Here is a 270306-nt window from a genome sequence, read left to right as displayed (position 1 = left end):
AAAAGATGGCCCGCTTTTGCTCTGTGCTGAATCTTTCCACATTCCTCCTCGCCAGTCCCAATGGGCGTCATCCATCGCAGACCATGTCCTTTTCTAACTAGAGGTTCCCGGAATGGAAACAGGGATCTTCTGCATGCAAAGCAGGAAATCTACCACCAAGCTCCCTGTTAAGTTGTGGGTGAACATATCAGACGACACAGCGATTCTTCAAACAGCTCTTGTTTATTCACAGGCCAGAACAGAACTGAACTGGAGGGTTCAGCCAGCCTGCTTATATAGAGCTCCAATACAACGTAACTGTAACAACTTTCTGTAACTATCCAATCACTGAACATCACTTTCGATCCCTTATTTGCATATGTGGACCTGAGTAAAAACTATTTACAGCATCCCCCTGCTGGCCCAGGGTGAGAAATTCAGTACATATCAAATTCAGTACATATCAAAGATTTTACTGGCAGCTGCTGTCCCTTGCGATGGGTGGACCGTAAATCAAGGAGCCCAACATCTGGTCAGGCACAGAGGCAGCTCATCCCAGTTTCCTCCCCATCCTGCTCCCTGCTGAGTTCCACAAGGGAGCTACAAAAAACACAAGAGCTGCAAGCATGGCAAGCGAGCACGTGCTTCACACTGTTATGACCGCCATCATCCCTTTTGTCAACAGGTTAGGGACCTCTGGCCCTCCAGATGTTGTTCTTCTGTAGCTCCCATCAGCCCCAGCGACGGATGAGCAGCTCTGCCAATTCCGGGTTCAATCCGTGTCTCCTTCCCCCAGCCTCCTTATATGGCGCCAACAGAACCAAACCGCACAAATCGTTTTGCTATCTGGTTACCATCAATGGGTGGGGTGGGGTCTGCCACATGGATGGAGAGAAAAGATAAATGTGTTGAAATCCGCCTATCGGATCTCAAGATTGTGGCTTCTGCGGGAAGGTGGAGTCCAGAGGGTGGAGGTAGTGAAAGCTGCAAGGGTCAAGAGGCTGAAGAGTTAAGATCAGGCATCTCCCTCCTTGGCAAGCATTCTGACAACCTTTTCTACTCCTTCTCTTTGGCCCAAATGGATGACCAAAGCAACAACCCACCCATTATCCCTGGCCATTGGCCATGTTTGCTGCAGTTGATGGGAGTCCAGCAACCTTTGGAGGACCAAAGGTTCCCCACCGTTTTCCAAACATCTGCACTGACCAAAGTTCCACAGATCTCCTCCTCGTCCTCTGGGTCAGGGGAGGCGAACCTGTCACCTTCCAGATGTTGTTGGACTCCAACTCCCATCAGCCCCAGACAACATGGCCAATATAGGGCGATTGGAATTGACATCCATCAACATCTGGATGGCCAAAAGATTGACCGCACCTCCCTTTAGATGATTCCACCTTCCTCCATCCTCCCTCTTCAGCCTGGTATAGATTTGGACGCTGCCTTCTGGGACACCGCAGGGCCAGGACTGTGGGAATTTCTCACACTGTTCAAGAGGAGGTATTTCATTTCAGCCCTAGGGGACTTCCTCTGTGCATTTCTCCGATGTCCAAAACACTGGTCTGAGCTCTAGGATTCCTAGACAATCATACAAAAGACTTTGGCACCAAAATGCATTTAAATAGGGGGCAGGCAGTTAAAAGTTACCAGTTGGGAATAAGATCCAAAACACAGCCATCTTTTAAAATTCGCCCTCCTCTGAATTTTGCAGTTCAGCTCTCCAGGCAAGTTTAGTGCTCAAAAATTCAGATACTGGAATGAGGTGTGTCTATCACTGTGCATAGCACTGGAGGGTATGCCAGGAAACAGGGAATTGTGTTCACATGTGGTGGGGGTGTCAATATGTACAATTTTTCTGACAAAGGGTGTTTAAGGGTATAACAGAAATCACTGGGTAAAGCTGACCGAAAGTCCAGAGGAAAATTCAACAGCGTTTTAATGTGAATTTCTTTTGATACACACTTTTATATGCAATTGTGCCAAATATTCACTTTTTTGGCAAACCAATTTCCCCTAAGGTAATATATTTTTGGTATGCTTTTTAAAAAACCATTAGGTAAAGATAAAGGGACCCCTGACCATTAGGTCCAGTCGTGACTGACTCTGGGGTTGCGGCGCTCATCTCGCTTTATTGTCCAAGGGAGCCGGCATACAGCTTCCGGGTCATGTGGCCAGCATGACTAAGCCGCTTCTGGCGAACCAGAGCAGCGCACGGAAATGCCGTTTAGCTTCCTGCCAGAGCGGTACCTATTTATCTACTTGCACTTTGACGTGCTTTCAAACTGCTAGGTTGGCAGGAGCAGGGACAGAGCAACAGGAGCTCACCCCATCGCGGGCATTCGAACCGCTGACCTTCTGATCGGCAAGTCCTAGGCTCTGTGGTTTAACCCACAGCGCCACCTGTGTCCCTGTTACATGCACTATTACATTAAAACTATTACATGCACACAAAATCTGGAGAAATGTTAATTTTGGAGGATGACTGTTTTAGGTGTGAACCTTGTTTCAGAAAGTGTGAGTGAGGGAGGTTAGACTTTCAATCTAGGCTGAATATTAAAAGTCTCCTCCATTCCTACAATATATCGCAACAACCCACAGCCTAGAGGAGTTTTGTGAAATGGTTATTTGTGAGATGTTGTGGGTGCCAAAGTGTTTTGGATCTGCATCTAGGAATCCTAGAGATTAAAATGGTCTTGGGGGGCTGATGAAATGCAGAGAGGATCCTTTTAGATATGGGATAAAGTCCTTCCCCATTGGCTGAGAGGACGACGTCCCACATCCCTCAACCTCAAGTGGCTCAACCTGACCTTGTCCCAAAATGCAGGTTTCAATGGAAGGTCTGCGGGGCTCTGGGAGGAAGAGCCAGAGGAATCTTCTAAAGGAGGAAGTGCGGCCCGTGGTGTGCCATTTTGTCACCCCTCAGGGATGACACCCAGGGCGGACCACACCCCCTTCCTACGCCCCTGAGGCCAGGTATAAGTAGACGGGCACCTGCCCATGTCTGTTTTGCTGGACAGGAGAAGGATCCCTCAGAAGGGTGGGATCCATAACGAGGAAGCTCTCCCCCTTGTGATCCTGTCACTTGCAGCTTCTGCTGACTCGCCGTGAAAACAGCCTCTGGCTTGTCGGATCTTCCGGCACAGACCTTCCCATCACTGAGATTAAGATATGGCTTCCCATACTGCCTGCAGTCAGAGATGGCTGGTGACCAGTCTTTGTAAACTGTTGGCTCACGTTCAGTTTGTGCTCCACCAAGACCCCTAGATCCTTTCCACATGTACTGCTAGTAAGCCAGGTGTCCCACATCCTATATTTGTGCGTCTGAATCCAGTCGCTCATCAAACCGTAACACGTAAGACCATATGAATTCAGCGCAGAACCACCAGGACCTTTAGTCTCTTAAATAGTTCACAAGACAGATGGAAAAGTCTCTGCACCTTTCAACCAAGTGACCGCAGAAACCATTAGGAATCCCGTGTCCGGTCACAAAGTAGGGAAGTATACAAATTTAATTAATGAAGAAGAAGAAGAAGAAGAAGAAGAAGAAGAAGAAGAAGAAGAAGAAGAAGAAGAAGTTGTTAATACTAACAGCCACTCGAGTGTATCAAAAGCTGGTCTCTGATTTTGTCTTAATGAATTACATTATCTTTGCTCCTCTGATTTCGTAAACCTTTGCTTAAACAGTCTCCAATTCCAGGATGACTCCATTTCTCATTTTCCCCAATCTCCCCATCTGACTATCTGATTGCTGTTCGTGGTGGGATCAGCCACGTGGCTAGCGAGAAACGATAAGCCTGCCTATCAGATCTCAAGTCCAGATTGTGGCTTCCTGGGGAAGGTGGAGTCCAGAGGCTGGAGGCCATAAAAGCCACGGGGTCGAGAGGCTGAAGAGTAAAGCGCCAGGCATCTCCCTCCTTGGCAAGCATCAAGATGTGGAGACTCCGCCAGGTTCTTCTGCTGCTGCTCCTGTCCTTCTCCTTCGCCCAAACAGGTGAGCAAAAGCACCATGGCAGATGATGCACCATGGGGTTTCTTCTCCCTGAAATCCTCCTCCCAGCCGTCCTTCCCTCTCTGATCACGACTTGACTGTCTGTCTCCAGGCACTGTGGTCGTCTGCAAGGGATGTTTCCTACAGATGATGCACCATGGGGTTTCTTCTCCCTGAAATCCCCCTCTCAGCAGTCATTCAAAAGCGCAAAGGGCTCTTCCTAGGCTCCTCTTTGCTTTCGCTTTGCTAACTTCCTTGCTAGGAAAACCCATTGTAAGCTCATCAGAACAGTGAACCGTCCTGTTTGCTCCCCCAATAACTTTGAATGTGTGGAGGACACCCCAGAGCATGCAAGGAGGAGGAGGAGGAGCTGATCTCTGCATATGGCTCTTGCAGATCCATTGCGGAGTCAGATTGTTGGGGGTCACGAAGCCAGGCCCCACTCCAGACCCTACATGGCTGCCTTGAAGATACGCAATGGGATATTGGACTGTGGCGGATTCCTGGTGGCGCCTCAGTGGGTAATGACGGCTGCGCACTGCGATGGGTAAGTCTCACTAATCCCTCCTTGCTTTTTAGCAGGGATGGTCATAGAATCAGAGAACTGTACAGTTGGAAGGGACTGCAAGGGTCATCTGGTCAGCTAAAGCACCCATGACAGGTGGCCACCTAACCATCAAGGTGCACAGCTGGTTGTATGGAGGGAGCCTGGTCTTTTGCACGGGGGCCAGGAAGGGATGGAGTCCTGGCATCTCTGACACTAACTGATGCTCCATTTCCAGCACCTATATAGTCATCTTGGGGGCACATAACATCTCCGCTGAAGAACCCTCTCAGCAAGTGTTCAGCGTTGAGGCTAACTACACACACCCTGAATATAAAAGATATAACGAATATAACGAACTCATCTTATACAACGATATCCGTCTGCTCAAGGTAACTTGCTCCAAGCAATCTCTCCTTCTATCTTTCCCCCGAGGTCAGTGATCCTGAAGGCAGAAGGAGCCAAGGCTCTCCTCACAGTTCCAATGTGTGCAGCATAATGAACTAGATTTTGTGCAGTTTACCCTGGCATTGGGTGACCAAAAGTCTCTTCCGTGGCAGCCCAGAAATCACTAAATTCGGAGTAGGCAGTTGCTTGTAGGAGTTTTTATCTAATTCTGGGAATGTTTTTTCTAAAAGCGATTTCAGTTGTATTCTTTTGGTATTGAAATGTTTGCCAGAAAGCAGATTTGGGAATGCAGTGGAGAAGCCCCATCGCATTCGCAAGACTCTTGCTGGTACAACCATCCAGTTAAACGTGCGCCATTAATATTATCCATACCGTAATATTATCATTCTGTATTATCAATACAGTCTGCTCCTTTTTTGCCCAAAGTTCCCCATTTTAGAGGCACCAGACTCCCCCAAGGGTTTCCTCAAGCAACACTAAACCAATGAGCCCTCTCTCATCTCTCCTTTCCACAGCTGAATTCCAAGGCTACTCTGAATGAATATGTCCAGATCCTGCGCTTGCCCAAGTCTAATCATTACCTCTCCAAGGGGACCCCCTGCAGCGTGGCAGGATGGGGCCGGGTTTACAAAGACTGGACACCAAAAACACTCTATGAGACCAATGTTGCCATTTCTGGCTGTAGTCAGAATGGGGAGCCATATCCTGATCTCAATGATGGGAAGGTCTGTGCCGGGAGACACGAAAGGCCTGAGACTGTTTTCAAGGTGAGAGCATGCAGAAGCAGCGAGTGATGGGATAAGGTGGGGGGAGGGAGCTGCACCTCTTCCCCAGTTATGGATCCCACCCTTCTGAGGAATTATTCTCCTCTCCAGCAAAAGGACGCGGGTGGCGCTGTGGGTTAAACCACAGAGCCTAGGACTTGCTGATCAGAAGGTCAGCGGTTCGAATCCTGGCAATGGGGTGAGCTCCCATTGCTCGGTCCCTGCACCTGCCCACCTAGCAGTTCGAAAAGTGCAAGTAGATCAATAGGTACCACTCCAGCAGGAAAGTAAACGTCATTTCCGTGCTTTGCTCTGCTTCGCCAGAAGCAGCTTAGTCCTGCTGGCCACATGACCCGGAAGCTGTACGCCGGCGCCCTCGGCCAATAAAGCGAGATGAGCGCCGCAACCCCAGAGTCGGCCACGACTGGACCTAATGGTCAGGGGTCCTTTTAGCTTTACCTTTAGCAGCAAAATAGACATGGGCAGATGCCAGTCTACTTACACCTGGCCTGACTAACCCAGTGCCTTCATAGAATGTCTGCCAATCCCCAGGGGTGGGTGTTGAATGATGCCCTTCACTTCTGTTCTTCATAGGGGCTCCAAGGGTTCCCAAAAGGGAAGGTAGAGTTGTTTAGGCTCGCATCCTGCTAAGGGCTGCTGCACAATTCCTCTTGTCCCACTGCTTTTCCAGGAGAAAACCGCTCTGTGGAGCTGAATCCGATCAAACAAGAAAGGAGTTTTCTGCAGATTGCTGTTTGTTCCGATTTAGAGCTAAAGAGCTGATTTTCCCTGGGAAAGGAGTGGGGCAAGGGGGAAACTGCTCGGACGGGACAAGCGAGCCCTATGTCCTACTGAAAGCAGACCCACTGAAATCAACACTCATTGTGTTTCATAATATTATGGGATGCCACCTTTGGTCTGGTTCACATTTTGATCACAAGCAGAACTGATTGCTTTCTGAACTAATAGCGGAACTGAAATTCGGTTATCTTTGATCATCTAGTTATCTTTGATCAATAGTTCTCCACTCAAATAATATATACATAAAGGAGTGCACTAGCAGAAAGAGCACATAGAAATGCATATATTGGTAAAACCGATGTACAAAAATGCAATTGATTAGAAAGACATTGCCCTCCAAAATGTGTATACAGTGGTACCTCGGGTTACAGACGCTTCAGGTTACACGATTTCGGGTTGTGCACCGCGCCAAACCCAGAAGTACCAGAACGGGTTTCTTCCGGGTTTCGGCGCATGTGCAGAAGCGCTAAATCGCACTTTGCGCATGCGCAGAACCACTGAATCGTGACCCGCGCGGGTGGGGCGGGTTGCGGAAGTTCCTCCCGCACAGATCACGTTCACAACCCGAGGTTCCACTGTATTAGGGGGAATGTCCACCAAGGTCTCCTCTCAGAATTGACTGATCCAACCAACAGTAACCCAGCAGCTTGCCCTGGTTCAAGCTCCAGAGTTTGCCACAACGTGGATCCAAATCTTCCCCCAGCTGCCATCTTTGTTCTCTCTCTCCTCTCCACAGGGCGATTCGGGTGGCCCCTTGGTGTGCAATGGCGTGGCAGAAGGAATCGTCTCATATGGCAAGCCCTGCCCTCCAGCAGTTTACACTCGCGTTGCCCATTACCTTCCATGGATCAAGAAAACCATGAAATTGTGAACAGAAGAAGCAACCGCGGTGACATACTGCCTTCTTTCCCACCCCTAATGCTTTTGCTTGCTGAATAACCTGCTTGGCTTGCATTCTGCAACAAAACACACACACACACAGAGAGAGAGAGAGAGGGAGAGAGAGAGAGACCCCTCAATGGCTGCGAAAAAGGAAGATCTATCAGATGTTTCATATAGGATGGTGTTTGGTTAAGTGCCTTCACTGCCTCCCATCCCCTTGAAGAAAACCCTTCCACGGACCTCCATCTCCCTCAAACAGCTCCTCCCTTCTCCCTTACTCCCCCTAATGCATGGATGGAGGACCTGTGGCCCCCAGATGTTGGAGTCCAGCAACATCTGGAAAGCCAAAGACGGTCCAAATGTCTGGATAGCAACTTGTTCCTTTAGATCAGGAGGGAAGGACCTGTGACTCCCTAAATGCTGCTGGACTCCAACTCCCATCAGTCCTGGCCAGTTTAGCCAAGTGAGGGCTGATGGGAGTTGAAGTCCATCAACATCTGGATGGCCAATATGTCAGCCACCTCTGCTTTAGATGATTCCACTGGCTCTTCTTCCAGAGCCCCGCAGACCTGCCATTGGAACCTGCATTCTGGGACAAGGTCAGGTCAAGCCCCTTGAGGTTGAGGCATGTGGGACATGGTCCTCTCGGACAACAGGGAAGGATTCTATCTCATTTCTAAAGGGATCCTCTCTGTATTTCATCAGCCCCCCAAAGACCACCCTAACCTCTAGGATTCCTGAATGCAGATCTAAAACACTTTGGCACCCACAACATCTCACAAATAACCTTTTCACAAAATAAACTCCCCTAGGCTGTGGGTTAGGGACGCAGGTGGCGCTGTGGGTTAAACCACAGAGCCTAGGACTTGCCGATCAGAAGGTCGGCGGTTTGAATCCCCGCAATGGACGGGGGGAGCACCCGTTGCTCGGTCCCTGCTCCTGCCAAACTAGCACTTTGAAAGCACGTCAAAGTGCAAGCAGATAAATAGTTACCGCTCTGGCGGGAAGGTAAACGGCGTTTCTGTGCGCTGCTCTGGTTCGCCAGAAGTGGCTCAGTCATGCTGGCCACATGACCCGGAAGCCGTACACCGGCTCCCTCTGCCAATAAAGTGAGATGAGCGCTGCAACCCCAGAGTCGGCCACGACTGGACCTAATGGTCAGGGGTCCCTTTACCTTTACCTTAGGCTGTGGGTTGCGATGTATTGTAGGAATGGAGGAGACATTTAATATTCAGCCTGGATTGAAAGTTCACACTTTCTGAAACATGGTTCACACCAAAAACAGTCATCTTCCAAAATTAACATTTCTCCAGATTTTGCCGTTCAGGCCTCCAGCCAAGCCATGTTTATGGGAATGCACGTAATGGGGGGTAAAGTGTGTCTTTTGATGCATGTAATAGTTTTTTTTAAAAAAGCAAACAAAAAATGCATTATCTTAGGGCAAATTGCTTTGCAGAAAATGTGAATATTCGGCACAATTGTGTACCAAAGTGTGTATCCAAAGATATTCACATTAAAATGCTGTTGAATTTTCTTGAGTTTTTCTTTTTTAAAAAAAAAAAAATACCCTGCAAACTTTTACAGATACGTGGATAACTGAACTTAAATGTCAAAGCTGGCCATGGATGCGCTGGCTAACTCTGTGTCCAGGGCAGCTGTCTACCAGTTCCATCTGGTACGCAGGCTCAGACCCTCCCTGCCCGCGGACTGTCTTGCCAGAGTGGTGCATGCTCTAGTTATCTCCCGCTTGGACTACTGCCATGCGCTCTACATGGGGCTACCTTTGAAGGTGACGCGGAAACTGCAATTAATCCAGAATGCGGCAGCTAGACTGGTGACTGGGAGTGGCCGCTGGGACCACATAACACCGGTCCTGAGAGATCTGCATTGGCTCCCAGTACGTTTCCGAGCACAATTCAAAGTGTTGGTGCTGACCTTTAAAGCCCTAAACAGCCCCTGGACCAGAGCACGCCAGGCACTCCTGTCTTCCACTGCCTCCCGCAGTTTGGTCAAACTCATGCTGGCAGCTTCGAGAACACTGTCCCACCATCTCGTCCTCTGTCGTCCCCTTCTCCTTGCGCCCTCCATCTTTCCCAGCTGGTTGTATGGAGGGAGCCTGGTCTTTTGCACAGGGGCCTGTAGGGGATTGAGTCCTGGCATCTCTGACACTAAGTGATGCTCTCTTTCCAGCAATTTTATTGTCACCTTGGGGGCACATAACATCTCCGTTAAAGAACCCTCTCAGCAAGTGTTCAGCATTGAGGCTAACTACCCACACCCTGAATATGACAAGACCACCACCTCAAACGATATCCGTCTGCTCAAGGTAGCTTGCTCCAAGCAATCTCTCCTTCTATCTATCCCCCGAGGTCAGTGATCGTGAAGGCAGAATGGGTCAAGTGTCTTCCTCCCTCCCAATGTGTGTAGCATAATGAAGTAGACATTGTGCAGTTTACCCTGGCATTGGGGGGCCAAATGTCCCATTTGCCCAAAGTTCCCCATTTCAGAGGCACCAGACTCCCCAAAGGGTTTCCTCGAGCAACACTGAACCAATGAGCTCTCTCCCATCTCTCCTTTCCGCAGCTGGATTCCAAGGCTACTCTGAATGAATACGTCCAGATCCTGCGCTTGCCCAAATTCGACCGTAACCTCTCCGATGGGACCCCCTGCAGCGTGGCAGGATGGGGCCGGGTTTACAAAGACTGGTCACCAGACACACTCTTTGAGACCAGTGTTGCCATCTATGGCCATAGCCAGTGCAGCGAGTTGTATCCTGATCTCAATGATGGGCAGGTCTGTGCCGGGATACCTGACGAGCCTGAAGATGCTTTCAAGGTGAGAGCCAGCAGAAGCAGCAAGTGACAGGATCGGGCGGGGGTTATGGATCCCACCCTTCTGAGGGATCGTTCACGTCTCCAGGGAAATGGACATGGGCTTGTATTCTGCTAAGGGCTCCGGCCCACTTTCGCTTGTCCCTCTGCTTTCCCGGGGGGGAGGTGTGTGTCACTCCTTAGCACTCAATTGGATCAATCGGCCATCAAGCTTTGCATGGATTGCTGTTTGTTCCAGTTTAGAACTTAAATAGTGGGTTTTCCTGGGAAAGGAAGGAGTGGACGAGCCCCAAGTCGTACTGAGAGTGGAGCCACTAGTAACCTGGCAGTTTGCCCTGGTTCAAGAAGAAGAAGAGTTTGGATTTGATATCCCACCTTTCACTCCCCTTAAGGAGTCTCAAAGCGGCTAACATTCTCCTTTCCCTTCCTCCCCCACAACAAACCCTCTGTGAGGTGAGTGGGGCTGAGAGACTTCAGAGAAGTGTGTCTAGCCCAAGGTCACCCAGCAGCTGCATGTGGAGGAGCGGGGAAGCGAACCCGGTTCCCCAGATTACGAGTCCACCGCTCTTAACCACTACACCACGCTGGCTCACGCTGGTTCAAGCACGAGAGTTGGCCACAATGTGGATCCAAATCTTCCCCCAGCTGCCATCTTTGTTCTCTCTCTCCTCTCCACAGGGCGATTCAGGTGGCCCCTTGGTGTGTGATGGCGTGGCAGAAGGAATCGTCTCGTATGGCAAACCCTGCCCTCCTGGAGTTTACACTCGAGTTGCCCACTACCTTGACTGGATCAAGGAAACCATGAGGTCCTGAAGAGAAGAGACATCAGTAACGCTATATTTGCTTTTGCTTTCCCATGCTTGTTCTTGCATGAATAACCTGCTTGGCTTGCATTCCGCAACAAAACACACACACAGAGAGATGTTTCATACAGGATGGTGTTTGGGCAAGTGCCTTCGCTGCCTCCCGTCCCCTTGAAGAAAATCCCTCTCACCCTTTTGCCCCCTGTTTTCCACCCTTGTTTGCATTAAAATCCTCTTCAGCCTGGTATAGATTTGGACGCTGCCTTCTGGGACACCGGAGGGCCAGGACTGTGGAAATGTCTCACTCTGTTCAAGAGGAGATATTTCATTTCGGCCCTAGGGGACTTCCTCTGTGCATTTCCTCGACGTCCAAAACACTGGTCTGAGCTCTAGGATTCCTAGACAATCATGCAAAAGACCTTGGCACCAAAAAGCATTTAAAAAAGGGGGGGTCAAAAGTTACCAGTTTACCATTTCACATGCCAAACTCCTCTAGGCTAATGGTTGTGGTGATGTACCAGAGGGACAGAGGGGAAATTAAATTCAGCTCAAAGGTAAGATTGAACCTCCCTCATTCATACTTTCTGGAATAAGATCCGAAACACAGCCATCCTTTCAAATTCGCCCTCCTCTGAATTTTGCAGTTTGGCTCTCCAGGCGAGTCTACTGCACATAAATGCAGATACTGGAATGAGGTGTGTCCGTCAGTGTGCGTAGCAGTGAAAGGAGCCTGACCCAAATGCCTTATTTTCGCGGGAATTGCTTTGCAAAAGACGCGCCAGTTTGGCAAACTTGCATGCGACTCTGTATCTCAAGAGTAATTCACAATAAACTGCTAATGCATCCACACAAATGTAGCTTTTTGGATTGCAAGCTGATGTGTATGTGTGGTGTACTGAACTGAAGAGAGGGAAGATGAGAAACTGGGAGACACCCCCATGGACAGATTCACCCCTCCCTAGTTATGGACTTGTGGGGAGGGGAGGGTTTGAAATCAGGAGCTTTTTATGATCTAAGTCAAACATTGAGAGATCCCCACCAATCTGTTTACTCTTCTACATGCAGTGCTGGGGCTCCACCCCCACATCCTCTTTCTCCAAATCAGAGATCTGGCCTGTTTCAGTGCTGACTTCTTGCACTGGGACATGCTGGCATCCATGTGTCTCAGGAGACGACATACCCTCCCACCTTCCTCAGGAGCAAATAGGGATGCTGGCCTGGTCTTTAAAGTGCAGCTTCTCATCCAGGTGGCTCTGTCTGCTTCGCTGTAACCTCACTTCTTGCAATGAGGGAACGGCCAGAAGGCCCTCGGAGCTGGACCTCAGTGTCCGGGCTGGACGATGGGGGTGGAGACGCTCCTTCAGGTATACTGGGCCGAGACTGTTAAGGTCAGCACCAATACTTTGAATTGGGCTCGGAAACGTACTGGGAGCCACATAGGTCTTTCAGGATGGGCGTTATATGGTCTCGGCGGCCGCTCCCAGTCCCCAGTCTAGCTGCCGCATTCTGGATCAGTTGTAGTTTCTGGGTCACCCTCAAAGGTAGCCCCACGTAGAGCGCATGGAAGTAGTCCAAGTGGGAGATAACCAGCCTTCTCAGTCCTCCAGGGCCAATGTGCACTGTGACACCCCAAGCTATCTGCCACGAGCAAGATCTGCCAACTTTGCCCTGGGCAAAGTGCTTTTGAACTGCTAGGTGGGCAGGCGCAGGGACCGAGCAACAGGAGCTCACCCTGTCGTGGGGATTCGAACTGCCGACCTTCGGATCAGCAAGTCCTAGGCTCTGTGGTTTAACCCACAGCGCCACCCGCGTCCCAACTTTACACTCCAGTATTGAAGAATTACAGCCTTCTGTGGCTGGAGAGACCAATACATGATGACATGCTTTAGTTGCAGGTGGGGTTGATGAAGACATCCAGTTTTGCAATGACGGGGTGAGCTCCCGTTGCTCGGTCCCTGCTCCTGCCAACCTAGCAGTTCGAAAGCACGTCAAAGTGCAAGTAGATAAATAGGTACCACTCTGGCGGGAAGGGAAACGGCGTTTCCGTGCGCTGCTCTGGTTCGCCATAAGCGGCTTAGTCCTGCTGGCCACATGACCCGGAAGCTGCACGCCGGCTCCCTCGGCCAATAAAGCGAGATGAGCACCGCAACCCCAGAGTCGGCCACGACTGGACCTAATGGTCAGGGGTCCCTTTACCTTTACTGTACTGTAAACCACTTAGAATTCATAAATGAAATAAGCTGCCATCCTCGCAATGCACGTTCCGCCATCATCCAACACGGGGCAGCAGAGATTGGTTCTTCCATGAGCTTTCCTCCTTCCTCTCCCTTCCCCCTCCCATTTGCCTCCGAATCTTAATTAATTAATAATTGCCCGTAAAATACTCCACGATGCTTAGCGCTAATAAAAAAGCCTCACCGCTTAAGTAGCATTTTATTATTATAGACGGCAAAATAAATAAGAGCCTTCTTTGGCCACTGCTATTTAGGACGAAGGGGGGGAGACAGAGAGAATCAAACCCACAGGTGCCTCTCATTTAAAATTGCCCACTTTGCTGTGTTTTGAGAGCTAATAAAGTGTGTGTGTTTGGGGGGGGCATGTTTCTGATGGAGCCAACAGTTAAGAGGCGAAGATTGGGGGGCTGGGGAGAGAGGAAGGTTGGTTATAGCTGAGAAAGAACATACCCACAAATCATTCCCACCACCCTCCTCCCTTATCAGTGACTTGAAATAATTAAACTCCATACATCTTGTGTGGCAGGAATCCTTCCTCCCCTCTCCCCTCCTTTAGAATATTTGCATTGCAGGCTGATTAAGCTGTAATTATCACCCATTTACCGCCTGAGATGCAAAGAGCATTTTTCACTCTTGACAGGAAAGTGCAATGCTTTTTTCTGTGTGCGGTTCCAGTTGTTGCTACTGAAAACAGAGGGATAGGGAAGAAGAGCAAAATATCCCCCCTCTCTCTTTCTAGCAGTTATAAGCGCAAGCCGCAAGCCGTTGAAGTCCTGGGGTCCACGCTGGGGACTGGCCACTGCCTTGGTTATACAGCGAAGTCAGTTACCGTATTTTTTGCTCTATAAGACTCACTTTTTCCCTCCTAAAAAGTAAGGGGAAATGTGTGTGCGTCTTATGGAGCGAATGCAGGCTGTGCAGCTATCACAGAAGCCAGAACAGCAAGAGGGATTACAGCTTTCACTGCACAGCGATCCCTCTTGCTGTTCTGGCTTCTGAGATTCAGAATATTTTTTTTCTTGTTTTCCTCCTCCAAAAACTAGGTGCGTCTTGTGGTCTGGTACGTCTTATAGAGCGAAAAAGGCAGTATTTATTTTTTTACCTGCGGTTCCGGCATTGCAGAGGGTTGGACTAGATCAGGGACAGCCAACTTCCAAGAGACTGCGATCTACTCTCACAATTAAAAACTGGCAGCGATCTACCACTTCTTTGGGGGGGGGGGTGTTTTCAGGTCAAAGTTGTTGAGCTTTGCCAGTGTGGTGTAGTGGTTAAGAGCCGTAGACTCGTAATCTGGTGAACCAGGTTTGCGTCTCCGCTCCTCCACATACAGCTGCTGGGTGACCTTGGGCTAGTCACACTTCTCTGAAGTCTCTCTTTTTTTAAAAAAAATAATATTTTTTATTAATTTTAACATATAAATTATAAAATGTACCACAAAACTTATCACTTACAGAATCTTTTTAGACTTCCGTCAGCACCTCTGATGATCCACCGTTTTAACCACTTCTTATGCATTTCTTAACTTTATATTGCCTTTACATCTCTTAACAAATCCTCCTCCCCCTTCTCCATTTTTACAATATTTCCCATAATACTCCTCACAAAACTTCTTGCAAACCTACAAACGTCGTCTGTTCTTCACAATTACTTTTCAAATAGTCCGTAAATTTACTCCAGTCTTTCGTGAATTTCTGGTCTTGCTGGTTTCGAATCCTTCCTCTTAGTTTATCTAATTCTGCATAGTCCATTAACTTCATCCTCCATTCTTCAATCGTCGGTAACTCTTCTTGCTTCCATTTTTGGGCCAATAATATTCTTGCTGCTGTATAACCACTTCTCTGAAGTCTCTCAGCCTCACACACCTCACAGAGTGTTTGTTCTGGGGGAGGAAGGGAAAGGTTAGCCGCTTTGAGACTCCTTTGGGTAGTGATAAAGTGGGATATCAAATCCAAACTCTTCTTCTAATGAAACAGTCAGCCTCGCTGCGAGAGCTACATCTTCTGGTATCACGATCTAGAGGGTGGAGCAAGGGGCCGGGGCCGGATGGAGGAGCCAGTGATCAACCGTGATCTACCAAAACCTCCGTGTATTGACTAGTAGATCGCGGTCGACCTGTAGGACATCCCTGAACTATGACCCTTGGCGTACGTCTTTCCACAACTACAATCCCATGTAACGCAACTGATTGGTAACCGATTAGAGTTACGATGCAACTGATGCAAGGTCCTCAACGAAAGAAGGTGTTACGGAAAAATCTAGGTGTGAGGCTGCTCAGTCACCCAGCTGGTCGGGCAGGTCCCTGCGGAATAAAGGAAGGAGTCCAGCCAACCGGAGCAAATAGCTGTAGACCAAAGTTTATTGCGCAATAGGTTCAAAGAGCAAATTTGAACCCCGAGGATGGGGTGACAAAGACTTTTAAAACTTTCCCACCATATCTCAGAATACAGTTCGTACAGCATCATTGCTACATCACTGACATGTCACAAAAGGGGAGGGGTTAACCTTGGCAAACATGTCCAGACAAGTCCTTGGTACAAGATTAGCACAAGCAGACATGGCTGGGCAAAACTCAGGTATAAGATTAGCATAGACAAATATGGCTTAAGTACCCACCACCCAAAAGTACAATAGAAGTTCCTTTGCATGTCTGGAGCCTGAGGCGAGTCAGGTGATGAGATTTGGCTTCCCTTGGCTAACAATGAGCCCAGAAATTGTCACCTCTGCGAACTTCCTGGAGTCCTTTTTCAAGGAGAAAATAGCTTTGGAATGGAGGAAACTGGGAAAGGAGATGATTTTATATTATTTTGAAAGCTAGGTAACTTCCCTGAGCTGTCAAGTTGAAAGGATACATTCAGGCATAATATTTGTAATATTTAACTTTAAAGATGTGCCCCCCCCCGGTAATTTCCGAAACAAAGGGAATCGGATCCAAATAAGGGATGAAGATGAGATCATCAGCCAAGTTGAGTTATCCATAAATAGGTGGCATGAATTTGTTTCCTGTGCCAGAAGCAAATTCAGTAAAACGATGCCTTGCTTCTACAGATTGGTCCAACTCTTTTGCTTTTCTTGATGCTTTCATTTTGTGCGTGCGTCCCCCTCACTCACCCCCCCAACATCAAAGCAGCTGAACAGATCTCCAGGTACCAAACTTCCAACAAATTCAAACAGGAGGCTTTCGAATGTTTCGCTAATGTTCATCTAAGCAGCTGCCGGTGGGAGAACGATTGGATCTTGGAACGTAACTCTGCCGTTCTTAAGAGAGAGCGAATGGTGGCAGGAAAATGCAGGGAGAGGAGCTGCAGAGAAATACGGCACAGAGACAAAATACAGGACGGGGGGTGAAGAGGAGGGGGCCAAAATAAAAGGGGCACCCCTTCTTTATTTATTTGGAGTCTGAATCTTGCTCTCCAGCCAAAAAGGCTCCCGGAACAGCTTAAGGTAAAGGTAAAGGGACCCCTGACCATTAGGTCCAGTCGCAGACGACTCTGGGGTGGCGGCGCTCATCTCACTTTACTGGCCGAGGGAGCCGGCGTACAGCTTCCGGGTCATGTGGCCAGCAGGACTAAGCCGCTTCTGGCGAACCAGAGCAGTGCACGGAAACGCCGTTTGCCTTCCCGCCGGAGCGGTACCTATTTATCTACTTGCGCTTTGACATGCTTTCGAACTGCTAGGTTGGCAGGAACAGGGACCGAGCAACGGGAGCTCACCCCGTCACGGGGATTCGAACCGCCGACCTTCTGATCGGCAAGTCCTAGGCTCTGTGGTTTAACCCACAGCGCAACCCGCATCCCTCCCGGAACAGCTTACACACAATCAAAACAAGGCAGTCTCTGCTCCTGCAGGATTAGAACCACAGAATTGTAGAGCTGGAAGGGACTCCTAGAGTCATCTAGTCTAACCCTCTGGAATGCAGTAATCTTTCGCCCAAAGTCGGACTCAAACCCACGACCCTGAGATTAAGCGTCTCATGCTCATGAGACCCCTATTGCCTTCCCCATGTCTCCTAACAGCACCCTTAACAAACTACACTTCCCATGATTCTTTCTCGTGGGGTTCACTAATCATCATTTTAGCTTAAACGACAGGAGGAAGCCAGCAGTAAATGACAGAGAGCAAGGTGGAGTTAACTTTGTTATTTAGTCGTTTAGTCGTGTCCGCCTCTTCGTGACCCCCTGGACCAGAGCACGCCAGGCCCTCCTGTCTTCCACTGCCTCCCGCAGTTTGGTCAAACTCATGTTGGTCGCTTCGATGATACCCAGCTCTACCTCTCTTTCAAATCAGAACCAGTGAAGGCGGTGAAGGTCCTGTGTGAGTGCCTGGAGGCAGTTGGAGGATGGATGGCGGCTAATGGATTGAGGTTGAATCCTGACAAGACAGAAGTACTGTTTTTGGGGGACAGGGGGCGGGCTGGTGTGGAGGACTCCCTGGTCCTGAATAGGGTAACTGTGCCCCTGAAGGACCAGGTGCGCAGCCTGGGAGTCATTTTGGACTCACAGCTGTCCATGGAGGCGCAGGTCAATTCTGTGTCCAGGGCAGCTGTCTACCAACTCCACCTGGTACGCAGGCTGAGACCCTACCTGCCCGCGGACTGTCTCGCCAGAGTGGTGCATGCTCTGGTTATCTCCCGCTTGGACTACTGCAATGCGCTCTACGTGGGGCTACCTTTGAAGGTGACTCGGAAACTACAACTAATCCAGAATGCGGCAGCTAGACTGGTGACTGGGGGCGGCCGCCGAGACCACATAACACCGGTCTTGAAAGACCTACATTGGCTCCCAGTACGTTTCCGAGCACAATTCAAAGTGCTGGTGTTGACCTTTAAAGCCCTAAACGGCCTCGGCCCAGTATACCTGAAGGAGCGTCTCCACCCCCATCGTTCTGCCCGGATGCTGAGGTCCAGCGCCGAGGGCCTTCTGGCGGTTCCCTCATTGCGAGAAGCAAAGCTACAGGGAACCAGGCAGAGGGCCTTCTCGGTAGTGGCGCCTGCCCTGTGGAACGCCCTCCCATCGGATGTCAAAGCGATAAATAACTACCTGACATTCAGAAGACATCTTAAGGCAGCCCTGTTCAGGGAAGTTTTTAATCTGTGATATTTTAGTGTATTTTTGGTTTTCTGTGGAAGCCGCCCAGAGTGGCTGGGGAAACCCAGCCAGATGGGCGGGGTACAAATAATAAATTATTATTATTATTATTATTATTCGAGAACACTGAACACTGCTGTGCCTCATGAGCACAGCAACTCATGTCCAGTAGATCTTGCCCCCAATAAGTAGTCGCTGAATCTAAAGGTGCCTGCCTCCCAAAAGCCTTCTTTGTCTTCTCCTCTCCAGGGTTTTCTCCAAGCAATCGGAGACTGAGCCTGTCATTGCTTCCCCACTTCATGCCTCTCCTGGTTCTGGGAGGCCAGGCGGGAAGGGAGCTTGTCGCAGCAGGAGGGGGAGGCACCCGTGACTCTTCACAAGCTTGACTCATCTCTGCCTCTCGGCTCCCTCTTCTCCTGCTGCTTCACCTTCTGCCTCTGATTCTGGACTTCTTTCTGCCCCAAACTCCACAGGCTCACTAAACCCAGCTTCAATACTTCCACCCCCCAGTCTTCTCCCTCTGACCACTCCTCGTTGTCCTGCCACCACTCCCTGGGCACTGAGCCTCGTTCTTTAGGGGGTCCCCCACCTAGTTCATCCCACCATTCCTCTGTGTCAAGTGTCCTCTGACACTTCTTAAGATGAAGAGGAGTGAACCTGGGACTTTCTGCATGGGATGGCAGATCCTGCATTGCTGGACTCCATCTCTCAACATAACCAGTCATGTTGGCTGTTGGGTTTTGGAGCCCAAGATGAATGAATGAACTTTATTACGGTCACAGACCAGGATAAAAAAACAACAACATATAAATAAAATAGCAGTTAGAATTTTTTTTTTAACTGATAAATGTTGGAGCAAATAAGGACAAAGAAACAAGCATAGGATAAAACATCTGAATAAAATACAAGATTAAACACAGATAATGGGTGGATAAAAACTGATAATTAAAACAGATAAGAACAAATAAAAACATGCAGTTAAAACAACTGTAAGAGCGCAAGAACTAAAAGACTCACAGTTAAAACAACTGTGTGTGGAGCCCAACATAACTGGGTGCAGTTCCGCACAAGTTCAGAATTTCTGCCAGCAAGTTGAGGCTGTTTTCCATGGCAAACTGTTGCCTGCGTCGCGGGGCAACATGGCCCGTCAACTGAGGGCTGATCCAGGACCCCAAGCTGTGCAGAGGATGCTTCGGTCCGAGGGTATTTCATCCTGGAAGTCCAGAAAACCAATGCCGATATGCTCCTGGGAAGGCACCTGGGTGGAGCTAAGGACCTTATAAGGGCTGCCTAAAAAGGACTGTTCTGAATTGAAATTCTTCTGGGAGGGAAAAGCGCTAAACTGAACAGAAATATCATCCAAAGTGCAACATTGACCTCTGCTGTTGAGAAAGGGGGACACAAGAAATGCAATTATATCGCCTTTTCTGTGAGATGTGCTTTAAAAAGAAAAAGGTAAGGTAAAGGGACCCCTGACCATTAGGTCCAGTCGTGGCCGACTCTGGGGTTGCAGCACTCATCTCGCTTTATTGGCCAAGGGAGCCGGCGTACAGCTTCCGGGTCATGTGGCCAGCAGGACGAAGCCGCTTCTGGCGAACCAGAGCAGCGCACGGAAACGCCGTTTACCTTCCCGCCGGAGTGGTACCTATTTATCTACTTGCACTTTGATGTGCTTTCAAACTGCTAGGTTGGCAGGAGCAGGGACTGAGCAACGGGAGCTCACCCCGTCATTGCGGGGATTCGAACCGCCGACCTTCTGATCGGCAAGTCCTAGGCTCTGTGGTTTAACCCACAGTGCCACCCGCTTCCCAAAGAAAAGGTACTATTGTCTAAAAAAATCACTTTTGCACATGCAAAGCACTCAGCCCTCCCTTTTTTTAAAAAATAAATATGCTGCTTTAAGTCAGAAGAGGAAGGCTAGGGAACACTATGCACCTGTAAGTCCATAATAATAATAATAATAATAATAATAATAATAATCTCTTCACTTGGGATTCCTTAGCAACTGGAATTCAGAAGTGTACCTTATCAACCAGGAGGAGATAACACAACTCTTAAAACACAGCGTCATTTGTTGTTGTTGTTGTTGTTTAGTCGTTTTGTCGTGTCCGACTCCCTGGACTCCCTGGAGCATCCATTCTTTGGCGATCAGCCTTCTTTATGCTCCAGCTCTCACTTCCATCCATCACTACTGGGAAAACCATAGCTTGAACTATACGGACCTTTGTTGGCAAGGCGATGTCTCTGCTTTTTAAGATGCTGTCTAGGTTTGCCATTGCTTTTCTCCCAAGAAGCAGGCGTCTTTTAATTTCTTGACTGCTGTCACCATCTGCAGTGATCATGGAGCCCAAGACAGTAAAATCTCTCACTGCCTCCATTTCTTCCCCTTCTATTTGCCAGGAGGTGATGGGACCAGTGGCCATGATCTTCGTTTTTTTGATGTTGAGCTTCAGACCATATTTTGTGCTCTCCTCTTTCACCCTCATTAAAAGGTTCTTTAATTCCTCCTCACTTTCTGCTATCAATGTTGTGTCATAAATCTCCCCAAATTAGACTGGGATTTAAAAAGGGGGTTTTAGGGTTCTTCTCGCAATCAAGGCGAAGGGAGGATATGTATATCTCATGGGAGTTCAAGGTCCTGAATTATCTTGCTTGAGCTTTGGAATCCAAACTGCACGTGAGAGATAAGTAGGAGAGCAATTTCTAGTGCTGACCTGGGAGGGTTGGCGGCTTTTCCAAAGCGACAGAAAACGAGAACGAACTCCGGCCGAGTTCTCTCGCTCAAAATTTCCCGGCGATTTAAAGATAATCGGGTCGTTAGGGTTGTTTTACAGCCGGCTACTTCGCACTGTCCAAGGCTACACAAAGTCCACGCAAGAAGGAACGGGTGGAAGAATGGGGTTTTGCTTCATCGGGAAGCTAAAGTGATGGGATCCAAAATACACAAGTGTTGGATTTCGGCCTTTGCTTAGCCAGAGCAATGGCTCCGACCAGCCTGCTGCAAATTTAATGCCCTGCAGATGTTTTGTCTTACGACTTCCATAAGTCCCTGTAGGAAGAAATGTTTATGCACCACCCTAGAAACGTTCAGGTTGGCGGGCAAAATACAAATCCACCATGTCAGAGTGGACCCATTGATGTTAATGGCCACGACTAAATTAGGTTCGTTTATAAAATGTGGCCGCCAGGACCACATAACACCGGTTCTGAGAGATCTGCATTGGCTCCCAGAACGTTTCCGAGCACAATTCAAAGTGTTGGTGCTGACCTTTTTAAGCCCTAAACGGCCTCGGTCCAGGATACCTGAAGGAGCATTTCCACCCCCATTGTCCAGCCCGGACACTGAGGTCCAGCGCCGAGGGCCTTCTGGCGGTTCCCTCATTGCGAGAAGTGAGGTTACAGGGAACCAGACAGAGGGCCTTCTCGGTAGTGGCGCCCGCCCTGTGGAACGCCCTCCCTTCAGATGTGAAAGAAATAAGTAGCTATCCTATCTTTATTTTTATTTTTATAAAATATTTATTAGGGTTTTACAAAAAACAAAGGTTTACAGAGTAAAGAGAAAACAAAAAAAAGGAAGGGGGAAAAAAAGAAAAAATACAAAAAGGACAAAAATACATAGAAAAATAAGAAAATACAAAATACAAAAAACAAATAGATAAGAATTTTTTTTAAAACAAATCCATTTTTTGATATCTTTAGGCTCATTTGCTTGTTTCCTTGACCTCCTCACACCTCCCCTTTTTGTATTCCCGTTTACATAATCAATTCAGCAAATCCTTACCCTCTTTCATTTATCTTAACTCTATATCTTAACATATTATAGCTATATATTTTCATCCATTATCAATCCATTTTTGCATATTCTTGTTGACCTTGTTGCTAATGCCCCTTGATTTCAATCCAGCATCATTTTAACATTCATTAATTTTCCAAATATAGCTATCCTATCTTTAAAAAGCATCTGAAGGGAAGTTTTTAACATTTAACGCTGTATTGTTTTTAATACTTGATTGGGAGCCGCCCAGAGTGGCTGGGGAAACTCAGCCAGATGGGCTGTGTCATTAAAATATGCATCATAGCAGCTTGCAACCATAAAAACATAAAACTATGAAATGAAAAAACCTTTTAAAAGTTAAAAACAGACATCAGTTAACGATTGTCGAAGGATGTACAGTGGTACCTCTGGTTACGTACTTAATTCGTTCCAGAGGTCCGTTCTTAACCTGAAACTGTTCTTAACCTGAAGCACCACTTTAGCTAATGGGGCCTCCCGCTGCCGCCGCGCCATTTCTGTTCTCACCCTGAAGCAAAGTTCTTAACCTGAAGCAATATTTCTGGGTTAGCGGCGTCTGTAACCTGAAGCGTATGTAATCTGAAGTGTATGTAACCCGAGGTACCACTGTATTCGCAATCTTGGCAGAACAGAGAAGTTTTCAGGTGGGATTTTAAAGTGGATGCAGAGCAGGTCTCCTGAGTAGCTCTAGCACTAGATACAAACCCCATCCTTTTTATCAGTACTGCAGTGTTTATAATCAATGGATGGGAAATATCAAACTAGGGTTGCCATAAACCCGGGAATTCCCGGTCGTGTCCTCTTTTTGGGGTCCTACACGCACTTTACAGTCACCACAACAAAATGCGTTGTTGCTGTTTTGGGGCCAGGCGGCTAGAAAGTCATGTTTTTCAATACGACGTTTCCAGTTCCTGAAATTCATTCCGATTGCGCAGATAAAACATAACGGGCAGAATTCTACAGGGTGTGTTACTAGTCCGTGAAAATAGTCAACGTCCAATGCTCCCTTGGCATGCAGATGTCAGAGATGTCTGCAGGGCCACACTGGCTCTGTGGCACTCACTTTTTCTGGAATTCCATATATATATATATATTCTCTTTTCTGAAAGCTCTAACACACACACACAGAGAGAGAGAGCGCTTGAGAAATGCTTCATCTTCCTGGTATTGGTTTTGAACAGGTGTCAGACCCTCCAAGTGTCCCTATTTTCCAGGGGCATCCCTGATTTAGAGAAGCCATCTGAGTTTCTGACTTAATCCTGGAATGTCCAGCTTTTCCTTAGGACGTCCCTATTTTTCTTTCTCTTTAAATTTTATTAATGTTTTTAATGCTTATGAGATGCGGGTGGCGCTGTGGGTTAAACCACAGAGCCTAGGACTTGCCGATCGGAATGTTGGCGGTTCGAATCCCCGCCACGGGGTGAGCTCCTGTTGCTCAGTCCCTGCTCCTGCCCACCTAGCAGTTTGAAAGCACGTCAAAGTGCAAGTAGATAAATAGGTACCGCTCCGGCGGGAAGGTAAACGGCGTTTCCATGCGCTGCTCTGGTCCGCCAGAAGCGGCTTAGTCATGCTGGCCACAGGACCCGGAAGCTGTACACCGGCTCCCTCGGCCAGTAAAGCGAGATGAGTGCCAGAGTCGGCCATGACTGGACCTAATAGTCATTAATCATTTTAACATTTCAAAACAAATTAACAGAAAAAGCCTCAAAAACAAGAACGCAAAATAAATAGTCTTCCGGTAAAATCTGGGTGCAAGGCTGCTCTGCCACCCAGCTCGTCGGACTAAGTCCGCGGGTCCCTGCGGAGGAAAATGAGCTCAGCTGGAGACAGGAGCAAGCTGCAGAAGATCCAAGTTTATTGCGCAACAGGTTCAAGGCGAGATTGAACAGCGAGAAAGGGGTGACATGAACTTTTGAAACTCCCCTCCATGTCCCAGAATACAGTGCAAAATACATCCCAGTTACATCATGAATACATTAAAGAGAGGTTGGGTTACACAGATTACATCATGAATACATTAAGAAGAGGTTGGGTTACACAGGATTAACATATGGAGGAGGGAGGGGGGAATATGCAGAGCTGGAGATATGCGCAGATAAGCACATCCTGATAAGAAGACAATGGTCCATGTACTGGCATTTCCTGGAGGAAAGGCTTGGCAGAGTGATTTGACAGGATTAGGGTCTTGACACCTTGCTTGAGGGATTATGGAGGACAAGGGAGGTGTCATGGAGTCCTAGAGAAATTGAGCAAATTGGCACGTTGATTTTCTATGAATTTTATAGATTTTAGTCCCTTTTGACATTGACAATTGGAAATAAATGGATATATTGTAGCGAAGAAGAAGGTGAAGAAGACATGCCCCCCTTCCGAATCAATAGTAAAAAGAATAGCGCCAAACTTAATCCGTTCCAGTTTGACTTCCGAAGTGTTTGAAAACCAAACACTGATTGGTGCAGGCGTCCCGGAAACAATAGCCGACAGCCACGTCGGATGTTCGGCTTCCGAAAAATGTTCGAAAACCGGAACACTTACATGCTGGAAATAAGCACATGAAATTAGCAAGTGAAAAATACGATAAATGGTATGTTGTTTTTTTTAAAAAAAAAACTTTCTGGAAGGGCAATTTATTCAAATTTATTCATGGGTCTTACAGAGTTCTGGTTATGTCGTCCCTCTCGCTTCTTCATATACGTCCTTTTCTGTGCTTTTTCTTTTACTTTTCTCTCTTCCTATGTGTGGGTTTTGTTTTTTTTGTATCCTCACCATTCTTTCTCTTTTATTTCACTTCTTTCATTTTCTTCCTTGAAAAGCAAGGATGTTTCACGTATAATGGGGGGGGGGTTGGGGGGCTTACATATTGTCCACAACAATAAAAATGCTACAACTGCTGCTCAAATTTTACTAGCCAAAAAGTGGAAAGCGCAAGAATTACCAACGGTGGAAAAATGGCAGATGAAGATGATGGATTTTTCGGAGCCAGCCGACCTAACCGGAAGAGTCCGCGACCAGAAGGAGGAGGAGTATCAGGAAGATTGGATTAAATTTAATGATTATTTAGTTAAATATGTTAAGTCAAATTAACTGGAAACAGCTTGCAGATACTTAATTGGCTTAGGATTTTATTTAAGTGATGAATTAATATGTTTAATTTCAAAATGAAAAGATCTAAGGATGTAAATGTTCAAGTTAAACTGTGATTTGGAAAACCGTTAAAAGGACATGCAATGAAATTCAACCAAGGGGAAGCGAGGAAGTCACTTAACAATGTTAATAAGTGTAATTTTTAATTTTTATGTTCGTTTGTTTTATGTGTGTGTTTGTTTATAATTTTGTGAAAACCAAAAAAAAATGAAAATAAATGGGGGGAAAGGGAGAGGTTCCCAAAATTCAGAAGTGAAGGGGAGAAATACTCTGCACATGCTCAGGAACACATTTAACTCTTCCCATGCTTGAGGCCTAACCTATATGAGGCGATTCCAGAGGCCCATAATCTTCCCACTGCCCTGAGTTTAAGCTTCCACCATAATTTTTTAAAACAAAAAACCGGTTTTTAAAAAAAAATAAAAATAAACGGTTTGTTTAAAAAAATGTGACCTCTCTAGGCTTTCCCTCTCTTTTTCCCCGTTAAGTCCTCCAGCGACCCATAACTCTCCGCGGCCCTGCCCGCTAGCGCGCATGCGCACCTCTCTCCGGCCCGCTCGCCCCAACCGTTCCTCGCTTCCTTCCCCCTCCCAAATCTCTTATCTAACCAACCAACCAACCTTGCTTTAAAAGAAAAAAGGGGGCGGGGCCTTCCTTCCAACCTTCAACGCACGTCGGCGTGCAAAAAAAACAACAACCCAACCCTTCTCCGCCCCTCCTCCGCCATTACCTCATTGGCCGGGGCGCGGCCGCTCGGCCAATCGCATCGCTTCGGCGGCGCGCGCCGTGGCCCGCCTCTCGCCTGAGGGGGCTCGCGCGCCGATTGGCTCCCGAGGAGAGAGATGTGGGTGGGAAGGCCAGAGCCGAAGCGCGCGCCCAATCGGGCGCTCCCAGACGCCGCCGCGCGGCGTTGCTATTGGCGGCGGCGCCCGTCGCTCGGCTTGTCGCTGAGGTTGGGTTGAGGCGCGTCAAGTTAGGTCGGCGGCGGCTGGGGCTGAGGAGGAGGAGGAGGAGGGGAGGAAGCAAGGAAGGAGGTGGCGGCGGCGGCGGGGGAGAAAACCCACACAGAAGCGCCCCGGTCAAAATAGCGAGGGAGGCCCGGCCAAGCTGAGGGAGCCAGGCCTTCGCCGCTGCCGCCGCCGCCTCCTCCTCTCCCTCCCGTTCGCCGCCGTCGCCGGTGGGCGGGTGGGCGGCAGCCATGACGCTGGAGTCCATGATGGCCTGTTGCCTCAGCGACGAGGTGAAGGAGTCGAAGCGCATCAACGCCGAGATCGAGAAGCAGCTGCGGAGGGACAAGCGCGACGCCCGGCGGGAGCTCAAGCTCCTCTTGCTCGGTCAGTCCTGAGGGGGAAAGAGGGAGGGAGGGGGGCGGGCGGGCGGAGAGACAGAAGACACCCTCCGGAGGGGGAGGGGAGGGGGGCGACCCATACCGACATCCCCACCCCACCCCCAATCGAGGCCCGTTAGGAACCGGAACGAAATAATGAAACCCTCCACGGGGCCTCCTTGGAATGTCCGCCTTGCCTTGCCAACCCCCATGCTTTTATATATATATATACACATACGCAAATAACTAATATATATATATATATATACACACATATATGCATGTGTACACACACAGTGTATACGCACAGAGACGTGGCCCGTTAGGAACCGAACCGAAACCAAAAACCCTCCACGGGGCCTCCTTTGAATGTCCGCCTTGCCTTGCCAACCCCACATGCTTATATATATATATATATCTATCTATATATCTATATCTATCTATCTATCTATCTATCTATCTATCTATATGTATATATACACACACACACACACGCACAAAACTAATATATATATACATATATGCATGTGTACACACACACACAATGTATATACACAGAGACATATCGTGGCCCGTTAGGAACCGAACCGAAACCAAAAACCCTCCACGGGGCCTCCTTTGAATGTCCGCCTTGCCCACCCATGCTTTATATATATATATATATATGTGTGTGTGTGTGTGTGTATGTGTATATATATGCACACACACACACATACACAAAACTAACATATAGATACAAATATGCATGTGTACACACACAGAATGTATACACACAGATACAGGTATAGGTATAGATATGCCTTGCCCACCCCCCATGCTTATATATACGTACACGCACAAAACTAATATATATATATATATATATATATACGTATATGTGTGTGTACACACACAGAATGTATACACACAGATACATATACAGGTATAGATATGCCTCGCCCACCCCACCCATGCTTGTATATATACTGTACAGTATGCAGAAAAAAGTATATGGATTCACACATGTAATATATATGTAAACACACACACACACAAGAAAATGTAAACACACACATATATATGCCTTCCCCCACCCATACATATAGACAGAGATATGTACATGCACACATAAATATGTACACACAGAAAATGTATGCACACACATATATTTATGTCTTCCCCCACTCCACCCCCCATATATATATATATATATATATATACACACAAAAAAAGATATGCGCACAAATGTGTATATATATGTACACTCAAAAATGTATACATATATACACACATATACACATGCATACACACACACACACATATATATATATATGTACACACAGAAATATGTACATATGTATATATAATTAATAATAATATTTTTATTCTTTATACCCTGCCCATCTGGCTGGGTTTCCCCAGCTACTCTGGGTGGCTTACAACACATAAACACATAAAAAATGGTAAAGCATTAAACATTTAAAAAAAAATCCCGATACAGGATTGTCTTCAGATGTCTTCTGAAAGTTGGATAGTTGTTTGTTTCCTTGACATCTGATGGGAGGGCGTTCCCGAGGGTGGGCGCTACTGGAAGGCTCTCTTCCAGTACACACACAAATATGTACACACACACATATAGAGCAAAGATATGTGTGTGTGTATACATATGTAGATATATAGCTATAGGTATACACACACACAAATATTTCTATCTAAACTAAAATCATAGAATGGTAGTGTTGGGGCGAACCAAGGGGGATCATCTAGTTCAACACCCCCCCAATGCAGGAATGTGTATTTTTTGCCCAATGCGGGGCTTGAACCCATGGCCCCGAGTCTGAGCTACCCCATAGATGCAACTGCAACACCTGTCCCCCATGTGGTATCTCACAGGGACCGCCGCATCCCCATAGTCACCTTTGACCGGACTTAACCACCCAGGGGTCATTTGCCTTTTTAAAAAACCTTTTAATATGTGCGCGCACAAACACACGTGTATGTATATATTGAACAAAATAATTGCTGCATAATCACAATTCATTAGACGAGTTATAGAACAAAATAAATTAAAAACCGCTGCTCTAGGTCAGATGAAGAAAAGGGCACATGAATAGTCTTTGGCATCATCTTCAACGTCGTTTGTTTGCTATCTGCCGTGGATGCTTTAGTGGAGAGTCACACGTTGCAGGGGGTTGGACTAGATGGCCCTTGGGGTCCTTTCCAGTTCTTTAAGATTCTATATGTGCATAGAGTGACTGAACGTATACATCTGTGTACATATGTGTACACACATACCTATAGATACACATACACAGGCACACACAGCTATATACATATACATACATATATTTATTATTGTTTATTAAATTGTTGTTCACTTTATCTTGGCCAGGACAACCTAGATCAACTTACAACCAACCAAAAAACCCCACTGAGATGCATTAAAACCAATACATTAGAACATCTCTCTCTCTCTAGGTTGAGTCCGAACTAAGTTTTAAGAGTAGACTTGCCAGAAAAAACCCTCAGTGTGTCTTAAGGAAACCATGTACATTCATTCCAATGAGTCCACTCTCTTAATATCTTCATGCGAAGGCATCCCTGGGTTGAAGCCGAAGTTTCACTCGTGAGTAGGCCCAGCTGTCAAGAAATCACAAGTCAGTTGTGCCCATTTCATTCTAATAGATCTTCAGAGTCAACCCATAATGTCTTAGCATTAAGTTCTGCTCAAGAGTAGACCCGCTGGAGAAATCATTGGACCTAAGGAAATTATGTGCATTTTGTGAAATGTAAATAATTTTTAATGGATTTGTTGTTACTAAAGTTGGATACAGCCCATAAACGGATGCTAAGAATGGTGGCCGATTGAAGTTAATGGATTGTGTCCAATGTTAGCCTTGATTTGAGTAGACCAATTGGAGATAAATGACTCTGCTAACTTGGGTCCATTGACTTCAGTGGTCTGCTCTGAGTAAGGATGCAAGTTTGGTTCAACCAATTAACTGCAGTGGGTTTACATCCTTAGTGTTAGCTTCTGGATTGTATCCTTAGTAGACTCATTGAAATTTACTTGTGTCTCTGTGAAATATCTATGATTTACCTGGGGCCATTGATTTTCGGTGGGTCCACTCTTGAGTAGAACTTAGTTGGATTCAACCTGAGATGTCTTAGCATCACTTAGAATTCAAGTGCATTACTGACTTGGGTCCATTGACGTCGACAGATCTACTCTGAGTAGAACTTAGTTGAATGCAACCTATTAATTTCAGTTGATACAGCATTCTTTTAGCCCCTGAGTAGCATCCTTGATTTTCAGTTTACAGTATAGGTTGTATCCAACGTTACTCGCACTCTGAGTGGGCCCATTTAAATTAAATGAGTTTAAGGCCCATTGATACCAGTGGTTCTACTCTTATAAAAGGGCATAAATATAACCTGTTGTTACTATTTTTAAAACACAAACTTAAAACACCCGTAGTCTATCCTTTCTGAAATTTTAAGTTCTTCTGAGGTCCATTATTAATTGCAGTGGATCTGCTTTGATTAGTATCTTGTTGGATGCAACTCATGTTGTAAGTGCATGCATCCCTATTTCATTTCCTCGTTGATTTTCATCTAGGTTTATCCCTGTGTGCCTTTAACTTTCAGTTGTATCCACCTAAGTTCTGCTTTGAGTATATAGACATGACTACCGTAACTTAGATCCATTAATTTCAGTGGGTCTGTTCTGAGTAGGGGTTGGTTGGATACAATTCTGTTATGGGCATCACCCTGTATGTTTATGTGCATACACTCAAACATAATACACACACAAGAATGTGTATAGATGTTTATTTTATGTGTGTAATACAACTGCAGTTGCTTAGCTATGCATATTTTATTTTTTAAAAAATTAATATACTGCTTGATTGTAGAAAATTTCAGAACGGGTATACAAAATATATATTGCTGCTTATTTGTCCCTATAATGTTATGCACATACATTTACAGATGTGTGCAACATGGCAACCTATATATGTATACAGTATTAGGCTCTATCCTACCACTTTAAACCGTCATGACTTCCCCAAAAGAATCACGAGAACTGTAATTTGTTAAAGGTGCTGAGACTCTGTATTCCCTTCACGGAGCTACAATTTCCAGAGTTGTGTAACAGTAAATCCCTCTTTCTAGGAAACTCTGGGAATTGTAGCTGTGGGGAATAAGTATCTCTTAACAGCTTTTAGTGCCTTAAATGGGGCCTTACAGTCTCAAACTTCATCTCCCTGCTTTTTCTTCTAAGGAACTCAGGGTGTGGTATATTTCTCTTCCTGCTGTTTTTTTTTTAATCCTTGCAACAACCTTGTCAGGTACAAAGAGAGAGGCAATTTTTTCCCCAACTAAGAACTTCCTCTCCATATCAATCCTTTTAAGACAAACTAAACATAAGAATCGCCTTCTCTTTGTATGCTTAAATGTGTATGCCCCTTTCTTCTCTTCCACTCTTTCCTTCTCCCTTATTTTTAGCATAACCACAGCCCAGTGGAGCAGGTCAGGTCGAAAGAGAATGTGGCAGAATCTCTTCTACTGTTTACACACAAATAACTTTCCTTCTATATTGCCTCCTCAGTAAGAAACCAAACATAAGCCTGCCTTCTAATCTTCCTAGTAGATTTAAATTTATTTACTCATTTGTGTACATTATCCCCTCAGAGCTTAAGGTGGTGTCTGTGGCTTTTGTCCTTCCACCTTTCTCCCTCCCTCGTTTTTTTTATCCTCACAATAATGCTGTGAGGTAGGTTAGGAGGAGACCAGGAATTTGTCCCCACATCTTCTCAAGAGCAAATCAACCACCCAAGTGCACCTCCTCATATCCCTTTTCTGGGGGTCTTCTCACCACATGCAGAGTAACAGGTGGGCTTTATTGGAGTCTCTCACCCAGTGTTAGAAACTCAGATATATAAGCTAGGTGCCAAATGGCTCCTTAAACTAAGGTTACAATTGCGAAAACGGAATGTCTAGTTGCCATTTGGGGCAAGGCGGGTCTAAAGTCTTATTTGTCAAATGATGGACTGGCTGTGATTGATTATCAGTTAAACATCTGGTAGTCCAGCCTTGAGCTTGGAGAACTTGAAGAAAAATCACTTTATTTAGGGACTGTCCACATATATATTGCCCTATTCCTACCTCCTTTTCTTAATGGTGACTTGGACCATTCATAACGTATGAATATTCTACACAACTGTGAGCAGGGCATTGGGTTGCGGGGTGGGGAGTGAAGACAAGCGACAACAATTAATTATAACGTTGTTCACTGCTCCTGCTCAGGCTGCCCAGAAAAAGCATTTTGGTTCCTGAAATTTGTTCTGATTGTGCACATAAAATATCTGATAGAATTCAACAGGACGGGGTATGAGTGTTTGAAAACAGTCAAGATCCAATGATCCCCAGGCATATTTTGGAGATTTCAGGCGCCATCTTTGTGCCCAGGCAGTTTCACTTGGTCGCAAGTGAATTTTGAATACTGGCTAATTTTGAATACTGCTCTCACCCTACCGCTTCTCTTCGTCTTCCTCATAGTTCCCTCTTCACCCCATAGCATCTAATTCCCAGTCGTCCTCGGCTAGCATTCCACATCAGTATTTTATTAACGACAGAATTATTGACAGTAGGAATTAACTTTCTTAGATTTATTTATATGACACTCCTTGGCTTTTTTTTATTTCTCCCAAAAGCTCTTGCTCCCTTCATCCCTATTAAGGACCTCCCACCTCTCCTTGATGAGCAAGATCACTGGTTTCAGGAGCCACAGAGCACTGGGTGTCAGTTGGGGGTAAAATAAAAGTGGCTGGTGGGGTAAACTGACCTGTTTGAACCCCAGTGCTATCTGTGGCTCTCCAGATGTAGGTGAACTCCACCTGCAATCCACCTCAGCCAGCGCAGGCAGAGAGCATGTAGTCGTTGTCCCGCAACATCTTGATCCCATTCCATTTTGAGCATGTGTGCATGGAGTAAGGGTTGGTACCTAATGTAATTTCATAGTCAAAGCATGCACGTTGAAATCGGTGGCCTTGCATCGCTGAAGTCCCGTTGATTTAGTAGGTCCGTTCAGAGTTCAACTGGGTTGGATGTCACCTAAGAAGTGGGGGAGGTTGGGGGCGCCCTTCATAGGGGTGGAGACTGCTGGTTGTTTCGAAGCAGGGTATAGAAGTTTTGGGAACAAAAATAATTAGCAGAGGGGTAGCCAGAGCGCTGAAAGTTGAACTGTCATGGTGGAGGGTTCTGCTGTCAGAAAATGCAAGCCCCTTTGTGAGTCTTACTGACTTAAGGAGCACACTGTAAGAAACAGTCGGTTCTATTATATAATGCAGCTCTTCCTGGGATTTATATTCCACTCCCTAGCCAATGAGACTCTCGTTGGGGCTCCCTTTCCTGACAGCTGACTTCCTTTCCTTCTCAGAATTGCTGCATTTTATTTTATTTTTAAAAAAACAAAATAGAATCGAAAGTAAGGGCCCCGCCTCAGTTAAGAACACCACACTATCTCAAACAACTCCATTCTTGGCCCTTTTCATCACGTCTCTTCAGAATTTTTCCCTAGGATTTATATCCTGCTTCCTAGCCAAAAGGCTGCCATGGTGGCTCTTCTTCCTGATATCCGCCTTCCTGCTAACCCCCCCCTTCCCATAATTGCCTCCATCTGTGTGTGTGGAATGTTTGCCTTCCTCCCTAAGGCATAGAATCCAAGGCATGAATATTTCTTCTCTCCCCCCCCTCCATTTCCAGCCTTACTGACGACTCTCTTCTTCCTTTTTGACATCTTCCCATCCTCTTTGGGCACATAGCGACCTCATACCTCAACTTTCAGCCTGTACTATATGCTCCAAGGAGCTCTCTCACCTTGTGTCTGCCCCACCTCCCTGTGTGCCAGGCGTTTAGTAGTGCCACCTCTGCAACCCACACCTTTCCGGGCTACCAGCCCTGTAAATGTTCACCTCTTGTAGAATATTCCTTCTGCCCCCCCCCCCCATCCACTTTCAATCTTAACATTTTTAAGCTGCAGCAAAATAAAAAATTAAGGAGTTGGTTTCGAACTTTAGGTGCCAACCCAGACTGAAAGCAGTTATGAATATGGTTAAACTAGCATAGTGTTTCTCTTGAGTGTCTCTTGGTTTCAAGGCGGTGATTCTCTCCTCCTAGTTGAGAGTTCTTTGGCCTCTAAATATGACCCCGAGGAGCGAAGGACTGGTTGAAATGTGGTTGGCTGAGATGTAGATCTCTTCTGGGCTTGCTTTCTAGAGTCACAAAGTTGTAATCCTTCTCTCAGCTTTATGCTCAAGCCATTTTTAAACCTGAAATAACCCTCCGAAGGAAGCAGCTTGTGGTAGTCTTGCCTCTGACCCTCTAGCTCAGAGGGAGCCAGTATGTTGTACTCCCGATGCTGTTGGACTCAAATAATCTGGTAAAATAAAATGGGGGTCCCTGCTTAACTTCTAAAGTTAAGTGATTTGTATCCAGGTACTCCCATCTCCTTAAACCCATATAAATGTGCAGGGGATAGTTGTCATAACTTGGCTCAGTCCATGGGCACAATCTTATTTTTACGTTGATTTTCATGACTTAGTCCTGGCAGTAACTAGCGTTGGGAGTTTTGCTGTGACGCAAATTAAAATCAAAAATGTTCCAGCGCTTCACAATCTTCAGGCTGAATAGCCTTAATAAGAAATTTGGGGGAACTTGATCTGGATGCGCTACAAAGATACCTTTGACCCTCAAAGCAAAGTTTCTAATAAAATTATGCTGTACCGTCCAATTAGTACCACACCAGTCTGCCAAACTAGGAAATTCTGGGGATCAAACTGTGTTTGGATACATTTAGAGAGTGCGGAGCTAATTTGAATCCATTGAGCTACCTAAGTATTGGGAGCTCAATAAGGCTCTGGCAGTCAGGTTTTTGAACTATAGATGCTGCCTTTCCAACATGAGATTGGTCTACAACTGGCCTGTCATTTTCTTTATGTGGTCCTGGGTGCCTCAACTAAGGCTGGAAAATCACAAGCTTTTGTCCAGGTTATTTTAAAAAAGAAAAGGTGCCATTATTTATACACGAAGATGTTTTTGCACTCCCTCAAGTTTTCAGAAATGCATTGGTATGAAAACTGAGAATTCAAAGCTTCGGGTTTCCTTGTGCTCTGCTTGCGACTATACCTGCTGGCAGGAGAGGGGTGCTCATCTTTTGAAGCAGGAAACTCTGACATCTCGCTTTGGTTACATGCTAACTTCCAAAAGTTTTTTCCTTCCTTCCCAGAATCTAGACCCCAAGCGGGTAGCAGGGTGTTTCTTGTAGCAGGTAGCCATTGGCAATCAAAAGTTATTTTACCGGGATATTCTGGCCCCCCCCCAATAGCAGCTATTTCAAAGAAACTTTCTTCTTTTTTTGCCATTGGCTGTTCAGAACTCATGATGTCTGCTTATCTCTTCTTGGTAATGTCCCCATTACAGTATTATCTTTTCTATATGGGATTTACTTTTAGGATATATATGTATATATGGCTGGCAGTTGCTAATTTGGAGGAGTGTCTGGCTGTTAACCTGAATCATCCTGGGATGTGTAGCTTTTGAGACTTGGGGTTAATGTTATACTTCTTCCACAGTCACCTGGGCAAATGAGAAACCCATCCAGGTGTCCACATATAGAAACTCTACAAAAACTGACCCTTTCAGGCTACAAACCTTTGTAGTGGACATGCAGAAGCTGGCTATTAAACATTTTTTGGAGGTTAGCAGTTTTCATGTATGTTGGCTTGCAGAGGTATGAGTTTTGCGGAAATTTTCTGGGAAATTTTGCGATCCAGGTTAGGGTAATCTGCACTGGAAATTTTTCTGATTACCTGGAGAGTGTGATTCAATTTGGCATGTTTATTTCAGTAACAGTGTTGTGTGTGTTTTTGTTTTGTTTGGGGGTTTTTTTGGTTATTTTAACTTGCTTAATAATGTATTTGCATTTGGCATCCATTCATGGTTGCTAATGAACTTAGGAAATAAAAATGTTTCCTCAGGAAAATAAAACACCTGGAAACCTTCCACCTCACCACCATTGCTGACTTGAAAGATTTTAGAGGGGGAAGATTGAGTATGAAGCAATCTGAGCAGGTAAAAGTATTGTCTTAGGTGGGCCATTGCCCAGAGCTTGCTCTAAAGCAGGGGTAGGCAATCTAAGGCCCCGGGGGCCAGATCCGGCCCAATCGCCTTCTCAATCCAGCCTGCGGACGGTCCGGGAATCAGCGTGTTTTTACATGAGTAGACTGTGTCCTTTGATTTAAATGCATCTCTGGGTTATTTGTGGAGCGTAGGAATTCATTCATTCTTTTTCCCCAAAATATAGTCCGGCCCACCACATGGTCTGAGGGATGGTGGACCGGCCCACGGCTGAAAAAGGTTGCTGACCCTTCTTCTAAAGCACAGGCTTTGTTATGTTGATACTAGCATCGTTTAGGGCAGTGGTCTTCAACCTTTTCAGGCCACCTTTTGCTCCTGGAGATACACTTTTTAATTTTACACCATAGATCTGTACAGTGGTGGTACTGCTTCTCCAGCCCACCTTAGATCAGGCCTTGATTCACCACATGCAGAGCAGTGGTCTATGTGGATGTCCTTATGGAGGACTGGTACTCCCCACTGGAGCACCCAACTACAAACTGTGCATTGAGGGGGGGGGACCCCCATTTTATTTGCTGCTAGTTCACTTGGATTAGTGGGATTGGTTTGTGGGGAGGGAGTCCCCAAATAATGACGGTCATTCATTCTAAATCCCCATACCTCTTCCCCGCTTCTGTTGCTCATCTGGGGCGACCTAGGGACGTGTGTGCAGGATGTGGTTTGGTCTGTTCATCAACACCCCATGGGTGAGGGGAACCGTGGTCCAGAACATCTAGACTCTGCCCAGTTAGCTGCCCAGTTCTGCACTTCCTTTTGAGTCTTCGCTGTTGGGTCATTCTGCAGCCTCTAAGCAGTCCTTGGCCTCTGTGTTGCCAGCCTCTTTCCCAACCCCTGAGGCTGCCTCAGTGTTAGAAGTTTTAAAATGTAGAGGGACAGGAATATTCCTTGAGAAATGAAGCCGCTTCAGTGATGTTGGGCAGAGGATTTTCCACAGAAAATCTTCTTTTGTTATCGCTAAAAATCTCCCTTTCTTTTGAAACACAGTATTTCATTCAATTATTGCATAAAATTGTGAATCTGTAACAGGTATCGGTCAGACCTGGCAGTTGGAATTTATACGTTCTCACAGCCTTGTCACTAGGCTGTGGAATTATTTATCAGTCTGCTGAGAGGCTGGTGGGCTAGTTAGAATTGCAACCAAATGGACAAAGGATGGAGCAGTCACCCTGTCTGTCCTCCACTGGTCACCTCAGCTCAACCTAGGTGGTTGCCCCTTGACACTGCATGAGAAGTTATATGCAGGGATTCATTACCTGTCAATTTTTATCCCGAGAGAGAGAGTTTTAAAAGTGATGCATGAAACAATGTACAGAGTTTATCGTCTCACCTGTGTTCAGTGCCTCCATTTTAAAAATAGCAACTACCTAGAAGTATAGGCAGTCCAGCTGCCGTGCCTTAAATTATCTACAAATATTCTAATGAGAGAATTTCCAAGTGAATCTCTGAATTTGCCCATAATTTAAACCACACCTCTTTTTTCCCCTTGTATTTTTCTTGGGTATTTCATTGCTCTTTTTACTTCCTTCCTTAATCAAAATGAATACGGCATCCTTTTTTTTTTTGCTTTGTTTGCTAAATAACAGCCAAATAAACATGCAAGATCAGATATTGATCTGCATTAGGCAGTGGAAAATATTTTCTGGAAAACCCACATCACCAGCCACTAGGACACTGCTGTGTGTGTGTTTGGAGCAGGGATAACTCAGTCAGTAGACCACAAGACTCTTAATTTCAGGATTATGGGTTCCAGCCCCATACTGGGCCGAAGATCCCTGCATTGTGGGGGGTTGGACCAGATGACCTTTGTGGTCCCTTCCAACTCTACAATTCTATGATTATAGGCCTCTCTGCCAGTAGATAAGCAGATCATGATATACTGGCGTTCCTCTGTTGCAGTCTCCCTGAAGACCCACTACCGCTGTGATAAACGTGCAATTCGTGTGCCCTGACTGGGCAATTGTGGGGGACAGAATGGGCAATATTAATTGGGACTGCCCTGAATTTGCAAAGATAAAGCCTGGCTGGTTGTTCTGCGAGCAACTTGAGAAAACTCTATAAACGTGCATTTCAGGTTCTGTTCCTCCCCGCCATTAAATAAATGGTATTCCGGGTATGAGAAATATGGGAAATAATTGCTTCATAGGAAGAGAGGTGGGGTATTCTTTGGAAGCGTTTGTCAGAAGTCCTCATACGTGCAGGAGGAGAATTTCTGAACTCACGTAAACATATCCGTGAGTTGCTGGCTCTGTTTTCCAGAGGGGAAGTCAGCTGGCAGCCATAACTTGGAGTGGATGTTGTCTAATTCAGGATCTTTGCAGACAACTTGCTTCATGCAGGCAGGAGGGTGTTTCTCGGTTGACCAGGGGAGAATAGAAGGCCAGGCTCCTCCTACTATTGATATACCGGGCCTGGGCAAGTCAGGGAGCTCGTAACTAGCTGCCAATCACAAGGCTGTTTCCATCTGTGCCTGAAGAAGGGACTGAGCACAACTCCTTTCTGAGGCCTGAACTTTAGGAACAGCGTTTGTCTTCCAGCAGTTGAAATCAGTGGCCAGTGGTGTCGACTTTCCGGAAATTTCTGAATCGGGAAAATTTCCCCTGTGCAACTTAGGGTGATTCGAGTTGGGTAATCGAGCGGCGGGGGAAATTTCCCAGTTTGTGAAGGGAGATGTCCCAGTGCCCTAGAATGACCCAATTTAACACGTTTGTTTTCTTTGTGTTTAGTAAACGAAGCAACAAAGTTGCGAGCTGCCAAGTTTGCTTAATATTTTATTTGTAATCGGCATCCATCCGCTGTTGCTAATGAACATAAGAAACTGATTTTTCTGTGGGAAAACAAGCAGTGGAAAAAATATATAAAATGTTCAACCGCATGTTACTGTTGGTTATGCAGAGTGGTGGTGAACGCCAGTTTAAGGTGGCTCATAGATTTCCTGTTGGCTCAAGCCCTCTGCATATATTAACTCCTGTAGAGAAGGGCTGCAAGGCTTGCTCCCGTGGCATGCAGCTCCCGCCCCCCTATCCTGCCCGAATCCACACAATATTTGTGGGAGTCTGAGACAAAAATAAAAATAAAAATAAAATAAACTCCCTTTTTGTCTTTGCCTTATTATTAATTTAGGCAAGTTATATTCCGCCCTTCCTCCCAAAGGAGTCCAGGTTGGCAATTGTTTAGTCGTGTCCGCCTCTTCATGACCCCCTGGACCAGAGCATGCCAGGCACTCCTGTCTTCCACTGCCTCCCGCAGTTTGGTCAGACTCATGCTGGTATCTTCGAGAACACTGTCCCACCATCTCGTCCTCTGTCGTCCCCTTCTCCTTGTGCCCTCCATCTTTCCCAGCATCAGGGTCTTTTCCAGGAAGTCTTCTCTTCTCCTGAGGTGGCCAAAGTCTTGGAGCCTCAGCTTCACGATCTGACCTTCCAGTGAGCACTCAGAGCTGATTTCCTTCAGAATGGAGAGGTTTGATCTTCTTGCAGTCCATGGGACTCTCAAGAGTCTCCTCCAGCACCAGAATTCAAAAGCATCCATTCTTCGACAATCAGCCTTCTTTATGGTCCAGCTCTCACAATATCAGTGCATTCTAAAAACAGTTTAGCAATCGCATTATCTCAGCCAAGGTTGCCAGGAACAGTACCTTGTAGCCATTGAATGCCTTCGTAAAGAGGAATGTTTTTAAATTCCTCTTGAAAGTCTAAGGGCATTCCACAAACTGGGAGGTGCCAAAGAGAAGGCCCTGCCAACCGGGCAGCCCCCAGTGGTGGCATCACCTGCAAGGTTGCTCACCTGCTGATCGTAGCGTCTGAGATGGGGAAGGTGCTTTATTTAGGAGCCTGGGTCCCAAGCCAATCCATGAATTTTAGAGCCTTGTTGGTGAAGGTTTTTCGGATCCAGGAAAACCACCATGCCAGGCTCAGTGTAGGAAGGCTTCCTCTCTGCAGGTAGCTCACATGGGCTTGGGGGGGCGGGCGGGGAGCAAATCCCTCTTTAGGTATATTATGAGACCTACTCTGAACCCATGAGCTTGAAAATTTGACGTTGTGGCCTAGTAATTGTTTCAGATTATTCAGTTTATGCAAGGGTGACTCTCCGGGGAGGGAAGTGGGTTAAAGGGGTGACAGAGAAGATACTGTCTCATAAAGTTTTGATTCTGGCTAATTAGATTTGGAAGTATTTTTCAGCCCCCACTGTAGACAGAAATGGCTTTTTCATGCAGATTGCTTTGTGATTTTGATAATGGCTAACTCAAAAGATTCTTCAGAATTTTGTCGTTTTAGTAAAGATGTCTCTGTTAACTCTTAGGCGAGTGACTTGTGGTCGCTCTGTTCTTAAACATTCTGAGCTGCCTCAGGAGTTTTTGGTGAGGATGCAGCTTCTATCAAGTGCTTTGAGTTGTGTGGTGCCTCTTGTTTTCCTAGATGGGTAGGGAGGGGAAGTGTGTGTGTGTGTGTGTGTGTGTGTTGCACTTGTGTCCTCAGGCTTGTGGGCTTCCCTTGGACATCTGGTTAGTCACTGTGTTTGGCTGGGTGGGCCTGTGGTTTGATCCAGAACTGCTCTTACACGTAGAAACTTCTAGCCTATGTTTGGCCACTTGGTGACAGATTGAATCAGAGAACTAGGAGGAGAGGGAAGCTACGATTTCAAGCCTGGGATTCTGTAGGGGTGGATGGGAAGAGATGCTGAATGCTTTGCCTGTAAGAAAACTGAAAGCACTCCGTTCAAAAGCTTGAAAAAGCCACTTCCGAGTGATCTGACAAGGAAGAGGCAAGGATTTATTGTAGATGACTAGTCTCCTAGGCCTATTAAGGTGGGTGAGTGTAAGGTTTTATTTTTAGTAATTGTCTGCCAGGATGCCATTTCCCCCCCTGCAACAACAAAAGCTGGGGTTCTCCCTCTCCACCCCCCCCCCCACTTTAAATTGCAGCCTCAGTCCCAGCATTTGAGCAAAAATCATTTTTTAAGCGCCAGGTTATGCCACAAATGCTCAGGATTATGTCCCTCCATCCACTTGGCGGTGGCCTGATCTTGATCTTTAAAAATCTTTCTCATCTCACATCCCACAACTGCCTTTCTAAACAAATACCTTGAGATAAGATTATAATAGTGGACTTCCCACTTTACATTCTTAAGCCAGTAGGTTACACCAGCTCTTTTTGGGTTAACAAAGTACCTGGTTGTGGCTTGTAACTGTTAATAGGGCATGAAAATCTTTAAAAAGCTGGCCTCTTGTTCTGACGACAGCAGCCAAGCTACAGGTTACAATGAGCACAGTTTTTAGCCCCCCTTCATTCTGAAGATGAAGCAGTTTTCAGACGCAAATTGGAAGTGTGTTCTCTTTCTAGCTTTTGTTTTTTTTAAGGTGGGGTGCTCAAAACCCAGAAGATTAAAATGGTTTAATTGGCTGTCAGCCTTCCTTTGTGCCTGCCTGTGCAATGGAAAGATGGTGATCCAACCCAAGTCATAGACAGAACAACCATACCAGGCCTCAGAACCACTTTCACAGGCCGTGCTTGATTCCTCCCCCCCCCCAAAAAAACCCCTTAGCTATTGTGCTACTTATGTGTGCAAAATGCTTTCCCCCCCATCACACGCGTAGACACACATACACACACACACACTAGGTTCACCATGGTAATGGTCTGATTTAGGAATAAAATGCAGCTTTTCTCCTCCATAAAATGTTCCTTTCGTCAAGGGGAAGGAGTGAGAGATGGGATAGCAGCTCCTCCTCTTCACAGGCTGGGGAAACAAAGCAGCAGCAGTTTAATATTCTCCCCCCCCCCCGAGTAATATTCAGTGAGGCATTGCTAGAAGTTGAATGTGGAAGCAAACTGCTTGCTGTCGGTCGTAACGCAGCGCTGGCTCTGCTCCCTTTGTGCTGCTCCCACGCTGACTGCCTTGTCGTCTTCTTGTGTCCCTTTCACCCTGCCCCACCTATTTACTCTCCAGGCACGGGAGAGAGTGGGAAGAGCACGTTCATTAAACAGATGCGGATAATCCATGGCTCGGGCTACTCCGAGGAGGACAAGAAGGGTTTCACCAAGCTGGTGTACCAGAACATCTTCACTGCCATGCAGTCGATGATCAGGGCCATGGAGACCTTGAAGATCCTGTACAAGTATGAACAGAACAAGGTGAACCGATGCAGCTCCCATTCCTGCATCCCAGCCTATATACAGCCTCCGCCCCTGTTGTCTCGTCATTGGTTGTCTGTAGTGGCATGCATGCTACTCAGGATTCCCTGAAGGGCTTGCATCAACCCCCCCTGGGGTATCGAATGTTCAGGGACCTGCATCACACCTGTAACAACCAGAATAGTTCAAGCGCTGTGTGTGCTTATTTTTATTATTATTGTTGTTGTTATTATTACAGTCAAACCTTTGTTGTCAAACGTAATCCGTTCCGGAAGCCCATTCGGCTTCCAAAATGTTTGGCAACCGAGCCGTGGCTTCCAGTTGGCTGCAGGAACTTCCTGCACTCAAGCAGAAGCCACATCAGATGTTCGGCTTCTGAAAAACATTTGAAAACCGGGACATTTACTTCTGGGTCTTCGGCATTCGGGAGCCGAAACATTCCAAAATGGAGGCGTTTGGGAACCAAGGTTTGACTATATTATTAACAGGGACACAGGTGGCGCTGTGGTCTAAACCACTGAGCCTCTTGGGCTTGCTGATCAGAAGGTCGGCGGTTCGAATCCCCACGACAGGGGTGAGCTCCTGTTGTTCTCTTCCAGCTCCTGCCAACCTAGCAGTTCAAAAGCACACCAGTGCAAGTGGATAAATAGGTACCGCTGCAGCAGGAAGGTAGGCGTTTCCGTGCACTCTGGTTTCTGCCACAGTGTCCCATTGCACCAGAAGCAGTTTAGTCCTGCTGGTCCCATGACCCGGAAAGCAGTCTGTGGACAAACGCTGGCTCCCTCAGCCTGAAAGTGGGATGAGCGTCACAACCCCATAGTTGCCTTTGACTGAACTTAACCGTCCAGGGGTCCTTTACCTTTTTACCTATTATTATTAACATTTATATCCTACCTTTCCCCCAAGGAGCTCAAGGTGGTATGTATGGTTCTCCCTCTCTCCATTTCTCCACAACAGCCCTGTGAGGTAGGTTACTCTGAGAGACATTGGCCACACCCAGTAAGCTCCATGACCGAGGGGATTAGAACCCCTGTCTCTCACCAGTCTCCTTTACCCTGTGCCTGGTGGGGCACAAACACAGCACATTATTGAATAGTGGGGTGGTCAGGGGCAGGGTCGAAGGCTTTCCTGGCAACAGTGTTGTTGTTGACGTAGCAGTTCAATTAATGATTATTTGCTGTACCTGTATTTACTCGAGTCTAATGCACACCTCTCTCTTTTTGCCAAATTACGTTGCGACGGTCAGGGTGCGCATTACACTCAAATACTGTACAGTACTTCCAGGTGCAGATTGGCTGCTCCCAGGCCAGGTGCAACCTCCAGGCTGGCTGTCTTGCAGGGAGAGCTTGTCTCCTGTTTCATGACTGGCGCTCTCAGGCTGCTCAAGCTCAGGCGTCTCCCTCAAACACGGCCAAGCGCCTTGCCTTTTTAAAGGCACCAGCGGGCGGGCAGGCAAGCTACGCTGAGGCTGCAGGGGGCTGGCAGAACTGAGCAGTGCAGCGGCGCCCCAGCCCATTGGTCAACGGAGAGAGGTCAGTAGGGCTGGGAGTTATTTGCACGTAGTGTCTAATTCACGCCCCCCCTCTCTTTTTTTGCCAAATTTCTGTATTTTTCGCTCTATAAGATGCCACAGACCACAAGACGCACCTAGTTTTTGGAGGAGGAAAGCAAGAAAAAAAATATTCTGAATCTCAGAAGCCAGAACAGCAAGAGGGATCGCTGCGCAGCGAAAGCAGCAATCCCTCTTGCTGTTCTGGCTTCTGGGATAGCTGCGCAGCCTCCATAAGACGCACACACATTTCCCCTTACTTTTTAGGAGGGAAAAAGTGAGTCTTATGGAGCAAAAAATACGGTACATTGCAAAAATTAGGGCGCATATTAGACTTGAGTAAATACAGTACATACTGCTCTTCATTTTTTTTAAAAAAAAACAAGCCCAAAGCTGTGGTCTTGTTAAAAAGATGGTATGTATACATTTACTTGCTTTGTGCAGGCAGTGCCGGAATGGATTTGTAGCAGCCGGGACTGGATCTCCAGCTAAGGAGCAGTAAGGGGGGGTGGTGGAATGGGATACATGCTAGGCGGGGAGGAGGGTCATCCGGGTCAGCCTCTTTCAAGCCCCTCTTGCTTTCTCCTCTGCGCCACGCTGCAGGCCAACGCGCTCCTGATCCGGGAAGTGGACGTAGAAAAGGTCTCGTCCTTTGAGCAGCCCTACATAAGTGCAATTAAGACGTTGTGGAACGACCCGGGAATCCAGGAGTGTTACGACCGGCGGCGAGAATACCAGCTCTCCGACTCTGCTAAATAGTAAGGGCTCGCCGTCCTCTCTGTACGGCTCTCAGCACGGTTGCTGCTATGCAGCGTCATTTTGGGTCTCTGGGCTCCCCTCCCTGAATGAAATTGTGCCTCTGACAGTTGGTGGGGGGTGGATGGGGGCCAGGAGGAGACAAAGTAACTTCGTGTTTTAGTTGTTGCCATCACACTGCTCCAAGGAGGAAGGGGTGGTGGTTGTAGTTCTTGCTACTGGTTGTGGGGGCGGGGGGGGTGGACTTTAGAAATCCATTTTATGTGGCTTTAATTGATTTTGCACTGTTAGTTACCTTGCAGTCTCTTTAGACACGTGCTATAAATGAAGTTTAATGAGTATTTTCTTTTCGGTCCTGCCCTCCCTGAGCTTTCAGAATGGCGAAGCTACAAGGTGGAAATCTCAGGTAGTGGGAATAACCTGAAGTAACAAGCCGCTTAGTTGCTTTGTAGTCTTCTCCAGGGCGGTAAACATTAGAGGAAGGTGGCCTGGAATTGTGGTGTTGATGTTTAGATATAGATGCAATAGTGTTGTAGAAGCTGCAGCGTCTAATAGTTTTAAGTTTGTGGGGAAGATGGTCATGGAAACTGGAGAACTAAACTTTATGGGAGTAGTGCGGTATTGCTCAGAAACTCTTATTGCTCCAAATCTGCCTCCTGCCCAACGCTTGATCCGGTGGAAGAGGGGGGCTGGCAGCTCAGTTTAGTCTTCCAGAGCCTTCCCACCCCCCACGATTATAAGCAGAGGTTTAACGTGAGCATCCTCAAAATCGTGCGCCTTGGCTGCTTGCCCCATCCAGCCAAGGCGTAATAAAATGGGGTGAGGTGCTGTGCCACCGTTTTGCTCTTCACAGTCGGAAGGAAGAATGGTGGTGCCAGCTTATAGGAGAATTTAATTCAGAATTATGGACCACACCACCCCCCCGGGCAGGAGGGAGGGCTCTGAACTCTTTCCGTAGCCTTTGGCTTGCTTCCTTTGTGGCTCGTTCTTCCTTCCCCGCAAATATGCTGTAAGGGCCAGGGACGTAGAAAAGCGTTCCTTTAGGGCATTGCAAAGGTAGACTCTAAGAGTCCTGGGAGCATTAGAACCCATGAGAAGGAAGATTGCTCTGCAGGCGTGAAGCTGCACGCTTAGAAACGCACCGTATTTTTCGCTCTATAAGACGCACCAGAACATAAGACGCAGCTAGTTTTTGGAGGAGGGAAACAAGAAAAAAATATTTGCTGTGCGGCGAAAGCAGCAATCCCTCTTGCTGTTCTGGCTTCTGGGATAGCTGCACAGCCTGCATTCGCTCCACAAGACGGACACACATTTCCCCTTACTTTTTAGGAGGGAAAAAGTGAGTCTTACAGAGCAAAAAATACGGTAATACTATTAGAGGCAAGGTAATGTCGGAAAAGCGGGTGGTGGGCTTTGTCGAATCTCAAGGGCTGAACAGGATTCCTGAGGATTTTGCATGCAGCTCTTCCTCCCCCCTGGGGGAACCCCCCCCCCGGAGTGGAATAATTGAGGTTCCATACTCAAAATGCTGAGGCTCTTGGGGCAGGAGCGCTACACATGGCAAGCAAGCTCAGGCCACCTTCATCTTTCCCCCCTCCCTCCTTTTTCCCCTGCACGTCCTCCTTGCAGCTACCTTACCGACGTGGATCGTATCGCCCTGCCAGGGTACCTCCCAACCCAGCAAGACGTCCTGCGGGTCAGAGTCCCGACAACTGGGATCATAGAATACCCCTTTGACTTAGAGAACATTATCTTCAGGTAACTTCCAGTGGCTTTTTTCTTGCTTTCTTTTCTCGGAGCGTTTTTACGTTTCACATACTCCCCCCCCCCCAAAGCTGCTTCCATTTAAAATGAAAGCCCAGCTCAGTTAAGGCATTGAGTTAGCGGGCTTCTGGAAAGTCGGTCACACGGCTGCCGCTTCCGACCCTTTCTTCCCTCTTCCGAGTCAACAAGTCGTGCTGTTGGCAGGAGAAGAAGAAGAAGAGTTTGGATTTGATATCCGGCTTTATCACTACCTGAAGGAGTCTCAAAGCGGCTAATATTCTCCTTTCCCTTCCTCCCCCACAACAAACACTCTGTGAGGTGAGTGGGGCTGAGAGACTTCAGAGAAGTGTGACTGGCCCAAGGTCACCCAGCACCTGCATGTGGAGGAGCAGAGACACGAACCCGGTTCACCAGATTACGAGTCCACCGCTCCGAACCACTACACCACACTGGCTCTCTGCAGGAGCAAAAGCAGGAGAGGGTTTTCCCCCATGAAGAGACCGCACTAGGCGTGGCCTGCATCTTTGAAGGCTCTCCACAAACACTGAGCCACCGCCACAACCCATCTGTAGCGGTACAGTCCCAAGGACATAGGAAAAGCCCTGCAGCTGGGTGAGGCCAAAGACCCATCTGTTTGAAGATCCAGTTCTGCAGTCGGAAGCCTGCAAGCAGCGAGTCCCCACTTTGGTCCTGCAGCAGCTGGTATTCCGAGACACGCCTGCCTCTGAAACCAGCTCTTAACATGTGGAATGCCCTTCCTCCTGATATCAGGTGGACAGCAACTGTTGGCCTTCGTCCACCCAATCGATTGAAGCCTCTTTTTCTAGGCCAGAGCTTTCCAAACTTTTCCTGTTGGAGACACGCTTTTTAGACATGCATCATTTCGCGACACAGTGATTAGGTTTTACAGTGGTACCTCGGGTTAAGTACTTAATTCGTTCCGGAGGTCCGTTCTTTTTTTTTTTTTTCGGAGGTCCGTTCTTAACCTGAAGCACCACTTTGGCTAATGGGGCCTCCTGCTGCCGCCGCGCTGCCGGAGGCCGATTTCTGTTCTTATCCTGAAGCAAAGTTCTTAACCTGAAGCACTATTTCTGGGTTAGCGGAGTATGTAACTTGAAGCGTATGTAACCTGAGGTACCACTGTACTAGCAAACTAAACCCTTTCCAGCACAGGGAGCGTTTGCGCGACACACCTAACCGACGCAGTAGCGTGTCACAACACACAGTTTGGAAAGTTCTGGTCTAGGCTTTTCCCTGACCACTAATACTGACAGTCCCTGTTGCCTGTGGTTAATGAGGTGCTAATAAGTTTGATAAAATTTATACACCTCTTGATTTTATTTACCGCTTGATTTGTATAGAACTTCAAAGCTGTTTGCCAAAACAAAAAAATTGTTAATACGAGAAATAGATGATAATTTAAGACTTTTGAACAGTTCAAAACCAAACTGAAAACAGATGAAAACGCTCCACAACATCTGGGTCGGCTTGTCTAAACAAAAGTGTATTTAGCAGGCACTGAAAAAGAGTGCAGTGGAAGTTCCTGGTGTCAATAGGCAAGGAGTTCCAGAGGGCAGGTACTGGGAAGTGGCCATGACAGTTCTCCTCATGGAGAACCGATTCCTGCAGAAAACAGGCTTGAAGCCACCGCCCTCCAGCTGGTAGGCAGTGAGGTCGAGCCCTGCTGATTGGCGGTGCGTCAGAGCACTGTTCAGCGCTCCTCAGAAACCCTGCGTGGTGCATTGAAGTCCCGACGAGCATCACTTGATGTCATGGTTTTGTCGGGCATTGCTGAGTTGTTCCTCATGCCCACATGTCCAGTTTGGCCCGTGAGGGGTAGGGGAGATGTCTTCCAAAAGGGGCGGGGGGGAGCTAACAAACCTCAGACTTGTTCCTGCTCAGTCTTTTCTCTCTTCCCTCCAACCCAAAAGCAAGTATAAAACGGCGTATTGCGTTTTTAACTTGATGGACTGGAAATCTCTCTGTGTGATTGTGTGTGTTAAAGAAGACCTGCCCTTTTTCTCCCTTTCAGAATGGTGGATGTTGGGGGTCAGAGGTCAGAACGGAGGAAATGGATACACTGCTTTGAAAACGTAACCTCCATCATGTTCCTCGTAGCCCTTAGTGAATATGACCAAGTTCTGGTGGAGTCCGATAACGAGGTAAGCACAACCCCTCGCAGCACGTAAGGGGCGGCGTGTGGCCGTTGGGTGGTCCCAGCAGCGGCAGAAATGTGCATTTGCAGATTCTGGAACTATTTCTAAAATGTTTGGGGTTGTCGGCCACTGGTGTGCTGTGGGCCAGGACTTATCTGTCTGTTTCCCAACAGCCTAAAGTAGCAGTAAGCCAAATTCTTCAGCCTGGGTGGCTAGACATTTCGGAAACTGATCTGCTTGAGGGAGAGGGGTGTGTGTCTCTGTGCCAGCTCTGAATGTATTCTCCAGGGAGGAGTCATCTTCCCCCCCACCCCCCAAAATACTATACATGTCCCTCAAAACTTGCAAAGAGGGGGTGCTGCAGAGGGTGGCGTGCTCTTGCTTGGCAAGTGGTTCCTCCAGACCGAAAAGGGCGCCCCTCCCGTCCAAAATGAAAGGGACCTCCGTGGTGCCAGATGTCTGCAGCAACCTCTCATTTTGTGCTAGGAGCAGCAGCGACGACGGCTCATTTCCCATCTGTGCAGGGAGGGGCACGAGCAGTAATAAAACGTTGGGTGTGGGCCAGTGGTGGCCACTGGGCCTCCTGACTTGACCATCTGTGCCCCACAGGAGGGGCAGGAAAGGCTTTCCCCGCATTTGTGTTAAGCTCCGAGGGTCCAGGAAGGGTGCAGGATTTCTCTAAGACGGAAGTCTCGGCAAACTGTCGGTGGCTCTTCCCTCTCCCCCCCCCCCAGCCTTGCCGTACACGCTCCGTGCACATGAAAGGGTGAGGGACCAGCCCTGTGTACACACTCGTAACACAGCTTTGGCAGCCAGGCATGGCTCGAGCCCTCCTGGCGCTTGCCTGACACCAGTTGTTTCTGCCTTGGTTTTCTCGCACTGCTTAAAAGTTTCCTTTTCCTTTTATTGGAAAAAAAAGTGGGGTGAAACCTGGCTGGTACTGGTGGGTGGATTGATGAGAACAAAACCTCCGACAGAGGGCAATGCCCACGTGAACAGACCTGCAAGTCGCAAGTAATGCTACTTAGGAAAGCTCTGCTAGGTTACCTTTACTAACGCATCACAGTAGGCTTTTTCATTTCTTATTCAGTTTGCCCCGGGCTAAAGACTTTGGGGGACGCGGGTGGCGCTGTGGTCTAAACCCCAGAGCCTAGGCCTTGCCGATCAGAAGGTCGACGGTTCGAATCCCCGCGACGGGGTGAGCTCCTCGGTCCCTGCTCCTGGCCACCTAGCAGTTCGAAAGCACGTCAAAGTGCAAGTAGATAAATAGGTACCACTCCGGCGGGAAGGTAAACAGCGTTTCCGTGTGCTGCTCTGGTTTTGCCAGAAGCGGCTTAGTCCTGCTGGCCACATGACCCGGAAGCTGTACGCCGGCTCCCTCGGCCAGTAAAGCGAGATGAGCGACGCAACCCCAGAGTCATCTGCGACTGGACCTAATGGTCAGGGGTCCCTTTACCTTTAAAGACTTTGGGAGTGAAGAAAACCTGACTGCCGATGGACCGCTCTATCAGAACAGCTGCTTTAAAGCATACACCGCAGTGGCCTAGATGTAACTGTGGCAGGAAGCCTCCATCTCCCCCTGCATCCCTGTTAAAAGGAGTTTCTTAATTGTTGGGCGTATTTGAAAGGGGATCACGTGGCACAGTTGCCCGCTCTTCTGTACGGCCATTGCTCTCGAGTTGGGGGTCAGCAGAAGCCGCTGGTGGCGCCAGCTGCCCACCCCATCCACTGCTGGGTGATCTGTAGAAGAACTGCGAGGGTTCTTGACTCCCAGCTGTGCCTCGCAATAGCGGGAACAAAAAACTGTCCCGGCCTCCTCTCGGTTGGACTGATGAAATGAAGAAAGCTGTGGGAGCGAGGGCGAGAGGAAAAGGGCCCGGGAGTGTGAAAGGACTGTGTGCTCAGTTATTGTGCTGAAAGGAAATTGTTAGTCTAAGTGTGCATGCTGTTCCTGGACTCTACTCCCCTGCCAAGACACTATTTTGCACCAGGTTCCTGTTGGTGTGTCTCTGGAACCTGCTAAAATAGCTTCCGCAAGGCTGAAATGTGCTTTTGAGTTGGTTCTCTCTCTCCCTCCTTCCTCCCCACTCCCTCTAGTAGCCCGTAGACTCGTCTGCAGACTGTCAGAAACTGGATGAAATTATGAGCACCCTTGGGGGAAACTAGATTTCGCCTGGGTCAGAGGAAATGGGGCTACTGTTCCTTCCAAATTTAGCATGCCTTCTAAAATCGTTCCCCTGACAGAGAGCAGGGTGAGGTGGAAGGAGTCTGCGTTTGGGGATGGGGGAGTTTGCTTTTTGAAACCTTGCTGGCATACTTAGCTGCCTTGGCAGGTTTGGTTGTATCGCAGGGCCTGAATTTGAGAAATAAATAGCACTCTCTGCTTTCTGCGGCAGTTGTTAGCCCTTTACCAAGGTTGTTTTAGCTCTCTCTGCGTTCAGCCGTTCGGCAGGAGCACGTTCTGCTCTGTGCTGGTCCTGGATTTCCAAATCTGTATTTGGACCAGATTATTTGAATCTCACGTTTTAAATTTGTGATTCAGCTTTACTGTACATCACCCCAGAGAAGGAACGTTTTGCGGGGGTGGGGGGTGACAATAAAAATATCTCCTACCCATCGTGTGGGGTGGAAAATCTTCCATTCCTTAAGTTTTCATCTGTCAAAATGAATGGGTGCCAATTGCAGATACTCTGTTAGGTAAGCTTGGTGGTTTCAAAGCTCTACATTTCATTGACTAAATGCAGGTAAAATAAATGGACTCATTTAGATCCCGTTGGAAAATTTTCTGATGCAAACTGGAAAAAATTTAATTGAAATACCGCGCACGTTTTCCAATTTGAAATTTCCCTGGAACCCCACAGACCTGCGTTTTCTCTTTCTCTCTCTCTCAATTAACTAGGGCAGGGGGGGAACGCATGGCCCTTAGGATGCTAGCAATCCCCAGCAGCCTACAGGGGTCAGGAATGATGGGAATTGTAGTCCTGCAATATCTGGAGGCCCTCCCCTTCCCTGACCTGCGTGAGATTGCACGACTCCTTATTTGCTAAATGTTGCTGGCATACACAGTGGTACCTCGGGTTACATACGCTTCAGGTTACATACGCTTCAGGTTACAGACTCCGCTAACCCAGAAATAGTGCTTCAGGTTAAGAACTTTGCTTCAGGATGAGAACAGAAATCGTGCTCCGGCAGCACGGCGGCAGCGGGAGGCCCCATTAGCTAAAGTAGTGCTTCAGTTTAAGAACAGTTTCAGGTTGAGAACGGACCTCTGGAATGAATTAAGTACCGTATTTTTTGCTCTATAAGACTCACTTTTTCCCTCCTAAAAAGTAAGGGGAAATGTGTGTGCGTCTTATGGAGCGAATGCAGGCTGCGCAGCTATCCCAGAAGCCAGAACAGCAAGAGGGATTGCTGCTTTCACTGCGCAGCGATCCCTCTTGCTGTTCTGGCTTCTGAGATTCAGAATATTTTTTTTCTTGTTTTCCTCCTCCAAAAACTAGGTGCGTCTTGTGATCTGGTGCGTCTTATAAAGCGAAAAATACGGTACTTAACCCGAGGTACCACTGTAGTTTGAAAGTAGTTACAGTTGAAATCTCGGGCACAGGTGAAAATGTGGCGATAACAGAAAAGGCAAGCAGCTGGGCTATCTCCTGTTTGCCACATTAAGCCAGATAAGGTTCTAATATGATTTTGGGCAAGGTCTTTGCACTCAGTCCTTGTTTCTTCATTGTCCTGGTGGTACCAGTGGCCCATAGCTGAGGGCCTAGTGTAGAAGTATGCCTATTCTCTCTACCGCTTTAACAACACACAGAAACCCCGCCGGTGATGCATTTCATCTCTTACCTTGTTGCAACCATGACACCTCGAACCCCTCTTTCCCCCCCGGCAGAACCGTATGGAGGAGAGCAAAGCCCTTTTCCGGACCATCATCACCTATCCCTGGTTCCAGAACTCCTCCGTCATCCTTTTCCTCAACAAGAAGGATCTGTTGGAAGACAAGATAATGTACTCTCATCTCGTGGACTATTTCCCAGAGTTTGATGGTAAGAAACATTTGTGTTTTGTTTTTTTTAAAAAAAACACCCCGCTCTTACCAGTCTCTCTCTAAAACAGACTTGAAGTTACAGTGGTGCCTCGCAAGACGAAATTAATTCGTTCCGCAAGTTTTTTCTTCTTGCGAGTTTTTCGTCTTGCAAAGCACGGTTTCCCATAGGAATGCATTGAAAATCAATTAATGCGTTCCTATGGAGACCGCTTGCCAGGCTGGCAGTGCGGAGAAGGGCTTTTCTCCCCACCGCAAGCCTTCAGGACAGGTACGGGAACAGAGGGGAAGGCGCGCAGCGCTTCTCCTCTGTTCCCGGGGCTTGCGGTGGGAGGAGGGTTTTTCCTCCCCACCGCCAACATTCAGAACAGCATCCTGAATGTTGGCGGTGGGAAGGAAAACCCTCCTCCCACCGCAAGTGTTCAGGACAGCCATCCGAAGGCTGGCGCGGGGAGGAGGTCTCTCCGCCCCACCGCCAGCCTTCGGAGGAGGTCCGAGGATAGCGGGGAAGACGCGCTGCGCTTCCCCGCTGTCCTGGAGATTTCCCTATGGGCTTTCGTCTTGCGAAGGAAGCCCATAGGGAAATTCGTCTTGCGAAGCGCATCGATAAACGGAAAACCCTTTCGTCTAGCGGGTTGTTCGTCTTGCGAGGCGTTCGTCTTGCGGGGCACCACTGTACAAGAAAATAGATTCTGACTTAAACATCAGGAAGAACTTTCTGACAGCAAGAGCTGTTCGGCAGTGGAACAGATTCCCTTGGGAGGTTGTGGACTCTGCCTCCTTGGAGGTTTTCAAGCAGAGGTTGGACGGCCATCTGTCTTGGCTGCTTCCGTTGCAATTCCTGCACTGCAGGGGGTTGGGCTGGATGATCCTTGGGTGTCCTTTCCAACTCTGATTCAGGTGTTTGGGTCACAGCTCCCATCTGTCCCAGCCAGTGCTGGTTAGGGCCGATGGGAGTTGTGGTCCAAAACATCTAGATCTGCCTTTCTCAACCTGTGGGTCCCCCCAGATGTTGTGGAACTACAACTCCCATCAGCCCTAGCTAGCAAGGCCGGAGCTCAGGGACGATGGGAGTTGTAGTCCAACAACATCTGGGGACCCACAGGTTGAGAACCACTGATCTAGATGGTATTACACTGGGGGAGGAGAACTGGAAATAACGCCAATATATATCACATCTGGAAACCACTGCACCCTTTTAAAATGCATTTTACCGTATTTTTCGCCCCATAGGATGCACCGGCCCATAGGACGCATCAAGTTTTTTTGGGGGGAAATAAAGGAAAAAAAATTATTTCCCCCCCAGGCGCTTGTGGTGCCAGCAGCGGGGAGAAGCGCTCTTCTCCCCGCAGCCCGCCTTCAGACCAGGTCCGGGGACAGCGGGGAGACGCGCTGCGACTCCCCGCTGTCCCCGGAGCTTGCGGGGCTGGCGGCGGGGTCTCCCCGCCGCCAGCCTCCAAACCACTTCAGGAGACAGCGGGATGGCGGCGTTCCGCCTCCCTCTGTCCCCCGACCTTGTGGGGCTGGCGCTGGGGCTCTCCCCTCTCACTCTCCAGGCTTCAGCGAAAGCCTGCATTCGCCCCATAGGACGCACACACATTTCCCCTTCATTTTTGGAGGGGAAAAAGTGCGTCCTATAGGGCGAAAAATACGGTAAATCAAAGGACACATTCTACTCATGTAAAAACACGCTGATTCCTGGACCGTCCACGGGCTGGATTGAGAAGGCGATTGGGCCGGATCCGGGCCTTAGTTTGCTTACCCATGTCATAATACCTCAGCCAAGGTACTTGGGCCCTGCCGGTTTAAACACCTCCCTGTAGGAACCAGTCAGTTTCTTCACTATGAAATCCACTTAGGAGTTGGGGTGCTTCTGAAAACTATGCCTCTGCAGTGGTGATTGCCACCATCTTGACATGGCTTTGAGAAAGGATCAGGCAATACTCCTGGACCGAGTTCCTCATCCCTAGCTAGCAGGACCAGTGGCGTAGCGTGGGTTGTCAGCACCCGGGGCAAGGCAAGTAATTTGCGCCCCCTAACCCGTGGATTTGCCGTAACCCCAGATGTTGCGCCCAGTGCGGCCGGCCCCCCCTGCACCCCCCACGCTATGCCACTGAGCAGGACCGGCAGTCAGGGATGCTGCTATGGGGAGACAGTGTTGAGGGGTGCTCAGCTTGTACACATCATTTAGGCCTATCTTGCTTCTCCTCCACATTAGTCGCCAGTCCCTTTAATAATAATAATATTTTTTTATTTATACCCCGCCCTCCCCAGCCAAGACCGGGCTCAGGGCGGCTAACAACCAATAATAAAAACAAGTTGATTAAAATACAATTTAAAAGATTAAGATACAACATGAAAACAATTAGGCAGCAATCTCTTCATAGGAGGAGAAAGGAAAAAGAAAGAGGGGGAGGGAATCAAACTGATTCTGAGCCAAAGGCCAGGTGGAACAACTCTGTCTTACAGGCCCTGCGGAAAGAAATCAGATCCCGCAGGGCCCTGGTCTCAAGAGACAGAGCATTCCACCAGGCCGGAGCCAGTGTTGAGAAGGCCCTGGCTCTGGTTGAGGCTAATCTAACTTCCTTAGGGCCTGGGACCTCTAGGGTGTTGCTATATATGGACCTTAAGGTCCTCTGTGGGGCATATCGGGAGAGATGGTCCCGTAGGTATGAGGGTCCTAGGCCGTGAAGGGCTTTAAAAGTCAAAACCAGCACCTTAAATCTGACGCTGTACTCCACCGGGTGCCAGTGCAGCTGGAAAAGCACTGGGTGAATATGCTCCCATGGCAGAGACCCCATGAGGAGCCTCGCTGCAGCATTCTGCACCCGCTGGAGTTTCTGGGACAGCTTCAAGGGCAGCCCCGCATAGAGCGAATTACAGTAGTCAAGCCTGGAGGTGACCATCACATGGATCACAGTGGCCAGGTTGGGGCGGGAAAGGTAAGAGACCTTTGTGTTTATGTAGATGCATAGACTTCTTTCAACCTATAAAATCTCGAAAGCGGTTTGCGAATAGGGCCATTAAAATTGACCCATAGCAATCGAAACACCCAGACGGTGATTTAATTTTCGGCAGTGACGGTAAACCAGAAGCAATCCTGCCTCCTCTCGAATCTCAGCGGTTGGGGGGACGCCAGGGTAAACATGAGTGGGGATCTCCTAACTGGAGCTGTTGTTTTCCTCCTTGTCCCATCCCATGTTTTCTTTTTCTTTTCTTTTTCTTTTCTTTTTCTATTATTTTCCTTACATATTCTTTTCCAACAAACCATATTAATGCCATACATTCCCTTTGACTCTGCCGAGTCGCGACTCCCCTCCCTCCCTGCAATTGGTATATTTAACCCCTTTCTATCGCGTACATCATTCTCACAATAGAACTATTATACATTGAAGGTATTATGTCAATCCTGCTAGTGTCTTGACCTCTTTACAATTCTTCTTTAAATATTCCGTAAATTTACTCCAATTATTTTGGCATCTTTGATCTTCCTGGTCCCGGATCCTCCCTGGCAATTTGGCAAGTTCTGCATATTCTGTCAACTTCACCTGCCACTCCTGGATGGTTGGTATGTCAACCCCATCCCATGTTTTCTCTCTCCAACCCCACCCCATGTTTTCTTGTCTCTCCTCAGGCCCCCAGAGAGACGCCCAGGCGGCTCGGGAGTTCATCCTCAAGATGTTTGTGGATCTAAACCCCGACAGCGACAAAATCATCTACTCTCACTTCACATGTGCCACAGATACGGAAAACATTCGGTTTGTCTTTGCGGCCGTCAAGGACACCATCCTCCAGCTCAACTTGAAGGAATATAACCTAGTCTGACCTTCATTTGCCTGCCCTCTTCTTCCCCACCACCCACCCGCCCCCCACCCGCCCCCCTCCCCAGGTATCCTCGGGAGACCTTTTGTTGTGAAGAAAGTTAAAAGACGAGAGAACCCCGTGAATTTAAACAAAGCAAAACAAAATTGTACAGGGGGGAAAAGAATCTTGATTTTTAATGATGTAATGATTGCAAATTGATCTGTGGAGTGGCAAGGTCTTTGGGGTTATTTTCGTTTCGTTTCGTTTGCTCACTTGTCATCATGGAGTCTCTGCTCCACAGAATAGCTGGTGATGATGATGATTTTTTTTAAAAATGTGCTTTTATTTCACAGTTTAAAAAAACCAACAGGGGACACGTTTCCACTCTCTCTCTCGCACTTTGTTAATTTCCCGCTTTCTGGTCGACAGCCCAAGGCGAGCCTTCCTCTCGGACTCTGTCCTTCTGCGTTAGCCAATTCTTACTGTTCCTTTCCGTTCCAATGATAAGATGGGAGTCCGCAGGCTTCCTGGCCAAGGTCTGGCAAGCTCTCTCTCGCTTGGCCGTGGAAGATACTGGGTGCTCCTTTGTACTTCGCCTCGCGTGCCGTACGATTCCCCTGGAGCAGCTTTGCTTTTCTGCCGGGGAACTTTGGCGTCTCCTGCCCAAAAAGGACTTGGGGGTACCTGGATGACACCTTGGGAAGAACAGGAGCTTCTGTCTCTTTTAACAGTAGTGCAAAAAAACAAACAAGCTATCTCTTTTCCTTCCTCTTTTTTTTTGTACCACCTTAGTATAGATTCTCTTCCCTTCCTTATCAATTATGAAAGTTATATTGAGACTGTGATTTCTTTTTTTTAAATTATTGTACTATATATAGTTTGCTACATCATAACGCCGTACTTTTGTTGTTGTTGTTCATAGACTTACAAACCGAGCAATAGCTAACGAGCCTGCGGGGGGTGGGGGAGGGAAAGTGCCTGAACGTTGTTGTTGCTGTATTATCTTTTTAAGAGAAAAGTAAGCTCACGGTAGGGAGTCTCCTCGCCCGGCGGGAGGACTCTGCGTGTTTCGCATGGCGGGGGAGCGGAGCCTGAATTGGGCTGGGAGAGAGAGATCTGAGGTTGTGATTCATTCTCCTAGATCCTCTCCCTCGCCCATATGAGTGTGTAACATGCCAACAACTGCTTGGGTTTGTAAGACACCCCCCCCCCATGTGTCAATCCTTCAGGGTTACTCCAAACGAGGAAGGATCCGCTAGGTTTTGTGGCTTGCAGAGGCTGCTGCTTTTGCCACCTCATTTGCCAGGGCTAGTGTGAGCGGTAGCTACTACTTAACCTCCCGCGCCCCTTAAACTTCCAAAAGCTTTGTTCCACCGGAAGCAGTTGCACAGGTATTTATTCTGGGGGTGGGGAGCCCACCTGCAGCGGCGGCAGGCCAGCGTCGGAACCGGCGAATCTGCTTTGGCCGAGACAGCGGTTTCAGCTTTTCAAAGCGGGGCAGGAGGAAGAGGTTCCGCTCCCGGACTCTCTTGTGCCAAAACGTGTTCTGCAAAGCCTGCTTTTCTGAAGCCAGCAGGAGACGGTGCCAAAAAAAAAAAAAACCACACAGCCGACCCCGATGAGAAATTCTTCGCTGGTTCGCCAGAAGGAGAATCGCCACGGGGCTGGAGCAAGGGACGTTTTCGAGAGGGCAAGGTGAGCTTTTTAAGCTGCGCCCTCTGGATGCGAAGAAGTAGAGACAAACACTAACGTGGCTTCAGGAGCGCTCACAGCCAATTTATCAGATGCTACGGAGGACAGCCTGAGACTTCTACGTATTTCCGAATGGCCAGGTTGGGCCAGCAAAGGGAGTGTCAATTGTGCTTTTAAACGTCGCTTAGGGCAACACTAGGTAAAACTTCTTTTTGCATTTTTCTCTCGACACTACTAAAAAAACCCTAATTGCACGTGGATACCTGCAGCATTCCAGGGGGGGTTGAGGCGCAGAGTGCTGCCTCCAGGTTTTTCTGGGTCTGCTCCACGTCACCAAACACTACAGAAGAAAGCAGAAGTGAGCCGTATTTCTTCTTTCGTTGCTTTTGGTTTTTTGGAAGGGGATTCCTGGCTTCTCTCGCACACCCAGCACCACGAGCCCGATAAGTTCTTCACTTGGGAGACGGAGGAAGAGGAATCCCACGAACGCTGAGAGGTCCTGTTCAGTTGATGAAGGGCATGGCAGCCTCTGCTTTCTAGAATAACATTCCTGGTTTTGTCTAAATGTGTGTGGGGTTTTTTGGGGTGTGGGGAGTGACAACGGTGAGGGAGGGGAGGGGCTTTCTGCTTAGGCCAGGACGACCGTGTCAGTTTTTGACATCTTGCCAACTCTTCTGCAAGGGGAAGTTCTGCATTTGCAAACGTGCCATGGCTTTCCTCTCGCCGTCGCTCACCTGGAGTCTTTTGCACACACCTCGATCTGCAACGTCCGCTGCAGGCATTGGACGTGTGTACCTGAGAAATCTAGGAGCCGGGAAGCCAGTTTCTGGAGCTTAGTGTCTCTCGTATTGACTCTTTTTTTGGGGGGGGGGGCGCTCCCTACCTGAATCCGGCTTGGCTTGTCGGACGGTGGTGGCCTTCTGCAGAGAAATGTCCGTTGGGCGGCCATTGATGCCGCAGATTCGAGGACGGAGCGGGATTCGCGCTCGTCGTGAAGGCGATGTTGGTTCTTGCGAGCGACACCTGCCCACCTCCACTCGGGTGCTGTTGCGAAGCCTCCTTTTACGGACCAGTTTTTGCAACGGGCGACCCTTCCCTCGAACCCGGTCATCGCTTGCTCTCGATGTGCCAAAGCCATCCCACAACGTCGTCCCTCTTTCCCCAGCCCACCTGACGGGAGCTGGTTTGGGGTTTCAGATGTGCCAGGGGCCAAGGACCTGGGGGTTCTCGCGTGTGGTGGTGGTGGAGAAACTCGAAAAAGAAAAAGGAAAAAAAAAAGCCGAGATGAAGGAGCAACCTGTTGACCAAGTTCTGATCACAGTGCACTTTAAACGAAAAAAAAACCCCAAGCCCTACTGAAGAGGCACCTGCTCTCGAACCCCTTCACCTCCTTTTAGGAAGAGGATTGTCAAAAGTACACACCCGCCATCATTCCATTTCCTTGTGATCAGCCCCTCCGGCAAAGAACCCCTCTCCTTCCCGGAAGCGAAGAATTATTTGTTTGTTCATTGCCTTCAGTTGCATGTTTAGTTCATCCCCTGCACACTGTTTTTGTTTTGCTTTTTATAACTTCTTTTAAAAACAAATGCTTTCCCCCTACTTCTGGCCATTAATTTGTACTACGCTTCACTGAAAGCAAAAAGGTGGTTTTGAGTCCAACAGAGGTTCAAGTCTGTAACTCAGTACTCTCTGTATGTATGTGTGTGTGTGTGTGCGTGTGTGTAAATTTTTTTTTAAGCGTTTATGGTTTGTGCCAATGCCCCATACTTTTCTTTTTTTCCCCCCCTTTAGTTACCAGAGACTCTCTCTTACAAGTGTGGTGAAAAATTATTTGGTTATACTTGTATATTATAAGAGATCCTGATTTAAAAAGAAGAAACATTTAAACATCCTATTTAAAGAGAACGAAAACTACTATATATATTAAAAAAATGCTGTTTTTAAAAGGGAGGGTGGGGGAACCTTTTCGTCATTTTGAAAATTGCATGTGATGTTTAACGCGTGGGGGGGGGGGCAGGGGTGGGTGGGAAGGGATTCTGAATCATGTGGCCCGGGATCAATTTTTTTGGCCCCCCGTCCTTGTCTCTCTCTTTATTTCTGTCCAGTCTGTGAGGCAGGATCGGGGCCTTCCCGGAAATCCATCAGTTTCTCTCGTCTGCTGGGTGCTGACCCTCGTTGTTTAGAAGTACCTGATGGAAATCGATTTTCATATCTTTCTCCTGAAATAAAAATTGTTTGAAATTGGAATAAAATCTGTTCCTTACAAAAAAAAACAAAAAAACGCCAACATACTTCTTGGCCTGTTTTCTCCCTTCCCTTTTTCAATAGAGTTGGGGCGGGTAACAAAAATTCCAGCAGTTATGTCTCCTGGGATACACAAGTCCATGAATATCACTAGCCCTGAGTTTGTTTCTTAAGAGTCATAGAGTTGGAAGGGATCCTCTGCTCATCTCCACCCCCATCGTTCTGCCCGGATGCTGAGGTCCAGCGCCGAGGGCCTTCTGGCAGTTCCCTCATTGCGACAAGCAAAGCTACAGGGAACCAGGCAGAGGGCCTTCTCGGTGGTGGCGCCCGCCCTGTGGAACGCCCTCCCATTAGATGTCAAAACGATAAACAACTACCTGACATTCAGAAGACATCTTAAGGGAAGTTCAGGGAAGTTTTTAATGTATGATATTTTAGTGTTTTTTGGTTTCTATGGAAGCCGCCCAGAGTGGCTAGGGAAACCCAGCCAGATGGGTGGGGTACAAATAATAAATTATTATTATTATTATTATTATTATTATTATTATTATTATTATTCATCGGGTCCAACCGTCTACAAAGCAGGAATCTCAGGTAAAAGAACTGACAGATGATCCACCCAACCTCTGCTTAAAAACCTCCAAGAAGGAGAGTTTAGCACCTTCAGAGGAATCCCACTGTCTAAACAGCTTTTGCCATCAGAAAGTTCTTCCTAATGTTTAGTCGGAATCTCCGTCCTTGTAAGTCCATGCAAAGGAACTCATTCTCTGTGGTTTGGAGGGCGGGAATTATTTAGCCGGCTGCCTAGAACTAACCCCTGGGCGCTAGGTGTTATTTCAGTATTCTAAAATCATGACGATAAAAGTTTCCGGGAGGGATCTGAGATTCCCGTTTTCGAAATGGGTAAAGAGGATGCCTTTAGATGGAATACGGATCTCTCTCGTGACACTAGAACAGTTTCTTCTTCTGCCACCTCCATCCTACTTGCAAGGCAACCTGCGAACCATTCGCCCCGACCCATCAGCGTGGTATGGAGAGCTGAGCGGCTGTCTCCTCTCCCAATCGGGGGAAGCAAAAAAGGCTGGTGTCGGAGGGGGCGTTGGTAATGGGTCCCCGCCCCCATTGGGTGTGTGGAGGAGAGAGATCTTAACGGGCAGAGCAGGATCTAGATGCCAAACTCTTCACGGCCTGCTTTCAAAGCTGTTGGCTTTGTTGCACATCAGAGCACTTAAACCTGTACTACCGATCTTAGTGTTTCTTGAATATTTTTGTATTTTCTCAGGCCTGCAGCCATTCCAGATATTTGGGAGTACAGTCCGTCCCGTCCCCCCCCCCCCCCCGCCTGCCAGCCCCAGCATCATATATCTGTGCTTCTTGGGGGCTGATAACCCAAAATATCTGGAAGGTATCTGGAAGGTTGACAAAGACTGACAGGGTGGGGTTGATCGAAAGCAGGGGTCAGCAAACTTTTTCAACAGGGGGCTGTCCCTCGGACCTTGTGGGGGGCCAGACTATATTTTGGAAAAAGGAATGAACGAATTCCTATGCCCCACAAATAACCCAGAGATGCATTTTAAATAAAAGGACACATTCTACTCACGTAAAAACACCAGGCAGGCCCCACCAATAACCCAGGGGTGCATTTTAAATCAAAGGACACATTCTACTCATGTAAAAACGCTGATTCACTGACTGTCCTCGGGCTGGATTTAGAAGGCGATTGGGCCAGATCCAGCCCCCAGGGCCGTAGATTGCCTACCCATGGTCTAAAGTGTCTAATTCACATACATTTGAGTTGTCTTTTTCTTCTTTATAAAGGCCTGGTTTCTGACAAGCCACCAGATGTCACTAAGGAGCAGCAAATTCTTTTTCTGGTCACTTGAGACACCGGTGAGGCATATCGCAGCTCTCTAGGCAAAAGCGTTACAAGAATACAAGACTAGCCTTGTGGATCAGGCCGGTCTCCCATCATCGTCCGGGGTTCTGATCCCACAGTGCCCAACCAGATCCCCGTGGGAAATGAAGGACCAGCTCGAGAGCAACTCTCCCCTCCTGCAATTTCCAGCAACTGGTGTTGGGGAGTTGCTGCCTCCAGCTAGTAACCACTGATGCCCTTCTCCCCCCTGAATTTGCCCCATCTTCTTCAAAAGCCACACTGCGCAATCCAAGCCATCGCTGCCTCCTGGAGAAACAAGTTCCATAGTTTTAACAATACACCTCACAAATTTTAGAACTGCAGGGACCACGAGGGTAGTCTAGTCCAACCTCCTGCAAGGCAGGAAATTTGCCCAACGTGGGGCTCGAACCCAGGACCCCTGAGATTAAGAGTCCAGTGCTCTTACCAACTGAGCTACCCGGAGAGCCAAGAAGTCCGTCCTTTCATCTGCCCCAAACCTTCCAACATTCCACGAGTTCTAGCAAGACCTGAGACCCTCCCTGCCTGCAGACTGTTTCGCCAGAGTGGTGCATGCTCTGGTTATCTCCCGCTTGGACTACTGCAATGCTCTCTATGTGGGGCTACCTTTGAAGGTGACCCAGAAACTGCAATTAATCCAGAATGCGGCAGCTAGACTGGGGACTGGGAGCGGCCGTGGAGACCACATAACACCGGTCCTGAGAGATCTGCATTGGCTCCTGGGATGTTTCCGAGCACAATTCAAAGTGTTGGTGCTGACCTTGAAAGCCCTAAACGGCCTCAGTCCAGTATACCTGAAGGAGCGTCTCCACCCCCATCGTTCTGCCCGGACACTGAGGTCCAGCTTTGAGGGCCTTCTGGCGGTTCCCTCATTGCGAGAAGTGAGGTTACAGGGAACCAGGCAGAGGGCCTTCTCGGTGGTGGCACCCACCCTATGGAACACCCCCCCCCTTCAGATGTCAAGGAAATAGGCAGCTATCCTATTTTTAAAAGACATCTGAAGGCAGCCCTGTTTAGGGAAGTTTTTAATATTTAATGCTGTATTTTTAACGCTCAATTGGGAGCCGCCCAGAGTGGCTGGGGAAACTCAGCCAGATGGTCAGGGTATAAATAATAAATTATTATTTATTATATATTATTATTATTATTATTATTATTATTATTATTATTATTATTATCCACTTTCTCCATGCCAGGCATCTTATAAACCTCGTATCCTTTCGCCTCTTAGCTCACCTTTTCTCTAAACAATAAATGTCTCCCAGCGCTGCAGCTGTGCAGTCTCCTCCCGAACCGCTGGTGCATTTTGCACTTGGCTGCAAATTTTCCAGACCAAGCGCTAGGGAAGCCCTGCAAAGTGTCTCCTGCTGCTGCTGCTGCTGCAATCTAGCCCTGAAGTTGAATAGTTGGGACAGAGCCCTGTTTTCACGAGGGCTGTGTTTTACCACTGCAGAAGACTTCCTTTCTTTCAAAGGGGATGAGAGAAATGATCAGGGACATATACGGTAAAATAAAAACAGGCCCCATGTTACAGACAAGTAAAAAAAAAGGGGGGTCCGTAACGGCTGGAGACAAATGGCTTAGCCAAAGCAGGATGTTTGAAGTGTGCTTTCACAACAGAGGTTTTATAAAAATTATGAATGGCGTAGAGTGGATTTCTAATGCCTTGGCCACAGTCTGGCCTGACGAAACTGGCCAGCAAGCATTTTCGGAACCAGACGAAAGGAAACTCTCTTCTTCGCCCAAGTGTAAATTGCAAAAAAGGTGGGTGGTCCGAACCCTGTGTGTTTTCGCTGCGCTTTTGGGGAGTGATGGACGACACTGTATTTACCCCCTTCTTCCTTTCTCCACTCTGTGCTCTTAACCAGGAACGCAAATCCTCTAAACATTTGGAACTTCTTATAAACAGCCTGGGTGCAGAGAAGACAAGCACACCCAAGGACTCTGGTTCCTTCGTGTCCTTTGCAATACTAATATTTATCTTGGTCCTGCTGCCGCTGGCTGGTTGTGTTTCCTGGGCGCGAGATGGCTGGGTTTTTTTTTTTTTTGCAGGGAGGGCTTTGTCAGTTTCCTGGCAAGGGGTGAAGACGCTCAAGTTCAACGCCTTGTGTGGAAAGGGTTTGCTCTCCCCATCCCAGATCGCTTGACACTTTTCTGTTTCTGTGTCAAGCCTGCAGAGCAAAAGCCTCTCCAAAGACATCTAATTTGGCTGTGGTGGGTTAGGAACGTAGATGTCGGAATCCTTGGGCCACCGACACTGGCAGCAGCTCCTCCGGGTTTCAGACAACAGACATTCCCCGTTCTACACGGAATCGTAGAACTCTGGAGATGGAAGGGACCCCACGGTCATCTAGTCCAACCCCCTGCGATGCAGGAATCTCAGCTAAGGCATCCATGACAAGTGGCCATCTGCTTAGAAACCTCCAAGGAAGGAGAGGCCATCACCTTCTTTGGAGGTTTTTAAGCAGAGTCTGTTCCACCGTCAAGCAGCTCCTACTGCCAGATCAGAAGGTCGGCGGTTCGAATCCCCATGACGGGGTGAGCTCCCGTTGCTCTGTCCCAGCTCCTGCCAACTAAGCTTTTTGAATGCACACCAGCACAAGTAGATAAATAGGTACCGCTGTGGCGGGAAGGTAAAAGGCGTTTCCATACGCTCTGGTTTCCGTCACGGTGTCCCGCTGCGCCAGAAGCGGTTTATTCCTGCTGGCCACATGACCCAGAAAGCTGTCTGTGGACAAACACCAGCTCCCTGAAAGTGAGATGAGCACCGCAACCCCATAGTCGCCTTTGACTGGACTTAACCGTCCAGGGGTCCTTTACCTTTTTACCTTCACTGCCAGAAAGCTCTTCCTGATGTTTAGTCAGAATCTCCGTTCTTGTAACTTGAAGTCACTGCTTCCGGTCCGACCCTCCAGAGCAGAAGAAAAAAAGCATAGTCTGATGAAGATGGCAATTATTATTATTATTATTATTATTATTATTATTATTATTATTATTATTATCATGCCACCCATCTGCCCCCGTCACTCTGGGTAGCTTCCAACACATCTAAAAATAGCAATGAAACATCAAACATTAATAATAAAAATCTAATCCAATATAAAAAGTCACAATAACTTTGAAATAAACAGCTTCTAGCAAATAAAGCAATATTCAATAATCCATTAGAATCCCATAGTAAATTAAAGTAAAGGTAAAGGGACCCCTGACCATTAGGTCCAGTCGTGGCTGACTCTGGGGTTGCGGCGCTCATCTCGCTTTATTGGCCGAGGGAGCCAGAGTACAGCTTCCGGGTCATGTGGCCAGCAGGACGAAGCCGCTTCTGGCGAACCAGAGCAGCGCACGGAAACACCGTGTACCTTCCCGCTGGAGTGGTGCCTATTTATCTACTTGCACTTTGACGTGCTTTCGAACTGCTAGGTTGGCAGGAGCAGGGACCGAGCAACGGGAGCTCACCCCATCGCGGGGATTTGAACTGCCAACCTTCTGATTGGTAAGTCCTAGGCTCTATGGTTTAACCCACATCAGCAAATACAGTAGTACCTCGGGTTAAGTAATTCATTCCGGAGGTCCGTTCTTAACTTGAAACTGTTCTTAACCTGAAGCACCACTTTAGCTAATGGGGCCTCCTGCTGCTGCCGCGCCGCCGGAGCATGATTTCTGTTCTCATCCTGAAGCAAAGTTCTTAACCTGAAGCACTATTTCTGGGTTAGCAGAGTCTGTAACCTGAAGCGTATGTAACCCGAGGTACCACTGTAAACAGTTTACACTTATCAATTACAATACAGAATTACTAATCTATCATCAATGTCTCCTCTCAATTCCCTCTTTACCAGACTAAACAAACCCAGCTCCTTCAACCGTTCCTCATCAGGCTTTGTATCTGAAGGGCTGAGTAGGTCAATTGGATACGACTTGGGTGTTTTTAAAGTTTTTTAGAGGTGTGTGTGTGCAATGAGCTTTATTTTCCTTGTACCTGGGTTGCTTTCGATTTAACCATCATTTGCAGTATATCACGCACACCATAGGGAAATAAAATCAATGCCACCCCCCTTGTTTCTTATGCAGACGAGGAATTGTGGGAATTCAAACGTACAGCGGGCGGCTGAGGTTTCGCAAGGTACCGAAAGAGGAAGGGGAACTCCTTCTCCACCACATTTTCAAAAACAAACCAAGCCCAGGGCCAGCAAAAGTGCAATTTCTGTTTGCCTTTTGCGAGCGAGAACTAGGGGGGAAGTTTTGTGGATTGGTACATCTCAGCTGGGGCGGTGAGCAAACAGGATGAGGCCTCGCTAGGAGGAGACTTACCAGAACAGAAAGTTCCCATTGCAACCTTCTGGGTTCTTTTGGTGCAGAGAAAGCAGTTGGCAGGCCTCTCCTCTCCAGGTGGGGACCCAGGTCTGTGTTGCGGCATTTCGGGAAGATAATTTAGGTAGCCCCCTTTCTGATGTCCTCTCCCTCTTGTCTGTCCTTTTCCTTACTGACCCTGATGTTCTGTGTGTGGACCTTTTTTTTTTTTGCAGATAGATCAGGTGCTGTTTGGAGCACAGGTGCGAAAATAGTCCCTGCCTGTTGTTGTTGTTGAGTCGTTTAGTCGTGTCCGCCTCTTCGTGACCCCCTGGACCAGAGCATGCCAGGCCCTCCTGTCTTCCACTGCCTCCCGCAGTTTGGTCAAACTCATGCTGGCAGCTTCGAGAACACTGTCCCACCATCTCGTCCTCCGTCGTCCCCTTCTCCTTGTGCCCTCCATCTTTCCCAACATCAGGGTCTTTTCCAGGGAGTCTTCTCTTCTCATGAGGTGGCCAAAGTCTTGGAGTCTCAGCTTCAGGATCTGTCCTTCCAGTGAGCACTCAGGGCTGATTTCCTTCAGAATGGAGAGGTTTGCAGTCCATGGGACTCTCAAGAGTCTCCTCCAGCACCAGAATTCAAAAGCATCCATTCTTCGGCGATCAGCCTTCTTTATGGTCCAGCTCTCACTTCCATACATCACTACTGGGAAAACCATAGCTTTTACTATACGGACCTTTGTTGGCAAGGTGATGTCTCTACTTTTTAAGATGCTGTCCAGGTTTGTCATTGCTTTTCTCCCAAGAAGCAGGCTTAATTTCGCGACTGCTGTCACCATCTGCAGTGATCATGGAGCCCAAGAAAGTAAAATCTCTCACTGCCTCCATTTCTTCCCCTTCTATTTGCCAGGAGGTGATGGGACCAGTGGACATGCCTACGAAACAAAAACCTGAATTGTTTCAGGGGCATGTTCCTTGGCTGGGGTGCGAGTGGACCTGCCACTCTCAGTTCCTCCTTTTCCCAAATCTTTAAATTCAGCTCTCTGCATTCCCGCATCAGTTTCGCCCCGTTAGCCTTTTTAAGTCCTTGTGAAAATTTGGCAGCGTTTGAAGGGCTGATTTCTCCTTTTTGAAACGGGGAGGGAGTGTAGTTTAGGGACAGGACATGTGCTTTGAGTGCAGAAGGTTTGAACCCCAGCATCTCCAACCAGGAGTGAGAAAGACTCCTGTCTGAAACCTTGGAGAGCTTCTGCCAGTCAGTGCAGACAAGACCAAAGTTCTGACTCAGGGTAAGCCATCGCTTTATATCCCTCCTAAAATATGCAATTTTGCTCAAAGGCACATTTTGCAAAGCAATTTCTCCTTTGTAGAATGCTTTTTTTTTTTTTGCAATTTGCATCGAATGTGCATTTTCCCCTAGTATATTCGCATTGCAAATACCTTGCTTGGTTGGAGAAAAGTATTGCAAAATCCCGACAATGGCTGTGACAATGGCTGTGTTTTCGTTTTGCGTACTGTTTCAGAAGGTGTGGAGTAACCACAATACAGCCTTGAACTTCCTCCTCACTTCCCTTTTAATATTTATTTTTTAAAATGATTCCCCCAAATTATTACAGATGGAACCGAATCACTTTAATACAACGCCTTAAAATCAGGTTTCCAGCTCCTGTCAATCATTTTCCTCCCGTAGCCGAATCGTTTATTTAGTGTCCGGTTGTGATCCTTCACTTGCAGTTAAACCATTCTTCCAGCTGCCCTCTTTTCCCTCCTTACAAACAGCACCTCTGTTGCATCTTATAAATTTAAAATCTAGTTTGCATATACATTTTAGTTCATGGGTGGGCAACTAAGGATCCGGCCCAATCACCTTCTAAATCTGGACTGCGGACGGTTCAGGAATCAGCGTGTTTTTACATGAGTAGAATGTGTCCTTTTATTTAAAATGCATCTCTGGGTTATTTGTGGGGCATAGGAATTCGTTCATTTTTGTTTTCTTTTCAAAATATAGTCCAGCCCCCCACAAGGTCTGAGGGACAGTGGACCGGCCCCCAGCTGAAAAAGTTTGCTGACCCGTTTTAGTTCCAGACCTGGTGTGCTGGGAGAGTTCATTACTATCTTCCATTGTTCGGTTCCCTGCAATGTTTATCGGGATGGCACAAAGTCACATTCCATTCCTTCCGCTGTTTTCAGACTAGCTTACGAACGAACCACAGCCTCTCTGCTTCTCTTTTGTGACCTGCTTGCTGCTGCTTACAGCCCAAATCACGCCGCTCCCTTTGCCTCAACCCCAATTCCCTTTCTTTCATTTTATTGACCTATAAAAAAATAGCTATATATTGCCGTTCGTAAACAACAAGCAGAGTGGTTTATAACAATCTTACATAAAACCATACAATAAAAACCACATCAAAATTAGTAGGCCTGACGGAATGGGGAACTTCCCGGCAGGCAATATCTAAAATGTGATATCTAGTGGCAGAGTGTTCCACAGGACTGGGGCCTTGACACGGAAGGCTCTGTTTGTTGTTGTTAAATGAGCATTGCAGGGGGTTGGGCTGGATGACCTTTGGGTCCCTTCCAACTCTATGATTCTATGATCCTCACCAACTTGGGGAACGGCCAGTGAAGCTCCTGCAGTTAATCTCAGGGATCTTTCTTCCTTCGGAAAAGCAGCTTTTACTTGCATGCAAATTGAATGGGTAAGATCAATCAACCACAACTTTGTAGATTAACCAGCCGGAACTTGTGCGGTTAACCAGTCAATGAACCAGATCACTGGCCTTCTTCCAATTCCATGCAAATTAGCTACTGGGCTAAGTTCAAGGCACTGGTTTTGACGTAAGGTTAAAGGTACCCCTGACCGTTAGGTCCAGTCGCGCACGACTCTGGGGTTGCACGCCCATCTCACTTTCAGGCCAAGGGAGCCGGCGTTTGTCCACAGCTAGCTTTCCGGGTCATGTGGCCAGCAGGACTAAACCGCTTCTGGTGCAACGGGACACTATGACGGAAACCAGAGCGCACGGAAATGCTGTTTACCTTCCCACCGGAGCGGTACCTATTTATCTACTTGCGCTGGCGTGCTTTCGAACTGCTAGGTGGGCAGGAGCAGGGACAGAGCAACGGGAGCTCACTCCGTTGCGGGGATTCGAACCGCCGACCTTCTGATCGGCAAGCCCAAGAGGCTCAGTGGTTTAGACCACAGCGCCACTTGTGTCCCTTGGTTTTGATGTAGAAAACCCCCAAACACCAGGGAGCCAGGATACCTGAAAGGTGGTCTCACCCCTTATAAACCCACTCAATCTGCAGGTAAGGGCATCCTGCAGGTGCCATCGTATCAGGAAGTGCTTTGTGCGCGTTGTAGGAAACTGGTCTTTCTTGAAACGTTTCCGAATACCAGTTGCCAGAAACTTCAGGAAGGGAGAGAGTTTCTCTTCTGGCACTTAGGTCTTGCTTGAGAGTCCACCAGAGTCCACCAGAAGCAGAATCTGGTTTCTTACTGTGAGAACAGGACAGAGGACTCGATGGGCTATTGGCCTGACCTTTGGAACTCCATTCCCCTTGAATTTAAGTCAGGTGCCATCTCTGTTGTTTTTTCGGCCCCAGCCAAAGACCTTCCTCTTCCAACAAGCTTTCTAAGCTGAGATCTTCTCCAGACAAGACAGCAGTACTGTTTTTGGGGGACAGGAGGCAGACAGGTGTGGAGGACTCGCTGAATGGGGCAACTGTGCCCCTGAAGGATCAGGTGCGCAGCCTGGGAGTCATTTTGGACTCACAGCTGTCCATGGAGGTGCAGGTCAATTCTGTGTCCAGGGCAGCTGTCTACCAGCTCCATCTGGTACGCAGGCTGAGACCCTACCTGCCTGTGGACCGTCTCGCCAGAGTGGTCCATGCTATGGTTATCTCCCGCTTGGACTACTGCCATGCGCTCTATATGGGGCTACCTTTGAAGGTGACCCAGAAACTGCAACTAATCCAGAATACGGCAGCTAGACTGGGGACTGGGAGTGGCCGCCGAGACCACATAACACCGGTCCTGAAAGACCTGCATTGGCTCCCAGCACGTTTCTGAGCACAGTTCAAAGTGTTGGTGCTGACCTTTAAAGCCCTAAATGGCCTCAAAGGCCCAGTAGACCTGAAGGAGCGTCTCCACCCCCATCGTTCTGCCCGGACACTGAGGTCCAGCTCCGAGGGCCTTCTGGCGGTTCCCTCCCTGAGAGAAATGAGGTTACAGGGAACCAGGCAGAGGGCCTTCTCGGTGGTGGTGCCCGCCCAGTGGAACGCCCTCCCACCAGTTGTCAAGGAAATAAACAATGATACGACTTTTAGAAGACATCTGAAGGGAGCCCTTATTAGGGAAGTTTTTAATGTTTGATGTGTAATCATGTTTTCAATATTCTGTTGGGAGCCGCCCAGAATGGCTGGGGTAACCCAGCCAAATGGCAAGGTATACATAATAAGTTGTTGTTGTTGTTTGTTGTTGTGATGATGTCTGTATCTGCACTGAAATTATTTTTAAGATGTTTGTACTGTTCTATCTCTGGTTGTCTGTTGCCCTGGGCTCCTTTGGGAAGAAAGGCAGGATATGAATTTTATAATTAAAAAAAGATTATTTGAAAAAAACAAACCAACCACTTTGTTTGATGGAAAAAACTATGGGTGGAGGTGGAGGTGATCGTGAAGAAACAAAAGTGAACTGGGGCTAACTTCCTTCCTTTTTAAAAACCTTTTATCTGAAAGATGGGGAGCCCAGCCTGAAGAGGACAATCGACACCTTGCTTTTAAAAGCTCCTGGGTCACCTTGCGGTCGCTGGAAGGTGGATGCTGAGCGGTTCCAATGAGTGGAATGGAATTTACGGCGGTTGGGCACAGCTCCTACGAATGGGAGGGGGAACTTTCGCAAACAGTTCCCTATAGCTGCCTGCATGTCTGATCTCAGCCCAAGTATTTGCTTTCCTTCTCCATGGGCAACCTCTTGGATCATACAATTCCCATGAGATCCCTCACCTTGCCAGCTATGGATCCTGGAAGGCTTCTGTGATCGAGCCTCTGGATTCCCTGTTCTGCTGAAACTTGATCTCGCACCATCTCTTCCTGGGTCCCTCCTCCTTAGGGAGGAGGGCTTGGACCGTGCATCCGTGGACATTTTTCTTACCAAACCTCCTGCACTTCAAAAAAAATTAGTGGTGTGCATGCTTTTCATCGGGGTGGGGTCTTTTCCGTCTGGTCCGAGATTGGTAAGGGGGGACCCCATCTCACGTCCCGCCACGATGGTCTGGTGCATCTGCTTTCTCTCTGAGGAGGAGAAAAACGCCGTCGCCATAGATAAAGAAATCAACCGGCTTCTTCAGGAGCAGAAGAAGAGAGATCGGTGGGAGCTGAAGTTGCTTTTGCTCGGTGAGTAACTGCCCCTCGGACAAGGAGCTGCATGCTAGGTTGGGGAGAGGCTTGAGGCTTGAGTGATGGGCTTGGAGCATGATCTAGCCTTCCATACTTTTTTGTTTGTTTGTTTAGTCGTGTCCGACTCTTCGTGACCCCCTGGACCAGAGCACGCCAGGCACTCCTGTCTTCCACTGCCTCCCGCAGTTTGGTCAAACTCATGCTGGTAGTTTTGAGAACACTGTCCCACCATCTCGTCTTCTGTCGTCCCCTTCTCCTTGTGCCCTCCATCTTTCCCAACATCAGGGTCTTTTCCAGGGAGTCTTCTCTTCTCATGAGGTGGCCAAAGTCTTGGAGCCTCAGCTTCAGGATCTGTCCTTCCAGTGAGCACTCAGGGCTGATTTCCTTCAGAATGGAGAGGTTTGATCTTCTTGCAGTCCATGGGACTCTCAGGAGTCTCCTCTAGTGCCTTCCATGCTAGCAAGAAATAATACTCTCCCTTCCTCCTCTTTCCTAGCTTTCTCAATTGTGCCCCATGGATAATTGTTCCCAACAAGCCCCTAAAGCTCTCTTATCGACCTCGTAAAGTAACTTGAGGGACGCGGGTGGCGCTGTGGGTAAAACCACAGAGCCTAGGACTTGCAGATCAGAAGGTCGGCGGTTCGAATCCCGTGACAGGGTGAGCTCCCGTTGCTCGGTCCCTGCTCCTGCCAACCTAGCAGTTCGAAAGCACGTCAAAGTGCAAGTAGATAAATAGGCACCACTCCAGTGGGAAGGTAAACGGCGTTTCCGTGCGCTGCTCTGGTTCGCCAGAAGCGGCTTAGTCCTGCTGGCCATATGACCCGGAAGCTGTACGCCGGCTCCCTCGGCCAGTAAAGCGAGATGAGCACTGCAATCGTAGACTCGGTCACAACTGGACCTAATGGTCAGGGGTCCCTTTAATATAACTTGATGGATCTATTCCAGTTATACCCCACTGTTTTCTCCAAAGAGCCTGGCATCCGTGGTTCTCTCCCTCCTCATTTAATCCCATCAACAACCCTGCGAGGTAGATTAGGCCGAGAGGCAGCGGCTGGCCTCTGGGGTCACTCTCAGTGAGCTTCATGGCCAAGTGGAGGGGACTTGAACCCTGGTCTCCCAGGCCCGAGCCTCCTGGGCTTGCCGATCAGAAGGTCGGCGGTTCAAATCCCTGCGATGAAGTGAGCTCCCGTTGCTCTGTCCCTGTTCCTGCCAACCTAGCAGTTCGAAAGCACGCCAGCGCAAGTAGATAAATAGGTACCGCTGCGATGGGAAGGTAAACAGTGTTTCCGTGCGCTCTGATTTCCATCACAGTGTCTCATTGCGCCAGAAGTGGTTTAGTCCTGGCCACATTACCCAGAAAACTGTCTGTGGCTCCCTTGGCCTGAAAGCGAGATGAGCGCCACAACCCCATAGTCGCCTTTGACTGGACATAACCATCCAGGGGTCCTTTACCTTTACCTTATCCTCCCAGGTCCTAGTCTGACATTCTAACCACTACTCTGTCCTGAGTAGATCTGCTGGTGTGTGATATACCGTATTTTTTGCTCTATAAGACTCACTTTTTCCGTCCTAAAAAGTAAGGGGAAATGTGTGTGCGTCTTATGGAGCGAATGCAGGCTGTGCAGCTATCCTGGAAGCCAGAACAGCAAGAGGGATTGCTGCTTTCACTGCGCAACGGTCCCTCTTGCTGTTTTGGCTTCTGAGATTCAGAATATTTGTTTTCTTGTTTTCCTCCTCCAAAAACTAGGTGCGTCTTGTGGTCTGGTGCGTTTTATAGAGCGAAAAATACGGCACTTAAACATTGCTTGGTTGGCAAAGTTCAGAGAAGAGCAAATTTCGGACGGCTGCTTTTCCAGTGCGCATATTGGCCTGGAAAGTGAGGATCGGGTAGTTTCTCGCTGAAATGCAGTTGAACCAATGGGCTCACCTTGCTGGAAAGGAGATTCTAGCTAAACATTAGGAAGAACTATCTGAGAGTTGTTCGACAGCAGAATGGACTCCCTCAGAAGGAGGCAGGGTCTCCTTCAGACGAAGCTTTGGAAGAGATGTTGGGTGGCCCTCGGTCAGGGATTCTTCAGTTGAGATTCCTGCATTGCAGGGGGTTGGACTAGATGACCCTAGGGTCCCTTTCCAACTCTGCAGTTCTGAGATTCAGAGAAGAGCAGATTTTGAAGGATGACTTCGTTTTAGTATTCAAATTGGTTCAGAAAGTGAGAATCAAGGCGTTTCTCGTTTTAAATTAAAGCTAACATTCCTCTCTCGCTTGAAAGCACCACCGCTTATCAGGGAAGAAGAAGAGTTTGGATTTGATATCCTGCTTTATCACTACCCTAAGGAGTCTCAAAGCGGCTGACATTCTCCTTTCCCTTCCTCCCCCACAACAAACACTCTGTGAGGTGAGTGGGGCTGAGAGACTCCTAAGAAGTGTGACTAGGACACACCTTTTCAGATAACCCTTGCCATGACTAGGGGCGAGTAGATTCATCTGCTTCTAGACTTCGGCCATAGATCCTGTTCCAAGTATACACTCTGAAATTAACGATAATTTACTTCAATGGCACTCCTCTGAACAGGAGCAACGCTGGCTACAACTTTGTGCCAATATGAATTTTGTATTTGATCTAAAGTTGTGCATGCTGTTGTTGTTTAGTCGTTTAGTCGTGTCCGCCTCTTCGTGACCCCCTGGACCAGAGCACGCCAGGCACTTCTGTCTTCCACTGCCTCCCGCAGTTTGGTCAAACTCATGCTGGTAGCTTCAAGAACACTGTCCCACCATCTTGTCCTCTGTCGTCCCCTTCTCCTTGTGCCCTCCATCTTTCCCAACTTCAGGGTCTTTTCCAGGGAGTCTTCTCTTCTCATGAGGTGGCCAAAGTCTTGGAGCCTCAGCTTCACGATCTGTCCTTCCAGTGTGCATATCTTACCCTATAGAATAGGTTATTTTGTCACTGGCTTTGTTTTTCGTTCAATTGCAAAATTCAGAAAAGTGCAAAGGACCCAGCATATTTTAACCTGTTTTTAATCTTATGTTTTAATTGCTGTAACTTGCTCTGGGAGCCTGGAGTGAAGGGCACATAAATAGTACCGATTCTTGCCGTTTAGTCGTTTAGTCGTGTCCGACTCTTCATGACCCCCTGGACCAGAGCACGCCAGGCACTCCTGTCTTCCACTGCCTCCCGCAGTTTGCCAACACAGTACCGATACTACCACTAATTTTAAAAATCTATTACTTTTCTGATCCGTGCATTAGTTTGGAAAGGTATGCACCCATCTGGGGTTGTTTAAAAACACAAACTGAATGAAATCATTTTCGAAGTCTAGCTGAGACATTTGCCCATTTTGATCAGTCACAGTCCTGGAGTCTTAAGTCGTCATAGGAAACTGTGAGTGATTTGGGCGTCCTTTAGCCTGAAAGGAGAGACGATTAAGAGGTAATATGATAGCCAGCTTTAAATCTGGGAAGGGCTGGAGCCGTGGATTGTTAGTAAAGGTAAAAGGACCCCTGACCATTAGGTCCAGTTGTGGCTGACTCTGGGGTTGCGGCGCTCATCTCGCTTTACTGGCCGAGGGAGCAAGCGTACAGCTTCCGGGTCATGTGGCCAGCAGGACTAAGCTGCTTCTGGCGAACCAGAGCAGCGCACGGAATTGCCGTTTACCTTCCCGCTGGAGCGGTATCTATTTATCTACTTGCACTCTGACGTGCTTTCGAACTGCTGGGTTGGCAGGAGCAGGGACCGAGCAACGGGAGCTCACCCCATCGCAGGGATTCGAACCGCCGACCTTCTGATCGGCAATCCCTAGGCTCAGTAGTTTAGACCACAGCGCCACTTGCATGCTCTTATGCTACCTTAGTAGGAGTCAAATACCACCGCTACATCGGACCCTGGTTTTCATACCCTGCTTTGAGGAGTTTTTTAAAAGAAAAATAAACAACCAGTGTGTGTGTGTGTTTGTGTGTAATGAAATGAAGGGGGAAAATAAGAGCTCTGGGATTTCTTTTAGGTACTGGAGAGAGTGGGAAAAGCACCTTCATCAAACAGATGAGAATAATCCATGGCTTGGGCTATACGGAGGAAGACCGCAAAGAATTCGCCAAGGTGGTTTATCAGAACATCTTTATGTCCATCCAGGCTATTGTCAAGGCTATGGACATTCTCCAGATCTCCTATGCCCAGCAGGAAAATGCGGTGAGTAGTCCGACGGCATGGGAAGAGGAACCCACAGGGTAAGACCAAAGCATTGAGGTTGAATCCTGACCTGACCAAAGTACTGTTTTGGGGGGACAGGGGACAGACAGGTATGAGGGACACCTTGGTCCTGAATGGGGCAAAGGACCAGGTGCGCAGCTGGGGGGTAATTTTGGACTCACAGCAGTCCATGGAGGCGCAGGTCAATTTTCTGTCCAGGGCAGCTCCATCTGGTATGCAGGATGTGACCCTCCCTGCCCATGGACTGTCTGGCCAGAGTGGTGCATGCTCTGGTTATCTCCCACTTGGACTACTGCCATGCGCTCTACGTGGGGCTCCCTTTGAAGGTGACTTGGAAATGACAACTAATCCAGAATGTGACTACCAGACTGGTGACTGGGAGCTGCCATTGAGACCATATAAAGGCAAGGAACCCCTGGATGGTTAGGTCCAGTCAAAGGTGACTATGGGGTTGCGGCGCTCATCTTGCTTTCAGGCCAAGGGAGCCAGCATTTGTCCACAGATAGCTTTTTGGGTCATGTGGCCAGCAGGACTAAACTGCTTCTGGCTCAACGGGACACCGTGATGGAAACCAGAACGCACGGAAACGCCATTTACCTTCCCTCTGCAGCGGTACCTATTTCTCTACTTGTGCTGGCATGCTTTTGAACTACTAGCTTGGCAGGAGCTGGGACAGAGCAATGGGAGTTCACCCCATCGTGGGGATTTGAACCGCCAACCTTCTGATCAGCAAGCCCAAGAGGCTCAGTGGTTTAGACCACAGCGCCATTTGCGTCCCCATACGATGTAAGAGATAAAAGAAGTAATTGCTTTTCTCTTACCAGAAGCTGCCCACAAGGACACTTCCTTCTTTAACAAACATGTTACAGTCGAATCAAAATAAATACAGCGGTGCCTTGGTTTACGAACTTAATCCATTCCGGAAGCCCGTTCTTAAACCAAAGCGTTCTTAAACCAAGGCGTGCTTTCCCATAGCAGCGGGGGATTCAATTTACAAATGGAACACATCCAACATGTTCTGATTCCAAGGCAAAGTTCACAAACCAAAACACCTACTTCCGGGTTTGCAGCGTTCTTAATCCAAGTTGTTCATAAACTAAGCTGTTCTTAAACCAAGGTACCACTGAAACAACAACAGTATTAAATTACGTTATTCTCTCTGCTTCTAGCAAAATGCTCAGCTGCTGATGGCTGTGGATACTTACAAAATGAAGGAGATGGATGCGCACCATGCACGGATGATCAAAAGCCTGTGGAGAGATGGCGGGATCCGAACCTGCTACCAGAGGCGAAGCGAGTACCATTTGCTGGATTCCACTTTCTAGTGAGCGCATTTGTGTTTGCCGCTTAAGGACGAGCAAATCTATCGGGTTTCCGGGTGGTGGGTTGCACCCAGTCTTATCCTACTCAGAGAAGACGCATTTGGGTTGCTTACAACTAAGTTCTGTTTAGAGCAGATCCACTGGAATTATTGAACTGCCTTTCTTCCAGAACCAGGGCTCCTTAGATGATCCTTGGAGTCCATTTCCAACTCTACAATTCTGTAATTCAATCAGGCTTACAAGAAGCAAGCACATACAGAAACACAGAAAGCTTAAAAACAAATCAACGATAGTAGTTAAAAAGTAATCAAAGTGTAATGGAATTTAAACAACAGAAAATCTATGAAATCTAGTGAACAACAACAACCTGTGCAGCACTATCAAAAGCCCTCAGTTGGTTAGAGTAAGGTAAAGGTAAAGGGACCCCTGACCATTAGGTCCAGTCGTGGCCGACTCTGGGGTTGTGGCGCTCATCTCGCTTTATTGGCCGAGGGAGCCGGCATGCAGCTTCCGGGTCATGTGGCCAGCAGGACTAAGCCACTTCTGGCGAACCAGAGCAGCGCACGGAAACGCCGTTTACCTTCCCGCCAGAGTGGTACCTATTTATCTACTTGCACTTTGACATGCTTTTGAACTGCTAGGTTGGCAGGAGCAGGGACCGAGCAACGGGAGCTCACCCCGTTGCGGGGATTCGAACCACCGACCTTCTGATTGGCAAGTCCTAGGCTCTGTGGTTTAACCCAACGTGAAACTTGAACCCACAACCCTAAGATTTAGAGTCTCATACTCTAACCAACATCGTTGGCACTGTGGGTTAAACGAATCCCCGTTTGCAAACCTACAAACGTCGTCTGTTCTTCACAATTACTTTTCAAATGGTCCGTAAATTTACTCCAGTCTTCTGTGAATTTCTGGTCTCGCCGGTTTCAAATCCTTCCTGTTAGTTTATCTAATTCTGCATAGTCCATTAACTTCATCCTCCATTCTTCAATCGTCGGTAACTCTTCTTGCTTCCATTTTTGGGCCAATAATATTCTTGCTGCTGTTACTGCATATAAAAAGAGCTTACATTCCTTTCTATTTATGTCATTCCCCACAATGCCCAGTAAAAATGCTTCTGGTTTCTTTATAAATGTATATTTCAACATTTTTTTAACTCGTTATATATCATCTCCCAGAAGCATTTCACCTTTTTACATTCCCACCACATGTGATAAAATGTTCCCTCCTTTTTTTTACATTTCCAACATTTATTACTGACTTTATACATTTTCGCTAACTTGACAGGTATAATATACCATCTATACATCATTTTCATCACATTTTCTTTTAGGGCATTGCATGCAGTAAATTTTAAACCTTCCTTCCATAATTTCACCCAATCACTCAGCTGTATATTAGACCGAAAATCTTTGGCCCAATGAATCATAACCGACTTAACCTCTTTGTCCTTCAAATGCCATTCAAGCAGCAATTTATACATTTTAGACAAAAATTTTGCATCATTACTTAATATCTCTAATTCAAACTTTGATCCACTTTCATCAAATCCTTTTTCTTTAGAGTCTTGTTTAAACATTTCGTTGACCTGGCGATAATGTAAACAATCATTAACATATTCTTTAATTTCTTCATATTGTTTCAGTTTCCATTTACTTCCTTCCATATATATTAATTTCCCATATGTTATCCATTTCCCACTCATATTGACCTTTTTTACGCTCATCGCTTCTAATGGAGATAACCAATGTGGTGTTTTTCATTCCAATAGGTTTTTATACCTATCCCAGGTTTCTACTGGAGATCTTCGAAATATATGGCTTCCAAATCCTTTATGGACTTTTGTCTTATTATACCATAAATATGTGTGCCACCCAAATCTGTTATCATAACCTCCTAAATCCAGCAATTCAGTATTTTCTAATTTCATCCATTCCTTCAGCCAACAGACGCAAGATGCTTCATAATATAATTTCAAATCTGGCAGGGCGAAGCCTCCTCTTTCTTTAGTAAGTTATCTTCCCATTTCCATGTACAATTTAAACAACTATCCTTAACATGCCTTTGCAGCTTCCTGTCTAACCTGGACCGCATTGCAGCGGCAGGGTACGTGCCGAGCCCCCAGGACATCCTGCGGACGCGGGTGCCGACAACGGGCATCAACGAGTACTGCTTTTCGGTGCAGAAGGTGAGGCTCAGGTGAGCAGAACTGGGAGCGGGATCTGAAGTCGTGCAGCCTTGATGGCTTTGACTGGTGGGCTAAACCAGGTGAGAGATGCCGATGGGTTTCAAAGCCTCCGTAGTTGATCTCTGCTGAAATGAGTGTAGCGGCAAATTCAGAAGGGCAAAGTCCCTTTGTGATGGTCACAACCTAGCCCTATCTCATGGCCCCCTTCTAAGATTATACAACTTCATTGGACGCCGCCTCCACCACAAGAATAACCTTAGTTGGGTACAACTTCATCTATACTCGTGTGTGTGTGTGTATTTTTTATTAAATTATCTGTTTTACAATTTACTCATTTAAACCACAGAGCCTAGGGCTTGCCGATCAGAAGGTTGGCGGTTCGAATCCCCGCGACGGGGTGAGCTCCCGTTGCTCGGTCCCTGCTCCTGCCAACCTAGCAGTTCGAAAGCACGCCAGTGCAAGTAGATAAATAGGCACCACTCCGGCGGGAAGGTAAACGGCGTTTCCGTGTGCTGCTCTGGTTCGCCAGAAGTGGCTTAGTCCTACTGGCCACATGACCCGGAAGCTGTACACCGGCTCCCTCGGCCAGTAAAGCGAGATGAGCGCTGCAACCCCAGAGTCGGCCACAACTGGACCTAATGGTCAGGGGTCCCTTTACCATTAAGACTTCCCTTCTTCTCTTTCCATGGTTCATTTTGCATATCATAAATCCCTGCATATTTTACATAAGCTATACCATTCAGTATTCCGTTACAGCAGCCATCAAAACTTATTTACACTGTTGAATTTATCTTAATGCTTCCAACGTTTTCAGGTGTACACAATTCCCACCCCCCCTATATTCAGTATAAGTTTTCCCATCTTCTCTAAGTGCATGTTCTTCTTGTTCTCTTATTCTAAGTCTGTGAGCTGTGCATATTCTGTCAGCTTAAGTTGCCATTCTTCTTTGCTTGGGACCTCGCTTGTTTTCGGGCTAACAAATCACGGGCCGCAGTTTTGTTGTTTTGTCATGTCCGCCTCTTCGTTACCCCCTGGACCAGAGCACGCCAGGCACTCCTGTCTTCCACTGCCTCCCGCAGTTTGGTCAGACTTATGCTGGTAGCTTCAAGAACACTGTCCCACCATCTCGTCCTCCATCGTCCCCTTCTCCTTGTGCCCTCCATCTTTCCCAACATCAGGGTCTTTTCCAGGGAGTCTTCTCTTCTCCTGAGGTGGCCAAAGTATTGGAGCCTCAGCTTCAGGATCTGTCCTTCCAGTGAGCACTCAGGGCCGATTTCCTTCAGAATGGATAGGTTTGATCTTCTTGCAGTCCATGGGACTCTCAAGAGTCTCCTCCAGCACCAGAATTCAAAAGCATCCATTCTTCAGCGATCAGCCTTCTTTATGGTCCAGCTCTCACTTCCATACATCGCTACTGGGAAAACCATAGCTTCAACTATATGGACCATAAAAAACCTTTTTTGACACCTTAATTTTAAATACTCATTTAAACCACAGAGCCTAGGGCTTGCCGGTCAGAAGGTCGACAGTTCGAATCCCCCCCCTTTTTTACACCTTTTTTTTGGGGGGGCAACTTCTACATCGGTTTCATTGGAGCAGGGGTGGAGGTTACCTTAAACCCAGGAGGTGAGTATCTGTAGCCACCCAGAAGCCCAAAAAAACATAATCTCTCTTCCTGTGCAGGATCGTTGATGTAGGCGGGCAGAGATCGGAGCGCCGTAAATGGATCCACTGTTTCGAGAACGTGATTGCCCTGATCTACTTGGCTTCTCTCAGTGAATATGACCAATCTCTAGAGGAGAACACAAGCGAAGTAAGGAGGAGGAATTTTTTTTTAAAAATGCATGTACATTTCTCTGTGTGTGTGTGTGTGTTTGTGTGTGATGAAATCAGGTTTTAAGATCACAAGAAGAGCAGGCCAAGGGAGGGAGTCCTGCAATTTTGCCTCCTGCAGCAGGGAATTTCGCAGTTTACCGTATTTTTCGCTCTATAAGACGCACCAGACCACAAGGCGCACCTAGTTTTTAGAGGAGGAAAACAAGAAAAAAATATTCTGAATCTCAGAAGCCAGGACAGCAGTGAAAGCAGTAATCCCTCTTGCTGTTCTGGCTTCTGTGATAGCTGCACAGCCTGCATTTGCTCCATAAGACGCACACACATTTCCCCTTACTTTTTAGGATGGAAAAAGTGAGTCTTATAGAGCAAAAAATACTGTAATTTGCAGGTGAGGCATCGCAACTCCTGGCAGATCCAACCTACCTCACTGCTGCCTACTCTCCTACCTCCCTCCAAGGCCAAAGTTGGGCACTTAGGTAAAAATGCTGTCTGGCCAGATCGAGATCCCACTCTGTCCAGGTTTAAAAACTGGCCAGGGCCTCCAAGCATTAGGTTTTATGCCCATATGTGGCACTGTGGGTTAAACCACAGAGCCTAGGGCTTGCCGATCAGAAGGTCAGCGGTTCGAATCCCCGCAATGACGGGGTGAGCTCCCGTTGCTCGGTCCCAGCTCCTGCCAACCTAGCAGTTCGAAAGCACGTCAAAGTGCAAGTAGATAAATAGGTACCACTCTGGCGGGAAGGTAAAGGGCGTTTCCGTGCGCTGCTCTGGTTCGCCAGAAGTGGCTTAGTCCTGCTGGCCACATGACCCGGAAGCTGTACGCCGGCTCCCTTGGCCAATAAAGCGAGATGAGCGCCGCAACCCCAGAGTTGGCCACGACTGGACCTAATGGTCAGGGGTCCCTTTACCTTTTTATGCTGATTTAAGCTTCTCATGTCCTTTGGAAAGGGGAGGAGGCATCCCTGCACCTTTTGTTATCAGGATTTATTCCTTTCCACGGCTCCTGGAGGGGAACGGGTGAACACAGCACTGCGCCCCACTCCCTGCAAAGGTCACATTCCTCTGAGCTTCCTAGGTAAGGCTGCCATGTGTCCTCTTTTCCCAGGACACGCCCTCTTTTTCAGGGGTAAAAATTCTGTCCGGGTGGAATTTTTTTTTCAATTTGCCAGAAAGTCTCTGGCTATAATTTCTGGATGAGACATAAACAAAACTGGGGGCTAAAGATTTGCTTTCCTCTTCTCCTGCCCCCCCCAGCAATAAAATCACAGCTTCTATATCCTACCTATGGTAGGGGTTTTTTTAAATGAGAGTTGTCATAGCCAGCGCCGGATTTACATACAGTGGTACCTCAGGTTACATACGCTTCAGGTTACAGACTCTGCTAACCCAGAAATAGTGCTTCAGGTTAAGAACTTTGCCGAACAGAAATCGTGCTCCGGCGGCGCGGCAGCAGCAGGAGGCCCCATTAGCTAAAGTGGTGCTTCAGGTTAAGAACAGTTTCAGGTTAAGAACGGACCTCCGGAACGAATGAAGTACTTAACCCGAGGTACCACTGTATAAGCTAAACAAGCTATGGCTTATGGCCCCACTCTCTTGGGGGCTCCCAAAAAAAGTTAAAGGGGGAAAAACTGGATGTACACATCCAAAATAGAAGATTAAAAAACAAATAAAACAAAGCCTACACACAGCAACAGCGTTTTGTGTTGTGTAGGCTCCTCTGGTGTAAGTCATGGGCCCCGCCTGCTAGCCTGCTCCCTAAAATATCCCTGGTTTGCTCCTTTCTATATATAGGGTGCCTACATTCTGCATGGACTGGTTGCGCGGCCACATGTGCAAATGGCTTGAGATACCTATGAGGTCCATAAATTACCACTGAGCATATATTCAACACAAAAAACAGCGACAATGTGTTGTTGACAAAGGACAACTGGACACAGAAAGGGCCCCATTACCTTCAGTAGCTTAGGGCCTCATCAAACCTAAATCCGGCCCTGGTCATAGCATCCTCTTTTTTGCTCTTCAAAATATGGCAACTCTAGCTGGCCCATTCCTGTTCAAACAAGCCCTTCAAAGTCACGAGGACTGGAATATTGTTTTATTTTTATTTTTTAAAGAAGAGAACGTAGCTCAATAGCAGGTCTCAGGCTTGGCATCTTCAGGTAGGGCTGGGAATTGTCAACCTGCCTGAAACCTGCTGGTGATAACAGCAAGAACCTTTATTGCACTACATAACTGGGAAACAGGGGCAAAGCAACTGCTTATATACATACCTGAAAGCCTGGGCCACTCCCACTCCCAACGTGATTGGCTGTCTAAACGTCCAAGCTGCGAATCACGGCTCAGAGCTCAAGGGCCAATGGCAGAGGCCCAAATCCTGAAATGTTCTGTGATTGGACGTCATGTATCGAATCAGAACACAGGGGCTCAGAATCCTTAGTCCAGACTCAAGCTCAGGCAAACGCATAACACAGCCTTTCATTCAAAACAAAGAGGACTAGGCTCTTAGCTTCACTTTGAGGGGAAAATGGTAGAGGCTTTGCTTAGTGGGCAGAAGGTCTGAGGTTCAGCCCTGGGCATCCCTGGGTAGGGAAGACTCCTTTTCTCTGAATCTTCTGGGCAGTGAAGGCACGACTGAGTGAGAGGCCCGATTCCTAAGTGCTTCCTTTTCCCTTCTTCCTCCACTTCCACGAGTTAGAACCGGATGAGGGAGAGTCTCGACCTCTTCAGAACCATCCTGGAGCTTCCGTGGTTCTGGAATACTTCCATTATCCTTTTCCTCAACAAGGTGGACATCCTGGAGGAGAAGATCCTGAGCTCCGACCTGGCTGCTTATTTCCCAAGTTTCCCAGGTAATACTTCCTCCTCCCTCCAGCCAACTAGTGCAGAGCCCAGCATTCTCGAGCGTCAGTTATGGGCCTGGTAGATTAAGATTCAAATCCTGACCTAGCCGTGAAACACACTGGGTGACATGATGGGGTGAGCTCTCCTATTGCTCAGTCCCTGCTCCTGCCAACCTAGCAGTTTGAAAGCACGCCAGTGCAAGTAGATAAATAGGTATTGCTGTGGCGGGAAGGTAAACGGCGTTTCCGTGCACTCTTGTTGCCTCTGACTGGACTTAACTGTCCAGGGGTCCTTAACCTTTTGCACGCCTGTGACGTTGTATGTCTTTCTCGTGCTCAGGAGAAGCCTGCCTTTGATGCTGAGCTAATAATAATAATAATGATGATGATAATGATAATAATAATAATTTATTTATACCCCGCCCATCTGGCTGGGTCCCACCAGCCACTCTGGGCGGCTTCCAACAAAACACTAAAATACAATAACCTATTAAACATTAAAAGCTTCCCTAAACAGGGCTGCCTTTAGATGTCTTCTAAAAGTTTTGTAGTTATTTTTCTCTTTGACATCAGGTGGGAGGGCATTCCACAGGGCGGGCGCCACTACCAAGAAGGCCCTCTACCTGGTTCCCTGTAACTTCTCGCAGCGAGGGAACCGCCAGAAGGCCCTCGGCGCTGGACCTCAGTGTCCGGGTAGAACGATGGGGGTGGAGACGCTCCTTCAGGTATACTGGACCGAGGCCGTTTAGGGCTTTAAAGGTCAACACCAACACTTTGAATTGTGCTCGGAAACGTACTGGGAGCCAATGTAAGTCTTTCAAGACTGGTGTTATGTGGTCTCGGCGGCCGCTCCCAGTCACCAGTCTAGCTGCCGCTGCTCAGTGGTTCGGTCTCCTTTGCCCCCTCAATATTGGGCAAGGCTGAGCCCCCTGCTAAGGAATATTGAGGGGGCTGACAGCACCACCGCCCCCTAGCATTGGCACACCTGAAGGCTATCTCCTTGTATTTTCCCAGGCCCCAAGCGAGACGCTCACGCGGCCAAGCAGTTCATCCTTGAAATGTACATGGACATCTTCAGGAAGTTCTTGGTCCCTGGCGGCGACTTGGGAGGGGGTCCTTCCGGCGACGTCCACAGGCCACGGATCCTTTACTTCCACTTCACCTGTGCCACGGACACGCAGAACATTGGCACGGTTTTTGAGGACATTAAGGACGCGGTCCTGGCCGCCTACCTTGATGAGTTCAACCTGGTCTAGAAGGGTCTTGCGGACACTTCTAAAGGATCCCAATGACTCCACCCGTTTGCCTTAGAGGAGGCCTGGCGCACCGAATGCAAAACCGGCGGCTCTAAAGGCCCGTTTTAAAACGCCGGCGGGCACCAAGATCTGTCCAGCAGCATCACCCCTTGGGAATCCCAGAGGTGGCAGGGTGAACCTGGCTATTGCAGGCTGAGACCCGCTCCATTCAAAAGGGATTTCAAAACCCTGTGCTCTTTGGCCACCCTGCATAGCTGTCAAGCGTCCCTTATTTGGCGGGACAGTCCCTTATCCCAATGCAGTGTCCCGCTGCTGTCCCTTATTGATGATGTCCCTTAAATTTCCCGGGTTTCAAAGGAAGCAGCTCCTCTCCCTCCCTCCCTGCCGGCCAGGGAGGAGGGAGGCTCCAACTGTGTTGCTCGGCTGCGTTGCTCACCCAATAAGAAGTCTAAGAACGACTGGGGGGTGGAGCTTGCATGCCTTGTGCCGATCAAATCGGCCGTGTTGCCTGGGGACTCGCCTTTGCTCAGCGCTTCCCAGCGGAGAGGTGATGGTGGTTTTCCTTGAGGCTTCGTTTGGCTGCTGGCTGGGCTTTCTGCCTTAGGCTCGGAGGGGCTCAGAAGTTGAACATACCTGTGCCCGGAAAATCCCTTATTTTGGCTGCTGATCCCTTATTTTATAGACTGCTGGTCCCTTATTTTCAAATCTGTAAGTTGACAGCTATGCCACCCTGATGAAAAGAGAAACGGGAGCAGAAACCCTCGGTCTCTGCTTCCTGGTCCCATGTCCGGAACTTGGCCCAACCGACAGGATCAGTATTGGCTGTTCCTTCCAGTCCACAAACAATATGTGGTTGACTAGGGCTGGATCTGTACGTTTCAGAAAAACGCATTGTAAGCTCATAATGGGAAAATTGCCAGAGGATCGGACTCTACAGCGCCATCTGGTGCCACAGTGTTATAACGCTGAAAACAAAACAAAGCATCGATGTACCTGAGTCCTAGGCCTTGACTCCAGCTAACTTCCTGAGGCAGCGTTCGCACAGCCGTTTGTTCCGTTCCCCTGCTTATTTCTGCATCATATTCGAGCTTTCACACAACATAAAACCGCTTCCAGAAATCTGGTGGAACACGGTGGAGGTTTAGCTCTCGCTTCCGTGTTATCTGCTCCAGAAACGAACTGTTCGCAGCCCCACCAGCCCGGAAAATTGCGGAAGTAAAGTGACAGAATCTGGGGCAGTATATGGTTTCCTTCCTACCCTTTTTTTTGGGGGGGGGGGAATCATGGGGGAGCAGAAGCCGGCATGTGCAGAAAGAGTGCCCTTTTCTTCTTGCAACCTGGACAAATCTGTCAAATTGGGTCTATATTTTTTCCTGCATCTTAATTTCACTTCTTCACATTTCCACAGCAATTTGCGGTGCACGCTGCGTTTATTTTCCCAGATCCTCCTGTGATAGGTCTGCCAGCGTCTTAGTGAAAATTTCTCCTCAATAAACACATTTTTTGGTATGAATCTTTTTTTTACTCACATACACCTTTTTGCAAGCAATATTAAAATACACACAGAATTAGATTTATCCTCCATTTGTAGCAGGGCTTCGGGGAGAGACCCAGCTGGTGCAAACTGCTGTGTGTGAGCCAGTGTGGTGTAGTGGTTAAGAGCGGTGGACTCGTAATCTGGTGAACCGGGTTCGATTCCCCGCTCCTCCACATGCAGCTGCTGAGTGACCTTGGGCTAGTCACACTTCTCTGAAGTTTCTCAGCCTCACTCACCTCACAGAGTGTTTGTTGTGGGGGAGGAAGGGAAAGGAGATTGTTAGCCACTTTGAGACTCCTTAGGGTAGTGATAAAGCAGGATATCAAATCCAAACTCTTCTTCTTCAAACTCTGCTGTGGCCGTTGATGGGGACATAAGTCGTGCTCAAAAGCTTGCACTGGGTGCCCATACGCTACCAAGCCAGGCTCAAGGTTCTTGCGGGTGGCGCTGTGGTCTAAACCACTGAGCCTCTTGGGCTTGCCGATCAGAAGGTCGGCGGTTCAAATCCCCACAATGGAGCGAGCTCTCGTTGCTCTGTCCCAGCTCCTGCCAACCTAGCAGTTTGAAAGCATGCCAGCGCAAGTAGATAAATAGGTATCACTGTAGAAGGAAGGTAAACGGCATTTCCGTGCGCTCTGGTTTCCGTCACGGTGTCCCGTTGCGCCAGAAGCGGTTTCGTCCTGCTGGCCACATGACCCGGGAAAAAGCTGTCTGTGGACCAACACCGGCTCCCTCGGCCTGAAAGCGAGATGAGTGCCACAACCCCATAGTCGCATTTGACTGGACTACTTTGTGTTTACCTTTACCAAGGTTCTTGCCTTAAGGCCCTTAACAACGTGGGAGTGTATGGGGTGTTAGGGAAGGGGAAGTACCTCTGGTGGTGGTGTACAGTGGTACCTCGGGTTACATACACTTCAGGTTACATACACTTCAGGTTACAGACTCCACTTACCCAGAAATATTACCTCAGGTTAAGAACTTTGCTTCAGGATGAGAACAGAAATCATGCGGCAGCAGCAGGAGGCCCCATTAGCTAAAGTGGTACCTCAGGTTAAGAACAGTTTCAGGTTAAGAACAGACCTCCAGAACGAATTAAGTTCTTAACCTGAGGTACCACTGTATTGTGCTCCACCTGGGGTAGTTTGTCCATCTTTGGTCCCCACCTTGCAAACAGCTCTCACCTGGGGCTCCCAGAAGCTGTCAGCATGCAACAGCGGCCACAATCCCTGGAACGGCTTTGACTGGCTGGCTAAACCAGGTGAGGGCAGCCGGAGGGTCTCCAACGCTCAGTGAGTTAGGGGTTTCCCTTACATGTGAGGACAGGCTCTGGTGGATTGAGTGGACAAGGCCAAGAGTGTGTCCAACGGCCAAGAAGGTAGTTTCTGCATGTGCTGTAGCGGCAAATGAGGAGCAACTTGGGAAAGTAGTCCATGGACTGCAAGAAGATCAAACCTCTCCACTCGGAAGGAAATCAGCCCTGTGTGCTCACTGGAAGGACAGATCCTGAAGCTGAGGCTCCAAGACTTTGGCCACCTCATGGAAAAGACCCTGATGTTGGGAAAACGACAGGAAAACGAGAAGGGGACGACAGAGGACGAGATGGTTGGATAGTGTTCTTGAAGCTACCAGCATGAGTTTGACCAAACTGCGGGAGGCAGTGGAAGACAGGAGGGCCTGGCGTGCTCTGGTCCAGGGGGTCACCAAGAGGCGGACACGACTAAACGACTCAACAACAACAAAATAATAATAATAACATATAAAAGTTAATCAGAAATCCACTCCACAGTTACAATAAATAATTTCTAAACTACAATTGATGAAACAACGGCAAGCCACTGAAATATACTTGTAGTCGAGAGTGGATTTTATGCTCTTTCTTCAGCTCATAGTGGTGAGGAGGAATGGAAGCTACCCCAGAATATCTGCTTTATATACATTATTTACACAGTGGGTCCCACGTGATTGGCTAATTCTGGGATTCACCTGTAGGCCAATCAGGTTACGGATTCACTTCCACCTGGAGCTGGATTGGGTGGCTCCTGTGGACCAATCAGACTGCTGCATTCTGAACCCTATTGTTCTAGGACCAATCAGACTGCTTCCCTTTGGATCCTATTCAACTCAGTACATAACAGCCACAGTGCATAAAATAATACAATACAAATTGAGAAGCAGATACAGTGGTGCCTCGCAAGACGAAATTAATCCGTTCCGTGAGTCTCTTCGTCTTGCGGTTTTTTCATCTTGCGAAGCACGGCTATTAACGGCTTAGCGGCTATTAACGGCTATTAACGGCTTAGCGGCTTTAAGAAAAAGGAAACAAACTCGCAAGAACTCGCAAGACGTTTCGTCTTGCGAAGCAAGCCCATAGGGAAATTCGTCTTGCGGAACGACTCAAAAAACGGAAAACTCTTTCGTCTTGCGCGTTTTTCGTCTTGCTCAGGGCCTCCAGACACACTGCCCAGGCTTGCACCCCAGAGAGGAGGTGCGTTCCGTTGTCTCTCGAGACAGATGGATTGCAGCACCAAAAACGACTTCTGCAAACCTGGGGAGGGGTGGTTTCCTTGCAGCTGCTTACACTTCCGTCTTGGGAATGAACAGGGCATTTTTGATGGCGGACATTAAACGTCTCCCAGATCCTAAGCAAATAGGAAACAGAAGGGTTTTGCACTGCCTTGGCCAGAACACTTACCGTATTTTTTGCTCTATAAGACTCACTTTTTCCATCCTAAAAAGTAAGGGGACGTGTGTGCGTCTTATGGAGCGAATGCAGGCTGCGCAGCTGTCCCAGAAGCCAGAACAGCAAGAGGGATTGCTGCTTTCGCTGCGCAGCGATCCCTCTTGCTGTTCTGGCTTCTGGGATTCAGAATATTTTTTTTCTTGTTTTCCTCCTCCAAAAACTAGGTGCGTCTTATAAAGCGAAAAATACAGTAGTCCATATGAGCTCACGAGTTCCTTTGACTCATCTGGTTGGGCCAACAAGAAGGGAAGGAGCAGGAGAAAAAGAGGATGGTGGAATTATCTCAAATGGATGCTTTGCTTGCCAAGGAGAGAGAGAGACGCCTGGTGTTTAATTGTCCATCGTGAAGACTTTAAAAAAAATATTATTAAAAAACAACAATCACTGTGCATTTGATTCCTCTTCCTTTCTTAAAACAGCAATCAGATAGTGAGATGATGCGTGTGGTGTGATCTTGGCAGGTCCCCAACCGCCGCTGAGAATTGTGCCAAACAGAGAAACTGTTCCAGAAGGAGCATAAGACCCTCTCCTAACACCCCATACACCCTAGAAAGAAGCGTAAGGGGATAGACTAAAAGACAGAAGGATGTGCAGGGGAGAAAGGGGGAATGATAACAGCCCTCAAGCAAATCTGCATAATAATAATAATAATAATAATAATAATAATAATAATAATAATAATAATTTATTATTTATACCCCGTATAAATGGTCCCATCACCTCCTGGCAAATAGAAGGGGAAGAAATGGAGGCAGTGAGAGATTTTACTTTCTTGGGCTCCATGATCACTGCAGATGGTGACAGCAGCCACAAAATTAAAAGACACCTGCTCCTTGGGAGAAAGGCAAACCTAGACAGCATCTTAAAAAGTAGAGACATCACCTTACCAACAAAGGTCCGTATAGTTAAAGCCATGGTTTTCCCAGTAGTGATGTATGGAAGTGAGAGCTGGACCATCAAGAAGGCTGATCGCCGAAGAACTGATGCTTTTGAATTCTGGTGCTGGAGGAGACTCTTGAGAGTCCCATGGACTGCAAGAAGATCAAACGCATCCATTCTTAAGGAAATCAGCCCTGAGTGCTCACTGGAAGGACAGATCCTGAAGCTGAGGCTCCAAGACTTTGGCCACCTCATGAGAAGAGAAGACTCCCTGGAAAAGACCCTGATGTTGGGAAAGATGGAGGGCACAAGGAGAAGGGGACAAGATGGTGGGACAGTGTTCTCGAAGCTACCAGCATGAGTTTGACCAAACTGCGGGAGGCAGTGGAAGACAGGAGTGCCTGGCGTGCTCTGGTCCATGGGATCACGAAGAGTCGGACACGACTGAACGACTAAACAACAACAATTTATACCCCACCCATCTGGCTGAGTTTCCCCAGCCACTCTGGGCGGCTCCCAATCAAGTATTAAAAACAATACAGCGTTAAATATTAAAAACTTCCCTGAACAGGGCTGCCTTCAGATGTCTTCTAAAGATTGGATGATACTTATTTCCTTCACATCTGAAGGGAGGGTGTTCCACAGGGGGGGCACCACTACCAAGAAGGCCCTCTGCCTGGTTCCCTGTAACCTCACTTCTCGCAATGAGGGAACTGCCAGAAGGCCCTCGGTGTTGGATCTCAGTGTCTGGGCTGAACGATGGCCGTGGAGACGCTTCTTCGGGTATACAGGACCGAGGCCGTTTAGGGCTTTCAAGGTCAGCACCAACACTTTGAATTGTGCTTGGAAACGTACTGGGAGCCAATGCAGATCTCTCAGGACCAGTGTTATGTGGTCCCGGCGGCCACTCCCAGTCACCAGTCTAGCTGCCGCATTCTGGATTAATTGCAGTTTCCGGGTAACCTTCAAAGGTAGCCCCACGTAGAGCGCCTTGCAGTAGTCCAAGCGGTAGTCCAAGCTTTGTGTAGCTGGTTTTTCTGAAAAGCAGTCTTAAACCATGCAGCATGGTTGCAAACATCCCTCTCCACTTGTTAAAGTGGAAAAGCTGGGAACTGAACCTGGGACCTTCTGCCTTGTTGTTGTTCTTTGAATTTATATACTGCCCTATACCTGGCGGTCTCACAGAGGTTCACAGAAAAGGTCACAACGTATATAATCAGAATAAAAACAACAACCCAATATCATCTCCCCCCGGAAAAGAGCCACATTTCAAAAGGGTAAAGGTAAAGGGACCCCTGACCGTTAGGTCCAGTCGTGGCCGACTCTGGGGTTGCGGCGCTCATCTCACTTTATTGGCCGAGGGAGCCAGCGTACAGCTTCCGGGTCATGTGTCCAGCATGACTGAGCCACTTCTGGCGAACCAGAGCAGCGCACGGAAACGCCGTTTACCTTTCCACCGGAGCGGTACCTATATATCTACTTGCACTTTGATGTGGTTTTGAACTGCTAGGTGGGCAGGAGCTGGGACAGAGCTCCTTCGCGGGGATTCGAACCGCCGACCTTCTGATTGGCAAGTCCTAGGCTCTGTGGTTTAACCCACAGTGCCACCCGCGTTAACAGGGTATAGGATGTTAAACAGATCAACCAAAGGCCTGGTTAAAAAGGAACCTTAGTGCCTGGCGCCTAAAGGTGTATTAGGAAGTCAACAGGCGAACTTCCCTGGGGAGAGCATTCCACAGATGGAGAGCCACTGCAGAGAAGGCCCTGTTCTCGTGTTGCTACCCTCCGCACCTCTCGAGGAGGCGGCACACAAAGGAGGACCTCAGAAGATGAACTCAGGGTTCGGGTAGGTTCATATGGAAAGAGGCGGTCCTTGCGGTATTGCGGTTCTGAGCCGTTTAAGGCTTTATAGGTCAAAACCAGCACTTTGAATTGGGCCCGGAAACTAATCAGTAGCCAGTGATCAGTGTAAGATGCTCAAACCGTCTTGCCGCCCAGTGAGCAACAAGGCCACCGAATTCTGCATGCAATGCGAATGGTCTGTCACTGAACTACAGCTCTCCCCTTGAGATACAGGAGCATAGGGTGTTGCTTTCTGCTGAGTGAAGCCACTGGTCCATGCAGCACATGTCTACAGCAGCTGTTCTTCAACCGGTCCAGACTCGAGACCAACTTCCACATTCTCACTGGACCGCACTAACAGTGCACATCACTTAATCCTAGAAGGGCAACTCACAGAGCAACGTGCGTTGCTGCTAAAAGAAAACTAGCCCTGCAATGTGGAGAAGCACACGGCTGGCCGGAAATAAATATCTTAATAAATGGCTCGTGCCTTTCTTCTGCCACATGGCAGCACTTGTGGGAACAGGCGGAACAAGCATGGAGGACTGTCCATGGAAAATAGGGACACTTGGAGGCAGGGCCGGATTTAGGTTTGATGAGGCCCTAAGCTACTGAAGGTAATGGGGCCCTTTCTATGTCCAGCTGTCCTTTGTCAACAACAAATTGTCACTGTTGTTTTGTTTGCTTTATGGTCATTTATGGACCTCATAGGTATCTCAAGCCATTTGCGCATATTGCCATGCAACCAATCCATGCAGAACGTAGGCACCCTATATATAAAGGTAAAGGGACCCCTGACCATTAGGTCCAGTCGTGATTGACTCTAGGGTTGCGGCGCTCATCTCGCTTTACTGGCCGAGGGAGCCGGCGTACAGCTTCCGGGTCATGTGGCCAGCAGGACTAAGCCGCCTCTGGCGAACCAGAGCAGCGCACGGAAACGGTGTTTACCTTCCCGCCGGAGTGGTACCTATTTATCTACTTGCACTTTGACGTGCTTTTGAACTGCTAGGTTGGCAGGAGCTGGGATCGAGCAACGGGAGCTCACCCCGTCATCGCGGGTATTCGAACTGCCAACCTTCTGATCGGCAAGTCCTAGGCTCTGTGGTTTAACCCACAGCGCCACCCTATATATAGAAAGGAGCAAACCAGTGATATTTTAGGGAGCAGGCTAGCAGGCGGGGCCCATGACTTACATCACAGGAGCCTACACAACTCAAAACACTGTTGCTGTATGTAGGTTTTATTTTATTTGTTTTTTATCTTATATTTTGGAAATGTACATCCAGTTGGTTTTTTCCTTTAAATTTTTTTGGGGCCCCTAGAGAGTGGGGCCCTAAACTATAGCTTGTTTAGCTTATACATAAATCCGGCACTGGCAACTTGGAGGGTATGCCCAGCAATGCAGTATGAAGTAGGCAAAGAAAGAGGAGTCCCGAAGCCCGTTTAGGGTCTCTGCCCGTCCTTCTCGCTAGCAGGAAAAACCAGGTAACCAAAGCAGTTCTGTGGGAGACTTCAGGGCGCCCTATTGATTCAGCAAAGATCTCTTCTCTCTCCACCCAGCACAGATCACTCCACCATTTAATCTGCCCAAAGTCTAACAGACTTTTAACCACCAGTTCTGCGTGGAAAATGGCAGATAATGCCAGCTAAAAGCTAATCACCAGCCCCTTGTCGTTTACCAAGCAGCTCATGGCGTTATCTCCATCGTTCAGTTTGAACAGTCATCTGACAGAAGGACCTCCTTTGCCTCCCTCCTACAATTAAGGTCATCTCCTACTGGAAGGCCACTAAGCTATCAGAGAGTTCTTAGAAAGGGAAGGTACATGAGAACATGATAAGATGAGCCCGGGTGCTGGATTAGGCTAAAGGGGGCCCATCTGGCCCAGCAACCTGTTCGGACAATGGCCAACCAGAAGCTCCAGCAGTGGGGAACCTGCAAGCAGGATTCGAATAAAAGAGCAAGTCTCCTCCTCTGTGATTTCAGAAGTGTGATGGCCTCCTGTTATGTACTGAGTTGAATAGGATCCAAAATACAGCAGTCTGATTGGTCCTAGAACAATAGGGTCCAGAATGCAGCAGTCTGATTGGTCCGAGAACAATAGGATTCAGAATGCAGCAGTCTGATTGGTCCTAGAACAATAGGATCCAAAATGCAGCAGTCTGATTGGCCCTAGAAAAATAGGATCCAGAATGCAGCAGTCGGATTGGTCCTAGAACAATAGGATTCAGAATGCAGCAGTCTGATTGGTCCTAGAACAATAGGGTCCAGAATGCAGCAGTCTGATTGGTCCACAGGAGCCACCCAATCCAGTTCTAGGTAGAAGTGAATCCACAACCTGATTGGCCTACAGGTGAATCCCGGAATTAGCCAATCACATGGGGCCCATTGTGTAAATAATGTATATAAAGCAGATACTTTGGGGGGACTTTCATTCCTCCTCACCACTATGAGCTGAATAAAGAGCATGAAATCCACTCTCGACTCTGAGAATATTTCGCCTCCGATTGTGGAGGTTGGAACCACGGACGTTGTGGCTCAACCTCTTTTCAAAGCCATCCAAAGTTGACAACCACCACAATCTTGTTTGGAGCGAGTTCCATACCTTTAACTACCGTAAGCACTGAGTGAGCGACAAGAACCCACCGACATCATGCGAATCAATCTGGCTAACCTGATTCAAAAATACACACACACACACCGTTCACACACAAAAACAAATCTCTCTACAGCCAGCCAAAGACAACCAACCACACCCTAAGCCAACCACAACCTTTCTCACCACCAATGAAACACAACAAGCGAATAGTAAGAGAACCAACACAAGTGATTCTAGATTCAGGTAGGTAGCCATGTTGGTCTGACGCAGTCAAAATATATATAAAAATTAAAAAACTGTGCAGTAGCACCTTAGAGACCAACTAAGTTTGTTCCGTATAGTAAAAGCTATGGTTTTCCCAGTAGTGATGTATGGAAGTGAAAGCTGGACCATAAAGAAGGCTGATCGCCGAAGAATTGATGCTTTTGAATTCTGGTGCTGGAGGAGACTCTTGAGAGTCCCATGGACTGCAAGAAGATCCAACCTCTCCATTCTGAAAGAAATCAGCCCTGAGAGCTCACTGGAAGGACAGATCATGAAGCTGAGGCTCCAATACTTTGGCCACATCATGAGAAGAGAAGACTCCCTGGAAAAGACCCTGATGTTGGGAAAGATGGAGGGCACAAGGAGAAGGGGACGATGGAGGACGAGATGGTGGGACAGTGTTCTCGAAGCGACCAGCATGAGTCTGACCAAACTGCGGGAGGCAGTGGAAGACAGGAGTGCCTGGCGTGCCCTTGTCCAGGGGGTCATGAAGAGTTGGACACGACTAAACGACTAAACAACAACAACAAATAAGAAGTTTGTTCTGAGTATAAGCTTTCGCGTGCATGCACACCTCTTCATGATCCTTACCTAGGCATTTCACAGTTTGGGCACACTGCATGGCAGCCTCCTGAACCCCAGCAGGATCCAATCATATGGTGATGATGATGAATATACATTTATTATTTATACCCCTCCCATCTCGCTGGGTTTCCCCAGCCACTCTGGGCTGTTTCCAACAGAATATTAAAAAATATGATAAAACATCAAACATTAAAAACAGGGCTGCCTTCAGATGTCTTCTAAAAGTCAGGTAGTTTCTTATTTCCTTGACATCTGATGGGAGGGTGTTCCACAGGGCGGGCACCACCACCGAGAAGGCCCTCTGCCTGGTTCCCTGTAACCTCACAGTGAGGGAACTGCCAGAAGGCCCTTGGAGCTGGACCTCAGTGTCCAGGCTAGAAGATGGGGGTGGAGATGCTCCTTCAGGTATACTGGGCCGAGGCCGTTTAGGGCTTGAAAGGTCAGTATCAACCCTTTGAATTGTGCTCGGAAACGTACTGGGAGCTAATGTAGGCCTTTCAGGACCGGTGTTATATGGTCACGGCAGCTGCTCCCAGTCACCAGTCTGGTAGCCACATTCTGGATTAGTTGTCATTTCCAAGTCACCTTCAAAGGTAGCCCAATGTAGAGCGCATTGCAGGAGTCCAAGCAGGAGATAACCAGAGCATGGACCACTCTGGCCAGACAGTCTGCGGGCAGGGAGGGTCTCAGCCTGCGTACCAGATGGAGCTGGTAGATGGCTGCCCTGGACACAGAACTCACCTGCGCCTTCATGGACAGCTATGAGTCCAAAATGACTCCTAGGCTGAGCACCTGGTTCTTCAGGGATACGGTTACCCCATTCAGGACCAGGGCGTCCTCCACACCTGCCCACCCACTGTCCCCCAAAAACATTACTTCTGTCTTGTCAGGATTCAATCTCAATCTGTTAGCCGCCACCCATCCTCCAACCGCCTCGCTATCTGATTGCCGTTTTAGCTTGCTTAAGCGTGCTTGGGACCGCCACTATCAGATTTTCACGTCTCCGTTGCTTCCTGGGGGAGGTGTAGTCCAACGCTAATAAAAGCTGTGAGTTTGAGGGGCTGGACAGTTAAGTGCCAGGCAGTTCCGTAGCTTGAACGTAGCAGAACGTCAAGATGTTGAGATTCGGTCGCCCTCTCCTACTTCTACTCCTGTCCTTGTCATGGGCCCAAACAGGTGAGTTAAACAAAAAACAAAGGACTGTCTTTGATGAGCTGTTTTCTGCTGCTCCCTTTCAGGCTAAGCCAGTCTCAATTCCTTCCCTTTGAGATGTTCAGGGTGCGAGTGCCGTTCATTTTTATATCACCAGAATGGCACCAGCCGTGTGAAAGAGAGGTAAAGGTAAAGGGACCCCTGACCATTAGGTCCAGTCGTGACCGACTCTGGGGTTGCGGCGCTCATCTCGCTTTATTGGCCGAGGGATCCGGTGTACAGCTTCCGGGTCATGTGGCCAGCATGACTAAGCTGCTTCTGGCGAACCAGAGCAGCGCACGGCAACGCCGTTTACCTTCCCGCCGGAGTGGTACCTATTTATCTACTTGCACTTTGGCGTGCTTTCGAACTGCTAGGTTGGCAGGAGCAGGGACCGAGCAACGGGAGCTCACCCCGTCACGGGGATTTGAACCACCGACCTTCCGATCGGCAAGTCCTAGGCTCTGTGGTTTCACCCACAGCGCCACCCACGTCCCTGTGTGCAAGAGAAGAGAGTGCCAGATTTGCACAGCCAGAGAACGTTCATAAACATAAGTTTGTATCCAACATGAGTCCTAAAGCAGACTCATTCAAATGAATAGGCATGACTAGAATTGTAGATCTGGAAGGGAATCCCCAACAGAGATTATTTGCAATGGGACTACCCAGAGTAGGACTTAGCTGAATGCCTCTCAGGGTTTACAAGTGGACCTATTGAAATGTACGAGCGTGGCTAAGGTCCATTTATTTCAATGAGTCTGCTCTGAGCAGAAATTACTTGGAGTCAGCCCTTTAAAAGGGGTGGCAAATACCGTATTTTTTGCTCTATAAGACTCACTTTTTCCCCTCCTAAAAAGTAAGGGGAAATGTGTGTGCATCTTATGGAGCGAATGCAGGCTGTGCAGCTATCCCAGATGGTCAAGGGGATGGAATAACTCGCCTAGGAAGAAAGGTTGCAGCATTTAGGGCTTTTGTTGTTGTTGTTTAGAGAAAAGGTGAGTACAGTGGTACATACGTACGCTTCAGGTTACATACGCTTCAGATTACAGACTCCGCTAACCCAGAAATAGTGCTTCAGGTTAAGAACTTTGCTTCAGGATGAGAACAGAAATCGTGCTCCGGCAGCGCAGCAGCAGCAGGAGGCCCCATTAGCTAAAGTGGTGCTTCAGGTTAAGAACAGTTTCAGGTTAAGAACGGACCTCCAGAACGAATTAAGTACTTAACCTGAGGTACCACTGTAAAGAGGAAGCATGAATGAAGTTTGTAAAATGATGCATAGAAGAAGGAGGTTTTCTTCCCTTCTCTTGTAACGCTAGAAGTCGCAGAAGGGCATCCGCTGCGGCTGAATGTTGTAAGATCCAGGATAGGTAAAAGGAAGTCTTTCATGCAGCACAATTCTGTGTCCAGGGCAGCTGTCTCCCAGCTCCGTCTGGTACTCAGGATGAGACCCTCCCTGCCTGCGCACTGTCTGGCCAGAGTGGTTCATGCTCTAGTTATCTCTTGCCTGAACTACTGCAATGTGCTCTACGTGGGGCTACCTTTGAAGGTGACCCGGAAACTACAACTGATCCAGAATGCCGGACCAGTGACTGGGAGCGGCCGCCGAGACCACATAACACCGGTCCTGAAAGACCTACATTGGCTCCCAGGACATTTCCGAGCACCATTCAAAGTGTTGGTGCTGACCTTTAAAGCCCTAAACAGCCTTGGTCCATTATACCTGAAGGAGCGTCTCCACCTCCATCGTTCAGCCCAGACACTGAGGTCCAGCTCCGAGGGCCTTCTGGTGGTTCCCTCACTGCGAGAAGTGAGGTTGCAGGGAACCAGGCAGAGGGCCTTCTCGGTAGTGGCACCCTCCCTGTGGAATGCCCTCCCACCAGATGTCAAGGAAATAAACAACTATCTGACTTTTAGAAGACATCTGAAGGCAGCCCTGTTTAGGGAAGTTTTTAATGACTGATGTTTTAATTGTATTTTTAATCTTTTGTTGGAAGCTACCCAGAGTGGCTGGGGAAACCCAGCCAGATGGGTGGGGTGTGTATGTATAAATAAGTACAACAACAACAACAACTTGAGTGGTTTTAAAAGAGAATTAGACTCTGTTAGGCACTAGAGGACAGAAGTGCCTGGCGTGCTCTGGTCCATGGGGTCACGAAGAGTCGGACACGACTAAACGACTAAGCAACAAGGCACTAGATGGGCCAGGGAGCCTGATCCAGCAGTTTCATCTCATATTATCATGTTCTACTCAACAGCTTGTCTATAATGGGAATAATGGAGCTTCCATTTCAAGGAACAGTATACCAGATCTCTTCCTCCAGCCGACCTGGGTGGTGCCCTTAAAACTAGCAACAGGCAACAGACAGACGCTGACCTCCGCTAATAATAATAATAATAATAATAATAATAATAATAATAATAATAATTTAATATTTATACCCCGCCCATCTGGCTGAGTTTCCCCAGCCACTCTGGGCAGTTCTCAATCAAGTGCTAAAAACAGTACAGCGTCAAATATTTAAAACTTCCCTGAACAGGGCTGCCTTCAGATGTCTTTTAAATATAGGATAGCTGCTTATTGCTTTCACATCTGAAGGGAGGGCGTTCCACAGGGTGGGCGCCACTACCGAGAAGGCCCTCTGTCTGGTTCCCTGTAACCTCACTTCTGGCAATGAGGGAACCGCCAGAAGGCCCTCAGCGCTGGATCTCAGTGTCCGGGCTGGATGATGGGAGTGGAGACGCTCCTTCAGGGATACTGGGCCGTTTAGGGCTTTAAAGGTCAGCACCAACACTTTGAATTGTGCTTGGAAATGTACTGGGAGCCAATGCAGATCTCTCAGGACCGGTGTTATGTGGTCCCGGCAGCCACTCCCAGTCACCAGTCTAGCTGCCGCATTCTGGATTAATTGCAGTTTCCAGGTCACCTTCAAAGGTAGCCCCACGTAGAGTGCATTGCAGTAGTCCAAGCGGGAGATAACTAGAGCATACACCACTCTGGAGAGACAGTCTGTGGGCAGGGAGGGTCTCAGCCTGCATACCAGGTGGAGCTGATAAACAGCTGCCCTGGACACAGAATTAACCTGGGCCTCCATGGACAGCTGTGAGTCAAGAATGACCCCCTGGCTGCGCACCTGGTCCTTAAGGGGTACAGTTACCCCATTCAGGACCAGGGAATCCCCCACACCCGCCTGCCCCCTGTCCCCCAAAAACAGTACTTATGTCTTGTCAGGATTCAACCTCGTGATTTTTATTTTTATTTTTGCAGCACATTTGCGGAGCCAGATCGTCGGAGGCCAGGAAGCAGTACCCCACTCCAGACCCTACATGGCAGCCCTCAAAATGGACGGGGGCTATGGCTGCGGCGGGTTCCTGGTGGACCCCCAGTGGGTAATGACGGCTGCACACTGCATGAGGTACGTCTCACTATTCCCTAGTGGTTGCCAGGGTCCAAGCTAATGGGCGGAAGCTGGTCTTTTGTACAGGTGCTGGCAATGCCTTTGTAGCCAGCTGGGGAAGTGAAAAATGCGGAAGCGAATGAGCTTTGCAAGGTGAAGTCTCTCCCTCTCTCTCCCTTCTCCCCGCTGCTGCAACCACCTGCTCTTTGCAAGCAGAACTGCAGTTGTCAATATTGCACATATGGAAGCAATGGGATGGATAAAAGCTGGTGCTTATGGAATCAAAAATTTCCCACTCCAAAAAGGTTTCAAAGCTTTGCTAGCAGAACTCGTTGCAAAACAGACCCAAAACAATTAATGTTACATCCGAATAGTCGTGTGAAATCATATGCTTGTCCAGGCCTAGGTTCAGCATCTTAGAAACATTAAATAACTTCGGCCAGAGCTGTAAACAAAGCTCTCACATGCTCCATTCCAGCCAAAGCTGTTCTCTCGTGGAGAGAAAACATTAGGACACATGCTTTCTTCCACGGTGCTTGAGAACAAAGACCAAGTCCCTCCAAATGGAGATTTGCAGCTGAATACCTTTTCCCATGTGACCTAAAGTTATACACCTCCGGGACAAAGTAGCAGAGATGCCGTCTTAGGTCATTACCAACCTATTAGGCAAACTGGTGTAGAAATCTGAAGAACTGAATTTAAGACTGGGGAAATGGACAGATTCCCCCATCCTACCTGTCACCAAGAGAGAACGATTGCTGAGGGTTGATTCATGGTTCACTAACCCTTACCAATGCACACTGGTGCCCTTGTTTTCCAGCGAGATGACCGTGGTTTTGGGGGCACACGACCGCTCTGCCATCGAGAACACTCAACAGGTGATCGGCGTTGAGTCGTACCACATGCACCCGGAATATAATAGGATAACGGTTTCAAACGATATCCTTTTGCTCAAGGTAAGTTGCTCCAGGCTCCCTCTTCCATTCTCAGGACCCTCAAAGCCAGTGGCCTTGGTGGATAAATCTGAAATACATAAATAAAATAACAATTAAACAAAAAAAGGCAGTGACCTCAAGGAGGAAGGGGCAAGTCCTAGGTTCTGTGGTTTAACCCACAGCGCCACCTGCGTCCCTTTTTGCTTCTTACTCTGCCAAAATTATCAGTCTGTCAGATTCTCTTCAGATGTCAAATTGTATCCTCTTCCCCCCCAAAAGGAAACTTGACACAACTGTTTCATTCATATATATATATATATATATATATATATATATATATATATATACACACACACACACAAAAGAAGGAAACAGTTTCAAATACCCAAGTCAAATTGTTGATAAATCTCCATGGCTGTAAACGCCTCTTTATCTCCCATTCACAAAAACGTCCCTTGCAGAACCTGTCCACAGAAATCGGAAGCTGACTTCCTTTTTGGCTTCCGTTTCGCCAAATCAGTCAATTTAAGCCTGGTTTCTCTTTTTAAAAACTTTATTTGGCTTCTACCTCTAATTGGAAGATCCGCTGCTTCCGGTGACGGTGTGTGGCTTTGGCAATAGAGTGCAGTGGAGCCGGGCAATTGTGGGGGGATAAGTTTTCAGCTTGTGTGTTATCTTATTTTAAGAGGGAAACAAAGGGGAAATGGACCTGGAAGAACCCAGCTCGCCTTTCTCTGCGCCCATCTGTTGTGCCACAGCTGAGTCACCCACTGGACTTATTTATTCTATTTATTGAATTTATATACCGCCCTATACCCAGAGGTCTCTGGGCGGTTCACAGAATAAAATCAAGATATAAAACCACAAAATACCTAATAAAAATAAAAACAACAACCTAATAGCCCCCCAAAAAAGCATTTTAAAAGGGCATAAGTTGTAAATCAGATCAACCAAAGGAACGTTTTTGCCTGGCGCCTAAAGGTGTGTAATGAAGGCACCAGGCGAACTTCCCTGGGGAGAGCATTCCACAGATGGGGAGCCACCACAGAAAAGGCCCCGTTCTCGTGTTGCCACCCTCCGGATCTCTCGAGGAGGGGGCACACGAAGAAGGGCCTCAGAAGATGATCTCAGGGTCCGGGTAGGTCGATATGGAAAGAGGGGGTCCTTGAGGTATTGCAGTCCTGAGCCATTTATAGGTCAAAACCAGCACTTCAAACTGGGCCCGGAAACTCATTGGTAGCCAAGTGCAGTCGGACCAGGATTGGTGTAATGTGCTCAAACAGGGTAAAAGGGAAGGGTAGGGTAAAGTAAGGGAGAGAAATCAGACGGGCAGGAGGGACACTGGTAGAGATGGGAGGGAAGAGCTGAGCTCAGTGCTCGCCTTAGCAGAGGAGGAGAAAGGGACAAATAAGGGATAAGCATTTTCCCTTGAGATAAAGGACAATCCCTTATTATAAAGGACAGGTAAAAAGGAAAAGGTGAAAGGACCCCTGACCATTTGGTCCAGTTGTGACCGACTCTGGGGTTGCGGCACTCATCTCGCTTTATTGGCTGAGGGAGCCGGCATACAGCTTCCGGGTCATGTGGTCAGCATGACTAAGCCGCTTCTGGCGAACCTGAGCAGCGCACGGAAACGCCTTCTACCTTCCCGCCGGAGTGGTACCTAATTATATACTTGCACTTTGAGGTGCTTTCGAACTGCTAGGTTGGCAGGAGCAGGGACTGAGCAATGGGAGCTCACCCTGTTGCGGGGATTTGAACCGCCGACCTTCTGATCGGCAAGCCCTAGGCTCTGTGGTTTAACCCACAGCGCCACCCGCGTCCCAGGAGGAGGAGGAGAAAGTGAGAAATAAGGGACAAATAAGGGATAAGCATTTTCCCTTGAGATAAAGGACAATCCCTTATTATAAAGGACAGGTGCAACCCTAATTCCAGAGTAGACTTCAGATTGCAAAGGGAGGTTGGATAACCCTCCCGCGTCTCCTGATTCCTTCCTGCAGCTGGTCCACAAGGCTACTCTGAACAAATACGTCCAGATGATTCCCCTGCCCAAATCTAGCAGCGACCTCCCCGAGGGGACACCCTGCAGCCTGGCAGGTTGGGGCCTGATTGACGACAACCAGGACACAGAGAGGCTGTTTGAGACCAACGTCACCATCTACAGCCGGAGGAAGTGCATGAAGATCTACCCGCAGCTCAACGATGCGATGATCTGTGCCGGCAGCCACAATGAGCTTCGGGATACAAGCCAGGTGAGGGGGAGGTCAGGGATGGAGGAATCTGTGGCCCCCACCCCCCCCCCGGCTGGACTCCAACTCCCATCAGCCAATGCTCAGGAACCAAAGGAAAGTTCTGAACCACCCTTGGGAGTCAGACCAGTAACATAATAGTAACAACGACAGCAACAGCAGCAACAACAGAAACAACTTACCGTATTTTTTGCTCTATAAGACTCACTTTTTCCCTTCTAAAAAGTAAGGGGAAATGTGTGTGCATCTTATGGAGCGAATGCAGGCTGCGCAGCTATCCCAGAAGCCAGAACAGCAAGAGGCATTGCTGCTTTCACTGCGCAGCGATCCCTCTTGCTGTTCTGGCTTGTGAGATTCAGAATATTTTTTTTCTTGTTTTCCTCCTCCAAAAACTAGGTGCGTCTTGTGGTCTGGTGCGTCTTATAGAGCGGAAAATACGGTAATATTTATAGCTCACCCATCTGGCTGGGTTTGCCCAGCTGCTGGGGGCGGCTCCCAAGAGAATATTAAAAACACGATAAAAGATCACACATCAAAAACTTCCCTAAACAGGGGCTGCCTTCAGATGTCTTCTTAAAGTCAGACAGTTGTTTATCTCCTTGACATCTGATGGGAGGGCATTCCACAGGGCGGGTGCCACTACCAAGAAGGCCCTCTGCCTGGTTCCCTGTAACCTCACTTCTTGCAGGGAACGAACTGCCAGAAGGCCCTTGGAGATGGACCTCAGTGTCCAGGCTGGACGAGGGGAGTGGAGACACTCCTGAAGGTATACTGGGTCTTAAAAAACCCTTCCCTATACAGGATTGCCTTCAGGTGGCTTGGGGATCCAATAACAACTCCATACCCTCCAATATTTTTCCAATGTAAATAAGAATAATAATAATTTATTTATACCCCATCCATCTGGCTGGGTTTCCCCATTCAATCTGAGTGGCTCTCAACAGAATATTAAAACCACGATAAAAGATCACACATCAAAAAAACTTCCCTGAACAGGGTTGCCTTCAGATGTCTTCTTAAGTCAGATAGTTGTTTATCTCCTTGACATCTAATGGGAGGGCATTCCACAGGGCGGGCGCCACCACTGAGAAGGCCCTCTGCCTGGTTCCCTGCAACCTCGCTTCTCGCAGGGAGGGAACTGCCAGAAGGCCCTTGGAGCTGGACCTCAGTGTCCAGGATGAGCGATGGGGGTGGAGATGCTCCTTCAGGTACGTCCTAAGGAAAAGTGGGGCATTAAGGGGTCAAATCAGAAACCGGGATGGCATCTCTAAATCAGGGACGTCCCTGGAAAATAGAGACACTTGGAGGGTCCACACTGAGCTGGACTAGAGAACCTCCCTCTAACTCTCAGATGCACTGGTTCTAATTGGAGCCAGAGGCCCAGATCTTTGCAATTGAATGGTGCAGTTTGAGAAGAAGAAGAAGAAGAAGAAGAAGAAGAAGAAGAAGAAGAAGAAGAAGAAGAGGAGGAGGAGTTTGGTTTTGATATCCCACTTTATCACTACCTGAAGGTGTCTCAAAGCAGCTAACATTCTCCTCTCCCTTCCTCCCCCACAACAAACACTCTGTGAGGTGAGTGGGGCTGAGAGACTTCAGAGAAGTGTGACTGGCCCAAGGTCACCCAGCAGCTGCATGTGGAGGAGGGGGGATGCGAACCCAGTTCACCAGATTACGAGTCCACCACTCTTAACCACTGCACCACGCTGGCTTGGTTTGAGGAGCTTGTAGCAGTGAGGATGTTTGCTTTTCTCCCCCCAGGGTGATTCCGGGGGCCCCATGGTGTGCAAAGGCGTGGTACAAGGAATCGTCTCGTTTGGTAACTCGTACCCTCCTGGAGTCTACTCTCGCATCGCCCATTTCCTTCCCTGGATCAAGAAAACCATGGAATCCTGAAGAGAAGAAGCAACAGGCAGCAGCACCCTTTGCTCAATATATGTATAAAAAATCCTTCTGCATGCTTAATAACCTGTATGCCTTTCGTTCTGCAATCCCACCCACCTGCAACCTATTGAAGCAAGTGGGTCCATGGGGTCTTCAATTTGCAAGTGCATTTATGTGATTTGCCTCTTCTTAGAGTGGCGATTCCCAGAGAGGTTGAACAGTCGACCCATTTCTCCACTCCAAGAATTCTGGAAGCATACCGTATTTTTCACTCTATAAGGCGCACCAGACCACAAGACGCACCTAGTTTTTGGAGGAGGAAAACAAGGGGGAAAAAATATTCTGAATCTCAGAAGCCAGAACAGCAAGAGGGATCGCTGCGCAGTGAAAGCAGCAATGCCTCTTGCTGTTCTGGCTTCTGGGATAGCTGCGCAGCCTGCATTCGCTCCATAAGACGCACACACGTTTCCCCTTACCTTTTAGGAGGGAAAAAGTGAGTCTTATAGAGCAAAAAATACGGTAGTTCTATGGGGGAGAAAACTACAGCTCCCAAGATTCTTATGGGAGGAAGCCACCATGGCTGCCTAAAGCAGTATAATGCTTGAGATCTCTATGCACAGTATTGTATGATTTCAGTGGATCTGCCCCAAGTCCACTTTGGTTGGTTATATGCCTAAGGGGGCAGGATGGCCAAACAGGGAGAGGAAAAGAAGTTGGGAGGGAGGGTGAAAACTGGAATCAGCCCCTTGCTCTGCTGCATTCTCTCAAACGTATATTATCCAGTAAAGCAAATTGGCTGAGCATTAATCTTGTACTTTTTTTCCTTGGCTCTCCGAAAATGTGGTGAAAACAAGTGCCAAATAGCACAAGTGCCGTTATTCAGGTGTGTGTGTGTGTGTTGCAATAATAAAATGAAATGCTGGGAGGAGTCCATAGAATTAGAAGGGACCCCAGGGGTCATCTAGTCCAACCCCCGCAATTCAGGAATCTCAACTAAAGCACCCTCGACAAATAGTCAGCCAACCTCTGTCGTCTTGCTTTGTTCATTCCCCACGAATTGTCGAGCCCATTCCACTTATCGGGTCTTTCCTTTTCGTGATTTTGAGGCTCTTTCCTTCCTGGGTGACGGCAAGAGGTTGGCACAACCTCTGGCAAAGCAAAGAATTGAAAGGAGAGTGAAGCTGGTAAAATGTGTGCTGGACGAGGTAACTGTTAGGTGGATTTGTAACTGGTTGACTGACGGAACCCAAACAGCACTCATTAATGGTTGTTAGTATAATTTGTATTATTAATTAAATTTGCATTTCATGAATACCTGTAGACCTCAGGGGCGGTTGACAACATAAAATTACAATATAGAAAAACACAAAATGCATAATAATAATAGGAACAAAAACAAGCAAGTAATCCTCTCCTTCCACAACACATTTAAAAGGGCACCAGATACCAATCGCCCAAAGAGCTGGTTCCTCATAATCCTGGAGGGGGGGGAGTGACAAGCGGGGTGCCGAAGGGGACTGCATTCCTCCACCCTATTTGCAAACCCCCCCACCCCATCTCTTCTTCCTTGTTTTGCAAACTTGCACCAAAAAATATGCCCGGGGCCAATGCCCCAACAGCCCCCCTCACCCTACCCCTGCAACACTCCCCCCCCAAAAAAAACACAAACACAATTTATTGACAACACCTGCTACTATTACCAATATAAGCTGCCACCCTGGGTAGCTTAGAGCAAATTATAAAACCGCAGTAAAATAGCACGTATTATATGTCTTCTAAAAGTCATGTAGTTGTTTATTTCCTTGACATCTGATGGGAGGGCGTTCCACAGGGCAGGTGCCACCACCGAGAAGGCCCTCTGCCTGGTTCCCTGTAACCTCACTTCTTGCAGAGAGGAAACCACTAGAAGGCCCTCAAAGCTGGACCCCAGTATCCGGGTTGAGCAATGCGGGTGGAGATGCTCTTTCAGGTATACAGGGTTGAAGCCGTTTAGGGCTTTAAAGGTCAGCATCAGCACTTTGAATTGTGCTTGGAAACATACTGGGAGCCAGTGTGGGCCTTTCAGGACCGGTGTTATATGGTCTCAGTGGCCTCTCCCAATCACCAGTCTGGTAGCCGCATTCTGGATCAATTGTAGTTTTCAAGTCACCTTCAAAAGTAGCCCCACGTAGAGCGCATGGCAGTAGTCCAAGCACCAGAAGGCCCTCGGCGCTGGATCTCAGTGTCCGGGCTGGATGATGGGAGTGGAGATGCTCCTTCAGGTATACTGGACCAAGACCGTTTAGGGCTTTAAAGGTCAGCACCAACACTTTGAATTGTGCTTGGAAATGTACTGGGACCCAATGCAGATCTCTCAGGACCGGTGTTATGTGATCCCGGCAGCCACACCCAGTCACCAGTCTAGCTGCCGCATTCTGGATTAATTGCAGTTTCCGGGTCACCTTCAAAGGTAGCCCCATGCAGAGCGCATGGCAGTAGTCCAAGCGGGAGATAACCAGAGCATGCACCACTCTGGAGAGACAGTCTGTGGGCAGGGAGGGTCTCAGCCGGCGTACCAGATGGAGCCACCCTGGACATAGAATTAAGCTGCGTTTCCATGGACAGCTGTGAGTCCAAAATGACTCCCAGGCTGCACACCTGGTCCTTCAGGGGCACAGTGACTCCATTCAGGACCAGGGAGTCCCCCACATCTACCCTTGTCCCCCAAAACAGTACCTCTGTTTTGTCAGGATTCAACCTCAATTCACCTACCATCTGTATTAATTTAGCCAAGCCTACCTGACAGGACACGAGTGGCGCTGTGGGTTAAACCACAGAGCCTAGGACTTGCCGATCAGAAGGTCGGCGGTTCGAATCCCTGCGAGGGGGTGAGCTCCCATTGCTCGGTCCCTGCTCCTGCCAACCTAGCAGTTCAAAAGCACATCAAAGTGCAAGTAGATCAATAGGTACCGCTCCGGCGGGAAGGTAAACAGTGTTTTCGTGTGCTGCTCTGCTTCGCCAGAAGCGGCTTAGTCCTGCTGGCCACATGACCCATGTACACCAGCTCCCTCGGCCAATAAAGCGAGATGAGCGCCGCAACCCCAGAGTCGGTCACGACTGGACCTAATGGTCAGGGGTCCCTTTACCTTTACCTGACAGGACTATGGCAAATATTCCAGCTTCTGCCTTCTGGAAGAAGGTATAGGGTTATAAAGGCCAGGACTAGCCACCTGAGAAACAGTTTCTATGCAAATGCAATTCTGGTTCTAAACACAGCATAAGGGGTCTCTATAGTATAGTGTATTTTAAAATGGGGTTTCAGAGTTTTTAGGGGGTTTTGAATGTTTTATGTAGTTTTTCAATTTCATTGTTCTGCATGGGTCAATGACAATAAAGATATCGTATATCGTAAACGGAGGAAAGGGAGGAAAGCGTACACAAAATCGAACTTGCTGGAGAAGCAAGATACAGATATACGTTGCATAGCACATACTATGGAATGAAAGCTCAGAGTGTTTTGGCCCCAGCTGGCATGGGCTCTAAAACCTATACCCCCTGTATATTGTGCTCTAATATCAACTGGACAGACTTTTCCTAATCAGATTATCTCTGCTGTTGAGATGGGGCCTCAGGATAATAATGTAACATTTGGGGAGAAAGATGCAGCCGAGGAGACCAGCCCCGGAGGCCAAGATGGAGAAGATCTCCACAGCCACCATCAACTTCCCCGTCGTACTCAGGTAAGTTGGGACAAAGGAGACCCAGACACTGCAAAAGACCAGCATGCTGAAAGTGATAAACTTGGCTTCGTTAAAGCTGTCGGGCAACTTCCTAGCTAGGAAAGCCACCGTGAAGCTGACGAGGGCCAGCAAGGCCATGTAACCTAGGACAGAATAAAACATGGCGACGGAACCTTCATTGCATTCCACTACAATCTCTCCAACTAGGGAATGAAAGTCCAAGTTTGGGAACGGGGGGGAGGTTCCTAGCCACACCACGCAGATAACAACTTGGATCATGGGGCTGGTCAGGACAATGCAGTTGGTCAGTTGTCTGTCCAGCAGTTTCCTCGCCGTGTTTCCTGGCTTGGTGGCCATGAAGGCCAGGACCACGGTGACGGTTTTGGCCAAGATGGAAGAAACGGCAGCAGAGAAGACGATGCCGAAAGCCGTTTGTCGGAGAAGGCAGGTGACCTTTCCGGGTCGGCCGATGAAGAGGAAGGCGCAGAGGAAGCAGAGCAGGAGGGAGAGGAGAAGGACGTAGGTGAGGTCCCGGTTGTTGGCTCTGACAATGGGTGTGTCTCGGTGTTTAATGAAGGTTGCCAAGACTAGAGAGGTGAGTAGGGAGAAGAAAAGGGCAAGGAAAACCAAAACAAAGCCCAGGATCTCATGATAGGAAAGGAAGTTGATTTTCTTGGAAACGCACTGGTTTCGTTTCTCGTTTGGGTGCTGATCGTCTGGGCATTGGACGCACTGAACTGCATCTGGAACAAACAAGCCACCATTTTAAGTACAGTGGTACCTCAGGTTATATACGCTTCAGGTTACAGACTCCGCTAACCCAGAAATAGTACCTCGGGTTAAGAACTTTGCTTCAGGATGAGAACAGAAATCGCGTGGCGGCAGCAGGAGGCCCCATTAGCTAAAGTGGTGCTTCAGGTTAAGAACAGTTTCAGGTTAAGAACAGACCTCCGGAATGAATTAAGTACTTAACCAGAGGTACCACTGTATCTCAGGCATGACAAAATAAATTATTGTTTTGACCAGTTCAGGTCACAGAGAGATTGAGGGATCCTTCTTCCACCTCATTATGTGGGGCCAAAAGTACAATTTTCCACTGCATTAAAAAAAAATCAAGTCTTTTCAGACCCGAACCAAATTTCTGGGCTGGTATCAATCATCCTTGTTTCTCATTTGGTGATTTTATGATTTTTATACACTGTGGGTTCTTTTTAAAAATGAAAAATGAAATACCAAGCGTTGAAAACTGGAGAAGCAGTTTTGTATTTTATTGTTGGGCATTATTTTAGTGTTTATTTGCATGATGTGTTTGTTTCCCCTATATGGACATTACTGTGACTTTTCGTTACAGTTGTGTTCTGTTTCGTGACGGTGCATAAGCTTGAGATGTTGCTGTGATTTGTTTCCCTGCATATAATCTGTTTCATCATCGTGAGTTTATTCGTATGCAGCTTTCCCATGATTGAACCATGTTCAAAGTTGAACATGGTTCGATCATGGAAAAGCTGCATACAAATAAACTCACAGTGATGAAACAATTTACTGTACTTTCCGTCTATAAAATGCCCCATGTGTAAGACGCCCACTATTTTGGGGGGCTCAAATTTAAGAAAATGGGGGGAGATGGCACTGAGTTGTTGAGCTTTTTTTGGGGGGGGGGAGGGAATGACGAACCAAAAATCACTCACCCTACTGACAAACGCTAACAATCGCAAGTGACAGAAGCCGAATTGACAAAGCGGCAGCCAATCCAAAGCAGCCCTTGCCACATCTGCAGATAACTTGCCCATTTGACAAAGCGGCAGCCTATCCAAAGCAGCCCTTGCATCAGACACCATTCACCCACCCAATCGCTAGATCCTGCTCGTGGATGCAACCAATTGCCCGTCCCCCCCTCTGCACTTCCCATGTATAAGAGGACACCCCCCCCCCACTTCTTACTTTATTTTCGAGTAAAAAAAAACCCTCGTCTAACACACAGAAAAGTACGGTATATTCAAAATCAGATTAAGCGGCAATCCTCCCCACTTATCAAGGAGTCAACCTATTAGAAATCAATGGAGCGTACAATTTAGTGGAACATAGGCACGTTTGCTTTAACACACATTTAAAAAAAGATGTTGCATTCTAAAAACTTAAGGTTGAATGTTTGCAAAGAAGATTGCAAAATTGGGTGTATAATTGAAGAAGGATAAAAGAAACCTTGGTAACTGAGATGACCCCTTGGCAATTTATTATTATTGTGGGACAGAAGAACTGTGATGGCAACAGACACTGTTTTTGGAATGAGGTGAAGAAGAAGAGTTTGGATTTGATATCCCGCTTTATCACTACCCGAAGGAGTCTCAAAGCGGCTCACATTCTCCTTTCCCTTCCTCCCCCACAACAAACACTCTGTGAGGTGAGTGAGGCTGAGAGACTTCAGAGAACCGTGACTGGCCCAAGGTCACCCAGCAGCTGCAAGTGGAGGAGCGGGGAAGCAAACCCGGTTCACCAGATTACGAGTCTACCGCTCTTAACCACTACACCACACTTTTTTTTAAAAAATGATATTTATTGGAATTTTCAAAATGTTACAAAATAAAATAAAGACAAAAAAAGCAGATTCAAACAAAAAACAAAAAAGAGAAAAAAATACAACAATACATCACAAACAATTAAAAACATTTAAAAAACAAATTCATTATTTCCAAATCCTCAACTGTCATTACCTTCTTTCTTAGACCTCCTCCTCCTCCCTTTCTTTGTATCCTAGTTGTTAATTATCCCAGCAAATCCTTTCCATATTTCATAATATTCTGTCATTACATTACCCTAAACTGTTTTAGTCTTATCTTTCTATAATAAGATAAATCTTAAAGCTTAAAACTTAAATCTTGTCCTTACCAGCTTCTCATAACCATAACATTCTTTCATAATTCTTTAAACATTTTTGCTAAAGCCAAGTAATTTCATTCCAACATTTTTCTAATGTTCATCAATTTTATAAAACAGTTCTAATGGTAAAGAAAAGAAATAACAAGTCCAATCTACATACATTAAGCAAAATAGAAACATCGCCACCCAACCTCACCCACACACCCCCATCTTCCCCCCTCCCCCTCCCCCCCCCAATGTCTCAACAAATGAAACTGATTTGTAAAAATGTTACACGGAAAAAATATGAGAGACATTACACATACTTCTGTAAAACAAGAAAATCTTTAATTTAAAAAAAATGGGGGGGGGAATGAGCTACCTGTCTGATTAGAGAAGGTTCCTTCTGGGCAACGGACACATCCATAGCAGCAAACAGGCTTGCCCTCTCTCACTTTGACGCTGTGCCCTGGAAGGCACCTCTCCACACATCTGGCAAAACGGTTTGTCTAAAAGGGATAAAAGGGACATTCGATTGGTATTCCTGCATTATACTGCATTTGGTCTCTTAACCGTCTACAACAGCATCAATATTTGTCTAATACAAATCAGCTTCGTTGGACCGGCCGTGTTGTGCGGATGCCTGGTTATCGTCTTCCAAAGCAAACTAGTAAGGTAAAGGTAAAAGCACCCCTGACCATTAGGTCCAGTCATGGCCGACTCTGGGGTTGTGGCGCTCATCTCGCTTTATTGGCCGAGGGATCCGGCGTACAGCTTCCGGGTCATGTGGCCAGCATGACTAAGCCGCTTCTGGCGAACCAGAGCAGCGCACGGAAACGCCGTTTACCTTCCCGCCGGAGTGGGACCTATTTATCTACTTGCACTTTGACGTGCTTTCGAACTGCTAGGTGGGCAGGAGCAGGGACCGAACAATGGGAGCTCACCCCGTCATTGCGGGGATTCGAACCGCCAACCTTCTGATTGGCAAGTCCTAGGCTCTGTGGTTTAACCCACAGCACCACCCACGTCCCTCCCAAAGCAAACTACTCTATTCTAAAAATGGGAAGTGTAATGCCGGTGGTCAACAAAAGAGGTTCAAAGACTCTCTTGGGGCAAATGTAAAAAAAAGTAGTATAAGCACCAAAAACTGGGAAACACTGGCCTGCGCGTGCTCCAATTGGAGAACAGCCTTTACCAAAGGTGTCGTGGGATTCGAAGACACTCGAACGCAGGACGAAAGGGAGAAATGTGCTAAGAGGAAGGCATGTTTGGCAAACCCTCACCAGGATCAACTCCCGCCCGGGTACCAATGTCCCCACTGTGGAAGGACGTGTGGATCCAGAATTGGCCTCCACAGTCACTGTTAAAACCGCGTTCACGGAAGAAAATCTTACTCGGCTACGAGGGATCGCCAAAGAAGAAGAATACTGAAGAGGTTGTAGAAGCACTCAAAAGAAGTTTCCTTTGTGATGAAAATGGTTCATCGACACAGGGGGAAAAGAAATACTCTTATCGAAAAGATAAAGGCTCAGTTAAAATGTTAATTTATCCAGGACCAAATTGTTGATGAAGCTTTTTATATGCCCCAGTCTTCCATTTCCAAAGGGACTGAGCTTAAGGATTCTCTGTTTCTCCATTACCCCAAGAATATTTGCCTGCTACCCACCTCGGCACCCCACACTATTGCATCTGAGTTAATGGTGAAGTCTTGGCCTGGGGGAGCCGCAAGCCCCACCCTTCCAACTTCCACTTTCGCTGAAGACCCGTTCGGGTAAAAGATCCAGTTCAGGATATCCCAGTCAACCGATCTCTTACTGTCTTCGATAAGAGATATTTCATCTCCAGCGCTGTTGTTAAAGCGGATGTTCCTTAAAGTCGCGTGGATCTGAAATGGCAGACATACTAAGATAATGGGTGGGCTGATTCCGGATGCAAGAGACCTGAAACATAAGGAGCTACCCCATACCAAATAAGCATCGGGCCCATCGAGCTCAATATTGTCTACACCATGGGTAGGCAGCCTAACGCCCAGGGTCCGGATCCGGCCCAATCACCTTCTCAATCCGGCCTGCGGATGGTCTGGGAATCAGCGTGTTTTTACATTAGCAGAATGTGTGCATTTATTTAAAATGCATCTTTGGGTTATTTGAGGGACCTGTCTGGTGTTTTTACACGAGTGGAATTTGTGCTTTTCTTTAAAATGCATCTCTGGGTTATTTGTGGGGCATAGGAATTCGTTCATTATTTCTTTTCAAAATATAGTCTGGCCCCCCACAAGGTCTGAGCGACAGTGGACCGGCCCCCTGCTGAAAAAATTTGCTGACCCCTTACTTACAACACGGGAGCCTACACAACACAAAACACTGTTGCTGTGTGTAGGTTTTATTTTATTCGTTTTTTATCTTATATTTTGGAAATGTACATCCAGTTTTTCCCCCCTTTAAATTTTGTTGAGAGGAGTTCCCTACCAGGACAGACTTTGCTCGTGTGCTCAAGACATCGATTCCATAAAACATATTTTGTTGCACTGTGCAAAATATGAGCAAGCCAGGGCTGAACTGATACTACCCTTGCTGGTACCTTTCCTGGGAAAATCAGAGGCTCACTATGTCAGGTTCCTATTGGAAGACCGGACAAATGCTAGAACATTAGCAGTGGCAAAGTTTTTATCGGTGGTTGCAAGAACCAATGATCCCAATATGCTGAACAAAATGTTTGTTTAACCTGGAGGTAGGCTGTCTGAATTGTGTATTGCTTTGTAATGACTTGTTGGGTCTCTGGACCATAATAAAGATTGTTGTTGTTGTTAAATTTTGTGGGGCCCCCTAAGAGAGTGCTCCCCTAAGCTATAGCTTGTTTAGCTTATGCGTAAATCTGGCACTGAAGTCAGAGAGATTCTGTTACCTGCCATGGCTGGAGATCCAGAAGCTTTTTGCCACCCGACGCCGCATTCCGTTTTGACCCCGGCGAGTGCAAAACGTGCAACGCGTGTGCTACAGAATAGACGGCATTATAGACCCCGTAGCTGCGGCCTGTCATTCTCCTTTCGAACAAGATCGGGGGCAAGTCATCCACCTTCTCCTCCCCGGTACAGTTTTTCAGCTCCTCTGGAGGAAACCGGTCCGTTATGACAAACTCGCAGTAAAACGCACCTTCCCACCAGTCGCGGAGGAATACGTCCCCCCGGGGCTGCCTTGGATCCAAGGACCCGAGGAAATCTCCAAAGCCCGGCACATCTCCTGCGTGAGCTCTGAGGGACAGAGCACCGCTCAATAACCTTAGAGACCGCCAGTGGAAGGGGACTCCCATCGCAGAAAACTCCCAGTGGGAAGTCAGGATCCAAATTGTCCAAACGTTCCAATTCGACTCGTAAGTCTCTTTCTTGTGGGCGTAGAAGCGGCCTGTTATTTGCTCGATGAGAACGTTGTCCCCGAAGACAATCGCCACTTCGGCTTCCCAGCGATAAACAGGCGGGTCATCAAAGTAAATGGCGTCGCGCATCAAGTCGTCCCGAGGAATCGTTTTAAAAAACTCGACGCAGATGTCGTTTTCCGCAAGCATGGGCCGCAGGGTCTGGATGAAATTTTGGCCCCTCTCATCATCTGGAGCAAAGACCCCGATCCAATTCCAGTGGAAATGGAGGAGGAGCTTGATTAAGCCTACGTACTGCGAGGCTTCGTTAGGGTCAATCCGGTAGAAAGAAGGAAAGGAGCTTTGTCCTCCCCAAACAGGGTTCAACAAACCATAACCGAGCTGAAAAAAAGAAGAGCTTTATTTTAAAAGTTTGCTTGACATGGGTGGCGCTGTGGGTTAAACCACAGAGCCTAGGACTTGCCGATCAGAAGGTCAGCGGTTCAAGTCCCCGCGACAGGGTGAGCTCCCGTTGCTCGGTCCCTGCTCCTGCCCACCTAGCAGTTCAAAAGCACGTCAAGTGCAAGTAGATAAATAGGTACCACTTTGGCGGGAAGGTAAACGGCATTTCTGTGCGCTGCTCTGGTTCGCCAGAAGCGGCTTAGTCCTGCTGGCCACATGCTGTACACCGGCTCCCTCGGCCAGTAAAGCGAGATGAGCGCTGCAACCCCAGAGTCGGTCACGACCGGACCTAATGGTCAGGGGTCCCTTTACTTTTACCTTTTATCACACACACACACACACACACACACACACTGTGTGTTTTGGGCAGGAATGGAACGCTTAGTGGAGAGGAGTTCGTGTTTGTTAAAACCAGTCAGTCGTTTGTGTGTGAAAAATAGCAGGAGAGATGGCTTGTATGTACGGATCATTGATTCACGAATAAGGATTTATGTGGGCTGACAAAGTGAGGGGTTAAGTTTTCTTGAGCTTTGGGAATACAGTCGTACCTCGGAAGTCGAACGAAATCTGTTCCGGAAATCCATTCAACTTCTAAAATGTTCAAAAGCGTGGCTTCTGATTACCTGCAGGAAGCTCCTGCCATCAGGTTTACATACTCCAATGAAAGCATATTCTGAGCATCATTCAAAGTGCTGGTGCTGACCTTTAAAGCCCTAAACAGCCTTGGCCCAGTATACCTGAAGGAGCGTCTCCATTCCCATCGTCCAGCCCAGACACTGAGGTTCAGCTCTGAGGGCCTTCTGGCCGTTCCCTCCCTGCGTGAAGTGAGGTTATAGGGAACCAGGCAGAGGGCCTTCTCGGTGGTGGCGCCCGCCCTGTGGAACGCCCTTCCGCCAGATGTCAAGGAAGTAAACAACTATATGACTTTTAGAGGACATCTGAAGGCAGCCCTGTTTAGGGAAGTTTTTAATGTTTGATGTTTTATCCCTTTATTATTATTATTAATAATAATATAATAAAGATGGGTGTGGTACAAATTATATTATTTTTGTTGTTGTTGCTGCTGCTGTTATTATACATTGCAGCAATGCCACGGAGCTCTCCAGCTCACTTCCATCTAGCCCAGATTAATCTCCTTACCTGTGGGATCTTGTGGGTGCCCAAGACGGATGCCATCTGCCTTGACGCTTTGATGTCTAGACTCCCAATGACGGACACCAGTTTGTCCTGCCGATCACACTTGTAATTAGGCACCAGTTTCCCCCGTGTGGAGAGCTGAGACAGGCTGTCCTGAAAGATTCTTCTCACGTTCTCTTTGTCATCGTATATACGGAAGCCCAGTGTGATGTTGGGAAGGAGCGCCGGATCCTCGTTGAGTTTATCGATGGCAAACACCAGGGCCAGGATGTGCTGGTAGTTCTTGGGCACCGGCATATCCCTGCAATTGGGGAAAGTGGAGGTGTGTGTGTATCCATGCACAACCCACATAATGGATGATGAGTAAGATAAAAGTAAAGGGACCCCTGATCATTAGGTCCAGTCGTGACCGGCTCTGGGGTTGCGGCGCTCATCTCGCTTTATTGGCCGAGGGAACCGGCGTACGGCTTCCGGGTCATGTGGCCAGCAGGACTAAGCCGCTTCTGGCGAACCAGAGCAGCGCACGGAAACGGTATTTACCTTCCCGCCAAAGCAGTACCTATTTATCTACTTGCACTTTGATGTGCTTTCGAACTGTTAGGTTGGCAGGAGCAGGGACCAAGCAATGGGAGCTCACCACGTCGCGGGGATTCGAACCGCTGACCTTCCAATCAGCAAGCCCTAGGCTCTGTGGTTTATAAATGATAAATGAGATGCAATTTAAATTTAAATGATTTAAAGATGATAAGAACTGGTGGAGGGAAGTCACATGGGTGTGGTATTTTATGTTCCTTTTGTTCTTACTTTTTCGGTTAATTTTGTGGTTAAGTGTCTGTATCTTATTATTTTGTTTGTTTGTAAGTATGCCTAAATAAAACATTTGATAATAATAATAAAAAGAATTGAGGGAACAATGCACCACATGTGGTAGAAATGTAGTAAGATGAAAAAAGTTTCGGGAAATAATTTATAACGAGCTAAAAAAAAAGTCCAAATTAACTTTTATCAAAAACCGAAGCCTTTCTCTTAGGCATCATAGCTGCAGATATTCTAAAGGATTCCAGAAAGGTATTTATGTATGCAACTACTGCTGCGAGAATGTTAATAGCTAAATGGTGGGAAGGAAAGGAAATACCAACTAAAATGGAGTGGCAGGTGAAATTATTTGAAAATGGTATGAAAATCAATTTTTAAAAAATTATGATTAAAAGAAAACATGGGCTAAAGTAACCCATTATGAGCGGCACAGGTTCAAAATCCGAACCAGGGCAGTGGAAGAATGGAGATTGAAACTGACTGACTATGCAGAATTGGACAAATTAACAGGGAAGATTCGATATCAGCGAGATTATAAGTTTATCGAGGACTGGGGAAGGTTTACAGATTATTTGAAAAGTTTATGTGATGAACAGATAACGCTTGTAGGTTTCCAAGAGGCTCTGTGAAGAACTGAGGAGTATTGTAAAAAAGGGAACAAGAGGGGGGAGGACAGTTTTAAAGGCAATATTAAGTTTAGAAATGCGCTTACAATATAAATTAAACGGAAGATTGGCAGAGAAACTGAGGGAAGTCAAAAATGGAAAACATGTGATAAAATGAGATTTGGTTGTATAAATTTGTATTTGAAAATGAAGAAAAAATATAATTTAAAAAAAGTTGTAATTTCAGATAATTCGGGGGGGGGGGGGAATCTGAACCAGGGAATTCCAGATGTCAGCATCCCCCTTGATGCAGATCACTGAAGCCAGGGCAAACCAGAACTTTCCTGAGGGCACTTACTGGTCAGAGCAGTATTCCTGGTCTTGGGGAGGAATGTAGAAGGACTTCATCAAGTCGACGGCGCTGATGAGGGGTAGATTTGCCCCCACAATCAGGTCTCCTGGCTTGTAATAGTCTTCCTGGTGTCTGAAAGGCCTGGTCAACAGACACTTGCTCTTGGAGCCCATGCTGGTTACCTGAGGCAGAAGCCAAAACAGAAGCAGCAGCAGCAGCCAAATTAACATCACTGGCATGAAGAGACCTCTCCTCCTAGCTTAGAAACAGATTCATCACGAAGCCGAGATGCAGTTGTTTTGTTTTTTTAAATAGCGACAAAACAGCCACACATCAAGTCGCCCCCTTCTCCATCGCATTCCCAATTGGAAAGGTTCAGGGTGTATTTATAATAAGGCTGTTTTGTTCAGACTTTGCTGTTTACTTGGCGAGTAGATATCCCACGGCGCTTTGGGCGGGGAAGGGTTCAGAAGCAAACCCCCCCCCCCATTATTCTTATTACTCCATAGGAGAAAAAATTAATGACATAGTGCCGGATTCCCTTCTCGACACAAGCGGAGAAAAACATGTTTGTGTCACCCACGGAAGTTTGGCCTGTCAAGAGTCCGAAGTTGTTTCTGTGTGGAACTGAAATCTAAGATGGCACCCAGGACGGCGCCAAAAGTTGGCTAGCTCAGGTGGGTTGGCGAAGATAATGTGATATGGCCTGTTGTTGTTTAGTCATTTAGTCGTGTCCAACACTTCGTGACCCCCTGGACCAGAGCACGCCAGGCCCTCCTGTCTTCCACTGCCTCCCGCAGTTTGGTCAAATTTATGCTGGTAGCCTCGAGAACACTATCCAACCATCTCATCCTCTGTCGTCCCCTTCTCCTTGTGCCCTCCATCTTTCCCAACATCAGGGTCTTTTCCAGGGAGTCTTCTCTTCTCATGAGGTGGCCAAAGTCTTGGAGCCCTCAGCTTCACAATCTGTCCTTCCAGTGAGCACTCAGGGCTGATTTCCTTCAGAATGGAGAGGTCTGATCTTCTTGCAGTCCATGGGACTCTCAAGAGTCTCCTCCAGCACCAGAATTCAAAAGCATCCATTCTTCGGCGATCAGCCTTCTTTATGGTCCAGCTCTCACTTCCGTACATCACTACTGGGAAAACCATAGCTTTAACTATATGGACCATAAAAAACCTTTTTTGACACCTTAATTTTAAATACTCATTTAAACCACAGAGCCTAGGGCTTGCCAGTCAGAAGGTCGACAGTTCGAATCCCCCCATATAGTAAAACCATAGCTTTTACTATACGGACTTTTGTTGGTGATATGGCCTAGTAATGCATAATCATTGCAGGCTAGATCAGGAGTCACCAATCCAGCACCCACAGGTGCTATAGCGTTCCCCCAAGGCACCTGTTCTAATCTATATTAGATTTTAGAGAACAAGTTAAAACTTTATTCGCATTAGCCAATGGCCATAGCAACAGTAAAACATTACAGTATATGCAGAAAAGGGAATTTGATATAAGAGCACAATTCAAAGTCCTGAATCAGCCATCAGTTAGTGGCCCTTATTCTGATTGCCCCTGCTATGAACCTAGCAACCTTTGCTGTTATCTGCTCATTTTGATCTGATAGAAGAAAGGGCATTGTGGCAGTGGTTGAGCGCCCTGGGATGGTGAGTACGAGTGGGGTGAGGATCTCGTTCCTCAGGTCTTTGTAGAGAGTACAAGACAGGAGGACGTGTGCCACTGTTTCGGTGCTACCATCTCCACAGGGGCAAAGACGTTTCTCAGGCGGGATCTTTTGGAATTGACAGCAGATGGCAAAACATCCAGTCTTGCAAGTGTAAAAGCACGTCTATATTTTGGGATAATAAGTTTGTGCAGATATGGAGCCAGAGAATCAAAATGGAGAGGTGGAAAATGAACATACCAAGGGCAGAATTTCCTTATACAGTGGTGCCCCGCAAGACGAATGCCTCACAAGACGGAAAACCCGCTAGACGAAAGGGTTTTCCGTTTTGGAGGTGCTTCGCAAAACGAATTTCCTATGGGCTTGCTTCGCAAGACGAAAATGTCTTGCGAGTTCCTGCGGGGTTTTTTTCCTCCCCCCCCCTTTTTCCCAAGCCGCTAAGCCGCTTAACAGCTGATCCGCTAAGCCGCTTAACAGCTGATCCGCTAAGCCGCTTAACAGCTGATCCGCTAAGCCGCTTAACAGCTGATCCACTAAGCCGCTTAACAGCTGATCCGCTAAGCCGCTAAGCCGCTTAACAGCTGATCCACTAAGCCGCTAAGCCGCTTATCAGCTGATCCGCTAAGCCCGCTAAGCCGCTAATAGCGCTAATCCGCTAAACCGCTAATGGGCTTGCTTCGCAAGACGAAAAAACCCGCAAGACGAAGAGACTCGCGGAACGGATTCTTTTCGTCTTGCGAGGCACCACTGTAGTGGCCAAGTTGTTCTGATGCTCGATATCTTTTAGACATTTACCAGTTAGACTGTTTGCTTTAGTAGGGCCCATAGTGAGTAGGTGTTGTGGGGATAGGCCTCAAGAGTGAAGTTTTTGATAGACGGTTTTAAGCCAAGCACTTTAATGGGAGTCTTGAAGTACTAGGGATAGTAAACCGGGGGGATTTGAGTTTAGGCAGAGCCAGAAGTTCTTTGCCAAGTTCTTTGCCAAGTCCATACTTCTACTGAAGGGAGACTTGCCTCCAGTCTCAATGTTGCTTTTGGGATGCATGGCGGTAAAGATTTTAGAGAAGAGCCTGCTAAATCAAACCTAGACAGCATCTTAAAAAGTAGAAACATCACCTTGCCAACAAATGTCCGTATACTAAAAGCTATGGTTTTCCCAGTAGTGATGTAGGGAAGTGAGAGCTGGACCATAAAGAAGGCTGATAGCCGAAGAATTGATGCTTTTGAATTATGGTGTTGGAGGAGACTTTTGAGAGTCCCATGGCAAGAAGATCAAACCTCTCCATTCTGAAGGAAATCAGCCCTGAGTGCTCACTGGAAGGACAGATCCTGAAGCTGAGGCTCCAATACTTTGGCCACCTCATGAGAAGAGAAGACTCCCTGGAAAAGACCCTGATGTTGGGAAAGATGGAGGGCACAAGGAGAAGGGGACGACGGAGGACGAGATGGTGGGACAGTGTTCTCGAAGCTACCAGCATGAGTTTGACCAAACTGCGGGAGGCAGTGGAAGAAAAGAGTGCCTGGCATGCTCTGGTCCAGGGGGTCATGAAGAGTCAGACACGACTAAACGACTAAACAACAACAACAAAAGCCAAGGTTGAGTTTTCCCAGGCTAAATTTCCTGTGTGAAGAATAACGTCTGTGTTAATTACACCATAGGTGAGTATGGGTTGTTTTTCCCCTCCACCATATATCCAAAGGTCCAGTTGGCAAAGCTTCCAAACTTGCAGAAACCTCTCCTGCCTATGGGGCAGCCTCGGGGGACTGAATTCATTACCAGCCAGAGTTAACTAAGCTTGCCACAAGCAAACCCTGGGTTGGAAACTGCTGCTCAGCTCCACATCAGCTGAAGATCAGGACCTGGCAAATAAGGCCGATCCCCTGAGTCCAACTAACCACAAACAAGTAGAGAATGACGCAAACTTAAGACTTTCCTCTTTGAATGTGAGTCCAGAGCTTCAAAGCTGTGGTTATTTTTCTCCAGTGGAATTATCAGAATGACAGTAATTCTTGCTAAACCTCTGTGGATTTCCACCCACCGTGTCAATAACAAAGAGCAAAACATGTTTGTGATAATGATGCAATGCGAGGCCTTCCAGGTGCGGCTGGGATGCAGAACAAGCACCTTGTTGTCTGACCATCTCTCCCTGCGCTGCTCCATAGCCCCAGATAGAACCTGCATAGTTAGCTTCTTTCTGCGCTCTGTACCCAGTTTTGTTGCTGGCATGCAAGGAAAAGGTTCCTTTCATCCTGCCAATGATGTGGCTGCTGTCGCTCTTTTGGCTTCCGCCTCAGGCAGCTGAAATTTCACAGAGGGATACGTGCCTCTTGACCAGGCCTTTTGAGCTCCAGGTGCCTATTACAGTGGTACCTCGGGTTAAGTACTTAATTCATTCCGGAGGTCCGTACTTAACCTGAAACTGTTCTTAACCTGAAGCACCACTTTAGCTAATGGGGCCTCCTGCTGCCACCGCACCGACGGAGCCCGAATTCTGTTCTCATCCTGAAGCAAAGTTCTTAACCTGAAGCACTATTTCTGGGTTAGTGGAGTCTGTAACCTGAAGAGTATGTAACCTGAAGCATATGTAACCTGAGGTACCACTGTACAGACCGGGGGACATCACTATTGGTGCGCTTTTAAAGCTCGAAGAGATTGTATTTGGAAATCTTAAATTTTCATGACCTCCTCTGGAACAGGATTACAAGTAAGTGTTCACAGCAGGACACTGGAATAGTTTCCAAATTTCACTGTGGGGTGCTGTTCTTGGGGCCTATGATACTGTTGTCCCTAGCCTTGGGATGCTAATAATAATAATTTATTATTTATACCCCTCCCATCTAGCTGGGTTTCCCCGGCCACTCTGGGCGGCTTCCAACAAAGTAGTCTGTTAAACATTAAAAGCTTCCCTAAAGAGGACTGCCTTCAGATGTCTTCTAAAAGTCTGGTAGTTGTTGTTCTCTTTGACATCTGGTGGGAGGGCATTCCACAGGCCCTCTGCCTGGTTCCCTGTAACTTGGCTTCTTGCAGTGAGGGAACTGCCAGAAGGCCCTCGGTGCTAGATCATCATGCTGGTGGCTTTTTTTGTGTTGTAACTGCTGTTAAGGAGCCTTCCTTAACATGGTGCTTTCCAAAAGTTCCTAGACTCCAGCTGCTTTCATCCCTGACCACTGGGCATGCTGGATGGGGCTGATGGGACTTGTAGTCCAAAACATCTGGAGCACAATGCCGTGAGGTATGATGATGGTCAGTATTTTAATAGGGTTACGCTCAGTATGCAAGAGACAGTGGATGACTGAATACCACTTGCTGAAGAAAGCGGGAGATGCTGGCCCACACACCCAGCTTGATGGCGTAGTTTTATATATTAGTAATATGCATATGAGGGACGTGGGTGGCACTGTGGGTTAAACCACAGAGCCTAGGACTTGCCGATCAGAAGGCTGGCGATTCGAATCCCTGCGACGGGATGAGCTCCCGTTGCTCGGTCCCTGCTCCTGCCAACCTAGCAATTCGAAAGCACATCAAAGTGCAAGTAGATAAATAGGTACTGCTCCGGCGGGAAGGTAAACGGCGTTTCGGTGCACTGCTCTGGTTCGCCAGAAGTGGCTTAGTCATGCTGGCCACACAACCCGGAAGCTGTACGCTGGCTCCCTAAGCCAATAAAGCAAGATGAGCGCCGCAACCCCAGAGTCGGTCACGACTGGACCTAATGGTCAGGGGTCCCTTTACCTTTAATATACATATATCCCACCTTCTTCCCGGTCAAGAACTCAAGGCTTTTGGCATCACCTTCTCAGTTTCTATTTCTTCCATCTTGGCAAAAGCTGTCACGGTGGTTCTTGTTAGGATATAGTTTCGTTCCACCTTAGAAGGAACAGGCATGACTGTAGTGTGTCACATGCCTGTTTACTTCCAGCACAGGCTTGCTGGGAACTTCCGTTTGTATATTGCTTTTGCTTTGCTGCTGTTTTGCTGGACACAAAGGGAAGCAGACATGTTTCTTCCTTTGTTCCTGAGCTATGCTGAATAAAGATAAAGGTAAAGGGACTCCTGACCATTAGGTCCAGTTGTGGCCGACTCTGGGGTTGCGGTGCTCATCTCGCTTTATGGCCGAGGGACCTGACGTACAGCTTCCGGGTCATGTGGCCAGCAGGACTAAGCCGCTTCTGGCGAACCAGAGCAGTGCACGGAAACGCTGTTTACCTTCCCGCCAGAGCGGTACCTATTGATCTACTTGCACTTTGACGTGCTTTCGAACTGCTAGGTTGGCAAGAGCAGGGACCAAGCAACAGGAGCTCACCCCGATTTTGGGGGGTATTCGAACCGCCAACCTTCTGATTGGCAAGTCCTAGGCTCTGTGGTTTAACCCACAGCACCACCTGCGTCCCGAATAAACGCCTGTAAATATTGCTTACACATGTCTCTGTCCGCCACCTCCATTGCAAAGAGTTCTTATCTCTCCTGGCTTGTGTGCTTAAGCTTCTGAACGCTTCTGAGGCTTGAGTCGCTGCTTTATGTTGTTCCAAGAACCGGAGTTCGCCTGGCTGCCGGCCGGTGGCTGGCGCCAGCTGGGGGCCTGCCAAATGCCCCCATCTCCCCGGACGCATCCCAACAGTTCTGGCCTTCATGACTACCAAGCCAGGAAACATGGCACAAAAACTGTTGAAGAAGCAACTGATAAACTTCATTGTCCTGGCCTGTCCTCTGGCACAAGCTGTTATCTGTGCAGTTTGGCTAGGAACCTCTCTTCCATTCCTAAACATGGACTTTTATTCCTCTGTTGGAGAGATGTAGTGGAATGTAATGAAGGTTCAGCGACCATGTTTAACACTGTTTTGGGTTACATGGGTCTCTCATCAGCTTCACGGTGGCTTTCCTAGACTGGTGACTGTGAGTGGCCGCCGGGACCACATAACACCGATCCTGAGAGATCTGCATTGGCTCCCAGTACGTTTCCGAGCACAATTCAAAGTGTTGGTGCTGACCTTGAAAGCCCTAAATGGCCTCGGCCCAGTATACCTGAAGGAGCGTCTCCACCCCCATCGTCCATCCCGGACACTGAGGTCCAGCTCCGAGGGCCTTCTGGCAGTTCCCTCATTGCGAGAAGTGAAGTTACAGGGAACCAGACAGAGGGCCTTCTCGGTGGTGGCGCCCGCCCTGTGGAACGCCCTCCCTTCAGACGTGAAGGAAATAAGCAGCTATCTTCTATTTAAAAGACATCTGAAGGCAGCCGTGTTTAGGGAAGTTTTTAATATTTAATGCTGTATTGTTTTGAACACTTAATTGGGAGCCGCTCAGAGTGGCTGGGGAAACTCAGCTAGATGGGCGGGGTATAAATATTATTATTATTATTATTATTATTATTATTATTATTATTATTATTCCTAGCTAGGAAATTGCCTGCCAGCTGTAATTAGGCCAAGTTTATCACCTTCAGCATGCTGGTCTTTTGCAGTGTCTGGGTCTCCTTTGTCCCAACTTACCTGAGTACGAAGGGGAAGTTCATGGTGGCTGTGGAGATCTTCTCCATCTTGGCCTCCGGGGCTGGTCTCCTGGGCTGCATCTTAGCCCCACAAATGCTTCATTATTCTTCTGAGGCCCCAGCAAAACAGTAGAGATCATCTAACGAGGAAAATCAATGCAGAAAACTAAGTCTATTAAATATTATTTTTCAATCTGAATTCCTCTGATCTGTTGATCAATTTTTTATTGATTTAACAGATTGTTTTCAAATACCATTTTCTCCTACAACAGTCTCCTGAAATTATAAATACAAATGGAACCAACGATAGAATTTTTTTACTATAGAGTATTCCTTTTCAGAGACTTCTTCCTGGATACATGCACACAGCACATTCTCAGCAGCAAAGGAGAACACACATGGAATATTCTTGGGTATAAAATACAGAATATAGTTTGAAGCATCCAGTCTGAGCACATCATTCTTGGCCAGTTACATGGTGCAGAGAGAAAGGCAGAGAAAAAGCTTTACTTTCTCCCTTACCAGAGGTGAGGGGGTGTGGCCTGAGTCTAGGAATACAACTCTATGGCCGTAACTCATTCATGCACTAACTAGCACTCATGCAAAATTACCGTATTTTTCTGTGTATAATATGCCCCCATGTATATGACTCCAAACTGAGAAAATGGGGGGAGATTGTATCCGTGTATAAAACATCCCACAATTTTGAATATATATATATATATATATATATATATATATATATATATATATATATCAATCTTTATTACGGTCCAGAGACCCAACAAATCATTACAAATCAATACACAATTCATACAGCCTACCTCAAGGTTCATCAAGCATTTTGTTTAGAATATAGGGCTCATTGGTTCTTGCAACCACCGATAAAAACTTTGCCACTGCTAATGTTCTAGCATTTGTCCGGTCTTCCAATAGGAACCTGACATAGTGAGCCTCTGATTTTCCCGGGAAAGGTACCAGCAAGGGTAGTATCAGTTCAGCCCTGGCTTGCTCATATTTTGCACAGTGCAACAAAATATGTTTTATGGAATCGATGTCTTGAGCACACGAGCAAAGTCTGTCCTGGTAGGGAACTCCTCTCAACCTGCCATGCAACACTGCAGAAGGAAAGACGTTTAGTCTGGCTTTGGTGAAAAGCCTTCGATAATTTGGTACTGTCAGGTTTTTGATGTAAGATGTTAACTCAAAGACATGCCCATATTGAACTCCTGCTGCCAGCGGACTAGAGACTGCGTGTGACCGAGATCACAAGTCACTGTGTGCATTATCCCATAATCTTTGCTTTAAAACCTTTTGGGCGCCTTCATAACCCAGGTAATACACTTGGGGGGAAGACAGACCAATAGAGGTGGCTTTTTTAGCCATGGTTTTCTGCCATTTGCTGACAAATCCCTCATTGGTCAGATGTTGGTACAGATACTGAAACATATATATAAATATTATTAAATTTTATTGAACAAGAAAAACCTTAAAATGCATGCGTACAATACCGACTACATTCAATGAATTGTAGCGATTGTAAAGAGTATAAATAGAAAAAAGAACAGAAGAAAAAGAGATGAGCATGCAAATAGAAAAAGAACATAATTATATCTGATGTGTGAATCAGTGAAGAAATGTCCAACTAAGCCCATTGTACTGATTTGCAATTAAACTATTATTTACACAGTTACATAAAGTTGTTTTTCTTTGACTTAATTTGACACTTTCCAACAAATATTTTATATTGCATGGCTCATTCTGTATGTATCTGCCAGGAAGCTTTTATTGTCACAGTACCCTTTGAGATATTCCTTAATTATTATCCATTCCTTATGAACTTCTTGTGTTCAGTTTCCTCTCACTGTTCGCGTTCTCCTTGCTAATTAATTTGCTCTCTATTAATTTGGCTTGCCAATCGATCTTTGAAGGGATGCTTTCGCCCTTCCGATTTCTTGCTATTAGAATCCTTGCTGCAGTTGATGCAGCTAAACTTCTTTTTAATTTTTACTGTCGTAAGTCCTAATAGAAATGCCTCGGGTTTTTTAGGGAATGGGATCTTGAACATTTTCTTCAACTTGTTATAAATGATATCCCAAAAATCTTCGATCCTTTCACACTCATACCTCACGTTACAGACGCTTCAGGTTGTGTGTTTTTTTTTCGGGTTGTGGACCGCCGAAACCCGGAAGCACCTGAACGGGTTACTTCTGGGTTTCGGCGGCCGCGCACGCGCAGAAACGCTAAATTGCACTTTGTGCATGCACAGAAGCACCAAATCGCAACCCAAGTGTGCACAGATGCGGGTTGCAAATGTGCATCCCGCACGAATCACGTCTGCAACCCGACCGTCCACTGTAATATATAAGCTTTCTGAGAGGAGCACCCCTCAGAGCCAATGGGAGAATGCGTCAAAGGCAGAGAGCCAATCAGAACACAGGTCTCCCGAAGTCCCGGCCTCCGTGCTCTGAGGAGAGAAACAATTCTGAGGGAATATGGCTTTTCCCCTCAGGAAAACGCCAGAGTTGTGGGTAGATTAAGGAGGTCGAATCAATATTCAAATTGAGAATCATATGTCCAGTTCAATTTAAGTGAGATAAAGACATCCCTACAAAAAATAAACAATCATAATAGTGAACCAATGATGTAGAGATGGCACATCCGTATTTCTTTTTCGTTTTTATGTATATTTGAAAGAGTTGCGCCAAACAGGACTCGTTTCCCTTCTTTAAACAACCCCCTTCCTTAAATTGGTGAGGTAAAATGTCTGAAATGCTCTTTTTTTAAAAAAATGTCCCTTTCATTGTGTTCATTCCAAGATAGGATGTATCGCCTTTTAGTAATTTTGTTTTGTCATTTTCCCTCTTTCAATAACTCCCCTCCTTAAAATCGTGAGGTGAAATTTATTAAAACCTTTTTTTAAAAAATGTCTTTCAGATGGGAAAGGCATTCTGCTCATTCTGAGATAGCCTTTTAATACTTTTGTTTGTCATTTCCCCTCTTTTAATAACCCCCCCCTCCATAAAATGGTGAGGTAAAATGTGGAACAATATTTGTGGCTATTGAAATTCATCTTGTTCATTTTGGCCCAGTTCTCCCAATATGCAATAAAGGTGAAAAATAAAAATATTTTATTTCAGCGAACAATGTAGATTAGCCTTTTATTCTGGGGAAAATTGGACGCTTTTAAGACTGCATGAGAAAAAGGCTTTTTCTTTTTGGTAGCAAAATGCAGGGATCTTATTTAGTCAAGATGGGCAGAAAAATTACTAAGTCCTATGATATCCTTTGCAGTGTTTTCCCCCCTGCACCTTTCCCCACTCCAGTTGAAGCCAAATAAAACATAATTTTCAGGCACAATATGCAACAATGTTGGAAGTTTTTAGTGAAGTTTGTGTGTGTGAAAACATTTTCAACACTGATAACAACATTTCAAAAGCCGTTTCTCAAACTTGAAAAGAGAACAGTCAACCATCATCTGTAATTTGCTTCAGCTGAAAAGCTATGATAAGACACTGCCTCTTCTGTGGAAGGGTAGAAAATAAATATATATAAATCCGTCGTCATACATAAATCTCAGTTCTCAAAATAAACATCTGCCTCAATATAGAACTTCTCGCAACTATTTTATTAAAACATCATCATCCTGTTTTCTGCACAGCATAAAATGCATAACCGCTCTTTTAACGAGCCTATATATATATATATATTACTGATTTTAACATATAAATTATCAAGTGTACCACGAAACTTATCACTTATACAATCTTTTTAGACTTCCATCAGCACCTCTGATGATCCACCATTTTAACCACTTCTTATGCATTTCTTAACTTTATATTGCCTTTACATCTCTTAACAAATCATCCTCCCCTTTCTCCATTTTTGCAATACTCCCAATACTACTCCTCACAAAACTTCTTGCAAACCTACAAACATCGTCTGATCTTCACAAATACTTTTCAGATAATCCGTAAATTTACTCCAGTCTTCCGTGAATTTCTGGTCCCGCCGGTTTCGAATCCTTCCTGTTAGTTTATCTAGTTCTGCATAGTCCATTAATTTCACCCTCCATTCTTCAATCGGTAATTCTTCTTGCTTCCATTTTTGGGCCAATAATATTCTTGCTGCTGTTATTGCATATAAGAAAAGCTTACATTCCTTTCTATTTATGTCACTCCCAACAATGCCCAGTCAAAATGCTTCTGGTTTCTTTATAAATGTATATATCAACATTTTTTTCATCTCATTATATATCATCTCCCAGAAGCTTTTCACCTTTTTGCATTCCCACCACATGTGATAAAATGTTCCCTCTTTTTCTTGACATTTCCAACATTTATTACTTTAACGAGCCTTTTAAAGTCTTTTAAACGTATGAAATCCGGAACATCAGTGCTCTGCCCCAAACACTGTTTTCCCTCTGCAAAATCCTGCTCTGATGCTATCCCATCCACTGACAAGAGTCTCAAGGTCCCAAAATCTAATCAAGATGTTTTATAGATGGTACTGAACACCTACCAAAATAGCTAAAATGTATAAGACAAAAACAAATCTGTGTTGGAGGTGTGGTAAAACAGAGGGGATACATGTTTGATGGACCTGTGAAAAAATCAAAAGCTTCTGGAACATAGTGTATGACGAGCTTAAAAAAATGTTTAAGTATAACTTTATAAAAAATACAGAAGCTTTTCTACTAGGGATAACAGACGCAGGTATAGCAAGAGAAGATCAGAAAATATTCCTCTATGCCACAGGAGCGGCAAGGATCCTAATTGCTAAAAACTGGGGAAAAGAAATTGTGCCAACAAAAATGGAACGGCAAGACAAACTGTTAGAGTATATTGAACTGGCTAGATTAACAGAGGCAATTAGAGATCATACTAGACAAGAATTTCAAAAAGCATGGGGAAAATGCAGAGAATACTTCACAAAACAGTGCCCTAAAATACATACCTGGACTTGTTTCGATTAATGTCTGCAGGAGACTTTGTGGATATTTAAGTTATAATTAGAAAAATCTTAATCATTATTCATAAAGGAAACAGTTTATAAGAAGTAAATAAGGATGCCAGAAACAGGATAAAGGAAGTCTTTTATTTGGTTGTTTGTATTGTTGTATATTATGCTTGTTGTTTGTTTATGTTTGTGTCTGATGGGGGTGGATTTCTGTGTTGGGGGGTGGGGGGTTTGTGTTATGTTGTAAATAAAATTTCCAATAAAAAATTATTTTTTAAAAAAAAAGAGTCTCAAGGTCCCTTTGCCCCGGCCAAAATATACTTCGAACCGCAGAACCACCCCCAAGCGCCAGATAGCGCCATGCTCCAGTTGCACCCGCCTCTGAAAGGTGGGATAAGATGCTCTCTGTTTGCCTCCATCACTTAAGGGTAAAGGGACCCCTGACCATTAGGTCCAGTGGTGGCCGACTCTGGGGTTGCGGCGCTCATCTCGCTTTACTGGCCGAGGGAGCCGGCGTACAGCTTCCGGGTCATGTGGCCAGCAGGACTAAGCCGCTTCTGGTGAACCAGAGCAGTGCATGGAAACGCTGTTTACCTTCCCGCCGGAGTGGTACCTATTTATCTACTTGCACTGGTGTGCCTTGGAACTGCTAGGTTGGCAGGAGCAGGGACCGAGCAACGGGAGCTCACCCCGTCGCGTCACTCCATCACTTGCCGATGCAAAAATCCCTGAAGATGAGCTCCAGGATCTCTTCAGACCCCACCTGTCCCGTCAGACGTCCCAGCAGTCGCCGGGCCTGCCGCAATTCCTCCGCGGCCAGAGCAACATCCACGGCCTGGTAGTGGTCAAAGCGCCCTAGGGCCTCTAGGCATTTGGCTAAGCTGAGCTGGTGGCGCGCTTGCGTGGGGCTGGGGGAGCCTGCGAGAGGGTCGCCGCACCTGGAGGGCAAGAAGAGACATTTACTGTGGTTAGGTAAAAGGCTTTGTATGTACAGTGGTAACTCAGGTTACAGACGCTTCAGGTTACAGACTCCGCTAACCCAGAAATAGTGCTTCAGGTTAAGAACTTTGCTTCAGGATGAGAACAGAAATCGTGCTCTGGTAGCGCGGCAGCAGTAGGAGGCCCCATTAGCTAAAGTGGTGCTTCAGGTTAAGAACAGTTTCAGGTTACGTACGGACTTCTGGAACGAATTAAGTACTTAACCCGATGTACCACTGTATAGGGGGAACTGCAAACCTAGGAAGCTGCCTTAAAAGGTAAAGGGACCACCTGACCATTAGGTCCAGTCGTGGCCGACTCTGGGGTTGCGGCCCTCATCTCGCTTTATTGGCTGAGGGAGCCGGCGTACAGCCTCCGGGTCATGTGGCCAGCAGGACTAAGCCGCTTCTGGCGAACCAGAGCAGCGCACAGAAACACCGTTTACCTTCCCGCTGGAGCGGTACCTATTGATCTACTTGCACTTTGATATGCTTTCAAACTGCTAGGTTGGCAGGAGCAGGGACCGAGCAACGGGAGCTCACCCCGTCATTGCAGGGATTCGAACCACCAACCTTCCGATCAGCAACTCCTAGGCTCTGTGATTTAATCCACAGTGCCACCTGCGTCCCTTGACTGGGTTTATTTATTTCAAAAAAAAATATTCATTTTATAACACAAATAAAAAACACAAACAGAAAAGACAAACAATACAAACAAATTCTTGTCATATCCTTATTTTCCAAACATTGTTAAGTAGGCTTCCACAACTGGACCTAATGGTCAGGGGTCCCTTTACCTTTACCTTTAAACCCAGTCAAAAGCACTGGTCCACTTAGTTCAGTGTTGCCTACACTGACCGGTTGCAGCTCTCCAGAGTTGCCGGAGAGAGGGGCAAGCCCAACCCAGCTCAGCCCATCCCTCATGGCTCCTTCTCTCCCCGTCCTCACATGTGGGCCAGCTGCTTCCCCAACACGCTCAGGAAGGTAGAGATCCCTTCTCCCGTTTTGCAAGAGAGAAAGCAGGCCGGCACCAAGTCCGAGTCGGCACAGTTCGCCAGCAGATCCGCCCGTTCCTTGTCGCCAAGCAGGTCCATCTTGTTCAGAACCAGCAAGTACGGCCGGGTCCCTTTCGGATCGTCCGGCGGCAGGATGTCCAGCAAGGCGGGGACCAGTTGGTTAGGCTTCTGGGCCACTTCCGCTGCATCCAGGACGGCAAGAACGAGGTCAGCAACCTCTACCCTGCAGGGAACAGAGAGCCAGTTAAAAGCCTTAGCTCAGTGCAACAAAATACCGTATCTTTTGCTCTATAAGACTCACTTTTTCCCTCCTAAAAAGAAGGGGAAATGTGTGTGCGTCTTATGGAGCGAACGCAGGCTGCGCAGCTGTCCCAGAAGCCAGAACAGCAAGAGGGATCGCTGCTTTCACTGCGCAGCGATCCCTCTTGCTGTTCTGACTTCTGAGATTCAGAATATTTTTTTTCTTGTTTTCCTCCTCCAAAAACTAGGTGCGTCTTGTGGTCTGGTGCGTCTTACAGAGCGAAAAATACAGTATGTTTTATGGAATCGATGTCTTGAGCACACGAGCAAAGTCTGTCCTGGTAAGGAACTCCTCTCAACCTGCCATCCAACACTGCAGAAGGAAAGACCTGTAGTCTACCTTCCCGCCGGAGTGGTAACTATTTATCTACTTGCACTTTGACGTGCTTTCGAACTGCTAGGTTGGCAGAAGCAGGGACCGAGCAACGGGAGCTCACCCTGTCACGGGGATTCGAACCGCCGACCTTCTGATCGGCAAGTCCTAGGCTCTGTGGTTTAACCCACAGCACCACCCACGTCCCAAACATTGCTTTGCTGTTCTTCTGCAGGCAGCAATCCCTCTTATTCCCAATTATTGGTAGCTATGTGTCCAAGCTTACGAGAGCAGACAGCAATGGTCGCTTCGAAATTTGCAAGAGCTCAAGGGTTGAGCAGCAGGTCCCAATCCATAAACACGTCTCCACATTCTGAAGCTCTGGAGAGCCACTGCCAGGGAGTGCAGACAATTCGACTCTGTATAAGAGAAGACTCCCTGGGAAAGACCCTGATGCTGGGAAAGATGGAGAGCACAAGGAGAAGGGGACGACAGAGGACGAGATGGTGGGACAGTGTTCTCGAAGCTACCAGCATGAGTTTGACCAACCTGCGGGAGGCAGTGGAAGACAGGAGGGCCTGGCATGCTCTGGTCCATGGGGTCACGAAGAGTTGGACACGACTAAACAACAACAACCTTGGTTCTCAAACGCCTTGGTACTGAAACTACTTGGAACCCAAACACTGCCAACACAGAAGTAAGTGTTCCGGTTTGCGAACTTTTTTTGGGAAGCCGAACATACTCCGTTTTGAGTGCAACGCTTCCATTCTGAGTGCCACACTTTCGTTTTGAGTGTTCCGCTTCCGATTTGAGTGTTACAATGAGGTCTGTCTGTTTTTGCAATTTATTTTGCGTTTCTGTCTATGTGGCTCGTTTTGTTTCGTTTTTGTGACTGTGTAACCCAGTTCAGCTACTGATGGATGGTGTGACTGCAGTAGATTGTTTATTGCTTTCATTTTATGGATCAATGGTCTCGTTAGAGAGTAAAATCCATGTTAAACTGCTGTTTCAGGGGTTGTTTTTAAAAGTCTGGAACGAATTAATGTGTTTTGCATTGCTTTCCATGGGAAAGCATGCCTTGGTTTTGGAACGCTTTGGTTTTGGAATGGAATTCTGGAACGGATTAAGTTTGAGAACCAAGGTACCACTGTATTCCTAGCGAGTCTGCATTTGAAACAATGCATCTCACTAAACAGCATTTAGGTTTCCAACCTCTCCTTTGCATAAAAAATATTGGATATTCCACAAAAGAGGAAGGGTATCTTTTTATATGCGACGGCTGCAGCAAGAGTTTTGATCGCAGCAAAATGGAAAAGTAATGAAATCCCCTCTATACAAGATTGGATCCAAAAGCTGACAGAATATGCCAAATTAGATGGTTTATCAGAAAAAATAAAGAATAAATCAAAACAGGAATTTGTTTCAAAATGGGAGGTTTTCAAAGAATATCTGAAAAATAAATATAGTAGTTCAAATTCTGTTGCAGCATTCGAGGAACTTCAGTAATAGTTGCAAGATAGATATAAGAAATTAGATTTATTAAGAATAAGTTTAATTATGATAAAAGTGTGTATTGGCAATAAGTAATATGAATTTGAAATATGGAATAGACGGGAGGTTGGGTCTTTAGTGTTAAGACCAATAGATGTTTTATTGTTTGCTAAGAAAATTATGTGTCTATGGTTATTCTTGTGTGTAATTTGGTATTTGTGGTGTTTTTTTTTTCTTGTTGTATCAATAAAGAACCTTATTTTTAAAAAAAATCATTGACAGCAAGAGAAGATACTGCTGCCGCCTTTTCCCACTCACCTCTGCCGAGCCCGGTTCACTCCCTCCATCTCAACAACATCGCTGGTGTCCCGCAGCCCTGCCGTGTCGCTCAGCACCACAGGGAACCCGCCGATGTTCAACGCCGCCTCCACCACATCCCGTGTGGTCCCTGCTATGGGGGAAACAATGGCTGCCGGCTTCTGACCTGAGGGAGGACCACAGTTGAATTAGGGAGGGAAGGTAGACTTTAGAAGCAATCACCGATGCTCAGAAGGTGGAAAGAACACTGCAGCTGGATGAAGAAGAAGAAGAGGAGTTTGGATTTGATATCCCGCTTTATCACTACCCAAAGGAGTCTCAAAGCGGCTAACCATCTCCTTTCCCTTCCTCCCCCACAACAAACACTCTGTGAGGTGAGTGGGGCTGAGAGACTTCAAAGAAGTGTGACAAGGTCACCCAGCAGCTGCAGGTAGAGGAGCGGGGAAGCGAACCCGGTTCACCAGATTACAAGTCCACCGCTCTTAACCACTACACCACACTGGCTTTCGGGCCACACTGGATCAGGCCAAAGGTGGCCCGTCCAGTCCAGCGACCAGTCTTCACAGTGGCCAACAAGATGCCCCTAATTATAGGAAGCCCCCAAACAGAACCTGAATAAAAAAGGTAAAAGGTAAAGGATCCCTGGACGGTTAAGTCCAGTCAAAGGCGACTATGGGGTTGCGGCGCTCATCTCGCTTTCAGGCCGAGGGAGCCGGCGTTGGTCCACAGAAAGCTTTCCGGGTCATGTGGCCAGCAGGACTAAAAAGCTCCTGGCGCGACAGGACACCATGACAGAAACCAGAGCGCATGGAAATGCTGTTTACCTTCCCGCCACAATGGTACCTATTAATCTACTTGACCTGGTGTGCTTTGGAACTGCTAGGTTGGCAAGAGCTGGGACGGAGCAACGGGAGCTCACTCCGTCGCGGGGAATCAAACCGCCGACCTTCCGATCAGCAAGCCCAAGAGGCTCAGTGGCTTAGACCACAGTGCCTACCGATAGAGAACCTACAAAAGGACTCTATATGGGCTCTTGGGTACCGCATAATGGAAAAGGAGCAGTTTTTCTTATAACAGGGGGTTGAATCCTGGTGCTGGAGGAGACTCTTGAGAGTCCCATAGACTGCAAGAAGATCAAACTTCTCCATTCGGAAGGAAATCAGCCCTGAGTGCTCACTGGAAGGACAGATCCTGAAGCTGAGGCTCCAGTACTTTGGCCACCTCATGAGAAGAGAAGACTCCCTGGAAAAGACCCTGATGTTGGGAAAGATGGAGGGCGCAAGGAGAAGGGGACGACAGAGGACGAGATGGTGGGACAGTGTTCTCGAAGCTGCTAACATGAGTCTGACCAAACTGCAGGAGGCAGTGGAAGACAGGAGTGCCTGGCGTGCTCTGGTCCAGGGGGTCACGAAGAGTCGGACACGACTAAACGACTCAACAACAACATGTAAATCAGGCCAACCATGCAGATCAGGACTGAAAACATTGTTCTTTGTTAAATTTCTATCCGCTTTTTTCCTCCCAAAGAAGCCCAGGGTGGCAAAGGTACAAAACAGCAGAATATAATTGAGGAGCCCCAACTTTTTTTCCCCATTCACGCCATGCCCAAAGAACTCCCTGCCACCACCCAATGTCCTTCATGCTCACATAGGTGGTTGAGGAGGCTGCTTTTCCCAGCGTTGGTGGGCCCTGCGATCACCACATGGACTCCGTCCCTCAGCCTCTCGCCGCGGCGGCCATCTTGCAAGTGCTCCCGCAGCTCCTTCTCTAACGCCTCAACAGCCTCTTCCACTGTGAAGAAGTCGGAAGGAAGAAATAAAAGACAAAGCCTCTCCAATTACAGCTATTGTCTCAAAACTGCACATTTCCCCCCAAAAAAACTTCCCTTCCTGGCTTTCCAATGCTTTTCCTTCCTTCCCCCAGCACCTTTCACATTTTATTTTATTTTTAAATCATTTTTATTGATTTTCCAATAAAAAACATCCAATTAAATATCCAATCATAATACTTCAATTAAAAAATAAAAGACTAAAATAAAGGTAAAGGTAAAGGGACCCCTGACCATTAGGTCCAGTCGTGGCTGACTCTGGGGTTGCAGCGCTCATCTCGCTTTATTGGCCGAGGGAGCCGGCGTACAGCTTCCGGGTCATGTGGCCAGCAGGACTAAGTCGCTTCTGGCGAACCAGAGCAGCGCACGGAAACGCCGTTTACCTTCCCACCAGAGTGGTACCTATTTATCTACTTTCACTTTGAGGTGCTTTCGAACTGCTAGGTTGGCAGGAGCAGGGACCGAGCAACGGGAGCTCACCCATCGCGGGGATTCGAACCGCCGATCTTCTGATCGGCAAGCCCTAGGCTCTCTGGTTTAACCCACAGCCCCACCCACGTCCCACCAAAAGACTAAAATAAAAAAGATCAAATTATAGCCCAAATTGTATTTATTAATTTCTTGGAGCTCCCCACGGTCTGGATCTCTGGAGCATATTTCCGCAGCTTAGCCCTGCTTCTCTTTCCTGTTTCCATATTTTCCACATCTTGATATTAACGCTTGGTAATTTTTTGTCCCTGGGTCCAGGATTCTCATTCACGTCAAACACCATATACTTTCATCCTCCGAATATAGCTCTGCTAATATAAAGTTTTTCCAGCTGCCTTTTTATCAGCTCAGCTTCGTCTGATTCCGTTCCAATTCCGGGATGTTGTCCAAATCTGTTATCTTTGATGGCGCAGCAACTCATTAATTGTCCAACCTTTTATTTTAAAAGCAGGGCGGCATCCTTGAGAATGTAGCTGCGCTTCTATCGCTGCCGTTGGGGCCAAACCATTGAGAGATCAACATTTATTTGGGCGTGGGAGGAAGGTTCTAAGTGGGGTCTCCCCCATGGCAGGCTTACCTTGAGCAAGGACCCCCTCCTCAATGTTGTCGTCTTCGCTGAAGTCAATGTAGGCTTCAAGGTGGGCCAAGGCCTGCAGGAACAAAAAAAGGTAAGCAGCTCCTTTTATTGGTCAGAGAGGAGAGAGTAATTATGTAAAAAGGTAAAGGTAAAGGGAGCCCTGACCGTTAGATCCAGTCACAAACGACTCTGGGGTTGCAGCGCTCATCTCGCTTTACTGGCCAAGCGAACTGGCGTACAGCTTCCAGGTCATGTGGCCAGCAGGACTAAGCCGCTTCTGGCGAACCAGAGCAGCGCACAGAAACGCCGTTTACCTTCCCGCTGGAGCGGTACCTATTTATCTACTTGCACTTCATGCTTTCGAACTGCTAAGTTGGCAGGAGCAGGGACCGAGCAACGGGAGCTCACCCTGTCGCGGGGATTCGAACCGCCGACCTTCTGATCGGCAAGTCCTAGGCTCTGTGGTTTAACCCACAGCGCCACCCGCGTCTCTGCTTTTTCACCCAGTAAGTGACCCCAATCCCCTTGCCTTTGTGAGGGTGTTGCTCCAACGCCGGTAGAGGCGTCCCAAGTCCCCTTCCATCTGGCGGAGAGCCTGCCGGCGCTGGCTTTCCGTCTCGGCATGAATCAAGTCCCCTAGGCCTTCCGCCGCGGTCAAGTCCAGCTTGCCGTTCTGGAAGGCCCGTTTGGTGAACTCCCCGGGTTCGGCAAGGCGCAGTAGAGGGAGGCAGCCTGGAACCAAGAGAAGAGGCCTTCCTATTAAAAGCTTCTGGGAAATGATCTATAACGAACTGAAGAAAATGTTTAAAGTAACCTTTGCTTTAAAAAAAACCCCAAAAGCTTTCTTACTAGGATTGATGGGAACTGAACTCCCTGAAGAATGAATGAGAATGAATTTTATTATTACGGTCACAGACCAGTTCCGGCTCACTTACAATATCAAGAAAATCATAAAACACAACAGGAATACATTGAATTGCAACTGGGTATAACACAGACAATTCAGATATAGTGGCAGTTAAAAATATATATTAGATCTTGATCACTAAAATATAACCTAAAACTGTCATTTAAAACCTTAATCATTTTGGTAGTACAGCTTGTTCCCTAAGTTTTATGGCAGTCGCACAGAATTTGGCCACCCTGAGCGTGATCTCTAGATCCTTGTTCTCTACCAGGAGTTTTAGACACTGAAAACTCCCTGAAGAACAGAAGAAAATATTTATGTATGCTACAACAGCCGCCCGAATATTGTTAGCCCAAAGATGGAAGGAAGAAAAGATATCGACGAAAGAAGAATGGCAAATCAAGCAAATGGACTATGCAGAAACGGCAAAATTAACAGCCAAAGCTCAGAGACTATGACAACGAGAAGTTTAAGAAAGAGTGGCAACCGTTTATTGTTTATGTGCAGAAATACTGCAAACAGGTTTGATACCTTGGCAAGATTTCAAGTTAATGCTTGCAACCAGTAGAAAATTAGAGAGAGAAAATACGGGAAATAATAATTAGAAAAGGACAGTGGTACCTCTCCTTACATTCACCTCCGGTTACATATACTTTGGGATACGCACACAGCAAACCTGGAAGTATATTTTTCCCGGGTTTTGCCGCGCACACATGCGCAGAAGCACTCTACCGCACCGCACACATGCACAGAACAGGCACCTCCCGTTGCGGAAACCCCAGGATCCGACCGGAGCTCTGAAACGGATCCCGTCTGCAACCGGAGGTACCACTGTGTAAGTATGGAAATAAAGAAGAATTTGGATTATATATAAAGGAACCGGAAGAGGGAATGGAGGGAAGTCTAGCGATTCAAAGAATCTCAAAGAGAAGATTTGTGATAATGTATTTGTATAAATGGCCACTGGTCCCATCACCTCCTGGCAAATAGAAGGGGAAGAAATGGAGGCAGTGAGAGATTTTACTTTCTTGGGCTCCATGATCACTGCAGATGGTGACAGCAGTCATGAAATTAAAAGACACCTGCTTCTTGGGAGAAAAGCAATGACAAACCTAGACAGCATCTTAAAAAGTAGAGACTTCACCTTGCCGACAAAGGTCCATATAGTTCAAGCTATGGTTTTCCCAGCAGTGATGTATGAAAGTGAGAGCTGGACCATAAAGAAGGCTGATCGCCGAAGAATGGATGCATTTGAATTCTGGTGCTGGAGGAGACTCTTGAGAGTCCCATGGACGGCAAGATCAAACCTCTCCATTCTGGAGGAAATCAGCCCTGAGTGCTCACTGGAAGGACAGATCCTGAAGCTGAGGCTCCAGTACTTTGGCCACCTCATGAGAAGAGAAGACTCTCTAGAAAAGACCCTGATGCTGGGAAAGATGGAGGGCACAAGGAGAAGGGGACGACGGAGGACGAGATGGTGGGACAGTGTTCTCGAAGCTACCAGCATGAGTTTGACCAAACTGGGGGAGGCAGTGGAAGACAGGAGGGCCTGGCGTGCTCTGGTCCAGGGGGTCACGAAGAGTCGGACACGACTGAACAACTAAACAACAACATTTGTATAAATCTAGATCCGGTAGAAATGTGAGTTAATTTTTGTTTTCAATTGTGAAAATGTAAATGTGGAAAATTAATTAAAATATTTTTATTTTTTTTACAAAAAGCAACAAGAGAAGAGGTCTTCAAAACAGGGTCATTCAGCCCAAGTCACCCAGCCTAACAAAGTCAGCCTGGAACACAGGTAGGAAGACACACCCAAAGCCTTCAAGACGCCGCTCACCACAGCCGGCCCTCCGTGGACATGGAACTCTGCGCTGTCTTCACCCGTGAAACTGCCTGGCCCTGAAAAACAACAACAACACAGCGCTTGGGATTAATTACCCCTTTGCCGCCTGCTGCCCCTAGGTGCCCCATGCGAGGAAAAGGCAGGGCAGAACTTTAAAGAATTATTACTATAATTGCTGCACCGGAAAGAGCAGATGCAAAGAATCGGAAGAGGAGTCATAAGAAGCCAAGAAGTCCATGTAGGGTCAGGCAAAAGGCCAGTGGCCAAAATTGGGGAAACCTTTTGGGAAAAGTGTGTTTCTGAGGTTTGATGGCTCATAACACCTGACTGGCTACATTCAAATGAAGAAAAGCTACTGCATATCAACCTTAAGCAAGTTGTGCTTCCTTTTTCTGGTTATTTGGCTATAGCTTTTGACAGAATACAGATGCCTGAACAAACTTTGCTGCATTATGTTCTTCATTAAATTATCGTTCCACTGATACATAATTTTATGGTATCACTCCAAAAAGAAAGTGGTGTCATGAGCCATCAAACCTCGGTAATACACTTTTAAGCAGACCCTGCAATCATTCTCCGAGGCCCTTCTTTGTCTCTCTCCTCCATGAGACGTCCAGAGGGTGGGAACACGAGAATAGGGCCTTTCCTGTGGTGGCTCCCCACTTGTGAAATGCTCTTTCCTGGAGCCTTCATTGCATATCTTTAGGCGCCAAGCAAACACATCCCTCTATAACCAGGCCTTTAGTCTTTATCTATCTGTGAGCTCCCGTTGTTCCGTCCCAGCTCCTGCCGACCTAGCAGTTCGAAATCACGCCAGGGCAAGTAGATAAATAGGTACCACTGTGGCGGGAAGGGAAACGGTGTTTCCGAGCGCTCTGGTTTCCGTCACGGCGTCCAGAGCAGCACAAATGGCGAATCAGAGCAGCACATGGAAATGCTGTTCACCTTCCCGCCGGAGTGGTACCTATTTATCTACTTGCACTTTGACGTGCTTTCGAACTGCTAGGTTGGCAGGAGCAGGGACCGAGCAACGGGAGCTCACCCCGTCGCGGGGATTTGAACCGCCTACCTTCTGATCTGCAAGTCCTAGGCTCTGTGGTTTAACCCACAGAATAGTATAAAATAATAATATCAACATATAAAAGTTAAACAGAAATCCACTCAACAGTTACATTAATAGCTAAACTATAATTAATAAAACAATGACAAGCCACAGTACATAAAACAATACAATACACATTGAGAAGCAGAGACTGGAGGGTAGGGCAAGGCAGGTGGAAGGAGGCCTTGCCTGATGGAGTGTCTCCCCTCACCCTCACAGATACATTCAAGCGCAGGTGCCCAGATTTGCTCACCTGGGAACCACAAGACGAGGCCACGATCCAGGGTTTCGGCAGACCGGGGGTCGCAGATCCGCCGCAGCGTGGCAACTCTTGGAGGAGGCACCTCCGTCCTCGTGAGGCGGACCAGGGCCATGCTGCTGGCCGGGCCGCTGGTTCGAATCACGGCCACCCCGCATTTCCCGTGGCCCGAAGACAGCGCAAAGATGGTGTCCCTCTTCGCGGCTCGGCAACACGACCTGCGGTGGAAGGAAATGGGACAGGTGAGATGGCTGGCGAGCGTCAGAACTGCCGGGCAGCAGCTGGAACGGGGCAAAGGGAGCCCATCTAGTCCAGCCTCCTGTTCTTACAGTACCAAGAGAAGCCCACAAGCTGGACCTAAGTGCAAGAGCAGCAACTCTCCCCCAGTTGTGATTTTCAGCAACTGGTATTCAGAAGCATTTACTGCCTATAACAGGAGAGGCAGCATCTTAAAAAGCAGAGACATCACCTTGCCAACAAACGTCCATATAGTTAAAGCTATGGTTTTCCCAGTAGTGATGTATGGAAGTGAGAGCTGGACCATAAAGAAGGCTGATCGCCAAAGAATGGATGCTTTTGAATTCTGGTGCTGGAGGAGACTCTTGAGAGTCCCATGGACTGCAAGAAGATCCAACCTCTCCATTCTGAAGGAAATTAGCCCTGAGTGCTCACTGGAAGGACAGATCCTGAAGCTGAGGCTCCAAGACTTTGGCCACCTCATGAGAAGAGAAGACTCCCTGGAAAAGACCCTGATGCTGGGAAAGATGGAGGGCACAAGGAGAAGGGGACGACAGAGGACGAGATGGTGGGACAGTGTTCTCGAAGCTGCGAACATGAGTTTGACCAAACTGCGGGAGGCAGTGGAAGACAGGAGTGCCTGGCGTGCTCTGGTCCAGGGGGTCACGAAGAGGCAGACACGACTAAACAACAACAACAACAAACAGTAGAGACAGCCATTGCAGCTGGAGCGTCTTTTCCACCATGGATTTCCCTGCTACTCTTGAAAAGGCATATATAACACTTTATTTAATCAATTTCATTTATTTATTTGTTTATTCATTCATACATACATATACCACCCATCTGACTGGGCTGCCCCAGCCACTCTGGGCGGCCTCCAACACGTATAAAAACATCAGACATGAACAGTAACAACCTGATCCAATACAAAAAGTAACAAGAACTTTAAAATAAACAACAAAGCAACATTCAACAACAAATTTTTACTGAATTTATACCTTGGCCTTCCTCCCAAAGAAGCCAAGGGCTGGCAAATAGATAACGGAACTCAAAAACCAAATGCCAAACATTATAAAGCAGTTTTACGATTCTGAAAACCAACTCAAAGCTGTTAATAGTTTGAAACATTCTAAGGCCGGTTTTAAACGTTCTTCAGCTGCATAGCTCAGTTGTTTAGATCGTGGTGCGTGTGGCAGTGAGCGCCCTATTGCAACAGTTTAATAAAGATCAGGCTTACTAACTGCTTTGCTTCTCAATATTCTCTGGTTGGCCTCTGTTATTTTTCTCCTACCGATAGAGAACCTACAAAAGGACTCTATATGGGCTCTTGGGTACCCCATAAGAGAAAAGGAGCAGTTTTTCTTATAACAGGGGGTTGAATTCTGGTGCTGGAGGAGACTCTTGAGAGTCCCATAGACTGCAAGAAGATCAAACTTCTCCATTCAGAAGGAAATCAGCCCTGAGTGCTCACTGGAAGGACAGATCCTGAAGCTGAGGCTCCAGTACTTTGGCCACCTCATGAGAAGAGAAGACTCCCTGGAAAAGACCCTGATGTTGGGAAAGATGGAGGGCACAAGGAGAAGGGGACGGCAGAGGACGAGATGGTGGGACAGTGTTCTCGAAGCTACCAGCATGAGTTTGACCAAACTGCGGGAGGCAGTGGAAGACAGGAGTGCCTGGCGTGCTCTGGTCCAGGGGGTCTTTAAGAGGCGGACACGACTAAACGACTCAACAACAACAACAGTTTTGTCCTACCGATAGAGAACCTACAAAAGGACTCTATATGGGCTCTTGGGTACCCCATAAGGGAAAAGGAGCAGTTTTTCTTATAACAGGGGGTTAGGGAATGCAGATCCTGAAGCTGAGGCTCCAAGACTTTGGCCACCTCATAAGAAGAGAAGACTCCCTGGACAAGATCCTGATGCTGGGAAAGATTGAGGGAACAAGGAGAAGGGGACGACAGAGGACGAAGCTACAAACATGAGTCTGACCAAACTGGGGGAGGCAGTGGAAGACAGGAGTGCCTGGCGTGCTCTGGTCCAGGGGGTCACGAAGAGGCGGACACGACTAAACAACTAAACAACAAGGAAATGCAACCGCTGGCAATTGCTGCGCCTGGAGAAAGCTACTCTGCGCGCACACCCACCCACAGCCACCTACCTGCAGAACACCTTGGAGGTGCCAGGATTCCTCGCAAACAACAGCCTCCCCTGCAAGGCACTCCACATGACCCTCCAGCAAGTCACTGGTGCAAAGCCCCGCCTCCCAGAAGCACGCTTGCCCCCTTCCCAGGCTCCATCCTGCGCGCAACCTATTGCATGAATGAGCGCAGCCTTTTGCAAGCCCCCCTTGCCAGCACGGCAGTGACGCACGCTTTCGGCTTCAACTGCGGGCGGCGTGGGTGCGCCCTTCTGCGACGCGATTGGTGGATGTGGGAAAGGGGCGGGGGGAATGGAACGGAGAGGGAAGGAGGGGAGGGGCTTAGCGGGAGGGGCGGGGCCTCGAGCCTTTTTTTTTTTCTGCTATTGCTGCCGCCGCAGAGACTTTAGGTTTAAAATTGCACGGCTTTGAAGCTTGGTTAAAGTTTTCATTTCCAAGCGGCGACTGATCCCAAAGCGAGATAATGGTGGAAACTTCAATATCTGCCATTTGAGCATCTTTTTCTTCTATTATTATTATTTGGCGGATGTTTTTGTAAAGGTTTGCAAACGCTTGCCTGTATAAACTCGATAAATAATAATAATAATAATTATTATTATTTGGCTGATGGTTTTGTAAAGGTTTGCAAACGCTTGCCTATCTAAACTCGATAAATAATAATAATTATTATTATTATTATTATTATTATTATTATTATTTGGCGGATGTTTTTGTAAAGGTTTGCAAACGCTTGCCTATCTAAACTCGATAAATAATACAGTAGCACCTTAAAGACCAACTAAGTTAGTTCTTGGTATGAGCTTTCGTGTGCATGCACACTTCTTCAGATATACACGAAAGCTCATACCAAGAACTAACTTAGTTGGTCTTTAAGGTGCTACTGGAAGGAAAAAAAATTTTTTGTTTTGACTATGGCAGACCAACACGGCTACCTATCTGTAACTCGATAAATAATTATTATTATTATTATTATTATTTGGCTGATGGTTTTGTAAAGGTTTGCAAACGCTTGCCTATCTAAACTCGATAAATAATAATAATAATAATAATAATAATAATAATAATAATAATAATAATTTGGCTGATGGTTTTGTAAAGGTTTGCAAACGCTTGCCTATATAAACTCGATTAATAATAATAATAATAGAGAGGGCGATGGGTTTTATTGGGCTCCTCAGAACCAAGTTTAACCCAAGAATTGCAGAAAAATGGACCGCTTCCCGGCCCTATAGCTCGCTTGCTGCTCTGTGAAGGACCGTGGGGGAAATGCACTCTGCGTATGCGCAGGTGCACGCTTGCCTCCCTCGCGAAACGAGCCCTAGCCTGCATTGCATCCCCCGAAAGGGAAGGCGCGTGCACCCAGCTGAACCCTGGGGTGACGTCACGTCCTTGCTGCTCCGGGGTGGGGGAGCCTTTTTGGAAATAATCACTGAGTGATCCATTACGAGCTGGCCTGTCGCCGGAGCGGGTGTCTCCTTGCAAAGCGAGCAACCTGCAGCTGCAATCTTTCCTCCTCCCTCTCGGCGTCTCCTGCCTCCTTTATGCAAAAAAAAAAAAGAGAGAGAAAACCAAACGGGCTTCTCCCCGCCGCAAACCCGCCCTCCCGCATCACAGCGCTTGCATGTGAAACATAACATTTTATTTGGGATCTCGCCCTGGCGCTGGGTTTTTGCAGGGCTGCATGGTTCTCCCTCTGTGTTGCAAACACCGTTGCACAGGACTCGTGGGTCTCCTCCTTATCCACAGGGCGCGGGAGGGTCGAGGAGGGCCTGGAAGGGTTGGCGGGGGCTCCCATCTGTTTTGTCCTTCATCCTGGTCCGTGGGCGCGCATGGGGAAGATTGCAAAAAAGTTTTACCCTAGTTTTATAGGAATTCTAAGGTCTTTATATAAATTTATATATATACATAAATATACATACATTTATAAATAAATAAATAAAAATTTATATAAATACATATATATACATATGTTGTCGTTTAGTCGTTTAGTTGTGTTCGCCTCTTCGTGACCCCCTGCACCAGAGCACGCCAGGCACTCCTGTCTTCCACTGCCTCCCGCAGTTTGGTCAAACTCATGCTGGTCCCTTCGAGAACACTGTCCCACCATCTCGTCCTCTGTCGTCCCCTTCTCCTTCTGCCCTCCATCTTTCCCAACATCAGGGTCTTTTCCAGGGAGTCTTCTCTTCTCCTGAGGTGGCTTAAGTCTTGGAGCCTCAGCTTCAGGATCTGTCCTTCCAGTGAGCTCTCAGGGCTGATTTCCTTCAGAATGGAGAGGTTTGATCTTCTTGCAGTCCATGGGACTCTCCAGAGTCTCCTCCAGCACCATAATTCAAAAGCATCCATTCTTCGGCGATCAGCCTTCTTTATGGTCCAGCTCTCACTTCCATACATCACTACTGGGAAAACCAGAGCTTTAACTATACAGACCTTTGTTGGCAAGGTGAGGTCTCTGCTTTTTAAGATGCTGTCTAGGTTTGTCATAGCTTTCCTCCCAAGAAGCAGGCGTCTTTTAATCTGCAGTGATCATGGAGCCCAAGAAAGTGAAATCTCTCACTGCCTCCATTTCTTCCCCTTCTATTTGCCAGGAGGTGATGGGACCAGTGGCCATGATCTTAGTTTTTTTGATGTTGAGCTTCAGACCATATTTTGCGCTCTCCTCTTTCACCCTCATTAAAAGGTTCTTTAATTCTTCCTCACTTTCTGCCATCAAGGTTGTGTCATCTGCATATCTGAGGTTGTTGATATACATATATACACATAAATTTATATATATATACATTTATATAAATGTTCCTAAATGTACAAGGCAAACACATGCATAAGTATACAAACCACGTGTCTGAAATAGTACAGAACAATCCTGAAGCCACTTCGACTCTCCTAAATTGACCTCAGATGTTTCTCTGCAAGGAGGAAGGAAATGGGAAAAGGTTTCCAATTTGGACCGTTTGCAAATACAGCCTGGCACACTCTCAACATGCGTAAGAGATTCAGGAACTATGTGTTTACCATCTCCAAGGAATGGCCCAGCTACCCAGAAAAGGCCATCAGATAAGGCATTGTCAGGTATCCTGGCAGACAGGAGAGAAGCAACGCGCTCAAATTTCTGCTGCGGACCACCTCTTTCTGTGATGTATGTATGATGTTTTGGGGGGTGGTCTTGAGCTACAGGGGACGCAGTTTCAAAAGTCTATATAAGAGCTTGAACACCAATGTTCTGGGTTCCTCTCCTCCCTCCCTGCGTGGGGTGAGCAGGGGACCCTGTTGCAATAATGAAGATCAGACTTACTAGCTGCTTTGCTTCTCAATATTCTCTGGTTGGCCTCTGTTATTTTCTCCTACTGATAGAGAACCTACATAAGGACTCTATACAGGATCTTGGATACCCCATAAGGGATAAAGGGGCAGTTTTTTCTTATAACACCTAAGTAAAGTTAAAGGGACCCCTGATCATTAGGTCCAGTCATGGCCAACTCTGGGGTTGTGGTGCTCGTCTCGCTTTACTGGCCAAGGGAGCCGGTGTACAACTTCCAGGTCATGCGGCCAGCAGGACTAAGCCGCTTCTGGCGAACCAGAGCAGCGCACGGAAACGCTGTTTACCTTCCTGCCGGAGCGGTACCTATTTATCTACTTGCACTTTGATGTGCTTTCGAACTGCTAGGTTGGCAGGAGAAGGGACCGAGCAACGGGAGCTCACCCCATCGTGGGGGTTCGAACCGCCGACCTTCCGATTGGCAAGTCCTAGGCTCTGTGGTTTAACCCACAGTGCCACCCACGTCCCCCTAACACCTAGAAACACACAGAACTTAGGTCGCAATCCTAACCTCCACTTCCCTGGGAAGCGAGCCTCATTGAATCCATTGGGGATTGTTTCTGAGTAGAAACAATTGTGCAGTTTTTGTTTATCTCTATACTGATGATAGGGATACTGGGAATCAGACCAGAAGAGGAACCTACTTTAAAGCGGATTGGGCATATTTGTTGAGAAGGGGGATTGCTATGTTTTCCATAGAGACATCCAGCCACGGTTGGAGACAAGGGCACCTCTGAATTCTTGCTGCGGATCATGAATGGTGGAGAACAGCTCTGGCTTTTCTGTTGGGTCATCTGCCTGGCCACCGTGAGAACAGGACGTTGTACTGGCTGGGCCTCTTTTTGGTCTGCTGCAGCTGATGTCCTTAACCACGTGGAGCATCAGCAACCAAAAATCAATACACTGGTACTTCAGGTTACAGACGCTTCAGGTTACAGACACTTCAGGTTACAGACTCCGCTAACCCAGAAATAGTACCTTGGGTTAAGAACTTTGCTTCAGGATGAGAACAGAAATCACGCAGCGGCAGAAAGAGGCCCCATTAGCTAAAGTGGTGCTTCAGGTTAAGAACAGTTTCAGGTTAAGAACGGACCTCCAGAACAAATTAAATTCTTAACCTGAGGTACCACTGTATTTGCTGCTGAATCATTGTTTGGAATAAAGGCAAACAATGTTGTCAGTGGACTGCCTTAAAAACAATTATACATCTTTCTAATTTGCAGATTTCATGAGTCCTGTTAAAATAATGGGGGGGGGGGGCGGGGCAGATTTTCAGAAGGCTCAGCCCCACACTCGTTTTTTTAAAGGAAGCCCATATACCGTATTTTTCGCTCTATAAGATGCACCAGACCACAAGACGCACCTAGTTTTTGGAGGAGGAAAACAAGAAAAAAAATATTCGCTGCGCAGTGAAAGCAGCAATCCCTCTTGCTGTTCTGGCTTCTGGGATAGCTGCGCAGCCTGCATTCGCTCCATAAGACGCACACACGTTTCCCCTTACTTTTTAGGAGGGAAAAAGTGAGTCTTATAGAGCAAAAAATACGATAAATGCTACACAGTGCTGGCAAATTCAAGTTTCCGGAATGATCTGGAGCTTTAAACAATATCCCCAAAAAGTGCTCCCCTACCCAGAAGGGTCCCTTGCAAAGTGGTGATGTTGCCCCAAAATGACACTTCACACATGCGTACACTGAACCCAAACACATTACAGGCCTTAAATTCAACCTCAGCAAAGGGACCTCGTACACCCCAGGTCAAGTTACCTTGCTGGTATTTTTACACCCATCTCGGGTCCCTGTCTCTAGAAATAACAGCCTGACCTTTGGGGGACCCAAGGAGACGTCTGAGGTCAAGACAAGAAAACAACCCCGGAGAAAAGAGAAATCTGGGAAGGTTTTTAAGGCGACTTCAGCAAAAAGAAGCGGTGAGCCAAAGTGGGGAAGGGGAAAGGCCCACTTTAAAGAGCAGAAACAGCCTCCTAAGCGATCAGCAAGCTATTTTGGAGTTCTAACTCCCGGAAGGCCAAATATCACAACAATATCTAACAAGAGGGATTATTTAGCTGTGATTCCTTTATTGCATAGATGGTTCTTGGGTCCCTTTTCAAGCCCACGATTCTGTGATTCTAAGAGAAACCCTTTCTCCTTGTCCCATAAATACCAAGGCTGATGATAATAATAATAATAATAATAATAATAATAATAATAATAATAATAATAATAATAATTTATTATTTATACCCCGCCCATCTGGCTGAGTTTCCCCAGCCACTCTGAGCGGCTCCCAATTAAGTGTTCAAAACAATACAGCATTAAATATTAAAAACTGCCCTAAACAGGGCTGCCTTCAGATGTCTTTTAAAGATAGGATAGCTGCTTATTTCCTTCACAACTGAAGGGAGGGCGTTCCACAGGGTGGGTGCCACCACCGAGAAGGCCCTCTGCCTGGTTGCCTGTAACCTCGCTTCTCGCAATGAGGGAACCGCCAGAAGGCCCTCGGCGCTGGACCTCAGTGTCCGGGTAGAACGATGGGGGTGGAGATGCTCCTTCAGGTATACAGGACCGAGGCCGTTTAGGGCTTTCAAGGTCAGCACCAACACTTTGAATTGTGCTTGGAAATGTACTGGGAGCCAATGCAGATCTCTCAGGACTGGTGTTACATGGTCCCAGCGGCCACTCCCAGTCACCAGTCTAGCTGCTGCATCCCATGGCCAAACCAGTTGGGCAGTAAATTCAAGAGAGAGGGTGTCCTGGAATTGTGGTGGCCTTTTTTAAAAATAAAAAAGAGGAAGATTATTACTGTGGCGATTACAATTTGTCAAATAAATTCCGCAGAGGGTAGAGGCCTAGGCAAGCCAAGCCTCCATATTCAGGCGCGATCTTATCTCTCAGGAGCCAGATGGCCAAAATGAGATGTCTGTTAAGTTGTGGGTGAACATATCAGACGACACAGCAATTCTTCAAACAGCTCTTGTTTATTCCGAGGCCAGAACAGAACTGAACTAAAGGGCTCGGTCAGCCTGCTTATATAGAGCTCCAGAACAATGTAACTGTAGCAACTTTCTAAAACTATCCAATCACTGAACGTCACTTTCGATCCTTCATTTGCATAACTATCTACAGTATCCCCCTGCTGGCCCAGGGTGAGAACTTCAGTACATAACGATGTCCTCTCCTGCCCCGCTGGTGAACTCACACTGTTTCATTGATTTGCTGGGTTCAACTGAGGTTTTTTTTAAAAAAAAAAAATTCTGTGAACATGCATTAAAAACAAACAAACCACTTCTTTTATTGTAAGTGCTTTTGGGTTGCCTTTGCAGGAATGCAGGGTATGAATATGGTGTTTTTTGCTCTGTTTCGGCTAAAAATCCTGCCACGTCCTTCAGTAGGAATGTGGGGGGTGAGATATTAAATCAAACAACGTATTTTGTGTATATAGGATAAGTTATTGGAGAATTCCATCCACCTCCTTCCATACGCTTCACTCCATAGGAGCCAACTCCTAGGGGCCGAAGTCCCTTCAGCCCCCACCCACAATGAAATATTTGAGCCCCCTAAAGTTAATAAGGGATGCTGGTGGCGCTGTGGGTTAAACCACAGAGCCTAGGGCTTGCCGATCAGAAGGTCGGCGGTTCAGATTCCCGCAATGACGGGGTGAGCTCCTGTTGCTCGGTCCCTGCTCCTGCCAACCTAGCAGTCTGAAAGCACCTCAAAGTGCAAGCAGATAAATAGGTACCACTCCGGCAGGAAGGTAAACGGTGTTTCCGTGCGCTGCTCTGGTTCGCCAGAAGCGGCTTAGTCCTGCTGGCCACATGACCCGGAAGCTGTACGCCGGCTCCCTTGGCCAGTAAAGCGAGACGAGCGCCGCAACCCCAGAGTAGGCCATGACTGGACCTAATGGTCAGGGGTCCCTTTACTAAAGTTAATGGGCATTGCCATTCAAATGTTGTGCTTGTCTCGCATCTTGTGATCGATTATGTGGGGTGTCAGGGATTACCTGCTCCTCCCATAATATTTTATTCAAGTCCCCCCTTCGCCCTTGCTTCATTCTAACTGGGTATAATTTTTTTTAACTGAGATGGCTCCATGTCCGTGGAGCATAGGAGACTTTGCCTGACCTTTGGTTTGGAATCAACTTGATCCCCTCCCCCTCTTTCCTTTTCCCTTTCTCCTTTTGCGATGGAACTCCTATTTGGGGACTTCCCTGGCTTTTTTCTGGCCCACGTAGGACCAGTTTGGATAGTTGGCCTTGGTGAAGACTTGACGTTTTAATTCCCCAAAGAAGTTTTTGATTTGAGTTTCTGCTGAAATGAGGCTGCATTTTAATCTTGTTTTTAAGTTGCATTTCAATCAATTGTTTTTATACCTGGTGTCAGCCACCCTGAGCCCGGTCTTGGCTGGGGAGGGCGGGTATAGATAAAATTTATTATTATTATCTCTCAAGAGTCGTGGGTTCGAGTTCCCTTCCAACGCCACAGTCCGATGATTCTGACTTATCCGCTAGCTCTCAAGTCTCAGAATCTTGAAGGAGGGAGGAAATTGATCCCTCGCAGGCTGCTGGCAGATGGCGCTGAGGAGACGCAGGCCAACCAGACTATTAAAAGCTCCTTGCCTTTTAACTTAACAGCTCCCCCCACCCTCTCCTTTGTCCCTCCTTCTGGCTGGCTGTCTCCTCGCTCGCTCGGAGGCACCTTTCGGCGCTGGTTGTGTTGGAGGCTCTCCGGCAGGGGCTCACCTGGCCCGGGAAAAGAGAGAGAGAGAGACCCCTCCTTTGCGCACCTGCCTCGGGTCTTTGCACCCCTCTCCTGCCAGCCGGGATGGCGCTTCGGATGCGGCAGGTCGTCGGCCGTCCTGCGCTCCCGCTGCAGCCGCCGCCGCGCTGGCTATTGTGAGAGCAGCAGCCCGGGGTTTCTTGGCTAGCGGGGAAGCCTGCATCCCGGCCTCTGCAATGCTGTCTTCTTTGCGGTCCAGCCCTCAACCTTGAGCTCAGTCGCGATGCCAGAGAGCGGGGCAGGAGCGGCGCCGGGCTCCCAGGACAGCGAGCGCCACAAGAGGGGCGCCACAGATGGCGAGGCGTCCGGGCCAGCTGCCACCGGGGTCCTGGGTGAGTATTTGGCGAGGTTTGGGCCACCTCCGCTGCGCTATCCCTTGGGAGGGTGGGGGAAACAACAGTGGTGCAAGGGTGGGGAGGGGGGTGGACGAGAGATGAGGCCGGATTTTCCTGCTTTTCGGGGGTGCCCAGCAGACTTTGCCAAAGTTCGGGGAAACCGAACCTTTGGACCCGACTAAACCCGGGATAGGGGGAGGAGGGTCGTCGGCGCGAAAGGAGCGATGCGGAGCATCCGTGGTACCCGGGAAAGCGCATCTCTTGGGCGTCGAGCTATTGTCTCGAAATCGTTAAGCCCCTTCCGCTGTCGAGAAAGGAAGACCCTCGCCCCAGCCTTTTGTTGTGCAATGGCCAGCCACGGGTTTTCGGGAAGAGGGTCTCCGGAAGCTGTTTAGGGGGGTCCTCCTTTCCACCGGTGCGTATTTTTACGCACGCTTGGACCCGACACCGTTTCGGTCCGCTCTCTCTCTCTCCGCCTGATGTCATCCTTCCACAACGTGCCGGCGGGGGGGAGCGGGGGATGCTCAGCCCATTCAGAAATTCTCCTCCGCCGTACGCTCCTGCGGAGGAGGAGTGCGGAATTGCCGCCGCGGGCACAGCGGAGCGGGAGAAGCAGCCCCGGCGCTGCGGTCCACTGCGGATGCGCTCCTCGGGGTGGCACCGCCGGGGAGGCGTCCGAGGGGCTCGGAGGGAGCACGTGTCGCTTGAGCTGCGGGCGAGGAGGCGGCCGAGGGCCGTGGTCTGCCGCGGTGCCGAAGGACAGAGGAAGCGCAAATCCGAACGCCGAAGGCCTTTCGACCGGACCGACCAGGCTCTCCATACTGGACCCTTTTGGGTAGACCGAGGCTTCGCACCTTGACGCTTTTCGGCACGGTTCGTAGGTCCGGGAGGATTGTTTCTGCCCCCAATGGCCTGGGATTTATTTACATTTTTTTAAAAAAAATAAATAAATAAACTCAGGCGTCTCCAGAAGAGAGTCCCTCGCCTTCACCGCAGGCAATTCGGATGCGCTTAACAGCTGGAGATTCCTTGACCAGTTTGGTCCACCTTCTGCCCCTACAATGGGTGCAAATATCTCCATGGGACAGATAGAAGTCTATCCATAGGTGCCAGCTCCCTGGGTGCCTGAGCACTCACAAATCCCCCCGCGAAGGAGCCGGGCACCCACAAATATCTGGGCCAGGGTCATGCACGCTGCGTGATGGCACCCGCAGCTGTGAGGCCAAGCAGGCACTCCTGAGTCTGAGAGAGCTTTCTCTTCCACCACCAAGCTGCCAAACCGCCCCAGTTGTCTGAATGAGCGACAGCTCTTTGATTCTGCAGCAAAGGTGACCTTAATTCAGGCTCCCCAAGGTTAGGAGTGGGGGATCTGGGGAGGGATGCCTGCAGAACTGGCAGAAAGAGCTCAGGGTGATGGGGCAGGCCTGCTAGGGACCCGAGGCTCAAGACCCCTGGAACACCCACCTTTTGCTAAGGAACACAGCTGCCCCAGGACACAGTTGCTGGGTAAGGGTGGGGGAGAAGTTCCCAAGCTATGGTTTAAAGCAGGGCATCTCGGTGCCATGGCATGCCGCAGAGGTCCACTTTGGATGTGTATTGTCCGGGGCCCCCCCTCCCCCTTGCTCTTATGTCTTGGGCCTTATGGGAATGGAGAATTATTTCCGGTGCAGCTTGTTGGACGATTTGGGACAGCTTAAAGCAGGGCTCAGCGAACTTTTTCAGCAGGGGGCCAGTCCACTGTCCCTCAGAACCTTGTGGGGGGCCGGACTATATTTTGAAAAATATAAATACCCTGCAAGCCGATCCCGCAGTTGCTTCCGGGCCTGGAGGAGGAACGCACTCTGCACGCGCTCAGGAGTGCGTCTCGGCTCCACCCGCTCACCCGCGTTGTTGGCGAGCAGTGGCCGCTCCATTGGCCCGTCCCCACAGAGCTCCCAGGTGGCGTGCACCATGCGCTGCGGCCTGTCGTCCAAGGCCAGGTCGGCGGGCAGGCCACGCATGTGAAGCGCTGGGCAGGCGGCGGACAGCTTGCCCTCCAGCTGCTCCAGTGCAGCCGCCAAGCCGGGCGCCAGGCACAGGGCCAGCAGGTGTGCCAAGCTCCGGGTGAATATAATAATAATAATAATAATAATAATAATAATAATAATAATAATAATAATTTATTATTATTTATACCCCGCCCATCTGGCTGGGTTTCCCCAGCCACTCTGGGCAGCTTCCAACAAAGTATTAAAATACAGTAGTCTGTTAAACATTAAAAGCTTCCCTAAACAGGGCTGCCTTCAGATGTCTTCTAAAAGTCTGGTAGTTGTTCTTCTCTTTGACATCTGGTGGGAGCGTGTTCCACAGGGCGGGCGCCACCACTGAGAAGGCCCTCTATCTGGCTCCCTGTAACTTCGCTTCTCGCAATGAGGGAACTGCCAGAAGGCCCTCGGAGCTGGACCTCAGTGTCCGGGCTGAATGATGGGGGTGGAGACGCTCCTTCAGGTATACTGGGCCGAGGCCATTTAGGGCTTTGAAGGTCGGCACCAACACTTTTTGAATTGTGCTCGGAAACGTACTGGGAGGCAATGTAGGTCTTTTTATTTGGTCTCGGCGGCCGCTCCCAGTCACCAGTCTAGCTGCCGCATTCATGATGCCCATGGCACGGACCAGACCCGTTGCCTGTTCGCTAACCTCTCTGTCCATGGCCACGCCGGGTTTACCTCAGCACACGGGTGGCAAGGCTTCGGATTGGCTGCATGAGATTCCTGCAGCCAATCTGAAGCTGTGCTAGCATCACGGAAGTCAGTCCCCGCGCGGCGAGGCGTCCGCAGCTTCTGTTCAAGGAAGCGCCGTGCTGCGCCGGTTTAGCTCAGCACAGGGACTGACTGAGCAGGCAGCAGGGTCCGCGGACCAGATTTACGAGCCTGGTGGGCCGCATCCGGACCCCGGGCCGTAGTTTGCCAGCCCCTGGCTTAAAGGAAGGACATCTCCACACAGAGCAAGTTAAACATATACATATCATTTCCAACAATCATATAGCATAACTTCTTATCTTATACAATATTTTAGACTTCCGTCAACACCTCTGATGATTTTTCGTTCTTTATCACTTATTCTGCATTTCTTAATTTCTCTGTTACTCTTAATTATCATTAACTAGCATTTCTTCCCAAAGTCTTTCCTGCAATATTTCAAATAGTCCTCCTTACAGAACTTCTTGGAATCCTACTAGCGTGAACTGCTCATCGCCATTCCTTTTCAAACAGTTCATATATTTACTCCAGTCTTCCAAGAATCTCTGGTCCCTCAGGTTTCGAATCCTTCCTGTTAATTTATCTAATTCTGCATAGTCCATCAATTCCGCCTCCCGTTCTTCTTTCGTCGGTAATTCTTCTTGTTTCCATTTTTGTGCCAATAATATTCTTGCTGCTGTCACTGCATGTAAAAACAACTTACAATCCTGTCTATTAACATCATATCCTACAATGCCAAGTAAAAATACTTCTGGATCTCCTTATGTCCTTACATTAAGTCAGATGTGTTAGGAATTGCAGTAACTTACCGAGGCTGATTCAGTTGGGCCTATTCTGTTTTGAAGAGAAGTGTGCCCAGTTTTGCTTCCTGCTAACTCTGGTGAGCGGGACGCGGGTGGCGCTGTGAGTTAAACCACAGAGCCTAGGACTTGCTGATCAGAAGGTCAGAGGTTCGAATCCCCGCGACGGGGTGAGCTCCCGTTGCTCGGTCCCTGCTCCTGCCAACCTAGCAGTTCGAAAGCACGTCAAAGTGCAAGTAGATAAATAGGTACCGCTCTGGTGGGAAGGTAAACGGCGTTTCCGTGCGCTGCTCTGGTTCGCCAGAAGCGGCTTGGTCATTCTGGCCACATGACCCGGAAAAACTATTTGCGGACAAACGCCAGCTCCCTCGGCCAGTAAAGCGAGATGAGCGCCGCAACTCCAGAGTTATCTGCGACAGTGACAACACCACCACCAACGATAAGAATAAGAATAAAGTGGTACCTCGGGTTAAGTACTTAATTCATTCCGGAGGTCCATTCTTAACCTGAAACTGTTCTTAACCTGAAGCACCACTTTAGCTAATGGGGCCTCCCGCTGCTGCTGAGCCGCCGGAGCACGATTTCTGTTCTCATCCTGAAGCAAAGTTCTTAACCCGAGGTACTATTTCTGGGTTAGCGGAGTCTGTAACCTGAAGCGTATGTAACCCGAGGTACCACTGTAATAGTAGTAGTAGTAATAATATATATCTATATATGCACTTTATCTACGCAAAGTGCAAGTAGATAAATAGGTACCGCTCCTGTGGGAAGGTAAACGGCGTTTCCGTGCGCTGCTCTGGTTCGCCAGAAGCGGCTTAGTCCTGCTGGCCACATGACCCGGAAGCTGTACGCCGGCTCCCTCGGCCAGTAAAGCGAGATGAGCGCCACAACCCCAGAGTCGGCCACAACTGGACCTAACGGTCAGGGGTCCCTTTACCTTTACTTAACTCTGGTGAAAACCCAGCAGTGTCAAACATTATAAAGTGTGTGAGAGAAATGAGATCAGATGCCAGATGTACCTGCATTCAGTCTGATCACTTGCCAAAACAGTTGCAAAATATATATATATGTTTTTATTGCAGCAATTTGGAGGGGAAAGATTTGGTTTGCAGGAAATCTGGTGTGCCAAACCAAAATGCGTTGCAAGACCTCAACTGCTAGGCCATCACAAACCTCCAGGCAACAGGTTTTTGTTTGGGTTTTAAATCCCCTCTGCCGGTTAATTGATGCCACGGTCCTGTGTGCACTTACTTGCGAGTAAGTCCCATGGGATTCAGCAGGACTTTTCTGCTGAGCAAAATGCACATAGCACCGGGCACTGTGGGAAGAAACAGGTTGCAAGCTTTGCAAAAGGCGTTTGGGTTCTTGTCGGCAGTTTTTGGTTAGCGACAAGAAGTTTATCCGGAGCCGAGGTGTTAAAAAGGAAAAGCAGACCTCTTTGTCCCGTGGGCTGATTTAATCGGAACTAAGCCAGGGAACAGGATACACTTTGCAGATGTTTCCGGATGTACGGGCAACAAGAAAACACAGGGCATAGTCTTCCTGATTCAGGGCCAACATCGCTGGAACTGTGCTGATTCCGAGTGCTGAAGGGAGTCTGCAATATCAAAGTTCTGCCCCGCATCAAACATTCATCGGAAAGCCAAGCTCTTGCTGCCCCAGACCCAACTACCGTATTTTTTGCTCTATAAGACTCACTTTTTCCCTCCTAAAAAGTAAAGGGAAATGTGTGTGCGTCTTATGCAGCGAATGCAGGCTGCGCAGCTATCCCAGAAGCCAGAACAGCAAGAGGGGTTGCTGCTTTCACTGCGCAGCGATCCTTCTTGCTGTTCTGGCTTCTGAGATTCAGAATATTTTTTTCCTTGTTTTCCTCCGCCAAAAACTAGGCACGTCTTGTGGTCTGGTACGTCTTATAGAGCGAAAAATACGGTATGTCCTGTTTTTTTCCGTCTCCTCTGCGCTGCGATCAACACCCTCCTCTAAGCCTAGGCTGCTGCCTGCCAGTGCGCATCTATCATGTACATATATTCTCCCAGCAATGCCAGCCTCTGCCCCCACTATTCCTGTGCCAAGGCTGTCCCTGGGCAGCCACAATGCCTGGACTGTTTCCTTCCTTGCTCCGAGAGAAGCAGTCTTTATTCCCGCCCAAACAGCACCCAGATGACTCTGATGGGTGAAGAGAGGCCTTCTTTGTCATCCACGCTGGATGAGTGCTGGGGTTTTTTGGAGGCTGAGGGCAGCTTTCAACGTCCTTCTCCAGAACCTCCCCAGCTTCGCAGGCAATGCCGAATCCTGAAACGATTCAGCCTAGTGTGTAGGACGCGTTACGAGCCCATCCACATACCCCAGAAGAAAACTGGATTTGTTGAAGCCTGTGAAAATGGACCAGATTCACAGCTCACTTCTTAACCATCCCAGAAAGGATGGAGCTGGGAACCGTGCAAGACTTCAACTCTCATCAGTCCCAGTAGCCAGCATGGCCAGTGCTCAGAGACGATGGGAACTGGAGTACGGGAACATCTGGAAGGAGGCAGTCTGTTCCAAAACCAAAGCGTTCCAAAACCAGGGCTCACTTTCCCATAGAAAGTAATGCAAAACAGATTAATCCGTTCCAGGCTTTTAAAAACAACTCCTAAAATGGCAGTTTAGCATGGGTTTTACTATCTAACGAGACCATTGATCCGAAAAATGAAAGCAATAATCAATGTGCTGTGCTAGAAAATGAATAAGACAGTACATGAGACGCGGGTGGCGCTGTGGTCTAAACCACAGAGCCTAGGGCTTGCGATAGGAAGGTCAGCGGTTTGAATCCCCGCGATGGGGGGAGTTTCCGTTGCTCAGTCCCTGCTCCTGCCCACTTGGCAGTTCGAAAGCACACCAGTGCAAGTAGATAAATAGGTACCGCTCCGGCAGGAAGGTAAACGGCGTTTCTGTGCGCTGCTCTGGTTCTCCAGAAGCGGCTTAGTCATGCTGGCCACATGACCCGGAAGCTGTCTGTGTACAAACGCCGGCTCCCTCAGCCAGTAAAGCGAGATGAGTGCCGCAACCCCAGAGTCGTCTGCGATAATGACGACGACAACAACAACAAGAATAAGAATACAGTGGTACCTCGGGTTAAGTACTTAATTCATTCCGGAGGGCCGTTCTTAACCTGAAACTGTTCTTAACCTGAAGCACCACTTTAGCTAATGGGGCCTCCCGCTGCTGCTGTGCCGCCGGAGCACAATTTCTGTTCTCTTCCTGAAGCAAAGTTCTTAACCCGAGGTACTATTTCTGTGTTAGCAGAGTCTGTAACCTGAAGCGTATGTAACCTGAAGCGTATGTAACCCAAGGTACCACTGTAATAGTAGTATTAAAGGTAAAGGTAAAGGGGTAAAGGGACCCCTGACCATGAGGTCCAGTTGTGGCCGACTCTGGGGTTGCTGCGGTCATCTCACTTTATTGGCCGAGGGAGCCGGCGTGCAGCTTCCGGGTCATGTGGCCAGCAGGACTAAGCCGCTTCTGGCGAACCAGAGCAGCGCACGGAAACGCCGTTTACCTTCCCACCGGAGTGGTACCTATTTATCTACTTGCACTTTGACGTGCTTTCGAACTGCTAGGTGGGCAGGAGCAGGGACCGAGCAACGGGAGCTCACCCCGTCATTGCGGGGATTCGAACCTCTGACCTTCTGATCAGCAAGTCCTAGGCTCTGTGGTTTAACCCACAGCGCCACCCGCATCCCACAGTAGTAGTAGTAGTAGTAGTAATAATAATAATAATAATAATAATAATAATAATAATAAATAGCAAAAGCTACAAGGAACCAGGCAGAGGGCCTTCTCGGTGGTGGCGCCCGCCCTGTGGAACGCCCTCCCATTAGATGTCAAAACGATAAACAACTACCTGACATTCAGAAGACATCTTAAGGCAGCCCTGTTCAGGGAAGTTTTTAACGTGTGATATTTTAGTGTATTTTTGGTTTCTATGGAAGTCGCCCAGAGTGGCTGGGGAGGCCCAGCCAGATGGGTGGGGTATAAAGAATAAATTATTATTATTATTTTATTATTATTATATATTATATATTCCCCTTTTGGTTGGGTTGCCCCAGCCACTCTTTTCCTACAGATGACTAAGTGCCAGGTGGAACTGAGCGGGGGCTTTTGGGGTCCAAAGGACTGACAGGGAACGGATTTGGGGTGTAGGATCAACAGAAGGATTTTTCCGTGGGCACCATGGGGCAGGAGGAGCCGTCAGGCCTGCCTTCCGCACTACGCTTGGGAACCTGAATCTGTGCATATAAATGAGCATATATGTAAGATTTATGCAAATTTGTGTCTGCAAGCGAGGGTGGGGACAGGCATGCCCCAAATCTTGCTAAGCCCTTAACGAAGCGGATGGAAAGCTAGAATTAATTTTGGTCGGCGCAGAGCTTTCGAGAGGGAGGTGGCTCAGGCTCCAGGGAGCTCGCTGACCCCATTATTCCCCTACTTAGGGCGGCGAACCTTTGCTTGTTATCGCTCTGCGAGGCCTGATCCGAGAGCAGCCGTGCTCTTTGCACCCCCTTGGCTGCGAACCAAGGCCTCACACCCATTTCCTGCCGCCCGTTCCAGTCCGGCCGGATATTTTGTGTGTGGCGCAAGGTATCCGTGATGCCAAGAAGGTTTCTAACACCGTGTTGGAGGCAGTAAATGTCTCTAATAACCATTTCTGGAAATCACAAGCGGGGAGAGTAATGTAGTAGCAGTAGTAGTAAACTCTGTTCTAAGAAGAATATCTCGGTGTGTATAGACTAAGTTTGTAAAGCAGACGTAGGAAATAATAATAATATTCCAAGAATATTAAAGAAGAGATGTGTACAATGCGATGTAAAAAAGAACTTTAAGGGATAATGAGTATTGGAGGAGGGAAGTCACATGGGTATACTAATATTTTCTTTTTCTTTTCTCCCTTTCTTTTTTGTTTTTCCTTTATCACGTGGGTTATTATTTGTATTATTTATATTTGTATTATTTGTACTTCTGTTTATGTGAGTGATGAATGTTTGTTTGTTTGCGAAATAAATAGTTTTATTATAATAATAATATATACCCCACCCATCCGGCTGGGTTTCCCAGCGGCTCACAACAAATTAAAAACAGAATAAAACATCAAACATTAAAAACTTCCCTAAAGAGGGCTGCCTTCAGATGTCTTCTAAAAGTCAGATGGTTGTTTATTTCCTTGACATCTGGTGGGAGGGTGTTCCACAGGGAGGGTGCCACCACCGAGAAGGCCTTCTGCCTGGTTCCCTGTGACTTGGCTTCTTGCAGTGAGGGAACCGCCAGAAGGCCCTCGGTGCTGGACCTCAGTGTCCGGGCTGGACGATGGGGGCTCACCTGTTTCACTCAGGTGGTGCCTGGGGGCTCCCCTTTGGAGTCATCCGGTTAACTACAGTGCAAACAGGATTCTGGACTCCAAAGGGCCTCCTCTGGCCTGATGCAGCTGCTTCAGGGCTCCTCTTAGCTTCTTAAGATTCCTAAATGGAGCCTCTGAGGACAGAGCCAGTCTACCTTAGAATGGCAAAGAGTGGGAGAAAGCAGTGTTAGAAACTCAGATATATAAGCTAGTCACCAAATGGCGGCTAAACATACCATTGTGGCAACCGCAACCTAGGTTGGTTGGTTTTTCCCAATGAAGAAATAATAATAATAATAATAATTTCTATATAGCTTTATATTTAAAGAAAACTGTTTAAAAGGTAACGGTAAAGGTACCCCTGACCGTTAGGTCCAGTCGTGGCCGACTCTGGGGTTGCGGCGCTCATCTTGCTTTATTGGCCGAGGGGGCCGGTGTTTGTTCACAGACAGCTTCCGGGTCATGTGGCCAGCAGGACTAAGCCGCTTCTGGCGAACCAGAGCAGCGCACGGAATTCCGTTTACCTTCCCGCCGGAGCGGTACCTATTTATCTACTTGCACTTTGATGTGCTTTCGAACTGCTAGGTGGGCAGGAGCAGGGACTGAGCAACGGGAGCTCACCCCTCGTGGGGATTCAAACTGCTGACCTTCTGATCGGCAAGTCCTAGGCTCTGTGGTTTAACCCACAGCGCCACCCTCGTCCCTCTAGATAGGCCTCCTTTGGGCCGGATCCAGCAGCCGGCCTCTTATGAATCATACGAACATGTGGCAAAACTGAATGCCCTTTGCACCTGTGTGTATTTCTACACAGACGGACGTACAAAATAGCCAAGTCTTTGCATGGCCTGGCGGCTTTGCTTTCAAGCCCCAGACCAAGCCTTGTTCTTGCCCCTTAATTTTGGACTTTCCGTTGCTCTGGAGAAGCGGAACGGGTGGGAAACAGAACAAAGGAGACCGCCTGGCCCCGTGCATCCGTTCTGGTGGGAACTCCATCACCGGAGGCGGTTGCCATAGAGACGGGTAGCGTTTAGCATCCCTGCTCCTTCCCCTCCTTTCTCTCCCCCTTTCCACTGTTCTCCCAGCGGAAGGCGCTGGCGTGGGGAACGAACTGCTGCTGGCATCTTTCAGCAACCAGGTAAGGGACTTCTTTGATCGAGTTGCCGAGGGGGCAAGTTGTTCGCACAGCAACATCCTTCAGAGATGAGACAAACCGGGGAGCTTGCAGGCGCCGAGTTTTAGGCCTGTCGTAAAACATTAGCAGCTGTCGGCTCGCCCTGCAAACCTTTCTTTCCGGCTGCAGAGCATGTTTCTGTTCCTATCATTGTGTCTCCGGTTTTCATTCCGATGGCTTTTCGGGGTTACCTGTTTCTGAACGTCGCCGCCTTTGTCCCTGTGCTGTGCACCTGTGTGGAGGGTCAGGGTTGCAAACGAGCTGGACGCGAGGTAGACTGCAGGATGGAAAGCCATACCTGTTGGATTTTGGCTGCCAGGGTGGCCATTGAAAGCGTAGGAACACTGCCCTTGAGGGGAGGTTTGGCAACCCTGGAGAGAAGAGAACTATTGGTAAGGGGACTCCAGAGGTGCTTTCTGGCACGGCCGTGATTATTTGTGCTCAGAACAGCACCAGGGTGGTTAAGCACTATCTTGTTTTCAAGACTTCAGAAGTTTCTGGGCAGGCGTTGCCTAAACGGCCTCGGTCCAGTATATCTGAAGGAGCGTCTCCACCCCCATCGTTCTACCCGGACACTGAGGTCCAGCTCCGAGGGCCTTCTGGCGGTTCCCTCACTGCGAGAAGCCAAGTTACAGGGAACCAGGCAGAGGGCCTTCTCGGTAGTGGCACCCTCCCTGTGGAACGCCCTCCCACCAGATGTCAAAGAGAACAACAACTACCAGACTTTTAGAAGACATCTGAAGGCAGCCCTGTTTAGGGAAGTTTTTAATGTTTAATTTTTTATTCTGTTTTTAATCTGTTGGGAACCACCCAAAGGACTGATAAATTGGAAGAATAGAGATATGATTCCCCTTAATCTATGGCTCAACAATGTGGAGATATTGGCAACATGAACGGACTGCTTATAGATGCAGACTTTCTTTGGAAAAATGCAACGATAACTGGAAGGAGTTTAAGCAGACATATTAGTTTATTGGCAATTCATTATGTGTATTAGGATAATAAGAATAAGCACACCTGTATATTTTTCTTTCTTTTCCTGTCTCACTCTTACGTTTTTATAAATGAAATTCATATATATATTTGTATGGGTTTGGGACAACTTTGTCAGTGACATCACTGTGAGCCAGACTAGCTTTTAAAGGCGCAGGAGGAGCATGCCTAGCTTTGCTTTCTGATAAGTTGGCAACCCAACGGAGATGAAGATGCAATGTATAGATGGTATATAACACCGGTTAAGTTAGCAAAAATGTACAAATGTTGGAAATGTAAGGGAAAAGAGGGAACATTTTATCACATGTGGTGGGAATGTAAAAAGGTGAAATGCTTCTGGGAGATGATTTATAATGAGTTGAAAAAAAATGTTGAAATATACATTTATAAAGAAACCAGAAGCATTTTTATTGGGCATTGTGGGGAGTGATATAAATAGAAAGGAATGTAAGCTTTTCTCATATGCAGTAACAGCAGCAAGAATACTATTGGCCCAAAAATGGAAGCAAGAAGAGTTACCGACGATTGAAGAATGGAGGGTGAAGTTAATGGACTATGCAGAACTTGCAAACTAACAGGAAGGATCCGAAACCGGCGGGACCAGAGGTTTACCGAAGACTGGAGTAAATTTACGGACTATTTGAAAAGTATTTGTGCTGATCAGACGACGTTTGTAGGATTGCAAGAAGTTCTGTGAGGAGTATTATGGGAAATATTGTAAAAACGGAAAAGGAGAGATGATACGTTGAAAGATGTAAAGGCAATATTAAGTTAAGAAATGCATAAGAAGTGATTAAGACGGAGGATTGTCAGAGGTGCTGATGGAAGCCCAGTAAGATTGTACCTGTGATAAATTGTGTGGTACGTTTTATAATTCTGTATGCTAAAATTAATAAATATATATATATATAAGAAGAGATGAAGATGCAATGCTGGTCTTGTTCCCACCTGCCGTCGTACTGCACACCGCTCTTGAAAGGCGGGATGTTTTAACTGGCTCATCCTTGCTTTTCTTCACCCCACAGATAAGCTCTTCGGAAAGAGGCTCCTGCAGGCTGGCCGTTACATCATGTCTCACAAATCATGGATGAAAACGGTGCCTACGGAAAACTGCGATGTCCTGATGACCCTGCCAGGTGCGTTTTGCCAAATTCGGCAGTTTCAGTTCTTTGGTTTGAAACAGAGGGACATAGCAGGCTGCCTGCTGCCAAGTCAGCACTCTGCTCCAACTAGCTCAGTTTAGCCTACACGGGCTGGCAGCAGCGGCCGTCCAGGGTTGCAGGCAGAGGATCGGGTGGCGCTGTGGTCTAAACCACAGAGCCTCTTGGGCTTGCCGATCGGAAGTTCGGCGGTTCGAATCCCCGCGACGGAGTGTGCTCCCGTTGCTCTGTCCTAGCTCCTGCCAACCTAGTAATAATTTAATAATAATTTATTATTTATACCCCGCCCATCTGGCTGAGTTTCCCCAGCCACTTCCAATCAAGTGTTAAAAACAATACAGCATTAAATATTAAAAACTTCCCTAAACAGGTCTGCCTTCAGATATCTTTTAAAGAGAAGATAGCTGCTTATTTCCTTCACATCTGAAGGGAGGGCGTTCCACTGGGAGGGCGCCACCACCGAGAAGGCCCTCTGTCTGGTTCCCTGTAACCTCACTTCTCACAATGAGGGAACCGCCAGAAGGCCCTCGGCGCTGGACCTCAATGTCCGGGTAGAATGATGGGGGTGGAGACGCTCCTTCAGGGATACAGAACTGAGGCCGTTTAGGGCTTTAAAGGTCAACACCAACACTTTGAATTGTGCTCGGAAATGTACTGGGAGCCAATGCAGATCTCTCCGGACCGGTGTTATGTGGTCCCTAGCAGTTCGAAAGCACACCAGCGCAAGTAGATAAAGAGGTACCACTCCGGCGGGAAGGTAAACAGCATTTCCCTGCGCTCTGTTTTCTGTCACGGTGTCCCGTTGCGCCAGAAGCGGTTTAGTCCTGCTGGCCACATGACCCAGAAAGCTGTCTGCGGACAAACGCCAGCTCCCTCGGCCCGAAAGCGAGATGAGCGCCGCAACCCCATAGTCGCCTTTGACTGGACTTAGCCATCCAGGGGTCTTTACCCTACGGTCCTTCCCCCCCCCCACAGCGAACCCAAAGAATAGTAGGGATGGACAGCTAGGGATGGAGCCTCCACATCCAGGCACTGTCTACCTGCATAGCCGCAAAGGAAAACGGGCAGGTGCAGAAATTTCCAGATCAGTTCTGCGTGCTGAAAAAAGCTGACTTTGCCAAGGCCCTGGTGGTTAGTGGTTCCCTTGCCCCCCCCCCCAATTCCGGGAAGGGAAACGAAGATCGCTGCATGCTGGTTTCAGGCTCGATCGCTTGTAATCAGACACCAGGGCTGGGCGAGAGGCCAGACCGTAATGTAGTATGGAGGAAAAGGAGAGAGAGAGAGAGAGATATGAGTTTCTCTTCTTAAGCCTTCCAATGTGATCCCCCCCCCCCAATTTTGATCAGGAAGATCCCCCGAGGGAACCTGGCCATTGCGTCACTCGCCCGATTTATTTATTTTTAATTCGTTTCGTAACGTACATAAAACGGAAACGGTGTAATTGTAAGGACACGTGGAAGTGCAAAAAGAGGAAAACTAAAATACGAAGCAGGCACGTATAATGCATACCGTGGGAGCTTGTTATGCAAGAAAAAAACGTCCGCGTTATCGGATGATCAAGTCTGGTTACAGATTTTCCAGGCTTGGGTTCTTAAAATGGCGGTTCCGCTGTAAATAACAACAACAACTATAATAATTTATTACTTACCGTATTTTTTGCTCTATAAGACTCACTTTTTCCCTCCTAAAAAGTAAGGGGAAATGTGTGTGCGTCCTATGGAGCGAATGCAGGCTGCGCAGCTATCCCAGAAGCCAGAACAGCAAGAGGGATTGCTGCTTTCACTGCGCAGCGATCCCTCTTGCTGTTCTGGCTTCTGAGATTCAGAATATTTTTTTCCTTGTTTTCCTCCTCCAAAAACTAGGTGCGCCTTGTGGTCTGGTGCGTGTTATAGAGCGAAAAATGCGGTATACCCCATCTGGCCGGGCCTCCCCAGCTACTCTGGGCGGCTTCCAGCAGAATGTTAAACACATAATAAAACATCAAACATGTGATAAAGCAATGCCAAGTCATGTTAAAAGTGCCTGGAGGTTCTAGTCCTCATCGAAATCTCAAACTGCATGCAATTTCCCCCCTTATAGCTCTGTTTCAGAGGAATAATAATAATAATAATTTATTATTTATACCCCACCCATCTGGCTGGGCTTCCCCAGCCACTCTGGGCGGCTTCCAACAAAATATTAAAATACTGTAATATATCAAACATTAAAAGCTTCCTTGAACAGGGCTGCCTTCAGATGTCTTCTAAAAGTCTGGTAGTTGTTGTTCTCTTTGACATCTGGTGGGAGGGCGTTCCACAGGGAGGGCGCCACCACCGAGAAGGCCCTCTGCCTGGTTCCCTGTAACCTCGCTTCTCGCAGGGAGGGAACTGCCAGAAGGCCCTCGGAGCTGGACCTCAGTGTCCGGGCAGAACGATGGGGGTGGAGACGCTCCTTCAGATATACTGGACCGAGGCCGTTTAGGGCTTTAAAGGTCAGCACCAACACTTTGAATTGTGCTCAGAAATGTCCTGGGAGCTAATGTAGGTCTTCCAAGACCGGTGTTACATGGTCTCGGTGGCCACTCCCAGTCCCCAGTCTAGCTGTCGCATTCTGGATTAATTGCAGTTTCCGGGTCACCTTCAAAGGTAGCCCCACGTAGAGCGCATTGCAGTAGAATCATATCTCTATTCTTCCAATTTATCAGTCCTTTGGGTGGTTCCCCGCAGATTAAAAACAGAATAAAAAATCAAACATTAAAAACTTCCCTAAACAGGGCTGCCTTCAGATGTCTTCTAAAAGTTTGGTAGTCATTTTTCTCTTTGACATCTGATGGGAGGGCATTCCACAGGGCGGGCGCCACCACCGAGAAGGCCCTCTGCCTGGTTCCCTGTAACCTCGCTTCTCGCAGTTAGGGAACCGCCAGAAGGCCCTCGGAGCTGGACCTCAGTGTCCGGGCAGAACGATGGGGGTGGAGACGCTCCTTCAGGTATACTGGACCGAGGCCATTTAGGGCTTTAAAGGGAGCATTCTCCAAGGGCCCAACGTAATTTGGGTCTGTTTCCCACTGAGTTGCAATTATGATTCCAGCTGCCTAGATCATATATAAGACCAATACTTTTCACATTATTTGTTACGGTAAAAATCTGGGTGCGAGGCTGCTCTGCCACCCAGCTCGTCGGACTAAGTCCGCGGGTCCCTGCGGAGGAAAATGAGCTCAGCTGGAGACAGGAGCAAGATGCAGAAGATCCAAGTTTATTGCGCAACAGGTTCAAGGCGAGATTGAACAGCGAGAAAGGGGTGACATGAACTTTTGAAACTTCCCTCCATGTCCCAGAATACAGTGCAAAATACATCCCAGTTACATCATGAATACATTAAAGAGAGGTTGGGTTACACAGATTACATCATGAATACATTAAGAAGAGGTTGGGTTACACAGGATTAACATATGGAGGAGGAAGGGGGGAATATGCAGAGCTGGAGATATGCGCAGATAAGCACATCCTGATAAGAAGACAATGGTCCATGTACTGGCATTTCCTGGAGGAAAGGCTTGGCAGAGTGATTTGACAGGATTAGGGTCTTGACACCTTGCTTGAGGGATTATGGAGGACAGGGGAGGTGTGATGGAGTCCTAGAGAAATTGAGCAAATTGGCACGTTGATTTTATATGAATTTTATAGATTTTAGTCCCTTTTGACATTGACAATTGGAAATAAATGGATATATTGTAGCGAAGAAGAAGGTGAAGAAGACATGCCCCCCCTTCCGTATCATTATTATTATTATTATTAATTATTATCATTATATTTGTACCCTGCCCATCTGTCTGGGTTGCCCCAGCCACTCTGGGTGGCTTCCCGCATAAACAGAAATATAATAAAACATCACACATTAAAAACCTCCAGATACAAAAAAAAGTTTAAAGACACTAGCAGGACTGGAATAATAACTTCAATGTAAAATAGTAGAGTTGTGACAATAATATGAGCAATAAATATGTCATGTATGTACCAGCTGCGGGGAGGGAGGGAAGTCAAGACTCGGCAGAGTCGAAGGGACTATATTGTGATAATAAGGATTGTTGGAAAAAGGATTATATGAAGAAAACAATAAAAATTTATATGAAGGGGGGAAAAATAAAAACCTCCAGATACAGGCCTGCTTTCAGATGTCGGTGGTGTAGTTCTTTTTTTGCATATATATTTTATTTGATTTTGAAAAATATAAACATACAACAAAAAACAATTCAAAATCCAAATATCAAGATTGCTCTGAATCTCCTCCCATCCCTTTACATAGGTCCCAATGATAATATTCACAACTGCATATCAATTCTTATCCAGATTTTTATCCATCTAAATTATCCATACTTTCCATTTCTTTACAAGTGTGGTTAACATCCTGCTAATGTTATAAGCTGCTTACAGTGGTCTCATAGATAAATTATAAACTTTCCCCATTCTTTTTTTAAAGTTCTTGTCTTCTTGATTTCTGAGCTCCCCAGCTAATTTTGCCATTTCGGCGTAGTCCATCAACTTGGTTTGCCATTCTTCCCTGACATCTGACGGGAGGGCGTTCCACATGGCAGGTGCCACCACCGAGAAGGCCCTCTGCCTGGTTCCCTGCGACTTCGCTTCTCGCAGGGAGGGAACCGCCAGAAGGCCCTCGGAGCTGGACCTCAGTTTCTGGGCTGAATGATGGGGGTTACGTTGTGGCCTCACTGTACCGTTTGTTTGTAGAAAAGCCTCAAAGCGGTTTACAAAAAAAAGGGGGGAGAGATAAAAGCAATAAAATAACGACTTAACAAAATTGCAAGCATAACGTAAAAGCATGCAGGAAGTTAAAAACGCAGCAGAATACACTAAAACAAATTTCTAAGCACCAGGGGAGGCTTGTCTAAAAATGAATTTATTCGGCAGGTGCCAAAAAAGGTACAGTGATGGCACTCACCTGATATCAAGTGGCAGAGAGTTCCAACGGACACGTTCAAATAAAAATCAGTCGAAAGATCCCTAACTGGTTGATCCGAGTGTTTAAAATTAACTAACCACCGCAGCCCTGGAGTGCCTGAAATCCGTATCTGACCACTCAGAGAGCCAGTGTGGTGTAGTGGTTAAGAGCAGTGGACTCGTAATCTGGTGAACCAGGTTCGATTCCTCGCTCCTCCACATGCAGCTGCTGGGTGACGATAGGCTAGTCACACTTCTCTGAAGTCTCTCAGCCTCACTCACCTCACAGAGTGTTTGTTGTGGGGGAGGAAGGGAAAGGAGAATGTTAGCCGCTTTGAGACTCCTTAAAGGTAAAGGTAAAGGGACCCCGACCATTAGGTCCAGTCGTGACCAACTCTGGGGTTGCGGCGCTCATCTCGCTTTACTGGCTGAGGGAGCCGGCGTACAGCTTCCAGGTCATGTGGCCAGCATGACTAAGCCGCTTCTGGCGAACCAGAGCAGCGCATGGCAACACTGTGTACCTTCCCGCCGGAGCGGTACCTATTTATCTACTTGCACTGGCATGCTTTTGAACTGCTAGGTTGGCAGGAGCTGGGACAGAGCAACGGGAGCTCACCCCGTCGCGGGGATTCAAACCGCCGACGTTCTGACTGGCAAGTCCTAGGCTCTGTGGTTTAACCCACAGCGCCACCTGAGACTCCTTAGGGTAGTGATAAAATAAAACTCTTCTCTCTCTTCTTCTTCTTCTCACTCTTCCTTTTCCAAATGCCTCTCTAGACACGACCGACGACCACACACTTCTGTGGCTGCTAAACCACATCCGGCTGGGTATCCCAGAGCTCATCATTCAGATACGGCACCACAAACACACCCGGGTCTACGCCTTCTTCGTCACAGCGACTTACGAAAGGCAGGTCTCGTCTCCGGAGGGCGGCAGATTTGGGGCGTGTGGGCGTACGGTGGGCCAGCGGGAAGCGAGGAGGGTCTTTCTTCCTCGCCGGACAACCCTCCTTTCCCTGCCTTTTAAAACCATGTCAGAATTCTAAGGAATTCCAGTCGTACCTCGGATCCCGAACGCCTTGCGAGTCAAACGTTTCGGCTCCCGAACGCCGCAAACCCGGAAGCGAGTGTTCCGGTTTGTGAACGTTCTTTGGAACCCGAACGTCCGACGGGGCTTCCGATTGGAGCTTCCTGCAGCCAATCGGAAGCCATGCCTTGCTTTCCGAACGTTTTGGAAGTCAAACGGACTTCCAGAACGGATTCTGTTCGACTTCTGAGGTACCACTGCTTGGGGAGGAGAGAGTTCAGGATGCGGCCTTCCAGTCCATTGTCTCCACTGGATATGGGCTAGAACTTTTCCCACGCCTACCTAAACATGCTATCAGAGATGCATGGAGCTTTTTGAATGGACGGGAAAAGTGTAGACAGCCTTCCCTCCTCTAAAAAAAATAATAATAGTATTTTTTATTCTGTCCTGAGCAAATCCATCGTCTGTTGCTTTAAATCAAGATCAAAAGTCGAAGCAAGCTCATTTCGCTCAAGTCTGATATGCAGTGCAATATAGAAACTTACCGTATTTTTCACTCTATAGAACGCACCAGACCATAGGACGCACCGGACCATAGGAGGGGGAGAACAGGGGAAATTTTGTTTTTCTTGTTCTCCCCCTCTAAAACAAGGTGCGTTCAAGAGCAAGTCAGGGAACAGCGCAAAGGCTGCGCGCAGCCTTGCCGCTGCCCCCCAAGCTTGTAGGGCTGGCAATGGGAGGGAGCACTGCTTTCCCCCACTGCCAGCCTCAAAGATCCCTGAAGCCTTTGGAGCGCAGCGGGACCTCGCGCTGCGCTCCAAAGGCTTCGGGTTCCTTTTGCTGACCCAATGCCTTTGGAGCGCAGCTCGAGATCCCGCTGCACTCCAAAGGCTTGAGGCTTCGGGGACAGCCTTTGTAGCCTCCGCAGGGCAGCGGGGTGCCTTCACCCCGCTGTCCTGCGGAGGCTTTGCGCAGCTAACCCCGAAGCCTTTGGAGTGCAGCGCGAGGTCCCGTTGCGCTCCAAAGGCTTCAGGCAGCTATCCCTGAAGCCTGGAGAGCGAGAGGGGTCAGTGCGCACCGACCCCTCTCGCTCTCCAGGCTTCAGCGAAAGCAACGCGTAGCCTCCGGAGCACGGAGGGAGCGCTCCCTCTGCGCTTCAGAGGCTTCGCGTTGCTGTCGCTGAAGCCAAGGAGCCTGCATTCGCTCCATAGGACGCACACACATCTCCCCTTAGTTTTTTGAGGGGAAAAAGTGCGTCCTATAGAGCGAAAAATACGGTATTTGTGCAGGTCTGTGTCTCAAGGTATATTATGTATAAATTGGTCATCGCTGTAGTTTAATAGTGTATCTTTGCCTATTCCTCAAAAGTGTGAATAGAATATCTTTTATCTCCTTTTTTTGGCTGAAAGGCCCAAGAATGGTCGCAAACAACAACAAATTAACTTTGACTCAAGATTGTTGCTGTAGCTAGCAGGGACGAAACCCTGAAATTAGGTTAGAGAATATTAAGTCGTCAACGGGCTGCAACATCTTCTATTGTTAACTTCTGATGGGGATAATGCACAGCAAAAACCCTTTGAACGGGAAATAAACTTCGACAGGAAATAATCGTTGCTATCGTGAAGTTAAGGGTGCATTTGGCGCAGCTGGGAAATCAAAAAAGGAGGGAACTATTGCTTTGCAGACCAAAAGCTGCAATAGCTGATAGGTTTGTCTAGTCGCCACTTTAGCTGCTTGGGCTTCAGAGCATGTGCAGACTTCCTGCCCCTCTTAGTCTCCTTTCTGCTGGTCCCTTATTTTCTTCTCGGCAGTTTGCTCCGGGGGGCGGATGAGATCGGCTTGCGGAAGCCGGTGAAAGCAGAGTTCGGAGGCGGGATGCGGAGCTTCTCCTGCGAGGAGGATTACATCTACGAGAACATCGAAAACGAACTTTATTTTTTCACTTCTCAGGTGGGTGTTGCCCGCAGGACTAAGTTGTGTGGGATGTGATACATAGATGGCAGTCAAATGCAACAATCCTTGTTTTCCTAGAGTGGACATGCAGGGGGATGTTTGGGACTACAGTTCCTATCATCCCTGACCACTGGTCCTGTTAGCCCATAGCTGTCAACCGTCCCTTATTTGGTGGGAAAGTCCCTTATCCCAGCGCCGTGTCCCGCTGCTGTCCCTTATTGATGATGTCCCTTAAATTTCCCGGGTTTCAAAGGAAGCAGCTCCTCTCCCTCCCTCCCTGCCGGCCAGGGAGGAGGGAGGCTCCAACTGGGTTGCTTGGCTGCGTTGCTCACCCAATAAGGAGTCTGAGAACGACTGGGGGGTGGAGCTTGCATGCCTTGTGCCGATCAAATCGGCCGCGTTGCCTGGGGACTCGCCTTTGCTCAGCGCTTCCCAGCGGAGAGGTGACGGTGGTTTTCCTTGCTGCATCCCCTTTGCCGGGTTGCTGCGCTGTGGGAACCACCGCTTGAGGCTTCGTTTGGCTGCTGGCTGGGCTTTCTGCCTTTGGCTCGGAGGGGCTCAGAAGTTGAACATAGCTGTGCTCTGAAAATCCCTTATTTTGGCTGCTGACCCCTTATTTTCAAGGCTGCTGGTCCCTTATTTTCAAATCTTTTAGTTGACAGCTAAGGGCTGGTGACGCCGGGTGGTCCATTCACTGCTTTCCCCTCCCCCCTCTTTCAGGAACGTCAGAGCATCATCAGGTATTGGCTGGAGAACCTGCGAGCCAAACAGGGCGAAGTTCTGCACAACATCCACTTCCTGGAAGGCCAGCCAATCGGTGAGTGGGGATGGGGCCAGAAGGCGGGGCATGTGGAGCGGCGTCTGCCTGCCTGAAGAGCTGGACTGAGATTTGTGTACTGTCAGAACAACCAAAGAGAATCCTTTGCTGACTCTTCTGAATTTTGGATCGTTTCCAATTTTGCTTTTGAAATTTGAAATAGATTGGTGTCTGTCTGTCTGTCTGCCTGAAGAAGTGAACTGAGATTTGTGCGCTGCCTGAATAACCAGACAGAATCCTTCGCTGGGTCTTTTGAATTTTGGAGAGTTCCCCATTTTGCTTTTGAAATTCAGCGACGTTTTAAAAAGCCACAAAACTCTGGGATATTATGGCATGTGCGCACCTTTTAAAAAGTAAGGGAGGAATTGAGTTGGATTCAGCAGGCAGAATTCCTGGGCCAAATCCATCCATTACAAATTTGTTAACTTCGGCGGGGAGGGGACAGGTTTGATATCCCCAAATTTAGATGCTTTTATCCTTTCCTTCGCCGCCACCTCCAAATCCTGACCATCTCCATAACAGGGAATACAGTGGTACCTTGGTTCTTGAACGGCTTAGTTGTCAAACAAATCAGCTCCCAAATGCCTCAAACCCGGAAGTAAGTATTCCAGTTTGCGAACGTTTTTCAGAAGCCGAACGTCCGACGCTCCTGCAGCCAATCAAAAGCCACTCCTTGGTTTCCGAATGGTTTCAGGAGTCAAACAGGCTTCCAGAACGGATTAAGTTCAAGAAGCAATGTTCCACTGTATCAAAAAAAAGTTTCAATCGAACGTAAATTTCCAAATGAAACATATATTGTGATATTGGCACCATGTGTTTCGTCTAACTTTAGCTCTCAGATTTTACATTACTCTGGGCACCACAATGAGGAGAGTTATATATCTATCCGTCTCTACATTACATAAAAGGGACGCAGGTGGCACTGTGGGTTAAAGCACAGAGCCTAGGGCTTGCCGATCAGAAGGTCGGCGGTTCGAATCCCCGCAATGACGGGGTGAGCTCCCGTTGCTCGGTCCCTGCTCCTGCCAACCTAGCAGTTTGAAAGCACGTCAAAGTGCAAGTAGATAAATAGGTACCACTCTGGCGGGAAGGTAAACGGCGTTTCCGTGCGCTGCTCTGGTTTGCCAGAAGCGGCTTAGTCATGCTGGCCACATGACCCGAAAGCTGTACGCCGGCTCCCTCGGCCAATAAAGTGAGATGAGCATCGCAACCCCAGAGTCGGCCACGACTGAACCTAATGGTCAGGGATCCCTTTACCTTTACGTTACATAAAATAATCAACCAAGAAATAAAGCTCAGTTTAAAGTCAGTAAACACAAACCGGCGACGAGCCCAACCGGAAGAAGGAACCATTATATGGCCATTGTCATCCTTCTGCCACATCCTTCTAGTTCATCCGTTTGGCAGAAACTTGCTGGGGGAGGTACCACTTCTGAGGAGGGGACTTGGCCTGCCCGCCCACCCCCAAAGCTCATTCCACTCTTGGGGTCCAACAGGGCAAAGTAGGTCTGTTTTTAAACTTTTGAATTGCAAAGGACTAGTGGCGCTGTGGGTTAAACCACAGAGCCTAGGACTTCTCGATCAGAAGGTTGGCGGTTCGAATCTCCGCAACGGGGTGAGCTCCCATTGCTCGGTCCCTGCTCCTGCCCACCTAGCAGTTCGAAAGCACGTCAAAGTGCAAGTAGATAAATAGGTACCACTCCGGCGGGAAGGTAAACGGTGTTTCCATGCGCTGCTCTGGTTCGCCAGAAGCGGCTTAGTCCTGCTGGCCACATGACCTGGAAGCTGTATGCCGGCTCCCTCGGCCAATAAAGCGAGATGAGCACCGCAACCCCAGAGTCGGCCACGACTGGACCTAATGGTCAGGGGTCCCTTTACCTAGAGCTTTGGTAGCTGCTGTTGACGCATCCATGGTCGAAGGGGGCTTGTGTGGCACCCCTGCTCCGCTTAACTCCTGCGCCCCCTTTCTTTTCTCCGCAGTTCCCGAATTGGCTGCCCGCGGCATTCTCCAGCAGGTCTTCCCCATCCACGAGCAACGGATCCTCAACCGGCTGATGAAATCGTGGGTCCAAGCCATTTGCGAACCGCAACCTTTGGGTATGCAATTCCATCCTTCCCTGTCTCCCTCCTGTTCCGAGATCACTTGGGGGGGCCGCAGGTTCCCCTCCCTGTCCCTGATCTAAGGAGAGATGTTCTCCCCCTTCTCTCAGGATGCGGGTGGCTCTGTGGTCTAAACCACTGAGCCTCTGGGCTTGCCGATCAGAAGGTTGGCGGTTCGAATCCCTGCGACAGACCGAGCTCCCGTTCCTCTGTCCCAGCTCCTGCCAACCTAGCAGTTCGAAAGCACACAAGTGCAAGTAGATAAAGAGGTACCACTGCGGTGGGAAGCTAAACGGTGTTTCCATGCGCTCTGGTTTCTGATACGGTGTCCCGTTGTGCCAGAAGCAGTTTAGTCCTGCTGGCCACACAACCCAGAAAGCTGTCTGTGGACAAATGTCGGCTCCCTTGGCCTGAAAGCAAGATGAGCGCCACAAACCCCATAGTCGCCTTTGACTGGACTTAACCGTCTGGGGTCCTTTACCTTTTACCTTTTACACCTTTAGGCGCCAGGCAAAAAGGTTCTTCTTCAACCAGGGCTTTGGCTAATTGATATTCTACAGCCTTCCAAATGTGTTTTGTTTTTAGGGGGTGGGGGGATTGTTTTGTTGTTTTTAACTACTTATTTGTGTTTTTATCTTGTGCTTTTATCTTGTGAACCACCCATCGATCTTTTGATGAAGATTATTATAATAATAATAATAATAATATTGGTAGTAATACCCAGTGCTTTTTTCCTGCGGGGTACGGAGGGGTAAGCTTACCCCTAAACAGTTTTGTGCATCTTTGTACTTTTGTCCATTTGCTGCATTTATTTCCCCCCATTTGAACTAGAAAATGGTTATTTTCTTGAGTCAAAATGAGAGTACCTGTCAGGGAACTGCCATCGGAACTAGAGGAGGAGGAGGCGAGGCTCCACAGCGATGCTGGAGAGGGGCCAAGCAGGGAGAGAGGCAGGTCTCCTGTTGAGGAAGAAAATCAGCTCTACACCAGGGATAGAGGGGGGCCAATGGGGGAAGCAGAGAGGGGGCTCCGGGACTCTTCACTGGACACCAGCGGGGAGAGCACAGGTCCTCCGCTACCCACGCCCTCCCTGCGCAGAAGACTTCCGCGCAGGGAGAGTAGGAGGAGACTGGGCGTCAAACAACGTTTATGTTGGAAAAGGTTTAAGAAACGCCCACTGACGGATTCTGCCAGCGACTGAACAGCCACGGAGTGGGTGGCTGTCCGGCGAGAAATGGTTTAACCAGCCAACCTAGCCCAGAGCGGCGGCTATTTACGCACAAGCAACCATTACAGTACCCTTAAATGTTTTTAAAAGAAAAAAGCACTAATAAGAATAATATCTTGAGGCTACAGCCTTCTCCATTCCTGAGCAAAACAAGAGGTGTGTACCCTTCCTCATGCAGGAATGCATCTTTGAAATAAGAGAACAGGGTGGGCAGTATATTAATAATAACGACAACAATTGTTATACCTGAAGGAGCGTCTCCACCCCTATCGTTCTGCCCGGACACTGAGGTCCAGCTCCGAGGGCCTTCTGGCAGTTCCCTCCCTGCGAGAAGCGAGGTTACAGGGAACCAGGCAGAGGGCCTTCTCGGTGGTGGCTCCCTCCCCGTGGAACGCCCTCCCACCAGACGTCAAAGAGAAAAACAACTACCAAACTTTTAGAAGACATCTGAAGGCAGCCCTGTTTAGGGAAGCTCTTAATGTTTAATAGGTTATTGCATTTTAGTGTTCTGTTGGAAGCCGCCCAGAGTGGCTGGGGAAACCCAGCCAGATGGTCAGGGTATAAATAATAAATTATTGTTATTATGTTGTTGTTGTTGTCTGGAGGGTACAGCCTTCCCCGTTCCTGAGCAAAAAGAGAGGTGCTACATTTCCTCAGGCAAGAAGGCATCTTCAAAATAAAAGAACAGGATGGGCAGAATAATAATAATAATAATAATAATAATAATAATAATAATAATATCTGGAGGGTGCAGGCTTTCCCATTCCTCACGCAGGATTGCATCTTCTAAATCTAAGTTTTAATTTATATATTTTTAAAACTGTTGCTATATCTGTATTGTCCCTGTTATACCTAATTGCAAATTCAAATGTATCCCTATTGTGTTTTATGACTTCCTTGACATTGTATGTGGGCTGGAAACTGGTCTGTGACCGAAATAATAAAATTCATTCATCTCCTGAATAAAAGAACAGGGTGCTGAATTAACTTTGCTCCAGCTATGTTCTTATTTCCTTCCCCTTGCCACCCCCAGATGATATCTGTGACTACTTTGGTGTGAAAATCGCCATGTATTTCGCCTGGCTGGGCTTCTATACGTCGGCCATGGTTTACCCGGCCGTCTTCGGCTCCCTTCTCTACACCTTCACGGAGAACGATCAGGTGAGGACAGGTTACCTATAGAACAGGGGAGGGGAAGAGAGAGTAAAATAACAAGGGAGGCAGGGCCGGATTTCGGTTTGATGCGGCCCTCAGCTCCTGAAGGTAATGGGGCCCTTTATATGTCCAGCTGTCCTTTGTCAACAACAAATTGCCACTGTGTTTTTGTGTTGAATGCATGCTAGATAGCAGGCAAACTCTGCCCTCCAGATGTTTTGAGACTACAGCTCCCATCATCCCTGACCACTGGTCCTGTTAGCTAGGGATGATGGGAGTTGTAGTCCCAAAACATCTGGAGGGCCGAGTTTGCCTATGCTATATGGTAATTTATGGACCTAAATGAGTATCCAAAGCCATTTGCACATAGCAAAATATGTATTTTATCAAAGTAATTGTTGGACTGAAATACAATGAAGAAGAAGTATATATGAATAGTGGAATACAATGAAGAAGTATATGAATAGTGGAATAATTATTGTGCTCTAACTTAAAATGATTTTTGTATTCATAGCAAATTTAATGATGCAAACACATTGGCGTTTGGCAGTAACAAAAGTTCCTTTCGAAACACGGTTTACAAAGACTCATAATCTAGTCTCTAGAATCTTGCTATAACATGAAATAATAATAGGTGTAAATATTTGATGCAAACTACTAATCATTAGGAACGCGGGTGGCGCTGTGGTCTAAACCACAGAGCCTAGGGCTTGCCAATCAGAAGGTCAGCGGTTTGAATCCCCGCGACGGGGTGAGCTCCCGTTGCTCGGTCCCTGCTCCTGCCAACCTAGCAGTTCGAAAGCACACCAGTGCAAGTAGATAAATAGGTACCGCTCCAGCGGGAAGGTAAACGGCGTTTCCATGCGCTGCTCTGGTTCGCCAGAAGCGGCTTAGTCATGCTGGCCACATGACCCGGAAGCTGTACGCCGGCTCCCTCGGCCAGTAAAGCGAGATGAGCGCCGCAACCCCAAAGTCGGCCACGACTGGACCTAATGGTCAGGGGTCCCTTTACCTTTACCTTTATTCCCCCACCAGACCAGCCGGGACGTCTGCTGTGTGATCTTTGCCATCTTCAACGTCATCTGGGCCACCCTGTTCCTGGAGGAGTGGAAGCGGCGGGGGGCCGAGTTCGCCTACAAGTGGGGCACCCTGGACACGCCGGCGGAGTCCATCGAGGAGCCGCGGCCGCAGTTCCGGGTCAGTGGCGGCACCGGATCCAGCCCTGGGAACTGGGGCAGGGGAGAGAACGTTGTGGAGAAGCCCAGACCATCCCCTCCCTCCCTTAAGAGAGAGGGTGTGGCCTAAGGAGTCTGCCGAGGGCCAGATGGAAAGGCTCCGGGGGCCGTAATCACCCCTCTGCTGCTGAGGTTCCTAAGGAGACCCTCAAGGGCCAGTTAGAAAGGTTTTGAGGGCCACATTCACCCCTCTGCTCTTGAGGTTCCTAATGAGACCCTCAAGGACCAGATAGAAATGTTTTGGGGGCCACATTCACCCCTCTGCTCCTGAGGTTCCTAAAGAGACCCTCAAGGGCCAGATAGAAAGGCTTCGGGGGCCACATTCATCCCTCTGCTCCTGAGGTTCCTAAGGAGACCCTCCAGGGCCAGATAGAAAGGCTTCGGGGGCCACATTCACCCCTCTGCTCTTGAGGTTCCTAAGGAGTCCCTGAAGTGCCAGATAGAAAGGCTTTGGGGGCCACATTCACCCCTCTGCTCCTGAGGTTCCTAAGGAGACCCTCAAGGGCCAGATAGAAAGGCTTCGGGGGCCACATTCACCCCTCTGCTCCTGAGGTTCCTAAGGAGACCCTCAGGGGCCAGATAGAAAGGCTCCAGGGGCCGCAATCACCCTTCTGCTCCTGAGTCTGCTAAGGGGGCCCTCCAGGGCCAGATAGAAAGGCTCTGGGGGCCACATTCACCCATCTGCTCCTGAGGTTCCTAAAGAGACCCTCCAGGGCCAGATAGAAAGGTTTCGGGGGTCACATTCACTCACTCCTCTTCTCCCGAGGTTCCTAAAGAGACCCCCCAGGGGCAGATAGAAAGGCTCCGGGGGCCGCATCCGCCCCCCAGGGGCCTGAGCTCTCCCTGCTGCAAGAGGGCCCACAATCTTCCCTCGCTCCTCCGGGCAGGCAGCTCTCTGCGGCCGCCACCTCGCTGACCCCTCTCCCCGCCCGCAGGGGGTGAAGCGCGTGAGCCCCGTCACCAACTCGGAGGAGTTCTACTACCCGCCCTGGAAGCGGTTCCTCTTCCAGTGCCTGGTCAGCCTCCCGGTCTGCCTCTTCTGCCTCTCCTTCGTCTTCCTCGCCATGCTGGGCTGCTTCGAGCTACAGGTGAGCGGGGAAAGCCGGGCGTTTTCGGAGGGGAGGAAGTTTTCGCAGGAGGGAGAGACCGATTATGGGGTTGTCACTGTCATCATCTTCCTTATTAATTCAACCTATCTGTTGCTTTCTTCTTATTTTTACGAGAAGTAACTGAATCCGTTTGAAGGGACGCGGGTGACGCTGTGGGTTAAACCACAGAGCCTAGGACTTGCCAATCAGAAGGTCGGCGGTTCGAATCCCCGCAATGACGGGGTGAGCTCCCGTTGCTCGGTCCCTGCTCCTGCCAACCTAGCAGTTTGAAAGCACGTCAAAGTGCAAGTAGATAAATAGGTACCGCTCCGCCGGGAAGGTAAACGGCGTTTCCGTGCGCTGCTCTGGTTCGCCAGAAGCGGCTTAGTCCTGCTGGCCACATGACCCGGAAGCTGTACGCCGGCTCCCTCGGCCAGTAAAGCGAGATGAGCGGCGCAACCCCAGAGTCAGCCATGACTGGACCTAATGGTCAGGGGCCCCTTTACCTTAACTGAATCCGTTTCGGTTTCTCTGGACAAATCTCTCAGCTTATTTATTCGCCGTACACAGTGGACACTCCGGGTACGAACTTAACTTGTTCCGGGGGTTCGTAAGTACCCCAAGAAGTTTGTATCTAGAGGCGCCGCTTCTGCGCACGGTATTGGTTTTGATTGGCATTTCCGAGCAGCGAGTTTTTTCGGGGGGGGGGACGAACGACCCTCCTCGTTGCCCTCCCTGCGCGGACCCCCGCTTTCTCTCTTCCCTCGCCAGGAATTTGTGCTGAGCATTAAGGAGCTGCCGCGCATCGTGCGTTTCCTGCCAAAAATTGTGCTGGCCGTCATCGTCACCGCCTGCGACGAAATCTACAAGAAGATCGCCTACTGGCTGAACGACATGGGTGAATTCTTTGCGGGATTTGCCTCCTTCCTTCCTTCCTTCCTTCCTTCCTTCCTTCCTTCCTTCTTCTTTCTTTCTTTCTTTCTTTCTTTCTTTCTTTCTTTCTTTCTTTCTTTCTTTCCTCCCTCCCTCCCTCCTTCCTTCCATCCTTCTTTCCTTTTTTCTTTCCTTCCCCTTCCTTCCCTCCCTCCCTCCCTCCTTCCCTTCTTCCTTCCTTCCTTCCTTCCTTTTTTCTTTTCCTTCCTTTTTTCTTTTCCTTCCTACCTTCCTTCCTTCCTTTTTTCTTTCCTCTTTCTTTCTTTCTTTCTTTCTTTCTTCCCTCCCTCCCTCCTTCCTTCCATCCTTCCTTCCTTTTTTCTTTCCCCTTCCTTCCTTCCTTCTTTCCTTCCTTCCTTCCTTCCTTCCTTCCTTCCTTCCTTTTTTCTTTCCTCTTTCTTTCCTCTTTCCTCTTTCTTTCTTTCTTTCTTTCTTTCCTCTTTCTTTCTTTCTTTCTTTCTTTCCTCTTTCTTTCTTTCTTCCCTCCTCCCCTCCTTCCTTCCTTCTTTTCTCCTCCCTTTTCTCCTTCCTCCCTTCCTCCCTCCCTCCCTTTCTTTCCACCCCTTCCTTCGTTCTTTGAGATAAACATCCTAAGCATGACATTTCCCTCTCCTTGCAGAAAATTACCGCTTGCAGAGTGCCTACGAAAAACACCTCATCATCAAAATGGTCTTGGTGAGTTTGGGCTCCCCGGGTGCAACTGTTGGGCTGCCACACGTTTGTGGGAACGGTGGAGGGAGCCACAGATTTGCATGCAGAATGTACCAAGTTCAGTCCCTGCAGACCCCCTGGGAACCTGGAGGGCTGCTGCTGCCACCCAGTGTTGACATTACTGGCCTCAATGGACCCGATGGTCCAAGTCCGGTGCGTCAAACTAGTGGGTCTGACGATGTCAAGACAGGAACAAGAGCCTTCGATAACCTGCTTGAAACCAGCTGGCTTCCCCACTGGTGGTGTGTACAGCTAGAAGTCGGCTGTGTCGTCCTACTTCACCTGTTGGACAGCAGCCGGGAGCCCCAACACCCTAGTGGGCTTGACAGTTTGTCGAGACAGCAAAAGGCACCTTTGCTAACCGGCTGTAACCTGGCTGGCTTCCTCGCGGGTGGGGGGGGCAGCTAGAAATGGGCTGCGTTGTCCGACTTCACCTGTTGGACAGCAGGCTGGGGGAGAGAGAGAGCAAGGGAGAAAGGAGGAGGCAGCAGTACATTTCCGAGCACGAGTGTTGCTGCTGACCTTGAAAGCCTTAAACGGCCTCGGCCCAGTATCCCTGAAGGAGCGTCTCCATCCCCATCATCCAGCCCGGACACCGGGGTCCATCTCCCGAGGGCCTTCTGGCGGTTCCCTCCCTGCGAGAAGCGAGGTTACAGGGAACCAGCTAGAGGGCCTTGTCGGTGGTGGCGCCCGCCCTGTGGAACGCCCTCCCGCCAGATGTCAAGGAAATAAACAACTATCTGACTTTTAGAAGACGTCTGAAGGCCGCCCTGTTTAGGGAAGTTTGGAGAATCTATAGTTACGCCTGTCAGGGCATAACAGGAGTGTCTCTCAGAGACTCCTCTCTAGCAAGTTTACAGGAAATGTGTCTATCTAGGAAAAACATGAATGGTTGTTTTTGACTGCCTTTTAAATATCCCACACTTATTCGGCTCAATTGACTAGTAAACTCGGAGGAAACTCAAAGCAAAAAGTTGCAGAAAAGCAGGATGGTTATAGAAGATATGTTCAAAAATACAATAATAGTTTTGACTCCATGCTAGCATTCGAGTGATAAAGGAACTAAAAGGAGGTGGAGAACAATTAAGGATTTATTATGTTTTGAGAATGTATTATAAAAATTATATAGAAAGGTTTATTGTTTTGTGTACATTCAAATGTAAGATAAAATATATGCAAAGGGGCTTGACAGGAAGTCAAAGTTGAAGAAAAGATTTTGGAAGATAAAAAGGAAAAAAATATTTACTTTCATTATTATCATTTTGTGTGAGTGTGTGGGTGTCTGCACATATGTGTGTTGTTGTATGCAATGTTTGGGAGGAAATAAAATGGTAAATAACAAATAACAAACTAAATATCGATGTATGTGATTTTTATTTTTTAATTATATTTAGTGGTAGTATGGCTGTACTGTTTTTTGTAACATAAAACCATTCAATAAAAATTATTTTAAAAAAATAAAATAAATATCCCACACTTAATGTAGCCTTCCCAAGTTAGGTTAACCGGGGACAGGCCCCAGGAGTTGGGGAGCGCAGCGCAGTAAATATATATATATAACATCTCCCCTCTCTCTTTTTCTCTAGTTTCAGTTTGTAAATTCATACCTAAGTCTTTTCTACATCGGATTCTACCTCAAAGACATGGACCGCCTCAAGGAGGTATGGGATTCGCGGGGTATAAATAATAAAATTATTATTATTATTATTATTATTATTATTATTATTATTATTATTAGGTCACAGTGCCCGAAACTGTGAGAACTGGGGCGGAGGGTGGGAACCCTCCATTTCAGTTTCTCTGGCTTTCCTCACTTCCCTCCTCCTGGATTCCATCTTCCACCTTCCCATTTCAGTCTGTGAATCAAGTACCGCATTTTTCGCTCTGTAAGACGCACCAGACCACAAGACGCACCTAGTTTTTGGAGGAGGAAAACAAGAAAAAAAATATTCTGAATCTCAGAAGCCAGAACAGCAAGAGGGATCGCTGTGCAGCGAAAGCAGCCATCCCTCTTGCTGTTCTGGCTTCTGGGATAGCTGCGCAGCCTGCATTCGCTCCATAAGACGCACACACATTTCCCCTTACTTTTTAGGAGGGAAAAGGTCAGTCTTATAGAGCAAAAAATACGGTATTTTTAAAAGTCATCACGAAAGCTAACCCTAATACTTGCATTCCCATATTCCGCGATTTGGCCCAAGCACCCGCAAGCCCGTTTGCCTAACAGAGCAGATTTGTATGTGTGATTTGCACCAATAGATGCATTTTTAATGAACACTCCCCCCTGACTCCACACCCCCATTGGAGAACCAAATTGCAAAATTCAGAAAAGTGACAATTTTGAACAATCGCGGCATTTCGGTCCCCGCCTTGTTTCTAGAAGAGTGAGCCCGGGTGGGTTGTGTAAACGGAACCAAATTTCTTCCCATCCCCTTAAGGTAAAGGTAAAGGGACCCCTGACCATTAGGTCCAGTCGCGGACGACTCTGGGGTTGTGGCGCTCATCTCGCTTTATTGGCCGAGGGAGCCGGCGTACAGCTTCCGGGTCATGTGGCCAGCAGGACTAAGCCGCTTCTGGCGAACCAGACCAGCGCACGGAAACGCTGTTTACCTTCCCGCCGGAGCGGTACCTATTTATCTACTTGCACTTTGATGTGCTTTCGAACTTCTAGGTTGGCAAGAGCAGAGACCGAGCAACGGGAGCTCACCCCGTCATTGCGGGGATTCGAACCGCCGACCTTCTGATTGGCAAGCCCTAGGCTCTGTGGTTTAACCCACAGCGCCACCCGCATCCCCTTAGCATCCGCCAATTCTTGCTTTAATCGCTGTTCCTCCGCCCTGAGCTGTAATAAGAGCGTTCCAGTTTTCCACTCGCTCGCCGGCAGATGCCAGCTTCGCAGAGCCAACGATGACACCAGAAATCCACTTTGGGGAGGTCCAAGAAAATGCATAGAGGGGAACGCTATCGAAGGGCTACTTGCCACAGTAGAGATGTCCTCCAATCACAGTCAACAGTAAATGCCTCCGTTTCCCCAACATCAGTTGCTTGGGGAACCACAAGGGGGGGGAATTGCTGCCGTGGTCCTCAGGCCCTGCTTGGGGGGGCTTCCCTTTGGGGGCAAGCATCTAGGTGACTTTGAGGATAAGAGTCCGGCCTTAGATGGCTCCCCTTTGGCCCGATCTGGCTGCAGAACATGCCTTGGTTTCTTATGGGTTTCTCATTTCTTCTGCTATCCGGATAGCAGAAGGCACTTGCGTGGTCAGTCCACAGCAAGTCCAAAGAAATTAGAAATTTCATGCAGTATATATATCCTCCAGGCACCCTCTCCCCCCTTCCCCAGGAATCCAGCCACGTCAGCTTGTACACGCGGGTTGACATCACAGATGTTTCTGCTTTGGTACTCTTAACCATAAAAGTGTGTTCCTCTTCCTGTACTCTTGACCATATAAGGATATTCCTGTTCCGGCACTCTTATCTTGGGGTAAGAAGGTCACCAACTCTCCTGGCGCTGTTCCCGGACTAGGTCTGTGCGTCAGGGTGTGGTCAGATGTAAGATAAGACCCAGACGTGCCATCCCTGCTCCACTGGAACAGCCAAGGCCACTCATTGCCGTCATGGACTGATAAGGGAGAGGGCTTTGAGCACTTGTTTATACAGCTTGGTTTTCTGTTTATACATTGACTCAAGCTCAAGTTTCCTGAGCTTGAAAAGCTCAAGTTAATGCATTTTAGAAATGCTCCCTTGGAGGAGGAAAATGGGGATTTTGGGTCAGTTTCAAACTGACTGCACAGAAACCCATTCCTTCATTTTCGGTTCCTAAATGGAGCCTCCATGGGCAGGGGCAGTCTACCTTTGCCTGGCAGAATCCCCCCTCTGGAACGTGAACCCGATGGGCGCCCATCAGTGTCTTAAAGAACCCAGCCGACGCATCCAAGATGGGTCGCCAGGCACTTCAAACCCTTCATCTTCCCGTTTCGTTGCATCGTTTTTCGGTTCTGTTTTGATTTTGCATTTTCTCTCTCTCTCTGTGTCTCTCTCTCCCTCTGTCCGTCTGTCGGCCCTCCGCCTTCCTCAGCTCCTGCTCATCTTTTCCCTCTTCCAAAGCCTCGTGCGTCAACTCAGAGACGCCCTCCTTCCTACCGTCATTCTCCAATTCCACCTCTGCCTCATCTCCTTTAAGGGCCTGATGAGTTTCTGTTGGCAGCTGGCTGTCTCCAAAGTAGGAGCGCTGGGCTGGGGTCTTGGGGGGAGCGGAAAAGGCAGAGGGATGGAGTGGGGACCTGGGAGAAAGACCAGATTTTTTATCTCATATTGGTTGGCCTGTGCTGTTATGGGAACGTGCCTAGGGCCCAAGGGTCAAGGGTCGTGCCGTTCGAGACCCTGACAACGTCTCACACGAGGGAGACACGGGCACCCGTTCCCCTATCTAGGAGGCAGCTTACAGCTCGCTCCCAAAGGCGGCAGCAATGCTCCCAAACCTGGACAGTTTGGAGGGAGTAAAGGTAAAGGGACCCCTGACCATTAGGTCCAGTCGTGGCCGACTCTGGGGTTGCGGCGCTCATCTCGCTTTATTGGCTGAGGGAGCCGGCGTACAGCTTCCGGGTCATGTGGCCAGCAGGACTAAGCCGCTTCTGGCGAACCAGAGCAGCGCACGGAAACGCCGTTTACCTTCCCACCGGAGCGGTACCTATTTATCTACTTGTAGTTGACGTGCTTTCGAACTGCTAGGTTGGCAGGAGCAGGGACTGAGCAACAGGAGCTCACCCCGTCGCAGGGATTCGAACTGCCGACCTTCTGATCGGCAAGTCCTAGGCTCTGTGGTTTAACCCACAGTGCCACCCGCGTCCCTTCTTGGAGGGAGTCAATATCTCCAAATAGTCGCAAGGTATCACAAGCGAGGAGAGAGAGGATATTTGTGCGTTCCCTTCTTGATTTTAGGGTTCCCATTGGGAGGATGGGGTTGGTTCATTTGGTTGGATTTAGGTAGGCCCAACTCAGCTGCCTCTATTTACGGTTCCTAAATAGAGCCCCCATGGACATAGCCAGTCTACCTTAGAACAGGAGTGGGAGAAGGCTGTAGCGCTCATATCCTGGTTCACCAGGAGGCTGGACTTATTGGGCCCCCTCTGGCCCAGCTCAGCTGCCTCGGGGCTGTTCTCATTATTCCTAAATAGAGCCTCCATGGACATGGCCAGTCTACCTTAGAACAAAAGTGGGAGAAGGCTGTAGCTTTCTAGGGACTTCCCTTTTGAGGGGGGAGGATCTGCTTGGCCGCTTATGAAGATAGGAGTCTAGGCTTGGTGGGCCTCCTTGGGCTTGGCCCAGCTCCCACTACAGGGATTCTCTTAAGTTAGAATCGTAGCGTTGGAAAGGACCCCCGGGGGGTCATCGAATCCACCCCCCCCTGCAGTGCAGGAATCTCAGTTCAAGCATCCGGGTCAGGTGGCCACCCAGTTCCCTGACCAGCCTCCTTCTTCTCACGTCCCTCCCAACAGATGCTGGCGACTCTCCTCATCACCCGCCAGTTCCTGCAGAACGTGAAGGAGGTCTCTCAGCCGCACCTCTACAGCAAGTTCAAGCGCGGGGATCTGAGCGCGCAGAACCTCCGAGAGGCGGCCCAGACTATTCTTCGCCTGCTGGCCCAGAAGTGCGCCCCGGCCAGGCCCCGCGGAGCCCACCACCGGGGCCCCCGGCACGGCGGGGACCCCCCGGCTGGCCACGGCCCGGAGGCAGCCGAGGGTCAGGAGGGGGCTCCCCGCGGGGAGAAGAAATGCCTCAACGGCGGCTGCGGCGTCCCCGAGGAAGAGGACGAGGAGAGGAAAGACTCCGACTCGGAGGACGAGAGCATCATCGACTGCGGGCTGAAGCTGAAGAAAGTGAGCTTCATCGAGAAGGCCGACCGCAAGGCTGGTGACCCGGGTCTGGAGGAAGGGGCCAGCTTCCTGGAGGAAGGCAGCCCCACCATGGTGGAGAAAGGCATGGATCCGGCCTCCGTCTTCGAGCTGTGCGAGGACGACGACGAGAGCGACGGGGCCTCTGGGAGTCCCTTGCGGGGAGCGCCGGAAGCCAAGGAGCCGGCGGTGACCATGAGGGCCCGGAGGCCACGGGGTGCCAGGAACCCCCTGGAAGAGGGCGAGGAAGGCGAGGAGGGAGAGGAAGGGCGGAAGCCCAGCAGGAGCTCCTGGATCGACCCGCCGGAGGAGGTCTTCGCCGCCCAGCTGGCCCAGGCCGAGGTGGAGAGCTGCATGAAGAAATACGAGGTGAGCAAGCCGGCATTCGAGGCAGCACAGAGGAGGAAGAGGAACGGAAGGCACATCGGGGTGAAGCACGGGGGGACAGGCAGGGCATAGCTGTCAACCGTCCCTTATTTGGCGGGAAAGTCCCTTATCCCAGCGCCGTGTCCCGCTGCTGTCCCTTATTGATGGATGTCCCTTAAATTTCCCGGGTTTCAAAGGAAGCAGCTCCTCTCCCTCCCTCCCTGCCGGCCAGGGAGGAGGGAGGCTCCAACTGTGTTGCTTGGCTGCCCGGCCCGCCCCCCTCCGGCCTCCTCTCACCAGCCTCGGCCCCCGGGAGCCCCTCCCCGCCGGGACTGAGGAGCCTTGAGAGGAGAGCGAGGGCAACCATAGAGAAAGCAGTTCAGAGAGAGGAGGAGGAGGCGGAGGCGCGGGCAGGTGTTCCAAGGGCTAACCATAGAGGGGGAAAGCGGAGGAAGGACCGCAAGTGCTTCTCCCGTAGATTTGTAGTGGTAAATTAGCATAGATGGTCTGATCTGCGGGTTTACTTCGGGCGCTATTCCCCCCCCTTCCTCCTGCCCCGCCTGATGGAACTGAGAGCTGCAGATGGAGCATGAGAGAAAAGATACAGAACTGCAATAGCATCTTCATAGCTCGGACTTCGTTTTGCGCAAAAAGTGGTTGCTGCTTGTAGTTATTTAATTGCAGTGTTTCATCAGCTGGTTTCTTGAGCAGCAACCTCTGGAAACGAAGGGCTAAAAAGCGGCGCTGCTCTCCCAAATTATCTGGTCCCTTTTAACTTCGTATTTCAGCTGGTTGACTAAAATCCCTTATTTTGGCTGCTGGTCCCTTATTTTCGAGGCTGCTGGTCCCTTATTTTCAAATCTGTAAGTTGACAGCTATGGGACAGAAAAGTGGTTGGGGACCTCAGGAATGAACGAGAGATAATAACCCAGTAGTCTCAGAGGCAAGAACAGGGGTCAGCAAACTTTTTCAGCAGGGGGCCGTCTGCGCACGCGTGGGTTGCGATTCGGCGCTTATGCGCAAAGTGCGATTTAGTGCTTCTGTACATGCGCAACCGCCAAAACCTGAAAGTAACCCATTCCGGTACTTCCGGGTTTCGGCAGTCCGTGACCGGAAAAAACACAACCTGAAGCGTCTGTAACCTGAGGTATGACTGTATTATACTATATCCAGCTGCGTCCTCCTTTGACGAGGCCTGTTGAAACGAAGGAGTCATCATCAATGTACCATATTTTTTGCTCTATAGGACGCACTTTTCCCCCTGGGGGAAAAGGGGAAATGTGTGTGCGTCCTATAGAGCGAATGCAGGCTCCTTGGCTTCAGCGATAGCAACACGAAGCCTCCGAAGTGCACAGGGAGCTCTCCCTCCACGCTCCGGAGGCTTTGCGTTGCTTTCGCTGAAGCCTGGAGCGTGAGAGGGGTTAGTGCGCACCGACCCCTCTCACTCTCCAGGCTTCAGGGATAGTCGCCTGGAGCCTTTGGAGCGCAGCGGGAACTCGTGCTGCGCTCCAAAGGCTTCGGGTTCCTTTTGATTAAGCTGGGAGAGCAAGACTCTCCTGGATTCAGCAGAGAGGGAGAGCTGCGCGGCGCCCCTTCCGCTAAGCGGGAGGAGAAATGGAAGGGGCTCCATTTCTCCTGCTGCTTTGCTGAAGGGGCGCTGAGCAGAGAGGGGGAGAATTTTTTTCCCTTGTTCTCTCCCTCTAAAACAAGGTGCGGCCTATACAGCGAAAAATACGGTAATAACACTATTGTTATTCTCTCTTGCAAACAAATCCCCTCCCTCCTCTCTCTCTCTCTCTCTCTCTCTCTCTCTCTCTCTCTCTCTCTCATACACACCCCCCCCATTTCTCTTTCTCCCCCACCCCTCCAATCCAGGACACTTTCCAAGACTATCAGGAGATGTTCATCCAGTTTGGCTACGTGGTCCTCTTCTCATCCGCCTTCCCTCTGGCCGCCACATGCGCCCTGATCAACAACATCATTGAGATACGGAGCGATGCCTTCAAGCTCTGCACGGGCCTCCAACGTCCCTTTGGCCAGCGGGTGGAAAGCATCGGGGAGTGGCAGGTAAGGTAAAGGGACCCCTGACCGTTAGGTCCAGTCGTGGCCAACTCTGAGGTTGCGGCGCTCATCTCACTTTACTGGCCGAGGGAGCCGGCGTACAGCTTCCGGGTCATGTGGCCAGCATGACTAAGCTGCTTCTGGTGAACCAGAGCAGCGCACGGAAACGCCGTTTACCTTCCCGCCAGAGTGGTACCTATTTATCTACTTGCACTTTGACGTGCTTTCAAACTGCTAGGTTGGCAGGAGCAGGGGCTGAGCAACGGGAGCTCACCCCGTCGCGGGGATTCGAACCGCCGACCTTCTGATCGGCAAGTCCTAGGCTCTGTGGTTTAACCCACAGCGCCAGATGGCCTCTATACCTGGAGGCTCCATTTAACTGTCATAGCCATCCATTAGGGCCTCACCTCACTCCCTGTGACTTCGCATTCACCTGCTGAACCCAAGGCTGTGTCCTGAGGCAGCAGTTTCTGTAAATTTATTCTTCTTCCATGAAGCAAGTTGTTCGTTCCATCTGTCCCAAATCTCCAGGCAAGTCCGTTACAACGGATGACCCTGACTTCCAGTATTATTGGTGATCTCTCTCTCCCTCTCTCTCTCTCTCTGTCCCCTTCTTCCACACTGGCCATTGTTTTATAAAACCATTTTTCTAAAAGAGGTGAATTGCTTAGAATTCATGCTTTAACTTCCTTCCAATACTGCTCACGGGCCTCGGACCCGTAGACCTGAAGGAACGTCTCCACCCCCATCGTCCAGCCCGGACACCGAGGTCCAGCTCCGAGAGCCTTCTGGTGGTTCCCTCCCTGAGAGAAGCGAGGTTACAGGGAACCAGGCAGAGGGCCTTCTCGGTGGTGGCGCCCTCCCTGTGGAACGCCCTCCCATCAGATGTCACGGAAATAAACAACTATCTGACTTTTAGAAGACATCTGAAGATAGTTCTGTTTAGGGAAGTTTTTAATGTTTGATGTTTTATCGTGTTTTTAATATTCTGTTGGGAGCCACCCAGAGTGGCTGGGGAGGCCCAGCCAGATGGGCGGGGCATAAATTAAAATAATAACAATAAAAATCCCCACAAACGAAACAGTCCCTGACTTCAGGTTTATAACTCTTACGAAGCCACGACACAAAAGGAAAACGGGTTGGTTGGGAGGAGGAAATAAGCAATCTCAGCAGCAAGGGTTCTGCCGAAAATTGCTAGTCTCTTTTAGAAAAAATGTCCTTCTTTTCCCTTCTGCAGAAGGTGATGGAAGCTATGGGTGTCCTAGCCATCGTGGTGAACTGCTACTTGATCGGTCAGTGTGGGCAACTTCAACGCCTCTTCCCCTGGCTCAGCCCAGAGGGGGCCATCATATCCGTGGTGGTGCTGGAGGTAACACCCTTTTCTGCCGTACACACACATACCCAACTCGGTTCTCACCCTTCGGACCGCGATCCCAAGCTGAAATACCCCAGTTCCGTAACTGGGAAGTCCCAGGTCCGCCCACTAAGATCTGCCTTTCTGCTTGGGCTCCATTTGAGCTAGAACACTAAAGTCGTGGTTTGGTGCTAACCACAGGTCGAGCAAAGAAACCAACGGTTTGCTCCTTGTGTGGCTCTTGCCTTTGCACCCCAGCTCAGCGAACATCATGGGTCGGGTTGCCGAACAAACGACCATTCAGCAAGGTTCTGACATGGCAGCAAACCATAGCTGTCAACCGTCCCTTATTTGGCGGGAAAGTCCCGTATCCCAGCGCCGTGTCCCGCTGCTGTCCCTTATTGATGATGTCCCTTAAATTTCCCGGGTTTCAAAGGAAGCAGCTCCTCTCCCTCCCTCCCTGCCGGCCAGGGAGGAGGGAGGCTCCAACTGTGTTGCTTGGCTGTGTTGCTCACCCAATAAGGAGTCTAAGAACGACTGGGGGGTGGAGCTTGCATGCCTTGTGCCGATCAAATCGCCTTTGCTCAGCGCTTCCCAGCGGAGAGGTGACGGTGGTTTTCCTTGCTGCATCCCCTTTGCCGGGTTGCTGCGCTGTGGGAACCACCGCTTGAGGCTTCGTTTGGCTGCCGGCTGGGCTTTCTGCCTTTAGCTCGGAGGGGCTCAGAAGCTGAACATACCTGTGCCCTGAAAATCCCTTATTTTGGCTGCTGATCCCTTATTTTCGAGGCTGCTGGCCCCTTATTTTCAAATCTGTAAGTTGACAGCTATGCAGCAAACCATGGTTCTAAAAAGCCATGGTTCGCAAGACTCCGGCAAACCATGGTTTCACATGGGGAGGTGTTGGAAAGCAAGACAATAGCAGCAATGGCGATGTCTTCTGCCCAGGGAGCTGTAGACCTCAGCCCTTCTCACCCCACTGTTTTCTCCCCATAGCATTTTGCCCTCCTACTCAAGTACGTCATCCAAGTGGCTATCCCGGACATCCCCGGCTGGGTGGCGGAGGAAATGGCAAAACTGGAGTACCAGCGGCGAGAGGCTTTTAAGGTGAGTCTGGCCCAGTCACACGCGGTTACTCAGGAACAAGCTCTGTTGACCCCGGGGATGGCTTTGAACGTGCTGCAAGGGTAAACTCAGAATCCTGACAAACAGAAGTACTGTTTTTGGGGGGCAGGGGGTGGGCGGGTGTGGAGGACTCCCTGGTCCTGAATGGGGTAACTGTGCCCCTAAAGGACCAGGTGTGCAGCCTGGGAGTCATTTTGGACTCACAGCTGTCCATGGAGGCGCAGGTCAATTCTGTGTCCAGGGCGCCTGTCTACCAGCTCCATCTGGTACGCAGGATGAGACCCTCCCTGCCCACAGACTGTCTGGCCAGAGTGGCGCATGCTCTGCATTTAGGTTAAACACCTCCCCTCCGAAAAAGAGAAACAACAACAACAACAATAATAATATTTTATTCTTTATACCCCGCCCATCTGGCTGGGTTTCCCCAGCCACTCTGGGCGGCTCCCAACAGAATATTAAAAACACAATAAAACATCAAACACTAAAAACTTCCCTAAACAGGGCTGCCTTCAGATGTCTTCTAAAAGTCAGATAGTTGTTTATTCCCTTGACATCTGATGGGAGGGCGTTCCTCTAATTGATGCTGTTAATTTTGCCATCGCCGTGAATTCAAGAAATTTGGTTCTGCATTCTAATCATTCTAGTATCTCATGCGGTTAGAGAGAACTGCTGGGTTGCGGGGGAGGGATTGGAAGGGATTAATTGAAATTGTTAAAGATCGGTTTAGTATTTAAGAGATTAAAATTTCTATAAAGATTCTATAAGTAAAGCAGAAAGCGGCAAGAAATATTAAGTAAAGGTATCAGAGAGGAGACCAGTGTAAACATGAGACTTACGGTTTTGTTACATATGATTTTATTTTGGAGTTGTCTGCTTATTTTGTAGTTGTTTGTTGTAAAGAATGTATATTAGGTAAAGGTAAAGGGGCCCCTGACCATTAGGCCCAGTCGTCGCCAACTCTGGGGTTGCGGCGCTCATCTCGCTTTACTGGCCGAGCTTCTGGGTCATGTGGCCAGCAGGACTAAGCCGCTTCTGGCAAACCAGAGCAGCGCACGGAAACACCGTTTACCTTCCCGCCGGAGCAGTACCTATTTATCTACTTGCACTTTGACGTGGTTTCGAACTGCTAGGTTGGCAGGTGCAGGGACCGAGCAATGGGAGCTCACCCCATCGCAGGGATTCGAACCGCCGACCTTCCGATCGGCAAGTCCTAGGCTCTGTGGTCTAACCCACAGCACCACCCGCGTCCCTCAAATAGGAGATCATTCATCTCTAATTCAAGAGCCCGCAAGAGTTTATGATGAGGACTAGCGACATGCCTGGTTTTGCACACACCTTCCCGCTGGAGCGGTACCTATTTATCTACCTGCACTTTGACGTGCTTTCAAATTGCTAGGTGGGCAGGAGCAGGGACCGAGCAACGGGAGCTCACCCCGTCATTGCGGGGATTCGAACCGCCGACCTTCTGATCGGCAAGTCCTAGCCTCTGTGGTTTAACCCACAGTGCCACCCGTGTCCCTGAATGCATATTATGTGAATTAAAAACATGAAACATGACCCTGTGGTGTTCCTTCCGCAGAAACACGAGCGCCAGGCCCAGCACCACTTCCAGCAACAGCAGCGCCGTAAGCGAGAGGAGGAGGAACGCCAGCGCCACGCCGAGTACCACGCCCGGAAGGAACGGGAGAGCGGGCGGGAGGAGGGCAAGTCGGACGGAGGGGGCCCCGAGACCGGCCACGAGAAGAGCCAGCCCAAAGGGAAGGGGCCGGGGGGCTCGGGCCACGGCTCGGAGAAGCCCAAAAGGCCCAGCTCCCTGCTGGCCACCAACAACGTCATGAAACTGAAGCAAATCATCCCCTTGCAGGGGAAGTTCCTGTCCGGTGGCGCAGGGGGTGGCGGCGGCACGTCGGGGGCGCGTTCCCCGCAATCCCCCACCGGCACCGACAACAAACTGCCCGGTTTCCTCAGCTTCAAGTTCCTCAAATCCCCAGAGACCAAGCGGGAGGCCACCACCGAGAAGGTCCAGTCGCCCACGAAGCCTTTCAACCCAAGCAAACTGTTCAACTTCAGCAAGTCGGAAGGGGGGAACGGCGCAGCCCCTCTTCCGCAGCAGCAGCAGCAGCCGCGGCCCGGGACCTCGGCGGACGAGAAACCCGCGGCTCAGAGATCGCACCTCAACGGGCTGGTGGACGATGAGGCCGAGGAAGAGCCGGAGATCCGGACGGCCGTGGAGGACGAGGGTCTGGGGCACAAACTCTAACCGTCCCCCTACCTCCGGGCGAGGGCTGGGGAGAGAGAAAGAGAGAGAGAGAGGACAGGGAGGGAGAGAAAGGAGGAATTGGGTCATTGGTTGGTTCTTCAAGCAGATTTGGGGCAGGCGAGGTTTTTGAGAGGGTCCACCATTTGCCCGCGGTGACGGCACTGGGGGGAGTCAAGGGAGATTCGATCTGGCAGCTTGCTGAGGTCGCAGCCTGAAAAGGAGAGGTGAAAGGTTGCCCCTTCCCCAAATATCTCTTATGGGTCAGGTTTGGTACCCGGTTTCGGCTACCGCTGGCGGCCAACGCGTTTGAGGCACGGTCCAACTCAGGACCACCAGAGGGAGAAGAACTTCAAAATGGAGGGGATGTCTGCAGATTTTTGGGGTGCGATCGTTGACTGGCGGCACATCGCCTCCTCCCCAACCACATCAGTTCCTTTAGCAGAGCTGTTCCTGCAGTCTTTCTGAAGGGCTTTTTGTTGCATTTTGTTGCCCCCTCTGTGGGCAAAAATCTGTGGGGTCTCAACCAACCCCCTATTTTAGGCTAGGGAGGGGAGCCCACAAACAGTGAGTTTGGGGGGGAATTCTATGGGGAGAACAAGGTCTGTCTCGACTCTCAAGAGTCCTGTCGGATTGTGTCCCCTCCTTCCAGGTAAGCCCACCCCCCTTTGTGTTTTGAGGGGCTGTTGAGCCCCCGCTTCTTAGTCTTGCAGCTACTCTACATCCGCCCTGAGGCAGATTTGGACAGGATGCAAAACCTCAGCTCGGATTTGCTCCTCAAATCCCTCTGATCAACATGAGGAATGATGGGTGATACTAACTTTTGGGTCTGTGTTTCCTTCCCCCACCTCCCTCTAACAGCAAAAAGTATATTGTATTTGGCAAAGTAAATCACTGCCTTAAAATGGAGAGGTTGCTCTAAGTACCTCCCCTCAAAGGCTGCGTTTGAAAATCTGGAAAAAGGCAGCCTTCGCAGCGAATTCATAGCCTCAGCTTTGCCTCATGTTGCATTAGCCAAATTTTATTCCAATGATGTGTGAAACCAGCCATGTCGTTAGTCCTCATCGTAAACGCTTGTGGGCTCTTGAATTAGAGACAAATAATCTCCTATTTGAGGGACGCGGGTGGCGCTGTGGGTTAAACCACAGAGCCTAGGACTTGCCGATCAGAAGGTCGGCGGTTCGATTCCCGGCGACGGGGTGAGCTCCTGTTGCTCGGTCCCAGCTCCTGCCAACCTAGCAGTTCGAAAGCACATCAAAGTGCAAGTAGATAAATAGGTACCACTCCGGCGGGAAGGTAAACGGCGATTCCGTGCGCTGCTCTGGTTCGCCAGAAGCGGCTTAGTCCTGCTAGCCACATACCCGGAAGCTGTACGCCGGCTCCCTCGGCCACTAAAGCGAGATGAGCGCCGCAACCCCAGAGCCGGCCACGACTGGACCTAACGGCCAGGGGTCCCTTTACCTTTTTTAATCTCCTATTTGCCTCTCACCTCTCCCCGCCGGTAAAATCAGCCCAGTAAAACAGAACAAGCCCTCTTCCCTTTTTCTGCTTGAAGAACAGAGGTGGAATTTGAAGTACCAGGAGGCAGTTGGGAGCAGACGAGACACTGTTTTGAAGCAACGTCCATGCATGGTCAACATATCTTGCACTAAAGAAAATGAAAACAAGGGGATTATTTTTTGTTTTTGCTTTTCCTGACGGTGCTCGTAAAAAAGCAGATGGGGGGGTGGGGGCGAGAAGGGATGGTTCTGGAAAATCCATGATTTTTAATTTTTTTTATAATTTTCAGTGGCAGGGAAAACGAAGGCTGGGGAGACCTCGCCTCGCCTTTGCAACGTGTGAAAGAGACCGGTGTGTGCTTTTTTTCTCTCAAAAAAAGACAAAATTATTGCAATAAGGACTTCAGCTCGCAGTAGCAGTGCCAAGGATGGAATTTAAACACCCACCTGCCGCTGCTTTTTCTTAATTTGCTGTGTGAATAGGATAGAAGCAGGGAGAGTTTAGGCCAGATTTTTTTTTGGGGGGGGAGGGAAATTCACAATCACGGTATTCTGCCGTTTTTAATTTGGCGCAAGCTGGAAAACCGGTCACTGTAGGTTAGAGAGGTAGTCACAGGTAAAACTTTTAGCCATTTGGGGCAATGGGCAGGGCAGGGCTTATGCCTGGCAAGGCTTTGTGTGGGGTTGGTTTCTGCCCCCCCTTCTTTCCCCACAGTCGCGAAACTCTATGTCCTACGGAGGGGGAAACCCCCAGCCCTTTGCGCCCAACCACAGCTACTTAAAGAGTACACAGGTCTCCCTGCTCCAGCTGTTTCGAAATCGCATCACCATCACACGCACCGACTCCCAGCTTGCAGAACGCTGCGGTTAGTGCTTCGCTCACCTTAGAAGGGATGCAGTTAGGGCCACCTTCCCCCTCCGTCCGTCGCGGCCCCCCAAATGGATCACGCCGCAAGCCAAGAGACAGAATCTCAGGTCAGATCCCGAGGAAACAGCATCTTTTGTCTTTTTCCCCCCATTCGCCATCTGACTTACGGGGAGGGCCGCTTTGCAGAAAGAAAGAAACGAATAAGGGAAGGAATCGCCCCGCTCTCCAGATCTCTAGCTGTGTTTCCCACGACTTCGCTGGATTCGACGCACCATTGGCCAATAGTGCAATTCCCCCCCCCCGCTAAAAAAGCCATTGAAAGCAGCCACGGGCTGCGAGGAACTTAAGGACACGGCGGCCGCTTCTGTCGCTGACCCTTTGGGCTGGCGAGGCAAGGAAGAGCAGTACCCACATGTCTACACCTGCAAGCCGCTCTCTGAAAAACATCAGCCGTGGTGGATGAAAGAATGGACTGCATTTGCTTATATCGTTCTTCCACCGCGGATGTGCTTACGTTATTATTATTTATTTGCAACGGGCAAGGAGCTTTTTTTCCTTTCTTTTCGGTAACAGCAATAACGCGACGTTAGCAGGTGGGGATGGGTGCCGACGACCCTTACGGATTTCTTGCAGATTGCCATATTTTTTGCTCCATAAGACTCACTTTTCCCCTCCTAAAAAGTAAGGGGAAATGTGTGTGCGTCTTACGGAGCGAATGCAGGCTGCGCAGCTATCCCAGAAGCCAGAACAGCAAGAGGGATTGCTGCTTTCGCTGCGCAGCGATCCCTCTTGCTGTTCTGGCTTCTGAGATTCAGAATATTTTTTTCCTTGTTTTCCTCCTCCAAAAACTAGGTGCGTCTTATGGTCTGGGGCGTCTTATGGAGCGAAAAATATGGTATGCATTAACGCCAGAAAAGGCTTGCGGGGTTCTTGACACCCACTGCCAAGGCGGTGGGACGCGGGTCCAGCTACAAGTTTGAGGAAGGGTCCATTCGCCAGGTGGACTGCAGGCACCTGAACCCCATCGTTGTCCCCCCCGAGAGCAGGCCACAAGTTAGCCAAAGTGGGCGAGCGCTTAACCCACTGTAGAAAAAGCGAGCACTTGCCACAGGTTATAGACGCTGCCTTCGCAATGCCTTTATTGTAGAAGGTGCTTCGACGGTGGCCCAGAAATTCATCGACCTTCATGATGTCAGCCTACCAAATCTTCAAACCCGGCAGGGGGGAATTTGGGGGAGTGCCTCTCGGATGCAAGGGATGCAGGTGGCGCTGTGGGTTAAACCACAGAGCCTAGGACTTGCCGATCAGAAGGTCGTCAGTTCGAATCCCCGTGACGGGGTGAGCTCCCGTTGCTCAGTCCCTGCTCCTGCCAACCTAGCAGTTTGAAAGCACGTCAAAGTGCAAGTAGATAAATAGGTACCGCTCCGGCGGGAAGGTAAACGGCGTTTCCGTGCGCTGCTCTGGTTCGCCAGAAGCGGCTTAGTCATGCTGGCCACATGACCCGGAAGCTGTACGCCGGCTCCCTCGGCCAATAAAGGGAGATGAGCGCCGCAACCCCAGAGTCGGCCACGACTGGACCTAATAGTCAGGGGTCCCTTTACCTTTTTACTCTCGGATGCAACAGATATCCTTGAAGGTGATAGGGAGGTGGTGGTGAGAATGCAGAGTTCGTAGACCCCCCCCAAACCCCAGCAGCCCCCCCACCCATGGCAAAGCCCGAACACAGATCCCTGCGAGCAATTTATACAAGCACCTGTGTCAATGTCTTACTCTTCCAAGCAATGAACTGTCCAAAATGGGGGGGGGGGTGTGGTTGTCGTCGGAGCGGGACAAGAAAAAGGGGAGTAGTATTACTATTATTTATTAACTTGCTGCATTTTAATTTATTTTTGGCGTCTCGGACAAAGGAAGGAAACAAAAGAAAAGAAAAGCGTGTGGGCGGGTTTTCAATTTCTTTTAAGTTATTTTTTTGTCATATTTTTGTAATATCAGCAGAAATGCAATAAAAAAAAAGATATATTTCAACAAGAGGGGAGCGAGACCCCCGGGGAGGAATTATTACATGCACCTCACAAACGATCCCTTCTCCGTAGGTAGAAGATACACAGGGTCCCTTCTCCCAAACTCTTGGATTTGAAAGAAGTTTTAAGAATCAAATGGGAGTATGCAAAAATCACAATGGTGGAGGAAACCGTGACGCCAGTCAACGCCATGACATAGCTCCATCCTTTTACAGTGGTACCTTGGTTCTCAAACTTAATCCGTTCTGGAAGTCCGTTCCGGAACCAAAGCGTTCTGAAACCAAGGCATGCTTTCCCATAGAAAGTAATGCAAAGTGGATTAAACCGTTCCAGACTCTTACAAACAACCCCTAAAATGGCAATTTAACATGAATTTTACTATCTAAAGAGACCACTGATCCATAAAATGAGAGCAATAATCAATGTACTGTACTATAAAATAAATAAGACAGTGTAGTAGATGGTTAAAAAAAAATTCTTACTTGCACTGATGATAGTCATTGTTTAGATGAGGGGCTTTTATCCATTTCCGCAATCGCACAATCAATCAATCAGTAGCTGAACTGGGTTCCACACAGTCACAAAAACAAATGAACCGAAAAAGCCTCAAAAACAAAAACGCAAAATAAATAGCAAAAACAAAAGCACCAAACTTAATGCATTCCAGACGTCCATTTGATTTAATGTTCAAAAACCAAGGCGCAGCTTCTGATTGGTGCAGGCGCCCCAGAAACAATAGCCAACAGCTGTATTGGACATCCAGCTTCCGAAAAACGTTCGAAAACCGGAAGGCTTACTTCCGGGTTTTCGGCGTTTGGGAAGCAAGGCGTTTTGAGAACCAAGGTACCACTGTACCAGACATTGGGATATATCAGTATATTGCAATGTTTAGCTAGCGATGTATCATGATGTCGAAAACCGGGTATCGCCCAGCCCTACTCCTCAGTCTCCTCTTTCCCGCATGACCTCTAAATCGAGTCCCGGGGGGGTCCCCCAACCTGGAGCAGATTTATGGGGTGCCTGGGAGGAAATGTCCCATTGTACAGCTAAACGTCTAGCGGAACTGTTGGGTTAGATTCCATGGTGTGGTTCCTGCACTCCCGGTGGGCTGGACTCATAGCTGTCAACGTTTCCCTTTTTTACAGGGAAATTCCCTTATTCCAAATAGGATTCCTTGCAAGAAAAGGGAAATAGTTGACAGCTTTCGTTGGACTAGGGACGCGGGTGGCGCTGTGGTTAAACCACAAAGCCTAGACGTGCTGATCAGAAGGTCGGCGGTTCAAATCCCCGCGACGGGGTGAGCTCCCGTTGCTCGGTCCCTGCTCCTGCCTACCTAGCAGTTCAAAAGCACGTCAAAGTGCAAGTAGATAAATAGGTACCACTCTGGCGGGAAGGTAAACGGCGTTTCTGTGCACTGTTCTGGTTCACCAGAAGCGGCTTAGTCCTGCTGGCCGCATACCCGGAAGCTGTACTGGCTCCCTCGGCCAGTAAAGCGAGATGAGCGCCGCAACCCCAGAGTCGTCCACGACTGAACCTAATGGTCAGGGGTCCCATTACCTTTTTATGGTTGGACTGCGAGGCCCTTGGGGGCTCCCTCACAAATCTGTATGATACAGCGCCCGTTGAAAAGGACAGCTTTTACTTAACTCAGGTCTGTTCAGTTCAGAAGAGGAGGAGGAGTCTGGATTTGATATCCCACTTTATCACTACCCTAAGGAGTCTCAAAGCGGCTTACATTCTCCTTTCCCTTCCTCCCCACCTCTGTGAGGTGAGTGGGGCTGAGAGACTTCAAAGAAGTGTGACTAGCCCAAAGTCACCCAGCAGCTGCATGTGGAGGAGTGGAGACGTGAACCCTGTTCACCAGATTACGAGTCCACCGCTCTTAACCACTACAACACGCTGGCTCTCAATGGGTTTCCTGCTAAATCGGGAGTCAACCCGGCACAGCTCACGGCGCAGAACCCCGTAATAAACCCAGCCAAATTGGTGAGAAAGATCCTTCTTTATTCTACTGCAAAAGTTGCACAAAACTGGTCCATTCATAGAGTGATCTGAGAGAGAGAGAGAGAGAGAGAGAGAGAGAGAGAGAGAGAGAGAGAGAGAGATTTGCGGGGGGTGGGTCAGGGGATGGAGGGAGAAAGGGGTCGGTGACAAGCAGAAATGTTTTTCTTTCCTCTTCACAACCTACGGCTGACATGCTAACAAAACTCCCCAGAACAGAAAGCTAAAGATGGGTGTGTTTTTTTAATAATAAAAATAAAAACAATACAGCAGTTATCAGCTAAAGAGGACACGACACGTCTGGTGAAGAGAATCCATCGAAGAAGGACCGTCGACGATATTTTTTTTAATTAAAAAAAAAAATGTTTTCCAGAAAACGAAAACATCGAAATGAAAGGGGAGAGGGAGGTCAGGATACGGCCTCCTCGCCTCAGATCACACTTAGATTAGGAGGTGCAAAGGAAGAATTTGAAAACCACACCCCCTCTTTTACGCACACCAGTAATTGTACAGATGGAAGGTTTGATTCCACAAAAAAGTCAGGGGGGTGTTTCAGCATGAGCTTGGATACAGTTCACGTTAGTACAAAGATATTTTTCCTTTTTTGGGGGGGGGGGAGAGATTAGCCGCAAAAGTGTGTGGGAGGGTGTGTGTCTTTTTTTTTTGCCTTTTCCCCCAAACAGAAAGGGAATGGATCACAGTTTAAACATCATTTTGTATTCCCGACTTGTTGCAACAGAGAGAGCAAGAGAGCACATAAATAATAATGGAGAGAAAAAATGGAAGAAGAAACCCCTCTCTCTCTCTCTCTCTTCTGCCCCACGACACCACCCCCCGCCATGCCTCTTTCGCCCCCGCTTTCACCAACACACACACAAATAAACAGAAATAAATACATTGGCTGCTACAGATCTGAAGTGGCTGCATAGTGAAGGGTGGACCAGGAGAGGAAGAAAGGCAAGCTGATTGTGGAAATGTGTGTGTTGGTGTGCATACATGGTCAACAGACACTCCCCCCCCACCACAAAAAAAAAATACCACACAGGAAGCCCCTGTAAATTTTAACACAGAAGACAAGCAAAAAAAAAAAAAAGTTTGTTTTAGTTTTTAAGTGTCCTCATTCATATCCTGGCTGTCCGTCCGGGCGATTTTCCGGGGTGGAGCTGAATTCTCGCCTTCTATTTCCACCTGTTCGGGGTCTCTTTTCTTCGCTGCGTTCTGGTGGGAGCAAGCAGAGAAGAGAGAGATGGAGGGTAGGTTAAGAGAAACCAGGGTGACATTGATCGCTGATCGGGTTCAGAGCGATTCGTACACAGGTTTTCGCCCCCCGAAGTAAAGGAACGAGGCGGTTCCCCCACAAACAAGAACGGCAAAGAGGCAAGTTAAATTGGCAAAGTACGCCTCCAACATCCTTAGGGGTCGACCCAAAGAAATGAACCGGGAGGGGTCTGTTTGCTTTGACGGGAGGCGAATGTTACACTCCAGGCAGACCCACCAAAATGAATGGACACAAGAGACTCGGGTCTGTTGGTTTCAGTGGGTCTACTCTGGGTGTAACAGGGACGCGGGTGGCGCTGTGGGTTAAACCACAGAGCCTAGGGCTTGCCGATCAGAAGGTCGGCGGTTCGAATCCCCATAACAGGGCGAGCTCCCGTTGCTCGGTCCCTGCTCCTGCCAACCTAGCAGTTCGAAAGCACGTCAGAGTGCAAATAGATAAATAGGTACCACTCCGGTGGGAAGGTAAACGGCGCTTCCGTGTGCTGCTCTGGTTCACCAGAAGCGGCTCAGTCCTGCTGGCCACATGACCCGGAAACTGTACGCCGGCTCCCTCGGCCAATAAAGCGAGATGAGCGCCGCAACCCCAGAATCGGTCACGACTGGACCTAATGGTCAGGGTCCCTTTACCTTTACTCGGGGTGTAACACAGCTGGATACAATTTCAAAGGGTTGTGTGCATGTTTTGGGGCTTACGTGTATAATTCATTATTATTATCATCGATTTTGTTTATGGAGAGCTTCCCAGAGCACTTTGCCACTGTAACAATTCAACTGTTTATATATACAGTCATGCCTTGGATCCCGAACGCCTTGGGAGTCGAACGTTTTGGCTCCTGAATGCCGCAAAGCTGGACGTGAGTGTTCCGGTTTGCAAACGTTCTTTGGAACCCAAACGTCCTGCGCGGCTTCCGATAGGCTGCAGGTGCTTCATGCAGCCAATGGGAAGCCGTGCCTTGGTTTTCGAACGTTTTCGGAAGTCGGACGGCTTTCCGGAACGGATTCCGTTCGACTTCCGAGGTTCCACTGTATATATATAGAATCAATCGCTTTTAAAACAACGGTACGTACAAAAGAATTGCAATATAAAGAGAGCAGAGAAAACGACAGCCCACATACAGAAATCAATTCAGAACCAACAGGGATAAAGTTCTCATAATGTTTATGGAAAGAAGGGCAGCTTTAGCAAGAGCCCCAAACAGAACAGATGTAGTCCAGGAGCGTAAGGCCAGGGTACGAAAAGAGGCTCTGTAGCCTTTTCCTACCATCCACCTTGCAGGGGACCTAAAAGAAACTTTGACGGCCTCCCTCCCTCGCCGGGAGATGCTTTTGAAATTAGACAAGATTGCGCAAATTGCTAGCATAGCACGTTCCGTACCTTTTTGTCCCACTGCTGATGTAGGTAACGCAAAAGTATGTTCGTCTTTTCTGTTACTATAACTGTTGGAAGAGAGAACCGGGGAAGGGGGGAGATAAAGGGCATTATCACAATAAATTTCTTTGTTTTAAATGGCCGTATAGTTTTACACATCACTTGGGAAGACAGGAGAACTAGGGCCAGCGTACTGGAAGAAGCAAAGATCACCGGCGTTGAAGCAATGATTCTTCAACATCAACTTCGCTGAACTGGTCATGTTTGTGGATGCCTGATGATCGTCTTCCAAAGCAACTCCTCTATTCCGAACTTGAAAATGGTAAGCGTAATGCTGGCGGTCAACAAAAGAGGCTTAAAGGCCCTCTCAAGGCAAATCTTTAAAAATGTGGGATAAACACTGACAACCGGGAATCACTGGACTGCGAGCGCTCCAGTTGGAGAACAGCCTTTACCAAAGGTGTCATGGGCTTTGAAGACACTCGAACTCAGGACGCAAGGGAGAAATGTGCTAAGAGGAAAGCACGCTTGGCAAACCCTCACCGGGATCGACTCCCGCCCGGAAACCTATGTCCCCACCGTGGAAGGATGTGTGGATCCAGAATTGGCCTCCACAATCACTTATGGACTCCCTGTTATAAGCGTGTTCATGGAAGACAATCTTATTCAGCTACGAGGGATCACCAAAGACGAAGATATGGGGAAGGGTGTGCAGTTTTTAAAATCTATTTATGAAGACATTTATATATGCTGCTATTATTCACAATTGCCTTGCGACAATAAACCACACAATAAAAGCCGTGCAGAAAGTTAAGATCAGGTAACTATTGCGGAAAGATATACTTTGCTGCCTGCATAAGGCTAACAGAAATGGAAAGTTTACAGCAGGCGCTAGCTCAGAAGCTGCCCGCAGGACCTTGTGGCAGAGAGTTCCATAGGCTCAGTTTATTATAGCCAAATGAACCTCACCGGCTCGGGGAACGACCGGTGGTGTTCCTGCAGGTGATCGAGCGGCGAGGCAAGCGCTCACAGCCTTCTCAAAAATTGCATTGCCCAGTTCTCTTTTACACTGCCTGCGTCCCTGCCGGCGTTCCTGGACCCCGTCTCCCAGCAACCACGATGGCCAGCATGACCAATGGTCAAGGGCGACGGCGGAAGGGGATGCCCAGAAAAATCCGGAGGGCCACAGATGTTTCCCAAGTGGAAAGCTCAAGAAAAGAGGAGCGAAAAAGCCAGTGCTTACTTTGTTCTGACGGATATTCCCTCGTAGGGAGATATACTGATGGCCTTCTGTTCTGTAAATTGAAAAAGAAGGAGAGAATGAGATTTTTTTTTGCGTGAGAGAGAGATCTTTGAAGTTCAACCATCATCTTGCTGATTACCCACATTGTCCCGGTAACTTGGTTCTTCTTGAAGATACTTGCCCACAAGGGCAAAAACAAAACTACAAACAAACCTCTGCCTGTAAAGAGCTTACAGGTTAAAAAATAAAAGGTCCCTGTGGTGACTGTGCCCCTGAAGGATCAGGTGCGCAGCCTGGGAGTCGTTTTGGACTCACTGCTGTCCATGGAGGCACAGGTCAATTCTGTGTCCAGGACGGCCGTTTATCAGCTCCATCTGGTACGCAGGATGAGACCCTCCTGGCCCGCAGACTGTCTCGCCAGAGTGGTGCATGCTCTGGTTATCTCCCGCTTGGACTACTGCCATGCGCTCTGCGTGGGGCTACCTTTGAAGGTGACCCAGAAACGACAATTAATCCAGGATATGGCAGCTAGACTGCGGACTGGGAGCGGCCGCCGAGACCATATAACACCGATCCTGAAAGACCTACATTGGCTCCCAGGACGTTTCTGAGCACAATTCAAAGTATTGGTGCTGACTTTGAAAGCCCTAAACGGCCTCACCTCAGTAGATCTGAAGGAGCATCTCCACCCCCATCGTCCAGCCCCACTGAGGTCCAGCTGCGAGAGCCTTCTGGTGGTTCCCTCCCTGCGAGAAGTGAGGTTACAGGGAACCAGGCAGAGTGCCTTCCCCGTGGAACGGCCTCCCATCAGATGTCAAGGAAATAAACGATCTGACTTTTAGAAGACATCTGAAGGCAGCCCCGTTTAGGGAAGTTTTTAATGTTTGACCTTTTATCGTGTTTTTAATATTCTGTTGGGAGCCACCCAGAGTGGCTGGGGAAACCCAGCCAGATCGGCGGGGTAATACTACTACTACTACTACTACTAATACCCCAAAAGATCCCAAAGTCAGGGCTGTAACCAAGCTCTGGTTAGGGAAGACCTGTTGAAATCGACAGGCCCAAGTTAGCCACGCTCCTTAATTACAACAGGTTTACTCCTGAGTATGAGATACGATCCTCACAGTGCTATTATTGCTTTAGTTTGCATTCTCCTTTCTCCAAAGGAGCCTCGCTGCACAACAGCAAAAAAAAAAAAAAAAAAAAAAAAAAAAAGGCAGGAAAAGAAAACCACGACAGACTTGTTTCAAAATGTCAGCAATCCAAATGTTAGTTTTTCAATATCACAGGCGTTATACCATTTTGAATTCATCTTAAGCTACCAATTGATACCAGCTGGTTAAATTTCAGAAATGATAATTAATGGTTTAATGCGGATCGATAATGGGAATGTTAACTAACGTACGAGGAGGAGTTAACAAATGAGATCGCTATGTTAATTAGCTGTTTTTTGTGTATTCTTTGTGTTTTCTTTTTTTGTAATGTTTATGTTTATTTGTGGTTTTTTTTTATTCTGTGAATTTTTCTTTTTCTTTTTTGTAAAACTCCAATAAAAATTTATTTAAAAAAAAAAAAAAGAGATCGCTATGAAATTATAAGCAGCAGTTAGGGGTAATTCTGGACACATCTAAGAAGGGGACAGGAAGTCAATTTTTTGGAAACAGTTGTATAAAATTTGTTATGGGTTTGTTAAAAATGTGGAAAGTCGCTAAAAATTAACCTGGCGAGAGATAAAAACAGTTGGTTGTCATAATTTAAAAAATGGAGTCAGATATGATAATACCCCCAAGGCAACCAGATATTAACAATAACATAACCAGCGGTACTATCCGAAGTGGTAGAAAAACCGACAAATTACCGTATTTTTCGCTCTATAAGACGCACCAGACCACAAGGCGCACCTAGTTTTTGGAGGAGGAAAACAAGAAAAAACATATTCTGAATCTCAGAAGCCAGAACAGCAAGAGGGATCTCTGCGCAGTGAAAGCAGCAATCCCTCTTGCTGTTCTGGCTTCTGGGATAGCTGCGCAGCCTGCATTCGCTCCATAAGACGCACACACATTTCCCCTTACTTTTTAGGAGGGGAAAAAGTGAGTCTTATAGAGCAAAAAATATGGTACTTTGCTAGGATATGTTTCTCCTAGACACCTTCCTGTAGACGCTCCTTCTAATCCGGCAGGAAAACGCCAGGGTTTTCCGACGGGGAAACACGCCGCTGCTTAGAGGCAAGCGGATCTCAAGAGGCTGCGGGTCTGCGCTCTGGGAGAGAGACGATCTTGTCAAGACTTTAAGATGCTAGCACTCATGGTTCTGAATAAAGGGCTGATTCCAACAGGAAAATAGAACAGGACCCAAGTTTCTGCATTTTAAAAATATTAAGCCGATGCACACTCAGTTTTTACACACATAAACATGAAGGCACAGATGAACGGTGAAGTCAGACTTTGCCCATAATTTCTGAGAACCGAGCTGTAGATTTGAAAGCCATTTGTGTGTTGCTGCTTTAAAAAAATAGGCAACCTGCTTATGATATGGAATTTCCATTTTTGTTTGTTCCCCTCCGCTGCCCAATTCCTACAGACAGATAGCACAATCTATTAATTTATAATCCATTGTTTTGCCTCTGCCTTCAAACAAAAGGAAAGCAGTGCCTAACCTGATAACAGAATAAATGATGTAAGGAGGGAGCTGCAACCCAAAATAGGAAAAGAGGTGATAAGGAAAGACCTAGCGACTTTAAATGATTTCGAGGATCTTGCGGGTGCAGTCTCAGAGCCTCTGTCTATAAACTTTGCGAATTCTTGGAGAACAGGGGAGGTTCCTGCAGAGAAATGTTGTCCCTCTTCAAAAACTCAGATAACTACTGACTTGTCAGCTTGACATTTTATACTGGGAAAGGTATTACTGTAATTCAACAGCCAGTCTGTGAGCGCTTAGAAAAGGATGCTATGATTACTAAGACGTAGCATTGTTGTTTAGTCATTTAGTCCTGTCCACCTCTTCGTGACCCCCTGGACCAGAGCACGCCAGGCCCTCCTGTCTTCCACTGCCTCCCACAGTTTGGTCAAACTCAAGCTGGTCGCTTCGAGAACACTGTCCAACCATCTCGTCCTCCGTCGTCCCCTTCTCCTTGTGCCCTCCATCTTTCCCAGCATCAGGGTCTTTTCCAGGGAGTCTTCTCTTCTCATGAGGTGGCCAAAGAATTAGAGCCTCAGCTTCAGGGTCTGTCCTTCCAGTGAGCACTCAGGGCTGATTTCCTTCAGAATGGAGAGGTTTGATCTTCTTGCAGTCCATGGGACTCTCAAGAGTCTCCAGAATATCTAAAGGACTACCACACAAACGACAGAGCAAGATTGTTTTCTGCCGCGCCGGAGGGGAGGACCCAAACCAATAGATTCACGTTGAAAGGAAGGAGATTCCGACTAAACACCAGGAAGAAATTTCTGAGGGTAAGAGCTGTTCACCAGTGGAACTCACTCCCTCAGGAGATGGGGGACTCTATAATTCCTTGTGGGTTTCTAAACAAAGGTTGGATGGTCTCCACCCCTATCGTTCTGCCCGGACACTGAAGTCCAGTGCCGAGGGCCTTCTGGCGGTTCCCTCACTGCGAGAAGCCAAGTTACAGGGAACCAGGCAGAGGGCCTTCTCGGTGGTGGCGCCCGCCCTGTGGAACGCCCTCCCACCAGATGTCAAAGAGAACAACAACTACCAGACTTTTAGAAGACATCTGAAGGCAGCCCTGTTTAGGGAAGCTTTTAACGTTTGATGTATTACAGTATTTTCATATTTTTTTGGAAGCCGCCCAGAGTGGCTGGGGAAGCCCAGCCAGATGGGCAGGGTATAAATAATAAATTATTTTTATTAATTGTCGTGCATGATTTAGTTGAGATTCCTGCACTGCAAGGGGTTGGACTAGAAGATCCACAGGATCCCTTCCAACTTGACAATACTACGATTCTATGAAATCGCGCACAAATGGAGTGTCTTGGTGGGAGATCAATTCTGGGTTCACCCCCCAAAAAAACCCTGAAATAACCAGGAACCTCAACCCTCGAAAAGACTCTCTGAAAGGACCTCAAGTGCGACTCTTTGTTGGATCTCAAGCCAAGAGTTGGTACTCACCGATGCTTTACATACAGAATCTGCGTGGAAACGGCTGAAATTGCTTTTATTGTAGACAGGCAACCCTTTCAGAAAATCAGCCTGGAATGAAGCAAAACAGAAAGGAAAGTGAAACCACAGACAGGCTTTGAAGCAGCAAGCATCTTTTGGGGCGGACGCTCCCCCTTTGCTTTTCTCTTGCTCTCATCAGCTCCATTCAGCGTGCCACAAATTCAGGAAGCTACCTGACCCTTCGCAGCCCTTAAGGACTAGAAACTTGATCCCTCCCCTCCTGCAAAAAACCCTTAATTTTAGCAACGTTTTTTTATTATCATTATATATATAGTTAAAGGTAAAGGGACCCCTGACCATTAGGTCCAGTCGTGGCCGACTCTGGGGTTGCAGTGCTCATCTCGCTTTACTGGCCGAGGGAGCCGGCATACAGCTTCCAGGTCATGCGGCCAGCAGGACTAAGCCGCTTCTGGCGAACCAGAGCAGCGCACGGAAACGCCGTTTACCTTCCCGCCGGAGTGGTACCTATTGATCTACTTGCACTTTGACGTGCTTTTGAACTGCTAGGTTGGCAGGAGCAGGGACTGAGCAACGGGAGCTCACCCCGTCGCGGGGATTCGAACCACCGACCTCCTGATCAGCAAGTCCTAGGCTCTGTGGTTTAACCCACAGCGCCACCCGTGTCCCTCTCATTATATATATATGTTGCCCCTAAACAGTAAGTTACTAGTCTTCGTGGTTCCAAATATAGTCAATTCAAAATAGGAAGATGCCCTATGTAAAGCCCTAGACTCAAAGTGCCACATCTGCAATCCACTGGGTAGCTTAATAATAATAATAATAATAATAATAATAATAATAATAAATTTTTATTTATACCCCGCCCTCCCCAGCCAAGACTGGGCTCAGGGCGGCTTAGTTGGTTAGAGTGCAGTGCTGATAACGCCATGGTTCGATTCCTGTCAGGGAGAGCTGCAAATTCTTACATTGCAAGGGGGTTGGACTAGATGGTCGCCAGGGTCCCTTCCAACTCTACAATCCTGTGATTTCTTCTATGATCTAGGCAGGCCTCACTACAACCTATAAGCACCCCTGAAACAGGCAGCCGACTCACCCCAACGCAGAATCCGCTAACCTCTCTCAGAGGCATATTCTTGCTGCACAGAAACCATCCAGACCAACAACAGAAAGTGTGGCACAACAGTTGGGGTGTCAGGCTACAGCCTGGCAGAGACCTGGGTTCAAATTCCCACGCAGCAACACAAAGCTCACTGCGGCAACTTTGCGGCCAGTGGCTGCCTCTCTCAACCTAGCCTACCTTTTAGGGCTGTTGTAAGCACGGAGAATTGATTGCATAAAATGCCTGGAACGAACCCCGACAAAGCTTGCTCCCTGACCAAAGCCAACACCCCCAGCAGGAAACCTACTCAACGGTCGCCCCAAACCCTGTGTCCCCCCATGCCGACAGCAAACCCCCAACCTTTCTGAGAGCAAATCCTAAAAGCAACATTTTCCAGACACCCCACATGCAGGTCTGGGGTCTTCCCTAGTCATCCGAGCCTCACCGACGGATGCTTTTCCTGTCCCCCAAAATTTGCACTTCCTGCCCTATAAGCTCACTAAGACACCCCCCTAGCCCCCACCCTGGCTTCATTCACACAGCAACCCAACAGGGGTGATTCTCCCCGCCCCATGCCAGAAAGCCCCTCCCTGATGGAAGGGGGATGGGACGGGATTGGGGGGGGGGAAGAAGCCCCATAAAGCTCCCAAACAGCTCCCCCCATTCACTGGGGGGGTGTTGGAGGCAGAAACAAGGACCACACCGATGGCCCCCTCTTTTCCTCATCAGGCTCCCCCCTCCGCCGCAGACCTGAAATCACCCCCAGATCCCAGTCGGCCTCCCCACCCCATAGATGAGACCCTCCCCCTCGCTTAGCACCACCAGTTCATAATGCACAGCACCCCAACCCCCAGTGGACCCCCCATACTCTGTGCTGCCCCCTAAAAGCACATCCTCCCCCCACAAAAAATAACAGAGACCCAGGCCTCCCCCCCTTGCAAGCCTGTGCACAGGACCCCCCCCAGCCTCACTGGACTCCCCCCATCCTCAGCGCTGCCCCCTAAAAGCACATCCTCCCCCCTCCAAAAAAACAGACCCAGGCTTTCCCCCCCCCCTGGCAAGCCTGTGCACAGGACCCCCCCAGCCTCACTGGACTCCCCCCATCCTCAGCGCTGCCCCCTAAAAGCACATCCTCCCCCCTCCAAAAAAACAGACCCAGGCTTCCCCCCCCTTGCAAGCCTGTGCACAGGACCCCCCCCAGCCTCACTGGACTCCCCCCATCCTCAGCGCTGCCCCCTAAAAGCACATCCTCCCCCCAAAATAAAACAGAGACCCAGGCCTCCCCCCCTTGCAAGCCTGTGCACAGGACCCCCCCAATAATGACCCCCACCCCCCAGGCCCCTTTCCAGAGCCCCCTGCCCCACCTTGGAAGCCTGTACACAGGACCCCCCCAGCCTCAATGGACACCCCCCCAGCCTCAGTGCTGCCCCCTAAAAGCACATTCTCCCCCCCCAAAAAACAGACCCAGGCTTCCCCCCCCCTTGCAAGCCTGTGCACAGGACCCCCCCAGCCTCATTGGACACCCCCCCCAGCCTCAGTGCTGCCCCCTAAAAGCACATCCTACCCCCAAAAAACAGAGACCCAGGCCTCCCCCCCTTGCAAGCCTGTACACAGGACCCCCCCAGCCTCACTGGACACCCTCAGTGCTGCCCCCTAAAAGCACATCCTCCCCACTCCAAAAAAACAGACCCAGGCTTTCCCCCCCTTGCAAGCCTGTGCACAGGACCCCCCCCAGCCTCACTGGACCCCCCCAGCCTCAGTGCTGCCCCCTAAAAGCACATCCCCCCCAAAAACAGAGACCCAGGCCTCCCCCCCTTGCAAGCCTGTGCACAGGACCCCCCCATCCTCAGTGCTGCCCCCTAAAAGCACATCCTCCCCCCAAAATAAAACAGAGACCCAGGCCTCCCCCCCTTGCAAGCCTATGCACAGCCCCCCCAATAATGACCCCCACCCCCCAGGCCCCTTTCCAGAGACCCCTGCCCCACCTCCCCCAATGGGACACCCCCCACCCCATTGAGCCTCCCCTCCCCCCTCAATGAGCCCCCCACCCTCCGCCCCGCCCCCCAAGGAGGCCCCCCACCCGTTGGGGGGGCTCCTTCCCCCGGGGGAGGGGCCTGCGCGGGGCGGGCGGCCGCCCACCTACCATCTTCCCCCTCCAGGCGCCTCCTCAGCAACTTCTCGCCCCCCCTCCGGCCGCCGCCGCCTCCCCGGCCCCCCCTCCCACGGCGAGGCCACGCCCTCCGCCGGCGCCCATTGGCTGCCCCGAGGCGGAAGCGGCGTCGCCATTGGCCCGCGCGGCTGCCGCTCCGAGGGCCACGCCCCTCCTCCTCCGCCCGCCCTCCCTGGCGCGCGCGCCGCCCTTTCGCTCTCGCCGCCGCCGCGGAAAAGGGAAGGCGAGTCAGAGGGAGGGAAGGCCGGATGTCGGTGGGCGGGGCTTCCGGGAAGGCATGCCGGGAAATGGAGTTTCTCCAAGAGGCCTGGGTTTTTAAAGGGGCTGCGGCTGAAACAGTCGGCGGGCAGGGCGGGGCTGGAGGAGGCAGCTGCACCTGACGGGTTCCTGCCTGCGGAAGTGGCTGCCTAGGCAGGAATCTGGAAGGCGCTGGGGATTTTATCCAGGCATGGAGGCGCAATGGTGTGGGGCTGCAGGGTTTCTGCATAAATCACCTTCCTATGTTCCTATATGCCTGTTGTCTTTGTCCATGGAGTTTTTTTGGCAGGGATACTGGAGTGGCTTGGAGTACGTAGTGATGTATGGAAGTGAGAGCTGGACCATCAAGAAGGCTGATCACCGAAGAATTGATGCTTTTGAATTCTGGTGCTGGAGGAGACTCTTGAGAGTCCCATGGACTGCAAGAAGATCAAAGTGATCCATTCGCTCGGCCTCGGTCCAGTATACTTGAAGGAGTGTCTTCACCTCCATCGTTCTGCCCGGACACTGAGGTCCAGCTATGAGGGCCTTCTGGCGGTTCCCTCACTGCGAGAGGCCAAGTTACAGGGAACCAGGCAGAGGGCCTTCTCGGTAGTGGCGCCTGCCCTGTGGAACGCCCTCCCACCAGATGTCAAAGAGAAAAATACCAAACTTTTAGAAGACATCTAAAGGCAGCCCTGTTTAGGGAAGCTTTTAATGTTTAACAGACTATTGTATTTTAATATTTTGTTGGAAGCCGCCCAGAGTGGCTGGGGGGACCCCGCCAGATGGACGGGGTATAAATAACAAATTATTATTATTCTGAAGGAAATCAGCCCTGAGTGCTCACTGGAAGGACAGATCCTGAAGCTGAGGCTCCAAGACTTTGGCCACCTCAGGAGAAGGGAAGACTCCCTGGAAAAGACCCTGATGTTGGGAAAGATGGAGGGCACAAGGAGAAGGGGACGACAGAGGACGAGATGGTGGGACAGTGTTCTCGAAGCTACCAACATGAGTTTGACCAAACTGCGGGAGGCAGTGGAAGACAGGAGTGCCTGGTGTGCTCTGGTCCAGGGGGTCACAAAGAGTCAGACACAACTAAACAACAACAACAATTTATTTGCTTTGCAGAAAGGTGGGAAATAAATCTTGATTCCTGTACGGCAATGACACCTGCGAAAGTTTCGATTCAGTTGACAAATCCCCATAGAAAAATCCTTGGCTTGCAATCCAAGCAAGGACCCCCACAGACATTGCAGAAATGGGAGACTTTCTGTTCCAGTTTGTGGTGCGCAAGGCTCTTTAGCGCATTATAGCAAAATGAACCGGTTTGAAGCTTTTGACGCAGGGGGTGTTTTTTTAATGGGTCAGAGACTTCCTGCCTTTCAACATCCGTCGGAGGATCACCTCGATGCCGCTGCGAGTGCGGATACGCTTGATCCAGCCGTGCTTGTGTTTCCTCTTGAGGTTTGAGGGTTGGTACTCATTGCCGCGGGCTTTCGTCCGGATCTGTTGGCAGCCCCATGGCGTCATCAGCTGAGGGAAACTCCGGCAGGCAGCTGCTGGGTCTGGAGACAGCGGCATGGAGAAAAGGGAACTGATCCCACGGCGGTAAATCACAGCAGCCGAAATCCTCTGCATGAGGAGGAGGGATCTGGGGGTGGAGTGGGGGAGAGAGAAAAGTGAACTTTTTGCTTCGTTTGTTGAGGTTTCATTACGACAGACATTTCTGTTTTTGTGTGTGTTGAGTTTTATATTTTTATAAGCGTACAGTCATACCTCTTGTTACGTTTGCTTCAGGTTAAATCTTTTCAGGTTGTGTCCCGCAGCGACCAGGAAGTACCGGAAAGGGTTACTTCCAGGTTTCGCCGCTCGCGCTCAAAATGACGTCATGCGCATGCGCAGAAGCGCCGAGTCGCGACCTGCGCATACAAGGGTTGCGTTCTGCTCATGTTGCGAACAGGGCTCCCGTTCGCAACCAGAGGTACCACTGTGTAAATTTTGATGAGGACGTTCAGGTCTCAGTAGAAAGGCTTAGACCTCTCCTCTCCAGGCAACAAATGCACTCTGTACATGCTCAGAAAGTACACTGTCTGCAGGGGGAAGGAAACACTTGCCTGTAATACAGAGTTGTTCCACCTGGCCTTTGGCTTAGAATCAGTTTGATTCCCTCCCCCTCTTTCTTTTTCCTTTCTCCTCCTGTGAAGAGGCTGCATCCTAATGCTTTAATGTTGTATCTTAATCTTTTAAATTGTATTTTAATCCACTTGTTTTTATTATTGGTTGTTAGCCGCCCTGAGCCCGGTCTTGGCTGGGGAGGGCGGGGTATAAATAAATTATTATTATTATTATTATTATTATTATTATTATTATTATTATGTTCACAGGTATTCTGTGTATGCTCTGGTGCATATTCGCACTCTGGAAGTGGAAGGAAAAGGCCCTGCACAAGGAACACCACGTCTTGCCACATGGCTTTAATAGATAAGGTGCACTCTGTGCATGCTCAGTGGCTTCAACCACCAGGGGCACTTCTGCGCATGCGCAGACGCTTCAATCACTCTGTGCATGCTCAGAGGCTCCCAGCACAATCCAGGCCTCCCCCTCTCCCCCCTGCTCCGGCCGAGCCCTTACCTGCCTTCTGCCAAGCTGACCATGTTATCCTCGTCCCTCGCCTCGTCCTCTCTCCAGAAACGGAAGCGCTCCTTTGGCCCGTGACGTCGCGCCAATCAAAACCGAAAGATTCGACCGGAAGAGGCGGTGCGCGTCCACCGCTTTGCATCCCGGGTAGCGTAGTTGTTTTTTTTTTGCGGCGGAGGCGCGCTTCTCGGCTTCGACCAATAGAGGGCGGCGTCTCGCTGACGTCGGAGAGGTCGGGAAGAAGGAAAAAACACATTGGCCCCGCCCCCTCGTGACGCAACACGTAGGCGTCATTCGAATTGCTCCGCCCCCTCAGTTACAGTATTATGAGTTTGGCCTGTGACGCGCCTAGCAACGAAGAGGCGGGGAGAGAGAATTACCCAGCATGCTTTGCGCGCCTTATTTATTTATTTTTATTTTTTAATTATTATTATTCTTTATTTCGAGAGATACACATAGCAGGCTGCTATGGAAAACATGATTTATGGAATTATTTGGAAAAAAAGTGATAGCGACGCAGTTCTCCAGAGTGAAAGCAACACTCCCCAGCGTGCTTTGCGGCAAGGCGCTTGCGCACTGCGCGCCAAAGCGAACCGAAAAGAGGCTTTTCGGCCCTCTCGAGTTGCCGTACATGTAGTCTTTCTCCAGCTGTTTCCTGAGAAATTAGCTTTCTATATAAAACTTTGTTAAGGCATATAAATGCCACTAAACGCATAAGCACAACCGTGTGATTCATCAATATAGACTGAAATATAATAAATAATAAATTAATAAATAAATAATATAAAAATTAATAAATAAATGAATTGCACAACATGCAAATAGAGTTTATAACCACATGAAATATAAATTGGGTGCGGTTGTTGCATCCAAGTACATAACCAGAGTAGACCCATTGAAAATCACTGGGCACGGCTAACGTTAGTCCATTAATTTCACCATGCTTACTCTTGGTTTATAGTTTAACTAGAAAAAAAACCCATCATTTAGAAATATAAGTCTGTATTTTAAAAAGAAAGAAGCAATAAAACGGACTGCGTTGACACACACACGCACACATATGATATACGTACACACACACACAGACTGATAAATTACACAACATGATGCAAAATGTACATCCCATAATTGATATAGCTGTTTATGCCAAATTAACTTGTTAATCAAATCTGATTTATTTATTATCTGCATCCAACATTAGTCATAGAAAAAAAAGGCCCTTTGGAATGAATGGATTCGACTGATTTAGCCCCCTTCTTATTAATGTTTAGAAGAGTCGGACACGACTAAACAACAACAACAAATATACCTTGTGTGTGTGTCTGTGTATCCTCCTTTATATATACAGTGCATATTATTACGTATATGTTTTCCTTTATATATTATATACATTACAGTATGTGTGTGCATGCACACACATATCTACTGTATATATATGTATATCATAGCTGTCAAGCGTCCCTTATTTGGTGGGACAGTCCCTTATCCCAGCGCCATGTCCCGCTGCTGTCCCTTATTGATGATGTCCCTTAAATAAGCTACTGAAGGTAATGGGGCCCTTTCTATGTCCAGCTGTCCTTTGTCAACAACAAATTGTCGCTGTTTTTTTGTGTTGAATATATGCTATATGGTAATTGATGGACCTAATAGGTATCTAAAACCATTTGTATGCAACAAAATATGTATTTTATCCAAGTAATTGTTGATCCCTTATTTTGGCTGCTGATCCCTTATTTTCAAATCTGTAAGTTGACAGCTATGATGTATATATTCATTACATATCGATTGCAGTATTTGTTGAGGTCCTCAGAGAGCAAAAGGTTCAGTATAAATGCAGTTATTTATTATAATCATTATTGATTGATTATTGTTATTTATCACGGTCATTGTTGTTGTAGAAGACAGCATACCCTCCCCTCCCTTAGTTTAATCCAGTGTGGGATAGAGAGGGGGGAGAACAGGTGGGGACTACTGACTTTATGGGAATGGCAGAATTGACTGGCAGAATCCGTGACCAGGGAGAAGAATCGGCAGAAGAAGAATGGAAGAAATTTAAAGACTATTTGCAAAAATATTGTAATATTAAGGAATACTGAGTGATGTTGGATTGAAATTAAGGGGTTATCAGCTGTAATGGTATAAAAGAATATGAAAAAAATAGTTCTTTTTTTTGTATATAAGTAAAAGTATAAGTTACAATAATTTAAGAAGATGGATAGAAAATAAGGCTTTTAGCTGTAATGCTATGAGATAAGGATTTGCTGGATGAATAATTTGAACTGGAATACAATAAGGGGAGGTATGAGGAGGTCAGGGAAATATGTTATTGAAAAATAAGATATGAAATTTATGTGTTTTTAATATTTTTTAATATCTTTTTTAATATCTTATTTATTAAATAAGATATTAAAGATATTTATAAATATATAAATTTATAAATAAAGATATTTATTTATTTTAATATCTTTTTTAATATTATTTTTTAATATCTTTTTAATTTTTTTCTCTTGGTTTGTATAAAATGGAAAATCTTAATAAATATCTTCTTAAAAAAATAAAAAAAGAGAACAGGTGGGGACTACGTTTCCCGGCGTGCTTCGCGGCTGCGCGATGACGCCACGGGGGGCGGAGCGAGCGCCGGAGGTCCTCCGCGCGAGGGTCAGGCGGAGGGCGTGGAAGGCGTGGAACGCGGCGCCGCATAATCTAGGCATGAGGGGGCGTGGCCGGGCGCCTGTGCCTCCGCCGCTGCCTCCGCCGCCGCCTCCTCCTCCCTCGGCGGAGGTTCCCAAGATGGCGGCGCTGGCGGAGGGGGGCTACGGGCTGTCGTGCGGGCGGCTCGGCCGCGGCACCCGCGTCTCCGTCTTCCACGTCAAGCTCACCGACTCGGCCCTGCGCGCCTTCGAGGCCTACCAGGGGCGCAAGGTGGGTGGTCGCGGGGGGGAGGGGGCGGGGCTTCTGTGGGGGGGAGGGGAGGCACGACCCCCCCATATATATATATGTATATAGGCCTTGGAGGGGACCCCCCCACCGCCCCACACTCTCCCTCTCCTCGTGTCATTATAAAGGACGGGGGAGGAAAAGGCCACCCCCCTCATTAATATGGGGAGACCCCCTTTTTAAAAAGAGGACCCCCCTTTTTAAATAGAGCCCCCCACACTCTCCCTCTCCTCGTGTCATTATAAAGGACGGTGGAGGAAAAGGCCACCCCCTCATTAATGTGAGGAGCACCCCCTTTTTAAAAAGAGGACCCCCCTTTTTAAATAGAGCCCCCCACACTCTCCCTCTCCTCGTGTCATTATAAAGGACGGTGGAGGAAAAGGCCACCCCCCTCATTAATATGGGGAGACCCCCTTTTTTAAAAGAGCACCCCCTTTTTAAAAAGAGGACCCCCTTTTTAAATAGAGTCCCCCCACCACACACTCTCCCTCTCCTCGTGCCATTATAATAGATGGGGGAGGGAAAGGCCACCCCCCTCATTAATGTGGGGAGCACCCCCTTTTTTAAAAAACAGACCCCCCTTTTTAAATAGAGGCCCCCCACACTCTCCCTCTCCTCGTGTCATTATAAAGGACGGTGGAGGAAAAGGCCACCCCTCTCATTAATGTGGGGAGCACCCCCTTTTTAAAAAGAGCACCCCCTTTTTAAATAGTCCCCCCCACCACACACTCTCCCTCTCCTCGTGCCATCCTCATTAATATGGGGAGACCCCCTTTTTAAAAAAATCATTAATATGGGGAGACCCCCCTTTTTAAATAGAGACCCCCCACACTCTCCCTCTCCTCGTGTCAATGTAATGGACGGGGGAGGAAAAGGCCACCCCCCTCATTAATATGGGGAGACCCCCTTTTTTAAAAGAGGTGTTCATTAATATGAGGAGACCCCCTGTTTAAAAAAGTGGTGTTCATTAATATGAGGAGACCCCCTGTTTAAAAAAGTGGTGTTCATTAATATGGGGAGACCCCCTTTTTAAAAAAGAGGTGTTCATTAATATGGGGAGATCATAACTGGGGGAGAGGGACGTGGGACCCCCCCTCCACACACACACCTACCTCGTGTGTTGTGGGGGACCCCCACTTCATCACTAGAGAGAAGCACCTCCTTTTTTACAAAAAAGGATCCCCCTACTTAATAGATAGAGTCCCCTTCCTCATTATAATTTGGGGGAGGAGGAAGCGGGGACCCCTCCCTCCACACACACTCCTCATTAATAGGAGATGTGGACCCCCTACCTCATGTATAGTGGGGGACCCCTGTTAAGGTAGGGAAGGAAAGGGGGACCCCCACTTCGTCACTAGAGAGGAGCACCTCCTTTTTTAAAAAGGTCCCCCCTTTTTAATACACAGAGTCCCCTTCCTCATCATAACTGGGGGAGAGGCAAGATGGACCCCCCTCCACACATATTGATAGGAGAGGAGGACCCCCCCCCACAACATGGAAGGGAAGGGGGGGTCCCGTTTCGTCAGTAGAGAGTAGCCTTCCCCCTCATTGAAAAGGGGACCCCCCCTGCACACACTCTCCTCATTAATAGGAAAGGAGGACCCCCCGCTTCATGTACCCCCTCAATTCATCACTGGAGAGTTGCTTTCCCCCTCCTGGATGTAGGGGAGAGGAAAGGAGCCCCCCCCTATCAGTAGAGTGGGGGGCATTGTAATGGGGGGGGGGAGGAGGGAAGGAGAACCCTCCCCTCCTTAGAGAAGGGTCTGGGACTAGACACCCCTATATATTTACGGAGCGAGGACTCTTATCACCTATGGAGACCCCCCTCTTATAATGGAGGAAGGAAAAGGGGACAACCCCCCCCCTTATGAACAGGCAAGAGAGGACTCACACCCTTAATAGTATGGGGAAAGGGCGGAAGAGGGAGCCCCCCAATCAATAAATGCCCCTTTTCTTATAATGGGGGGGTGGAAAAGAGGAGAGAAGTATAACGAGGAAAAGAAAGGGGGGTCCCCCTCATTGTTTAGATAGGGAGGGGACAGTGAACCCCCCTTTTTAAATGGGGTTGTCAGAGGTCGTAGCCCTCCTTTATTTCATAAATATGGGGGGGGGGGAAGATGAGAAGTGCATCCCCCCCTCAAACCATGTAGGCACAAGATCCCCTACACTGAATGAGATGGACCCCCCCCCCTTCAAATATATTAAGGGCTGGGTTGGAGTGAGTGGTTACAGGATTGGGGAGACAGATCCTTTCCCCCCCCCCACAAAAAGGTGAGTCTGAGAAGTGGATTTTGTCCCCCTCCCTCTGTCGGCTCTTCCAAAATTAGTCTGAATAAGCGTGGAACACCCCCCCCCCTTTTCATAATTGCATTGGGGAGGTGTTGGATGAATTGGGGGGGTCCCTTTTTCTCCCCTTCCCCAGAAGGGCCATTTTGTAGTGTGATTTCTTCTTTTTCTCCCCCACCCCCTCCGGAAAAAGTAACCTGGAAAAGGAGGAAGTTGATGGAGGAGAGTTTGGGGAGGGGGGAGGAGGAGGAGGTGTGTCCTTAGGGTGTGATGAAATGAGGAAAGACAGAACTCCCCCTCCTTAAAAAAAAAAAAGGCTACTATTGTGAGAAGCCCCCGCCCCCCCCCATACACAACGAAAGAGGCCTGGATACACGCAGATCCATGTTTTTATAATTATGAATTGAGGTGACTTGGTTTTGGGGGGGGATGTGACTGTTACAGGACTAAGGAAACAGAGACAGAACTGCCCCCCCCCCCACTAAGCACCTGTCTCTAAAGATCCCCCCCCAGTTCCAAAAAATGGGGACCTGGAAAAAGAAGGGAATCCCCTCCCCATTTTCATAGGGGAGCTGTGTAATATTAGAGCATGATGTGGAAAGGCAGATTTACAAACTGCCCCCCCCAATGTCCCAGCAGAAAATTGGGAGGGTGAGCCATAGACTGGACATACACCCCCCCCCACTTTAAATATACCAGTTTGGGTGGTGAGTTATGGGCCTGGCTTTGCCGAATTCTCAGGATACAAGGAGTTCTCTGTTCTTGCCCGAAAAAGACCAGTGAGCCTGTCCCAGACAGATATTGGGATGGGGGAAGATGGACAGGGCAACCCCCGCGCCCCCCCCCCGTTTATAGTACATTCCTAGGCCTGCCTACTCCAAAGTAACCCCCACAGAGTTCTATGGCTCTTCCTCCAGGAAAACAGGTCTAGCATTGGCAAGCTTTGAGCGTCTTATTTGTGAATAATTTCTTCTTCCCGACCCCCCCCCCAAAAAAAGTCTGCCTTGTGAACGAGAGAAGCCCACTAGTAAGTACTGTAGTGGAAAGACTAAGGTGGAGGTTTTAAATCAATAACCCCCCAATAATAATAATAATAAGGCACAGCTGAGTGGGGTTCAGAGTAAAGACCCTCAAATGTAGGGAGAATCCCTTATATGTGGGGAGGGGAGTTTAAAGGAGGTTTAATGCCCCCCTCCCCCCAAAAAGCCAGTTCTCAAACCCCCGCCCCCCCAAGAATGCCATGTCAGTCAAAGAGTGGGTCAGTTTGGAAAGGAGAGAGTCTTTCAGAGGTGTTTTTTAACGACTGACCCCTCTGACAGTTTTAAGAAATAAGTGCTTTTTCCCAAACCCCAGAGCTCTTTACTTTTAATCCATCGTTCGCTGCAAATTGCGGCATCCATTTGAGTAACCCGCACGAAGAGACCCGTTTCTCGGTGGCAGGAAAATCGGGGTGCGTGCTCACTGGACCCCTCAGTCTTCCTGCTAAGCGGGGGACGACGACTCCGCTTTCTTTGACATGTGGGGCTAGGCTTGGGAAATGAGGGGCTCGGAGAATGGGGCGGGTGCTCTGTGTGGGGTGCCCCATGCTTAGGGGGAAGCTTAGAGCTTTATGTCCTTGGCTATGTTGTATTGCGGGCCTCCGTGTCACACAGGACTCTTCGGCTGGATAGTGGAACACAACCAGCAGGTTCTTGCCCCATATTTCTCTCTCCTCCCCCGCCCCCAAAATCTGGAGTTTTAAAGAGAACAGAGGAAGTCCATACTCTGCATTAGTTACAGAACCAGCTCACCACCCACCTAATCTCTCTATCCCACCTCCCAGCCTGAGAGTCCTGTGTCGCCCAGAAGCTTGCATCCTGCCTTTTTGACCCCCAGCCCCTACCCCCAAGCTGTGCGACAGGTTGAGGCCCGTTCGGGGCTTGCTTTCCAGGCTTTCTCAGGGTGGCGGGGGCAGCCAGTCCCCTTCCCGCCCCCCCTGGCGAAAACCCTTGGCACCCAGCTGCTTCAGTCTGAGTGTTTGTGCTCAACCTAGGGCGCCACCTCTGAATTGACTTCAAAGGCACAGGAGGGAGGGCTTGTCTCTTGCTTGTGTCGTGGGGCGAAGGACGGGGCGAGTCTGGCTTGTTGGGATCTCCGTCACCAGGAGGTCGCCCAACTCTGGATTTCCTGGAGGGTTGCCAAACAATCCTCCGGATGTGCTCTTGCGGCGGCTCGGCAACTGTGTGAATGTTTTGAAACACTCCCTGGCCTCTTAAGACGGGCTCAAGTTTATTCAGCGAGAAATAAAAAGTTTCCGCTCAGCAGGGACTCCTGAAAAAATCTAACATTCTGGGTTTTTTTCTTCCTTTTTAAAGGGCACATTTTCCCTTGCCCGATCCATAGGTTGCCTGCCTGCTTGCCTTCCCTCCCTCCGAGACGGGCCGGCAGGAACCAGGAGAGGCAAACCTGTTTATCGTTGGCAAGCTCAGCCTCCGGTGAGGGCAAATTGGGACTGCGTCCCGGACTCTATTTTTAACGTAGGGTGTTGGTTACACGGCAAGGGCCTCAGCCGAGGGCAGGAGGAGGGTTTGTGCTAATTACACACTGGATGGCATGGCTTCTTCTTCTTCTTCTTCGTTACAGCAATTGCTTGCTAATGAGTGTTTATCAGCTGCAAGAGAAGGCAGAGCGAGGTTGCAGAAGGCTGCTTTCCTCTGCAACCCCGGAACGTGACTTGCTTGCCCGTGCAATTTATTTTTCGGTGGGGTCGGTGGAACAAACAGGCCCGTTTTCGTAATGGGGACAAGTGTGGGATCCTACCCCCTCCGGCGCACAAACCTTAAAATGAAATCGCAGGTGTGTATTGAACAAGTGGGTGCAGAACCAAGGAAATGCGGTCATTCTGCTGTTCTCAGCCTGTTTTGAGCCCCCCTGGGTGGCTGGGGGAGCCAGGTTGTTGCTTGGGCATCAGCACTGTCCAGCGAGTCCAGTGTTAGAAATTAGCCAGGAGCCAGGCGCTCTTTGCTACTGGCGAGGGGTCCGTTTGCGACCGCGTGGCGAGCACAGTTAAAAAACCTCTTCCTTAGTCCATTTTTAGTGCCATTTCCATTTCCACTGTGTGTGTTTCTCCTTATTGCTAGTGAATTGTTGCAAAATAGGGTTGCGGTACGTCCGAAATTCCCCGGACTTACCCGAAATACTGCAGCCGGAAGTAGCGTCTGGGCGAAAATCGGCTAAAATAGCTCAAAAACGGCATTTATTATTTTATTCCAACCCCCTGGCAAACAGACATTCTGTGGTAGCGACCGTAACCTAGATTTAACCTAGATTTTTTCTGAGTTTCTAACGCTGGAAGGGACTTTATAACCTCTCAAACCTCTGGCATCACTGGCCCAGTATCACACAGATTTTGCAGGGACTCGAATCCACACCCTTGCTCCTGGCGTTTGAGGAGTCAGGCCCATCCAGCCCAGCACCCTTCCTGTCTTTGGCCCACCGCGATGCCCGCAATGGGAAGCCCACTGGCAGGATTCAAGAGCAGCCTTCTCCTGCTCTTACTCACTACCAAGGTAGACTGGCTCTGTCCATGGAGGCTCTGCTGGAAATCCACACTCCCACCGTGAAGCTCACTGGGTGACCTTGGAGTCAGTCACAACCTCTTGATCTACCTCGCAGGGTTGTTTCAGGGATGAACTGAGGAGGGGGCTGAACCGTGGAGAAAACGGTGGGAGATCAGGCCAACAAATAAGTTCTTATGCTGACCTTCTTAAGAAACCTGGAGGGGCCAGCTTGATGGAGATGTCAGCCGCCAGCCTTGGCACCCAGAGATCCCCACGTAGTCGCAACTGGACCTGCGCCAGTCGCAAAACCGGCTAATTTTTAACACCGGGAGAAAGCTACTGCTGCCACCTCCTACTCGAGGGTTTGTCTTTGGAGCACTGCGAGGACAGGAGGCTGGGCTTAGATAGGCCTCCTTTGGGTCGGATCCAGCAGCTGAGCTCTTATATGAACATGCGGTCTCAATCGGACCCGTGCCAGTTGCAAAACGCGCCTGGCGCCTGGCTAGCAACAAGCCTGAGAGGCAGAGCAAGGTGAGAGCGAGCGGCCAGGGAGCTACCGTGTCCGAGTGCGGGGACTCGAACCCTGGTCTCCCACAGGTCCTGAGCGCAGCACCCTCGCCAGTCGACCACATTCCCTCAGGCCGAAAAGCCTGTTGCAACCCAAGGCCCGCTGACAGCGCCACAGCAGCTGGGTTGGTTGTGACACTCCAAAATGAGTTGGCCCACATACACCCAGCTGGGCCTCTTTTCCTGGGGACGGCCTCCCAGGATGACTAGCAGCTGGGCGGAGAGGAGATCCGGTTAGGAAATTCCGGCACCCGATCTTGCTTTGAGAGAGAGAGAGAAAGAAAGAAAGATCTCAGCTCATAATAATAATAAAAATGATTTTTTTATTTATACCCCTGCCCTTCCCGGTTCAAAAACTCAGGGCGGCTAACGACAAATCTAAAACAATTATAAAAGCGGCATAAAATACAATATAAAAACATGAATAACAATAAAAATCAATTTGGGGAGATAAGCATTTGATAACCCCAAGGGCTAGCTGGCTGAATTGGTCCTACTTGGGCCAGTGAGGAGGCTGGGGGAGAATTAGCTGTGGGGTCTCAGAGCGGGTGATCTTCATAAAAGGAGAGGGGAAGGGAAATAAAATATCAGGCTGGATTCAGATTAAAGGCCAGGTGGAATAGCTCTGTCTTACAGGCCCTGTGGAAGGAGGTTAAATCCTGCAGGGCCCTGGTCTCATGGGACAGAGCATTCCACCAGGTCGGAGCCACCACTGAAAAGGCCCTGGCCCTGGTGGAGGATAGTCTGACTTCCTTAGGGCCCGGGACCTCTAAACTGGTTATTCATGGACCTTAAGGTCCTCTGCGGGGCAGACCAGGAGAGTCGGTCCCGTAGATACAAGAGCCCTAAGTCACAGCTCAGCAGTCTTTCTGTGTGCAGAAGTTCCTGGGTTCGAGTTGGGTTCAGAGAAAGGCATTCCTGTGAACGTCCCTGAGACCTGCAAGTATAGGGCAGGATATAAATTCACTAAATAACAGTAACCATAGGGATGGAGCAAACTTACAAGCTACAACATTTGTGGGTTCTTGTTGTTGTTTTTATTTCCACTTTAGAGAAAACTGAAAGATGGGAGCATATAAAATAATGCATGGCATAAAGAAAATGAGTCGAGATTATTTCCCTTCCTCCATCCTAACGCTAGAACTCAGGGACATCTCTGCAGCGTTTTCCTTGCCGGAGTCATGGAATTGTTGTGTTGGAAGTGACCGCGAGGGTCATTTAGTTCTTCCAGTGCAGGAATATGAGGTCAGGCCCCTGACGGATCCTCTGACGGCTCTCTCAGGTGCAAATTGCCGTCTCATATTTTTCCATGGGCATTGCCAGGATTGAACCAGGAGCTCTCTGCGTGCGAAACATGTGGTCCGCCCTGTATTTTTAAAAAACAAACAAGCAAAAACCCATAACTCTCATCCTGCTTTGCGAATTTGCTCCTCTTAAGTTACTAGGTAAAGGTAAAGGGACCCCTGACCGTTAGGCCCAGTCGTGGCCAACTCTGGGGTTGCGGCGCTCATCTCGCTTTATTGGCCGAGGGAGCCAGCGTACAGCTTCCGGGTCATGTGGCCAGCAGGACTAAGCCTCTTCTGGCGAACCAGAGCAGTGCACGGAAACGCCGTTTACCTTCCCGCCAGAGCGGTACCTATTTATCTACTTGCGCTTTGACGTGCTTTCGAACTGCTAGGTTGGCAGGAGCAAGGACCGAACAACGGGAGCTCACCCCGTTGTGGGGATTCGAACTGCCGACCTTCTGATCAGCAAGTCCTAGGCTCTGTGGTTTAACCCACAGCGCCACCCGCGTTAAGTTACTAGTCCACAGTAAAAGAAGAAGAAAAAAAACACTTCCTGCTCGCACCCTCCTCCACACCTGTTAGTTAATTACTACTCACCGTCAGCTGAAGAGTGACACAACTCTTTCTTCTCTTTGCCTGGCGATTGCTATGTCGCCAGAGGCAAGCAGGTGCAAGGTGACTGGAACTGTGACCAGTTTTCACTTCCAGTTGCTTTCAGACCCCTTCCAGTGCTGTTGGGAGGGAATAAGGATGTGTGCATGAAATTCATATGTGTGCATAAGGGACGCGGGTAGCGCTGTGGGTTAAAGCACAGAGCCTAGGACTTGCCGATCAGAAGGTCAGCAGTTCGAATCCCCGCAATGACGGGGTGAGCTCCCGTTGCTCCGTCCCTGCTCCTGCCAACCTTGCAGTTCGAAAGCACATCAAAGTGCAAGTAGATAAATAGGTACCGCTCTGGCGGGAAGGTAAACGGTGTTTCCGTGCGCCTCTCTGGTTCGCCAGAAGCAGCTCAGTCCTGCTGGCCACATGACCCGGAAGCTGTACGCCGGCTCCCTCGGCCAGTAAAGCGAGATGAGCTCCACAACCCCAGAGTCGGCCACGACAGGACCTAATGGTCAGGTGGCCCAGCTGCTACGCCCGTATCTGAACAGGGATAGCCTAACTACTGTTGTCTATGCTCTGGTAACCTCAAGGTTAGATTGCTGCAGTGCGTTCTACGTAGGGCTGCCTCTGAAGACGGTTCGGAAACTTCAGCCGGTGCAGAATTCAGCGGCCAGGTTGCTCACCGGAGCAAGACGGTCTGAGCATCGTACACCAATCCTGGTCCGACTGCACTGGCTACCAATTAGGGTTTGGAAACTTCAGCCGGTGCAGAATTTAGCGGCCGTGGCACTCGCCGGGCGGCAAGACGGTTTGAGCACATTGCACCGATCCTGGGCTGCCGGTTCATTTCTGGGCCCGATTCAAAGTGCTGGTGTCGACCTATAAAACTAACCAGATATTTAACTGATAATCAGTCATGGTCAGTCTGTCTGTCATTTGAAAAACAAGGCTTTACAGCCGTCTTGCCCCAAAAACGACATTTCGCTTTGGTGACGGAAACCTGGGTCTCAGGAGCCATTGGGCACCTAGCTTATATATCTTTGGGTATGTCTTTAAGTTAACATCTTACATTTTAAACCTGACAGTACCAAACTATCGAAGGCTTTTCACCAAAGCCAGACTAAACGTCTTTCCTTCTGCAGTCTTGGATGGCAGGTTGAGAGAAGTTCCCTACCAGGACAGACTTTGCTCGTGTGCTCAAGACATCGATTCCATAAAACATATTTTGTTGCACTGTGCAAAATATGAGCAAGCCAGGGCTGAACTGATACTACCCTTGCTGGTACCTTTCCCGGTAAAAACAGAGGCTCACTATGTCAGGCTCCTATTGGAAGACCGGACAAACGCTAGAACATTAGCAGTGGCAAAGTTTTTATCGGTGGTTGCAAGAACCAATGATCCCTATATTCTGAACAAAATGCTTGTTTAACCTGGAGGTGGGCTGTATGAATTGTGTATTGCTTTGTAACGATTTGTTGGGTCTCTGGACCGTAATAAAGACTGATGATGATATATCTTTGAGTTTCAAACTCTGGCAGCAGTGCTTCTGAATACCAGAAGCTGGAAGCCGCGAGAGGGGAGACTGTTCTTGCGTTCGAATCCTGCTCACGGGTTTCCCATTGGGAGATCTGGCTGGCCACTGTGAGACTAGGACAGGGGTCTGCAACCCGCAGCTCCGGAGCCGCATGTGGCTCTTTTACACCTTTGCCGCGGCTCCGGGGTGGATACTAGCGAGGGGAGGAGGCGCATTGTGCGCCCCGACACTCCCCACTGTGGCGGGCGCTGTACTGGCTGTGACGTCGCATGGGGGCGGTGCGTGCGTTAGTCACGCACCGTCCCGACGTCACCTTCCCGCCCGCCCGCTACATTGTAAGGGGCATGTACGCTGGTCACTGCATTGAAAGGGGGCATGTACGCTGGTCACTATTTTGAAGGGAAGTGAAGAACACACACACAAAGAAAGGTAACTTGTTAATTTAACGTTTATTTCTATGAGGAGGAGTAATTCTGAGGGGTCAAACAAAGAAATAATAAAAAAGTGACAAAAAGGTTATTTTTATAATGACGAGTTTTGCGGCTCCCAGTTGTTTTTTCTTCGGAAACGGGTCCAAGTGGCTTTTTTGTCTTAAAGGTTGCAGACCCCTGGACTAGGATGTGAGGCCTGGATGGACCAGTGGCCTGTATTTGTGTATTTCACCATTCGGTGTGGAGTTGGGGGACCAGAACATGAATGCCAAGTATTACTAGAAGGGAAGGTTTAATCTTGCGTTCCAGGGACGCTGAGCCTCGCTCCCTAGCCGCAAAAGAGCCCTTCCAATCCAGTCGGAACCCGAGCATTTCTCCCCGAAGCTCTTTGGAATTACTGCCTGTGAAATTTACCTCTGAAACTAATACAGTTGCTATGGGATTCAGCAGCAAATCAGAAGGCTGTTGTGTTATCTTTCCCTTCCTCTCCCCGAGCACACATTGCAGGTGATGGTTGGAAGAGGGGTAAGCGAAAGATGCGGACATTTTGGGTAGGTCGGGTTGTAAGCTACTTAAATTTTATTTTGGGGAGCAATGAGAAGGCTTGGCTTTTAAGGGCTTGCTGGAAAGTGGTTCGGTCAGCTGTGTTTGTCCCGCCGGTTGTGTTTAGCAGCCCTATAGCAAAACTCTTGAAGGGAAGCGGGTGGCGCTGTGGGTTAAACCACAGAGCCTAGGACTTGCCCATCAGAAGGTCAGTGGTTCGAATCCCTGCAATGACGGGGGGAGCTCCCGTTTCTCGGTCCCTGCTCCTGCCAACCTAGCAGTTCGAAAGCACATCCAAGTGCAAGTAGATAAATAGGTACCACTCTGGCGGGAAGGTAAACGGCGTTTCCGTGCGCTGCTCTGGTTCGCCAGAAGCGGCTTTATCATGCTGGCCACATGACCCAGAAGCTGTACGCCGGCTCCCTCGGCCAGTAAAGCAAGATGAGCGCCGCAACCCCAGAGTCGGCCACTACAGGACCTAACGGTCCCTTTACCTTTTAGCAAAAGTCTTAATCCACTTCTGACACCCTGTTGCACTAGGGGAGTTGATGTTGCGGTGATGGCCCCTGAGATGGGTGACTTTGCCCGTGTTTGAAATTAGCCAGGCGCCAGGCGCGCTTTGTGTACTGTGTGAATGCAGTCAGGGGCTGAATCCCCACTTAGGTCACACCCTGGCCTCTCCTGGAGCCCAGCACTCTAACCATTGCCCCTCACTGCCTTGCATGCACGCAGCACACCTCAGCAGGACCAATGGAGCGGCTTAAAATGCCCAGGTAAAGTTTCAACCTGTCCTAGGAAGCATCTCTCAAGAACCTTTTATTGTTGGGCTAGGCACCTGCCTCATAGGAAAACAAAAAAGCTCGCTCCTATGGAATCTCATGCAACACACAAAAAATGTGTTGCTTGGTCATACAGGTGAAACTCGAAAAATTTGAATATCGTGGAAAAGTTCATTGATTTCAGGAATTCAACTTGAACGGTGAAACTAATATATGAGATCGACTCGTGACACGCAAAGCGAGATGTGCTTCTACTTCTTAGAGGTCCAATCTTGCTCGCTTTGCAATCCTTGTTTTGCTGATTTCCTTGAATATTCTAATCTTCTGAGATGGTTAATTTGGGGTTTTCACCAGCTTTACGCCATGATTATCACAATTATCACAAATCAAGGCTTGAGATATCTCGCTTTGCATGTCACGAGTCGATCTCATATATTAGTTTCACCTTTTAAGTTGAATTACTGAAATCAAGGAACTTTCTCACGATATTCTAATTTTTCGAGTTTCACCTGTAATTAAGCCCTCCATGCTTTTTATAAGGGATATAACCAGTCCAGATCTCCCTCCTTTTTCCTTTCCTTTCTTTTTTTTTGCATTGGGCACAGGGTGGATTTGGTTTAAATAAAATCGATTTAAGTAAGACTCGATTGAAATCTCTTTTTATACAGAAAGACTCATTCTTGCTGGTATAATCTTAATATTTACAACCAGATGGAGGTTTCATTTTCGGAATAGCAAATTTTCAGAGCATTTTTTACAGTTATATCAAAAATTACTGATTTGTTTATACCCTTAGAAATACATAGACAGAAAGTTATGAAATTATTGTGAGGTTTAACAAGTCAACTGTTTATATTTGGACAACTTTTCTGCTGTGCTTTATTGGCCGGAGAAAAATAACCATTACCTTAGTAACAATTTGAACAACTTATTTAACTGAAACAGCAACATTATAGCATATATGTATACCATGTTTGCTAACTGATGTGGTTAAACGATTTTTAAAAAAAAACAAACTTAGACTGAGTTTTAGCACACATGAAAAACTTAAAACAAATCCTTATTTCCTGATGATAGCCTTTGGACCAGGGGTCAGCAAACGTTTTCAGCAGGGGGCCAGTCCACTGTCCCTCAGATCTTGTGGGGGGCCGGACTATATTTTTTTGGGGGGGGGAATGAACGAATTCCTATGCCCCACAAATAACCCAGAGATGCATTTTAAATAAAAGGACACATTCTACTCGTGTAAAACACGCTGATTCCTGGACCGTCCGCGGGCTGGAATTAGAAGGCGATTGGGCTGGATCCGGCCCCCGGGCCGTAGTTTGCCTACCCATGCTTTGGACCATAATAGGCTTCCTCAACCTTGGCCCTCCAGATGTTTTTGTCCTACAACTCCCACGATCCTTAGCTAGCAGGACCAGTGGTCAGGGATGATGGGAATTGTAGTCTCAAAACATCTGGAGGGCCGAGGTTGAGGAAGCCTGGACTGTAATGTAACTTAAATAGAAAACTATCTTTAGAAAGATTTTCCCTCCAAAAGCATTTTACAGTGGTACCTCGGGTTTAAGTACTTAATTCGTTCCAGAGGTCTGTACTTAACCTGAAACTGTTCTTAACCAGAAGCACCACTTTAGCTAATGGGGCCTCCTGCTGCCGCCGCGCCGCCGGAGCATTATTTCTGTTCTCATCCTGAAGCAAAGTCCTTAACCTGAAGCACTGTTTCTGGGTTAGCGGAGTCTGTAACCTGAAGCGTATGTAACCAGAGGTACCACTGTATTTTAAAAATCCGATTATAATAAAATAAAAAATCCGATTAAAATTTTTTAAAATCTGATTTTTTTTTTTTAATCATTGATTTATATCCAACCTGATTGGGCAGTTGTTGAGTTTGGGGGCTCTTGCCGTGTGTAGGTTTGTGTCTTGTGTATGCATGTGTGTGTGTGTGTGTGTGCGTCCCCCGCCTCCGTTCTTTCGCAGTCTCTTTCTCGGAATTAGCCTCAAGCGCTGGGCTGCAACTCTGTCTGTGCAAATCCTGCAATAACAACCTGGCTTTCACAGCTGAGCTTTGTAATAACAAACAGGGAGAGGTGGGGGGCGGGAGAAAGTTGAGCAAGGAAGTGGGTTTCTGGTTTCTAAGCGTTCCCGGAGACTTTAGTAAGCGGGAAGGCCGGCAGTGCGTATTGCAAGCCGTCGGGTTTTTGGCGGTGGGGGGGGTTTAAAACCACCGCGTATCACGAACCCAGCGCCATTATGGGGTGTGCCTTGGGGCAAAGGAATAGGACCGAAGAACTGGAGTTGGATGGGATCCAGTTGTTCTCATGTTTTGCTCAGGACATCATGTGGCGCAGTGGCGGACTGGGACCTGGCAGAGGCCAGGGTTCAGATGGCCACTCGCTGGCCGTGATGCTCGCCGGGTGAACTTGGGACACTTGCAAAACGCTCGGCCTAGTCTCCCTCGCAGGGTTGTTGCGAGGGTAAAATGGGCAGGGCGGGAACTTTGTAAGTCCCCTTCAGCTGCCCGGGGAAGGTGGCATATAGACGCAGTAAACGACAAGACTATAAATGCCGTAAAAGGGCAAACTTTCTTGGGTACAGTGTTAGAAACTCAGGTCTATAAGCTAGGCGCCAAATAGCTCCTTAAACCAGAGTTGCAGTGGCCGAAACGGAATGCCTGGTTGCCATTTTGGGAGCCAGGTGGCTCGAAAGTGGTACAGTGGTACCTCGAGTTACATACGCTTCAGGTTACATACGCTTCAGGTTACAGACTCCGCTAACCCAGAAATAGTGCTTCAGGTTAAGAACTTTGCTTCAGGATAAGAACAGAAATCATGCTCCGGCGGCGCGGCAGCAGCAGCAGGGCCCATTAGCTAAAGTGGTGCTTCAGGTTAAGAACAGTTTCAAGTTAAGAACGGACCTCCGGAACAAATTAAGTACTTAACCCGAGGTACCACTGTATTTCTCCATACAACTTGGTTCCTGAAATCCATTGTGCAGATATATTTTGCGGGTAGAATTCTGCAGGATGTGTTGCCGGTGTGTGAAAACAGCCAAGATCTAAGAATCCCCAGGCATGCGTCTCCAGATGGTGGAGGAGACATCAGGCAAGTGGCCGGTAAAGGTAAAGGTAAAGGTAAAGGGACCCCTGACCATTAGGTCCAGTCATGGCTGACTCTGGGGTTGCGGCGCTCATCTCGCTTTACTGGCTGAGGGAGCCGGCGTACAGCTTTACTGTCATGTGGCCAGCATGACTAAGCCGCTTCTGGCAAACCAGAGCAGTGCATGGAAACGCCGGTTACCTTCCCGCCGGTGCGGTGCCTATTTAACTGCTTGCACTTTGAGGTGCTTTCGAACTGCTAGGTTGGCAGGAGCAGGGACTGAGCAACGGGAGCTCACCCTGTCGCAGGGATTCGAACCACCGACCTTCTAATCTATTTCCATTTCCACTGTGTGTTTTTCCCTTCCTGCATACTGGGACAAGTGAATTGCTACAAGAGAGAGCTGATGTTGAGCGATGAGATTGTAGCATTAGAGTGGGACCCCATGGGTCATCTATTCCTACCCCCTGGCGAACAGACATTCCATTGTGGTGACCGCAGCCTAGGTTTAAGGTGCCACGCAGAGAGAGTCAGTATAAAACCCTCCCTGCAGCCCAGTCCTGCAGCCGGACAGCGTGCGTTCTGCATTCAGACACATGGTTTACTCTGTATGTGTGCCCATATTTTATAAAAATGTACGCACCGTTTGGTAGTAAAGAGAGAACAGGGGAAGAAAAGCTCAGGGCAGTTCACAGAGAACAAAACAATGAAGCGATCAGCAGAAACAACTCTTTAAAAACACTTGAAAGATAAAATAAGCCATAAATGTAAAAGCAGATTAAACCCAACACCTGAATTCTGCATGTCAGGGCAGGCTTGCTTAAACGAAAAATGCTTTTTGGCAGGTGCTGAAAAGAGTAAGGGCTTCGTCACACTAAAATGCACATTGTATTTATTACCATTGTGGAGTGAACATTATGCAGAACCTCAGAGCAGTTGAGAGGGTGTTTATAGTAAGGTGATATTTGCAAGCGAACTGGTCCCAACCTGTTAAGGGCTTTGTAAAGGTAAAGGGACCCCTGACCATTAGGTCCAGTCGTGGCCGACTCTGGGGTTGCGGCGCTCATCTCGCTTTATTGGCCGAGGGAGCCGGCGTACAGCTTCCGGGTCATGTGGCCAACATGACTAAGCCGCTTCTGGCGAACCAGAGCAGCGCACGGAAATGCTGTTTACCTTCCCGCAGAGTGGTTCCTATTTATCTCCTTGCGCTTTGACGTGCTTTTGAACTGCTAGGTGGGCAGGAGCTGGGACCAAGCAACGGGAGCTCACCCCATCATTGCGGGGATTCGAACCGCGACCTTCTGATCGGCAAGTCCTAGGCTCTGTGGTTGAACCCACAGCGCCACCCATGTCTCACCAGGGTTAAGAGTCGCCAAAACAGAATGGCTTAGTTGCCATTCTTGGGCCAGATTGCTTGAAAGGCGTATTTTCCAGTACAACGTTTTGGTTCCTGGAATTTTTTCTGATGCTGCTGAGAAAATAGAACGGGTGGAATTCTTACAGGATGGGGTTTCAGAGTGTGAAAACAGATCCAAAGATCTCCAGGCATGCACCTCCAGATTTCGGAGACACCGGGTGCAAAAAGCGCCTGTTGAGTTTTGAGTTCTGCTTTCACCCTTGCTTCTAAGAACCAGCTGTCTAAAAAGCTTTTGTTCGGGCAGGGCTGTTCCTTGCTTAAACTGTCTCTGGCAACCGGACGGGTGCCAGGGTGGTTTCGAGAATTGCCATCTTTTGCACGCAGAGCCTTAGGTGGTTTGGTATCAACTCGGATACGGGGAAATATATTTAAGTTACTACGCTGATGGCATTTGACACCATTACAGTGTACCTGTGTTGATAAAACTATCCCACTGCTGTTCTGCAGAGGCTTCAATAGTTATAGGTACATTATTTCACATGTGGTGGAACTGCCCTGAAAACCTTGGGGGTATAGGGCTGTATATAAATTCAATCCATCCATCCATCCATCCATCCATCAATAAAACGTGAACATATAAAGCCCTTCTGGCAGAGAGTGCTCACCGGAATAACCTTTAATATCAACATGTGCAACGTACCAAAGTTTGAGATTGTTAACTATTTTTTAACAAGAGCAATCTGACTTTAGTTATAAAAAACTAATTTTATTTTAGTAGCAGCTCCGAATCGGAAAGGGACCTCTGTGTATCTCTCGTTGGAAACAGAATGTACGGTCTCCCGCTGTTATAAGAAAAATTATCGAAGAGATCATATCCATTGCATAATACGAACAATGTGTAGACTGTTTTGTTGAAATGGGCTATCCTTTTGTGAAAACACTTTCCTGCAAACTTTCCTGGCGAGCTGCCAAAATTGTCACTTTTGCAAACATCCAGTTTTCAAAAAACGCAAATACCGCCTTTGACTTCCCTCCCCCTTTCTGTGCTTCCTTGCGTTCCAATTTCCACGCTACATCTCCTTTCTAATTCCAGTGATGAATAAATCCCTTAATATCGCTTGACGTAGATTTTGGCTGCGAGTTCCAAATCAGTCCTGCTGCTAGTGAATTTAGTCGTTTGCCGGGCTTTATCGAATACATTGTATACTTCCCCTTTTCTTTATTAAAAGAATTGATATTTCCTGGTTTCTAGTTCTTCCTGTAAGTTTTGGACATTTCGGCGTAGTCCATTTGGCAAACTTAACTGGATTGACCCGCCGGGGAGTGTTGGGGGTTTTGCTTTTGTATTTTTCTCTCTATTGCAATTGCTAGGTACTGGAAATTAATAAAACTATGTATATATTTCTGGCAGGATCTTCAGGTTGGTAAAGGGATCTCAGAGCAGTTTCCCTGGGTCTTATTTTTCCAGCAGTGTCTGCATGGGGAAGTACCACCCCCCAGCTAATTACCGCCCCGGCGCCTATTAGCTGTGAGCTCTCGGCTTGCCTTCTGACCTCAGCCAAGCTTGCCTTCTTTTGGGTTCTTCCTTTGGCACACCCCGCAAAGCCGCTTGGATATTTCGACTCTCTCTTTCTCTCATTAGAGCTGGCGGGAGGCAGGGAGAGACCTGCGCCTTCTCCCAACTTCGTAGGGACTCTCCATTTCCTTCCTGATACTGTCTCTTTTCCTTCCTTCCTTCCTTCCTTCCTTCCTTCCTTCCTTCCTTCCTTCTCCTCCTTGTGGCATCAGCAGCACCTTGGAAGCGCACACGGAGGGGGAAGAGGGCCTGTTCCGCCTCACAACCCTAGCGCGCAAGTTACTAGTCCACAAGGAAAACCAGACGGTCACTCTCAAAGCTCTTGACCTAGCTCAAGTTTGTCCTCTGAACTTTTTGTTGCTTAGTCGTGTCCGACTCTTCGTGACCCCCTGGACCAGAGCACGCCAGGCCCTCCTGTCTTCCACTGCCTCCCGCAGTTTGGTCCAACTGATGCTGGTCCAACCATCTCGTCCTCCGTCGTCCCCTTCTCTTGCACCCTCCATCTTTCCCAACATCAGGGTCTTTTCCAGGAAGTCTTCTCTTCTCATGAGGTGGCCAAAGTCTTGGAGCCTCAGCTTCAGGATCTGTCCTTCCAGTGAGCACTCAGGGCTGATTTCCTTCAGAATGGAGAGGTTGGATCTTCTTGCAGTCCATGGGACTCTCAAGAGTCTCCTCCAGCACCATAATTCAAAAGCATCAGTTCTTCGGCGATCAGCCTTCGTTACGGTCCAGCTCTTGCTTCCGTCCTCTGAACTAGCCAGACGTTTTAACTGAGAATCAACCACAGCCAGTCCATCATTTGGGAAACGAGAAGTGCCCCAAAATGACACCTGGGCATTCTGTTTTGGCAACTGTAACCCTGATCCAATGAGCCATTTGGCGCTGAGCTTATATATCTGAGTTTCTAACACTGGCCAGATCCTGGAAGGTGGGGGGTGGGGGGGTCTGTTTCCACGTTCTTAAGATCCCTTGGCCCAGTGCATAGGATGCTGCCCGTATCCTAACATAAAACCGTTTCCGGCAACCTTGCGCCTTCCATAAGTTTCGTACTACAACTCCCAACCTGGCGCCGGGTTGCCCGAGCTCATCAGCTGGTTTTGCTGTGGTGGGGGCAGGGGCAGGCACGGAAAGAGGTTATTTCCGCGGGCTCCTTAGCTTTTAAATAAGCCACTAGTCCTCATGGGTGCAAATTCAGCGCAGGGGTGTAGAACCACTGGGGACCGTGCAATCGTTTTGCGTGGAGGGGCAGAGAAGGGTGCCTTGGTTCTCCCCCTCCCCTCCGTTCGCCTCTCCAGCTTTTCTGCGCCTGCAGCAGTGCATCTCTCTTGGGGGAGCAGGAGGGAGTTGTGGAAACCATAGGAAACCGACCTCCCTGCAGGGACAGCCTTTTAAAAGCGCCGCCCCGTCGTTCCGCCTTAGGCGGAGAAATAAAACCGTACGCTGATGTCATGGGGGAACAGGCTCCAGTCTGTTCCCAGGTCTACCAGAGTGTCTCGTGGGGCGGGGCGGGGGGGGCGGAATCCAAGCAGAGAGAACCCCCAAGTCCCTTTAGAGCTGGCAGAGCCCTCGGGACATTGTATGGGGCGGTGGCAGTCAGGTGCCCCTGCCGGCACGGCGTCCTGTAGACCTGGCAATCGGAAATAAGTCTGCGGAAGTTTCTAGTCCAGAAGACAAAACGGTTTATGTGCCTGCCTTGGGTGGGTATGCGATAGAGCAGCTTTGCATGCAGAAGGTCCCAGATTCAGTCTGCAGTGGCGTTCTTCAGGTATGGCAGAGAGAGAGAGACAGCCAGTCGGTTCATCTACCTCGCAAGGTCATTGTAGGGATGCCCTCCATAGTTTTGCCCGGACACTGAGGTCCAGCGCCGAGGGCCTTCTGGCGGTTCCCTCCCTGCGAGAAGCCAAGTTACAGGGAACCAGGTAAACAAGAACTACACTGGCTCCCAGGACGTTTCCAAGCACAATTCAAAGTGTTGGTGCTGACCTTTAAAGCCCTAAACGGCCTCGGTCCAGTATACCTGAAGGAGCGTCTCCACCCCCATCGTTCTGCCCGGACACTGAGGTCCAGCGCTGAGGGCCTTCTGGCGGTTCCCTCCCTGCAAGAACCCAAGTTACAGGGAACCAGGCAGAGGGCCTTCTCGGTAGTGGCGCCCGCCCTGTGGAACGCCCTCCCATCAGATGTCAAAGAGAAAAATAACTACCAAACTTTTAGAAGACGTCTGAAGGCAGCCCTGTTTAGGGAAGCTTTTAATGTTTAATAGGTTGTTGTATTTTAGTGTTTTGTTGGAAGCCGCCCAGAGTGGCTGGGGAAACCCAGCCAGATGGGCGGGGTATAAATAATAAATAATTATTATGATTATGAACTCAGATATATCAGGTAATCAACAAACGGCACCTGAAACCTAGGTTGCAGTCGCCACAGCAGAATTTCTAGGTACCTTTTCTTTTTGCAGTGAAGTTTATTATTATTATTTGTTTCAAAAATACTTTTATTGAAAGTTTTCACCATAAAGATACAATAAAAACCAATCTAATCCAAACAAGAGATAAAGAGTAGCGTAAATAAGACAATAAAAAGCAAGGTGAGAGAAAAGAAAACAAAACAGATTTTTTAAAATACTGTAGTCTAAACCACTGAGCCTCTTGGACTTGCCAATGAAAAGGTCGGCGGTTCGAATCCCTGTGAAGGGGTGAGCTCCTGTTGCTCTGTCCCTGCTCCTGCCCACCTAGCAGTTCGAAAGCACACCAGCGCAAGTAGATAAATAGGTACCGCTCCGGCGGGAAGGTAAACGGCATTTCCGTGTGCTGCTCTGGTTCGCCAGAAGCGAGCTTAGGTTGCCTACCCCTGGGTCTGTCTCTGTACGAAGCAGCTTTCTGTGTTCTTACGCATACCCCTTATTTATGTGTCAGTTTGCGTATCTGCAAGTTGCGCTCTCATAAAAAATACATCAAGGATTTTTGAAAAAAGAAGTCAGCAATAAAGTGTTGGTTATTGGTTCAGAAGAGAAATCGCTTCGTTTGCGGGAATAGGTTCTGTGTGGGATGTTTCAGAGGGAGAAACCAAACTTCGTTATCTACGAAAAGTCTTGCAAACTTTTCTGCCTGCATGCATGGAGGCATCGTGCCTTCACTTGCCACAACCAACCCTGTCATAAGGAAAGTTCCCCATGTGTGTTTCAGATCCCCCTCTGGCTTAGCTTCTCGGTTCTCATCTGCCTTCCTCCTTCCTGCCAACTTTCTGTTTCGAAACCTTTGCTGAAAAAGGCGTCTTTTTTTTAAAAAAAAAGAGATAAGTCTGAATACAGGGACCCCGGAAGCTTCTGCTTATTGGAAACCAAAAGGCAGAATAAGAATAGAACGGGGGGATTTTTTTAATTTTAAAAAATCTCTCCTGGTTGGAAGCCAGGGACTTTTTCCCTCTGCAGAAGGGGAAGTTGGCAAAGAGAGAGAGAGAGATTAGATGCCCTTCCTAAGGGAGGAGAGGAAATAATAAGTCTATAAGGTTGGTGGGGGGCATTAAAATGCCCGGCAGCCCCCACCCCGAGAGGCACAAACACATACCCCAAAGTGGTTTTTGCCACTGCCCCATCTCTGAGTTTTCTCCATCAGCTGCAAAAAAGCATGGCACAACTTTGAGTGTGTTGTTGTTGTTGTTGTTGTTGTTTAGTCGTGTCCGACTCTTCGTGACCCCATGGACCAGAGCACGCCAGGCACTCCTGTCTTCCACTGCCTCACGCAGTTTGGTCAAACTCGTGCTGGTAGCTGTCCAACCATCTCATCCTCTGTCGTCCCCTTCTCCTTGTGCCCTCCATCTTTCCCAACATCAGGGTCTTTTCCAGGGAGTCTTCTCTTCTCATGAGGTGGCCAAAGTATTGGAGCCTCAGCTTCAGGATCTGTCCTTCCAGTGAGCACTCAGGGCTGAGTTCCTTCCGAATGGAGAGGTTTGCTCTTCTCGCAGTCCATGGGACTCTCAAGAGTCTCCTCCAGCACCATCATTCAAAAGCATCCATTCTTTGGTGATCAGCCTTCTTGATGGTCCAGCTCTCACTTCCATACATCACTACTGGGAAAACCAAAGCTTTAACTATACGGACCTTTGTTGGCAAGGTGATGTCTCTGCTTTTTAAAATGCTGTCCTTTTAAGATGAGTGTGTACACACAAATAAACACTTGCATGGGGGGGGGGGGCAGAGGACAATGGCAATGCAAAGCCGGGCACTTAATCTCTGGCTTTTGCAAACTACTGATTTTTATTAGCGGGCCGTGATGATGATAAGGAGCAAACTTCGAGCTCCTAAGGAGGTGAAGAGAAGCTCAAAAGTGTGCTCAAAGTGCCTGGGGAACCTCAAAATCCAACCCAGGGGTGCTTTGCGGGAGCGTATTGATTCATCAAAACTATGGGTAGGCAAACGAAGGTCCGGGGGTCAGATCCTGCCCAATCGCCTTCTCAGTCCAGCCTGCGGACGGTCCGGTAATCAGCGTGTTTTTACATGAGTAGAATGTGTGCTTTTATTTAAAAAGCATCTCTGGGTTGTTTTTGGGGCCTGCCTGGTGTTTGTACATGAGTAGAACGTGTGCTTTTATTTAAAATGCATCCCTTTGTTATTTGTGGGGCATAGGAATTTGTTCATTACCCCCGTGCCCCCCCCAAAAAATTTAGTCCGGCGCCCCACAAGGTCTGAGGGACAGTGGACCAGCCCCCTGCTGAAAAGGTTTTCCAACCCCTGATCAAAACAATACATGGTGGGTTGAATTGCATGATCGGGGCACTTTTTTGGGGGGGGGGTTGGCTGGATGGGACAGATCTTTATCTCCGTGCTGCCGCGTCTGCACAGGCCAGCTTCTGGTGACTGGACCACCAGCCTGCCCGCTTGCCCAAAGCTGGCCAGTAGGAGAGAGAGTGACCACGCAGGATCGAAACCCCCGCCCATCAGCTGTATGTGCTTCAATCCTGCATGGATTGAACCTGGCCTTTGAGGCAGCCTCTCCCGATGGACAGGTTCAGGCCCTGCTTTCCGGAACAGCAGAAAACAGATTTTTTCCCACCTTCCATTTGGCGGCCCTTGAGGGATTTGGAGGCAGCTGCCCTCTCCCCTCTAACCATGGCTACCACCCTGCGGTTTTATTTTGCGCTGCCCTATATCTTCCCTGTGACGCGGGTGGCGCTGTGGGTTAAACCACAGAGCCTAGGACTTGCCGATCAGAAGGTCAGCGGTTCGAATCCCCGCAATGACGGGGTGAGCTCCCGTTGCTCGGTCCCTGCTCCTGCCAACCTGGCAGTTCGAAAGCACACCAGTGCAAGTAGATAAATAGGTACCGCTCCGGCGGGAAGGTAAACGGTGTTTCCGTGCGCTGCTCTGGTTCGCCAGAAGCGGCTTAGTCCTGCTGGCCACAGGACCCGGAAGCTGAACACCGGCTCCCTCAGCCAATAAAGCAAGATGAGCGCCGCAACCCCAGACTTGGTCACGACTGGACCTAATGGTCAGGGGTCCCTTTACCTTTTTATATCTTCCCTGCCGTTGCAGAAGGTTGCTATCCTGCCAGGGTGCTGTGAAGGTGCACGAGCACAGGAAGTGGGGTAGAGCAGTCTTCTTCAGTACCGAGAGTTCATCTGAATCTCTTGTTTTCATTTAATAATAGCGTCGCCGTTTCTAGTTTCTAGAGCCTTGAAAGTTTGCGGGCGGCGCCTGGGAAACCTCAGTATCGGCGGGCGGCTCCTGGCCGGCGCAGCCCAGTTTTCCACCCTGCCCAACGTCCCAACCACCCAGATGCAGAAGTGATGGCAGGAGGGGAAGTTCACCTCTGCTGAGCAGCTGGTATTTAGAGATATCCCTCTGTGGGTGGGGGTTCCGCTGTGGCCTCCGTGAACTCATCCCACGATGAGCAGAAGGGGATGAAGTTCATTTAAAAAATACAGTGGTACCTCAGCTTAAGTGCTTAATTCGTTCCGAAGGTCTGTTCTTAACCTGGAACTGTTCTTAACCCAAAGCACCACTTTAGCTAATGGGGCCTCCTGCTGCCGCCGCGCTGCCAGAGAACAATTTCTGTTCTTTTTTTTTTTTTTAATAATTTTTATTAACAGGCCAATCACATCACATTATTCAAATCACATTGGTTCCAAATTATACAGCCAAATTTTAAATTTTTGGGGTGTACCCATATATCAAGCTCCGCACGAGTCCAAAGTTCCGGATAAGTCCAGACATCACTTATTTTGCTGCATTAATTAATCAGTTCTATCCAGTTCAATCCAGATAGTCCTTTATATTTTCTTCATCTTGTTTGTTGTCATACGTTCCTTTCTTTGCGATCTCTGATGATTCTCACAAGCAGACTAAGAGCTGGCTTCTCTGTGTGGGTTCTTCATTGTCCTTTTATTTTCCAGGCTAGCCAAATAAATCAAATAGATCAGGGGGCTCTGTCAGGTCAAACTTTCAGTTCCATACTCCTTCTCTTCTCCAACATTCCTGAATCTCCTCCCCCGAGAACGATTTCTGTTCTCATCCTGGGGCAAAGTTCTTAACCCGAGGCACTATTTCTGGGTTAGTGGAGTCTGTAACCTGAAGCGTATGTAACCTGATGCGTATGTAACCCGAGGTACCGCTGTAAAAAGCAGGCACCTTTTGAGAGCAACGTCTTGCATCACCAGCCTCCTGGTTCTCTCAACAAGGAAAGTTCTCTTGCTTATCTAGTAAAGGTAAAGGGGACCCCTGACCATTGGGTCCAGTCGTGGCCGACTCTGGGGTTGTGGCGCTCATCTCGCTTTATTGGCCGAGGGAGCCGGCGTACAGCTTCTAAGCCATGTGCAGCACATCATATGAGGACTTCCAGCGAGGCAAAGTGGCGGGCTCCATGGTAGTAATAATAATAATAATAATAATAATAATAATAATAATAATAATAATAATAAATTTATTTATACCCCACCCTCCCCATCCAAGACCGGGCTCAGGGCGGCTAACACCCAATATAAAAACAAATAGATTGAACTACAACTTAAAAACAAGATTAAAATCCAACGTTAAAATATTAAAATACAGCCTCATTTCAATGGAAACTCAAATGCAAAACTTTTTTTGGGAATGAAAACGTCAAGGCTAACTTTCCAGAGTTAGCGGGGAAGCTAGCCAGAGCCAACTGTGGTACCAGGCTGGCTCTCAGCTGCTGGGACTGCCACAGTTCCCGGGGACGTTAGATGAAATCCGGGGATGGAATTTGTCCAGGGACAAATCTGCAAATCCCGGGACTGTCCCCGGGAAATGGGGATGTCTGGTAACCCTACCCTATGGGGCATCTAGCTGCCCTTCGGGTCTGGTTCCAGCTGTTGCAAGAGTCTCCTTAAAGTTCCCACATTAATTTCTCTCCTCTCTCTGCCCCTCTCTTTCCAGGACTCAGTGGCGCTGAAGCCGTCGATTCAGTTCGAAGGAAGCCAAGGGGTAAGTCGAAGGCCTGTGACTGAATTTTAAAATATCTCCTTTGCGCTCTCTCTTTCTTTAAAAAAATCACAATGGCCTCTCCGGTGCTGAGACGGGACAATGGGATTTCGGTTAGGTGGTTCAGAAACCGGGCCGAATCTCGTAGGAGCCCACTAAAAAAATAGCTAGTTCAGATATGAGTTTTCAGTAAGAAACTGGAAACGGCCGTTATTCTATTCTTGGGCTGGTTTGTTGGAAACTGAGCCTTTTCTCTTTCCCTGTTTCGCTTTGTGAGAGCTGCTGATGGCAGCTGACATCTCTCTGTCATGCAGAACGGTTCTTGAGCACCCCTCTGCAAGGTCCACTTCCGCCCTTAAGCTGGGAACTGGGGCGGAGGCTTTGCATAGGGCACCCGTTTCCTTTACAAATTTAATTTGTTGTTTAGTCGTTTAGTTGTGTCCGCCTCTTTGTGACCCCCTGGACCAGAGCACGCCAGGCCCTCCTGTCCTCCACTGCCTCCCGCAGTTTGATCAAACTCATGCTGGTAGCTTCAAGAACACCATCCAACCATCTCATCCTCTGTCGTCCCCTTCTCCTTGCGCCCTCCATCTTTCCCAACATCAGGGTCTTTTCCAGGGAGTCTTCTCTTCTCCTGAGGTGGCCAAAGTCTTGGAGCCTCAGCTTCAGGATCTGTCCTTCCAGTGAGCACTCAGGACTGATTTCCTTCAGAATGGAGAGGTTTGATCTTCTTGCAGTCCATGGGACTCTCAAGAGTCTCCTCCAGCACCAGAATTCAAAAGCATCAATTCTTCGGCGATCGGCCTTTTTTATGGTCCAGCTCTCACTTCCATACATCACTAAACAAATTTAATACATAATAATAATAGTAATAATAATAGATTGGAGGTTTTTGAACAGAGGTTGGGACCGCCAGATCTGATGGGGCATCTTCGGGCGGCATTCCTGCGTCGCAGTGGGTTGGATTGGATGATCCCTGGGTGCCCCTTCCAACTCTCCAATCCCCTTATTCTGTGACCCGCTGGCTAAGGCTTCACGTGTACATCTTCTAATCTTTTTTTCTTTTGAAAAACCAACCCAGCACATCTCGATACCTCGGCCGGACGGAACAGCGGGGGCCCAGACGTTCTCGTTTTACCTCTCCAACATCGGGAAGGATAGTCCCCAGGGGAGCTTTGACTGCGTCCAGCAGTATGTCTCCAGGTGAGTTGCCCCGTCCAGGCCCCAATCCCTGCAGCTCCCACGGCCGGCGATGTGGGTTTTCCGCAGGTTTTCAAATGGGAGCAGAACGCCCCAGAAAACTTCCTTACGCCGATAGCGCAATTTGCGACCCGTTGCTTCGACTCAGGGGTGGGAACCTTCTCCCTTCGGCCAGCGGTCAGCGGAGCCAGAGGGGGGAGTGGGCAGGGTGCTGGGTGCAAATACTACCTTTGCACATTAGGCTCGTTTCTGCACATGCTCAGGAACCCCTCTTTGTCCCCCGATCCACACAAGCAGAGTGTCTGGCCAGAGAAGTCCATGCTCTGGTTATCTCCCGCTTGGACTACTGCAATGAGCTCTACGTGGGGCTGCCTTTGAAGGTGACCCGGAAACTACAACTAATCCAGAATGCGGCAGCTAGACTGGTGACTGGGAGTGGCCGCCAGGACCACATAACACCGGTCTTGAAAGACCTACATTGGCTCCCAGTACGTTTCCGAGCACAATTTAAAGTGTTGGTGCTGACCTTTAAAGCCCTAAACAGCCCAGTATCCCTGAAGGAGCGTCTCCACCCCCATCGTCCAGCCTGGACACGGAGGTCTAGCTCCAAGGGCCTTCTGGCGGTTCCCTCCCTGCGAGAAGTGAGGTTACAGGGAACCAGGCAGAGGGCCTTCTTGGTAGTGGCACCTGCCCTGTGGAATACCCTCCCGTCAGATGTCAAGCAAATAACTGTCTGACTTTTAGAAGACATCTGAAGGCAGCCCTGTTTAGGGAAGTTTCTAATGGATGATGTGTTATCGTGTTTTTAATATTCTATTGGGAGCTGCTGTATTGTGTTTTTACTCTCCTATTGGGAGCCACCAAGAGTGGTTGTGGAAACCCAGCCAGATGGGCAGGATATAAGTAATAAATTATTATTATCCTGCGGACAGCACTGAGGGCCACACAGGGAGGTCCCAAGGGCCGCATAGCCTAGAAAGCCAGCAAACCGGGAGACTTTTAGAGGAAGGCGAAGAAACGGAGGCGGGCAGGGATTTCAACCATGGTCTCTCCCAGGGACTCTAACCACTATGCAACACTGTCTCTGACCTGGGGTGGGGTGGTGACCTGCGCTTTAGGTGCGAGGACCAGGCGGCTTCTTCTTCCCAAAAGACTCTGGTTCCTTTTTGTTTTTCATTTCTGCCTCTGCTTATCCTCCAGCAGCAATGGGAACATCCAGTTGGACTGCCTTGGCAGCATCCAGGACAAAATCACCGTTTGTGCCACCGATGACTCCTACCAGAAGGCGAAGCAGAGCATGGCGCTGGTGGAGGAGGAGACCCGGAGCCGGGGGGCCATCGTCATCAAGCCCGGGGGCCGCTATGTTGGTGAGCAGCGACAGCGTTGCATATGGTCAAGCTTTGCAGCAGGGTCTTTGCAGAGAGCGTCTCCGGCCATGGAGCCGTTTCGAAACCCGCATTCTCTTGTAAGCAGCCTTCCAGGGGAGCAGAGCCGTGCTTTGGTTTCCAAACATTTTGGAAGTTGAACGGACTTCCGGAACGGATTCCGTTCGACTTCCAAGGTGCGACTGTATTGATCTGAACATTTTTGACCCGTCAATATATTGTGAATAGTGATGTGTATCAGGGGCAGGGCTGGTTGATGCATCATTCAAACCCAGTTTGAAGTCTGTATTGTGATACCGGTTTCATAATTTTTATCCTGGCAGTATATTGTGGGTTAAACCACAGAGCCTAGGGCTTGCCGATCAGAAGGTCGGCGGTTCGAATCCCCGCAACAGGGTGAGCTCCCGTTGCTCGGTCCCTGCTCCTGCCCACCTAGCAGTTCGAAAGCATGTCAAAGTGCAAGTAGATAAATAGGTACCGCTCCAGCGGGAAGGTAAACAGTGTTTCCGTGCGCTGCTCTGGTTCGCCAGAAGCGGCTTAGTCATGCTGGCCACATGACCCGGAAGCTGTACGCCGGCTCCCTTGGCCAATAAAGTGAGATGAGCGCCGCAACCCCAGAGTCGGCCACAACTGGACCTAATGGTCAGGGGTCCCTTTACCTTTATATTGCAAATCATATTTGTGCGTGCTATGCAAAAATCACAGTGCGGGGAGAACCATGAAGCCAGCCCATCCCTCAACATAGCTCCAGCCTTGTTCCAGACATTGTGATATATCGGTATATTGCGATGTTTAGCTGGTGATATATCACAAAGTTGGAAACCAGATATTGCCCAGCCCTAGGGAAGTTTTTTCTGCCAACCTAGCAGTTCGAAAGCACGTCAAAGGGCAATTAGATAAATAGGTACCGCTCCGGCGGGAATGTAAACGGCGTTTCCATGCGCTGCTCTGGTTCGCCAGAAGCGGCTTAGTCCTGCTGGCCACATGACCCGGAAGCTGTACGCCGGCTCCCTTGGCCAATAAAACGAGATGAGCACCACAACCCCAGAGTCGGCCACGACTGGACCTAATGGTCAGGGGTCCCTTTACCTAGGGAAGTTTTTAATGTTTGGTGTTTTATCTTGGTTTAAATAGTCTGTTGTGAGCCGCCCAGAGTGGCTGGGGAAACCCAGCCAGATGGGCAGGGCATAAATAATTTATTATTATTATTATTATTATTATTATTATTATTATTATTATTAGTGATCAGGAGGGAGCCCATTTCAGACTCTCTGAGCTGACAGTGCCTGGCCTGCATCTCTCGCCCTTCCTCCGGGGAGTCCGTGTCTGTAAACAGGAGCAGATTGCAGTTTGCTGAGTTATCCCTGACTCATCGTTTTGGTGTGCGTTGCCAGCCAAACTCTTGCAGGAGCAAGCAATGGCAGGAAGTGTGTGTTTTCCTGTGTGCTGGGAAGAACAACGCAAGGGTTTTTTTTCCCCCGTCGGGAGGGGGCGGGAAGGCTTATCAGCAAGCGGTAAAAGGCGACAGGCCTCTCCTGCAGCTGCCTTCCTGCCAAAATGAAAAGCTTCGGAACTTTTCTCGGGGGCAAAGTTTCATTTCCTCTGGGAAATTTTCCTCCAGTGCAAATTAGGCGGTTGTTGGGCGGATGTCGGCCACGCGTGAATCTCCTCCTAAACGCAGCCTTCTATAGCAAAGGTTCTCTGCGTCAGAGAGGGAGAGAACAGCTGTGACGAACAATGTATTTATTTTTTTAAGACAAGGCTATAAAACCAGGCATGTAGTGTAGACTTGAGTCCAGTTGCACAGGGGTTAGAATAAGAAAGCGCAAATAAAGAATATCAGCACTTATCTGATGGCCCTCGGGTTGGGGGGTGTTGTGAACAAAAATTGCCCTTTTCCCTTATGGGGTATCCAGGAGCCCATATAGAGTCCTTACGTAGGTTCCCTCTTGGTAGGAGAAACTAACAGAGGCCAACCAGAGAATATTGAGAAGCAAAGCAGCTAGCAAGCCTGATCTTTATTGATCTGTTGCAACAGGGTCCTCACTCACCACACGCAGGAGGGAGGAGGAACCCAGAACAAAAGTGTGCCTGCCCTTATATAGACATTTTAAATTCCCTCCCCGGAGTCCAAGACCACCCCCAGATACACCATACCTACATCACAGAAAAGGCGGTCTACAGCAGAAATCTGAGTGCTTTGTTTACCTCTTGTCTGCCAGGTTACCTGTTTAATGGTCACTTGATTGGATTGCCTGGGGAGCCTAGCCAGTCTTTTGTAATGATAAATACTTAGTTCCTGAGCCAGGTCACAGGCTCACACCCTATTCATATCTTAAACATGCCCTTAAGACAGGATTTGTGAAGGAAAAGACAATGGGGAGGCTTTTCCATTTTCCTTTGACCTTGCACGGAAAACATTTGGTCAGTTTGGGAATCAAAAATGGTTCCAGGTCGGTCTTCCTGTGCTGATCTATGTACGTGCTTGGTTGGTACACTTATGAACATTTAACATATATCTAAGACCTCTAAATTCCTATCACAGGGATACAATTCTATGATTCCCACCACATATCGAACTTTCTTTCCTAAGACATTGGCGTGCTGCTGTTGTTTGGGCAAAGCTCCTCAGACGTCCAGCCTCTGTACTTAAAATTAAAATAAAAACAGAGAGCAGCTTTGACCTTGCAAGCTTTGCCTGTATTCTAGGAAGGCGAGGGTTTTTGGTGTGCATTTGTTTTTAGAATAGGAAATCGAGGCGAGCCAGGAACAGGAAGCCCCTTCATCTCGGAACACGATCAGCCCCGTTCTGGCCTCCTATCTGATTTAGGTTCCTAAGAAAAAAGGAAGCTGCATTCTGCCGCGTCAGATCCTGTGGCCTGTCTGGCTCAGTGGTGCCTGCCCAAACTGGCAGCCTTTAGTGACTTGGGTTAGGGGGTGTCTTTTGGGGCTACCACAGGCCAGCATTATTTTCTGTCCTGTTGTAAACAAAAATTGCCCTTTTCCCTTATGGCGTATCCAAGAGCCCATATAGAGTCCTTACATAGGTTCCCTATTGGTAGGAGAAAATAACAGAGGCCAACCAGAGAATATTGAGAAGCAAAGCAGCTAGTAAGCTTGATCTTTATTGATCTGTTGCAACAGGGTGCTCCCCTCACCCGCAGGAGAGGAGGAGGGACCCAGAAAAATGGCACGCAAGGCCTTATAAAGACTTTTGAAATTGCCACCCTGTAGATCAAGACCACCCCCAGAAACACCATACCTACATCACAGAAGGGGTGTAACCTCAGACCACCCCTCAGATACATCACACCTACATCACAGAAAAGGCGGTCTAAAACAGAAATTTGAATATTGTTTTTCTCCTGTCCTTGTTTATCTCCTGTCTGGCAGGTTACTTGATTGGATTGCCTGGGTAGCCTGGCCAGTCTTTTGTAATGATAAATACTTAGTTCCTGGGCCAGGTCATAGGCTCACACCCTAGTCATATCTTAAATGTGCCCTTAAGACAGGATTTGTGAGGAAAGAGACAATGGGGAGGTTTCCCACTTTGGCCTTGCAGAGAAAACATTTGGTCAGTTTAGGAATCAAAATGGTTCCAGGTTGGCCTTCCTGTGCTGATCTATGTATGTGCTTGGTTAGTACACTTATGAACATTACCATCTAAGACCATAAAATTCCTATCACACTCCAAATGATAGAAGTGTTGTCCAATAAACTCAGAATATTACGTTCTGTTATATTAAGCCGTTGGTACTGTTGCAGGAATTTATGTATAGGTTGGAGGGTTTGCCCCTCCAGCAGATATCATGCACATGCAGCCCACTACCAAAACCAGCACAATCGCTTTTGTGACTTTTGTGATTTGTCCCCACAAAACACTTCATCACAGTTTCTTCCTATCTATTCAAAGGGCCTTTGCTGCACAATACCAAATGTAAGAATTCACTGATCAATGTACCTATGTACTGGCTCACTGGGAAAACTTCAGAAATTCATATCGACATGTGAGCTCAGCTACTCAGCAGCCCCTCTGCCTGAATGATAATCCCTGGTATTCTGATACCTGAGTGCCAGACAGGTAGCCATTCCAGAAATAACAAACCCAGATGAAGACAAAAGGGTGTGATGAACTTGGCTGGGAAACAGTGAAATGTAAATATCTCTTTTGTTTCACTTGATGGGTGTTCGGTGGAGGGCAAGGAGAACCATGGGGCAGGGTCCAGGATGCTCAGATTACGGCCACCAGACCTCCCCTTTCATGATGTAACCGTGATGTATGAGTGATGTAGTTTGGGGGGGGTGTAACATGGGGATTAGCAGCTTAAAATACAACATGAAAACATTAAAATGCAGCCTCATCACAGGAGGAGATGAGCCTGCATTCTTTTTTCCTTTCTCCTCCTGTGATGAGGCTGCACTTTAATGTTTTAATGTTGTGTTTTAATCTTGGTTTTTAAGTTGTATTCATTCAACTTGTTTTTATTATTGCTTGTTAGCCGCCCTGGGGAGGGCGGGGTATAAATAAAATTTATTATTATTATTACTTTCTATGGGAAAGCACACCTTGGTTTTGGAACAGACTTCCGGAACGGATTAAGTTTGAGAATATCCATTTTTCCATATCCCCACCCTTTCTCCCCCCCAAAAAACAGCACGGACCCCAACCTTTTCCGTTTCCTCTCGCTTAGGCAAGACGGTCAAGGTGCGAAAGCCGGCCCCGGTGGCTTCGGACGCCGTCCCCTCGCGGATCCGCCCGACGCCCGTCAACCTGGCCAGCGCCATTAAAAAAGGCAACAGCGCCGTCTCCCAGCGGCCCTTCAGAGACCGCGTCCTGCATCTGCTGGCCCTCAAGCCCTACAAGAAGCCAGAGTTGTTCTTGCGGCTGCAGAAGGACGGCCTCACGGCGCAAGATAAGGACTCTCTCGATGGGCTGCTGCAGCAGGTGAGCCAGTGCGCGGCCTGATTCTCCACTGAAGTCGTGGGTGTGGGACCATGCATTTTTATTACCGTATTTTTCGCTCTATAAGACGCACCAGACCACAAGAGGCACCTAGTTTTTGGAGGAGGAAAACAAGAAAAAAAATATTCTGAATCTCAGAAGCCAGAACAGCAAGAGGGATCGCTGTGCAGCGAAAGCAGCAATCCCTCTTCCTGTTCTGGCTTCTGGGATAGCTGCGCAGCCTGCATTCGCTCCATAAGACGCACACACATTCCCCCTTACTTTTTAGGAGGGAAAAAATGAGTCTTATAGAGCAAAGAATACGGTATTCCTCCTCCTCCTTTTTTGGGGAAAATGTTTTTATTTGAGTTTACAAATTCGTTCACCCTCACAATCACAAACGGTAAAAATTACACAAGATTCTTCCGAATCTCAAGACCTCCCTCCTCCATGGGATCTTTAAGCAGATTTCTAAAAAACTGCATTTTATAAGTCCATCTAATTCACAGTCCTCCGTTGTATCCAAAGTCCTTGCAGGAGTTATTTAAAACCTGTTCAAGTGTTTGCAGTGGTCTTTCAAATATAATGCAAATTTGTCTCTTATTGAGGTTTTGATCCTCCTGGTTTCTGGTTTTCCCTGTTAGTCTCTGCGTAGTCCAATAATTTCACCTGCCAGTCCGCCCTACCTAGACTCTCTTGGTCCCTTCCAACTCTCGGATTCTGTGTTTAGGGATTGACAAATAAACCCTTCCCTGTCCTTTCCCTCCCTCTTCCAGGTTGCAAACATGAACGCCAAAGACAGCACCTTCACCCTGAAGGATTACTTTTACAAAGAGGTGCAGAGGGATTGGCCAGGATACTTGGAAGGAGACCAGCAGTTGCTGAAGAGGATCCTGTTCCGGTAAGGGCTCTAGCGGGGGGCATTTCCCCTTGGGTTAAGCGTCCCTAGGTGTTAGTATCACAGAAGGGGACTCGGGTGGCGCTGCAGTCTAAACCCTTGAGCCTCCTGGGCTTGCCGATTGGAAGGTCGGCAGTTCGAATCCCCGCTCCCGTTGTTCTGTCCCAGCTCCTGCCAACCTAGCAGTTCGAAAGCACACCAGCGCAAGTAGATAAATAGGTACCACTCCGGCGGGAAGGTAAACGGCATTTCCGTGCGCTCTGGTTTCTGTCACGGTGTCCCGTTGCACCAGAAGCGGTTTAGTCCTTCTGGCCGCACGACCCAGAAAGCTGTCTGCGGACAAACGCCGGCTCCCTTGGCCTGAAAGCGAGATGAGCGCCGCAACCCCATAGTTACCTTTGACTGGACATAACTGTCCAGGCACCCTTTACCTTTTTTAAACTTTAGTATCACAGAACAGGGGCAGGGAAGGTCTGGTGCCTTCCTAAATGTTGTTGGGGGTCAGCCGCGTGACACAGAGCGTCTGACCCACATGCATAAGTTTCCAAGTTCAATACCTGCCTGCTTCCTGTTTCCTAATAATAATAATAATAATAAGCGATAAAACATCAAACATTAAAAACCTCCCTAAGCACAGCTGCCTTCAGATGTCTTCTAAAAGTCAGATAGTTGTTTATTTCCTTGACATCTGATGGGAGGGCGTTCCACAGGGCGGGCGCCACCACCGAGAAGGCCCTCTGCCTGGTTCCCTGTAACCTCACTTCTCGCAGGGAGGGATCTGCCAGAAGGCCCTCGGGGCTGGACCTCAGTGTCCGGGCAGAACGATGGGGGTGGAGACCCTCCTTCAGGTATACTGGACCGAGACTCTTTAGGGCTTTGAAGATCAGGACCAGCACTTTGAATTGTGCTCGGAAACGTACTGGGAGCCAAGATCTTTCAAGACCGGTGTTCTGTGGTCTCAGTGGCTGCTTCCAGTCCCCAGTCTGGCTGCCGCATTCTGGGTTAGTTGTAGTTTCCGGGTCACCTTCAAAGGCAGCCCCACGGAGAGCGCATTGCAGTAGCCCAAGCGGGAGATAACCAGAGCATGGACCATGTCACCACACAAACCGTCTCGTGAAAGGTGAAAATAACAAGTTACTCTGAGTACTTGTTGGAAGAGTAACACAGAACAGGAAGTTTTGTTCAGGTGGGCTTAAAACGGTAATTCGGTTACAAAGTTGTGCTCAGTGGAGATGCACCTTCAGGTATACTGGGCCGAGGCCGTTTAGGGCTTTCAAGGTCAGCACCAACACTTTGAATTGTGCTCAGAAGCTTACTGCTGCCTCCTCCTTTCTCCCCAGCTCTCCCCCCCCCCACCTCATGAACGACTTCCTTTTTTCTTCCCTGAATCTCCCATCCATCCGCTCCATCGAATGCCCACAAATTCCTAGGGTTACGAGAGAGGGAGGAACGCTTTCCCCGCATGCCCTTTCTCCGTCTCACTCGAAATTTTGCAGACCGCGCCTCCTCTTCCTCGCCTTCTCTCTAAGCTAGAAAGTCCCACACGCTGCCGCCGCCTTTCTCCATGGGGGAATTGCTCCCGTGGGGATGCCGGGGAAAACAGGAGGCATCGTGTCATTTTGGATAAGAAAACACACTCGCCCGCCCAGCTGTTGCAGGCGCAAGGATATGGGCTTCCTGGGTGCAGATTTTTTAAGAAACAGGAAGCCAGCCCTCGCTTCTAGCCTGGTGGGCTCAGTTTTCTCTCCTCAGACGGCCGAATCCTTGCCAGTGGTTATTTTTAGGCTGTTGCTCATCTAGATGCCAGGATATACGTGCCCGGGGGGGGGGGTTGGCGAGAGACGTAACTGCTTCATCCTCCTCCTCCTTGGGAAACATCGGCACAGGTCCCGTATTTTTTGCTCTATAAGACTCACTTTTCCCCTCCTACAAAGTAAGGGGAAATGTGTGCGCGTCTTACGGAGCGAATGCAGGCTGCGCAGCTATCCCAGAAGCCAGAACAGCAAGAGGGATCGCTGCTTTCGCTGCGCAGCGATCCCTCTTGCTGTTCTGGCTTCTGAGATTCAGAATATTTTTTTTTCTGGTTTTCCTCCTCCAAAAACTAGGTGCGTCTTGTGGTCTGGTGCGTCTTATAGAGCGAAAAATACGGTGCACACCTCCGTGGCACGATTGCGTGTCTGTGTGTCTGTGTAGGCCTGTTTGCAAACTTGTAATTTTCCATTTCAATTAAAATTTGGCGCCCAGGCCTTCCCAATGCATACACACACACACACACACACACACACACACACACACAGCCTCCAGGGACCTCGTCCCTCGCCAAAGAAAACTCTCACCGTTTTTCAGACTCTCATTAAACCAACCTCGTCTCCTCCGCCAGCCAACTGGGTTTACAGACCATGGAAACTGTTCAAAACAGAGGGTGGGGAGGGTGCGCAGGGGGAGGAGAGGGGGGGAGTGCGTTGGTTTTTTTTATCTTAGCTGGATCTGGCGGGGGGGGGGGAATAACTGCAATAGAAATAACCCGTTGACCTCCCCCCCCCCTCCTTTTGCTTTATAACAGAAAAGGTCCAAGCCCAGTGACGCCTTTGGAGACTCAATTATTTTATTGGGTGTTGCTAACAAGCTGGTTTCAGGAAAGAGAAATAAAGACAACTTTTTTTTAAAATGATAATAATAATAAAAAGATTAGTTGTCACAGTTGCCGTTAAAAGGCATACAGGATACTGCTGAGCGATCATCGAACAGCACAGGAGGGAATACATGTGGGGTCTCTGTGGCATAAGGTAAAGGTAAAGGGACCCCTGACCATTAGGTCCAGTTATGGCTGACTCTGGCGCTCATCTCGCTTTATTGGCCAAGGGAGCCGGCATACAGCTTCCGGGTCATGTGGCCAGCAGGACTAAGCCGCTTCTGGCGAAACCAGAGCAGCGCACGGAAATGCCGTTTACCTTCCCGCCAGAGCGGTACCTATTTATCTACTTGCACTTTGATGTGCTTTCAAACTGCTAGGTTGGCAGGAGCAGGGACCAAGCAACAGGTGCTCACCCCATCGTGGGGATTCGAACCGCCGACCTTCTGATCGGCAAGTCCTAGGCTCTGTGGTTTAGACCACAGTGCCACCTGCGTCCCTTCTCTGTGGCATAAATTTGAACTAATTTCTCATACAGTCGTACCTCAGATGCCGAACGCCTTGTGAGTCGAATGTTTTGGCTCCCGAATGCCGCGAACCCGGACGTGATTGTTCTGGTTTGCGAACGATCTTTGGAACCCGAACATCCGACATGGCTTCCGATTGGAGCTTCCTGCAGCCAATCAGAAGCCACGCTTTGGTTTCTGAACGTTTTGGAAGCCGAACGGACTTCCGGAACAGATTCTGTTTGATGTCCAAGATATGACTATATTGAAAAGAGGGGTTGTTTTTTTTTTTAAAAAAAATGGATTAATGCTTGGATCCTGACGACTTCTATTCCCATAAGTTTTTGTACGCCCGGGACACTTGCTGCTGCTGCTGCTGCTGGCCTTGATTGAGATTTTGAAGCCCGATACAGTATTTGAAGCACAAATAGCCCCCCCCACCAAAAAATATTTAAGTTGGCACCCTTGGTTAGGAAGGGTAACATGCCAAGCCTTGGAATTCCAGCAGTCCAGGTTATTGGGTTGAGAAGCCTTCCCTGGGCCTGTTTTAAATAACATTTGCTTGCTTCTCATCCTTCGGGGACGTGGGTGGTGCTGTGGGTTAAACCGCAGAGCCTAGGACTTGCTGATCAGAAGGTCAGCAGTTCGAATCCCCGCAATGACGGGGTGAGCTCCCGTTGCTCGGTCCCTGCTCCTGCCAACCTAGCAGTTCAAAAGCACCTCAAAGTGCAAGTAGATAAATGGGTACCACTCCGGCGGGAAGGTAAACGGCGCTTCCGTGCGCTGCTCTGGTTCGCCAGAAGCGGCTTAGTCCTGCTGGCCACATGACCCGGAAGCTGCACGCCGGCTCCCTCGGCCAGTAAAGCAAGATGAGCGCCGCAACCCCAGAGTCGGCCATGACTGAACCTAATGGTCAGGGGTCCCTTTACCATCCTTGATTACACCTGTTGGTCCCTTTAACGCAAAATAATAATAATGAAGACTTGGCATGGCTTAACGAAACAAACACCTTTCCGTTTGTTGTTGTTGTTCTCCGCTCCCCCCTCCCTGCCCCCAGGAAACTCTGTCAACCGCAGAACACCAGCTGCCCCCCAGAGGCGCCGGCTCCAGCATCACCAAAAGACAACGCAAACATCTCCTCCTGCTCTCCGCCCCAGGTAGGTTATGAGTACAACCTAAATTGGGTATACATGGCAGTTAACCATGGCTCAGCACCCTTCGAATCCAAAGCCTGGATCTCTTGGAAACTTGAAGGTTCAAATACCTTCTTGGAGCTATTAACAGCAGTCACAGCTTTTGCCGCTTTAGCAAATTCGTCAGCCAATCTCTTTGGAGGTCTACCTTTTGTGGCTCTTTCAGACCTGCGAATTAGACGTAAGTCTTCAACGCACTCCTCTCCTTTCTTAGGAGAAAAGTGGCCTGTAGTGAACAGCGGTTCCTCCAATTCTCGACCAGAGCCTTCAGAGGGTCGCATAGAGGCCGTAGCACTCTTGAAATCCTCTGAACCATCCGATTCGGTTTCAGATTCAGAACCAGAACCTTCATCGGTGGGTGTGGGGTTTTGCTGCTGTTTTACCCTCAGTCTCTTCACTGTCATCAGGATAACATTGGAAAATACCCACAATGAACCCCCATTGCAGGGGTATGGCTTGGTGAGGTTTTCTGCTCCCAGGCAACCTGGTGGTGTCTTCGATGTTCGGGAAAAGGGAATTTTCTTGCTCGCTGTGAAGTTATCATCATCATCATCATCATCATTTATTTATTTTGCTCGTGTGCTCAAGACATCGATTCCATAAAACATATTTTGCTGCACTGTGCAAAATATGAGCAAGCCAGGGCTGAACTGATATTACCCTTCCCGGTACCTTTCCCAGGAAAATCAGAGGCTCGCTATGTCAGGTTCCTATCGGAAGACTGGACAAACACTAGAACATAAGCAGTGGCAAAGTTTTTATCAGTGGTTGCAAGAACCAATGATCCCTATATTGTGAACAAAATGCTTGTTTAACCTGGAGGTGGGCTGTATGAATTGTGTATTGCTTTGTAACAATTTGATGGGTCTCTGGACGGTAATAAAGATTGATGATGATGATTATTATTATTACAGTCATACATGAGCTCCCAAACGCCTTGGGAGCCGAACGTTCTGGCTCCTGAACAATCGGAACCCGGAAGCGAGTGTTCCGGTTTTCGAACGTTCTTTCGGAAGCCGAATCTCCGACGCGGCTTCCAATTGGCTGTTCAAGGGAAGCCAGTGTTGGCTTTTCCCTCCTGAGTTACCGTGGTCCTTTGAGCTATCGTATTTTTAGTATTCTGTTGGAAGCAACCCAGAGTGGCTGGGGAAACCCAGCCAGATGGGCAGGGGTGTAAAAATAAATTATTGTTGTATTGGCATCATACGGAATACCAATCCTTCTGCTAATGTATCCAAGTCCGTATCATCAAAAAACACTCCGCAACGTTATTTTTGGGCGACGGAACAATCGTTTCCTTAGTGATATTTATCATTTCCATTAAAACCAAACTGGCGGTTCCTTCCTGTTTACTTGCCATCCTCTAACCCTGTGGGGCAGAACGCGGGTGGCACTGTGGGTTAAACCACAGAGCCTACGACTTGCCAATCAGAAGGTCGGCGGTTCGAATCCCCGCGACGGAGTGAGCTCCCGTTGCTCGGTCCCAGCTCCTGCCAACCTAGCAGTTCGAAAGCACGTCAAAGTGCAAGTAGATAAATAGGTACCGCTCCGGCAGGAAGGTAAACGGCGTTTCCGTGCGCTGCTCTGGTTCGCCAGAAGCGGCTTAGTCCTGCTGGCCACATGACTGGGAAGCTGTATGCTGGCTCCCTCAGCCAATAAAGGGAGATGAGCGCCACAACCCCAGAGTCGGTCACGACTGGACCTAATGGTCAGGGGTCCCTTTACCTTTAACCCTGTGAGGCAAGCACCTCACAGGGGGGCAATTTGATTTTTAAGGGGGGGCTATTCGAGAATTGAGTTATTAACAGTTCGTGGCCTTTGGGCCTTTGGGGCTTCCTTCATTTGAGTAATTTTGAATAATAAGAATTATATGTCACCGGGGGGGGGCGGGAATCAGGATTTTAGAGATGCTTAGGTGGGGCATAGGGACGCGGGTGGCGCTGTGGGTTAAACCACAGAGCCTAGGACTTGCCGATCAGAAGGTCAGCGGTTCGAATCCCCGTGATGGGGTGAGGTCCCGTTGCTCGGTCCCTTCTCCTGCCAACCTAGCAGTTCGAAAGCACGTCAAAGTGCAAGTAGATAAATAGGTACCGCTCAGGCGGGAAGGTAAACGGCGTTTCCGTGCATTGCTCTGGTTCGCCAGAAGCGGCTTAGTCATGCTGGCCACATGACCTGGAAGCTGTACGCCGTCTCCCTCGGCCAGTAAAGCAAGATGAGCACCGCAACCCCAGAGTCGGTCACGACTGGAACTAATGGTCAAGGTTCCCTGACCATGGCCAAAATTTTTTTAAAAGGTTGGGAACCACTGCTCTAACCCATAGTTTCCCAAACTTTGGTCTCTTTGGGCTACAAATCCCATCATCTTGAAGAGAAGAAGAAGAGTTTGGATTTGATATCCCGCTTTATCACTACCCGAAGGAGTCTCAAAGCGGCTAACATTCTCCTTTCCCTTCCTCCCCCACAACAAACACTCTGTGAGGTGAGTGGGGCTGAGAGACTTCAAAGAAGTGTGACTAGCCCAAGGTCACCCAGTAGCTGCATGTGGAGAAGCAGGGAATCGAACCCGGTTCACCAGATTACAAGTCCACTACTCTTAACCACTACACCACTTGAGCTGGCAGGGCAAGGGATGATGGGAAATGTAGTCCAAAAATGGCCCACGTTTGGGGAAAGCCTGCCTTAACACTTTCCGTTCTTCTTCCCTCCACCCTAGAAACGACCCCAGCCCACAGATTTCACCGACCCTCTGTCCAACAAAAAGCCCCGCATCTCCCACTTTGCCCAAAGGACTCAGCCCACGCTCAACGGAAAACTGCGCTCGGCCAATGGCAGGGAAGCCCCCCTAGCCCCACCCCCGGAGGTGGTCGCCTCCAGTAACCTCTTGCCGGCCCTGGAGCTCCCCAGGCCCCACAACCCCCTCGCCGACGTCAGCAACGACCTGGGGCACGGCGGCCCCAACTTTGAGGCTCCGGATCCCGCCGAGAGGCTGGCGGGTGCGGCGGCGGAGGTCCCCCTCCAGCCGGTGACGGACTCTGTCCAAGTCAGCAAACGGAGCAAGAAGAGGTTAAAGAAGGAGAGGGAAAGGAGAGGGGCTGAGCAGGAGTCGGAGCCCCGGGAGAAACCGAACTGCAGCTTCAGGAAACGCAGCTCAAAGACTACGGCGCCTTCGTCGCAGGACACGGCAGGTGGGTTCGGCGGCGCTGGGCGAGGATTTTGGGGGGCTTGCGGGTTTCTCTGGGTCGCACACGGGTTGTTATAATCACAGCAAAAGTGCCAGAACGTGACGTTCCCTATATGGAGACGGCGAAACGGGCGGCGAAAATAAAGAGACCGAAAAGGTGGCAGGTTTGCGGGAGAGTGGAGATTCTTTTCAGGCTATCTGGGGAAATGTTATAGTCGGTTGAAATCGCAGGCAGAGCTGGAAATGTAAGCAGAGGAGTGAGAATGAGAAACGGAATGTAATGTAGGGTATCTCTGTTGTAAACAAAAATTGCCCTTTTCCCTTATGGGGTATCCAAGAGGCCATATAGAATCCTTACATAGGTTCCCTATTGGTAGGAGAAAATAACAGAGGCCAACCAGAGAATATTGAGAAGCAAAGCAGCTAGTAAGCCTGATCTTTATTCAAGGAACTGTTGCAACACGGTGCTCCCTTTAACCACAGGAGAGAGGAGGAACCCAGAAAAATGGCGTGCAAGGCCTTATAAAGACTTTTGAAATTGCCACCCTGTAGATCAAGCCCACCCCCAGAAACACCATACATACATCACAGAAGGGGTATAACCTAAGACCACCCCTCAGATACATCACACCTTGTTGTTGTTGTTTAGTCGTTTAGTCGTGTCCGACTCTTCGTGACCCCATGGACCAGAGCACGCCAGGCACTTCTGTCTTCCACTGCCTCCCGCAGTTTAGTCAGACTCATGTTTGTAGCTTCAAAGACACTATCCAACCATCTCGTCCTCTGTCGTCCCCTTCTCCTTGTGCCCTCCATCTTTCCCAACATCAGGGTCTTTTCCAGGGAGTCTTCTCTTCTCATGAGGTGGCCAAAGTATTGGAGCCTCAGCTTCACGATCTGTCCTTCCAGTGAGCACTCAGGGCTGATTTCCTTAAGAATGGATAGGTTTGATCTTCTTGCAGTCCATCACAGAAAAGGCAGTCTAAAACAGAAATTTGTTGTTTTTCTCCTGTCCTTGTTTATCTCCTGTCTGGCAGGTTACTTGATTGGATGCCCTGGGGATCCTGGCCAGTCTTTTGTAATGATAAATACTTAGTTCCTGGGCCAGGTCACAGGCTCACACCCTAGTCATATCTTAAATGTGCCCTTAAGACAGGATTTGTGAGGAAAGAGACAATGGGGAGGTTTCCCACTTTGACCTTGCAGAGAAAACATTTGCTCAGTTTAGGAATCAAAATGGTTCCAGGTTGGCCTTCCTGTGCTGATCTATGTACGTGCTTGGTTGGTACACCTATGAACATTACCATATATTGAAGACCATAAAATTCCTATCACATCTGTTACTGAAATAAGTGCAGTGGCCCTTTAGTTTTTGAACGTCTTGGAAGTTAAACATTTCAGCTTTCGAACGCCGAAAACCTGGAAGCAACTGCTTCGGTTTTTGAACGCTTTTCGGAAGTCGAAAGTGCCTCGCGGTTTCTGTATTGAGTTTTCCATAAGTAGATGCTTCCAGAAGCAACTGCTTCGGGTTTTGAACGTTTTTCGGAAGTCGAACGTACCACGCGGCTTCCGTATTGAGTCTTCCAGAAGTAAATGCTTTGGTTTTCTAACGTTTTGGAAGTCGAACGGTCTTCTGGAACGGAATACGTTCAAAAACCAAGGTACCGCTGTATTACATTTAAGGCAGTAGGTAAAGGATTAGGACAGAAAAACATCGCAGATGGGAAGTCAAAATGCTGCAGGAATATTGCATGGAAAGTGAATTTGTTAAATTGTATGGAAATCAAATAAAAATGTATGGCAGGGCAGAGAAATGCAAAGTTCCCTTAGATCAGCGGTTCTAAAAAAAAAAATCTCCGAGCCACAGTTTCGGGATAAAAAATGGCTTGCCCTGCACCGATTTTTCAAAATTGGAAAATGGAAAGAAACAGCTCCTAGCACTGCTTGATTTATAACATAGGATGCAACTGCTTTGTAACAGGATCACAGGACATCCAGAAAATAATAAACGGAGAACTGTGGAAGAAGAGATCTATGCACGTTCTGCAAGATGTAGATCCGTATTTTGATACCTCCGCAATGTTCCACCACAACTGAAATGTCCAAATGTTTCTCTGATTCTCCTTCCCGTGAAACTTGCCGCACCCTTCTTGAGAACCACTGCTCTAAACCCGGAAAGCCCCAAATTTTTGTTCTTTGGCTTTCCCTGTGGCTAGGTGCTTTTCCCTTGGTGTGGCCACTAGGTGGTGGTCAAGGTCAACACGAATACAGTGGTACCTCTGGATACAAACGGGATCCCTTCCGAAGCCCCATTCGCACCCTGAAGCGAACACAACCCGCGCCCGCGGGTCACGATTCACCGCTTACGCACATGCACGTGACGGCATTTTGACCGTCTGCGCATGTGTGAGCGGTGAGACCCGGAAGTAACAGGTTCCATTAATCCCGGGTCGCCGTGGAGCACAACCCAATAGCGCTCAACCTGAAGCAACTTAAACCCGAGGTATGACTGTACCCAGAAACTCCAGTGGGTGCAGAAGGCGAGGCTCCTTACGGGGTCTTTGGTGTGGGACCACATTCACCCGGTGCTCTACCAGCTGCACTGGCTCCCGGTGGAGTACAGGATGAGGTTTAAGGTGCTGGTTTTAACCTTTTAAGGGACGTGGGTGGCACTGTGGGTTAAACCACAGAGCCTAGGACATGCCGATCAGAAGGTCGGCAGTTCGAATCCCCACGACGGGGTGAGTTCCCGTTGCTCGGTCCCTGCTCCTGCCAACCTAGCAGTTCGAAAGCATGTTAGAGTGCAAGTAGATAAACAGGTACCGCTCTGGTGGGAAGGTAAACGGCGTTTCCGTGCGCTGCTCTGGTTCGCCAGAAGTGGCTTAGTCAGGCTGGCCACATGACCAGGAAGCTGTACGCCGGCTCCCTCAGCCAATAAAGCAAGATGAGCACCGCAACCCTAGAGTCAGTCACGACCAGACCTAATGGTCAGGGGTCCCTTTACCCTTTACCTTTTAACCTTTAAAGCCCTATACAGCCTAGGACCCTCGTACTTACGGGACCGCCTCTCCTGGTATGCCCCTTACGGTCCACAAATAATATTTTGGAGGTCCTGGGCCTCAAGGAGGCTAAACTTGCCTCAACCAGGGCCAAGGCCTTTTCGGTTCAAGGCTGTTCAAGGCTGTTCTTCAATTGGAGCGCTCTCAAGCCAGTGTTCCCCAGTTGTCGGTGTTTATACTACATTTTTTTAGATTTGCTCTGAGACAGTCTTTAAACCTCTTTTGTTGACCACCAGCACCACGCTTTCCATGTTTAAGTTCAGAATAGAGTAGTTGCTTTGGAAGACGATAATCAGGCATCTGCACAACATGTCCGGTCCAACAAAGTTGATGTTGAAGAATCATTGCTTCCACACTGGTGATCTTTGCTTCTTCCAGTACACTGGCATTAGTTTGCCTGTCTTCCCAAGTGATGCGTAAAATTTTTTGGAGACACCATTGATGGAATCTTTCAAGGAGTTGGAGAACTGGTGGAATTCTACAGCATGTGGTTTTAGTGTGTGAAAGCAGTCCAGATCTGTCTTTAAAGCAGAATGCCTCTCTTTGGAGAGGCATCTTTGGCGACGTGGGGCCAGGAGCTCTCCTTGGGACTGATTTTCTCGTTTCCTTCTCGGTTCCCTGTTCTCCAGGTTTAAATGGGACGTGCAACAGCGCCAGCGATCCCACGTCGACGTCCGAAACTCAAGACTATTTTATGTAAGTGTTGGCGGACCCCTCGTTAGCCGCCCTGAGCCTGGTTTTTGAACTGGGAAGGGCGGGGTATAAATACAATTTTATTATTATTATTTTTCTGGTCACCAAGGGGCAATGCAAGCCTGGGGTTGCTGTTGTTGTTGTTTGTCCTTCATTTCTCTCCTTAATTTTCTCGCAGCAAATATGGCCCCATCTCCTCGTCTGAGCAGCGGCAGAGCTACAAGAACGACTTCAACGCGGAGTACAGCGAGTACCGCGACCTTCACGCCAGGATCGAGCGGGTGACGCGGCGGTTCATGCAGTTGGACTCGCAGCTAAGGCAACTCCTGCAGGGCACTGAGGAGTACAAGGTGGGCTGGCGGCAGCCTAGGACTACAATTCCCATCATCCCTAGCTAACAGGAGCAGTGGTCAGGGATGATGGGAGTTGTAGTCCCAAACATCTGGAGGGAGGGGCGGAGTTTGCCTATGCCTGGTTTAGGGCCTCTAAAGGTACCGTATTTTTTGCTCCATAAGACTCACTTTTTCCCTCCTAAAAAGGAAGGGGAAATGTGTGTGCGTCTTATGGAGCGAATGCAGGCTGCGCAGCTATCCCAGAAGCCAGAACAGCAAGAGGGATTGCTGCTTTCAATGCGCAGAGATCCCTCTTGCTGTTCTGGCTTCTGAGATTCAGAATATTTTTTTCCTTGTTTTCCTCCTCCAAAAACTAGGTGCGTCTTGTGGTCTGGTGTGTCTTATAGAGCGAAAAATACGGTATTAATCTGGTCCTCACCACAAGCTCCTGTAAAAACGTACCATCTCCTTAGAGTCAAAACATCATAAAATGTAAAACAAAGCAGCAAAATACTATAGAGCAGAGTTTTCCAAACTTGGGTCTCCAGGTGTTTTTGGACTACAACTCCCATCACCCCTAGATCTAGCAGTGGTCAGGGATGATGGGAATTGTAGTCCCAAAACAGTTGAGAGGCTGAAGTTTGGGGAATACAGCGGTACCTTGGTTCTCAAACTTAATCCGTTCCGGAAGTCCGTTCCAAAACCAAAGCGTTCCAAAACCAAGGCGTGCTTTCCTATAGAAAGTAATGCAAAACCGATCCATTCGTTCCAGACTTTTAAGAGCAACCCCTAATACAGCAGTTTCGCATGAGTTTTACTATCTAACGAGACCATTGATCTATAAAATGAAAGCAATCAACAGTGTACTTCAGTCGCACAATCAATCAATCGGTAGCTGAACTGGGTTCCACTCAGTCACAAAAACAAAACGAAAAAGAGCCGCAAAAACAAAAAAGGCAAAATAAATTGCAAAAACAAGACAGACCTCAGTGTAACACTCAAGTGCGGCACTCAAATCGGAAGCGTAACACTCAAACCGGAGCACGTTCGGCTTCTGAAAAAAGTTCGCAAACCAGAACACTTGCTTCCAGGTTTGCAGTATTTGGGTTCCAAGTTGTTTGAGCACTAAGGCGTTTGAGAACCAAGGTACCACTGTACTGGTTTAGAGAAAAGGGAGTAGGAAAATTGGATCATCTGATGTGGAGGGCCTAAAAACCAGAAATCGTTTGTCCTAAGAAGGCTTGATCTCAGATCAGTGCCTAAATCTCATTAAGATGCTGCCAGCTTGATTTTCAAACCTTTATTGGCCTTGCTTTTCCAGTTGTTGCTGTTGTTGTTTAACACATGGTGTGTCCATTCTTTTGCAGTCTATCCACGATCAGATTCTGCAAGAATACCGGAAAATCAAAAAAGTGAGTCTTGCTTGCTTATTTCTATAAAGCGGTTGCGCCAAAAAAGAGAGAAGCTTACATAATAATAATAATAATAATAATAATAATAATAATAATTTTTATTTATACCCCGCCCTCCCCAGCCAAGGCCAGGCTCAGAGCGGCTTACAAGCAATAATAAAAACAATGATTGAATGATTACAACTTAAAAACAAAATTAAAATACAACACTGAAACATTAAAATATTAAAATGTAGCCTCATCGCAGCAGGAGAAGGGAAGGAAAAAAGAAAGGGAGGGAATCAAATTGGCTCCAAGCCAAAGGCCAGGAGGAACAACTCTGTCTTACAGGCCCTGCGGAAAGAAATCAGACCCTGCAGGGCCCTGGTCTCATGAGGCAGAGCGTTCCACCAGGCCGGGGCCAGAGTTGAAAAGGCCCTGGCTCTGGTTGAAGCCAATCTTAACTTCCTTAGGGCCACATGCAGTCGGTCTTTAAATGAGACAGTCCTTGCGCCCCCACCCAACTTAGAAATGACACACAAGGAAAAAGGGAGGAGGAGGGAAGAGGAAAGAAGGAAAACCGGGTGGCCCCAGTTCGTACCCCGCCCTTGTCACAGCAAAGCAAGTTTCCCCCCGCTGTCTGTGTGAGAAGCAACTGAGGAAATAAACTGGAGAAAGGAGGATGTCAAAACAGCATTTCCTTCCAGCCTTGGTTGCTCCCAGATGTTTGAAACAGCAGCTTCCAGTTGTAGGACAGAAACGTCAGGCGGTCATCAGGGCGGGGCGAAGGAATGGTGGCTAATAGGTAAAGCTCCCTGTTCAGCAGCAGTCTACCTTAGAATATCAGTTGCCAGAGAGCAAAAAATAAAAAAATGGTGGAGTTTCCTCACTGCAGTGAGGGGGGTTGGACTATGCTAAAAGTAAAGGTAAAGGGACCCCTGACCATTAGGTCCAGTAGTGGCCGACTCTGGAGTTGCGACGCTCATATCGCTTTACTGGCCGAAGGAGCCGGCGTACAGCTTCCGGGTCATGTGGCCAGCAGGACTAAGCCGCTTCTGGCGAACCAGAGCAGCGCACGGAAACGCCGTTTACCTTCCCGCCGGAGCGGTACCTATTGATCTACTTGCACTTTGACGTGCTTTCGAACTGCTAGGTTGGCAGGAGCAGGGACCGAGCAACGGGAGTTCAGGGGATTCGAACCGCCGACTTTCTGATCAGCAAGCCCTAGGCTCTGTGGTTTAACCCACAGCGCCACCCGCGTCCCCTGTAACCTGAGGTATGACTGTAGAATTATAATTGTCATAATAATAAATTTCTTTCCCCCTTCCATCTCTCTCCCTCCTTCCTTGCAGACGAACCCAAACTACAGCCAGGAGAAGAACCGCTGCGAATACCTGCACAACAAACTCGCCCACATCAAAAAACTGATAGCCGAATACGACCAACTGCAGTTCCAGTCTTGGCACTGAGGGGGTAGGGGGACGGTGAAAGTTTTTGCAGAGAGCCCACCACCCTCCCGTTCCGCTGGCGGCGATTGCAAACCTGTGAACAGCTTCCGGAATCTGGAAGAGGAGCGGCAGCAGCAGGAGGAAGGAAACGTTTGAGAGATCTCTGTGCGGCACGGCAAGGATCAGCGCGCGATTCGCACCCCCGTGTGAGAGACGACCCGTCGCTTTTGCTGTACAAACCCCGGAGTTTTCAGGTGGGGGGGGGAGGTACAGGGGGCCCAGTCCCCATTTTATAATAAGCAATTTTCTTCCCGGATATTAAAGAAGACAGTGAAAGAAAGGAGAAGTTTGCTTATTTTTCGGATATCATCTACTCAAAAAAACGAGAGAGAGACTGTTTTTCGCGTTGGCCCCTTCACGACTTACAGGAAACCAAGAACTGTGTAGATCAGCGATGGCCACACATGGCTGTTTTGGGACTACAATTCCCATCATCCCTGACCACTGGTTCTGTAATAATAATAATAATAATAATTTATTATCTGTACCCTGCCCATCTGGCTGGGTTTCCCCAGCCACTCTGGGCGGCTTCCAACAAAGACCAAAAATACAGTGGTACCTCGGGTTACATACGCTTTCAGGTTACAGACTCCGCTAACCCAGAAATGGTGCTTCGGGTTAAGAACTTTGCTTTAGGATGAGAACAGAAATCGCGCTCTGGCGGCGCTGTAGCAGCACGAGGCCCTATCAGCTAAAGTGGTGCTTCAGGTTAAGAACAGTTTCAGGTTAAGTACGGACCTCCGGAACGAATTAAGTACTTAACCCGAGGTACCACTGTACACTGTTAGCTAGGGATGATGGGAGTTGTAGCTCTAAAACAGCTGGAGGGCCAAGTTTGGCCATCGGTGTAGATCAATCAGTGGGGGGGGGCGGAGGGTTCCCTCAAAATGTTTCTGGGGCGAGGTTGGCGGGGAGAGCTTGTGGGACGACGACCCCCAGCACTGCTGGGTCTCGCTTTGGGCAGAATCTGGCCTGGCACACACCCCCTTTCCCCCGACACGCCAAAGGCCCAGTGAGCACCCCAGAAGAGACAACGGGCCTTTGCTTTGCTCTTCCCAGGGTTTCCTTGAAACGCAGCCAGGTTTTGTTGATTCCCAACGGGTCTAAAATTTTGCACATTCTTTTGTCGTTCTCATTTTTGGGAGCATTCGCGAGCCCTGCTTTTCAGTGTTGGCAGCTTTTGGGCCCCTCCAGGAGCCCGAGAAACGGCGGGGCAAGCAGACCATGCGCGTGTTAAAAGGCATGGGGGCACTTTGGAAAGGGGGAGCAGAATTGCCATAGGACCCCCGCGTTCTTTCCTTTCAACTCGTGCACACAGCACAGAACAATAATAATTTTGAAAGCAGAGGGGAAACCGGAGGGTTGGTTTCAGGCAGGAGAGCAAAAGCACAACGGCAATACTTGCCCTCCGATTTGGGTGCCCGTCCCCGCCAGCTCCCTCAAGAACAACCTCTCCCCAGTCTTCCACTCCTTTTCCAAACTCTTCCGTCTCTCAGGAACTATGGGTCTGTTGGAAACTGAAAACAGCCTCTTGCAAAAAAGGATGTTCCTATTCGGTGCAGATTATTTGGGTACGTGCAGTGCAGATTGGGGTATGATTTTTTTGCTTTCCGCTTTGGCCAAAAAGGGACGCGGATGGCGCTGTGGGTTAAACCACAGAGCCTAGGACTTGCCGATCAGAAGGTCGGCGGTTCAAATCCCCGTGACAAGGTGAGCTCCCGTTGCTCGGTCCCTGCCCCTGCCAACCTAGCAGTTCGAAAGCACGTCAAAGTGCAAGTAGATAAATAGGTACCGCTCTGGCGGGAAGGTAAACGGTGTTTCCGTGCACTGCTCTGGTTCGCCAGAAGCGGCTTAGTCCTGCTGGCCACTTGACCCGGAAGCTGAACACCAGCTCCCTCGGCCAATAAAGCGAGATGAGCGCCGCAACCCCAGAGTCTGCCACGATTGGACCTAATGGTCAGGGGTCCCTTTACCTTTTTGGCCGAAAAGGCCTCATCGGGCAAAGGGAGGGCAGCACCCCCAACTTCTCGAGTGCAGCGCCAGCCTCTCGCGACGGGCCTTCCTAGGAGAGGAGTCGAGAGAAGAGAGATCTGGGACGGTTGTCCAAAGTCCTGGGTGCGCAGAGAGTTTCCCATCATCAACAAGAAAGCGGGTTTAGTGTTTTTCTCAAAACGCGGAAAGCATTTTTCCTCCGCTCTGAACCGGATCTCTGGGATCGCGCTCTCTCTTTCTGACGACCAGCTTTTTGCAACTTGGAAATCTCGAGCCGTTTTAGGGGGGTATCTTCCCTCCCCTCACCGTTTGGTCAATTCATTCCCGAAACCGTCGCCGCCAAATCTCTTGACCGAGGTAGATTTAGCGACAAACAGCCCAGGCCGCAGAAATCGGGTGGATTCCGAGTTAATGAAATGAAGATTTATCTCTCAGAACTTCTAATAATATTGGGGAGGGCCACGGGAAGAGGGGAGGGGGATGAATTCTTATAATTATTATTTTTGGAGGAGGGAGACTGTGGACAAGAGAAAGAAACAAAAAAAACGGACTTCTGTTCTTTATATGACAAGCCTGCTCTATAGATAATATTTTTGCAAACGAGAGTTGGATACAAAGATATATTGTGTACATTACACAACTTGCGTGTGTGTATAAATATATAAATATATATATATATATTCTGGGACTTTGTAGAATTTGGAAATAGATATTTAATGACTATCCAAAGGGGGGGGGGGCGGAATACTGTGAGATTTTGCTTTTTGCTGCTTCTTTTCCCGAGACTGTGTGTTTTGACGGGAGCACAGTTTCTTTTCTCAAACACCCTCTTTTTATTTTTCTGTTCCTGGTTCCGTGATTGACTTGGGCAAATCTTTATGCTTGGGCCTGGGGGGCGGGGAAGGTATTGCTAAAGCCCCTTAAGCTAATTTGAACATGATCTTAACTTATTCCATAACGCGATGGGTTTTTTTCCCTCCTTTGTAATAACAGTACTAGGGACGCAAGTGGCGCTGTGGGTTAAACCACAGAGCCTAGGACATGCCGATCAGAAGGTCGGCGGTTCGAATCCCCGCAATGACGGGGTGAGCTCCCGTTGCTGGGTCCCTGCTCCTGCCAACCTAGCAGTTCGAAAGCACGTCAAAGTGCAAGTAGATAAATAGGTACCGCTCCGGCGGGAAGGTAAACGGCGTTTCCGTGCGCTGCTCTGGTTCGCCAGAAGTGGCTTAGTCCTGCTGGCCACATGACCCGGAAGCTGTACGCCAGCTCCCTCGGCCAATAAAGCGAGATGAGTGCCGCAACCCCAGAGTCGGCCACGACTGGACCTAATGGTTAAGGGTCCCTTTACCTTTACCTTTTTAATAACAGTACAATGGATAAAAATACCTTGAACCATGAAGTCGTTTACAGTATATATGTGTGTTTGTGCGTTTATACACCCAAACACATACACGAAAGGGTTCCCCCCCCCCCACGTTGCCAAACTCGCCATTTAAAAGCAGCTTAAAGTCCTTTC

The 270306-nt window shown here is 48.5% G+C and overlaps 10 protein-coding genes and 2 long non-coding RNA genes across 19 annotated transcripts; 6 read left to right on the top strand and 6 right to left on the bottom strand.

The window, feature by feature from the left end:
• Nucleotides 1-3527: 3527 nt before the first annotated feature.
• LOC310753518 (mast cell protease 3-like) lies at nucleotides 3528-11870 on the top strand (the record flags this gene model as incomplete). Of its 3 annotated transcripts, none has more annotated exons than XM_083594902.1 (5): nucleotides 3528-3967; nucleotides 4361-4511; nucleotides 4747-4900; nucleotides 9947-10198; nucleotides 10873-11870. In XM_083594902.1, exons 1-5 carry the CDS (start codon nucleotides 3907-3909, stop codon nucleotides 11005-11007), a joined length of 753 nt encoding a protein of 250 aa, XP_083451028.1. In that variant the 5' UTR covers nucleotides 3528-3906. The 3 variants fall into 3 exon arrangements, with proteins under 3 accessions (XP_083451028.1, XP_083451029.1, XP_083451027.1); XM_083594903.1 differs by lacking the exon at nucleotides 4747-4900 and adding an exon at nucleotides 9554-9689 and having other exon boundaries at nucleotides 3537-3967; nucleotides 10873-11129; XM_083594901.1 differs by lacking the exons at nucleotides 9947-10198; nucleotides 10873-11870 and adding exons at nucleotides 5432-5683; nucleotides 7218-7352 and having other exon boundaries at nucleotides 3833-3967.
• A 14328-nt stretch (nucleotides 11871-26198) lies between these two features.
• LOC310753467 (guanine nucleotide-binding protein subunit alpha-11) lies at nucleotides 26199-59902 on the top strand. The gene is made up of 7 exons (XM_083594808.1): nucleotides 26199-26586; nucleotides 41703-41887; nucleotides 44040-44194; nucleotides 45822-45950; nucleotides 47989-48118; nucleotides 52002-52155; nucleotides 55789-59902. Exons 1-7 carry the CDS (start codon nucleotides 26451-26453, stop codon nucleotides 55977-55979), a joined length of 1080 nt encoding a protein of 359 aa, XP_083450934.1. The 5' UTR covers nucleotides 26199-26450; the 3' UTR covers nucleotides 55980-59902.
• On the bottom strand, nucleotides 53754-55303 carry LOC310753640. Its single transcript, XR_014543413.1, has 3 exons — nucleotides 55106-55303; nucleotides 54269-54382; nucleotides 53754-54124 (listed from the first exon to the last, which is right to left on the bottom strand). It is a non-coding gene; the product is annotated as an uncharacterized lncRNA (long non-coding RNA).
• A 6165-nt stretch (nucleotides 59903-66067) lies between the features above and the next one.
• Nucleotides 66068-86652, top strand: LOC310753450 (guanine nucleotide-binding protein subunit alpha-15-like). Of its 3 annotated transcripts, none has more exons than XM_083594774.1 (8): nucleotides 66068-66241; nucleotides 70853-71489; nucleotides 75492-75676; nucleotides 76867-77021; nucleotides 79090-79218; nucleotides 80891-81020; nucleotides 83739-83892; nucleotides 84898-86652. In XM_083594774.1, the coding sequence occupies exons 2-8, from the start codon at nucleotides 71285-71287 to the stop codon at nucleotides 85137-85139; spliced, it is 1200 nt and encodes a 399-aa protein (XP_083450900.1). In that variant the 5' UTR covers nucleotides 66068-66241; nucleotides 70853-71284; the 3' UTR covers nucleotides 85140-86652. The 3 variants fall into 3 exon arrangements, with proteins under 3 accessions (XP_083450900.1, XP_083450901.1, XP_083450899.1); XM_083594775.1 differs by having other exon boundaries at nucleotides 66130-66195; XM_083594773.1 differs by lacking the exon at nucleotides 66068-66241 and adding an exon at nucleotides 67072-67384 and having other exon boundaries at nucleotides 70833-71489.
• Nucleotides 86653-96593: 9941 nt separating this feature from the next.
• On the top strand, nucleotides 96594-106041 carry LOC310753524 (cathepsin G-like). Its single transcript, XM_083594910.1, has 6 exons — nucleotides 96594-96759; nucleotides 100040-100187; nucleotides 100990-101125; nucleotides 103105-103356; nucleotides 105112-105495; nucleotides 105758-106041. The coding sequence occupies exons 1-5, from the start codon at nucleotides 96699-96701 to the stop codon at nucleotides 105244-105246; spliced, it is 732 nt and encodes a 243-aa protein (XP_083451036.1). The 5' UTR covers nucleotides 96594-96698; the 3' UTR covers nucleotides 105247-105495; nucleotides 105758-106041.
• Nucleotides 106042-108768: 2727 nt separating this feature from the next.
• LOC310753313 (vomeronasal type-2 receptor 26-like) lies at nucleotides 108769-125754 on the bottom strand. Its single transcript, XM_083594461.1, has 7 exons — nucleotides 125696-125754; nucleotides 118539-118714; nucleotides 116763-117060; nucleotides 114714-115562; nucleotides 113476-113694; nucleotides 112192-112318; nucleotides 108769-109696 (listed from the first exon to the last, which is right to left on the bottom strand). The coding sequence occupies exons 2-7, from the start codon at nucleotides 118703-118705 to the stop codon at nucleotides 108789-108791; spliced, it is 2568 nt and encodes an 855-aa protein (XP_083450587.1). The 5' UTR covers nucleotides 118706-118714; nucleotides 125696-125754; the 3' UTR covers nucleotides 108769-108788.
• A 5017-nt stretch (nucleotides 125755-130771) lies between these two features.
• Nucleotides 130772-144706, bottom strand: GTPBP3 (GTP binding protein 3, mitochondrial). Its single transcript, XM_083594687.1, has 9 exons — nucleotides 144474-144706; nucleotides 142068-142291; nucleotides 140682-140768; nucleotides 138492-138694; nucleotides 137963-138035; nucleotides 136716-136859; nucleotides 135069-135234; nucleotides 132579-132869; nucleotides 130772-131591 (listed from the first exon to the last, which is right to left on the bottom strand). Exons 1-9 carry the CDS (start codon nucleotides 144539-144541, stop codon nucleotides 131360-131362), a joined length of 1488 nt encoding a protein of 495 aa, XP_083450813.1. The 5' UTR covers nucleotides 144542-144706; the 3' UTR covers nucleotides 130772-131359.
• A 7651-nt stretch (nucleotides 144707-152357) lies between these two features.
• Nucleotides 152358-195837, top strand: ANO8 (anoctamin 8). Of its 2 annotated transcripts, XM_083594429.1 has the most exons (18): nucleotides 152358-152889; nucleotides 164994-165104; nucleotides 170837-170969; nucleotides 172898-173036; nucleotides 173760-173856; nucleotides 175837-175953; nucleotides 178218-178345; nucleotides 179375-179536; nucleotides 180510-180662; nucleotides 181434-181560; nucleotides 182215-182270; nucleotides 183893-183967; nucleotides 186379-186522; nucleotides 187799-188563; nucleotides 190436-190627; nucleotides 191859-191990; nucleotides 192969-193079; nucleotides 194677-195837. In XM_083594429.1, exons 1-18 carry the CDS (start codon nucleotides 152781-152783, stop codon nucleotides 195355-195357), a joined length of 3432 nt encoding a protein of 1143 aa, XP_083450555.1. In that variant the 5' UTR covers nucleotides 152358-152780; the 3' UTR covers nucleotides 195358-195837. The 2 variants fall into 2 exon arrangements, with proteins under 2 accessions (XP_083450555.1, XP_083450554.1); XM_083594428.1 differs by lacking the exons at nucleotides 152358-152889; nucleotides 164994-165104; nucleotides 170837-170969; nucleotides 186379-186522 and having other exon boundaries at nucleotides 172876-173036.
• A 5888-nt stretch (nucleotides 195838-201725) lies between these two features.
• DDA1 (DET1 and DDB1 associated 1) lies at nucleotides 201726-213099 on the bottom strand. Of its 2 annotated transcripts, none has more exons than XM_083594997.1 (5): nucleotides 213010-213099; nucleotides 209756-209836; nucleotides 205634-205685; nucleotides 204397-204458; nucleotides 201726-202961 (listed from the first exon to the last, which is right to left on the bottom strand). In XM_083594997.1, exons 1-5 carry the CDS (start codon nucleotides 213010-213012, stop codon nucleotides 202851-202853), a joined length of 309 nt encoding a protein of 102 aa, XP_083451123.1. In that variant the 5' UTR covers nucleotides 213013-213099; the 3' UTR covers nucleotides 201726-202850. The 2 variants fall into 2 exon arrangements, with proteins under 2 accessions (XP_083451123.1, XP_083451122.1); XM_083594996.1 differs by lacking the exon at nucleotides 213010-213099 and adding an exon at nucleotides 210861-211054.
• A 1271-nt stretch (nucleotides 213100-214370) lies between these two features.
• Nucleotides 214371-216024, bottom strand: MRPL34 (mitochondrial ribosomal protein L34). Its single transcript, XM_083594262.1, has 2 exons — nucleotides 215908-216024; nucleotides 214371-214927 (listed from the first exon to the last, which is right to left on the bottom strand). The coding sequence occupies exons 1-2, from the start codon at nucleotides 215928-215930 to the stop codon at nucleotides 214633-214635; spliced, it is 318 nt and encodes a 105-aa protein (XP_083450388.1). The 5' UTR covers nucleotides 215931-216024; the 3' UTR covers nucleotides 214371-214632.
• Nucleotides 216025-218511: 2487 nt separating this feature from the next.
• On the top strand, nucleotides 218512-267078 carry ELL (elongation factor for RNA polymerase II). Of its 2 annotated transcripts, none has more exons than XM_083594552.1 (12): nucleotides 218512-218835; nucleotides 243837-243884; nucleotides 244963-245084; nucleotides 246285-246448; nucleotides 251158-251411; nucleotides 252185-252309; nucleotides 256502-256601; nucleotides 259351-259822; nucleotides 263504-263570; nucleotides 263746-263917; nucleotides 265267-265311; nucleotides 266643-267078. In XM_083594552.1, exons 1-12 carry the CDS (start codon nucleotides 218524-218526, stop codon nucleotides 266757-266759), a joined length of 1998 nt encoding a protein of 665 aa, XP_083450678.1. In that variant the 5' UTR covers nucleotides 218512-218523; the 3' UTR covers nucleotides 266760-267078. The 2 variants fall into 2 exon arrangements, with proteins under 2 accessions (XP_083450678.1, XP_083450679.1); XM_083594553.1 differs by having other exon boundaries at nucleotides 218657-218835; nucleotides 246282-246448.
• Nucleotides 249559-250067, bottom strand: LOC310753639. The gene is made up of 2 exons (XR_014543412.1): nucleotides 249780-250067; nucleotides 249559-249728 (listed from the first exon to the last, which is right to left on the bottom strand). It is a non-coding gene; the product is annotated as an uncharacterized lncRNA (long non-coding RNA).
• Nucleotides 267079-270306: the final 3228 nt, after the last annotated feature.

The sequence above is a fragment of the Podarcis filfolensis genome (assembly GCF_964270895.1).
Source record: "Podarcis filfolensis genome assembly, chromosome: 18".
Lineage (NCBI taxonomy): Eukaryota > Metazoa > Chordata > Lepidosauria > Squamata > Lacertidae > Podarcis > Podarcis filfolensis.
This window is presented reverse-complemented; position numbering and strand designations above follow the sequence as displayed.

Excerpts from the sequence above, each read along its gene's own strand:
- LOC310753467 (XM_083594808.1), top strand. The coding sequence starts at position 26,451 with ATGACGCTGGAGTCCATGATGGCCTGTTGCCTCAGCGACGAGGTGAAG. Across the intron at positions 41,888-44,039 it reads ACAAGTATGAACAGAACAAG|GCCAACGCGCTCCTGATCCG; the intron begins GTGAACCGATGC and ends GCCACGCTGCAG. Across the intron at positions 48,119-52,001 it reads TGGTGGAGTCCGATAACGAG|AACCGTATGGAGGAGAGCAA; the intron begins GTAAGCACAACC and ends CCCCCCCGGCAG.
- LOC310753450 (XM_083594774.1), top strand. The coding sequence starts at position 71,285 with ATGCTTTTCATCGGGGTGGGGTCTTTTCCGTCTGGTCCGAGATTGGTA. Across the intron at positions 71,490-75,491 it reads GCTGAAGTTGCTTTTGCTCG|GTACTGGAGAGAGTGGGAAA; the intron begins GTGAGTAACTGC and ends GATTTCTTTTAG. Across the intron at positions 81,021-83,738 it reads TAGAGGAGAACACAAGCGAA|AACCGGATGAGGGAGAGTCT; the intron begins GTAAGGAGGAGG and ends TCCACGAGTTAG.
- LOC310753524 (XM_083594910.1), top strand. The coding sequence starts at position 96,699 with ATGTTGAGATTCGGTCGCCCTCTCCTACTTCTACTCCTGTCCTTGTCA. Across the intron at positions 96,760-100,039 it reads CTTGTCATGGGCCCAAACAG|CACATTTGCGGAGCCAGATC; the intron begins GTGAGTTAAACA and ends TTATTTTTGCAG. Across the intron at positions 100,188-100,989 it reads ACGGCTGCACACTGCATGAG|CGAGATGACCGTGGTTTTGG; the intron begins GTACGTCTCACT and ends CTTGTTTTCCAG.
- LOC310753313 (XM_083594461.1), bottom strand. The coding sequence starts at position 118,705 with ATGGGCTCCAAGAGCAAGTGTCTGTTGACCAGGCCTTTCAGACACCAG. Across the intron at positions 117,061-118,538 it reads CAGGAATACTGCTCTGACCA|GGATATGCCGGTGCCCAAGA; the intron begins GTAAGTGCCCTC and ends CCCCAATTGCAG. Across the intron at positions 115,563-116,762 it reads GCACCCACAAGATCCCACAG|CTCGGTTATGGTTTGTTGAA; the intron begins GTAAGGAGATTA and ends TCTTTTTTTCAG.
- GTPBP3 (XM_083594687.1), bottom strand. The coding sequence starts at position 144,541 with ATGTGGAGTGCCTTGCAGGGGAGGCTGTTGTTTGCGAGGAATCCTGGC. Across the intron at positions 142,292-144,473 it reads ACCTCCAAGGTGTTCTGCAG|GTCGTGTTGCCGAGCCGCGA; the intron begins GTAGGTGGCTGT and ends CTTCCACCGCAG. Across the intron at positions 140,769-142,067 it reads CCTCGTCTTGTGGTTCCCAG|GGCCAGGCAGTTTCACGGGT; the intron begins GTGAGCAAATCT and ends GTTGTTTTTCAG.
- ANO8 (XM_083594429.1), top strand. The coding sequence starts at position 152,781 with ATGCCAGAGAGCGGGGCAGGAGCGGCGCCGGGCTCCCAGGACAGCGAG. Across the intron at positions 178,346-179,374 it reads CCTTCACGGAGAACGATCAG|ACCAGCCGGGACGTCTGCTG; the intron begins GTGAGGACAGGT and ends TTCCCCCACCAG. Across the intron at positions 182,271-183,892 it reads TCATCATCAAAATGGTCTTG|TTTCAGTTTGTAAATTCATA; the intron begins GTGAGTTTGGGC and ends CTTTTTCTCTAG.
- DDA1 (XM_083594996.1), bottom strand. The coding sequence starts at position 210,896 with ATGCCTCTGAGAGAGGTTAGCGGATTCTGCGTTGGG. Across the intron at positions 209,837-210,860 it reads TTAGCGGATTCTGCGTTGGG|GCTGATTTTCTGAAAGGGTT; the intron begins GTGAGTCGGCTG and ends GCTTCATTCCAG. Across the intron at positions 202,962-204,396 it reads ATCAGCAGTGGGACAAAAAG|AACGCAGCGAAGAAAAGAGA; the intron begins GTACGGAACGTG and ends TGCTCCCACCAG.
- MRPL34 (XM_083594262.1), bottom strand. The coding sequence starts at position 215,930 with ATGGTCAGCTTGGCAGAAGGCAG. Across the intron at positions 214,928-215,907 it reads GTCAGCTTGGCAGAAGGCAG|ATCCCTCCTCCTCATGCAGA; the intron begins GTAAGGGCTCGG and ends CTCCACCCCCAG.
- ELL (XM_083594552.1), top strand. The coding sequence starts at position 218,524 with ATGACGCCACGGGGGGCGGAGCGAGCGCCGGAGGTCCTCCGCGCGAGG. Across the intron at positions 243,885-244,962 it reads AGTTCGAAGGAAGCCAAGGG|CACATCTCGATACCTCGGCC; the intron begins GTAAGTCGAAGG and ends AAACCAACCCAG. Across the intron at positions 263,571-263,745 it reads GAAACTCAAGACTATTTTAT|CAAATATGGCCCCATCTCCT; the intron begins GTAAGTGTTGGC and ends ATTTTCTCGCAG.